Source organism: Copidosoma floridanum, unplaced genomic scaffold, assembly GCF_036245765.1.
Source record: "Copidosoma floridanum isolate Cflo_tuat_1 unplaced genomic scaffold, Cflo_Japanese_pri ptg000001l, whole genome shotgun sequence".
NCBI classification, from domain to species: domain Eukaryota; kingdom Metazoa; phylum Arthropoda; class Insecta; order Hymenoptera; family Encyrtidae; genus Copidosoma; species Copidosoma floridanum.
This window is the reverse complement of record NW_028321878.1, coordinates 4,118,753-4,338,769: the sequence shown is the minus strand read 5'-3', so window position 1 is coordinate 4,338,769 and position 220,017 is coordinate 4,118,753. Positions and strand designations below refer to the sequence as shown.

The 220,017-nt window shown below is 44.8% G+C and overlaps 2 protein-coding genes across 2 annotated transcripts; one reads left to right on the top strand and one right to left on the bottom strand.

Moving 5' to 3' along the window:
• The first annotated feature begins 980 nt into the window (after positions 1-980).
• On the top strand, positions 981-7,714 carry LOC106642786 (patched domain-containing protein 3). Its single transcript, XM_089591495.1, has 13 exons — positions 981-1,061; positions 1,136-1,298; positions 3,861-3,993; positions 4,091-4,417; positions 4,491-4,896; positions 4,988-5,245; positions 5,338-5,640; positions 5,738-6,093; positions 6,170-6,378; positions 6,471-6,754; positions 6,918-7,131; positions 7,207-7,541; positions 7,633-7,714. The coding sequence occupies exons 3-13, from the start codon at positions 3,896-3,898 to the stop codon at positions 7,699-7,701; spliced, it is 2,859 nt and encodes a 952-aa protein (XP_089447621.1). The 5' UTR covers positions 981-1,061; positions 1,136-1,298; positions 3,861-3,895; the 3' UTR covers positions 7,702-7,714.
• Positions 7,715-10,078: 2,364 nt separating this feature from the next.
• On the bottom strand, positions 10,079-210,895 carry PlexA (plexin A). Its single transcript, XM_089591491.1, has 15 exons — positions 210,863-210,895; positions 158,848-159,299; positions 156,112-156,867; positions 74,807-74,992; positions 18,484-19,218; positions 18,289-18,414; positions 17,986-18,200; positions 17,545-17,902; positions 16,735-17,457; positions 15,800-16,647; positions 15,511-15,724; positions 15,235-15,418; positions 14,429-15,139; positions 14,190-14,335; positions 10,079-14,103 (listed from the first exon to the last, which is right to left on the bottom strand). The coding sequence occupies exons 2-15, from the start codon at positions 159,256-159,258 to the stop codon at positions 13,927-13,929; spliced, it is 5,790 nt and encodes a 1,929-aa protein (XP_089447617.1). The 5' UTR covers positions 159,259-159,299; positions 210,863-210,895; the 3' UTR covers positions 10,079-13,926.
• Between the last annotated feature and the right edge of the window lie 9,122 nt (positions 210,896-220,017).

The following is a 220,017-nucleotide window of genomic DNA, read 5'->3' as shown; positions in this document are numbered from 1 at the left end:
TTTGAGAACTTTATTGTTCGTGTACTGTTGAAGGGAAATAAAAATTTATTAAACTATTTTTGAAAAAAAAAAAAAAAAAGAACATTGCTCTTTTCTTTTTTCGATGTTTCCGTTGCATGTGCACGGGGTACTAGAAATGAAGGGCAGAATCCTATAGCTGAAAAATATACGATACCGAGTCAGGGATCATCGATCCAACCCCCTTCCTCACGATATGTGCATTCAATGTTACGCGTTTGCGAATTGAATGACAGAAATGAATTGTAATTGTACAAAATGCAAAAAAAAAATCTTTACCCAAAACTTTTCATTACCTACTACATATAAGTAAGTAGTTTTTTTTTTTTTTTTTTTTTTTTTTTTCAAGACAAAGGCCAAATTTCCACTTTAACCAGAATATGAAAATGCATCATCACTTTCCACACACTATTACCACGCTGGCCTTCCGGGTTTTTTTTTTTTCTGTCACACAAGGTCGATTTCCATCGAGTCATCGCTACAAAATACGTCCATGCATTTGTACGCTATTAATTTTTTTTTTTTTTTTTTTTCATCTACAAATGCAAAACAACCAGAACAGCGTTAAAAATTTTTGGAAGCCCACCCAAGGCCTTTCGTACATAGCGGCACTTGGCGTGCATATACTTAAAGGCGCAATCGTTTGCTTTAGATTCAAGAGAGAAAAATAAAGATGCAAATAAGTGCACGCGCTTCCCAAGATTACACGTTCAGAGCAGTTGGATAATCCACGACCGACCGACGACGTTTTTTTTTTTTTTTTGTTCATGCAGCACGAAATCTAGTATCCTATCGTCTTTGGATACAACCAGACGTGCCGAACGCTGCCGATTTTCTTAGTCGCTGAGCACTGCCCTATTCGATATTTTTTTTTTTTTTTATCCTAATTAGCTTCTGATATTAAAAGAAAAAAAAATCAACAATAATAGAAATTAGTTAATTTACTAATTAATGGATACATCGGTAAGCTCGTCAGGTTAGACGGTGGCGTACACAACAAGTCCTTATAGCTTCGGTGCTAGTAAAGTGAGTGTTAATTGCGTGTAAGTGGGATTGATTAGGCAGAATATATATATCATAACTAGCCTCGTTTGCTTAAACTATCACTCGACAATAGGTATACGTGTGCTCGCGTCGAGGTGTCTCGTGTCCGAGGATCGCGTGTGGAAAGAGAAAAAAAACTTCTGCTTCGAGGAGGATCGGGTGTATTGTCTTGATTACTCGTTGGAATGATTTGACACTGAAGATCGTCCAAAGATTTCATATTTCAGCGGCTCAAGGTAACTATTCCTATACGTATGTTTAACTGTATGTATGAAAACGCGCATTTTTAATTGATAAATGGCATAAATACACGGACCCCAAAGTAATTGGCACATACGATAATAAGAAACAATAAAATAAGTTGCGCGATCGTCGAGCCTCGACAGCAATTTGATCGATCGATGAGCTCAATAGCTCTTGATAGGGATGAGCTGGATTCGATTTCTTTGTTCCCACTTGTTTATCGAAATAAAAAAAAATTATCCTCGCAACTTCGTTAACTGAGCTTGGGAGTAATATTGGTCACTGGGGAAATCGGATGCTCTTATCGCGCGTAAATACCGATCTGTTTCAGTGGCTTTTTGACGATCCAATTTTTCGCTTTCAACTGGCAACGTTTACGCTGCGTAACAATATATTTTTCCATGCATGACTTTCGCGAAGGCTAACATTGTATACACATCGCCCAAATCAGTACTCGTGACAACAAGATAATGATACAATTATAAAAAAAAGCACGCAAATGTCGAATATTTTGCGAGAGTCGAAGATAAAAACAATACGATTTGAGTGTAGGTAGAAAAAGCGCCGGTCTTTGGCATGGACTTTTAATCGAGGAACAAATGGCTACTCTCAGCAACAATACATAACAATAAAGAAAAGTCTATGCAAAGAGATAGAGAGAGAGAGAGAGAGAGAGCCTCATGTGTACACTTGAGTAATATCCTTTGAAAACGCCTGTATGTAATACACTTTGGCGAAAGAAAGACAATATACAGACGATCGATAATCGGCAACTCAAGCCGGCTCGCTGTATATACTACACGCGCGCACTTAGCTCACGTAAGAATACACGTCAGAGAGAGAGAGAGAGAGAGAGAGAGAGAGTGTTTGGTATACATATATATGTACGCGCAAAAGAGCGTATAGGGTAGGGTGTGCAGTGTAACCTAGATAAACTGCGTTACAGGGGCGGGGAGCCGTGTGTATATGGGAGCGCTCTTTGATCGCTCGGGCTCTATTCGGGAAATTGGGGCCGTCCGTGTAGTCGAGATGTGCTCCGCGCGCCGGCACGATGAAAATCGCGGGGTAAATAAAAACACGAGACAAAATGAGGAACAAACGTACACGGCTTACCTATCCGACTTTCCATCACTTTTGCTCTCCGATGCCTTCGGGACGGCTTCTCGCGTGAGCCGGAGTGCATTTTACCGCGGATGCTGATGCCGCCTGTTGTGTTCCTGTTCCTCCGAAATTCAGCAGCGAGACAAAGTCACACCAAAGTACCTATAACTTACCCTTTTGCGCACGCGTGTGTGTGTGTGTGTGCCTGTAAACATCAATACTTTTTATTCCACCGCCTCCTCTCGGGTACTCGTAGTGTTTCATTTTTTTACCGAATCTATATTTAGTTTTACTTTTCGCTCGACTCGTCGCTCGTGTATGCAAATTAATTTTTCATCCGTACCGTTGGACTTTGCTTGTATGAATTTATCATCGAGTGTTTGTTGATGTATCATCGTTATATATTGCGTGCTGAAAAAAAAAAATAATAATAATAACAAATAAAACAAATGAAAGGAAGTGCATACAGCACGGGATTTCCGGGTGGTCTGTGTGTGTGTTGTGTTACTGCTCTTGAGTTATCTTATCAACTTTTCACGATTGGCGAAGCCGATAGACTGGCTCCTCTGTGTGTGTGTGTGTGTGTAATCGCGCTGGCAAGTAAGTACACGCGCTCACGTCACATGCACGGGAGGAGAAGGGGCAAAATAATCCAATTTTGACAACTCGTTTCGTCCTCTAAAATTAAATCAAATTCAAATGTCACTGTCTAAACAATGTCTCTGAGGGCAATTTGCAGTTCCGAATGTATCATATATTTGGTAAAGCATCCTTTTTTTAAAAAAAAAAAAAAAATTATCATCAGCTGTCACTGTTTTTTTTTTTTTTTTGTCCATTCTGTATATATTTTACGTATAATTTATCACAAAAACTTGTGAAATTTACGTGTACTGCGAAAAAAAAAAAACCAAAAATTTTTTTCCTACCAAAAATGAGACACGACAAAAAACAAGATGCACTTGTACATAATTTACTACCCTCCAAACAGAGCCCAAATGCAAACTCGACGAATAAACTAAACTTTAGACTATAAAAATATATACATGTAAAAAAAAAAAAAAAAAAAAAAAACCTACATGAATCGTTTGCAGCATGCGAATATATCTTACCCCGCAGTATGACATATCGCTCCGCTCCTCCCCTACACGTGTTTGATCGGGTTTTAAACTCTCGTAGCTCTTAGCATTACTCGTGTATACACTTGTGACGCTCGGGAAGGTTCGTCACTTCTTTACACGTTTCTTTAGTTTATTCATCGCAAATTGCTTCCATATTATTCTTACCATCGCAATAACTTATGATTAAATTGATTTATCGACTAAAAGTTGAATTGAAAAAAAACAAACTCGTAATGCAAGCCAGTGCGTGCCGGTCGATCGAATGTTGCTACATATATTACTCGAGCGCTTTGTTTCCTTGTAAAGACGAGCTTGTGTGTTGTATCTTTGATGCAGGAACGCGACCCCCGCTTCGCCGAAACGTCAATTCCATGGAAATAGAGGAAAAGACGGAGCAAAGGCCTCAACTGGGCAAACTGTACCGCGTCGCACAGGCGATATCCCTCCGCGTGGAGAGCTTCTATTACAAGTGAGTGCGGTCGGAGACCGGGAGTGCTCGGGTGGCAAAGGATTGAAAAAGCATCCCAACGTGGGCTCCCTCCCCACTTTTTATTATATTTTCCAAGTCTCGGACTCCAGATAGCCAGGCGGCCGAAACGATGGATGCTCGGTTGCTCGATCCTAGTGGTGCTCTGTATCGGCGGGGCCCTGCGCTTCCGCCAGGAAAAAAACCCCCTTAAACTGTGGGTACCCCCGGACTCGGACTTTATCCGCGACACCGAGTGGCTCATGTCGACCTTCCAGGAGGGCGTGAAGATCGAGAGCTTCATATTCACCGCGGACGACGTCCTCGAGCCGCGCGCCCTTCTCCGGCTCAACGAGATCACGGCGCGGCTCATTGACGCGCAGAGCCAAAACTCGCCAAAGATTGCCTGGACGGACGTCTGTTTCAAGTACGCCCATCCATCTACCTTTATTCCCTTTCCCCCCTTTGTGGTCCCTAAAAAGGTCCGTGTATGGTTCCAGAGTTCCTATAGTCACCGGCATTCCCCAGCAGCTCGGGGACCCGGCAAACCCGTACAAGCCGGGCTTCGATCCGGCGGCCCACCTGCCCCCGAAGTTCTACTGCGAGATCATCAACAGCCTGCCGAGTGGCTGCTACCTGCTCAGTATTATGGACATCTGGGAGTTCAACTCGACTCTGATAGGCTCGATGACGAAGGAGGGAATAGTCGACAGGTTCAACGCCGCCAGGGTTAGCCCGACCCTGGGCCATCCCATGAATTTCACCGAACTTTTGGGCGGTGTCACCCGGGACGATAGCGGGAGGATCGTCAAGGCCAGGGCTGTCAAGACGCGGTGGATCGTCCACGTCAACTTCACCGGCGTCGACATGGACCAAACGGGAAACGACGCCGGCACCGCAGACTGGGTAATTGGGCTCTTTTTGTCCCTATACCGTTGTTTTACCCATCTCGCGAATCCCTGTTATTGTTTCCGGAATGGGCGACGCGACCCCGCAGACGACGAGGGACGTGTACGAGTGGGAGGGTTCTTTTCTCCGCGAGCTCGAGGAGGCTCAGGTCGAGCTGAACCAGAGGCGAGAAAAATCCAACGACAGCAGCGATGCGTATTCGGTATACTACGAGGCCGGGCGTAGCTTTGGCGACATAAGCAGCGACAGCATTTTCCACGACATCGACAAACTCGTGCTCGGCATCGTCATCATGTCCATCTACGTGATGCTCATCCTGTCAAAGTTCAACTGGATCGAGTTGCGCGTAAGTCACTTACCCCCCACCCCCCCCTCCTTCAATTGCACACACAAGACGAGGTGAGCTATACTTTTATAATATGATACTTGAAACGCAAGTTCTGGCTGACGTTCGTGGCGATGTTCTGCATAACTGGGGCGTTCATCGTTGCCATCGGCCTGTGCTCCTTGGCTGGGATCCCGTACGGGCCCGTGCACACGTCCCTGCCCTTCATGCTGATGGGCCTCGGCGTCGACGACACCTTCGTGATGATGGCCTCGTGGGAGGAGGTCAACTCGCAACTCAGGCACCTCGGCAAACCCCTACCCGAGCGAGTGGCTCTGGCCCTGAGTCACGCCGGCGCCGCCATATCCGTCACCTCGCTCACCGACGTCGTTGCATTCGTCATCGGCGCCTCGACCGTGAGTTACCAATCGCTACCCTACATAGTACATGTATGACTCCACATATATGGGCAAAAGTATATATACTTAAGCGCGACACCAACAACGATTTCAGATCCTCCCGTCCCTGAACTCGTTCTGCATATACGCGGCCGTGGGCGTTTTGGTGACGTTCGTGCTGCAAGTGACGTTCTTCGTGGCGTTCTTCACCCTGGACTGCGAGCGCGCCGAGAGCAAGCGCAACGGGCTGCTGCCGTGCGTGACCCACCCGAGTTTCGGCTCGCCCACCAAGCGGCCCCACGAGTCCGTCTCGTGGAAGGTGATTGACGCCCTCTACGTGAACGTGGTCCTCACCACGACCGGGAAACTGGCCATTGTGGCCGTCACGGTGGCTCTCGCTGCCCTCGGCGCCGTGGGCTCGACTCGGCTGGAGCAGTGGTTCGATCCCATGTGGTTCCTCCCGAAAGACTCGTACGTATATAAATGTTCGATGTGTCTTGTCGTTCGTTGTCACGGGCGGCGATTTCACGATGGGGATTTTTTTTAGTTATCTCAGCGAGTACCTGGCCGTGAGGGAGAGCGAGTTTCCCAAGGTCGGTTTCGAGGCCAACGTCTTTGTCAGCGACGTGGACTTTGTCAGGCAGTTTCCCAAGATCCTGAACCTCAGCAGGACGATGCAGGCAGCGCCGTTCGCCGAGAGCGTCAAGAACTGGGCCGACGACTTTGTCGAGTTTGTCGAGGCCAACTTCCACAGAGGTATGTTATCGTGGTCTATTGCCACAACTACGCACGTGGGTGTGAAAAAGAAAAAAAAAAAAACAACAAAAAAAAAAAATCACAACCCTCAGATGCGGAAAACGGTACGCTGTCGGAGAGCGAGTTTAGCGTCTACCTGTCCAAGTTCCTGTACAGCCGAGTGGGGGCCAAGTACCGGCGCAACTTTCGCTTCGCCGACGGCAACAACTTGACCTGCGGCGAGCCGGCGCCGAAGCTGCTGATGGCGAGCATAGACTTCAACTTTGTCAAGTTTTCCTCGCCGTACGAGTGGATTCCCGGGATGGACGGCGCGAAGGACACGGTCGCCACGTTTGGTCTGGACAGCGAAGGGGGCTTCGTCACGGTTTGGAGCGAGGTGAGTTTGGCAAAACTTTTTCACGTAATTTTGCATAGTTTTAGCATATGCTATCGTGGGGTAAAGTGCTCGATGAGCTTATTAAAATATGCTTTTAAATGAATGTATCGATGTAGCCGGACCCCAACGTCAAATGTATCGTATTTTTTTCTATAACGTGTAGGTCTTTGCCTCGTGGGTCACGGACAAGGTCATATCCCAGGAGGTAGTGAGGAACTTGATTCTCGCGCTTGTCTGTGTGATGGGCATGACCGCGATCCTCGTGGCCGAGCTCCAGACTTGCTTCTGGATACTGAGCTGCGTCCTGTTGACGCTGCTCGACGTCTGCGGCTTCATGTACTTCTGGGGCATGACCATCGACGTCGTCTCGTGCATAGGTGGGTGTACACATTATATTATGCCTGAAAAAAGAAATGGACCTGCAATATGGTAAAACACGTGTTGTTGAAAAGGTCTCGAGTTGGCGGTGGGCTTGTGCGTGGATTACGCGGCCCACGTGGCGCACGCCTTTCTCAACGTCAGCAGCTCAGGGAATCTCGAGCCACGAGCCGACAGGTCGGCAAGGGCCCTGATCGCCGTGCGCCACATTGGCTCGGCCGTGCTCTTTGGTGCGGGCTCGACCCTGCTGGCCCTGTCGCTGCTTTCGTTATCGCGCGCCTACGTGTTCCGGACCTTTTTCAAGATCTTTCTCCTCGTCATTATCTTCGGGCTCTGGCACGGACTGCTACTGCTGCCAGTGGTCCTCAGTACCATTGGACCGCGAAGTCTGCGCTCGGATGGCCAATACGTACGAACTTTGTGTTTTTTCTTTTTTTCTTTTTTTTTTTTTTTTTTCAAGTTTAAATCAACAAAAGTATACATCACTTTTTTGTTTCTAGGTTCAGGCTGGGGACAAGCAAGTGCAGGTGGAACGAGTGGATGCGGCGGCAGTGCCGCTGAACAAGTGATTTTTTTTAAGTTAATTTTCTTTTTTTTTTTTTTCCATTTATAATATTTATTTGTCGTTTCATAAACATACAAAATTGTTACAACTACATTTATACAAATGCAACGGGTTATCGTCGTTTCGTTGAACGAAGTACGTATTAACTTAAAACAGAGAATCAGAGACATGGACAAATGACAATTGTTTTGTTTTTGCAACGATTAACGAAATAAGAGGAGTTATTAACTTCTTAGGGATGGCGACGTTGACCATCTTCACATACATTTACAATTATATATGAATTTGTATTTGTATTTTGTATTCTAAGATACAAAACAAAGAGTTTCTTTCTTTTTTTTTTTTTCAATTTTTTTTTCCATGCGATATACACAGACATCGACCATCGTTCATTCTTTATACATTATGCATCCAGTTTGTGGATTGTAATCTCACGAGAGCGATTAAAGGAACATGACTAATACGAAAAAATCAAAGGCGACCTATTGTTCAACAGAATTTCAGTAAATATTAAATTTTTTCTCTTTTCGTGGCAAATTGTTGCTCTTGTCAACTAGATTACCTTTTTCTTCATTATTGGCGTATAAAATAATTAGTATACCAAAGAGAAGAAATGTTAATTAAATATTTTTAGTATACTTCGGCACAATCGTAGGTATATATTATGTTTGTCAATTGTTTCGTAAAAATTTATTGTAAAACATTTGTTTTTTGTGCAAGTGAACAACACAAGACACTGTGTAAATGATTGTTAATATACATGAGATTTGTATTTTAAAAGATAACAATGCAACTTTGTACGAAATAAATAAATTGTTATACGAATTAAAAATATTTGAGTAGATTGGTCTAGTGTTATTATTCTCAATGAAGGCAGTGATTGTTTCTGTTCATCAGTTAATTTATTCTCTATCTATAGTGGAACCTTGAAGTTGTTTATTTGTTTGTTTTTTTTTTTTTTTTTTTTTTTTTTTGCAATCATAAGTACAAACTACTGGAATGAATAAAAATTGCACATTAATAGAATTTGCATGGAATACGTTTCGTAATACTAAGTGGTCGCTGTAAATTTGTTTTCTATACCTCTTATTGCTTTTTAAATACTTGTTTTTTAAAAAAATCAGTTTCCATCAATCATAGAGATACTTTTGAAATACAAACTCGTTAAACGATCCCAACAGCCAATCATTGAAATGGAAAACATCGTAATATGTACAACGTTTATAATTAGTTTTTATTTTATTGAACGCGTGGCCACTTACTGCACTGGATATGTACCAGTGGACATACATACACAACAATATCATATTAAAGTCAGTTTATTTTAATTTTTTCTAATTTCCACTGGGGTTTTTTGTTGTGTTTTTTTTTTATTTCCTTACCGGCGAAAAACCATATACATATGCCTATCTAACAGACGTACATCTATACTCGTATTTGTATAAACCACTTCTTAGTATTTATATTTGTTATTTTCCGTATATACAACACACGATATGCATACATATACAACAAAGCTCCCTATTACTCAGGACCAAATACTGCACTTGGTTTTATAGATATTTTTTATCGAATTATCAATATACGGCAGTAATACTTTTTTAATTTAAATTGTTAAAAGTTTTGTGCGTTACAACACTTTGCGTATTATTATTCTTTAGACAGTAAAAAATTGTCTTTGTGAAAATTTTTTTGGAGTTTCATGAATCAACACCGACTCATTATTACAAAACCATGTAATTGTTGTTGTTCTTACGATACTCGACTGTTTTCACACAAATTTGGCTATAATCGTTATTGTTATTAGTCTGTTTTAATTCACGAGTACATTTAATATATCGAAGAAGATGCTGTGCAATGGCGACATTGACTCTAACGTGGACTCGTTTCATTTCGTGTCGTAAAAAGTTTATGCTACATTTATTTTCTTTCTCGTTGATTGTTTTTTCACCCCATGCTTTTCGTTTTCTAATCCGTTGGCTCGTATAAAATTTTCAGCATACAATCATATGCCCAAATATCTACCAGAGGCACTTGGGTTCATTAGTACCATTAAGTTGTTTGGAAAATCCTTGGGACACCGCATCTTTCATTTTATTTTAATTCTCAGTAAATTCTGATTTATACTGACCCTGTCTACCCTTATTTTGTTGATCTTTTTTTTTACTAGTTAATCGGCCCCTTGTTGTGCGAAATTTTCCTTTCAAGCTCATTCTCCGTTAATCGAGTAACGTCTACTACGAGCAGCAACGGAAAATAATGAAAAATAATCGTCAAGTGATCAAGTAATAAAATTGTATGCAATAAAATAAAAAATAAAAAAACGATCAGAAGAGCTGTGAGGGTAAGAGTGTGAGGATTGAGAAAAAAATTAATGAACGTTGGATGAAACATTTTTTTGTTCTTTATATATGAAACAGGACGAAAAAGTGTCTTACAAAAAAAGGAAAATTCATATAAAACGTCGAGTTCCACAATCTGGCAATTGCTAGCAGGTATTTTGTTTTCAGTCTCTCACACGTACGCATATACAACACAGTATTTATTCACGCTCGCACATTAATTTTCTCCTTACTTATGACGACGTACACACATTTAGAAGGAAAAGGAAAAAACGGAATTCGTGTCTTTTCCTTTTATTCATCGACCCTTGTCCTTATCTTTTCACTAAGCATAAATAATAAATACTTTCCGCTGCACATTGAATTGACGCACAGGATATCCAAGTATTTTTGTGGTTGTTTGCGCAGTTGCACTCACTCCATCGCTACTACAGGAATTGGGTGAGCCTTTGAATTTAAAAAAATTCATCATCCGATTCTCACTAGGTACAGAGGAATATACATGTACCCATTAAAAAAAAAAAAAAAAAAAAGTTTGACGTTTGAAAATGAAGGCTAAAAAAATTGTTCTCCTATTCAAATACGAAAGGTATCGTGGAAAAAGGAATTTTTTTTTTTTCGCGTGGATGATGAATTCTTAAAAACCGCCGAGGCCTGCCTCTCTCTTATGTTCTGCGCATTCCTTATCTTATATAGCCAAACAATTATTATATCGCACAGCCAGACACACTACACCAAAAAGTATTTTCGAAATACATCCACAGAGAAATGTCGACGTTTATTTAATGATTATCAATTCAATATCGATTCAATATCAATGTTATTACAATCAGACAATACTCAACAGTAATCGTTTATTTGTATATTTGTATTTCATGTTTATTTGTTTATATATATATTTATATGTATATATATTACAATTATTAATAGTTAAGAGTGACAACAACATGACGACGGAGGCGTTGAAAAGCTGAATATATCTATTTTGTGTGTTTGTGATAAAGGAGCTCTCGGATCATCGAGAGAAAAGTAGGCATGGAATTATTTTTTCTTCGAAATGATAGAAGGGAACATTGGAGGTTTTTTGAGGAGAGATTACAAACTCGTGAGTGGAGACATCATAACAGCGAACATATGACAGTGACATACAACAACAGTACGATGGTGGCGCGTGGAGGGTGATTTTTATATGTATATAATACATGCATGTATATTTTTTTTTTTTTTTTTTTTTTTTTTTTAGGGATGATAAACGACAGTAACAGTAGTGATATCAGATGTCGGTTCTCGAGGACACGTGCGCATGTACACATGCACTTTGAACGTTTCATCGAAGAAGCACAATCGTCCATCGAGGTCGCATACACAATAATGTCTTTTCGTAAAATTTTTTCAACATGATGTATTGCTTTTCATTCGTAAAAATGATTGCTTCACGTATTGCACACGATACACAAATAAATGTAGGTTTGTATTTGCAGATCCGATTAAAAAATGCTCATATTTTTCCTTCATAGGCAAAATATTTTTAAACTAACTTGATAAATTTTTTGCTACATCTCAACACAAATAAATCGCGCGTGCATTGGATGTATGAAAAAAAAAAAAAAAAAAAAAATCATAAGAAACAATTAAATTTGATTGGATGGGACGATCGACTTCTATTGGAGATTCACCCAAGTTTTTCAATAAAAAAAGGCAAAGTAGTGTGAGTCCTTGTTACGGATACTTTAGGAATCAAAGATTGACAGAGGACTGATAAAGGAAGCACGCGAAAAAACACTCAGCACAACCGTCACATCGAGCCGGCCACGCAACCGATCATGGTCCAGATAATTTTACTTGATAATTCCTTTGCTTAATTAGTTTAGATTTATCCTACTAGCTAATACACAGTCTGTTTTTTTTTTTTTTTTTTTTGTTTTTTTTACTTTTCGAAAAAAATGCATCTGGTTTCGCTTTGATACACATACAGATATTCCCTTTCCTCTTGCTCTCAAAGTGTTCCCTTACAATTATTTATTGGCTTTTCGTTCTCCTTTGCTTTTTTTTCCCTTCCCGTCTCCCACGACTCGCGACAATAGCGCTCTGACTTTTCGTTTTATTCGGAATGCTTGATAGACAGTGACTGACTTTGAAAAAAATTTTGAGCCTCGCTCAACTCTTTGAGCAGCTAATGAAAAATCCTAGGATACAATAATGTACAACTGATTCATTTGTACGAAAAAATTCGGCTCTAGATAATTTTCAAAAGTTAGTCCTACCTTGAAAAAAGATAAACGATTTCTTGTCAATTCGTAAACATTTGGGAGAAGAGCGGGAAATGTTGATTCTTAGTATTATTATTATTATTTTTTTTCTATTTTAACGTCGATGATATTTTTTTCTAGCCTAAATATATACATATACACGCATCGCGTCGGCGTAATAAGTGTGTTATATATGTACACATACCATTCATGTATATAATAATGATAATTAATATTAATATTATAGTATTTCCGCATCAATCGGTCGTTCATAGACATTAGCGATTATCGATGACTTATGCAACTATTTTTATTTATTTTCTTATCACGCAACGATCAATTTTTTTTTTCACTTTAATTATTCTTTGTTCATTTGTTTTCGTTTGTTCCATCTTTGTTCGAGCAATTTTCGTGTGGATAAAAATGTAGATTTTAATTCGTAAAAAAAATTTCGTGCCACTTTGATAAATTGAAATCGTTTTGGCAGTGGCTCGTGCTAAAAACACACGTAAAATCGAAAAAAAAAAAAAAAAAATCAATTGATCAGTCTGCTTAATTTACTCCTCTACGCTTGGATCTAGATATTATTCTTTAATACACGACATAAAAAATAAAATGATAAAAAAACCAGTGCGCGATGCTTTCGTTAAGGAAAAATGCTTTACAAAATTTTTTTTTTTACAATAAAAATAATACAAAAATTTACTCCCTCGGAGCGTAAACTCGTAAACTGATGGAAAATGCGCGGCTCTTCGCACGTTACAGTCGTTTCATTTAAAAACTATGGTTTTGCCATCCACAATTATAGGGATCAGGCGCGCCGCGTCAAAAAGAACCCGAGCGCCCGTATACGATCTCGCAGATGATCTCTGGTCGTTGTTGCGTGCGCTCAAAAAACGTGGCTCATTCGTTTTATCAAAAAACAAATATAAATACACACGCACACACGATCCCGAAATGAGATGCTGCATCGCCGTTCCCTCATCGTCGCACGCCTCAATTTGTTGTTGCTTCATTTATAAATCTAAATACAGATGAATGATAAAGATTCGCACTCCAACGCGTATCACTATGTACAAAATTTGCCGCGCACATCGGCGCAGCGCGATTTACACACGGTAGGTATACAAGACCAAGTGGCCGAAAAACTCTTTGTTTTCTCACTCGCGCTCACGACGAAGCGTCCCTGTATTACAGTGGAAAATCCTTACGGCACGGAGTTCACGGCTAAAAAACACGCAGGCACGTCGCTGATTGGTCACGCTGCCACGACACGACGCACACGAGCACATTACGGAATAAAACACCAAATATATGCACTTGGTCGGAGGCGATGGTTTATAAAATGATATATAGAGCGACGACGGCGACGACGACGGGCGCTTATCGGCGACTCGCACTCGGAGTCGTGGGTTCGGCGCGCTTGACGGGCGGTGGCGAGGCAAGGAGATACTGGTGCTCGGCCTCGAGCATGCCCGAGGAGACGTACCAGTAATCGTCGACGGGGACAGCGCCACCGGCTGCAGTGCTGGTGCTGCTGGAGGAACTGCGGCCTAGCGTCGACGTGTTTCTCGTGCCTCAGCAGGGCAGCTCGTTGCGGGCGGGCTTGTTTGAGTGTTTGCCCGTGTAGGCGGGACATCAGGGATTGCCGTCCGCGGCCATTATGTTGTGCACCTGCTCGAGCTTGTACGCCAGCCTCTGCTTCGTCGAGAATTCGTCCTCTTCGAGGGTCACGGTCAATTGCTCGTTGTATTTGCTCGCGTAGGTGTACAACTCGTACAGGGCGCAGTTCGTGTTGAATTCGTTTGCGTGCAGCTGCAAATGGATTTAAAGACAATTTTTTTTTTTTTTTTTTCTTTTTTTTTTTCATTTATCACACAAAAAGATTCTCGTTGACTTACTCTTGATTCTTCTGCGAGCATGGCGTTCATATCTTGATCGGATATGGGTTGCATTAGTTTTATATCCGAATAGTAACGTTCTACCCATTCTTTGTACACTGGAATGTCCTTGGCGTATAGTAATTTGGAACTTGGCGAATCTTTGCCTGTAAAACACAAAAATTAATCACGTTAGATTTTATTCTCGCAAAATTGTTTGATTTTGTAATACAATAAGGAATCAAGTCTCAAAAAATTACCTAATCTATGATCTGACGTAGAGCAGCTGTCCATGAAGGTCTGGGCGACGACGGAGAAGCACGCGTCGACGATGTTCGACTTGTGAATGTCAAAGATGAAATTTGGATTCTTGATGAGGTTCACCCAGAACCTGAGAGGCAGCAGGTTGCTCTTCCAGGTGTGCACGACCTCGGGATCGGTGATCTGATGGTGGAGCGCTTGATCATCGAGAAAGTCGAACATGTACTTGATGGCTAGCGGCAGAGCCGATCCGCGATGCGCCGTACTGAATATGGTCTCGAAGAGATCGTCGACGAACTTTTGCAAGGTACCCTTGGTGGCCAACAGCCTCGTGAGGTAGATCTCGGAGACCATTTTGTTGCCACGCTCGCCCTCCTTCTGCGTGTCGTTGTCGTGGTGCTTGACCAAGTGCCAGACTTTGAGACCACCGTCGTGATCGTGATTCAGCGGCGAGGTGGCGCGAGACAGTGGTGGGCTAGCTGAACTGAACTTGCTGAGATTCAGGGTCTCGTATTTGTGAGATTTGTCGGTCTTTTCGGACAGAATCGAAAGGTTGTAGATAGAGGACTGTTTAGAGACCAAATTGAGAGACGCGCCCTCGGGTACGCGGTAGTGGTTCAGTGTGTTGCGCTTCTTCCACTCGCCCTCGGTCTTTGTGGTTGAGTCTTCGTCGTACAGGATGAGCCTTCCAGAGGCACCGGTTCTCCATTCTGTAAAATTAAAAAGCATATAGTAAAAAAATAAAAAAAAAAAAAAAAAGAAAAAGGTATTTGCTGTTTTTAAACGAAATTTTGACGAAACTCACCGAGATCTAGGTCATCCTTTCGCGGTCTCTGACTGTAAGGTGTAGATCGGTAGATGGTGTCAAGTGCTTTTTCTTTGACTTGAGAAATCGTATCACAGTCTAGCACTTTAACTGGAACGTTTTCGGTATTTGGATCAAGACCTCCAACAAAGACGGTTTGTTGGGAAATGGACACGTAGACAGTCTAAAAAGTTAAAACACAAGATTGAATTGAAGTAATAATGTATAATAGTTTTAAGTATAGTGAAAGATAATTTGTTCATTATTTAATCATACCATTCCCTTGAATTCGATCGACTGTCTGATTAGTTTTTCCTCTGATAACGAGTATCTAGCCTCCGAAGTAATGGCATCGACTGGTCCCTTGTCAACTTGTTGCTTCATGGCACGGAAGAGTAGGTACAAAGGTTCACCGGCGCATTCGCGCATAAACTTGTACAGCAGGAAAGTGAACCACGCGGTCAGCATTTTCTCGGCAACGCTCTCAGTTCTGAAATCAAACGAGCGTTTTACCTTTGCTTTTCCCTGAAATGATATATAGTTACGAATGAAATTGATGAAAAACCTTCGCAGCAGTAATTTGGGATGGCTCTTGCCCTCCATGCACTTCTCAATCAGATCGGCAAGCAAGGTCTTTAGAATATCCGTACAATACTCCATCTTGCTTTGCAACGTCACCATAATGAGACTCGCGACGTTGACCCTGTCCCTCATCGAAAAGTACCTATTGCTCTCCAATGTCCTTACAAATAGCAATAAGAAAGTCTTGTTCATGATCAGCTGGCCAAACAGTCTCAAGCCCTTTTCTTTGCGCATAAGCTCGGGTCTGTCCCACTGCAGTACGACGTGGTTGTCGTCCGACGGGAAGAGAATGTTCATGGCGTAGGTCCTGTAATCCAAGAATGGAATGCCACCACTGGTGAGGTCACCAGTCAAGTCCGTCATTTCGGTCTGAAGCTCGGCAAAGGCTTCCTTGCACTCGGCAGCTACGCGCAGCTCCAGTATGTCCATCTGTTCCTGCATGTTTTTGAGCACGCGGTTGCTCTCGGTGGACTTGCGCCGATAAGCTATGAGGAAGGCAATGAAGACGATCACGAGGATGATAATGGCCGTGATGATGCCGATGAGGGCCGGCTTGGAGAGCGGACTGTTGGGGCCAGCCGGAAGAGCGTAACTGAGCTGGCCGATTCTGTACTTGAGATTGCCACCTACGATGACGATGACCTCCGGCAAATCGGGCTTGGGATTGCCATTGGAGTCGAGGGCAGGCGGCTGAGTGGACGGTGGTCGACAGGTCAACTGCTGCCGAGAGAGCGAGGTGACGTTGCAATAACTGTCACCGATTTTTACTACGACGTCGGACTCTTGGCAGGCTCTGTCCAAGTGCTGGCCGTTAATGGTCAGGTAGTCGCTCTGAAAAGTAAAAAATCACACACTCATTGAAGCATCTTCAAATTCTAGCGTGTCAAGTATCAGTGTCCCAAAGAGACGAGGTCTCACCTTGTAGTACTTGACGAGCAGGTCCTCGTCGAAGACGTTGTAGACAGGATCGGGATAGAGCAGGAATGCCTGCAGGCCCTGCTTCGTGAGATTCTGCACCTGGGCGACGTTGTCCATTCTAAAGCCGTACTCGAGCTGCAAAGGCTTCTCGGCGTCGAGCACACCCTGCGGCACGTCGATCTCCGGTGATCTGCAGATCATGTTGGTGTGGCTGTGGATGGTGCAAGCCTGCGATATGAACTGCTTGCCCTCGTAGTAGACGTACATCTCGGGCTTCTCGATGTAGCCGAGGTTCCTGCCGGTGACGTTGATCTTTATGCCACCCGAGGGTATGCCCTTGGGTATCTTGAGCTGTCCACCGACGCCGCTCTCCACGCTCACTATCTCCGGGTCCTGGACGTACTCGTAGAAGCCGTTGTACTGGCGTATGGACTCGTCAAAGTGCATCTGGAGGGAACCCGTGCGGGGTCTGTCGCTCGCGCTCGTTATGCAGAGGACCTCGTCGTGCTCGGTGTTGTTGATGTCGCAGGGCAGCTTGTCGATGAAAGCCTGGATCCGGCTGCCGGCGTTCATGTAGTTGCCCTTGATGCGCAACCGAGTGCCACCGCTCATCGGACCGCTCTTTGGCGAGATGCTCGTTATACTGGGATCCACGAACTTGTAGGTTCTCTTCGATTGGCCTCGGAAGTCTTGGATCTTGACGATCACCGGACCCTCGCGTATCTGCACGCGGAAACCGGTCAACATTACATACATACAGCAGACATTTCACTACGGATAATAATGAACAAGCCATCGGTATACGCGTACCTTATTGTCACCTGGTCCATCCACCCGGCAGACTATCTGTTTGGTGCGTATGTAGAGCTCCTCGTACGGCTGGCAGGGCAACCCGACGACGGTCACGCCCTGGTAGATGTCGTTGAAGGTCTTGCCGAGATTGATGCCGGTTATGGTGATGTTGGTGTGGCCCTCCCAGGGTCCCATCATCGGCTCGAACCTCAAGATCTCGGGATTCGGGCAGGTCTGGTTGCGGTCGAGCCACGTGCCACTGCCCTTGTCGCACTGGTCCTTGACCTCGCAACTCTCCGACGTCATGCACCAGCCGCAGCCGTACTTCTCGGCCAGGGCCAGGCACATGCCGCAATTGTCGGCCATGTCGCGACACCTGCACCACAAAAACAATTCGGTTAATCGGGGCCTCCTGCTTTTGTTGGGCGCACGAAAGTATAGTACATGTGGCGCACGTACCGGTAAATGACGATGTGTATGTTGTCGGGATTGTCGAGGGGCTTGGAGCCGCCCCAGATGACGGCGAAGGGCACGGTGATGTTGGGCGCCCGCGACGTATACGAGAACTCGGTGCCGTCGCAGTATATGGTATCGGCGAGCAGGTTCGCGTTAACGCTCGTGACCCTGCCCTCGATGTTGAACTGGCACACGAAGCGAGTCTGCACGATGAATTGCTGAAACGTACGCGAACCGTCGGATCAACCATGTCTTGGTTAATGAAAAAAAAAAAAAAAGAAAAGAAAAGGCGATTGATCGACTTACCCCGATAATGTGGACCTTGACGCTTATTCTCTTGTTGATGCCCGACGAGACGAGGATCTCCTTGGAATCGGTTGCGTTGATCGTCGGACAAAAGGCGGGCCCACTCCTGTAGCTCGGGCCCATGCGCTGCAATGATTCACCGATACATTATCCGAGCTCGGGATGCTATAGCGTATGAGTAAGGAATAAACTTACGCTGACGCCGGTGACGAGTATGTGGTTGCGGCAGTTCTCGGCCGTGTCGTGGGTACACCTGTGCCCGTCGACGCACCAGTCGCACGGGAAATTCGAGGACACGCACTGGGTGCACGAGCTGTGGGTGCTACAGTCGAAGAAGGTAAAGTCCGTGGCCACGAGGTCAGGGCCGTTGGTCATGCGCACCGACAATTTGGCCGTAAAGTGGTGCTGGCCGGGCGGTATGGGCGGCAACAGATCCGTCCTCGGGGTCGTGCAATTCACGCCGTACGATTTCCGGGTGGCGTTGGTTATGAGGACCTTGTCGAGGGCCGAGAAGGCGCAGAGAAACTGGCCAGGCAGACTCGGCAGGTTCTCGATGGCGAGCTCCAAGGTACGGGCCGTCGTCTTCTGGAGCTTGTCGGGCGTGACGCTCGTGATGGTCGTGCAACGGCCGCTCTTGTACGATATCCAGTAGAGGGGGTCCTTGGCCGCGTCCTGGCAATCGCTGCGCAAACTGCACTTGTTCTCGAGGGAGCACCAGCCGCAGTACGGGTCCTTTGCGTTCAGGCACTCCCAGCAGGTCTTGTACACCAGGCACTCCTGGACCTTCACTTTCGATATCTTGCGCTCCGTCATCACGTAGAGGTGCATCTGGTGCTGGGTGTCGAAGAGCAAATCGGGATTCACCGGGGAATTGTCGTCGATCACCATGTCCCCGTACTCTTGGGCCTGAGTCGCCGACTCGACGACCAACTGTGCGCGCGGGACAAACAAAAAACACCGTATAATATCACACCGATGCGTAAATATTGAGTTATTTTACACGTGTACATGCAACAAACTTGTTTCAACCACCTAAATCCCTCGAGAGAGAAAGGGCCCGCTAGTATCATTTACCTCCGGAAATAGTCGGCCGAGGTGGGGGAGGAAAGACCTCCCGAGAGCGAAACAACAAAAAAAAGGTGGTATAAGGGTTAAAGGGGGAGTCCGATAATCGGCCGATAATCTGGGGGGGGGGAGGGAAACCCCGTCGCTGTGTATACGGAGGAGAGCTTTCGCGCTCTTATCGGGCCTCGTTAATCGAGCCGGCTAAGCGCGAAGCCTACCGTGTGCCTCTCTCTCTCTCTCTGTGTACTTATATAGGTGCACAGCCCCCCCCCCCCGTGTAGGCCTTTTGTCGTCGTATCAATTCGAGCGTTTGTTATGACGACTGTCTCCGTGTGCTTTCCTCGTGCTATATAGTGCCCCTCTCGGATCGAGAGAGAGAGAGAGAGAGAGGACGGGTATTTGTTGGGCTGCAGTCTAATTAGCGGACTGGTCGATCGGGAGATTTGTCTTTCTATATATACCGTACAGCCCTCGGATTGTCGAGCGGAGAAATTAGTACTGTATACGTGCATACGTATAAATTCCCTGGATCTCGTTACTAATTCGCGGTAGATCGGTGATGCGGGCCTTTTATATCATCGATACTACATTCGTGCGTATGACACACACACATTATTATTATAAATATACATAGAGTATGGCATGTACAGTTTCTGTCTACAATGAATAAAAACAAAAAAAAAGAAAAAAATGCAAGCCGAACGCAAGAAAAAAATCTTATTAGCCCTAGTACATATAACATAATATGTGCGTGTCACTTTGATAGCGAAAAGTTCAAACGCCCAGCTCGTGTTTTTCATATATCTATGCATTATCATTTTCTCTCGAAGCGCAATCCAATAACATGATGGCCCGTTTAATTCCACGAGCGCTTGAAAAATACAAAGGAAACAACATAAAACGAGACGAGGCGCCCGGCGAGCAAGGGATATTTTATATCATGCTCGGGTGATGTTTGATTGATGCGCATAATTTTCCCCGCTCGCGCAAATGAAAATGCACAGGATTTCGAAAGCTCCGGGCTGATTATATTATTATTATTATTATTGTTGTTGCTTTATTTTTCGTTCCTTCCTCCCTTCTTTTTCATCCAATTGAATTATACTGGCGCTGCACCACATAATATATACACATCAGCAAGAAAAGTCTTTTTTTTTTTTTTTATTCGTACAACAATGACAATATATTACATATATGTACAATGAAATTGTACAAAGGAGGCGCTCACATGTGTATACAGTGGCATTGAATTTGTATTGGCATTTGTATTTGTAGTGGTCCTTTGATCGCGCGTACGCACGTGTTGTCGATTTAATCCCCGCTGTACTACACGGAGCGGGGAAAAGCCTTGGCTTAATTAATACCATAGGCAGAGGAGGAGAGAGAGAGAGAGAGAGAGACACGCACAACGGTATATACAATTGGAAAAACCTTAACCCTGCCTACGGCATACGTATACATGTGTATATTGGTGTGGTGCAGTACCTTGCATATAAGCTGCAATGGGGGGACATAGCCTTTGAGATCGAGACATACAGATCATTGGTATATACATGTATGTATATATGTAACAGCAAAGTAACGGCAGACGCAGAGAAAGAAATAAAGGAATACGAGAGCTGAGACAAAGGGGAAGTCGAGTTGAAGCTGTTTTATACATATATATATGAGTAGAAAAGAAGCGCTGCAGGTATAGGTATATATGGTACTCGGGACGGGTGGAGGAGCACCAAAGACGTTTCAATTACGGACAACAGCTGCTGGTGGTGCGCGTGTGGCGTATTAAACGCGCAAAAATGAAAGCCGATCGGCAGGTTGGACGCATATATATATATATCTATATACACACACATGTACATAATATCATACACGCGGTACAGAGGAGACAATTAATCATCGTCAGAGCGGCGCGCCCCTGCACGGTCTTCTTCTTCTTCCATCCCTTTCTCTATACGGTATATCGTATATACTACGTGGTTGTGTGTACTCATTGTATCGATAGGAGATGAGTCCGGAAAAAGCGGAAAATCGAGACGAGTGCGTAGCTATACGGGCTCGAGGAAGGCACGAAAATCGGCGATTCTCACGCTATGTATGTATACCGATATTGCGCGCGTGGCAGAGAGCATATGGCGAAACCGGTACCGACGTGGTTTTTAATTGTCGGGCGCCGCTGCTCGCGATGCCTTTTTTGGACACACACGAGGTACGATCCCGTTTGATCGACGCTTTTCCACGTACAGTATACGCACGTCGCGGTGCTTTTTTTTTTTTCTCATCCCCGCACTTTTGCGCGTCCCTATATATATATATACACTTTATTCGCAGCGCGTGGGAGTTTTTTGTTTTTCTCAGCGCACGCTAGAGAGACATAATGTACGTGTCTCGCGTCGTGTACAGTAATTCTTTCGCCACGCCAATCTATATTGACGTGAAAAAAAAATAGATGCTTTTGCGAAATCAATTAGACGTCGATCGGACGGCGATTATGCGGCTTAATGATCGTAGCGAGAATTTTCTTTCTTTTTTTTTTTTTTTCCGGTCCCTCTACTTCTTCTTTTGCCGTCATCGCGAGATTCGAGAAACCGATTTATCGCCTATCCAGTTTCGAAATTCGACGGAGGTGTATACACGCGCGCTCACCCCCCCCCCCCGTAATCACATTTTTAATTAATTTAATTGAGACTATTTTCCGCGCGGACACGAAAAAGTTTACGCCGAATACAATCCATCGTACGCATGGTTTGACGCGAATCGGCTTCCAATATCCGTGTAACCGGCAAGTTGTACCGATGCCGTCAATATCCATATAAACTCGGAACACAGGGTAATTAGTCAAACTAGAGTCTCGACCGCGACGACGTTTCATAAACATTGTCGGAAGCAGCCCGCGGATTAGGTAATCGAGTCTCAAAAGGATTATGCATAGTGCGGAGACGGGAGGAGGAGGGGGGGGGGTGGATAGTCCACGGAACGGAGCTTTACGCTTTTGCGGGGAGTAAACGTATAAAACGTGTAGTAAAAGTTACACGTGTAATTGCCCGGGGGGAGGGGGGGTAGGTATAATTACGCGCAGCGAGGAATTAATTAAAAGGAATGCTTCTATATCGAGCGAGTGTACACGTAGGTAGGGGCAAAGGGGGGGATTTTCTACTTAACGAGATAGAGGTAATGAACGTAAAGTTGAATATTTTTTTGCCAATTAAAAGTTTGGTCGCGATATTCTTCGTCAAAAGGATTGAACGCACCCATCACGTGTATAGGATTCCCCATCTAACAGCTTTTCCTGGCAGAAGCACAATGAAATGTTTGACGCGCTTTGAATCGTGAGCACAGCTTTGATATATATATATATATATATACACTCGGGTGTTTGAATAATAAGCTATATTGATTTGTATAAATCAGAAAAAGCTTATTAATAAAAAAAAAAAAAAAAAAGGGTGTTTGAATAGAAAACTAGCCATTTGCATTAAACTCCACGAGGCAAAGATCTCGGAAAAGGCATAAGGTGGGCGGGTGTATGAATTATTAAAACAACATGGTTTCGCTGTTTGAAGGACACCAATCTCCTTTTAAAAGCTCCTCTTGAAAGGAATATATATATATATATATATATATATATATAGTCCCTCGACGAAAAAAACAAAAGAAGAAGCAACGAATCCCATTTATTCGCGATACGCTCTCTTTACGAAATAAGCATCCCCCCTCTCGACTAAAAAAAACAAGAAAAGTAATAAAGAAAGAATCCCCTGTTGACTGTGTATTCGAAGCTCTCGCTTATGCTTGTGTCGAGGGAGAAAATTCAAGAGAGAGCCACACCGAGTCCGAGGGAGATTTGATTGCTTTAAAAATTATGTTTACGCCAAGGGTGGGTGTGTGTACAGGCACAGGAGGCAGAGTAGAGCGAATCATCCCCTAAAAGAGGATGAGCAGGTATGTTATAGGCGGGCGTCTGCGTCGAGTGGCGTGCAATTAAATCGAGATAGAGGGAGAGGAGGAGTGTGTGCATTCGTTCCGAACTAGCTCGGGCGATGAAAAAGCGAGAAAGTATACCGAAGCCAGAGGCCGACCCCCCGCGGCTGCCACCGTCGTCGTCGCTGCAGATTCCTCTAATTAACTGAAATGAGTCCGGAAGCATAAATAAAGCGCGGGGCTGCTTGTATAAACTGTGCGTAGTCGCGTTTGAAGGGTTTTGCCCTGATGCTGCAGTATAGTAGGTGCACCCAGAAAAGGGAGCTCAAAAAGTTTCGGCTCGATGTGGATGGAAGAAAGGGAACGAGAATCGGGGGGAGCGGGGAAAACTTTTCGAGTCGCGGCGACGGCGAATGATGTCAAGGATTCAAATATTTTGCAAATGATGTGACGCCCTTTTCAATCCGAGATAAAAAGTGCACGAGTAGAGCGTCGCGTGACACAATTTTTCGCGCGCTGCGACACGAACATGTTTTTGTTTTTTTGTTTTTGTTTTTTTTTTTTTTTTTTTGCAGTTCTGATGATTTTTAGCAAAAACGAGGGAAATTGTTTGGCTCGTACTCTCTAAAAGCAAGGTGAGGAGGATAAAATGGCACTGAGTGGTTTTTTTTTGTTTTTTTTTTTGTTTTTTAATCCCGAATGAAGCAGGGCGACCGGAAGAGATGAAAGTCAAGCAGGGGTGAAAAGAAAGAAAAAAAAGGAAACAATAATTTCGATCGACAGAGGATCGAGTCGTCGGCAAAGGGAGAGCCCAATGGAGAGAAAAATAAGAGACGAATAAGGGGTATTGAGAGCTATACGTATATGTAGTTGGCGTGCACTTTTCTCTATAAAGGCCAATTAATTTCACCCCGTCGTTTCAGGGTAAAGGTAGGGAGGAGGTAGAGGGGGAGACCTTTTTTTACGAGCGTCTTAAGACTACTTTTCCGACAGCGGTGGTGTAGTATGGTATACTTATACATACAGCTCTGAAAGGGATGACCAAAGAAGAAAAGTGCAGAGCCAGGCGGAAGGGGATGAAAGAGCATTGACGGGGATTGAGAGAAATCCAGCGAGTTTGAGGGATTCGCAGGGGCGAGTGTACCCTCCTCTCTCTCTCTCTCGGGTGGCTAATTTGGATTAGTTTCCACTCGGAGCCGCTGCCGATCGATTTCCCGAGAGTGTTCGCAAGGACTTTGGGATTAACTTTTGCAAAATGCCAAGCACAATATAGGCGGATTTTATCCCCATCCCCCCTCCCCCTGTGACTTGTCCGTGTGGACCAAGAGAGCCATTAGCCGCGCACGCGGTATCTCGAACGGTCGTAAATCGGGGGCACCCCTGTAAGTGCTCGTATACGTACACACCCCGAGAAGGAGATGATAAATTATACAAATGCAAGCACTGCGGGCATAAACAATTACCTATACACACACGTATCTTCCTCGTAAAGCAAAACACACTTTTCCTCGTTTGTTAGGGAGGGGTATATAGGGTATATAATAATGTAAAAAGAAATCGCGAGTGCACCACTGTCCGAGCTGTCGATATTTCTTTCGCTCGGCCGCGGTACAAAGAGCATCAGAGGCGCGTCGTCGTTTGTCTCATTGACAGCGAGTCAAGACCAAAGGCGTTATAGTATATATGTGAATATACATATACCCACGCGAGAAGAGAAAGGGAGCCCTTGTTGCTGGCCGATCGCATGTATATAGGGACGGGGTCGGCTTTAGTGGATTTTTCAAAGCCCGCCAACTTTCTCACACGCGATGCGCAAAGGCTCTTATCGTTTAGCGCGTCGCCAGGAGGAGGACCGAGCGGATGTATCTTTTTAGAGATAATGAGGCGCTAAAGAGAAGCCGAGGTGAGACCGCGTTACTCTCACACACGCGCTCTCTCTCTCTCTCTGTGCTCTATACACTTGTTCTCGTTAAGTGTATATACTCATTACGAGCGCAACATGGCTCTAGATGCGCATGCATTGGATGGTGTTTCATTGTTGTAATGAATTGCGAGCGATGTAAATGTCGGGGAAAAAGTACTCAACGGAGTCAAACGATACAATCGATGATTTGCTTCCAAGGGTTTACTGTTTTATGGCCATTTAATGGCATCGCGAGTGGATATAACGCTAAATGTACGACTCACCGGATGATACGACAATTTACGGAGCAAAGTGCTATTATATAGTGAAACGCTTTCGACGTTTAATCGGGGAACAATAATATATTATTTTTAGTGGTCGCACAGGTGTGTGTCTGTATATGGTTTAATTTTCTGGGAGTGATAAATTTTTCGCGGCGAACACACGGGCGCGGTATTTTTAGATGAGCCGCGGGTCTCGCGTAATCCGTCGGAATTACTTCCTTTTTACTCGTGCCTTTTTCAACCAAGCTCTGTACGTGTGTTGCCATTAAGGGGACGACGATGTGTATATTTTTCTCTCTCTCCCCCCCCCCAGGGAGGGGTGGTTTTATTCGCGGTCCAAGCGGATAAAGTTAAATTAAGCCTCATTTCCAGAAGGCCGCGGCTCTCACTGGGTCAGGTGGACTTTTTTTTTTTTTTCATTCGACTTGGCGTTATTTCAATTTTGTTCCTCCCTCCTCCGCGACACCTTGAATTCACAATAATCCCCGTTATCGTGCTCCAGCTGCTGTACTCCATGGGCTTACGCGGGTAATATTTTAACAAAAATACGACGCGACACAGTGTCTTCCGTTGGCATATTATATACGGCGATAAGCTCGCGTACAAAGTCAAATTAGCATCGCTAAAGAAAGTTACGCGTTATACACATTTGTATACCAAAGAAGTTTTGTTTTTGTTAAAATATATACTGCAGGTTTCGCGTCCCAAAAAAAAAAAAAAAAAAAAAAAAACGCGTGGAAAATAAAAGGGAATAAATCACTCGCTCCTCCGTGTACAAGCGCAAAGTCAGTATATCCTCGTTGAGTATACACACGAAGGGAGTATGAAAAATTGAAAAGTATAAAATAATATTAATATCCCCTTTCCATCGTGGAGGAGGGATGTTGGGGGAGCTAAAAGCCACGGGCAATCCCATGGGGGGGTGGGGGGCAAAAGGTCGCAATCATTTAACGTCGGATAACCTCTTTCGTCCGGGCGCTAATCCCATAAAACCACCCTTACAAAAGAAGTACATTTCCTCCAAATCCATCGATCCCCGGGCACAGAGTGTGTATACACACACGCAATACCCGAGAACCACCCCCCCCCCCACCCCCTTGCACCGTGTGTACGGGCAAAGTTGAGGGCGTGCGCGCAAAAAAATCCGCAGACGAACGAACGCGGGGAAGGGGAGGTAAATCGCCGGGAAAATCCGCGGCCGTAAGGCGTTGTCGCTCCTATACGTGCCATCAAAGATCCTATCCCCCCTTTCCTCGAGTCCCCCCTTTATACGGACAGAGACGTTATATCCGCGTGCGTGCGCGCCTGGTGTACATGTGAGTGGGTTATACGCGCGGGGATAGATTGGCGCAATTGCTCGTAAAAACGTCGACAATGGGGGGGGGGGGGGAGGGGGGAAGGGCGGAAATGCGAGTTTAACTCGAGCAGCGCCCGAAACTCCCTCCGCGTGTCCATATAGGTATACCCTTGCGGTGTACGTGTGCTCTTGTAATGAAGACGTCAACGTAATTGACGAGATTTTAGTGTAGGTACGGTGGTTTTACACGCATATGTATGATACTCGGTGTGCGTGGAAGTGAAAAAATACAACGCGAGCCTCGGAAATTAACTTACATTCCAACTATTGAGCGGCTGTTGGCGTGCCCACGTGGACGTGATTTTAATTTAATTTTTATTTTTTTACATAAATCATGTACCCAAATGCTCGGAGATTATGGTAATTGCTGGCGTCCGGGGAAATAAAAAAACGCCAACGCGGTGAGCTCAAGAGTTAAAAACTCACCTAAATGTTGTTTAAGAGCAGGTACACTGTAATATACGTATGTACGTATATATACGAGGGAGGGGTCTGAAAATTTAAAAAACTCCTGGGAAGTTTGAAAAAATGTTCCATCGAATAAAATAATGGGCAGATGTATATAAGTACGGACGGCGTTGTGTGCGAGCTCGGAAACTTTAAAGCGCAAACTTTGTGGGCGCGCACCGTGTAAGGGCATGGGGGAGCTAATACAAAAACTTGGCTCCGCGAACTCCTTGACATTGACTTTGACGCTAAATTTACTTTGGGCCAACATTTTTACGGATCGACAAGGCGGCGCGCGCTCGAATTTTCCGGGATGGAAAAAAAAAAAAAAAAGAAAATTCCAAGAGTACCGCTCTTTATTACAGAAAAAAAAAAGGAAGGGTGACAGTGTCTCCGCGCGCATCTCCCGTCTCGTCTTCTCGCGCGTGTATTTTTTTGCCGACAAAAAGACTCAATTATAGTCCTTAAAAGGCTGTCGGTTCGAATGATCGAGTCGCGGGGCGTCTCTCTCGCGCCTAATTGCAGTGAACAGCCTCTCTCTTAGCAATGCGTGTGTACACGGAGGCCCGTCCTGTCCCAGCTAACTCGCGCGTCTCGCGCATGTACATAATGTACAGTCTCTCTGTGACGGTGATTCTTTACATCTCAATGCTCGGATGGCCCGTTGCACATCACTATATTTATACACTGGTCCGTGGATATATCGCGTTCGACTTTTTGCCACTTTCACGGGTTGTAAAAAAGTGTATGTTTTTTTTTTTTCAAGCATCAGCGTACGCGCGAGTTTACGTAAGCTGTTTGCTGAGTCGTGTTGACGTCGAGCACTCGCAATTTGGGAAGCCCGGCTGTATATGGCCCTTTCGCTCGGTGCGTGGGAGTTTGTCGCGAGTGTATGTCCACACACGGCACCGGTCACGGGAACTCGAGTGGAATAATATTTGGAGATTCCTTGATGTTTTTGGGTACATGATAAAAAAAAAAAAAAAAAAAAGAGAGAAAGACAAGTTTTGACTTTGAGTAATTTTACTTTTGCTTACGTTGAATATATGATAGATGAATATCGTCATTAAAGTATGTATTGCAGGAAATTTTAATTTTACGGGTATAAGACCTGTACTTTTTAATTGCATGATGTTACAGACGAGTAGATTACATTTGGGTCATTTCGACCTTACTTCGAGTTAAATTTAATGTCGGAATCACTACATCACCAATACAATGCATAAAGCATCGATTATTATTGACGAGGGAGAAAACAAAAGCGCTTAAAAACACGTATATATGCACCGATGAATCAACGCTCGATACTCTATTACACATAAGTTGAAATAACTACACACGCGTCGATAAAATCGCACCGCAAGCACGCAGATTTGCATATTTTATATACATCCCATTACTTATCGTAAAACGGCTGCAGTGCAAACAAGGAGGCATCGCCTTGAACGCCAATAGAGCGCGCGCATGTATACGTATAATAAACACACATATGTATCTTTGAAAAAAAAAGCGATCGTCGAATTTTCGCGTTGGATAAAGACTGCGTTGTAGTACAGGTATATATTATAAGTTGTTGCACGTGTGTGCATTCATACGGTACGAATCGCGCATACGTATATATAAATATACGCGAGTGCGTTTTAAGAGTAAATTAGCGGTGTATACATAATGTACCAGCGCTCGCGATCGCGAAAGAAGGACACACAACGTGTTTGATGGTCGCGTATAAATGTTGCCCTGAATTTTATAGAGTCCTGTGTGCACTGTCATAGTAAGTATAGATGATGGTATATGGCATACAATATTACAGGCGAGACAATCGAAGTCGACGGGGTAGAAAGAGCCCGTAGTGCAACTCGTGCGTTGGAAGCGCTAAAAAGCGCGGAGAAGAAAAACGTTGCACATCGCGTGACATTTTTGTCAAAAAGTCGGGTGTACATGTGTACTGTTACCTTGGAAGGGGGGAGGGGGGGAGATTTTCTCCCTTGGCATTTCAGCCGCGGCTGACCCGAGGAAGTGTAAAACAGCTCGGCTCTTTGAAACGTCTTTTTTTTTGCCACCTTCTTTTATTCTCGCGCGCGCACGTGTACACCCTCGTCTTCGTTCCTTTACCTCGGAAAAGTTTTTCCGACCTCCACGCCCATTTGTATCATACGTGTGCACGAGCTCGTCTTACGCGTCTACACACATATACGTGTACCCTTTTTTACCGTCTGCAGCAGCACCCACCACGACGAGGCGACCAAGTTTTCAATTTTTCTTCGTCGACTGATTCTGTTCTGTTTTTTCATTTTTACTTGCACTTCGTGCCCTTTTACTCTCATCTCTAACGATGCGTCACAAGAATATAATCACACCAAATACTCCTGTCGCGCGTTTACCCCCTCCTTGTTAGATACAAAACCCAAGATTAATTCGATTTCGAGCAACAGTTTATGCAGAGTGTGCCGTTCACTCTGCAGTGGTTGTGTACACCGCAGCGGCCTTTACATTCGGGATTTTCCAGTTTAGCCGACACATAATCGGTAACCCTTTATGCGATTTGCCACGACGCGCTCTTGCGAACAATTATTACTAAAATCATCCATCATCATTGTTCCAGTGGGCAAACGAGATTGGTGTTGTAAAACGATAGCATTTGCCAATAGAAATTATCATTATTATTGTTTTAGCTGTACGTAAGGAGGAAAAAAAAAAAAAATGCCCAACAGTAGGTAAAAGGGGCATGTCTCGGAAAAATGAAAAACGAGAGCGCACCAGGTGAATCGCCGGAACACGTACATCCTCGCTCCCGGCGCGGGATTTATCGGAAAGCCGGGCAGGTAGATCGGGATTAAAGCGAGGCCTCGGCGAGCACGCTCCTCCGTGAAAGGGCGGAAAAGGGAGGAAATGCCGTGTGCACCGGCAGCGGGGAAATAAAAGGGGATATGTGTATGTCTATATACACGGCCAGGGCGTGGCGGTGATTACTGCGGTCGAACGATTTTCTGGTCGAAATAGAAAAGACGAATGGAGGCGAGAGAGAGGGAAACGCGGGCCCGACCTTTTTCGCCCGAAAATTAAAAAATATTTGCCCTTTTGAAGGGGAGGGGTGGAAAAAAAATCAAAAAGCACACGTCCAAACGTGGAAATTGGATTCTTTTTTCTTTTTATTCCTGCGAAACGAGACTTTGGTTTGGAGTTTTAATACCAACTGCAGCGAATGGACGAAGCAAAAATTTTCGGAATACCGAAATAACGCGTCTCTCGCCCCTTTGACTTTTCCATGTAGGAAAGCCAGTGCACAGGGTTTGACGGGAGTATTGCACGGTAGAGCTTTTGCTATTGTAATGCATATAGATTTTGAAAAACAAAAGAAAAACGTATCGATGGAATGCAACGTGCAAATACCATCCCAACTATTTTCACGAAAACTGTGTCTCTCTACGTAACTCAATCAGCCGTGTGGTGCACGCAAGACCATCCAGCATCCGAATAAAGCTATATACATATACACTGCAAAACTGACGGTACACAGGCTAGAGCTAAATAAAGAAGAGCCTCAAAAAATTTTTATTTTCCAGCCCAGACGTCGTCTCGATGTAAAATTCATATGGATAAACACGTAGTAGGGCTCGCGATAATTTCGCCTCGCTCTCGAAACCCGAGGAATTCCCCGGAGGCACCCGGACATCCGTGGATTCTTTCCCTCCGGGTGACCCTTTTTCTCGCGGGATTTTCAATTTTCAGACTCTGCAGCGCGCGGACGAGGAATTTGACGCTCGGTGGAGATTTTTTTTTCTCGGGAGAATTTTTCCACGCGGAGCTACGTGACGCTCGGGCCCGGCCGCGCGGAAGAAAATTCACGCGCGGCCGAGCGAAAAGGGGACAGGCGCCGCTGTCCGTCCGCAGCACGTATACTCCGTAGCGTTTTAATGGTAATTTCGAGTCTTTTTTTTTTTTTTTTTCCCGACCGAACGTACGTCATTCGGCTTCATGGATGTCGAGAAATTTTCGAAATTTCACCTGCTGAGAAGTACATGTACATCTCTGCGCTGGCGTTTTTACTTTCATCGGAAAAGAGAAGCAAGCACCTTTGAAAAGACGAAATGACAACCCAACTTGTAAGTATTATTATTGTTTTCGGAGTATACTCATTACCTTTTCTACGCAAGTCTATCGAAACGTTAAACACACGCAGGTAATAAGCGCAGAAACGGAGAAAAGAGCACTCGACCGAGGATGAAAAAAAAAAAAAAAACCAAATCGCTTTGCGCTCATCGACGGCCTTTTTCTTCTTCGTCCATAGGTACATAAGATGCGTATAATTGCGTTGCGCGGAAAACGAGTAAATAACGACTCATCCCGAGATTATATTGCTCGCGTGTACACACATAGGTATACTGACTGTTTTAGCAACCCATACAGCTCTCGGAAGAGCGAAGATTGAAAAGAAAATAAGGGATAGGGGAATAAGGCAGGACGACTGGTGCTGTATACACGCTGGCGCAAACACACACAGGATATTGCCTCTAATACCGACTTTCCCTTGTTATGGTGTTTTTCCCTTTTTTTTTTTTTTTATTTGTACTTTGCTGTAGCCGCTTCGTGGTTATTGTAAAGAGCGAAAACGATGTTAATTAAAGAATTTTCCCTCATTATTTCGGAGGAGGGACGAGACGTCCATTAGAAGCAACCGATAGTTATTTTTTTATTCTTTTATTTCACTTTATCTGCACGTGAATTGTTATCGAATCATTCGTTGGGAAATCAACGACGCGCAATCGCGTAAAATTTTTTTTTTCGTCTCTTTCGCGCATTTACATCGACCCATTTTTGCATCATCCAAATGAAAACGGAATTCGTCATCGATCGTACCTATATTATAAACAACTGCTTCACGCAACGACGATCAACGCGTGTCGTCCAAACACAAAAGCGCACGTCTCGTTGGATTTAATAATTTTGCAACTTAATCCAAAGTTCCCGCAACGTGCGTCGTGCACAATCGAAAGCGATTAGTGGAATATATGCCTCCCCTGTACCCGTACAAAAAAAAAAAAAACAAAGAAAAAAACACCTATCTGTGCCCCTCGTCAAATTTAATTGTCGAATATATATAAATATACGTGTGTAGATATACACGCGAGCGAGGGACTGCAATGAAAGCGAAGTGGTCGAAATCGACGAGGCCGATAATGCTTGCAGCTCTCAGGCAAGAAGAGAAGGCATAATACGACTCACCAAGGGATATCATGAGAGAGAGCGGAGCCGATGACAATGCGACTCCTCCCCCCCTTTCTCGTTTGCACACTGGTTATTGCCAGAGATCAGCGATTCTCATTACCAACAGGAGGAGGGGGAGGCTGCCCCTTGGAGCTACCGATCCATCTGCACCTGGTATATGTGTTATGTTCGAGCTTCTCTGGTTCTATACAGGCAGTGATTCCAAGTGCAGTATGGATTTACGTGTGAGAATATGGGTATGTGTGTGTGTGTGGGTAACACGTATTAAATCAGCAAACTACATGTACAGGCTGCCGGTGATCCAAGGATATGGTTAAAGGCGTGTACAGTATATACAGGCGAGGGGCGCTTGTCGCTCGTTTTGCCGTCCCCAGGGCGATGTAGCGTTATCAGCCGGGGCTACCCGCTTTATAACTACCGCCGACGAACTACACTGCACTACATATATGTATATACCTATATGCAGTAGCTTCTGAACCGAACGCGTGTCGATGGCTTGTTTATGTAGTACGTGCGGGGCTCCTTGGACAACGCCACCGTAAGCCCCTACGTACACATTATACAAAGAGGAGATTCTTAAATCGATGCATGTGCAATTATATTGTTCTCGTATATACTTTGGTATGGATGCACTGGGAGGGCGGGGTATCGTAAGGTATCGTTTAAAGTTGCATTTCCCACGTTGTTTTGTTGCGTGTAGTATTAATAGTTCAAGCTCACTGGGCTCAGTGCTTATTTACTTCACTGTGTAACGTTGCAAGCGCATCCCGTGGATTCAATGTATATATAGGTTATTGTGTGTATACAGGGGTCTACGTTGTTGTATAATTCGTCGATTTAGTTGGAAACGCTGACCTACTTTTCGATTCAGTGGGTGTTTTTTTACGTACAGATAAGGTATATAATATGTACTCGAGTAACATGAACTGTCTTACTTTCCGGCCAATATTGTTGACAGTTAGTACTATAATCAATGTGATTTTACCGGGAATCCGCGACCTTTGCTTAGGTAACTATGGTGTCGGTGGAGTCGATGGGTCTTCTTACCTGTAACAGAAAATAACAAAAATTCCATTAGTCACGAGTACAATTAAAAATTATAGGTGATGTTTTTTAAAACTTATATTTAATCATGTCCTCGTTTGACGCTGTAAAATTATCATTACCAAAAAAATGTGTCAAAAATCTCATTTAAGAATATTCCTGTCGTTTGACATATTTATAACGTTGTGGAAACAAAAAGAGAGACCCTAAGCGGGGAGCAGAGTTGATTTTTTTTTTTTTTTTTTTTTTCCAACAAAAGCTACCGCCCACAACACTCGATACAAACTACACACAGGCGGGCACGAATGAAAAGCGACGAAGCTACGAGTACTACTACAACCCCGATTCGAGCTCTGACGTTCATCACTCGCTGTACAACCGCGAGCCAGGTGAATCCTCCCTCTCGTGTATAGGTATACTAGGTATAGCCTCGGTGTCCTTAATTACTTCTTTCACTCCTTCGCGCTCTCTCTATCTCTCTTGGCCCTCTGTGGGTTATTCCGTCGAGTGTAGCCTCCCATTTATACCCAAACGCGGCAAGGTAAGAGCCAAGAGTGGTGCGTGTGCTCGTACTTATACGTATGTATATATGTATATATCCTACAGGCGGGAGGGACGGGCAAGTGTATGCGCAAGGGTATCTATTACCGTTTCCGGATGCATTTAACCAGGTGGATACCTGTAACTACACGCCCGGCGCATACACGTGTACATACACTTTATAATATATAATATACACACACAACAGAGCGGCAAAAGGAGTTCTCCCTCGCAAATGCACACGTGCACGTGCACTTATGTGTGCGCACGCGAGCAATTTTCGCGGTAAACGCAGCGCGTACATGTACACAGGGTAACCTGAATATTATACCTGCACTCCGCGGCTCGCGAGGGTGCTGGCGCTGCAGCGATAATTCGCCCCGTTAAATGCGCGCCGCGGTTTAATAAGTGCGAATGAGTGCCTCTATACCTTATTGTTCTTTTTTTTTTTTTTTTTTCTTTTTTTCTTTCCTTCATTGTTCGTACCTTTTTGCTCGTCTACGTGCGGAAGTGTACATATAAGTACTGCGGACGTTCGCGCGAAATGGAAGGATGTGTGCCAGGGGGATTATGCGGGTGACGAGTATAAGAGGGACTTTAGCTCTTTAGTTCGCCCCGAGTGCCATTCACTATGTCTACGTGTGTTATATACGTATATATACATATGTGTGTTCCCTTTGTTCTTTTTTGACAAATGTACGCAGTTTTTGTGAATTGAAAGTTACGCGGGGGTGTACTCGCGATTGGAGCTTTTTTTCTTTCGCCGACTCAGCTCATTGCTTCTGGATTCACGTTGACGACCGATAAGATGTTTATTCGTCCATTGTTGTATCTTTTTTTTTTTTTTTTTTTTTTTTTAAATCAAATATACACATGCATGGTATCTGAACACTGCTCAATTAGCAAATTTTGCCGAGTTGCATTTTTTTTTTTTCCAGAACGATCGCGAACTGATAATTCGAGCAAACAATCATAACATCCCCAATGCGCATTATGAATAATGAAAATAAGAACACGCGGGGTTAAGTTTCACGGAACTGTCCATCGCGCGCCCTCGTGCACCGCATTAAATTTAACACAAGTTATATACGTATACGCGCACGAATGTATGTTAAATCGCGCAATTGCGTGCCGCGCGCGCGTGAAAAACGCTCACACGACCCGTGTTACCTGCATAAAGTAAGTAATATTATGTAGGTACACACCTTTTGAAGTGGCACCTGTTGTCTTTGCCCAACAAACGGAATTTCAAATATTGGTTTTTAGAACACGAAAACGCCAAAGGGGAGAGAGTGAGGAAGAGGGGGGGGGGTAATTTTCCACGACTCCGCGTGTACAAGGTACACATGTGCATACATCCACGGACGGGAAATAACAGCGTTGTCCGCGTGTGCATAATACATATACACGTACAATATGGGTAAATTCATTTCCGAGCTCACGAAATGGCTCGTATAATAATAATATATAGGTGTACGTGTCGTACCTCATCCTGATTATTCGTGTACGGAGCAAGTAAAGCGCCCCATTTCGTGTTACATGTGTCTATATTATATCGCGTTTACCAATCGTTACCCGGTCACACGTGTATACGTTTATACCGCGGGCTCGTTCAAATGTCAACCTGCGCCTTTACACACACCATTTTCTCCTCCATCAGCCATGAATAAGCCCTTCTCGCGACTTACAGCCCTTGCGCCGGTGTGTCATGAAAAATTCGCGCTTTACGCGTGAAATTATAACGTCGCGACGCGTGATAAGATACGCTGGGATATCGAAAGCGCTTTCAGCGAGGAAAGAAGAAAAAAAAACTTACAGGGTGTCGTGTGGCGCCGTGCATTGGAAGGGTTGGGGGGTTAACGCGAGGCCAATAAATTTCCTCAACACACAACACCCTCGTATATACTTGTGTGGCCATAATGAACACAACATAATATATAGAGACACGAGAGCCCCCGTAAGTTTTCAAGCTCACTATAATAATAATATAGGTATACATATGTATGTATGTATATACCGGCGTGCAACTTCACCCGCACGTTTTCGCGCTATCTTTCTGTCACCTCTACTTAACTTCTGTCCCCTTTCCGCGTTATTCAACAACTCAACTCCGTGCACTCCCCAGCGGGTAGCGCGTGGTTTTTTTTTTTTTTCCTTTTACCCTTTCTTCTGTCGCGAGAGGGGAAAAGGAGCTCCTAAAATTTTTTCGTCCCGCACCCGATCCTCTAATCTTACCCGCGCTAGAGATATCGTATTTTAATGCGTTCGCGGCTACCCTCTCCCTACCTCCCTCTCCCCTTTCTCTGGTTTCTTCGGGTATACTTGCTGGTGCTCCTGGCGCTGGCAGGACAGGTTTATTAGGGCGCCGTATTTGCGCGCCGGCTTTATCGTATACGGGCATACGTACTTGTACGCCTGTACGGCGTGTATATTTATATATAGGGGATTTTTAGGAGGAAAAGTGAAGCGATATAGTTACGCGTACGCGCACACAATGCGCACATGCGGTGTAGGCTGCCCCGTTGAGTTTTGTCCGAGACAGATAAGTACAAATATACGTATATTTATTTTTTTTACACCAGGTACATACGGATGTATATACATATACATATATACATGTATTCAGGTTTGGTGGGTAGGCAATGTTTAATCTCTCTGCGATAAAAGTTCTCGCGCACGTGGGGGATCGGTATGGAAGAATGGGAGCATTAGAGCTGTTTTTGGACTACACACACACAGCCTACGAGAGTACATTGTACCAGCCTACAATGAGAAACTGTTGTATATTATACTTACTGCACGTACAAGCGGCTAACTGCTAATATATACGTTTAAAAGCCCGCCCAAGGAATATGTCAAGGACCCTCTGATTTAACATTTAACCGCGGGTACAACAACCCACTATTATTATATTGTATTCCAATGGTCATCATCCCCAACTTCTCTTTCTCCTTCCTTATATACATAGTCCCTGTCTTGTATGTCTTGTACTTGAACGAGGAATAAAATAGTTCGTTTGTAGTGTAAAAAGCGCCCCTGGGCTTGTATAATTCATCTTAAAACGTATGGATTTATCTCGAGATTAAATCTTTTTTTTTTTTCCCCCTCAAAAACAGCTATCGATACGCCAACGAGGAGCCACGATCACATATGCCTATACAGCTACACGTTACATCCTCGGCAGGCTCATCATCGGAAGTGATGTGTCAGGCAAAGGAGCGCCCGTGCAGTTGTCCCTTTTTCTTTTTAAACTTATTAAAGGCAATAGAAATAAATTCGCAATCAAGCGGCTGAAACGCAACACCGTATGGCTGTAACACATACCATATACTCCCCCGTGACCCTCAAGTGCACGTGTATGGGTGGATAGATAGGTACACGCTCGAAAGAGCCAAGTAAGCACGGAGTGGAACGAAAAAAAAAAAAAAAAAAAAGGTGGTGCGTGTATATAATATAATATATAGTTGGTGCGCACCACAAGGAGGGACACGTGAATTAACATTACGTTGCACGCGTGCGGCAGCTATTCACTCTACCGTGTAATATATTAGATCGCCGCTCCCGCACCCTCTGTCTGTATTCTGTATATATACCCTTGCACCAAAATGTATACCTGTACCTATACCCAACAACACCTCGCTCTTCCACCCTGTGTGCGCATGCATAAGTATACCTACGTATACGCACGTGCGTCCTCGCGGAATTTCCAAGGATTATATCCGTGTATACGCGCTCTCCTCGCCACTTCCTTCCACACGCGTGCCCCTCGTATATAATTATATATATATATATATGTACAACATAACGTGTAAAAGCACACAAGCGTGCTTGGCGTATGCATAGCTCTCCGTTTATATATTGGGTTTAGTTTAGCGCAGCTGCTGCTTTATATACACATATATTATACGCATGTAGTGTATAATATATATTGCACAGCGTGTGTAGTTTCTGTCCTCGGCTCTCCTGGTTGTCCCTTCCTGCGGCCGCGTGTGCAGTTTCCGGGATTTCTGGCTCCGACTCTGTATGGCCAGCTGTGCATATTTACGTGTAACGGTGTCCTCTAGCTGCTTCCTTCCAATGGACCTCCCGTTGGTCTCTTCGGCCGTTTAATTATTGTGCTTTGTGCGTATAAAAGGTCTCTCATCACTTGCACCCATATCGCCTGGGTCGTCCTGTAGGTACATTTGTCGGGGAGAAAAGTGCCGCGTAAGCTTTTCAACCCCATGATTACTGGAATGCATTTTGATCGTTCGATGGAAAAAAAAAAAAACCACTTGGTTTTCTTGTACATGGAAAAGGTAATACTTTCCCGAGTTTAATCAACAAATGGATGAATGCGTGCTTAACACCTGCACTGGTATATCAGGTGAGAGTAGATCAGGAGTCGGTACGCAACCCTCCACACATACCCTACTTCCTCCAATTGAAACGTACAATTTTTTTTTGACGGTGGAAATTTCCTTCCACTTCTTTACCTGCACTTGTGAACCACAGCGTCAAATTCTACAATGTAACATGTAGGAGTGTTCCGTGCATGGCTGTGTACAGCTATAAAATCAAAATCGGTTCACGGTGACTTGCCCGTTGTATCATGTAAGTATAGGCGGTCACACGCAAATGAAGAGTTCATTGATCCGCGACAAGAAGCGCAGTGCATAATTATATGCAGAAAGTTTATGCAAAAAAGGAGAAGAAAAGAAACGAGGTTGCACGCGCGCTCGCGCTTTTTTTTTTTACCAGAGACCATTTGTGTGTATTTTAATAACATACGTATACGGAGAGAGAGAGAGAGATAACGTATACGGTAACCGGCCGGCGACGATGTAGGTCGAACGTGACGCGAAATGAATACGTCGTTTCGCTCCTTCCCTCATCCAAATGTACGCGCATCCACGTAATATACGAACGCGAGTACACCCGTAGAAAAGCACACTCGCGCCATCGAGTCCTTGGCAACTTGTATCACTAGTACGGATACATAAATATATCGGTACAGCCCATTTTTACACACACATTTTATTTTTTCATTCTTCTTTTGTTACCGTTTATTTATACTCGTACTTACTATTCCCCGCGTTTACGCAACTGTCTCTCTCTCGCTTTCTCTGTATGCCGTGCACACATAAACACGTATAAAATTGCAGCCTGCAGAGATCCAAGCGGCTTTTTACAAAAGACAGAGGTAAAAAATATACACAGGTAAGCATTATCCGGAAAGGAGAGTAAAAGCTGCGTTTTGTTAGCGTACGGATCCACGAGCCGCTAGTTTTACGAGTGTATATTTATATCCTGTACATGAGGTTGTGTAGGTACGACTACTTTCGAAACGACTCTCGAGCTTCTTTTTTCCTCCCTCCCTCCCACGACTAGTTTGCGAGCACTACACGTGCGCTTATGGTCAAAGTCGTCGTCGATCGTTGGAAAAATAACTTGGGGAAAAAAAAAAAAAAAAGGTCGCGTTACGTACGAACCGTTGTATCGATCGCTCTGTAAGTATACCTTCAACGGATGGAGAGAGGCTGCGAGACACCTTTGAGAAATTGCGTACCACACGCTCGTTCAAGTACTTATACAAGCATCGTCCGCTTGAATATCTTACTTTCGACCCTCCCCCGCTGTACTGTTGTGCGTATTGCTCCCCCGAGGGGAGGGGGGCAAATAAATTTAACGGAATGGCCGCGTTGAGACTCGTTTTCAGCGATTTTCTTTGTTGCGTGGGTATTATATTGTACGGCCAAAGAGAGGGAGACAGCCAACAGAGGCACTTTTGCAATGGCGGGGAAGAAAATATCGTAATTAACCGAGCTTAATTGTGGAATATAAATACATTCCACGGGCTTGTTTTTTTTTTTTTTTTTTTTTTTTTTTTTCTGCTGTTCGAGACGGGATTAAGCTCATTTCGAGTTAATTTAAAGTAAATACTTGCCAGTACATTGGTAAAGGTATATATAGACGGTGGTCTGTACTTATTGTTGTATTGTTCGCGCGAATATGTTACGTATATACCTATACGTCGAGAAAACACGAAAGTTTGGAAAAAATCTCTACTCTTGTTTACAGCTAAACGCTCCACGGGGTGTACTCTATATATACGCACACCTTTTGATATTCCGAGTCTCGTAAAAAAGAGATTATTTACATAATGTGCTCGGGTAATCTCTTTTTCCCTCTACATCTCTCTCTTGGGCACGTCGAGCGATACAGAGTCTCCGCGTGAGGATATTAAAACTCTTATTGGACCTATTAGCATGAAAATCATGTCATTTTTTTTTTTTTTTTTTTTACCCTGTACGACCTTCCTCAGAAAGTACATTGGATTATACGAGGCGTCGTCCAATACACCGACAGTATAGACACCCAAAGCCATAACAATATCGATCTTCATAGTCGCTGACGCGATCTACGTGATACTCGGAAATTATGCATCAGAGGAGATGGAAAAAGCAAAAAAAAAAAACACGTTGTCAAACCGAAATACCTATCACTTTTCCTCCCGTTGTTGGTAACTTTTCTGAGAAACCAAGAAGCTCGAAGCTCCAAAGAACACTGCACCCCGATCTCCTCTGCACCAAAAAAATCTGTAATGGAAAAAAAAAATCACACGACCAACCAAGTGCCGTATGCAATAGCCAAAAGCTAACCCATATTCCCGAGCACAAGCTCATACAGTATATGGTATTGTCAACGAGTGCAGGCGGTTGGTGAAAAGGAGTGAGTATATATAGGCGCGCCGGGAGACACTGAATTATGCGGGCGAGCCCGCGGGGCTCCCTCCTTTTTTTCGCTCTACATAGCCCAAAAACTCCATGTACACACATGTATTTAACACGCGCTCGCGTATTATATATACTCTCTCACGCCCATTGATTCGTAGTAATCTGGTTGCAGCATACGTATAAAAACTCTCGGACTCTCGCGTGAGTGGAAATTGTACGGGCTGTGGTTGGTATATACATGCCAATTGTACGTACGATGGAACGATGAGCTCGAGATTTGGAGTTCCCTCATCCCTCATCCCCACACGCGACACCCCCTTTTATCCCCGTCACTGCGAATGCGGAGGCTTTCCTTTATTATTATTTTTGTTTTGTTTTCCGCCACTGTATAACATCTGAAAGTAGAGAGTAATGGTTGGGGGGGGATTCGCAGGGCCCTTTTAAACATCAGAGGGCGAGGTTGGGGAGATCCAAGGAGGAGGAGGAGGAGGACGAGAGTCCTGACAATGAAAAGCTTTCGTCTGCAGCTTATGGATACAATATTTTCTCTGCCGTCGGGGCACGAGCGATATGGGAAAGGCAGGTATATCGTTAGCATAATGAGAAGGTATCGCGTGGCATGTTGAACGGAATTTTCATTTCGTATGCATGAGCGCGGCTCCCCCTCTCTCTCTCTCTTTGTGGCATCAAACCATTTTAAAGTGGCTGTACTCCAAAAACTCGCGCTTGCCTTTTACTCAGGGGTAACTTTGCCGCTCCCGCAACGTGTTTTCACTCGTCATTATTACATTTTAATATATACCCATGGGTAGTATAAACGCACGCGCGTAGGATATGAAATATGTGTATGGGTTACAACGGGGCGTTTTCACGGAATTTCACTTGGAAATTTTTGTTCCCCACGTAACGAGCAGTTACGCTTTTCAAAGCGCACGGCCGGGCAATTATTTTCAACCCCTTTTTTTTCGGGCTTCCAAATCCGGAACTTTCGAAAAACAATGAAAAGTCCTTCCGTTGGAAAATTACACGCGCTCATTCCACTCGAACATGGAGTCGTCAATGAACATTTTTCCCGTCCGCATTCATCTAGGGGATGAACAGAAAAAAGTTGCACACGAAAATGATCTCGTCGGAGCGAAATATATTGAAACAACCATCGCGGCCATACGTATACGTATTTCCAAAATCAATACCCACGGAACTCTCTGAAATGGAAAAAAAAACCTTGCCATAAACATTGAAGTATGATGCATACGCTCAAAAAAAAAAAAAAAAAAAAGTTTTACTACCAAGAGAGAGAGAGAGATGCACGGCCGTGAGAGTATAATGGAGAGAGAAGGGGCGATGCATAGAAAAGTCGTATATCCGCGAAGTTCTAATTGAAGGCACATGCGGGGGGAAAAAAAAAATTTGCAAGCATCGACTCCTGAAGCGCGGCGAGGGAAAAAAAAAAAAAAAAAAGGATACGCTTTACTTTTCTGAATACGCAGTAGAAAGGGGGCCCGTCTGTTGTACAACACCGGGGAATATCAACGATCAGCGATACAGATACATGCACGCGCGCATAACTTTCTTTCCGTCCTCTCTCTCCGGCGAGTACTTTTTTTATGTCCCACCCATAAAGCCTCTTCTCTCCCCCTGCCCGGAAATTGATGGATACGTGGGTGGGTTTACAGGGGGCGACTTTTTTGTTCCCCATACCAGGGAAAGGGAGAGCTCACGTCTGTTTTCCCCCTTTTTTTTTTTTTACTTCCCGCATGGTTTTTCGACAGGATTTCAATAATTCTTTCGAGGTGCGCTGCTCCGTAACACACCTTTTCATACGTATGGCAATACACGCAACGCCGGTCATACATGTTTTATTCAATCATCCTTTGGAAATCAAATTTGATTAGCCGAGGCGAAGTTGATATATTTATAATCACGGGCCGATGGTGCCCCGGTGATGTTTAATTCCATCGGATTAGAGTCGAGTTTGCGCAAAGGCTGCAAGCGAAAGCGCGTGAATCGTTAATTCAACAGCCGTTCCGTTTTCAATTGTACCCTGTATATACAGGTATACAGGTGTGATTATACATATTGAACGGTTATAACGCGATTAATGAAATTTTAGAAAGCACGGCAACCATCTCGTGAATATTAGCGATTAGCATCGCGTACATATGCAGCCATACCTATATGGTGTTTCAATACCCTCGGAGCAACTGACCGTGTAATATTAACGGGGAGTGGGTATACGCGTCCAGTGGGTCGAGAAATTGCCCAAAAATAGCCGCTGCCGATTTCCTTGGGAGTTTTTCTCCACCCCACCCCCTTTCTTTCTTCATTTCACGTAACACACACCCGCGCACGAGTTGTATATCACGGCGTAGAAAGCAACGGTGGGACGCGTGTCCCGTAACTATACGGAACCGGTTTTCCGGAGGGGTCCACTCTCCCGGCGCGGCCGCGCGATATATTATATTCCGGAGCAGGAATTCCGTGACTCTCTCGTCGCAGCGGCAAAGGCGAATTCCGGCGCGATTCTGGGGTGGGGGCGGAGGCGAACTGGAATAAAAAAAAAAAAGGGGGGGGGGAAGGTGGTCAGGGTATGAGGAGAGAAAGGAAGACACACCGGAACGCCAAGTCGGAGGAGGAGGAGACGGATATGTTGGGCGAGAATGATGTATAATATACACACACGCGTGAGAGTAAGGATACACATGTGGTGTTTTATAAAAGTGCGTGCATGAGCTTCGCGCCTGGCCTATGATGGATGGTGGAACGGGGAAAGAAGGATACGCCCGGGGGCTGTGTGTGCGGGCCTCGGGGGTAGATGGATGGATGGAGCTAGGCGAGGTCGGAGGTGAGATACATTGGGCGCGGCTCTGTTGGATCGCTTGGGCTTTTTCCTTTCCTATTCTTTTAACTTATGGTTTTGTGAAATTGCCCGAAAAGTCATAACACTCGCTAGTCCCCAGATCAAACAAAAAATACACACACATATATATATATATATATACTGTTTACTGCTCGTAAATGGGTACGTTAGCGGGAAAAATAACAATTATCGGTGATCCCGATAAACGCCACTGCTGATGTTGCTGTGGTGGCGGATTGCGAAGCCGAAAAAGGCTTTTCCCCATTGTTTGCCTTGGGCACGACCTTTCGCGAGAACAAAAGGAAAAAAAAAAAGAACTCGCGCCGCAACGGGACACACGTACGCGCATTTAAAGCCGGAGCAGCGTATGAGCTCGTAAAACCAAAGAAAAATACGCGAACGGAGGATGCGTGGTGGTAAAGAAAAAAAAAAAAAATCGGCATTCCAGGCTATTTTTAGTAGTATATATGCGCGCAGGAGCCAACCGACCGCGAGAATCTCGGCAAGTGTGTCAGCGTCGTCCTGAGCGCGCTGAGGCGTTGTGGCGAAAAAATAAGGTGCAAAAAAAAGTGCGGTCTAAATCCTGCGGTTAGCATGTGTATACGTTATACGCGGAACTTTGTGCCCGAAAATGTCGGTAAAAGTACATACTCCTTATAGAGCAAAATGGAGATTTCGGTAATACTTTGGATAAGTAGGTGCTTTTACTCCGAGCCGATATCGAGTAAATCACTTTAAAGACTCTCTTTTCCCAACAGCTCTTTGGGAGATTGACGCGCGGCCAATGGGAACGAGAAAAAAAAAAAAAAAAAAAAAAAATCGATTTGAATGGAGATGAGATAGATAGTTTTGATCGATCAAACGAGGTGTTGGGTAAATTTTATTTAGCGCGGTTGGTTTGCTTTTTCGAAGGTGAGAGAGACGGGGAAGGAGAAAGATAAATTATAGGCCTCGGTGCTCGTCAGGCAAAACTACTTTCGTTATATATTGTTATTTATGATTCATTTGTTTCAAGTGCGCGAGGAAACGCAAAGGGGCTATCTGATGGTAAGCTTTCCACTCGGCTGTATATCAGATGTACGTTGGATTATCCTTGGTACGTTTCACGATCAGTCGTTGGATGAAAAAGTATATGACAATGATATTAATGGAAAAAATAATAATAATAGTAAGCATCAACATTTTTGAAAGGCAGGAGTCTCACAATTTACTGATCTAAAACTCCGCTTAAAACTGTAGTTGAATCATACAATACTATTAACGTAACACCAATGTTTTTTAAGAAAATTATTTTTCCAAAACTCTATTCTGATCAAATCGATACTTATAGTGTATACTTCATGTCACTCACGAGGAAAAAATAGTTATTACACGTATTGTAAAACAAAATACAAAAATTATAAGTTTATAAGTATTAAAAAATTCTAATGATGGCGTACAAAACAAATTTATTTTATTTTATTTAATTTTTTTCATTAAAAATCAAGTTCCCGAGGGTTAGTGTTGGTAATAATAATAATTTGAAAATCTCGTACAAAGTGAAAAAAAATGCCACAAGGGCTTAATGGCCAATACGTGTACTATAAACTTGTCAGGCATGTACTTCACGTGCCGAAGATAAACGCGGCTTTTGAATTACGACTTGCATTACCAGACTGAAAATCTGTGGGTTAAAATTCATTTTACCCAACCATCAATCGCTGGCACTTGGAGTTCTTATCTCCCCATATTGGTGTTTTATTGAATAAAAAAAAAAAAAGAAAAGGTAGATATACGCCCTATGTGTCCCTTGTGCACAATAACGTAAGCCTAACATAATACACCACATTTGCAGGTAAGACACATGCACAAGTAAAAACTCGGAAAAGAATGTGCGAAATTTGTCGTCTAAAGGGCAATTTTTTTATTCCTCCACTACGTCCACCCTAAGTATACACACTAATAGCCGGACGAGCACCGCATAACCATACGCGCGTGAGAAGCGTCCCTCTCTTTCTATGGTCGGGGGTAAATTATCGAGGCTAGCCGCACTGCCGGTACTTATAATCGATAATGTTTTTCAGGCATATATGTATATATATCATGGGAACAACGACGACGACGAGGGCAATTTTCGACATTACGCCACGAGGGAGTAGCGCGCTTGCATGGAAATACACTCTATGTGTGTGTAGACGTAATTTTGAGTAATGCGGAAAATAGAGGGGTTATTTCTCGAGGAGGAGCATACACGTGGCGAGGTAACTCTCGCGAGCCATACAAGGTACATAATGTTTGAACAAATTATTTTTAAGCGGGCATCGATGGACGATAAGCTTTGCGCGATGTTTTACAGGATTCCCCCGTATTCTCGAGGATGGGCGAATTCCTCGCTAGTTATACATACATACATATACGCAAGGCGTCCTCGGGTCTTCGTTTTACGTTCTATTAAAAGCCGTCGAATGCCGGGAAGATGGCGATTTTATTTTTTTCTTTTTCCAAAAAAAAAAGTTTATACATAAACTGCTAGCTGCTCGGAGGAGGGCGAGCTTTTCAATCGAAAATCTCCGGCCGAGCGATTATCGCGAATTAAAAGACGCGCATTCAGCCCGACTAATGGATGGACCGTGCCCCTCTCCCCTCCTGCTCATCATTTTGCATTCCTTGATTTTATCCTTTATCTGATATTTAACAACCACGCGGCTGGCCATTACCGTGGTACATACCTGTATACTCTTTGAAAATCAGGAAGACCCAGCGGACGGGGCGCTTTCATTGAAACAGAAGAAAAACGAAAAAAGGACAGGTCGAAGCGCGAAGTACACCGCGGCCGAAGAAAGTACGGAGCTGCGTAATAATATATGTACAATATAATACACGCGCTCGTAACTCCCCCTCCTTTGGGATGTACATGTATACGCTCGGGGGCATCCGTACGAAATCACGTGTGCGTTTTTGTGTAACCGCGGGCATGGAGAGCAGTCCCGTGACGTAAGGTGCCGTGTGCGCTTAAAAGGACAAGACGAAGGAGGAGTTTGTCGTGCACTTTTTTTCTTCGGCTGGTCTCCGAGATCTGTCTGATTAATTGTTCGGCATTCGCACGAGTTGGAGGAGAGTGCGCAACTATTTTTCGCAACGCCATCGGTCTTACTTTGGGCAACGAAGTCCCGAAAATTACAATTATATATCCCACGGTGTGTGCTGCTACTCTTGTCACCCTGGAAATCCTACCCAAAGCCAAGGGAGGGGAAATTTTCACATCGTGAAATTCATCGAAAAACAATGAAACATGATGCACAAACACCTTTAATCTTGGATAATGCATACGTGCATAACTGTTAAAAGCAGAGAGAGCAAACAAAAGTATGTACACATACATACATGCTCCCTAGAAGAAAAGAGAGAGCGTCTGTGTGGTGTAGAGCATTATAAAACGCGGTGCTCGTAAAAATAAACGCCGCTAATAACTTGTCGTTGATGCATCGAGCGAGCGAAGGGCTTTTTGCATTACACCCAGGATACCTGTGTATATACATATACTATACGTGTACACGTTGGTATAATATTACGGGGCGCACCACCTACATCCAAGATTGTGGGTACACCATGCCCATCGCATCACTGTATTTATATTTATAGTATAGAAGTATGAGGTATTGCAACCAATGTATGAGTATGAAGCGAAAGACTCGCAAAAGGCCGAGTGAGAAACGATAAAAGAAAAAAAAAAAAAAGTAAAGCGGGTCTCGGTATTATACGTGCAGGCGAGATCGAAGGAAAGCCATTTGATAAGCAAGTTTATATGAGGGAGGATGACGCGTGTTTTCATCTCTGCATAGCTCCCAGCCTCGCGTGAAAGTTAACCCGCTCGGCCGAGTTTGCAATGCGCGGACGACGACAAAGTACTTTATACCTACTCTCTCTCTCGCTTCGTGCGGACGTGCTCTCGTTCTCTCCTCCCCCGCCACGGCCGTGCAAGACCCAAGTACGTATATGTCCATGCTCCAGCTGCCTCGTCGCGTGTATATTATACATGTGCGCTGGGAGGAGGAAAATCATGCGGGAGTTGGATGTTACGTGGTTCGATCGCGATTTCGACGAGCGAGCGAGAGATACATTATTTTTAATTGGCTGCGCAGGAATTGTGTGTATATACGCAGCCGATACCGAGAAACGAAAGTTTTCGAGACTTTTTTTTTCCCCCCAAAATTTTCTTCGAGATTTTGCAGGTCTTGATCGGTACGGAGACCAGCAAATAAATCTCCGGGGGTGAGTCTCGGGGCCATCGGAGAGCGAGATAAGAAAGTCAGAGATGCAAAACGCGACGAAATGATTTTTGTACAACATACGAGGGGGAATTGTTCTCGCGATGGCGCATGTGTGCGTGGGATGATGCGGGGCGTGCGACGAATATATGCGGCCGAGAGCCGCTGCTGATCTGTCTTATCGTCCCTCGTTTTCTTTTCCTTTTCTCTTGGCGTTTCGCTTTGTTCGGGTTATTTTTTTTGTTTTTTTTTTTTGGCTTGCAAGAATGAATGTTATACGAGAATACTTTTTTTTTAATGCATTCGTCGATATTTAAATATACCTGGGCTTCGCGTACATCTCAGTTGAATTTTTCATGCCGATAACAAGTGCCGATCGGAATTATTATTATCCGGGAGCCGCAGCTTAATCGTATATTATTTAGTTGGAAATACTCTGATGCGCTTTCCGATATATTTTTTTTTTTTCATATTTAACGAGGCCACGTCTGGCCCACTTACAAAAATATCCATCGTCATGCGAGAGTTCATCGATACACAGCAATCGTGCACCGTGTACCCACCGGAATAATATTTCAAACGCCAGGATCGCGGAAAATCAATCCACGCGCGTATATACATTCATATAGAGTAGCTACGTATGTTTGTTCGTTTAAGTAATTAAATTTCTGATCGATACTGGCGAGTTGCGACGTTGAATAATGAAAATCACGTCGCGCTTCATGCGCGCAATTTTCACCCGCCACGGTGAGGTACACTATATACAACAAATGACTTTTCGACGAAACGAGAGGAGCAGAGGGGAAAAAAAAAAAAAATGAAAGACAGCCGCAAAGCGACACGCGCCACACGCGTATATAGGTGCACTCGGTAGATTTCACAAGTCGTTTTTCCAGAAAAACAAGTTTTTCACTTTCGTCACAATTAAGAAGCCGATGTGTGTATATACGCACGTACACTCGCGGTACGGCCTAATGGTTGACATAAAGCTGCGCAAATAATCTTTAAGGACGTGCGCGCCAACATAAATAACGGGATAAGTAACGCTAATTTTACTTCTAAACCATACGGGAGCTGCTCGGCAAAAAAGATCTTACACGCACACACCTGCGTGTAATGGATAAATCGCGAGTGTGTACTCACTCTGGCGTCGCATGAAAATATATAATTCCTCCTCCTCTTATTGCGTGCCGGTGATGGCGAGGAGGGAAACAGCTCCGACGACAATCGCGCGTATATATATATACGAGCACCACCACGTCGAGGCACACGGTGTAATCGCAGAGCAATTGCGGAACGCCGAAGCGGAAACGAAGCGACGCGGCGTTAGAAAAAAAATAAAAAGAAAAAAGATAGCGCTTCGTCTCGCGGAAGGGTCCTTTTCTCTGTATCGAGTGCGCATGTGGGGGCGCGGCGGTGAATTTCGCCTGTGCGAAACAAACGAGCGCGGGAGAGCTGTCGCGGACGTGCGTTGTGTACGCGGATGCGGGAGAGCGGAAAATGGAAAAAAATCGGGGACGATAAATTATGGCTGGTCTGGAAGACGCGCGTCTCTCGCGCGGTCGGGGAAAAACGCATAAGACCGAGGAGCGCTCGCTGAACGGATGGAAAAAAATGACGACGCAGTCCAATTGCCAATGTTTAGCTCTTTTTTTTTTTTTTTTTTTTTTTTTTCACTGTATACACAAGGTATATGTGCTCGTCCGAAGGTGGATTTGTTCCATCAGAGCGAATGATCTTTATGACGCGTGTATTATAGGTACAGAGGGTTAATGGTGCGCTGAACTTTTACGGGGGGAAAAGTTTGTTGCAAGGATTCAAGGTAGGCTTTTTTTTCGTCCTCGAAATGATGTTCTCTCCGTCAAAAGGACAGCCCAGAGTATAGGTGGAGGGGGTCGTTGGCGTGTAATATTGTGTTTTATTGCTCCGAGGGAAAAGTTTTTCTTTCGCGAGGAGAAGCAAGAACTCGTTTGACAAACGACGATTGAGAAAGATGAAAAATTATGTTCTTGCGAGGGTTGGACACTTTCAAGGTACAAAAATGAAAAATTGGCCGGGCACAAAGTTACGGCGCTTTCGCGAGAAGTGAGCCAATAAATCGACGTTTGTTATGCTTTTAGAGATACATGTATACATACAGCTAGACGTATATATATGTATAAGCTTAGGGTCTCTCAGAGACGCGTGTATAGGCAGGCGCTCGCGGTTATGACACCGATAATTATAACTTGTCAAGCGCGTGACTTATATCCACGAGAAAATACTACACGTGCGCGGTTTAATAATAATATTGGTGTACACCCAACACGGAGTGTCATGCACGTATATATATATATATATATATTTATTTATATACCCAACAAAATTGCTAATAACGTATCATTATTTTTCTCTTTTGATAACACTACACGCGCTGCTAATAATCGCGGTTAATGGCACTATACAGTCGTATATGGACGTAATTTGCGGCAAATCACGCAAAATGCGATAGCCGAACTCTACTTTTCTTTTTGCGGCCGGGGATACTATAAAGACTTGCCCGACGATGGATCTATTAGCAAACGCGATGGTTACAGTTGGGCGCCGGGTAGAGGGGGAGGAAAAAAAAAATCCTTGCCCATAAACGTAACGTCTCCGCAGACGCGCCCACCAGTCGCAAAACGCGCGACACCGCTCGCGTATACGTATATTATATTCCCACTGGACTGCACCGCACGGAGAAACACTCGCGTATAACATCTATTACGGACATACATAACAGAGCGACGCGAGACACGAGAGTGGCGGGCATGAGTCAGAGAGACGGAGCCATTGAAATTTATGATTTTCTTGAAATTCACCTCCGCGGCGTAAGGCGCCGGCTGTATATCTGGAGCGTGGGGCCCGTAGGGGACGAAAAAAAAAAAAAAACGGCAAGCTGTTGGCTTCGCCTCTAATACAGCTCGAGAGCGAGATCGTTAGGCGAGTGCGCGTGGATAGTTGCATGCTCGCACGTATTTATCGGTGCCCAATCGAGAGGGTAACCCCCTAGGGTTACTCGGTATTACCGGGAATGTGTTTTATTAATATTTTCTTCCTTATTTATTTATTTATCGTTATTCACACTTTTTTGCACCTTTTTATTGAAACAATACTGCACAGGATCATTTTCATTTTAAAAGCAGTGTTAACTTTGTCTTCTGTGTAAACCATCAGGAGTACATTGTGGTCGAAAGTGTACGACACAAAAATTTAGTTTGATACTGACATCTATGTATTTTTTTTTTTTTTTTTTTTTTTGTTATATACCTAGTGTTGTTCAAGTAAAATGATAAGGCACTCGAAGAGTGGATGAGAGTTGTGGCTAAAAATATTAAACACACGTACGTGTGTACACGAATGACCCGATCTACCGGGGGAAGGATTGCAACTGCAAATAAATTTCGACGCCTAAACCGAATTTCCAGCGATTCCCGGTACACCTGATGCCAGCGGCGTCCCCATCGTTTAAAAGCTCGCCTACCTATACAAGCTTTTTTTTTTTTTTTTTTTTTTTTATATATACAGAGAAACAGCGAGACAGGGAGAGAAAAATAAACTCGACACAGCACACACGTGCCGACGATCACGTAGCAGTGAGGTGTATAATGATTCGCCGAAAAACGAGCTTTAATGATCGTTTCGGAGGCGTTTCTTTTTTCACTGGCCATACAGTTGACTTGAAATGTGCACCACGGATTTTATACATCGCGTTTCGCTCGTTACGCCCGTCTCTGCGCGTATACGACGCACCGTACGTGTTGTTTTATTTAAAACGTTATAAAACGTCAGTCTAATTTTTATTTTTATTTTTATTTTTTTCTACAATACACTAGTAAGCAGTGGTACTGTGACTGTCGCTGAATTTCAGTGACGATGGCGATAGGACGCATGGAAAGAGAAAAATGATCGATCGGGAGACACACGCGCTAAACGACTTTTTAAATGGCTCGGCTTTGTTGCCGTTGATCCTTTTTCCGCGAACGAGCACAGCAACGAATTACGACATCGTCAGCGTTACGGCCACCGTCCAGCCGTACCTATAATGAAAATTTCGCGAGAACCGAGGCAATTAACAATGTTTGTTGCATTACGTCCACCGTACGGGTGTACGTGTACCAGGGGCAGCGAGAGAACAGTAATGGTAATGATAACAATGCGGCCGTTATACGTCACTGTACATGTACACGCGTCTCGTTTTGAATAGAATTGAACACAAATATACCACCGTATACTGTCTTTTATACGCGACGGCTTATGCAAAGGGAATTAGTTTTTATCGGGAGCATACGTATATATATATATATATATATATATATATATATATATATATATAATGAAATATCGCGCCGTGACAATGCGTCATTTCAGCCGCACACGCATATGTATATTATACAGCAATAAAACGCACGCGTACACAATTTCAACTCCTGCTCCATTTCTCTCCGAGATCTCGGGGCAAAGTGGCTTCCCCCCCAACGTACAGAGTGTATAATGTACCAGCAACAAATCAAACGAGAAGCTCGCAATTTTAATCCACCGAGCGAGATTTTTCCGCCATCGTTCACGACTCTCCCCCCCTCGAGGGAAGAGCGTCTTATCCTGTCGAAAAGTCGTCGCATCTGCCGCACTTTGGGATCCATTCATCAAAGCCCCCCCCCCCCCCCGAACGGGAAGGAAATCCGGCTCCACGCGCGACAGAGGAGACAATGGGATGCCGAATCGAGGCCAGAGGCTGCCGCGTCTGTGGTGGTGAGCGCCGAGAGACGCGATTTCGCAGTCGAGTCACCGTAGGGAGACCCGCCCTCCTACGGTTTGTCTTCAAAGACACGTACCTGCACTCTTTTTCGTGCGCGTCGTCGTAGGCGCGTGTTTTTTTTTTTTTTGCACTTCGCTGGGTCTTACGTTGAAACAAATATGACGCCGAGGCGGAAAATCGACCTGGTATGCGAGTGCCACTCCACTATTATTGTCATTATTCGTTGATATTGTTTGAAAATCATGTTTTGGTTCTATAGGTGTGGGTACTTACCGGAGATTGACGCGAGATAAGTAGGTTATAGCGCAACGAGGAGTTGGAGGAGTCTTACCTGAAACAAAAAAAAGAGACACGACGTTTTATTTTCATTGTAATTTTTAATCATACGCTTGACGGATTTCATACTTTTTGTAAGAGTGTACTGGTTAATTACTTAATCTTTATTAACAAGCAAGGATTTATGTTTACAGGTGATGGATAAAGTGGGTTACCAGCGATATGCGATCAAATTAACTTTCTTAGGGAGAAAAACAAATTATATACTTTGACTGAAAATGATACATCTCGTACAACAAAGAGTTGATACAATAACAATCAACATTTTGATAATATATGAATTTTATTTAATATTCTGGAACGAGATAAGATTTGATGAATTAAACATGTATGTGAGTAAATGCTCTTGCAACTTCCTTACGGGATGTATGAAAGTTATTTAAAAAAGTGCACTAGAGGACTAGTGCTTTCGCGGATATGCGTGATTTTTTCGAGCTTCGCTCGTGGAAATCATTGCACGGAAAAGATTTTAACTTTAACCCCAGCGTAGTTGAGTCGATGAATCAACAACTGTCCGATCGCTGATGGAACGAAAAACTTGAACTCGATCACCGCGTAATGTAATATTTAATTTCCAAGGGGAGCGCGATAAAGTTTTCCTATCCAGATTCAAAGCTCAACTATATAGGAGGCAGTGGTGGTGGGTGTACAGATTCGTGTTTCTTTACGTCACATCGAGTGAATACATGGATATAAAAGCATGTAATTCTTGTCATATGGATACGTTGGAAAAGGGATGGAGATATGTCAAAGTATACATCGTGTCATCGTTCCGCTCGAGCGAGCGCACGACATGTACTGCATGTATTGGTCTCTTGGCTCGGTTTTTTCCGTAAAAGAAGCGATCCGCAATAAATATACACGGGTACAGGCTACAAAGTAAGGATGGCTAAGTAGTATGTGGTTTAGGTATCGGTTTTTATCAATTGATAATATTACGTAAGCAATGCCCCTGTGAATCATACGAAATACAACCCAAAGGAGAGTATATATGACACTTTTTGTTTGACACGTCTGGTTTTAATAAACGAACCACTCAGAGATTACCAGCTTTTTTTCACTCGCTCCTTACAACGAGAATAAAACCTCGGCGACGTATCCAATTAGAGCACGTATAACTTGGTACAAAACGTGTAACAGCGCACTGCACTTACGTACATTTGTATGTGGCTTATATGAAGAACGTACGTCCCTTCAATTAAGAGATAAGACTCGAATTAACTTTTCATGATTTTCCCGAGACATTTAATCCTCACCGATCCAAAAACACGGAGCGAACTGCAGCCCCCCCCCCTCGGGTGTTTTAAAGCGCCACTTCAATGTAATGGCTCTCGTCGGCATTAAATCCGCGTGTATACAAAAATAACAGCTTCCATTAAGACAATGCAGAAAAATGAAGGGAGGGGAAAAGAAAAAAAAAAAAAAAGAACACAACGAGCGAGTGCAGGGTGAAACTCTCGGCGGCGAAAAAAGGCTCGAGCGGAGCCCTGGTTAAGTTCAGAGAGCGCGCGCGCGAAAGAAAGAGAAAAGCCAAGGGTACAGCAGCAGAAGTCACCTCTCCGTGAACAGCTCGGCGTGTCTCGAGATTACTTCCAGTTTCTCGAGCTCGAGACATAAAGCGAAATACAAGGGGGGAGAAAAAACGAGAAGGAACGAGACGACGAAGAATACCTATTTCATGCGAGCGAGAGGTGACGAGAAGTGTATATTCGAGAGTAGATACTGCGCGAGCAGAGAGAGAGAGAGAGTTGATGTGCATAACGAAGGCGTCGGCGAGAGCACAGTCGAAAGGAAGGAAGAAGCCTTCGCTTCCACCGATGCTCCCGAAGTTATGCATCCAAGAGCCGCCGGGAGTGTATAGTTTTGCCCAGGCGACGATTTAATGAGGTCCCCTCCCTCCTTTCTCTCGAGCGCAGAAACAGAAGCAGAGCAGCTCATCCTTAATTATGTTTGTGACTCTCCGTGACTGCGGGCTGTCGCTGCTAAGTACCGGCCGAACTATTATCATAATTGAATTAAATGGCCTCGAAACACTTAAGTAAGCTTTTCACTCCTTGCCGCAACCATGCGTACCCAACCCCCCCCCTTTTTTTTTTTTTACGTTTCATCCCAATGTGCGACCCTTGTTCTCGCTCCCTCTCTTATTATTAACTTCAGAAAAGGTAGTATCCCTTTTTTTTCTCCCCTGCCCTGATTATTCATAAAGGAGACGCGCAGGAATGGGGGGTGGGTGGCGTGCCCGGGTCCGCGTGAAATATGTCGTAAACTACCGCCCACAGGGTCGTTTCTTCTCTTCTTTATTTCGTTTCTCGTCCCTACCACATTTTCTTTCTTTTTTTTTTGTTGCTCACTGCGGGGGAAAGGAAGGCTGTTTCTTTCTTTTTTTTTTTTTTTTTTTTCTTCTTTTCAGGCAAAGCTTTGCGCTTTTCGTTGAGAAACGCGCCGCTAATTTAGGGTAGAAACGCGGGGAATTGCACCGCACCGAGGCCAGCGGGGGCGGACTGCGTGACGAGGGAATTGTCTTGTTAACGCAGCCGGGGGGTTGTTCTGGCGTATTATGGCCTCTGCTTGGGAGGAGAAATTCTCGAGGATCCCTCCTCTTTCTCTGACCACCCGTCGAGAACCCCCGCCCCTTATTTCCTTCTTTTTTCATATTCTTGTACACATGTATATTATACATGTATATTTTTTCGTTTGTACGTGTAATGAAAACGCTGGCATAAATAAGCCGTGATGAGATTACGTGTGATACGGCGATGTACTTACTTATTTAAAGCAAATAGATATCGATACTTGGCCATGCTAATACACTTCAGAGTTTTTTCATTAAACACATATTTCCTCTTAATTTCGCATTGCAGCTCACAATGTATCCCAGTACTTATTCGGTGGGTATTCGACGCAGTCGTCACCAACCAAAGCAATACACAGCCAAGCTGCAGGTTTACAAAAAAAAATCGATATAAAGCTGGGCTCCGGATCAAACCGAAAATAAATTAATCATCATCTCGAATTGAAAGGAAGAGATAGCCACGACAAGAAAGCAAAGAAAAAAAATCAAAGGGGTACGAATAATGAGAGAAATGGGTATGGAGTAAAGAAAAAAAAGTATACAGCGCCCGTGATGGGCGACAAAGGTGCTCCGCGTACATATACATTGCGCGGCATCTAGAGTGACCTCTCACTCTTATAGCCACGTATATTAACTCGGCCAGTGGAACCTATACATATATACATGTAGCAAGGACTGGGCTGTTGTACGTAGCATATTATACGTTATATCTATATGTAAACGCAAAAGGGGGGAGACAATCAATTTTTTTCTCTCGAATAATCGAGAACCAATCAAATATTCATGCTCGGCCGGATGAAAAATATATTTTTCACGGGGCCCCTATATCCTCGGCCTCCCCTCGGCTGTGCTTCTTTTTTCTTCTTTCAACTTCACGCCTACAGCGTTTAGCCTTGGTTGGGTATTACGGGCGGGGAGAAGAGATTCCACGGATACCAGTCGACGAGCAAGAGGCATCAAAGTTTCTTTTGTAATCGCGAATATTTTATAATAATCCTCCGCGGAGCGAGCCGATGAGAGAGAGAGAGAGTTCGACAACGAGTGATTGAAAAGCCATACGAACTTGTCGATATATATTTTACATTCAGTCAAAGTCAAGCAAATCAGTCAGCATCTCTCTCTCTACGTGTATACACGTACATAAAATGCACCACGCGGATGCGATGAAGCACACCAGTGCGCGTGTGTATATGCACAACAAAAATAGAATTCAACTTGATCTCTCGCGCATACATTGATATACGTGCACACATGCACGTGGGCATATACTCATATCGCACCGCAAAAATACACACAGGACGCGGAGAAAGAGTCAACGAACCCGAGCTGTTACGGATGTCGCTCGAGACTTAACGAATTTCCCATGGCCAGCAGCGGGGAGAGACACAAATAGTCGCGACGGGAGGCTCTGAACTATTTATCCGCGCCCGCGTTTACCAATCAATGCTATATAGCCGAGCAAAACTGACGGCTGAGCTGCACATGCGTTGTATCTCACGTGGACTGTAAAGGGAAGATATAGGGAACGGTAGAGGAGGAAGGTTGGGGTGTATATTATACATTCGTCACGTTGGATCGGAAAAATTGGTAGGGAAAAACTGCAGCGAAGAAGAAGAGTTCCAAGGGCCAGCTAAGTTTTAATAGAAGTGCCCGTCCGCGGTCTGGGATTGATATCTGGTGGATTAATCGTGACCGAGGATGCCCTCCGAGTCCAAGCAGCAGCGGAAGATGCAGGTTTATCAGTGGCCAATCGGTTCTCTTCGGGAGAGAGAGAGAGGAGCGATCCGCGATAACGTATACACGTACGAATTAAGTCGATCCGTAGGGGGTTTGCTCTCCTCTTCCCTGTACCAACGGCCCTACGTGTGTACGGTTAGGGGCTATGACAGCCGTCATCCGTCTTTCCGCGCTGACCCTATATGTGATACCGCTGCTACGTATCCTCTCTTCCGCCTCTCTTTTTTCTTCATCTCTGGAGCACGTTTCCGCGTGCCGTTTCTACAGCTCCTTACTTCTCGCTTTTTTTTTTGTTCTCTGCCTGCATAGTCGCTGATCATCCTCCTCCGTCTATAATCACTTTTACGCTGATCGCCTACGAGCTGCGGGCTTTCGTCAATTGTAACGAGCATTGAATCTAAAGTCTATCCAAAGCGATTAAAATAGCGCGACGGCAGCCTTCGGATGTAAATTGGAGAACAGTTAAAAAAAAAAAAAAAAAAAAAAAACCAGCTCCCCCGCTCTCCCTCGGTGCTCGTCCAAACGCGGAATAACAGAGAGCTTTAATTTTTCCCCTGCTTACATTCTATTTTTTCCTCTCGGCGCCTTAATCGCCATTCATTTCGCAATTCCCTCGATTCATTACGTCTTTCCATTCATTAGCCCCCCCTCCCCGATGCAATTTCACCTCCGCTCTCCCGACTAATTTCGATTTGAATTTTTAATTCCCAATCTCAAGCTCGTTTCTTCGGATTTTCTTTATCCCACCCCCGGAGCCGCTCCCTCTCATATATATATATATACGCACACCCGCGATGGTGGTGTATCGCTTCCGCGCGAGCGAGCCACCTTTTCTGCAGCAGTGAGCACGTTACGTTTGCACGGCTCTCTGATTGATGCTCTCTGCTGGGCGAGAACTTTGGAGCCCAACGTCGTCGACGAGCGATTATTCGCCCGGGCGCCGCGGAGTCTAACAAACGACCCTCCGCCGTATATACCCTATATACACCAACTCGTATCTAATTAAATAACTGCGCATTAGGTGCGCGTATACATGGGAGAGGACCAGCGAGAACGCGTATAATTAGCCAGAGAGAAATGCGAGGGGGTGATATTTATTTACGTCGAGGCATCGGTGACGAGAGACAATAGCTGCGGGGGTGGGTATACGTCTCTTTCGTGAAATTTTCATTGATTAAGAGAGAGAGAGAGTCGTATCTCGCGCTTCGGACGAAATTCGTACGTATATATATACACGGGAATAATTTAGCGCTCCGCTCGCTCGTTCGATTTTAATTAATTCGGATTTCGAGGCGCGAGAGTTTGGGTTAATTAACGGAGGGTAATTTTTCGTTTTGTTTTTCCTTTTCCCATCTTTTATTTCAGCACTGGGATATCTCGCTTTTTTTCCCCCCCACTGGCGTCTCGTCCGTGACACCGTACAGCCACCGCGTTGTCTTCTAATTATTTGATCACCCAACGGACCACGGCTACGAAAACAAAATCCAGAGCTACGGCGGTATAGCGTAAAAATCAGGGGCCGAGTCGATTTACCGTGAAAATGTGGGTATAATATTAATGGGCATAGGAGCATCATGGGGAAACCGGGGAATCTGCCGATCGAGCGGACTACTCGTACACTGGGACTTACAAAATTATTGCTATTTATGTAGCTGTAACGAGGGGGGGACTTACTACTCGTGTTAGCACGAATGTGTATCATTTACACACTGCTACCGAATTTCTTCTCCCCCCCCCCGCGTTGTATCTCGTGTACTCATCTACCCCGGGAAAGTATATTGTACATCTCTGTTCGCGTGCGCGCGGCGTAAGAGTGTGTATACGCGCGCGTGACTCGCGTGATTTTTCATCCCGAGGTGCTCGGGATCAAGTGTGTGGATCCATATCTATATATATACATATATTTATCACGTGTATTGCGCACCCGCGAGCTCCACAAGATCAAAGTGGGTATATCTATATTATGTGTATACCTACATGTGATGCAATTAAGAGGCCTGTAATTTGTTTTCGGATCCCCCTCTCGCGTTTAGACGTGTGTACGTGTACATCCTTATTTTACTTTAATTTTTTTTTTTTTTTTTTTTTTTTCGTGCGAAGCAAAAAAAACTCAACGAGAGCACAGAACGACATGCCCCCCCCCTGTCTTAGTTGGAAAATTCATGAAAATGCAACCTGCAACCCTCGTTGTTTGATTGTAAAAGAAAAAGGATTGTTGTATATCTGAATACTCGATCATGGTTGCGTGAAAAAAAAAAAAAAAAAAAAAAAAGCAACTGTATAAATCACACGCAAAGATACACACTCCGAGCGAGGGGAGGGGGCGATTTCGATCTGTTTTGAAAAAAAGGAATGAGAAAACGGATGGGTACGTAGGTATAGCAGCAAATCCAGTCCTCCCTCGGACTGGTCGACGGATGCAGCCGGAAAAAAATACACACACGCGTCCCTCTCTCTTTGTCTCTGATGCGCACGAATTCCTAACGCGTCGTCGCTCCAGAGCTTATCGGCTGACATCATCGATAGCGCCTCCCTCGAGGAGAACGAACGAACGAAAGGAGGAAGGGGGCAAGTAAATTCGTGCACACCTTGAGAGACACGTTATATATATGGTTGCTTGGCCGCCTCGTTAAAGGAAGAAGGAGAATGATGGATATTACAAAAGTAACGGTGCGACTGACAAGCATCACGCGCGCTCGGGGATTGATTTTTCTCTCGCGCCTCGTTTTTCGCGGACAAGGGATCCTCTCTCTCTCTTGGCTAGATTGACGTACAGGCACCCACCTATATAACAAGAAGAGGGGGGGGGGGAAGATTGTGTTACCTGTGCGGGGATTTTAATAACTCGATACTAGCCCTCTCTGAATATACAACGATGTTCGATCAGAGCGCTCGGGTTTTCCGCCAACGAGAAGGCAAAGGGGGGGGGGGACCCTGGAATCCTCCCGGGGCGATAAAGTCGCGCTCTGTACGGCTTTTTACTGCTGCCGATGCGGATGACTCTTAAAAAAATCTCTTCCCTCTCCATCTCTATACGCCCGTGACGTTAATGCTTGCGACGTGTGCATGGGAAAACTCGCGCACGTATACGTACTTTTGATGCGCTGTTTTATATTACATGTATACATGTGTATGCTATTGAAACGTGTACCGTTTGGTTTTTGATTTTTGCTATCGCTATTTTGCTCCTCGAGCGAATTAAAAGTGGATTTTAACGACGACAGTCTTTGGCTTTTTCGTATACGCGGGGCGACTTATCCGTGGAAACAAGGGGCATGCGGAGATAAGATTGCAGTTGAACACACATAGCGGAGGGAGAAGAGGAAGGAAAAATTTTATATTCTCACGCGGGAAACGTATAAATGCATATAGGTACATATCAGAGCGGGTAGGTATATTTAAATGCAAATGCAAGCTCGGCCGTAAACATGATTATTTCGAGGGAGGGAGGGAGGTAGGGGGGAAAAACCGAGTTCGAGTATGTAATATGTTTACTATAGAGAAAAACCGGGTGGAGGGAGGCTCAATTAAATTTTCCGAGTGCAGCCCCGAGAAATCCAATCGTCACGAGGATAATGCCGGTGCCCGCCTGATGTGTAATGCATTAAACCAACAAAGCCCCCCACCCCCCCCCCCCCCACCCGAGACACCCAATTTAGAAAAGGCACATTACTTGGTAACGGGATATCCGTTGTACACTTGTGTGTTGTAAAGGTACGGTGCACCAACCTATACCTGCTATACACTGAGACTTGGGGTCATTTCAAACGTTCGCTCGGCCTTATTAACTTTATGTGCCCCGTAAGATGTGTACATGCATGCACGTAATAGTACATGATACATTGTACACGTGCACATGGCAAATCGAGCCAGTGCACACGATATTGTATATATTATACTGCATATCTATGGATACAGGCGTCACAGTAAGATAATGCACTATAAGGGGATTCGGAAAAAAAAAAAAAAATGTCAATCTCGGGGATGCAGGAGAGACGCCAAGAAGGAAAAAAAAAAAAAATAAATAAATAACGGGATAAACGAACGATTAGATCCCGTGCATACGCTCAATCTGTCCAGCAGCGGAAAATTCTACTTCTCTCCAGCAGCTTCGCCGGGGACTTGCTTTGTTCGTCCTCTCTCTCTCTCTCGGCGTATCCCCTCGTTTTACTACCGTTGCACTCCCAGCTCCTTCACCTTGCCCTTTTACCCTCCTCGTCTTTCTCCACACTATGCACTACTATCCATCTCCCCCTCCCCCCTTCTTTTCCCTTTGGCAGTTTCTTCCACTTCGTCTTCTTCTTCTTCCCACCACCGAGTGCGGCTGCACGAGCCTTTAACCCCCTTTAAATTATATGTAGAGATCTTCTCGCTCCTCCGTACACCTATACCACCTCTTCCGTCATGCCCTGCACACGTGCACACACAGTTTAACCTCCGACTCGCTATTCTCACTTGTCGAATCTCGCCTCCGCGAAGAAAAAACTCCCCGATGGATTCAGCTGCGGGTCACCCGATCTATGCATTCCACGTCATCGATGATATGCCGTAGTAACTATACGTATACGGATGGGCTCGAAAAATTCAATCACATTTCGTCATGTTTTTTTTTTTTTTGTTTATTCTCCGCGACAGGCCGCGCCGAGGAGGAGACGAGGGGGTCCGTGCACTTTTGACCTCGATAGTGTCGGGATGAGGGGGGGGGGGGATCGAAGCATGAGAAAGTGCACTCCCCGAACAATGACTTATCAAAACTCGGCCTCTAGCATCTCCCTTTGGAGCCATTGAGGTTTTTACACGGCGGAGCAACAACGATTCTTTTCATTAGATATTTTTTTTTTGTTTCATCGATATTTTAAAACTCGTGCGTTGCGTTGGTGATTCAATGAAATTAGAGCTTCGTAGGTTCTCATTTGTTTGCGTGTGTTACGTGGTTTTTTTTTTACGATGCACGAGTTTGCGCAACACATCACACGGTGATTATAATTACGAACGAAAAACAAAAGTGAGCCCCGGGCGCTCTTAATTATTATATTACAGTCGATGATGGACTATATGCCGCTGCAACAGGAGGTAATTATATATACACTGTCTTGTCTAATTGGCCGAGAAAAATCCTCATTGAGAGATCCAATTACGAAAAGCTCTCGGTGCCCCACGTTTATACTTTCTTATGGTATCTGCTCGGCAAACAATACATCTCGGAGATCAATATATAATTATTATGTATACGCACCCTATTTCGAACAAAAAATCAAAGTGAACCACAAATGGTAGGTGCGTTCACGTATAATATGTACACCCATCAGACATATCAATGCACATTCAAAACAATTAAACGCGATAGCGTACATATAATCAGCCTGTAATATGTACATCGTATAGCTGTATAGGGTATATGGCAAAAAGTGAACGTCTCACTCGTGATGCATTTAAGATTATTCCGTGAGATACGAAATGCTGCTGAAAAATTAGAGCCCAAAGAGCCACTGATCGTCGGCCCAAACTTTGATCCTCGCGATGATTCCATGTGTGAGATATATAAATATAGGGTATGCCATATACTTTGACGAAATAATTAGCTCACCTGAAACTCCAAGCCAAAGAACGGCCATGGGATCAAACAGCCCGGTACTCATAACGACCCAAAAAGTTGGTATATACTCGCAGCTCAAAGTTCGGCCGAGATCTGTGCAGCTGACGCAAAGTGCCACTCTCCCGGTCTTACATTGTCCGTTGCACTCAATGTGCACAGTGTAGGTGTAAGCTTCCGGGCGTGCTGAGTGTCACCGGTACTCAGGACTCTCTGTACCTGAGTGTGCACACAGTGAGCTCCTATCTTCTTCTTGCTCGCGAGGGCGAGTTCTTTTGCCACTGTAGGTATGTATACAACGATACAGCTCCCGCGCGTGCACGTAAAACCCAGCAATGATCGAAGCCATGGCATCCTCCCCCTCCGCCTGACGCACGCGTTTTATGCGTCTCCCGTGGGTCCTCTCCCTCGCCGACGACTTTTTTATTGTCACGATTCCGGGGAGTAAAGAGCTTCCGCGTAATTTACCGCTAAACATTTCGGCGTCGCGGATGAAACTTTTGCCCGAGATAAGGAGCCCCTGAAGCTCGGCGTGGGTGCACTGCAGTTTCGGCTTCTTTGACCCTCTCTCTCTTCCCTCTGGTACGCAATATTGCGTGGATCAGTTACAAAGTGACGCAAGTGGAAAAAGCTGCGACGATGAAAAGCAACAGTGTTGGGATCAGTGGCGCGTGTATTTATATGCTCGTGTGTACTTTCATTGGTTTCGATCGGCGAGGTATCCCTGCAGTTTTGCAGGTGCAAGTACCCGAGAGCTGGGAGACTCTCTCGTTGTAAAAGATCGCTGGGAATTGGGTCAACGTCGCCGATGTCGCAATCAATTAAACATCGAGCCGGAAAAATCAATATCGACGAGTGAAAATATGTGCGTCTGGATTTATGTGACGCGTGACTTTTTTTTTTCCGGAGCCTATACTCGGATCGGAACGCAACGCAATGATGTAGTGTAGTACCAAACATCGTAGCTTTTTAATTTTACTTGGGAAAGTGATCACAACACTGATACTTTTTTTACTGGTTAATAACTAATGCAACTGCAGGACAAATGTTATTTAAAAATGTAAGGCCAAGTAGCTTCAATTGATGTAACTTTAGGGGGGGTTTTATGGACATGATTGAGTTTGGGACATTGGCATTTCCGTCCTATTTTCCGAAATTTTCTTTGTGAAGAAGTTGGATAAAAATTACATGTTGTATACGTAAAAAAAAAAGATAACAACTTTTATCATGTATGATACCACTTTTTACCTTATTCATTTGATTCCGAGTAAACGAGCCCATCTGAGCCAGTTACGTGAGAATCACCCGTATATGTATAAATACATTTGTGTGTAGTATATTATATAGACAGATGAAAACTAAAACGCAAGATTAACGGCCTCGCTTTTCCATATTTCGAAATACCATGTACGTGTAAAGCATGTCGGGTGGCAGCATAATATGTTCAATGCCACATCAGATGAGAGGAAGGAAAAAATGATGTGGACGGGAGGGCGGACGCGACGTGAAAATGTTATCTCCCGGACATATCTGATACGCGCGTGATATTTAAATGACACCACCACCGGGCGGTCGGGCGTCCCTCGCTTGATGTATCCATGCACGTTGGGCCACTCGTGCAACCTTTTTTTTTTTTTTTTTTTTTTTTTTAACCCCTCTGGCATGTATTCAAAAATGACTTATTCCGCTCGCATGCCCGCATGTGCGATCTTCGAGCTCCATGATACGCTCGCTCAGGTTTACTTGCGCGCGCGCGCGCGTGTGTGTGTGTGTGTGTGTGTGTAATCCGTGAAAGGAAGCACACGGGCTCTTCCGCATAATGTGCCGTGTGTATGCAAATACGTGTCACGCGAGGCGAATTTGCACGGACAGAAGCGCGGCAGCGTCAATCGTCCGAAAGGGGAGATTGGACAGTTTTTGGCGCAGCTGTGCTCCCCCTTTTTTTTTTTTTTTTTTTTTTTTTTGGTAAAAATACTGGTTTCAATCACTCTCGAGAGCAGTCCCGTATTTTTTGGCAATAATCATACATAGACGTATACACACACGCGCGCGTTATGGAGCAAAATTTTTCTTCATCAACGCGAATGGCGCAACCTCTCCTTACCCAACGACGATCCTGCAGCTGCACTTGGGAGATAAAATCGGTTCAAAGATCGAGAGAGAGAGAGAGAGAGAGAGGAGGTGGAAGAAGGATGGAGCTCGCAATCTCGCGCTTATAACGAAGCCCGTGCGCCATTTTTCTCCGGCAAACGGCACATAATTCAAAAAACCGAGCAATATATTTATATATCTCCGACTGTGTGTATATAACACACACACACACACACACACACTTATTGCGCGAGCATAGAGCAGAGCGAGCAGTGTATGGTCCGGACACGACTTACCCTCCATTTTGATTAACAAACACCATAAAGCGCCTCCTCCTCCTTAAGTGTACTCCTCTCGTGCAATCGTGCAAACTATCCTGGGTACTCTTCTACTCCCTATACGTGCTGCTGTTGCCGGTCCAGCCACACGATCCCATAAGAGGGATGGGGGGGGGGGCCAATGAGATAGAACGTCGTGGAGAAGCGGGAGAGTTGAAGAAAAAAAGCTCGCCAAGTACACTTGAGTGTACGTACACACGAGAGAACGAATGAAAGGAAGGCAGGAAAATGAAAAAAAAAAAAAAAAAAAAAAAAGCACATAGAGGAGGCAGCCGATCGCTCAAGCGTCCGATTTTTCCGGAGCGGCTCTCTTGCGCTATATGGCTGAATGGCTCTTCTTAGCGACTTACAATATAATTAACTCGCAAAGTGCAAGAGAGAGAGAGAGAGAGAGGATAGAAAAGGAGAGAGAGAGAGAAAAAAAAAAGAAAAATAGAAAGAGTGGCGATTTGCCGAGGGCGATACACAGAAGGGCCCCCCCGAGCAAGTCACGCGCCTGCTGTTGCTCCGATGTGTACATATATATACATACATACATATATACACAGGCACTACTTGTATTCTCTCTCCTTGCTGTTCAGACCGTGTTTCCATTTCTCTATACTGTATAGGTAAAAGTATACCTGTACGTGTACCTTTTGTACCTTTTATCTGTACCTTCGCGGGCACCGATGTTTCCTCGTTTTGTCTCGATTTCCGTTCTGCTGCCGCGGTGTTTACGCGATACCTATCGAAACGTGCTGCACTTCGCAAGCTCCTTACCGTACACATACTATATCTGTATATGCATGTGCTACACATTGAGGTACCTCACCACTGTATTCTCTCGGGGGCTTTTCGCGCCTTTGTCCCTTGGTTTTGCGCATTTTTATTTCGTTTCGGTCGAACGAAGGAACGAAAAATCGATGGATATGCCTGCTTTGGGACTGTGTATACGAAGATTCTCATGTGCATTTCCTTGTCGTTTGTTGAAAATAGCTTGGGTTTTTTTTTTTTTTTTTTTTTTTTCATCAACTACCACGATCGGAATCCATCGGGCCATTTAAAGACGTTTATTACCAACGCGCAATCGTTGAGACAACGAATTTGACCAAGTGCCGCAACAAGTATACTTCCCTCCCAGGAGTAAGTGGCGATTGCCTCCGTAAAAAACAAAAAATGCCTGCTCGTCATCCCGAGATCATATATATTTACAAGGCGATCTCTCGGTCCGACTGATGCTCGTAAGATAGAGAGAGACGTATAAATGTCACTCCTCCCGATTGCCCCCTTTTTTTTACCCCATCAGGAGAAACACCGGCGCACTCCCGCAAAAAAAGAAAGTTAATGTTCGGTTGTGTATACACGTATTGCACCGTTGAATGATTTATTTATATGTATACGCGTCTGATATCTGTGTACATGCGCAGTGGCGGGCTCTCGATGAAATTACAGCCTCAAAAGTATGAGTTTTTTAGTTCACCCGGAAACACCTCCCGATCCGTGTTCAAACGTAAAAGCATACAAAACGATAACGTAGTGGTGTATATGACATGTACGGTACACGCGAGTGAAATTTTTCGCGAAACGCCTCATTACGCGCAAAACGTGCCGGGGACGATTTCATTTCTGTCGTGTTTAATGTTTTCATTGGGCCTCGCCTCCTTTTTCAACCGCGACTCTCACATCTTTTTCATTTCTTTCCATTCACCGACCATATTTCTCAAGAAGCCGTCAACTACTCGTATCGCGGTACCGAGGATGTACGGGTAGTAAAAAAAAAAAAAATTCAATGGGGTCCTTAAATTACTCGAGCAAACATCTGCAGCGAGAGACATGGGGAGCTTAATTTCTCACCCCTGGCGCGAGATCTCTGCACACACCGAGGTCGGGTTGGACCGCGCGTTCAACTTATTCAGAAGACCCGAGAGGAAGAAGAGGACCAAAGAAAAAAAAAAAAGAAAAAAAGCACTAAAAGGAAAAGAAAAAAGAAAAAAGGCAAGGGGGAGGGAGGAAGAGGGCACGCGGTGAAACAATCCCTCCGGTAGCCGCGAAGTTACACGGCATCTAGCGCCGAGCAACAAACTCGTTTTGTCTCGATTTCCGTTTTCTATATCTATCTCCCCTGGCTTTCTTTGGTCGCGGCTTCCACTCGCGCGATATCCATCGAAACGTGCAGTCGAGCTCCACCGACCGCGACCAGTTTCTCCTGCTGGCTCCTCTTTCCCCGTTTATTTGCTTTTATTTGCGGCGTTTGTCCCTTTGGATTCCACTCGCACGCCCCCCCCCCCTTTGCTCCCCGCGATTCATCGCCTCCATGCACCCTTTCCTCTCTGTATATATAAATATATACTTGCACGTATAAGTGAACTATACCCACATACGGAGCAGCGCTTGTGTGTGCACACCAGAGAAGTATTATTTTTTTTTATTCGCGTGTGATTTATTTTTACTTTTCCTCCTCGCGGGACCAAGATGTCAATGCAACGATGGAAGGGCCATTTTTGTCCTTCGACAGCCGAGACAAATGAAACCGACGGTGTAGATTTAAGGTGCTTTCTTCCCCTTGGCGAATTGTTCGCGCGTGGCGGTGTTCATCTGCGCGTTGCTTTCGTTGCCGGTGCCGCTGGGGCTCGCAGATTTATGCGACAAGGCCGGATTTTCGATGGATTTTTCGGGAGAGAAGAACAATGCTTGCGCGGGCAGTTCCCCTCCGTGGCCCAGCTTTTACGCGCTCGCTGGATCAACAAGACGCATTGCTCTGCCGCTGGGCCTTTTTTTGCTTTAATTGCGAGGAAAAGCTTCGGTCCTTTTTCTTTTTCACTGCTCATGCGTATGTACTATTGTTCCAAGGGATGACATTGCGATATGCTTTTTTAACAAAAAAAAAAAACAAAAAAAAATTAGATTTGTTAAACAAAATGAAGCGTCTCGAGATATATTTTACCCGAAGGAATGCGAAAGAAGTAGCACACCGCATCGAGGATGTAGGTAATAAAAAGCAATTTTAAATTCCCGCGGATATCAATCATCGCGCGGCGGCGGAGTGTTGCACCGACGCAAGACACGTGCGCGCACACACACTACAATACGCGGGCTTCGTTTAATAAGGAATTGCTCAATATGCATTGCGCAGGGGGGGGGGATACCTCTGATGTGCAATGCACGCGTTGAGCAATTACACTTCCACGCGCTCCTTTTTTTTTTTTTTTTCCTTTCCTTGGTAGCGAATTGTGCTCCATCAACAAAGCCAATAGGTACCGACTGGTTTCGCGTAAAATAAAAAATAATAATAATAATAGTTCACGCTTGACGAAACAAGAAAAAAAAAGCATTGAATCCCCCCCCGCGTTTTTTGTGCGCTAAGTTAATTAAAAAAAAGTACACGTGCAATCACCGAATTATTAATCAAGTAGCCGCATTGAAATCATACTTTTGCGCAGCTTCGACTCGTTAACCGAAACAATTTGCGCTGATTAAAACGTGGGCCCGCACTCTTGTTATCAAAGATAAAATTATGTTGTCGGGGCCAAGGTGAAAAAAAAAAAAAAAAAAAAAAAAATACAACATATACACACACACATAACTTGTACAGTCTAACGAACAACGCAACAAACAAGCAAACGCGCGTCATCCTCATCGGACTAATTAATCTTCGCGAAACGGAATTCCAATTTGCGATTTTAATAAGCCCGTAGCGACCTCTCATCATAAATATAATTCCATGCCTCGGAAAAAAATAAAAAAATAAAAAAATAAAAATAAAAATAACTAGCAGCACAGACGGAAAGAGACGACTCGGTGCCTGTGGCGCACTGAAGTACAATACGTGCAATAAATTAAAATAAAAAATCGTCAAACGAATTTCCGGCCGCAGACGCCTCGAGACAAGACTCTCCACATCGCAAATGTATATATACGTGTAGGTGTAAGGGGGGGGGGGTATACACCTCGACGAAGCGCTAACTCGATCGCCCGTACCTGTAAATATAGAGCACTCGAGGGCAAGCGAGAAGAAGAACGAAGAATGAGACAGGCCATCTAAATCAATCGCTTGTACCTATATGTATATACCCTGGACCCTCCATGGTGAGGGAAGAAAAAAAAAAAAATAAATAAAAAATACGCCACAAAAAAACGTTCGTCCTCGAGCTGAGAGGGGAACTGGAAAAAAGGCGCACAAGGACTGTTCGGCGATATCTCGGGCTGCATCTAATCCGGGCAATCTTATCTATCTCCCCCCCTTCCGTATCCATAGCCCTCTCTCGGCGGAGCGACCCAGGCGTAGTTGCCTACAATACATATATACACATGACTCGAGAATCGGAAGAGAGAGATTCCCGCGAATCTGCCCTCGATAAGGGGGAGAGAGAAGAAGCTCCCAGCGCCAACCCGGGGATCATATACGTATACGTGCTAGCCCTTCGTATATATACTTCAAAAAAGGGCAGGCACCACCTATACCCACGTATACAGAGAGAGAGAGAGAGACAGGGGTTGGGGGGAGAATCGAATCAAGCGCGGGAATCATCATCTATTCACCTCTAGCGTCGCAGGGCTAGCTACTCCTCTCCTTATCGGTCGACGCCATCGTGCTAGTGTGAGCCTCGCCTCGGGGCTTTATTTTCATACGTATCTATATATATGTATACCCCGTGTAACGCGGAGGACTACTGCAAGCGTTGACACTTTTCGATTGCCTTCGCGCGAGAGATCGTCCTTCTTCTTTCTCCCGTGGCTGTTTGACAGGTATAAGGTGTATCTTTTTGTCCAGGCTCTATTTTTTTTTTTTTTTTTTTTTTTTTCACACCACCGGTATCGGAAGGAGACACAGATTATCATAAACCGAGTCTTGGTCGTCGCACCGAAACCGAAACAATGATTTTAGAGCTCACAGTGCATCATCAGTTTGTTTGTTTGTTTGTTTTTTTTCTTTTTTCTTTTCTTTACAAACAACGCATTTCATCAAAATGATGATTAAAAAGTCCCGTCGCGCGTCTGTGACACGCCAATTACTTACGTAACCCAATACCACATCCAATAAACTCTCGAGTGAAAGATCGATGCAGCGAAATGACGCTTTCGCAAGGACAATTCATACGTATGCTTATAATATACATGTGTATTATATGGCACTTGTATATTTTCACATCGCGAGAAAAGCAAACAAACGCGGACAGCCGGTATCAGCGTATATATGCGTGTGTAGTACGATTGTTTCCGCCGCCCACGCGCGCCTACAAACACATTTAATTATGAAATTTCCCATACGCGCCAAGAATCGCGCACACGCTGCTGTACCTATATGTATAATGTAATAGGTATACACAGCTTCGACGCGAAACACTGATGTACATCAGCCAAAAAATCCGGTTGATGGACGAGATGTATAGACGCCAGCTTTGCTCCTTCGGCGGCAGTTGCACGGCGTATACAAGTATATACATCTCGTGCGTGCACTTTCTCAATATCGACTTACATACGTAATTATATTATACATGCGCCTACAGGAGATGTGTATACATATACACTGGTAATCGAGGTATAGGTAAGTACGCAGTGCGCGTGGTGGTGGCCAGAGAGTATATCATCGTATAGAGGGGGAGAAGAAAAAAAAAAGCAGCTGCGCGGAATATATGTATCGAGTGTCGAAGCCGAGAGTAGCCTAATGAGACTCTCAATTAAACCCTCGGATTCACTCGCGGCGGGTTACTTGTGTTTTTTTTTGTTTACATCATTTCCTTTGAATTCATTGAAAAAAGAAACAAGGGAGCACGGTTCGGAAATCAATCGAGCGTATACTTAGCGCGTAAACGACCGATCCCACTTTGGAGGATCAGAGTGATTTTCGGCCAAACCGAAAGACGTGCAGGGAAAAGAGAATATATACACGAGGAGAAACTGTTGATCCCTCTCCACCCGTCCTCGGATTAGCGATTGAAAGAGCTCCGGAACCTGCATAGAGCAAAGCGACGATCTCATTACTTAAGCGCGGATTAAAAGCCGGCGAGCGTCCGTCATGCGAATCGTCCCGAGAGTTGCTTATATTGTGTAGGACGCGTTTCCAAGAGAACGAGCGAGAGTCGCTGTTTTGCCGCTCGACTGGCTTTGTTCGAGATAATGCGAAATTAAGGTCGTAAGACGACGGGGAAACGGAGATGAAAAGGCTACAGAGAGAGAGAGAAGGAGAGGGAAAACGTGATTGCCAAGACTGTACATGTGTGTATAGACGCGTACGCGTGGGAGTCTCTGTTGGGCTTGTTTTATATATACATATATACGTGTAGGCGCCCGTTTGATTCGGCGTGGGAATTAAAGCACGGCCTTAGTCTCTGTCCCTCCCTTCGTTCGCTGCGGTATCTGCACCAAAGGTCAGCCTTACACGATCCGATGTCGCGAATTGTTGAAAAAAAGCACCGTGTCTTTGTTTGCTGCTTTTCCAGAGTACTTGAGTGTATAATAATATATATATGATGTAGGTGCGCGCGGATGATAAACAACTCCAAACTTGTCGCCGAAGTATTTCCGGAGACCTGTGCAAACGGGAGATCTCCGAAAGCCCCGGGACTTGGAAATGGGCGGGCTCTCGGGGTGTGTGGAAGAAGAAAGAGGAGAGTTGGGACGCTACTTTCCAAAGTCTCTTCGCGATCCGATTGCCGGAGCTGGGGAATTCCATCGAAGCCCCGATGAATTTTTTCCTCTGGAGTATGTATTATATTCCCGAACAAACAGACGCGACCCATTCGCCTCTCGATAGGGGAGAAGTCGACCAACTTGGGGAGTCACCCCTGCGCTCGGTAGGTAAGAACATCCCCTTCGTCATGTCCGTAGAACATCCTCGACTTTGGGATTTCTTTTCGCGATGCGTTTCACCCGAAAGTTCCCTGCCGGCTCGACGATTCCGGTGCGTGTGCGCGCGTATACCTTCTATACTATAATTGCCAAAAGAGCTAATTTGCCTCTCTTCCATGTTCGGCCGACGACGAACGCAAGGACGGACGTTTTTCCCGAAAATCCAATTTATCGCGCTCAAATTGCTTTCGCTCCTCCTTCGAGTCGACCTAATTATAAATTAAATCTACATTTTAATGGAGAGGCGCTCGGGAGGTGCAACGGGAGCTTTCCGCGACAAAATGAATTTTCCCGGCTGCAGCTAAGAGTTCGTTCTTACATCGCGTGTATAATATATACATATTATGTGTTTTAAAACGACCTCTCTCTCTCTCTCTCTTTGGGGGGAAATTCGATTAACAAACGCGTGGCTGTAAAAACATGACCGAGGCGTCGAGGCTGGGGATTACAAAGTCGGAGGCTGTGCTACTTTGGCGACGGACCTGATTAATCTGCCCCGAGCAGCCCTTTTCCGTATACACACGCGTGGTTGAGATAACGGTATTTCTTCTTTTTTTTCAATTTCCCTCCCAACACCGCGGGATCTATCAAGTTTTCTACCCATCCGTGGAAAATTTTTCGTTATACGCTTCGATAACCGAGGCGTATGCAGGCACGCGCTGTGTATCTTACAAAGTGTACCTATATATGTATACTCTGCGAGTTATGAAGAGAAGATGCCTCAATACTGCTTATGTATTTCAGAAAGAAAGTTAATTGGGCTTTGTAAAATCAAAGTTTTGCGAGCAGCACACCTATATACATGAGCGTATACAGTTGAGAAACAAAAGTTGAACGAAGGGTTAGTTATCGGGAAAAAGCTTCAACAAAAACAAACTACACCCCGAGTTTGCGCTCGAGTAACGCGAAAAGGAGGTAAAAAGGAAAAAAAAAAAAAAAAAAAAAAAAAAATTGTGCATTTCATAAACTCTCGTTTGCACAATCGAAAATTTGAACCCTCCCCTGCCCCGGCTTGCACCGATGCAATAACCCTCAAGTTTTCCTTTTTCCGCGTTCTGCGTCTCTCCTCTCCTTTTCCGCATAATCCACGCGAAGCCGATTATGATGATTATTATTAATAAGCGCATAATCCCGGCACTGCACTCTCCTATCGATCGCAGCTTGGGCTGACTCGTCCCCTCGAAACTCGACGCGAAACTCGACTCGACAGCGAATTTCGTTATTAAGAAGAAGCGCCTAAACGAAAATTTATTGAAAAACTTTTCACTACGCGACCTCTGCGCCGCATTTCTGCTTTGCTCGCCCCTTATGACGTGGTTTACAAAAATGTGTTGTGTAAGGTTCGCTGGTGCGCTTTTGAAAACATCACAAAGCCCGGCCTGAAAGGGCTTTGCAATGGAAATGAGAATAATTAGTTTCATTAGGCAAAGGGGGGAGGGACGGCTTGACTTAATTTGTAATAAACGTTTTTTTTTTTTTTTTTTTTTTTAATTTGCTCACCCCTGATCGTATTCATGCATACTTGAGCCAAGTTGATTAATCTTGGCAAACTATTCTTTCGGTGTGATGGGTACATCTACGCTTGCTGCGGCTACAAATATACTGTACAGCTCGTTCAATGGGATTCTCATGCGTATACGATCGTACTTTTTATTTTTTTTTCTAATAAAATCCTCTCTCGTCCCCCACATTTGGTAGGAATAAAAAATTGGAAATCGGCATACGGGAGACGAGAAAAATAAAGATCTACCGTGTACATGGGGTGCGAGCCGGTCTCCCGTTATAAATCGTCGAAAGAGGGGATATCGTGATAAGACACCGTTGAGGCTTCTTATCAAGATTTCCACTCGCCGAGATTTCCCCCCCTCCCCCACGCGCTTTTTAAGGAAATCGTCGCCGTATACGTGTACATATACATGTATGTGTGCTCCTTCGTCTCCTTTATCTCGCCGCGCGCGTTTCGCAAAAGTACGCGATCTCGATGCCGCGGGACGCACGAGCCGTAAAAGTAAATACCGCGAAAGCCGTACCTGCACCTGTGTGTACACTTGAAAAATGGAGTTCGGGAGGTCAGGCTTTGCGAAATCAATTTTGTAAGGGTATACTCCTACTCGACCACGCGTTACAATTTTTTTTTTTTTTTTTTTTTTTTTTTCCCCTTAGAAATTGAATACACGTTTTGGCGGATTTGGTAAAATAAAACGCGTACGGTGATACTCGTTCACCAACAGAGTTGGAATCGACGACGCACGGGGAATCGGAATACCGCGAGTAACAACGGGGCGGGGGACGAGAAAAAAAAAAAAAAAAAAAAAAATTCAAATTCCTTTGGCCAATTCCACGACGGGCGACCCCGTGTTCTGTACAGGATAGCCTGGGGGGGCTCGGTGCGAGCACACAATATAATTTTTATACGGCGCGCACATCCTCCTCGTTGTACAGTCGTCGTCGCATGAGTCGCCGGACAAACCAGTTCCGAGCTAAAAGTGCCTCGGCCGCGTACACAATGAGCCGAGGGTCAAGGGATGTGTATATACATATGTATATAAATTCCTCCTCCTCGACTCCCCCGTAGCTACCTTGTATGTATATATTATATGTATAGGTAGTGCGCAGTCGTGAGGTGGGTCGCTTACCTTTTTGAGGTGTCCCTTGCTCGTTCCCAGGAAGACGACGGTGTAGTCGCTCGTGGAGGTCGCAGCCACCGCTGTCAGCAGGGTGTCGTCGAACGTGAGCACGGGGGTCGCGGTCATTGGGTCCTCGCCGCCCAGCGGCGTGTTCACGTCCAGACCGCAAAAGTCCTCGCCGATCGTTTGCAGCTTCTGTAATGGACATGAATTTTTTTTTTATTCATTATTATTTTTTGTTTTACCATAACGTCTTTAACGAATCGTGCTATTTTATTTTATTTTTTATATGCTCTCTCTCTGTTTATTGAAAAGTACATTAAAATGTACGTACACTCGCTCACTGGTGAATATACATGGGGGGGGGGGGAGTACATAACACGTCCAACAGCAGAGGCCGATATCGTTGGAGTGAGAGGAGCGGGAGAATTTAATGGACAAATAAAACGTACAATAAAAGGTGAACCTGCGCGCAAGCGGCGGCGACGGCGGTGAAAAGTTACGGTGCAGAAATAAATATTAGAATACATTTGTAACCAGACACCCGGCCAATATATCGATACGTGTAATCGGAAAAATTTTACTTTATATACACACGTGTACATGTATATATATATATATATATGTACATCTGTTACCGTGTGTACCTACTTGGAGCTGCACGTGACCGTATGCATATACATACATAGGTATACGTACACTCTCGAGCCGTCAACCAGCGTTCCCAAACAAAATTAATTTTCAAGCTCGATCTTTCACGTTACACGTATATATAGGATGTGTGTATCCAGTTTCGCTTAATTCTTGATGAAATAGATAGACACACTGATTGGTCCCGGGTATATATACCTACGGAAAAAAGGCCTATATATGTTGATTTTTTAATACAACAGCAGCTCGGCTCAGGCTTGTTTATTGTTTTTCCTTTTTTTTGTGCGGTATTTCAAGACGCGAGGGATTAGAGTAATCTGACCCAATCGTGTAGGTATACAGGTACAGATACGAGCGAGAGCCCCGATATCGTGGGCTTGATTTTTAGTCATCGTCGTTGCATTGCACTTAATTACAGCAAATTACGAAATGCGATGTTCAATTAGGATTACATTTGTCCCGCACAACTAAAAAATTTGCACGAAAAACAAAAAAGAAGGAGGAGGGGAGGTCCAAAACCCGGGCTGATTACGCTGACGGTAAGTAAAAATTAAAATACCCTCCCCCCCCCTACCTGCCTCCGTGTCTTTTGATTATCGTTTGCAATCCCCCGATAATCCACGCGAGAATAATAACTTTCGGAAAGACGAAAGGGAGAGGGAAAAAAAGAGGAGGAAACAAGAAATCGGAGGGGAGAAAAAAGGAATGGTGATTCGAACGAGGTGGTATAGGGTCCGTATTAAGCGCGGAAAATTCATTTCCCATGGCAGCAGCGGCGCATTTGAATTCTCGGGTCTATATTTATGTATCCGCAGTGGCTCCACGAATCGACGAAAGCTTTTCTGCGACAACGACGGGACACTGCACTCGTTGAATATACATATATACACGTGTAGTGAAAAGGAGGAAAGAAGAAGAAGCGAGAGAGAGAGAGAGAGGAGAAATCTTCGTGTGGCAGTTTCATCGTCTCTCCCGCTGTCGTCGAGAATCACATACACGTGCACACACGCTACATAGAGGGAGAGAGAGGACGGCCAGAGAGACGTAATCCGAGATTCAGCCCGGGGTATTACCTGTATATATATACATAGGTACACCCACACGGCGCGGACTCGCCAACTTAAAGTCCCGTTCTCGTGTGCCCTGCACTGCAGCTCGTCGCATTCAAATCGCATCCTCGCGTGCACAAAAGGTGAGATGACGGGGACTGTACTCGCCTTCTCAGCTCCTCTGCCCGTCCTTTCTCGAGATTTTTCCCCATTCTTTTTTTCTTCTTCTTATCGTACCCTTGTCCCGGCTCTTTTCGCTCGCATCAAATCATATTAGACGCCTTTTCAATATCTCTCGGAGTAACCTTTTTTTTTTTTTTTTTTGTTTATTTAGTTACATGTTTTTCGTACACTGATTTATAAGTTACTTTTCAATTTACGCCGATATTTCGTAAAACATTATGTATTGCAATGCATTGACTTCAAAATAAACACATTTGCCTTTTTATGTTTTTCTTTTTCTTTTTACCTACAATATTTCCGCGCTTTTAAAAGCATTGAAGCTTTCCCGATCCGCTTTTGATTTAATTAAATTTCACGCGTATATCCCTGCAAGCGTCATCGGCAATACCCGAATACTTTCCAGGTGGTTAATTAATGAACGAAATTGCAAATGTTCAATTCAATACCTGCCACTCGAGTAATAAGCATCGAGGGGACGCCAATCAAATGTAATTCGTGCTCGAAAACGTGAAACACGAAATCAGAGGCAAACCCATACGTAAATAAATAAATACAACCAAAATCATCGTCTCACTTTTTTTTACTCCGTTTAAAATGGCGAGTAGAGATGGAAAGAGGAACGGAAAAAGTCGTCGGGGACACAATGCGCCCCCCGTACCTCTCTCGCGTAAATTTTTCAAGCTCCGGGCCAGACGGCACCGTATACATGCACACATCAAGTATACTGTACCGCAGTGCAATTTTCGGAGCGCGCATTTGTTAAATGCACGAGGTGCATTACAATACGCGTTCTCGCGCCGGGATGTCCGCTGCACTCAGGGAGAGAGAGAGAGGAGGAAAAAGTAAAAGAGGCAAGCGCGACACGCGTGCATTGTACAATGGAAAGAAGGGAGCACTAGGAGAGGCAGGAAGGAGGAGGAGAACAAGTCAGAGTCGACTCTATTTACATTCCTCCGTTCGTTCGTCTTTCTCTTCCCTGCCAAACAATTATTTGCATTCCACGCTAGACCCATATCCACCACCACCCCCCCTGTCCCTGGTCCAAACGTGTGTACACGTATAGGTGGTATCTATATGTGCCATGAGTATGGGTACACACATATGGAGCTCCGAGAAGGGGCAATTATTGTGGCGCAGAAAACGTTTGTATGTATACACGCGTGTACGTTAGGCCTGAAAACGAACGAGAGGGTGGATGCTGCGTAGGTGGCAGAGGAGGAGGAGGAGGAGACGATGATAATGGCAATGATGATGATGTAGCGTTCCTTGGCTGTCGCGTGGGTGAGGTCTTTCTCGTGAGTATAATTATCCTTTATACGCGTGTCGAATTTCTGTTTTGTTCCGTACGGTGTTTCTTTGGTTGGTATAGGTATACCTATACCCTACGCGACGATTTCGCACGGGTCACGGTCGTTAAGGAGATACGAGCGAAGCTTGAGCCCATTTTATTTTAATTTTTTTCATTGTTTTTATGTATACATCTATTGAATTTACCCACCTTTGCTAAAAAAAAAAGTGTGTAATGGATGCCGACACGTATACCCTATATATATACTCTCGCGTTACGTAGTTTTACGAGATTTGCATGAACGGCAAAATTATGGTAAGGGCTCGTTAGTCGTTTTTTTCTTTTTCATCTCGAATTCCTGTATCTTCCGTTCTCGTACGTTTGCCGAGGTAAGCTGGATTTTTCTAAAACGCAATTTTTTTCCAACAAATTTCCCGTAAGCCACACCAAGTAAGGAGAGGACACTAGAGAGAGGGTGGAGGGGGGATTTCGATGTCACATTAGCTTGAAAATTTATTCCGAGCTCCAGCCAGCAGGAGAAAATCTTTAAATACGCCTTGATATACGCGCAAATTCTTTTTTTTTTTTTTTTTTTTTCACCTCCTCATTCTTTGGTTCCTTGGAAAAAAAAGGGAGCTAATTTCGAGCGAGCTTTGAAATAACCCGAGAGCTAGGAAGACTCATTACGCGAGCCCGAAATTTCGAGACTCTTCTTTTCTTTCATTTTTCTAACAATAAGCAAATACGCGCTGCCACTCAAAGTGCCCCATGCGAGACGCATACGCTTGGAAGGGGGGGGGGGGAAGAAGGCTCTCGGTTCTTTTTCCGCGCGAAGAGAGAGAGAGCACAAACGGAAGTCGCGGAAAACGCGGCTCTTCGTTTTCCGTACACTCGTTTCGGTGCTGCTCTGTTTACGAGTAAACATTGCGTTTCGAGAGCACGTGCCCCGGCTCCGCGAGTTTCTTTTCCCCCGCGTCCCTTCGCTCCACGAGATTGGCGAGAGAAGCGTAAAGATGCAGCTGCTTTGCTCCATACGTACGTACACATGTACGCACGCATTTGCATTATATTCGCGAGTCGGGGAGGGGGTAAAAACTCGGATTTTAATTGGAATTCCGAGTCCCGCGCTCCGTATATACGTACATACCTCAATACTTGCCGTGAAAGCACGTAAGTAGGCTTCGAGAGGAGCTTCTCGCGCGTAAGTGTGTTTTTTTTTTTTTTTTTTTTTTTTTTTCACTCATCGTTATGGAAGCTCTCGCGAGTCTGAAAAATACTTGGATCCAAACGAGTGTTTGCTCGTGGAATTGAAAGTGCTCCTCTTCTCATTTTGCCACGCATTGGTTGCGTCACTGCGCCGTCAAAATGAAAATAATGTACAAGTGTCGCCGCAATCAAGGGCGAGTGGCTTCGAGCATTACCTAATGATCAAACAAAGAAAAAAAAAAACGCTTTTGACGTGTACGTACATACTCGGAAGAACAAAAAAATCATAGCTCTCGTATTGCCGTGTGCCCACAGGAAAGCAAAGAATAATCACTTGAAATAGACGCGCACGAGTGTACATACACCGCCAGTGTTTGCCAATCTCTGTCGGATATGCCACGCGTGAAACTATATCGAACAAAACTCCCACGTGCGTGTCTCTATATGTGTATACGCTAGTAGCCCCCTCGATGGGTTCCCCGTATATATATATATATGTATATTTTTTTTTTATTTACCGCTAGTCAACCGAAATCTCCCCAACCTCCCGCCGGTGTTGCTCAGGTGTACGACACACACGCGCGGTCCATCCGTTTTTATCATTTTGCAATTCCAACGGCCGGCCCGTCAGCGTTTATTTCTTATTTGCCATCCGCGCTTTTATTGAGTTTCCGCGTATACGTCGTCAAACGCCCCTCGTATATATACATCATGGATTGTTCGATAACGACTGTGACCAGGTGCCCCCCCTCCCCCACCCCCACGTGTCTGTGTGTACCGAGTACCTGTATCCCTAACTACCTGTCCTATGCGGCCTCCAGTAGTCAATATGTGATTAATACGCACACGGAGATCAAAGGTCGGAAGTCGGAGGCCAGAAACGCAAACACCCCCGTGGAGTGTGTGTATATATACTGCACCTGTGTATGTATGTAAGTGCATAACAGGGTAACGCTTTGGGAGCCAAAGCGGCATAACTAGCGCGACTACCTAATTATCGAATGCCAATCCGCTAACCTTCCACGGCGTGTCTATCCCTTTATTTCGCTCTACGTGTATACACGTGCATACACGGGATGGTACACATTTAATATCTATATACATACATGAACGTGAGTAACAGCCTGTCAATATAACTTCGATTACACGAGTTGTTCGTCGTTCGTTTGTCCGATCATTTTGCAGTATATAGGTACCACTGGTTTTCTGTCTGTCTGTCTATCTGTTTCCCCGTTGTTACATTAGGGATATAATATACGCTACGCGTTTGTTTACACGCTGTCGATCGGAATTTTTCGGGTGGAAGATTTTACCCTAATTGGCTGTGTGTGTGTGTGTGTAGTTTCATTGTTTGCGTGGAAAAATCGACGTGAGGGTTGATGAAAAATTTTCGGGCTCCAGCGAGTGGCTATGTACACGCAGTTGAATTTTTAAACTTCAATTCCCCCCCCCCCCACCATACTCCGGGAACTAAATATTTGCCATTGTGACTTTGACGTGGGGCCGTTGATTCGATCATTTTCGGCGAAAAATCGATTATTGCGTTCACGGACCTATTTTTGAAGTTTCAACCGAGCCTGCCGAGAAGTGGGGGGGCGCAAAATATCACGAAGCAATCGAGTTACAAACGTTTGACATCCTCTGGTTGAAAAACAAAAAAAAACAAAATCAGTTTTCCACTCGCGCATCGGATTTCAATTAAAAGCCCTCGCCGCGTCAAATTTTCCGCGCCATTAGTCCACTTTCTCCGAGCTCGAAAACTAATTTTAAATATCTTGACCGTCACCATATTATCATCATCGCTAACTCGGTTATATATATGAAACGCGGGTGCGAAATAATTTCCGAAACAGGAGGAAGGGAAAGCGGCCGATGGCGGAGATCGTAATTGAAAATCTTGGCCGTGCGGCCCTATCTCCGGAGAGGATCTATATAAAATCGCTCGCGCGGGAGACGGCCATTACGCGCACGGTATACATATCCCCGGGAAAGAGAAAGACACGCCGTATGTATACCTATATAGGGGCTTTTTTTCCCTCCTTCCCGACTTAATTTCAAACTTTTCACCCTGCATCCCCTCGCGGGTTTCCTTCTCCTCCGGCGCGGCATATTTTTTGCCCCTTTCCTTCGCGAATGTAAGCGACCGTAGGAGGGACTTTCTCTCGGCGGAGGAGCCACTCCGAGGGGCTTCCGGCGATGGATACACTTAAAAATTTGAATTCGCTGAATATCGAGAGAAAAGACATCGAGAGAGCCAAATGGGGTTTTCAGGGGCCATATATACATGTAACATCACTTGCCCGCCCACTGCGTGTCGGGGTATAATTATTCGGGATTCGAGGGAACCGCAGAGAGGCTAATGAATTCCGCGGAGAAGGTTACGCGTCGTGGAGGAAAAAGGGGTGGTGGGGGTTGGATTTCGGTGCAGCGCGCGTTACTTTTCGAAGGAAGGTCTTTGAGTCCCGTGAAAATGCCACCACCACCGGGAGAGGAGCGTCCTCGCATTGTTTTGCACGGAACAATGAATGAGGGAGTTGCTGGTGGTGGTTCTTTTTGTTTTGCCACAACCCCTGGAGAAACAGAGAGGGGGTGGGGGTGGCTGTGGTATATATATTATATACTTACCGAAGCAAGTGACGCTGGGGATTCCCGAGATTTTTGCCTTTTGTTCCTCGCTTTGGCTCCCCTTGCCGTAACCGTGGTTGCATTGCACTTAATACATCTCCCAAGGAGTCGGAGGAGGAGGAGGGGGAAGGCATTTTAGACGAATGAAGAAGCCACTGGGAAGAAGCAGAAGAAGAAGAAGACGAAGGAGCGTAGGTATGTGCACGAGGGAGAAAGAGAGGGTTGATCATTGTTGGGAGATTATTCAGGCTTAACAAACGGAAAACAATCGAATTTCCATATGCTAAGGGCTCAGGTAGTTACACGCAAGACATATATGTATATATGTATATACACGTACACCGATGTGTCCCCCTCCCCCCCCGGTATGTATATGTATGTTGTGTGTGGTACATATACGCGAATTCGTGTACACAGCAGCGGCAAGGTTATGCCGTGAGCACACTCGAGAGAAATGAACAATGAGCATGGCGTGTACTCGTCCCTTATTATTTCTCTCGATGTGCATGAGCGCGCGGAACATGTATAGAAAATGAAAAAAAAAAAAAAAAAAAAAAAAAAAGACCAAAAGATAAAAGTTAAAGGACGCGCAAACGCTCTTCTCTTATGGTCCGGCGCTTTTTGTACGTGCATGTACAAACACACGCGAGTGCTCGTTCTCGCTTCGGTAACACGTGCACACACACACCCACACGTGAGCTCCAGTATACTTATAGGTACGTACATAATACCTTGTACGTACAACACCCGATTAAGCGTCTCTCGCTACTGAATCGTGAAGCTTTCATCTTTGGAAATCGAGAGCAAGCGTATACACCTGACACAGCTTCGCAACTCAAACAGTGTATATATATAATATTTAGGCCATGCTCAAGTGCGCGGGTGGCCGATACCAATATATATACAGCTCCCCGACCCCTTTGCTCGACAAAAACGACATCAAAAAGACAGACGGGTTTTGCTGTATGCGTACATATTATTAGCTGCCGATCGGGCCACGCGAGGGAGAGACCAGGGCTCAATTAGTCTCTGGGAGGGGGGGGGAGGGGGAGTTTCGGCGCACGTTTGCTCGAGTAGCTCGTTCGGCATTCGGGAGGAGGAAGCCGTACACGCCATGATATCGCACGATGGATAGCTGTCGTCTGGGCGGGGGAAGAAAAATGAGAGCGCGAGTGTGTATGTATAGGTACAATATGGGGCGGGTGTGCTCACTTGGCGCATGCCGATATCAAACGAATGGCCCGGGCGTGAGTCGCATTTGCCGAGGGCTGGACCGCTTGGAAAGTTCATATTACTCGCACGTGTTGTAGGCCGCGGGTGTCAGCGATCCATTAATTTTTGCGATTTACAGTTCTCATCGCTTGTTATATACAGTCCGAGCCGCCGATCCAGGATAATGGGATTTTAAATTAAACTTTTCCAAGGGGCAAGAGAATCGGGGGAAAATCGGCGCATAGAGGACCGATGAAATAAATAAAAAAAAACAAAAAAGCTTCGCGACGGCAACAATGGAAGGGTACAAATATATACATACAGATGAGGGTCCTTTTTTTTTTCATCACATGGGTTTTTCTCTTGTGGTTATACCAGCTGTTTCTGGGGCACAGTCGAGCTGCGTTTCGATTGAATTTCAATTTTCGCAAGGTTACGAGAAGAGAAGGAAATGGAAATGTATCAATCAGAGCACGGTTTTTTCCAACTGCGACGGAGAGAGATCATTTTGTGTAGATAACAACTTCCAGCCGGAGGAAGGGAGAGAGCCAATAATGAAAAATCGCGGCAATTTATCGTCGTAACCCCAGTCGTCGAGGAAAAATACCTAATTCGAACTTAATGGCGCAAAAAAAAAAAAAAAAGGAGCTGCGCCCCGCAAAGACCGAACGAATTCAAAGCACCCCATACATAACAAACCTCGGCAACTCCTTCGCGTATATATATATGTTGTACACACTATGCGTAGACACGAAAGAAGAGAGAGAGAGAGAGACAGCGTTGAAAGTCACCGCAGGATACCGCGAGAGGTAGTCGCGTGTGTATATATATGGCACAAGTTTTAAATTTCCATCAGCTAATTGCCCGCTTTTCGCCTCCTATAGAGACGTCGTAGTCGTCGTTGTCGCTCGAACAAACTCCCCGGCAAATTAACAACTCGTCTCTCGGCTTTTTCACCCGATGCATATTACAGGCACGTGTATTGCCCATACGGCTGCAGCGACAACTCGCGGAAAAGCCTCTTACCGTGTAATATATATACATGTATACACCCTCGAATTTCAATACACGCGCAAATAGGTAATAATATCACAGTTGCGAAATTCGTGCTTCGACGAGTTGTTTTGTGGCGCGCAAAGAGACAAACGCCGCGGGAGTCCTGCGACCGGTATAACTTGAGAGGAGGAGAAATAGAAAAAGAAAAGCCATCACCAACCAGAGAGGAGGGGGTGGGGCGGTAGCATAGAAAAGTGGAGCAGCACGCGACTAATTAATTAGCCGAATGATTAGTCCGCGGGTGCTTGTTTATCGAAAGTCTGCGGTTGTTGCAGCAGCTTCGAATCCCCTCCTCTCTTTTGCTCGACGTCAAAGATGCGACGACGCTTTTAATGAGCAAGCCAAGAGGAGGAGGCTCCGCTGTTGTGCCGCTGATGCTCGTTTGTGCTGGCGCGGCGTACAAACGCCGGGGGAAAAGAGAAAGACGCGCTCGTGACCTCGCGCACATACGCGCTTTACATGCCGCAACGGAATGCTTAAATTGAGGATCCTGGAGCACCTCCTCCTCCTCCTCTCACTCTCACTCGTTATCTCTCTCTCTCTCTTTCTCTTTTTTCCACGTATACTTTCAATTTTTGTACATCTTTTCTTTTTTTCCGGGGAAGCTCTGCAGTTTTTCGTTCCACCGCGTAGCTTTTCCTTCTCCTGCTTCTACTTTGCGAGGAGGCTCCGTTCTACACGTTATGGTCATAGGACACGGTCTTCCTTTTTCATAATTACAGGACTGTCGCGACGTCTGGCAAATACATGTTACGTGGGTATGTGGAGGAGGAGGGCAAACTACGCGGCCCATTTGAGGGGAACGGACGATGATTTTGATGTCCCGGTAATGAGGTTTAATGAAGGTTTGCCTCCATCGGAGCCGTGTGCGTGGACGTTGGGACGAGGCGCTGGAGGATGAAAACGACGCGGGACCAATTGAGCTGGCGTGTAAAGGGGGCTTGGGTCACGGCGTTGCTTTTTTTTTTTTTTTTTTTTTTTTACTATAGGAGTTGTCCATTTGGTCAATATTTGACAACAGGTTGGGGTTTTTCATAATTCATTCAAATACAAATAGTTTGGGTCGAGATTGGTAGGGTTTCATGAATAACCATGTAACAATTACACGTGTGGTTACACCCATGGCCGAACGGATGATGGAATTGTAGTTTTGGTATCAGCGTATATAGCGTTGAAAGTTTCATTGAACGCCGAGGTGGTCCCGCGAGAACGTGGGGAAAAACAAAGTGGATGGATAGACACACGCGGGGTAGAAGGTACGTACGTATATATAAATTGAACAAACAACCATCACCAGCGGCGGTGGGATTGCTGATTAAACTTTGTGAAACTACATTGAAAATTGCGCATTTAAATGAGGCGAAAGAGCAGGTATACGCGTGTAAGTGCCTACAGCAGGAAGATCCTCAAAGGGAATCAAAATTATTCCAATCAACTTTCGCTTATTTACATCAAAGAGCGCTAACAAGCCGAAATCAAATGAGAGCCAATCATCTTCGACAATGCGGCTCCCGTTGACGAGGAGGAGCACAAACAAAGCAAAGGGTGCCCTTTGACACTTTTATTAGCATTAAAAAAAGAAAATCAATATACTTCCTTTTGGGAGCAGGGAAAAAAAAGCGGTTACAGTACCAAATGCATGGGTGGGTAAATAAGTAAATATTATACAAAAAGGGGGTCAAGCGTGTGTAGGTTTTTTTACTTTTCCAGTACACACGCGGATCGTTAGAAACGCGTACAAACACCCCGTGAAAAATTATGTTTTCACATATGACCACGAATACGGCGGTACTTGAACTCAAAGGAGTGTGACTTTCTTTGTGCGTACGTGTACTTCTTGAGGTCTCAACAAAACTAAAGTCACGCATCAAAGAAACAAAGAGCAGCGGAACAGGAAAAAGGAGTCGTGAGTCGCACCTGAGGCTAAGGGTGTTTGTCACGTGATGTATTATCCTACCTGAGATAACGTCGATGCACACGGAGAGTCGAGGAAACAAAAAATTCAAAGAAAAGCGTATATTCGCTTTACCTCGCACTCGCGGCCTGTTTCCATTTTTACACGTACATACACACGCGTTCATTGACGGATCACGCAGAGAGGGGTTTCGCGGAGCTTTGACGCACACTCGTTGGAGCAATTTTTAAGGGCCGAGGTGCATATATATGTAAGACGTACCTCGGCATTGTGTTCAAGTGCACTTGACATTTTTCGCGCTCGTGTGGTCGGAACGATGTACGCGAGACAAAAACCGTGGGTTATAAGTGCGGAGTCTCGATGGATACTCCTAAAAATGGGATTTGGGCCAAATTTTATGTACCAAGTGGCCGAAAAAAAAAAAAAAAAAAAAAATCGTATCCATAGTACATAGAGACTATACGGGGTTGTGCCCAGGGAAGTCGCGATGACAGAGAGAAAGAACGAGTGAAGTATAAGCTTAATTCCCCTATAAAAGTGTCCTTTAAATTTTTCAAGGATCACCGTATAGACGCACGCGCGCGCGTGTACCTTCTAAAAAAGAAAAAGGCAAACGCTTCACCCGAGACTGTACATTTTTTTTTCTCTGCTCCTCGGGTCTATACTGAAATCGCTTGTGCAGATTTACCATAGTGGAACTCTTGCATTCTTTAAAGGGACGTTTTCACAAATGCCAGTCGAGTGTTTATAATTCACGAGAACACCGCTGAGTCGTGGCTCGATCCTGCGCTCACTACTTTCTTGTTACCGGTGTGTACGGGAGCGATTTTAATTTTTTTTTTTTTTTTGAGTGTTTCAATGCGCGAGTGTACGAAAGGCACATATCGTATAGGTACGCGGGTATGTGAAACGAGTGGATATTGATTTTTACGGAATTCTATGGCGCATTGTTCGCGAGAAGTCTCTGCGCGAGAGATAGAGAGAGAGAGAGCGTCCTGTATAATATGTTTTCTCCAAATAGCTTTCCAATCGATGAAAATTTCTCGTCGATTTCGATTTGATTATACCCATCGCGTAGTGCGCTTGAGCGTTTTTTTTTTTTTTTTTCCTACCCATGTCTCGGTGTAAAAAACAGTTCGCACCGTAATATCGACGTATCGTAAATACAAGAGGGAATCGAGTTGAGTGTCATTTTTCGCGGGGCTACGTATATACTCGTTTGCCCGATACCCGAGAAGAAAAATCCAGAAGCGAGAAACGGATCAAGATGACAAAAAGTAGGGAGTGACTGCGTCATCCGCACAAAACCGCGCCACTTTCCTCGGAATTTCCTCGAGTGAAGGATCCCCTTGCCATCGGCAGCCTCGACAAACCAACTGTCCACCCCCGGGGCTGCCACTCTCCTTCGAAGGTGCCAACCTTTCCCGAGCGCGCGGAGAAAAGGTGCGAACCAATTCGACGCATTACGGGGGCACGCTCTTCGCTCGGGCCTTAAAGAAGCCCGCCACTCCAGCGCGGCGCGGGAGAAGAAAAAAAAGATAGATGGCTGCGAGCGGACTTTCGTCGCACACGTCGTTCGTCGACAAATTGAACAGAAATTAGGGCTTCCATGTCTGCGGGGGAATTCTCGGCTTCGACGCGCGAAAAAAAGGAAAAAATACTCCCCGCGGCCTGATCGATTTTCCTCCTCCTCTTTGCACCTTTCTTCCCTTTTTTTTCTTTTCTACACGTTGAGAGAAAAATGATGATGATGATAATGGTAAAAAAAAAAAAAAAAAAAAAAAAATGGGAGAAAAACGCGTAAAAAGTCAGGGGGAAAAACCTACCTATACTTTTGTTTCTCGACACGCTGGTTATTGTACACGTTTTTTTCTCATTTGACACTGAAAATTGAAACGTGTGTGATTGAATGATGCGTTTTTGGTCTTCTATCGCAAAGTCACATCCTCTTCCGGGCGATGCACCTCCAAAGACTCCAGCTCGAGTAGAAAAATGGACAATTTGCGCGCACGCGAGACTGGGATCTGCATACGGTTTAATTTCTCATTAACATTCTTAGCCCGCTCGTAACGATTCCTGGGGCGGCTGCGGAGCAGGAAGAGAGACCGAACAAGGGAGGGGGGGGAGAAAGACACGCGCAAATGGACCACGACGTACTTACAAGTGAACGAGAGAGGAGCCGGGGGTGGTGGAGGGAAGAATAAAAAAGCGCGTATGTGCTCGGAGTGGGAGGGGGAGATCCTCGATAAAAGGGCGGAGACGAGCAGAGAGAGTGGATGAACAAGTGGACTTGGCGCTTATGTTCCAGGGTGCACTTGGACGTAATTAACTAATTACGCTTCCGGCCATTGAATGTGCAGACGGGGAAAGAAGAAAAAAAAGTCGCACGTGCACGGGTGGAGATTCTCCTCATCGCTCGGTGTTTTTTGATTTGAATTAAAAGACCTGCAGGGCCAGGAGGGGGGTAGGGGTTGCGCGTGCGGGGAGAGAGAGAGAGAGAAATGGCTGCGGGGCTTTTCAGCTCTGCGCGACGACCAAAGGGGTGGATTTCACGTGAATTTCGGTAGACGGATATCGCGCGTGCCACCGACTCTTGGGGTTTTCTTTAGAAAATTGGGAAATTAATGGGGCACGCGTAGTTTGAATGGCTGCGGTTTATACGAATCCTTTCTTTGGTTTCAAAATACGAAAGTATACGCAAACGGAAGAATAATATGTAGGTACTCCAGGGGTGCACGACGGAGCGGTAATCGGCAAAAGTATGTACAATAAACACACGAAACTCGATATGTATTTCGACGTAATCTCGTATCGTCCTCGTCGAGGGCACCGCTGGGAGAGAAACTTATGAACGGAGAAGCATTACCGTCCAACTGAACCACTGGCACGGGATGTGCAAGAGGAGGGAGAAAAGGGAAAATTCGAGCGCGGCCACTTCTCCCTCCCTCGGCAATGCAGCTACAAGAGCGTCTCTCGGAGGTTATCAGAATTTATCGTTATTGCGTCCGAGATCCGATGCCGGGGGCCGGCTTTTATAAAGCATTTTTCGAAGAAAAAAAGGAAAAAATTTTCCACCTTGTGGATTTATTGTCACTTTTGCGAAATTAAATTCGAAACAAGTTCCAAGCCGCGCTCTCCGTCTTTCTCGGACCGGAATGAATATCGTGGCGTGGACGGAGCTTTTTTTTTTTTTTTTTTTTTTTGTAATCGGTGTGGTGGTGGTAGTGCGCTCGATTCCTTTGGTTTATTTCGATCGGCTCTCATTAATGTAATTACGATTTTATCAATTGGATGAATAAATTCGAGCCACTAATGAAATTGCGGCTCATTGATTTTCGATTTACATCGCCGAGAAAAATTAAATGAATGGCACGGGACTGCACGTGTATTATATTACACACTCCAACGAGCTCGGGGGTCCACGGCGATGGATTTTTAAAAGCAATTACCGATGCGCGTCACTGAGCTTTTTTTTCTTCCTTTGTTTATCATTATTATTATTATTTTCATTTTGCCGATCACTCGTTCAATCAAACTCGGCGAGCTTTGAAATTTTCGCGTCATTTTTGAATTCACGACAAAAGCCCGACGTATACACAATAAAAAATTGAAAAGCTCTCGTCGAAAAATGAACCGGCCACGGCGGACATACGTGCGTGTGTATTATAAAACCGCTCCATCCCTGTCGAAACTACATCGAATGAAAAAAAAAAAAAAAAAAAAGGGGGGAAAAATACTTGCCCGGCACTCGAGTTCGAGCTCTTCATTTCCATCCCGCGGGCGCTGGAGTAATAATTATTTTTTAACATCGCACAAGGGCGAAAGGGAACTTTTCAACAAACCTAATTGATTTTCGTCGAATAATCCACGGCTCCCAGTATATACCCATACGCGCTCGGAGCGAGGCAAACAAAAAAAAAAAAGCCTCGCACTGCGGCGCGTTTTTTTTTTTTATTTTTCGCAAGCCGATCGAAACGCATCGAGAGCCCCAAGTTCCACTCGACGCACGCGCGTTGTGTGAGTCGTATTACAGGTACTCTCGTGTACACGTACGAGAGCAAACCCGGGGGTGTAGGTGTGTATAATAAACACGCGCTTTCTCCCGCGCGCGGCAGCTGGAGAGGCGTATGCGGGTCCCCGGGACCTCCTCCTCCCTCGCGGCATCCCAAGTTCTAATCAGTCGAAGAGCTGCAGGCCCGTCGATTGAAATTCGGGAATCGGCCGGGGGAAATCGGCGTTTTCTCGACACAAAAGACGAGCCCCCAGTAGCTGTGTGTGGCTGTTTACGCTCATTTGCAAAGAGGCCAGACACCCTCCCTGGGAAGGTGATGGCTCCACCATTAATGGCACCCCCTTTGCAAGCGGCTTTTCCACGAATCACTGGCTTTTGTTGGTACTGTTTTTTTCCCCTTGCCAAAGCTCGTGAAGCTCGACCTGCTGTGAATTTTCATCGAGTTTTAACCGCGTGTAGACCAGTGGCGTGGTTATACGCTTTGCTTTACAGAGAAATCCTGGCGATTTACGCGTGGCGGTAACTATATGCTGCACGTGCGGTTATATTTACACTCCATCCCAGCAATTATTTTTTTCCACGCGCATGAGGTCCAAAAAAAAAAAAAAAAAAAACTATTTACCCGGGAAAAGTAATAGAGTCTAGTAACAGCTGCGCCACCCCTTGTTAAATTTAATTAAGTTGGCAGTGAACGAAAAAAAAAAAGAAAAAACCCATTTCATTTCTTCGCTCTTAATTGTCAATTCGGCCACTCGACGCGTTTTCCATTCGCACTCGCGAGTTGCTGCCAAGTACGTATACACATACACGCGCTCCATCGATACATATGTTTTCAATAAAATACACATCGTTACCAGCAATTTCCATTTGGAAAAAAAAAAAAAAAAAAAAAAAAAAGAATCCCTTCCTCACTCCGGATGGCCCTATTGGATCGCATTCCAGTACCTCATTAATTCGCACACTCCTTTTCTCAGTCCTCCCCCACCTTTTATTTCCCTTCCTTCTTTTCCTCGGCTCTTTCAATTTAAATCCTATCACCTCGAGATCCAGGCGTATCCTCGATTTGCAAACACCACCCCCTCTGCCCATGTATTATCCATGTGTTTGTCCTAAATTAAAGCAGCGGTCCCCACGCTAAACCCGGCTGAACCTGCAAAGTGGGTATATCTTCCGGGCTGTACCCTTGTATAATCCATGAACCATGACTTGAAAAAGTGGGAAAAAATAATCGTCCGTAGTAATGCCCAACAGTACGATGGTACCTGCAATATACGAAGGGGGTAAGGAAAATATATACGAAAAAGGGAAAGAACCGCTGGCGCGATTATTCGCGGTACAAGCTCCCGAGGAAGCAAACGGGGAAGGGAGGTAGAGAGAGAGATGGAAACAAAAAAAAGAGACTCTTGCGGCTTTCGACATCTCTTGCCGCGCGGATATCATCAAAGAAAACAGCCTCGCGCAACGTCAGACCCAAGACGGGAGAGCGCGCGCGTGCCTGATGCGTATACACACGGTATAAATATAAAATACGTGTAATTTTCGCTCTCGCTTGCCTTCCCTCGGCCTCTCCGCCCCTCAAGGCCGCCACCGCTCGCTGTGCTCTCCGCCGAGAGAACGTTCGTTCGACTTTCTCTCTCCCCTAACAGAGAGGGACACATATACGTGTTGTACATACATCCATACATATACGTATACGTCCTATGACGGTGTGCGCGTGAGCGGCTTCTCTCGCTGAATCATTCACTAAACTCGCGTGCCCGGCGCGCTCACGAGTCCCCCGGGATATATTTTCTCCGGCTCTCCTTTCCACCCCGTCCCCACCCCCGCTCCTCCGACCATCTCGGTGGTAGGGGGGGGTAGGGGGAAATTAGGCAATTTTTGCTGCGAGAAGGTCGCCTAAACCCTCCTCGAGGAGCATTGCGTGGTGAAAAAGCACATGTGAATGTCACAGAGGTACTTGCCCAAAAAAGTCGCACTGGCCGGGAATCGAACACGACGGTCCAATCCATGTGCCAATCTATAATATGCTGCTTATGATTTTTCTTTTTTTTAGAGGTTCAAGGAGACGGAATGGATATTGGATACGGCGTTTCCTTTGTGGTGCCTGGCGTGGACCGTGTGGGCAGTTGATGATGATTAATTTTTCGTGCTGTTGCTCCTCTCCCTACGGCTCTCTTTCGGGGATTCGTGATGTATAGGGTGACGGGCGGGTTCGTTTGAGCCTTTGACGAGTCGAGGTATGAGCAGGAAAAACGGTGGACAGCTAAGTGATTGGGTCGCCTGTTATTATACGTGCAGTGCCGGTATACGATGGGACTGTGCGTTTGGCGTCGATTGAGCCTACAGCCGTGCCCTGTATAAATATGGGTTTATTGAGTTACGAGATGCATGTATATTACGGTGCCCGTGAACATGATTGATCGAGTCTTTGAGGAAAAAATAAGGCGAACCGATTCGGAAGACTATACTGTTTACGACGTTACCTCGCATATGGTTTGGGTGAAACGATCTTTAAAATTTAACCCAATAGTTAACAAAAACGAAGGTACAACTCTATGTTTTTTTTTTTTTCATTTTTACCAGATTAAGTTTCGTTCTTTTTTTCCCAGGATCAACAAGTGTAATCATGTCAATTTTCGAAAATCATTTTCCGCTTCACCGAGATAAAAGTGTACGCGCGCCGGTGTCGTGCGGTACGAAATTGCCTCTTTGTAAAAAAAAAACATTAGTTTTTTACAGAGTACTTGCTATACACGATCTGTTCTACGTGCGCACCAAAAAAAAAATTTACAGAATCCCGAAACGAGATTTTGTCACGAAACGAGTTTGTTGGAAATGGATTTAAAAAAAAACAGGGCACACAGCAGTTTTCGAAATTACCAATGCCGCGCTGCAGGTTAATTTTATTTTTCAAAGGAAATCGAGTCATACTGGTGCAATTTACGTGAAAACAACGAATCAAGTTACTTGATAAGTATAAAAAGCGCGTTGTACTACAGAGAAAATGAGAGGGAGGTATAAAGGGGGCCGAGGAAGGCGTCTTCATTTTCATCACTTTCTCTCTCGGCCGTTCCCCCAAGGTCCGATCAAGAGAAAATCCGGACGGACTTTCCTCAACCTTTTTCTCGTCCAAAGCGACCATGAAAGGAAAAAGCGAGACTTTAGCCATGTATACGCGTATAAAGGGCACGGGGGGAGAAAACGAGTGTAAAAAACGTGTCAACGACAGGCGGTGAAGGGCAAAAACGTAGAGAGAGAAAAAACCTAATTTGCCAGACGTCAAGCTAGCAGCGGCGCGCAGCATTTATGTATACATATATATATATATATACCTACGGGTGGCAACATTATATTTCGCGAACGCCCTTTCAAAAGATATTACTTGAATTTTCAATTTCGGCGCGACTTGGCGCCCGCACACCCAAACTCTGCTTGCTCAATATTTTGTTTTCCTTTCTCCTATACGTGGTCCCTCCCTTTTCTTTGCGTATCGCCGTTGTTTTTGTCTTCGTCGCATGGGATGATAATATACAGGATATACAGAGGGGGAGCGAGAAACACGTGTAACGCGGATGCGCTCGAAAGGGTACACATGCATGCCAAACTTTGCCAAGTTTCTCTTTTTCTTCCATCCGTATGGAGGAATATGAGTTTTTTTTTTTTTTTGCTTCATCCTCCCGCGTACCTGTGCCGTTATTGTTGTTGTTGCTCGTGACACGGTACAGCAGCGACGGCAGGGTATATTGGAATACTTCGAAGTGATATTCGACGATGAAAAATTATTTCTCGAAACTTTTAATATCCCTCCTGTGTACCCTGCGATACGCTGTACACATATACCTACGAAGTTGAACGAAGGGGGCTGCGTGTCGTGTACTCATTTCTTACAAAATTTTTCATCCCCGCGCGTACCTCCCTTCCTCGTACGAGTATTCTTTGGAGACATTTCACCTGTACACGCGACCGAAAGCACGGAGTGTACCACCGTATGAAACCACAGGTACATTTAAAACACTCACGGGGCGGTCCCGGGATTTTCTCACGTCCCAAGACAACGAATACCTAAGAGTCGCTATCTCGCCGGGATCTGGCGTTCCCCTCCAATGCGCGCACGAAACGCTGCACACCCGATGAGAGCCCGCGGAGTGCGACCTTCACTTTGAGGTGGTGGATGAAGAAAAAAAAAAAAAAAAAAAAAAAAAAAAAAGAGGGGGGAGAAACACTTTGGTACCTGTTGGTTGCGCTCGAAGAAGGAACGAGCAGGTGTGTGGCAATTGACTAGCGGCAACTCGGAAAAAGTAGAGGGATAAAACAAAAAGGAAATAGAGTCCTTCGGTTAAGACGAGCACAGCGGTCGGTCGCACTAATCATCCGCAACGGCGAACCTGTGCATTGAAATTATTTCGCAACGCGGTGACTACGAGGAAATCGCAGCCCACGAGGAATGAGATAATGACTTGTGTAAATACAATACAATTTCTTGTACTTTTGGTACATATAACCAGCGAGGATGCAAAATTTAATCCAAGTTGGAGCTAGCACCTGTTCCGGATGACAATGTTATATAAATCCCGAGGACTTTTCATTTTCCAGCGTCCGTCAATCACTGCAGCTTTTGTTTCCCTTGACGGACCCTTGATTCATTCATCAGAGAGGAAGGTGTCTTTCAAAAAATATTTTTAAAAATGTCACCACAGCCCGGGCCCGTAGCAAGCGCAGACGAAGCCTCGCACGTGCGTCCCGCAAGGAAAAGGGGTATCATAGCACCCGAAGAATAAGGAGGCAAAGGGAGCGATCGAGTGGGCTTGGCGGGCTGCCAGGCATTATTAGAATATAACGAGCCGTCGACCACTGGAGCAGAGAGAGAGCGTTATATAGTATATGAGGCTGCGGTGCTGGATATGTATCCAAAGAAAGGAGAGAGAGGAGGAGGAGAAGGCAACGTCGTCGTAGAGCTGCTCGGAGGTCAGGTTTCAGAGCGCCGAAGGCTTATCGATGAAAAGGAACAAGAGAATGGTTCCTCATCATGTTTCCGAAGCAATCCTATGCCAACGAGGCAGGGCCCATTGTATGTATATGTATGTATACCTGTATGTACATGCGCTGCTGAGCCGATATTCTCTCTCTTGCCTTTTCTCTATTCTACTGTGCCTCATGTATACCCTTCTACTACTACGATCCGTTGTCTCAAAGATGGAAACCTAGTCCCGGTGAGCGATAGGGAGGCTGAAGGTATACACCCGTACGTGTATACACGCTTGGTCGGGAAAACAGAGGTAGAAAGGAGTTTAACGTCGGAGGTGGGCACTACTACTACTACTACTACATACTTTAGCAAGAGAGAGAGAGAGAGAGAGAGAGAGAGAAAGAGAACCGTGAGTTCAAGTGTTACAGGGAAACACTCCATCTCCCCATCCACGTCTTTCTCTTCGGCCAATTGTATATTTTTTGCCCCTCCGGGCTCCGATTGTTGCTTGGTTACTTTATCGCCCTCCTCCTCCCCTTTCGTTCTTCCGGAAGGTGTACACAGATAAAATACGTAAGTGGCTCAAATCGTAGCGAGTAAATATTTTGCATATTGTGATTATTTATTTCCAGTGTACAGCTCGTTGGGTCGGATGATTCGGTTGAAATTTGTGTAAATAATGCACGTGTCGAACACTCCCCGTATATATGGTATACTACATCGCGTGATTTTCGTAAAGTAAACCAAACACGCAAACAGCGCGGCATTTCGACAAAATTTAAACAAAAAAACAAAAGAAAAACCCAGTTTGTTTGTCTCGCATTTGGTATATGTTTGCAACGGAGGGGCTCGGCGCGTTTGTTCGCCGATTTCATCCGGCTGATTAGCCAAGCGTGCCGAGGGAGCGTCTCGTCCCCCAATCAATACTCGCAATTAGCAGGCGAAACTTTGCACACGAGTTGTGGGCGGAAAAAAAAAATATTTTCGAAACAAAATCAGCGGAGCCAGCGGGAGAATGCGCTTCCTCCCACTCTCTCTCTCTCTCCTGTAAACTCGCGTTGTTCATTTTAAATATTCACGCTCTTCGTGAGGCAAAACATGGGTCAAACTCATTGTGTACTAGTGATTTCGTTGTTGCGGACGAGGAGGAGTGTTCATCTTACACGCACACCCTTCGTTGTAATATACAAATGCACAGATGGACAGGGGTGTGTTTTCACGCCGGGGGAGGGGGGAGAAAAAAGTCAAAGCGTAAATACCGCACAACATATGGACGAGACGTGAAGTTGTCGACCGAATCCTCGATTATACCCTTTTTTTTTTTTTTTCTTTTCGCGCTATACGTATCGATCGGAGATTATACATTTTACAACGAGCCCGAATCCAACGGGGAGAAACTTTCCCCGTGCCGACACACAGACCTGTGCAAGTAATTATGCCAAGAACGAAGTTTCGCAAAGACAAACTCGACGCGACAATGGTGAATCTTATAGCTCTCGACTGGTTTTTCTCGGCGCGTTTCGCTTCTTTTTCCTCCAGTTACATAATTACACGCAGTCTGGACACGGACAAAGGGAAGGAAAGGGCCCGACGACTTGATTATACTCTCCCGGGGAGGGTGTACACGAGCAGCAGGTATACGTGTACAGGGAAGAGGGTCGCGAGTGGGTGTGAATTATCATCTCGAAATATACATAAGGCGGATTCAATGGGCTAATTCCTCGGCAGTCTCATCGCTCTCTGCCTAAACAAACAAATCGGCAGGGCAGGCAAGAACTTCCGTGGAAGGGAGGGGGGGGAGTTAATTGTGAAAGCACCACCCGATGGCAGGGTGTATTCAACGTAGATGGGAGAAAAGCTTACGGAGTCTACGAAAGAGCAAAGATTCTTTTCCCCGGGAGAAGAGGACAGGGGGAGAGAGAGAGAGCGATACAACTCGTTGGAGGGAGGGCGACAAGGTCCACGGGGCACTAGCAGGGCAGTGTGCCAGGCGTTATTAAAACAGAGAGGGATCATCTTTCTTTCTCTCTTGTGGCTCGTGGCGTATAGTTACAAGGGGAAAGGGAGACACGCTCTTATCAATGGGAAGAAGAAGAAGAAGAGAGAGGGGCTACACGAGCGACGAGTGCCTTCCTCTCCCCACAGCGCATTAGAGCGCCAGTTAACTCTCTCTTTCGCTCTGGAGCAGATTCGCGATAGCTCGGCGCGAGGTCAGTGGGGATGAGGGGAACGCGAGATGGAGATTATCCGGGCGAGCTGCTCTTTAGCCCGTGTGGTTGCAATCGTGATACACACTCCACAGACGTTTTTGGATGGTAGGTAAGCGAGCGATGGAAAAATGGTTTGAAGTTGTTGCTGTTGAACTCGTGCATTGGTGAATTCTTTTTTTTTTCCTCACCAACTTCATATAAACTGTTGGCGTTGTTTTCGCATAGTACTGCAGGAAAGAGGCCTCTCAAAATTAGCTGCGCGATGTAATCGCAACAAGTCAAGAAAGGGAGAACAAAATTTTAAAAACCAGGGAGGATGGGTATACACGGATGAAAGGCGTATACCTAGAGAGAAAAGTTGTGGAAAGGGGGGTAGGGGGGAGGAAAAAAGAAGGAGCGGGCAAAAGTAATAATACGAAAAAGAGATTACGAGAAGGATGGATTAAGGGCAGCGGTGGAAACAAGAGAAGTGGCAAGAGGGCGAGATAGAGAGTCGTAACGAGACGGAGCCGCGAGTATATACGTACAGGGAATCCAAAAGCGATTAAAGGCGAGGGAGAAAGATGCCAATCTCCCTCCGATTTCCCGGAACAGGTATTGAAAAACCTTTCCTGCAAAACTCGACAGGAGCACTCGAGAACAAGAGGCTCCACGAGGAGGACCGCTGCACATATCTAATGGAACGTTTCATTCGAGCCCCTATAGCTTTTTTCGCCGCTGCCCGCAAGACGCGCCGTAATCCCTCGAGATTTCATTTACATATCTTCCCTCCTGCACCTCCCTGCCGCTATTTGCACCGAATTATTATTTTTATTCGGGGGAAAAAAGGGTCTATTCGATCGGCTTGCGGGAAGAAAAGTTTTGCCAAATGGGAGACTCGACATCCTCCGGATTGCGGATTATTTACATCATTCGGACTGATCCGATTGGAGCGTAAGGGAGGGGAGGGAGAAAATTGAAGTTCAAGCGGTTCGTGGGGTTTTAACGTTTGCGCTTCGCGAGCGAGAAAGGACGAGGGCTTTTTATTTTGTGCCCGCAATGTTTTATGAAGTTGTAATCCCCCGGGAGCCGGGGATTGAAATTTCCGCGAAGGGCGAAAATAAACTTTTGATTTGACGTACGGGGAAGAGGTTCTTTCATGAGCAGGCAGACCTCGACGAGTATACGTACATTCAAGTAATCTAATTATCAACTACTATTTTTTTTTTTAAATCCCACGTAGCATTATGGCTGATTCAATTTCATCGACGAATACAACCGACCCCTGCGAAATAGTAACAATGTAATCAGCCAGCCGATGGGCTTTGCTCCATTGGTATTGACAAAACTCCTCGATTTTCAAGCAGGTACACCCCGTCATCTCCTCCAAAATCAAAACCTCATTTGGGCTTGCTAATCACGACGGATGAGCCGATAATTGCGATTCGATACTGCTCGCGCAGCCACCTCGTCGATCAATCGATTTTAAAAAAGTTGTCACCGAATGATGGATCATGAAAAACAAGCGACATCCCGACACTCCATCCGTCTGCGGGTGCAAGCGAATTTCGGCTCGTCGCGTGTACGTATATACGCTGCATTTTTTTTTTTCTTCTCTTCTTCAACAGCGAGTTGAAGCAGGAATAAAAAAAAAAAAATGGAAAAAACACAGCTCCCCCTCCCAAATGGGCTCTAAAAACGGTGCATCCACATCCGTCACGATGGGCAACGCAGCAGACACCCCCTATCCTTTCTTGTTATGGCAAGACACACGCGGCCCTTCAACAAGAAAAACACTCCAATGGGCCATGTATACATACGGGGGTGGGGGGCTTAATTACACTCGAAATCAAATAACCACAAACAACCGGTGAAAGCATCCCTCTCCGCACCAATGGACCAAGTCTGCAAAAGGGGTGAGGAGGGGGAGTCCGCCCTGAGAGTCCTGAAGTATTTAGCGAGAGCCGCTTTATGAGGGGGGGGGCGTGATTCGGGAGCAAACCCTCGGACCTCCTCCTTATACCCCAAGAGCAAGCAAAAGGGACGACCGGGGACGTCGGACGCTCGCACGTAAGTACACGCACTCCTGGGCTCGTGTACATCTACGTACAGATATATACAGAAGAGGCAGGCATCTTCAGCCCCTCGGAAGGAGGCAGCCGGAGGGTGTTTCGCATTCCCGGCATACTGCGCGAGCCACGGCAGCTTCGCTCAAGATGCCGGAGTATGGACCCGAGCTGTACCTATACGGGGGAGAGAAACTCTGCGTACCCTCTCTCGGCCGTATACCACGCTATACTTGGCCAGCGCACTTGGAGCATCAGCTTTTCACTCCATATATATACACACACATGTATTAAAGGAGCAGGCGAACAACTACCCTGCCACGGAGTTACTGAGAGATTTCTATACATATAATAATATGTGTGTGCACGAAGAGAGTTGACGCGTGCAAGTACGGCGCCTCCTCGCTTGTCTACCTCTTTGGCTGACGATGGCAATAACGTGCACTCGAGTGCGGGAAATTAAATGGTCTTACGTCGGTTCTGCCGACTATGGAGGGGCACGTGGAACCTTTTTTTTTTTTTTTTTTCCTTCCTCAGCGGTACTCACCTGAAACAGAGAAGAAAAAAAAGAAGCCATTAGTTGGATGTGCAACAATGTGACATTTTTGTTCATAAAATTGATAAAAAAAAATAATACAGGTTATTCTCGGATCGGCGATATTGGTCAGTATTATGTATTCAATGTAAAACTATATTATCACTGGGACCACATGTTCAACGCGGTGGAGGGGGAAAAAAAAAAGGCGCGCAGTAATAAATCGTTCGGTCGTATCTTGGCCGTGTGATTGATACGCCGAGGTTACCGGGAGGCGCGAAAAATACGAAATGATTGCACTCGCATATCCGGTTGGGGGGGTAGGTGAGAGAGCGATGAGTAATCACGATAGCGTCAACAACGATAACTTACAAAGCTGCTTGCGGTGCTGGCTCGTTTCGCCGGTGAGGGCACGGGCCGAACAAAGGGAAAAGGCCGGGGGAAAGATCAAATGAAGTCGTATGTATATATAGGAGGATCCGCGGGGCGAGAAGGGACGGCGACGGGGCGTCGATGGATAACGGAGGGAAAAGGCTTTTATGCACCAGGCGTCGGGAAAACAAAAACCAAAGTAAAGAAGAGAGGAGGAGAGTGGAGAGAAGAGGAGCCGATAAACTCCTTAGTGGAATATAAATGCGCGGGAAGCAAAGGTGTATACAGTGTGGGATCGATTAAGGTGGGAAGAGGATGCAGATGGGAGGGGGAGGATGGAAAAGAGTGTCTGCCGTTGGAATGCAATAAGAGGGTGGAAACGGGGAGAGCTTCCCGGGTAATGAGGGACGCCGACGGGATCCGGAAGGATGTGGACCGCCCATCGCAAAACGGGGAGGCTATAGAGCACATTTATTTATTTGCGTTGCGATTTACCTTCCATCGTGAAAAGATACATCACTCGGGTTTTCTGTTTGCGTTTAATTTGACGAGCGAACGCCAAGATTTCTTTTTTCTCTCTTCAGCCGCTCTTGAAATGAGATCTGAATTATCAAGTGTTGGGTGCGAAAGTTTGTGTCTCTTTTTCAACCTTTTTCTCCTAACATCCCGTGCAAGACACATCTCAATTTTGTGTACGTAATGATAAATTAAAAAATCCAATGGGCACACCGTAACTTATGCTCCCTCTGCGATGCACAAAAAAATTTAAATATCACCGCTCGGAAATTGAATGTCGCAGCTGCCGGAGCGTGCATTATACGGCTGAAATATCAAATCTGCATGTTCAATCGAGTGGTGAGAAAGAGGCACACACACACACACACGGGGCAAGGGGGAGTAAAAAAAAAAAAAAAAAAAAAAAAATGTGTTCGTGGTAGGTGTGACATTTAACACCGGGGTATTTGACGGCTGGTGTGTGCACATATACGTATACGTGGACGGAGCCAAAAAGAGAGTCAAGTTCAAACGCTCATCGAGCACGAAAACGGGGGGCTGGACAGCAATCGAGACCACGGGGAGGCTCCGTCGTAAAAATTTCAGGCTCGAAAACGCGCACGAGAGCGAGAAGGATGTTTAGAGATAGGGGGGGTTGGGGCGGTAGGAAGTAATGATTTACCTCCTTTGTCACTCGGTCCCGTCGTGATTCCGATCTCTTTCTCGGCACCCCTGTCCTATTACTCTATCCCCCTTGTTGCACGGAGCCAAGCAGCCGGAAGCTTACCGGGAGGTCTCCTCCCCGACAACCACGTCTCTCTCCTCCTTCTGCCACTCGATGCCATTCTGCTGTAGGGCTGTTGGCAAATTTTCGCCTCTGCCTATACAAGCCTCTCGTTTATTTTTCTTTTCTCTTGCGAGCCAGCTTCGCGACATTATCTACGGGTACTTATACAAAAAAAAAAAAAAAAAAAAAAAAAAACAACTATTTTTTATATTTCTCCGCGAGTGCAAAGGAATCTTCCACCCACTCGTATGCACATTTTTCCCCGGCTGCGAGCATTAAAACGAACGACGCGAGCGATAAAAATCATAACTCCAAAATAAATCGCCTTCGAGGAAGCAGGCGGAGAAAAAAGGAAAATAAAGACACTTGCACGCGTATAATATAAGAAAACGGATATACCTATCCTTGGGGGAGAACAATGGGAAAATCACGAAATTCGCATTCGCCACACGAAAAAAAAAAAAAAAAAAAAATACACAACAATAAGACTAAGCCGCTTTGGAGAAAACGAGAGGCAAAGAAAAGGATTTAAAAGAAGAAAAAAAAAAAAAAAAAGAAAACGGGGATAGTAACCGCTATAATATACCACGAGAGAGAAGGGGGTTGGTTGGGGGGACTAAGGAGTTGCGTATCCCCGGTAGCGCCATTATAGCGAGTACATATGCGAGAACATATACATACATGTGTGTAGGTAACAACAAACGGCAGCTGTCCATGCCGAGACAAACGAGCAGGACGTGTGCGCGCTATCGCTTATCGCTCGGCAACAGCGGTGCAACGGCATAACAGCGCGGAGAGAAAATTTCGGACGGGGATAGGACAACAACGACTTGACTCGGACTCCAGCGGCGAGAAGCCGGATAGGCCCGAGTGTATTAAATAAATATAAAACGAGCGTTTACGGGCCACTTACGCGGGCCTTACGTATAATACACACGCCTGGATATGTATACGTGTACGCGTGTATCTACACGTACATGTGGCAGCCGATAAACGTCGCCGGCAAGACGCCGGGGGCATAAATTTTGATATCGTAAAAGTGAAATAACGCACACCGGCCGGCTGGGCGTCTCCTCCGCACGCAACACTCGTTAAAAGTCGAAAGGTCATTTACAGACCACCGTCGTCGCGTATTATATACTGCTTTCCCCGTGAACTCATCTTTTTTTTTCTTTTTCTCTTTTCCACAAAATTTTTCTCAACTGCTGCTCAGTAAATGGCTATAAGCGCTTCTTTACTTTTTTTTTTTATCGCTCGAATACAAAATGTGCTCTTACCGAGAAAAGGAGGTTCTCCATTGGTGCACCTTCTTAACAAAGAAAGAAGTGGCGCGAACTGGAGAGTTGAAAAATAAAATAAAATAATCCGTGAGTTATTTGCACACACATACATGTTATCCAGCGCTATGGCAACTGGACGGACGGAACGAGTTTCCATAAATGCAAGCGAGTCGAGCCGCACGATGTATAGCGTGGGTGGTTTTGCAGTGTTTTATGGCTAATTATGAATGATAAAAGGCGTCGAGTGGCGGATTATTTTCGAGCTGTACGCGCGATTCCAGTCGATCGGGATTACAGTGTCCGTCCACGTGAAGCGAGAGAAATGTTTTTTGTTCCCCGCTCACTACGAAAACGGCGATGGCACGAGTAAAATATGCACGAGGGATTAGATTCCGAGGTGTAATTTCGTGTTTGGTTTCGAGCGGCCGGGCCCACCACACATAATACACAATAGTATATTATATGTATACATCAGGGATTTGTCAATATCAAATGGAAAGCAATGTCGCGGGGCTTTTGTTTTTATTGTTTTAGCCCGCGTAGATGTATCTTTGAAAGTCATGCATACGAAAATCACTTATCCCGTGCACTCTGGAATCGATTACGGTGGGCGTGAAAAACAAACACGCACAGGGCCCGACACTTTGATTAAACCGAGAGACGCGCCGCGTGTATAGGTGCCCGCGCCAAACCGAGCGCTTGAAAATAAAAGCGCATTACCATAAACAACACAACAACGGCGGGCGTTTGAGTTTTTCTCCATCTCCCTTCGCACACAGCTATCACAATATGTGTATACGTATAGGCGTCGAGTTTCGCCGACACGCGAGATTTAATTTAGCCCCACGGGGTTGGGTAACCGATACATCGCGCGACCGAGCGCGAAAAAAAAAAACCCCGTGCGAGTGAAAGAAGAAGGAAAAAAAGGGGGTCGAACCCCTTGCGCACCCCCTTGACCCAACTGCGCGCACACAAAAGAAGTACAAGAGCACCTATATATGCTTACACACGGGGAGAAGCCCGTACAGGAGCAGCTTAAACTGCAGCGCTGCAGGCGGCCACTCGAACTCTAATTTCCTAATCTGCCGAGCTCGCTCTTTTTCCCGTATTCACCCCTTTCGTGTACCCACCCCCTGTGAGCAGAGGAGCAACGCGAAACCTGAAAAATCCTCGATAGCCTCCCCGAGCGTTGTCCCCCGCCTTCCCCCCCCCTCTCCCTTACGTACACGCAGTCTTTTCTCCTCTTTGCGCGGAAAGGGGAGATACCACTCGAGAGAAGGAAAGGGAGGTTTCCACTCCACGAGCGCGTTGATAAACTCCGGTAAGGAGCCGTGTTATTTATACATTTTTCATCGCACGCGTATATTTGGATTTATCGACCAAGCGGCAAAAGCGAGGAGATGAGGGGAAAAAAAGGGTGGGGGGGGGGAGTGGTATGAAATAATGCTGTTAAAACATATTTACGGATTTCCGTGAATTTTTAGGAATCGCGCGCGTGCGTGGAACACGCGTAATCCGATAATCCCGTGGAAAAAGGGGGATGGGTTTTTTCGACTCGCGCCCCGTCGTCTGTTAAAAAAACATCCAGGTCCCTCCGAGCTCGTGAAAAAATATTGTAAAACGCGTACAATACCCTGTAGCTTCTGTAGAGCTCTGTTTTTTTTTTTTTTTTTTTCCCCTTTTCATTATTTTGGAAACAATGCCGGGTACGGTGTTTCGAGCGCCAGGGGGATGAACAACCGTAGAGAGGCGAGCTGGATTGAAATAATTGCGAGGGCTCGGCACACCGAGCCATATAATATACAATAATTAATAATGCAAAAGTACGGATCACGTGTATTGTGTGCATGCAAAACTTGAAGTTGCGATTATCAAAGCTACGTAACGCTGTTTTTTTTGCAAAAGTCGATCAACGGTAAATTATTTGTCCGTTTGTCTGAAAAGTTAGCTCGCAGACACATAGGCAAGGTTGGTCTGTCGACGCGAGCGAGAGACAGCCGTAGTGATCGGAAAACCTTATCTGACAATGCAACCTTTGTGCCGTAATACAAAACAAAAAATTGTCGAAATACTACCACCTCACACAGCGTAGTAGGTAAATTACATATATATATATATAACCCAACGAGTGGTGCGCACAAAACAGCTGTCAGTCAAGTATACACGGTATATATATGCGTATAGCTTGAAAAAGTCAACATTATCTATTTATGCATCAACATGTGTGTGTCTGTACGTATAAATACCAACCCATTACTGCAACACTGGAGCGATGGTGTAAAATCAGGTCTCGAAAACCCGGCCCAGCCAGCCGGGTAATCGACAGATACGATCTTTCGCCAAAATTGACAGACAGCCGTGCATATGTATAATAATTATATACATACGTATACACTGTAACCTCCATGTGCGCGCAGATGTCTATAGTCCCATGGAGTCCTAGGCATAAACACATGTCCTTCGAAAAAGGCTGCTTATCAAACAAAAAAAAGGAAAAAAAAAAAAAACCTTGCCAGGCGTCGAGAGACAGCCCAGTATATGTAGCAGCCATGCAGCCTCTCCCAGTGTATAATATAGCGAGCAACGAGAGTTATATGTATAGGTCTCTATAGTGTGCGTCGTCGTCGGCCGCTCCCCGACTTTGGCGGCGCTGCGCTCGGGGGAGTAGTACAGCAGCGCCGGCGGTGGCACAAGCAGCCAGGCTACCCCCGACTACGCACTATTGATTCGCGAGCGCGCACAGCTCCCTGCCATCTCTCTCTCTCTCTCTCTTTTTACCCTGGTGTGTGTGAGCCGAGGCTCGCCGCCCAGGCACCCGCCGGCGGACACCCCTAGACGCTCGCCTACCTCCCCCGACCAGCAGCACCCGCCTACACCGTTATACCTGTATATATATACCTACCCTCCCGTGCTTACCGTATACGGTACCAACGCCGCTGTACTAACCGGCTGATGCTGAGGTTTGCTAACGCTTTCGGCTGGCTCCCTGTTTTTTCACTGTACGTGTTATCGACAGGTCATTTTTTTTTTTTTTTTTTTTCTTTTTTTTTTCCTTCTTTGGGAGGATACCAATTGATTCGATCGATGGTTCGAGGCTTGCGAAATTTTTCATGTAAAAAGGAGTAATATTTCCCGACCACCAGAGCGGAAAGTGTTTTTCCCGGCCAACTCGAATTTTTAATCGTTCATTGAAAATTCCGTTCCCACGCGCAGTTAACCAAGAAAGAGCAAAAACGACCCGCTGCCCCCTCCCCGTAAAAAAACTTTAATTAGCTAATAAATGCAATTACAATTTTTTCCTTTTTTTTTTTCTTTCTTCCTCTCCTCTACCGACTGCTACTGCAAAATTACTCTCGTATACGTGTACATATGTGTACATCTCGTTTGCAACGGCTTTAATTGCGATTCTGGGGCGTCGATCGTAAACCTTTTTTTTTTTTTTTTTTTATTCTTTACCTCCGTCAATGTCCACCACCAAACTTTCTTACGTCGTACGTATATTTATTTTCTATCTTCCCAGCTGTGATTAAAAACATCGAAGGAGGCAAAAAAAAAGTGAAGCCTGTACGATTATAGTAATAAGGAAAAGTTTCAGCGGAGAGAGATTAAAAACATAGATTATTCGCACACGCGTATAGAGAAGCACGTGTGGCGTAGGAGAGAGAGAGAGAGAGCGATAAGAGATCGGGGAGCGTTCGGGCTTTTCATCCGCGCTTTGCATTCATTAAATTAATGCCTCTCTCTCTCTCCCTCCGCCGCTGCACACACGTGTGAGCGTCTCGTTTTTATGCCCATGAAAACGCTCCGGCCTCTCAAGCGAAATTACGTGAAAGCATTATGTAAATAACTGAATTTTACGTCTGATGCCTAAAACACAACATTTGCATGAGATCTGCTCTACGTGTGCTCGCAGCCTCTCTCGCTCGAGTACATATATATATATATATTTACCAAAAGAGAAGGATAAAAAGCTATTTTTGCATTATTTTTCCGGCGTTCATTGTTTCACGGGACCGCGAAAACGAGCCAATCAACCCGTGTATACTTGATCTACCACCTCGGCTTTTGACAGAGCTTGCCTCGAGTTTATTTTTTTCTTTTTTTTCCTCCGTACATGGTACGTGAAAAGAAGAAAAAGGACAGTAATAAAATAGCTCGGTTTTTCGTATCCTCGCAAAGTCTGTCAAACGTAATCAATCCCCCCCCCCCATCTGCCCCGCTACCGTGGTTTTAACGCGTAGTCGGAGGATAATTTCGCGCGTGACTTTTACGACCCGTTGTAGGTGTGTACGGACGACAACAACGTGTGCCCAAGGCTAGCCCACCACCACTAGCAGGACTATGAAAAAGTAGGATTAGCAGGAAAACAGCCCTCTGGGAGGGTACGAGGAAGGCCGCTGCCTCCGCTATTTCGTTGCTCTGATGTTACGTATACGTATATACAGTAAAGGAGGTAAGTATATATAAACATCTATATCCATCCGGAGGCAATAGAAGGGAAGGAAGAAGAATGAGCGCGGGTAGACATAGGGAGGACAGATTGCTCGTTGTTTCGGAGCCAAGCCCCATGTATATTGGGCGCGAGCTGCTGTGTGTATTGTACTTTGCGTTGTCGCCTTTTCCTCGAGTAAGGAACGCCCGTGTGCGAGGGGTGTGGGAGAGGCCCGCTCAAGGTATACAAACGACACTGGCGCCAGTTCGTGTGGGCTGTGGGCCTGGCGCACGATTGACTCTTTGTAACTTTTTAACCCCTATACATATACGGTGGATACGATGCCTGTTCACTTGGACCCGAGTACATAATTATACTTATGCCGAAGCGGGCGAGCAATATAAATCGTAAGGAAACATTTGAGCGGCATAGGTACGCGGGGAGGGGCAAGTATAACAGCAACGAGTATTGATTATACCGGGGCAACAGCAGCAACGGGCAGAGCAGAGGCACACACACGCAACATTGTACATAGAACGCCGTGGTGCAGGCAAGGCTGGAGGCACACGGTATAGAGGTCTTTATACAATCAATTCCGAGGGAGGAGGGGCGCACTAGTGGGTGGTCGACGGGGTAAGCGTAAGCTCTTAGCATTGAATCGGCAAGCTGCCGGCAGATTATTGGATCAGCGTCATTTTCCGTTAGCGAGCCGTTCTTATCGAATCTCGACAACACGTTGCGACGCCCCCACCTACTATACCCCATGGCTTGTATACGCGTGTGTGTATATATTTATTATGTTGTGGCCCTACTTCTCCTCCTGCCCGGCTTCGGTACCATCATCGAGCACACGAACGATTAATTGACCCACACGTATATACGGCCCGATTAACAAACCCCCGACCTTGCACCTCACACACACAACGGGAGTCTCATTCGATCGCCGATTCACTTGTCCTTCGTCAGCACATCGTACTCGCGTATGACATGCTCAGCACATGGACCACATATAAATATATACATATATTACACTAGACAGAGCTAATATTCGTGTCGAATCGGCTACGTCCAAGGGCGCTATTGGTTATAAAGCCACCGAACGACGATTTTGTTGCCGCCGCACCGGCTGCCGATGCTTGACGTAAACTTTGTGCTTGCGCGCTGTTGTACAACACCCATTACGGTTAGTTATACATACATACATATGTATATTTACCCTGAACCAGCCTCGTCCGCGCCGTGAATGCCAAGCCATATCTGATTAACGTCTCCCGCTGAGTGCGCGTGCACACACACGTATATATACGTGTAATACATGTATACGTACACTTTGGTGCAATAAGTGCGCATCAACGAGCACCATCGTCAGCCGACAAACGAGCCGTCAGCGTGGCTCCCCATTGTGAGACCTCTGTTGTACAATATGTATATATATAATATACCTACAACCTATCTGCGTAAAAACAGTGTTCTGCATCGATTAATTTTACACTTTTGACAATCATTGTACAAGTTAATTGAAATGATAAGCAAAAAAAAAAAAAAAAAAATCTCGCTTTCTCGTGTGTATTTGCCGCGTGTACGCGTATAACAAGAACCCGAAAACTTTGAGGCTTGCGCGTGAATACAAACAAGCCCTTTGCATATTTTACAATGAAACTTAACCGGTGTGCATATGTACGCGAACAAAATCACGGACTCATCTCCCGGTGTCTCGCGCATCAAAATTCATGGTGTAATGTAGTCTCGCCCCCCGAAATTATTAAGAATACCAACCACGGATCCGTTGAAATCTCAGGCACGCGGAGAGGGTGCTCGGATCGTATTTGCCGCTGCAATTTATATACACGGAGCAGAAACTCTTGCCTCTCTCCCTTCACTAGTGGGTAATAATATATTATACCTACGCACCGTAATTACGGAGCGTCTGTCTGTCTCGAGTCAATTTTTTTTTTTTTTTTTTTTTTTTTTCAACACAGTCCCTCGCAGCTCATTGTGATCAGCCGAGCGTGACCTTTTGCCGTATAAGCTCAAACGCCGCGGTTGACTCTTTTGCGCTTCCGGTCGGTCGGCGCAAACGTAACAGTAAATTGCATACACGTATATACATTGTACACGCGAGAACGCGACTTTTCGTGGAAGCCGTGTTCGCTATGACGTTTCTCCGGGAGGTTGAAAAATTATGTCCTTTGCTTCGCAGTCGTGTACGAGGGCGCATTACATATACAGCGGAGAGACAAGGGGGTCCGGTTTTCCGCGCCTCGCGGTCTCCGCTCTCCACGGTATTTACCGTTACCAGAGCCGCTGCTGCTCTGCAAAACGTCATTGTGCTACTCTACTCTCTCCTCCTGTATACATATACACCTACGTTATATGACACACGTACGGGACACCGGTGCGCGTTACACACTCGTGGCTTTTAATTGTCTTTGCGTATAAGTACTTGGACGCGTGAGCCTCGTATGTTACACTTTTTCTTCCCTCCCCCCACCCCCCTCACTCAAAGACGGAAGATGGCCTCTTTCGCAGACTCCGCCGTGAGAATATACGTTTCTGTCCACCAACCGTGTGTACCGAGGAATGCAGTGGCATCCTCCTTTTGTTCCCCAGTTACACGTGTGACTTTGGCTTGGCGATTGGATTAATTACCTGCGAACGCTAAAAAGTACGCGTCGCGGCATAGAGAAGAGGTGTTGAATCCAGATGCCTCTGATGCCTCTTCGAATTCCTTGGGGAGGTGAACACACCCACCGTGTAGCTACGTTGTTGTATACACTTTTTGCCGAATTTCTCGATAAACTCGCGCTTACGTGTAGGTGTGTACAACGGAAATAGTTGTCTCGGGTGATAACCGATCGGAGAATCCAGAGGACGAGAGACGCCTTGATTGCCTCCCCCTTACCCTTGTATCGCTCGAGAGCCGCGAGTGACGTCGGGCAATATCGACTCGATGGCAAAAACTATTTGGCAAATCAAACATCATCGATATTCCAGGGCATATTGTTGCTCCAAACGATGAAAGTTGGAGGAGTGCACGGGATCAAGGCTTGATTGACTATTGAGAGCTTTCTCGACCGATTGGATCTTCAGAGTTGGGGTCGTATGCATCACCTCATCGTCCAGGCGCGATCCTATAAAGTAATTCATGCATATCGAGTTTCACGCGCAAGAGGAGAGAAAAATTGTCACTCTACGACAAGCCGACTGTCAAACTTTGCTCTTCAACTTTTTTTTTTTTTTTTTTTTTTTTTTTTTTTTTTTTTTCCTATTGCCCGTACACGCGACTTATCATGAAAATCGAGCGAGCGCTCGGGTGACAATTATTCGCTCGCAAACTTATACCTCTGCTATACAGTACACTCTTGTATGTATTTCAGAGAAAGAGAGTGTGCGTGAGCCTGGCAGCAGTGGCAACTCTCGAACTGATAACGATCGAACGTCGTCGTCGAGGAGTGGAAGCACCAGACTATAAGCAGAGCGAGAGAGAAGCCATGGGGGCAAAGGAGGAGACTTTAATTATGCAGAGTCGAGAGGCGCGCGCCGCACCGGGAAACTCTACACTCCTCTCTCCTACTATATACTCCTCGCTTCCGAGCGTCACCTCAAAGTGACTTTCCTATACACATGGTACCTACCTCCTCGCACTTTGTGAGCGCGTATACATATTTTTGCGAGAGGATACATTTTTCCCTCGAAATGGAGTTCAAGAACCTTATCTTCTTCAACCCCCAGCCCTTACCGGCGAGGCGCGAGCGACATTCTTTACATCAGGCGTGTAATGCGCGTTATATATACGCATCCTCCTTGCATACATATACTTTTTGCCGAGTTTGCGTGTCGTATACTTACTTCTTGTTACATCGACACTCGCCCACCTTATCTCACATTTGTATTTTCAAGGAGACACATTATTTTAAAACGCCGAGCCACGCCTATGGGTTTAATGAACAACGGATGATACGCAAAAACAGGAGCCGATGTACCCACCCATCAAAGTTCCGAAGAATCCTCACATCACCGTTTGGAAGCGAGCCTAGAAGACAGAGGGAGAGGGTTGAACCTACACGTATAGTACCTACAGGGTGTAGTATACCTTACGAAGGAGCTGGTATTTTTCAAGTATGTGTATATATGTATATCGACTCTGCAGGGGGGAAAGGGAAAAGCGCGAGCACGCGGAAAGGCCTCTTTAATAAGAGAGCGGGTCCGAGGGGGAGGAAAGCGTCTTGCGCGAAAGATTATAGACTCCCCTCCCCGCGCCGAGAGGGAAAATGGGCGGCTGAAACACACGGAAGGGGGATGTTAGGGGGTGGGGAAGGGTTCGTGTTTGCGGGCGCGGGCGAGGGGACTTCCAGGCGGCGTTAATGTTCCTTGGGTACTATACCTACGCGCCACGTTACATACCTCACTTTCCCTCTCGGCTCGCACCCACCCCCACCCTTTTTTTTTCTTCTTCCCTCCTTCCGTCGTCTCGTATTTCGATGGGGTTTCTTTCACCTCCACTCGGCGGTCGTGCAAACGACAATAGTCACAACGGTATACACCTTCTTTCACCTATACGCTACGCATAGATTTTGTTTTAACCCCATTTTTTTCTGTCCTTTATCAATATACGTACGAGGGTTAAATGAATATCAGAGCAGTGATCAAAGATTCCAAAGGAATACACCCGGGGTTAAGTTGACTTTGCCTGATTAGGCCACGCGATCGAAAGATGAAGGAATCCCACGGGGAAGCGTCGCGGTTATATTTCCCGAGGATATGTGTCTACGTAGACATACGACGCGGTAAACGTCCGCATATATTTCAACTCGATGCGCCGATAAATCCACGTCGCGTCCGTTTTCGCGGATATACACCGAGTTGTGTGTGCATGCGCCAATTAATCCGTGGGAGGTCGATCGAGGGATGACAAACGCGGTGTGGGGTGTATCAATATTGGCACCGCGAAACACCCCTATCCTTTTTTTTTTTTTTTTTTTTTTTTTCTACCACCCTTGTATACCATATTACCCACGAGGAGGCCTTGAAGTTTCATTACTGGGAAATGACGAGCCGAGAGAGAGAGGGCTCAAGTCCCGAATAAGAAGGAGCTCGACGGGAAACACAGAAACACAATAAAGATTAAAATAATCCAATAGCGATTTTCAACGGGGTACGGCCCGAGCTGATTGGCCTACACCTCCGGGCGCGCGTCGATCCAATTTATCAACCTTAAGGAAGCTAGACACCACCACCACCACCCCCGCTATATATGTATAGGGGCGGGCTCGCGTGACACCGGAAACTCGACCCGCCTGATCCTCGAAAGTCGCAACACGTTGGTACCAAAGATACACACACCCACACCTCTTTAACTCGGAAAGAGATCCCGTGGTTCCGCAAATTAGATAGAGCCCGCGACGAGTTTACCTTACGTACCAACCCCCGACGTGATTCATAATTCACATTGCTATTCGAGGTCTCGAAAATCTGTTCCCCGTCGGGGAGGGGGGGCACGATGATCCCTGGGAAAAGGGGCACGCAGATGGAGAGGGTCGCAGGAGCCGGCACCCTCCAAAAACGTACATACACTCGCAGCCCAGCCGTGTCGTATTTATACGCGCGCATACGTCGAGTGGGAGGGTGGGGGTGGGAATTAATGCTCGATCGTTTTGCCGGCTTAATGAATGTTTTGAGCGCACTTTAAACAGGTATTTCGAGCTCTCCCTCGCTCCGCTGTATAATTCCCCCTTTCGTATACGTATGCCCGTACACTATAATGGCATTCCCCGCACAATGGAATGCGTAATGTAACGCGCGTCGCGGGACAACTTTATGGTACTTTGTTTTTTTTTTTTTTTTTTTTTTCCTCACAGAGAGAGAGAGAGAGAAAAGGAAAATTGTACTTGGCTACGAATGATTGTCTGTTTCGATTGGCATTTCGTTCGACGCTTTGATTTTTGTCGATCATCAGTGAGTGTGGGGTTCGGCAGTGCCATGCATATACCTATATACAATTTTGACATAAACTCGAACGAGTTTGGACGATGCACGCTACACTCGTAAAGCGGATAAATCCAATTTCCGTCAAACAGCTCGGAACGCGTGCGCCGTTCGCGTAATTTATTAGCTAACAGACGAACGAATAGAAAAAAAAAAAAAAAAAAAAAAGAAAAAAAATACAGCCCTGCACGCAAGATAAACACATAAATTATAGAACCGAGCGATAAATAACCTCACGAGAGGGGCAAAAATTAATGTTTATCGACACAGCGCGGCTTTTATCGCGTAAAATTCATCCAACGGTACAATATTAACATGTTTTCACCCCCGCAAGCGCGTGATTGAGTGCGTACGACAAGCGCTTCTTGCTGTTTTGTATGCAACGAAGCCCAGCGAGTGCGTACGTCCACACGGTATAATAATCTTCCAGCTCGTCTACTTGAATACAGCTGAGAGCAGCCGGAAATACACACACTGTACTGTCGCGCTGTGCAATAAATAATGATCATCACATTACATTCAATTAAACGTTAAACAATGATCGAAGCAAACCGACGACCGATTCCATCGATCCGGTGATTTATAAATAACATACCGGTCGCGCGGCGTTTTATATCAGCCATTGGCGCAATAGTGGCTCTCCGACGTACAGAAAGGCGAGTCGCGCGTGCCAGATACATCATACAACTTTGTGGCAGCCCAAACGATGAAGGGTCAGTGAGTGAGAGTGAAAAAGTCTTGGGTGTCTTTTTTATTGGGTCGTTGAGCGCAACGTATCGCGATTAAAAGCACACGACGACGGCGAAAACGAGCTTAAAAGCTTTGATTTTTCGGTGCCGTTTCTTATTGCGAATGAACGGGCTCTCCGCCACAACAATAATACCCGGTTGTGGGACGTAAAACGCGATTATCCGACGATACGGACAGCGCACCGAGGATCTTTCACGGTAAGTGTATGTACCTGTTTTATCTTATCGCCGCGGCGTTATAAGCGCAGAGTTTATAGAACAGTAGCCATCAAGTGACTATATGTATGTTTGTTTTTCGTTTTTCGCAAACTCGCATGGATAATGTACGTGGGTAGAGCTAGAGTTGCGAATCGTGCGGTTTATATATACTTTCGCGAAGCGCTCGGAGATAAGATTAGTTTTTATCAACATCACCCCGGGAACGGGATGATTAAACGAGCACGCTCGAAATAATGGCAAACGCGCGGAGTAAGGTATATAATATATATATTCAATGGTATTAATAATCGTGGTCCTTTAATTATCCACCGGAGTATCCGCGGGAGTGGATTATCATCTCCCGAGATAGCCGTGCGGGTAAGATTCGGTCGAAGCTTGGTCTACAAAAATACACCTACATCACCTCGTGCAGCGGGGATTGGAAAATAATATTGTTCCCCGAGTCATATATGTACCGGCTACGAAATGAATATTTTCTCACTGCACCCGCACAAGAGCAAGAGACACCCTTTTCGATTTGTATTTTTTATTTTTCATCCGCAAGCTAGCAGCACAACAGTCGCCCAACCCACACACTGCGATTCATCTCGATTAGGCGCCAATCCCTTGGTACGCGATCGCGAAATTATGCGCTAGATCGCAATCCGTTTGAGGAGGCGATCGGTATCTCCCGTCATGACTACTGCAGGCACAAAACTATACCAACCCTCCTCACCCCTCCTTCTCTGGGTACGTATGTATATACATAATATATAAACACACTCGAGTCACACCCGGCGCCGAAACATTAGCCGTGTAAACAGAGCATCGAGAGGGGGGAGACGGAGAAATAAAAAAAAAAAGGAATGAGCCTCGGCCCCTGCCAGAGGAGAGATGAAAGTTTGCGCACGTCGGAAAGAACGAAAGAGAGTCGGTTCGTATTTGTGCAGCGCGAGTAAGGCCTTTCACACACCGCGTCTCTGGTGGTATAGGTGTTTGGTAAAGGGCGGAATTCCCCAAGGGCCCCCCCCCCCCACCCCGAGTGGTTCATCGCCGATAACGCGCCTCTCTCTCTATACACTCCTCTCGTCGTCGAACGATTTCTGTGTATTTATATATATATGTGCCCGTATGTCTCGCGCAGGGGCTTATATCCGAAGGGGCACTTCGATGCAGCAGTTGGAGAAACGTGAATGCTGTTGTTGCGGGTATCGGGGGATTTTTCAAACAGCGTGTGTGCTCAGGGGTGGCGAGAGCGCGAGGACAGAAGGCGGAGCTGTGATTTTCTCTGTCGAATTGATGGGGCTAGGGAGGGGGAGGGGGCTGGTATTGATGAGAATCGGTTTTATGGACTGTTGGTCTATTTCTCTCTCTCTCGAGGCCACGTCCCCTTCGTGGGTGAGGATTCCGATTGGCGCCCGGGTGACTTGTTACCATTGCCCGGTGATAACGCTTTTGTGGTAAATTAGAACTGGAAAATTGCTCCTGATCGAGTGCCGAGGCTCCATAAAATTATCAGGGGTGGCTCTTCTGGTATCACACGGTGATTTATTTTCTTTGTTTCATGAACTGGTATTTTAAAAAAAGGTTTATTTGAAAAAACATTGAATTCACGCACGTGCGCATTGATACATACATATCGGAGGAATTTTATTTTTATGCATCGCGTTTGACAAGTTAATGGATCGCGCGTGAATTTTATACAACGATTAATTTATATATATGAACAAGCTAGTATTATTAGCTGGGTAGAACTTGGTTTAATAAATGCAGGAGAGTTTTATCAGCGTCTGATGGTAAATGCATTTTGCAGATAAATTATCGTTCGGTTGGAAGTAGGTCAGACGGGACGGTGACTTTTTTCTCCTTCAATTTGCATAGGTTATCGGTCGCAAATGGTTATATGTCACGAATTAAAACATACCAGTATGGACTCGACAGCCGGATATCTATTTGTGATAAGAGAATTATACTCGTCGTGTTTACCACCATCGGAAGATGTATTATTACTTTTTTTGCCCGAGCGAGAATCAATTGTATACGTGCAGGATTCGATATTTTATATCAAGTTTTTTTCGCTCGTGTAAAAAAGCGAAATAGACACCTGATCGATTTTTTCCCACGGAACACAGCGTATATATACATAGACGACGAGTCTTTTATTCGAAAATACAATGGAACACATCCAACATAATAACACCGTCCAACAACCAATTCAAGGGCACTATTATTTATTACATCATCGGAAAATCGTCCGGGCGCACGTAATTTCAACGGCTCGGTTATTTGCTTCGTTTCGTCCGAGAACAAACAAATCGTACACCCCTCAGATTTGTCATCGGAGGAAGACCGATCGTCGTATATGGACAAACACAAGTAACATATCGCCGAAGCAAAAACATAACAAATGATTCATCAATCCCCAGCTACGGGAACAAATTAGAGTTGAAGGCAACTCTGCGTATATATACGAGCACCATCGTTCGCGTTAACCCGTTGCGAGCTAGGTACCTCCCCCCCCCATCTCCGACCCACCCACGTCGTTCAGCCTGAAATTCTCAATTTCCAAACCGAACGTGGGTACATACGTGCGTTCGTCACCTCGACGCACGCACGTGTCCGCGCAGCGCTGCACACCAGCCCTTCGTGCAATTTCGGGGCACAGCGGCGCCCGGAGGCCGTTAATGCCGTAAACCCCATCAGAGGGAGGCAACGGGTGATGCTTCTCTTTTTGGGTGTGTACGGCAGAGGACGTATAAACGATCCTGGCAGGGTCGCTCGTGTGCACCACCCCGCACGCACGGATTAAGATCGTGTGCGGTATATGTATAGAGGCGCGCTCTCGCTCGTATACGTAGTTTCGCACGGGGGAGCAGGCATGGATCATCACCAGAAATAAGGATCACGTGTGTTATTGAAGGATGCTGTTACACGGAACGTGTACTGTACGGCTTAGCGAAAAAAAAAAAAAAAAAAAAAAAAAAAAATTAGGCGAGTCCTGTTATTGGAATAAGGGATGAAGAATCGGGGGCTCCGATCTGTCTCTGTGCGTATAGGATATGGAGTCTCGTGGGTGCTTTGATACTGCCGCTCGGGGCGTAAGGAAACTTCCAAATGGCAGATTTTAACGAGACGCTTTTGATTTGATGTTTCTTTTTTTTCTACCACACAAGATTTTTACGTCATTTGTGAATGTGAGCGCTTTTCTAGATGAACGAAAAGTACCTATACGTACCTTTGAAACAAAAGAGGGAAAAAAATTCCCTTTGCAAGGATGATTAATTTAATTAAATTGGTACATCAAACCCTCGTTATGCAAGAACCACAAAGCAAATTGCTCGAAATATTTAATATAAATTAAAAACTTGAACCGAGAGAGTCGGTTATTTTCGCGAAATTCGCAATAAAACAACAAGAAGGACGAGACCGCAAAATTCCGTGAAATAAATCGTCGGATATCCGAGAAATTTGAAAATCCGCGAATATTACAACGTGCACGGGGTAGCACAAGCAGCTCGGGTCGACCCTTTGAACGAGCGACAAGTCGCGCGCGAAAATCCCGTCCTCCTCCACTGCTGGTCCCAACAAAAACGACGTCGACGACAACCCTCCGTATACCGACGAAGCCAGGAGGGTAAGGAAGGAAGGGTGGGAGGAAGTATCAGGGCGCAAAGCCGAGTAGCGCGGAGGTGGAAGGGCGGGGCACAACAGACGCCAAAGAAACTCTTTTGGACCCACTACTATATACATATACTTGCCGTTAGGTACAGCTGCAGGGATATAATATACGAGTTGGTATAGAAGAGAAAAGCAACAGCAGCAGTAGCAAGAAGAAGAAGAAGAAGAAAGGGGTGAGAGTTCGTTTTCCGGGAGTGATAAAAGGGGGGGGGGCAGCGTGGGCCAAGCAACAAGCAGAGTTCCAACCCTTCTCGTCTCTCGTGGTGTGCGTATATATGCGTGTGCGTGCGCCCAGCAGAGGTATGGGATCGATAGAGATCGCCCTAAGCGTCGGATTATTATTTTCCGGCCGACTTGGTCCTCCTACACCCGAACACGCCCCTTTCCATCCCTCTCTGCTCAGCTATATAGGTAATACCTACTGTAAAACACGTAGATGAATGTACATATTACACCATACACTTACACATACATAGAGTGTTACATTTGCATAAATGTAGGGATGTGCTTTTTTGATGCTATACAGCATATATCTACATGTGCAGTACTTGGTCCCAAAAGCAGGGATCCTTATAGACTCTGCCCTTTTATTAACTCTTGTCTTATCATCTTGGGTACTACATCCATACTATTATTATTGCCGGGTGCAACGTTTGTTTTAACAAGACATATAGCTCACAGTAGCAGCCGGCAGAGAGGATGTTGCTATGTACGTGCTATGGAAATTATTGTATCTATACCTGCGGTATCGAGGCAAAAATTAAGCAAAGGGTGCAAGATGCGGGACTTGCGCACCACCTACATTACACATAACATGGAGAGGGTCTCCTCACCCCTGGTTCGCTCGTCTGGACACGGACACACCCAAGGGTGGGGGGGACACACCCAAGGGTTGCACTCGAGGGGGTTGGATTTTTAATCAGTTTCATTGCGATGATGCTGCGCGTGTCTAATGCATGTATATATACATATATATATAGGTGTGTGTGTGTATTTATTGACCGGACCTATCCACCGGGGTGTACGTGGGATGCAACAACAGACCTCGTTACGTTTGCTCGTTCTCTGTTACTCCGCATGCAGTACAATATACTTAGGTACCCAATACGCTAACGTTCTCTGTTTAATTTCCTTTTCGAGTTTTCCCTCTCTCTCTGAAAGCACGCATATATATCTATACATATAGTTATCGTGCAAATACACGCGTTCGTTCCAGAAATAGAGAGGGATGAGACGTTTGCTCGTTCGTAAGGAGCTCTTTTTCACTCTGGTACTGGTATATATTATAGGTATGTTGTCGTAGCTCAGTTATTGTATTGACTCAAGGATCGGGGGTGGAAGAAGGAGGACGAATACGTCATCAATACGATGCAAATGCTGCAGGGCTTTGCTTTTTTCATCTGTACTTTCATGTATGCACATAGGCTGCATCTCTCTCTCCGTGAGTACAATTAATTGGTATCTATATAGTAATGGGGTGGCAGTGCAAGTAGGTGTACATGTAAACAAATCGGTGAGCATCATCAGGATTCTCGTTTATTTCTCGTTAAGAAAGAACCGTCGGAGATTTCACGGGTAAATATTTGAGGCAGTGGATGAGAGAAAACGTCTATTATACGGGGATAAGAAGATAAACGCGTTCAACAGAGCGGCGGTGGGGAGGAGGGGGGGGGGAAAGGGAGAAGGGCAACCTAATTGTAGTCGATGCCGTTGCTCGGATCTGTAATACGTTTACCCGTCAGAAGTTTAAGCTGGCTCGAGTACAAATTCGCTGCTTTAAGGAATCGAAGAGAAGATTCGCGAAAAAAAAAAAAAAAAAAAAACAGGGACTGCTGGATAAGATGTACCCGGGGATAGAAAAGCCTGGGATGTATACTTACCTACTCGCGGCCAGGATACGTATACACAACGGAGAAAAGGCGAGGCGAATCGAGAGAGGGAGAGGGATTTCGTGCCGTTGCCCCTGAGAGGAGAGAGAAAAATGTTGATGGAGCAAGAGAGAAGATAAATGAGTGTATAGCGCACCCTTTTTTTCAAAGAGCTAATATTGAGAGCGTGTACTACACGTATAGGTGCTGTTGTTGTTGTTGCTGCTGATAAAATTTATTTATCGAGAGCTGTGCAGTGCGAAAAAAAAAAAAAAAAATCCTACGTTTCCCACTGGTGTACAAGCCTTCGACGTCAAGTTTTATCCAAAAATTAAGTTACGGCATTACAGCATCGAGGGTCGCGCTTTATTTTCTCGGAAAAAGACTTTTTTTCTTTTTACGTATACCTACCTCCGTAAGTACGTGTATACACCTACGTATATATACTTATACTGTTTTATACATTATACGGTACTTGCTGCTGTACTCCACTATACGACCAAGTCGCGTAACAAGAGCAAGGGACTCTCTGTAGCCGAGAGAGCAAGCATTTAAGATTTACGCGCTGCTTGACTGCACGCCTACTATACGTACAACCAGCAGACTGCTAACTCCTCCTCCTCCTCCTCCTGCTTGTCAACGACGTGACGAGGTTAACTGCAACATGGAGTGGGGTGGGTTCAATTTTGCAGTGAACTGTCGTTATTTCGGACCCCACCCGCAACATGCTAACCACATTAGGCGCCCAGAACAGCCCTTCAAAGCCGTCTTTTTTTTTTTTTCTTTTCTTCCTCCTCCTCTACCTTTCTTCTTTTAAAATCAAGCCGGAGAGAGGGAGCATATTTTTTTTTGTCCCTCGGCTTGTAAATAATCGTCAAGGGAAGAGCGCGGAAGGGGGGGGGGAGGTGGAGATAAGCCGCGCGGCGATTTTTCTCTGGTTTTTCGGCTGACGCGCTCTCGCCCTCGGAGCCAATGAAATTTGCGTCTATCCGCGAGACTCCCCCTCTCTATCCCTCCGTGGTGGCTTCAAAGCCGCGCCCTTCCCTCGCGTGGGTGTTTTTCACGCACTTTGGTGCACCCATCGCGAAAATCGAGCCTTTTCATCTCCCTTTGCCGCTCTCCATTTCGCGGAGCCGATTTGCGCGTACTCCCTTTCAGGTCTAGGGTACACGACGGATCTCCGTTTGATGGTGAAAATTAGCCGTTAAACGGATCATCGTGCGCCGTGTGGGAGGTATACTTTTATTTGACCATTTAACGGGGGATTCGGGACCCCCTCCACGCTCGAGCGCACGCTCTGATTGCGTATTTCACCGCTATTCAATTTCCACTTTCCGATTTAGGTTTTCCGCTATTACGTTCTATTCGGATACTGTGCTGTATGATCATTTTTTCTTTGTCAATGGTTTAAAAAAATCGACTGTACGTTGATTTTTACGCAAAAGGTGCCGGTCTCGCGGCTGTAGTGAGCAACCGTGGAATATATCAAGTCACCCTCCCGTGCCAATTCGCACCCCCCCGCATTAACGACGTTACGCGCTACGCGGCGGCGATAAATGAGTTATTTTCTGCCCCATACAAAGCACCACCTCCTCGCACCTCTGCGTATTTTTTTTTTTTTTTTCGTTTCTCTCGAATAAATTGAAAAATAAAAGTGGGGGCGGGTGGTACGCGTCGCTTACTTTCTGGCAGAGGGGCGATTTTACGGGGATTTTATTACGCGGGAGGGAGCACAAGCAATATATTATACATGTATATATATACACTCTATTAGTCGGCAAGGGAGAATTTTGTTTATCAAGCCCCGTAAACCGGACAGCGGAGGAGAGATCTGCGTACCGTGGGGTGCACCGACGAAGGGCAGGCTAGGAAGAAAACAAAAAAAAGAAGAAGGGCAGGCCAGGGTGCGCAGCAACAAAATTACTCCCCGCCGTCTTTTTTTTTCTTCATCCCCCAACCCCTTTACGGTCGTGCGAGCAATTTTCCCTCTCGGCGAGGGCCGACGCTTTTTCCCCGACTTTTTATTTTAGCCGCCATCCGCGTTGCGCGCGAAAATAAGATTTGAATTTGTAACGCGGTCGGTAAACTCGTTGTACGCGCCCCCTACCCTCTCCTTCGGCCACCGGCCAATACGAGACCTAGACGTCGATTTCGCTCGACTGCCCTCGACTTTTATTTTTCTCGAGATCACACGCCCTTCGATATCGTGAATTTGAAATCAACGATTCAAAAGGGAGAGAGGAAAAAAAATTTTACAACGATCGGGCGACCAAGTGTTTAAACACCTGGAAAAACGAGAGCGACAAATTGCCTCGAGTGTAAGCCTCGACCGATGAGTGTGTGTTACAAGACGGACAAACGCACAGAGGGTTAAAACGATTGAGGTGTCGCGTCTGTTGGTTACGGAGTAAAAAAAAGAAAAACCGCAAAGAAGACGGAGCCTGTGGGTTTGCGCTCGTACCTTCGATTTAGTGGAAAAAAAAAAAAGAACGCCAAGACGAGGCGTAAGCCTGGGGGTACACGTGGTCGCGCGAAAAACAAAAGGGGGTGAAAAGACGATCGCCGAGAGACAATAGGAACGGCAGTGTACAGCACACATATATAAACACACACGCGCGCGCGCGCGAGAGAGAGAGAGAGAGAGCAAAAAGAGGAAAAGGGTGGGCATGCAGCTCGCGTGACTCTACTACTCTGGCTCTCACGAGCCCCCACGCGAGTTTAGCGCACGAAGGTGCGAGAGAACCCCATTATATGTACGTATATATATGTATGTATGCATATGGGTGCACACTGCACGCGGAGGTTCATCCGTTCCTTTTCGCGTGTGGCACGACTTGGCTCCGCGGAGGGTCGACCAGGGTGGCTGACTCCTGCCCTCGAGATTAAAGCGCCTGCGCCGAGGGGCTGCTATACGTCTGCTGATGCGGGTTGAGGGGTCATCGGTATATACTCTCGGGGATGAATTAATACGCATGCGAGCCCGGCTGGATCATTGCTTTCGACCATCGTCGCGAGTGATAACTCCCGCGGCGCTCCTGTGTGTATCTTCCTTGTACAACTGCAAACGGACGGGCAAACGTGTATACTCGACGCCCATGTTGATTATGCGCAGCTGGGCTCGTGCATTCGTATGTTGTTGATGGTTGGACCCGAGCTGTGACTATGTAACTATGTTTATGCATTGTATACTCGCTAGGTGTATAATTAAATGATGTCCCTTGATTGATTGTCAGTTAAAAAGTTTATTCGTGCTTACGTAAGTACTACTGGTCGATGTAATATTGAAAAATTTATTTTTACGAGTAGCATTTAATGGCCTTTGCTGCAAAAGGACTTGTCCAGTGTCGACGAGAATTGGACAGTTGGTAACTGGACAAAAGACTATTAATATGTATATATATATACATTGTAATATTTTAAAATCTTTTTTCAGCAAAGAATTTCTTTTTTTGCAGCATCAAAACTTACAGGTACAAAAAGAAATGCATGTCTATCGAACAAAAGCATAAACGGTAATAGCGACGCAGCCTCGTAGAGAAAGAAATTAGCTCGCGCAAAAGGTGAAACCGAAAAGAGGAGACAAGGTGAATGAGACAACGAAAGAGATGCGTATTCTATCAAGAAAGAGGGAAAAATGCGTATGGAGACACGTTTTATCGGAGAGAAAAACGAGGGCGCGACTGCGGAGCGAATTGAAAGGACGTGTATGGTTGGGGATGCGGAGGAAAAGCTTCGGACGCGTTCGCCATTGAGCACAAACAAACATGATTTCGCGCGTTTGACACGGTTTACTCGCCTCGACTAAAAGCTCTGTCGAAAACGAGGAAATCCAGCGCCATGATCGCGAGCCAAAATGAGTATTTGGCGAGTAATAAAACTCGAGGAGGACTGCGTTAAAGTAATGGATTTCAATTGATTCTTCCACCTTTCCCTTCGAGTTGTAAGTGCTATACCTACCTCGCACTCGGCCAACATCGGGTATATAATACCTCATCACGTTATATACGTACTTATCTCGGGGATGGAAAAAAGTGGGTTTGCTAATTGCAGACGATATTCAGACGAGAACCGAGTAAGGGACGAAAAAGCTCTTTCGCGCTTCCATAAATTATGAACTTCCATAAAATCCCATTAATCTCTCGCCCTCTCCTGGAGCCGATATCCCTCCTGAAGGTGTAGCAAAAAAAACGGGGGGGGGGGCTCTGGCGAAAAAGTACATCGGCAATCAATGATGACGAGCACCAGCACTCGGAATAAAGTTCCCCCGGCTCGGAATATTATACCTACATCCCTTGGAGCAGTGCTGAAACAACGCTGTGAAAACCGTGCAGTGTACAACGCGTGCGCGCATCGATTCGTTTCACCACACGAGGAGGAGGTGGAGGCCATTCATAATTCCGCGATCCTTATCGCCGCGGTGGCTCCAAACATGACCGGAGAAATGAACTCGGCTGCCATTCCCGCTCTTTCTCTTTATCGCTCTCCCATCGCGGCTACACACACCTACGAGTGCCTATATATACCTCTTTCGCTCGCGTTTTCGCGATGTGTGCTACAGTTGTTTAACGAAGATGCGAATTTTCAATGTTGCCGTATACATACACGCATCCTCTATCTACTCGTAGGTATCGGCTTTCCGTACCCAGGTACATACACGCGCGGTGTGCTCCACGAAGCACCTATGCTTTGTCTATAGCTCATTGTTTCGACGGCAGGAAAAATGTTTTATTGTTGCGCGCGGACGACCCTTAATTAAAATGTTTGCTGCTATGTATACGTATATACGTGCATGCGTGCTGAATGCCATAAGAGAGGTGAGCGATGAGACACAAAGAGATATACACACGTATATATATATATATTTATATATATATATGTATAATACCTACTCGCGGTGTTGTTGATTGTGCTCTTGATTATCGATCGCGTGCATGCACACGCGCATGCACTCATTGTATATACACCCTCCGATTGTACGTGATTTCGACGTTAAAAGCAGCCAATTATTGTTTGTGGGATATGTTATCAAGGTACGTTGCACGTATACAGCGGGATCGTTATTATACGGAAATTGTAAGATACATGCGAGATAATGAGTTTATTCAGATGTACAATGTGGGCACTCGAAACTTCGAGGATTGTACTTATAAAACCCCGACTGAGGCGTAATAAGATAAATCTCGAAATTTAAAAAACAAATGCAAAACGAAAGCATAAATTGAAAAGAGGAAGAAAAGGAAAAAAAAAGAAATTGGAGCAAATTTTAGGGCAACAAGCCACAATAGTCTCCGAGGGTTGCGACGAGTACGGAAGCTGCAGCCAAGTGCTCGGCAGGGGCGTAAATGGGCCATCGGAAGAGCGAGTCGATTTTTCGCGAAATGAGGTGTCGCGATTGTATTACCGCCAACGTGACGGCGCTCGTCATTTGCGTCACCTTGTACCCGCGCGCGAATTGACGCGAGGCGCGTGACGTCGCGGGGATATGAAAATTTTTTGCACCCCCTCACGTGCTCGCGTGTGTAATTTTTTTTTTTTTTTCCTGTTCGACGAGTTACGCGCTAATGGTATACACCAACCACGTACGAGCAAAATCGTCTTTTTCATCATTTTTTTGATATGTCGCTGTACTGCCGAAACAATCGTTGCAATGTGAAAACTCGTGTACCCTCGTTTACCAATAACTGCCGTCATTATTTCGCGATTTTAGAAGTAAAGGGGGGCTTGTCACGATCGCGGGGGGGAATTCCCAGGTCTCGAGCTAACAACTCAATTATCAGAAATCGCGGGTCCCTCTACAGTTCTCGAACGATCATCGACAATTAATAGTTTGGGAAAGGAAAAGAAAAAAAAATCCCATAGCCTCGCAAAGTGGAGGAGACGGAAAAAATAAAACGAAGGCATTAATCTCCATTCGAAAGGGAGCGCGTCGCCGAAAAAAGGCTCTCTCACACAATAGGTTCAGCCAGCCTCTTAAAATGCAATTTTCGCACGCTTTCCCAGGAAGAGAAGAATACCCCGGCGGCGGCAGCTGGCGCGAAGAGCAATAGAAGGTGAGAGAGATATATAGAGGAGAAAAAAATAGAGTAGTGTGCAAGTGCCTACTCCTCGGGGCTAAAACGCTTCGGCGTCTTATCTCCCCCGCCTCGACCGAGCAGCTCCGCGATCGCCTTGTTATAGCCAGCCGGGAGGCTATTATGATTTGGAGGAACTGTACACGAGCACGGCCTCGCGTGTCCCACCAAAGTAAGGTGCATTTGAGGGGAACGAATTTTGAAGCTTAGCGCTTGCAGGGGATTTTTAAATCGTCAAATGGCGCTTGAGAAATTTGATAGCTCGCGAAAAAAGTTTCCTCGGATTAGCTCGCGCGAGCGATTCTCGTTTACACGCGGGAAGCGATGACGGATTTGATTTTCGCGCGCGTCGATGATTCAATTTGTCGGACGGGCTGTACATTATTTTTTTGTGTTTTTCATCCGCGTTTGAGTAACGCGTCGGGCGTGACGATTTTCTTTTTATTTTTGCGCAAACATCAAGGGAGGCAAATAAAAGTTTGAGCGATCGAGCGCTGAAAACAAATTATTTCCAACAAAAATAATCATTCCGGGGATTTGGTTGCTGAGCACGAAAAACGCTCGAGGGCGCGTCCAATATTTTTCACGGATGCGTTTGGACGAGGTGCAATAAAGTTGAAACGCCGTTTTTTTTTTTTTTTAATAAATGTAAAAAAAACGTTTTATTCGCCTTTTTCCCCTGCACCGGGAGAATGAAATTATCCGCACGTGCAAACTCTAGCGTTCCTTTTTTTTTTTTTTTTTTTTTTTTTTTTCCTTAAATCACGACAAAACGAGTTGATGTTAGCGAGACTTGCATAAACAATTCCCTGAGCTAAAGGATAAAAAAAAAAAAAAAAAAAAAAAAAAAAAAAGGATTTTCGAGTCCAACAAACCAAGCAAGTGCCGATTGCCCAACTAAACGGCACCACCAAAGCACCTCGTTCAGCTGCACATACACGATGGTCACGACGAGCCCACTGTCTCGAGCTCTTTCTGTCGTATACCTGCCTCGATCGCCCGTCGGCATAAATTTCAATTTCACTCCGGCCGTTGCTGTCGTTATTAGTTCGACTAATAACTTTCGGCCGCGCGCCCTGCAATGAAAATCACCGCGGAACTTTGCGCACTCGAGCTTCGTACGTACATGGTTGGCAAATAAATTTTTCGCTAATAACGATCATTAGCGTCAATTATCCGACAGAGTGTTTATAGAGGCTCTCTCTCGCGGAAGAAACGCGATACTCAATTTTCGCGGTTTCTTTGTGCAGCTCACGACTCTCGGGCAACCAGGGAGGGGGGGGGGCTCTCTGGCTTTCAGAAATCGCTTTAATAATCGGCTACGTATACGATTGGTTTGCAGGGACTTGTGTGAGTGTGTTTGAGAAAAAAAAAAAAAAAGAAAAACCAGCACACCAGTTTGATAATGAATGGATGCAATGGATGCGCCTGAGTTATTTCGGCAATTATCTTTTGAACTCCGACCTCGTGTATATAATGGGCACACACGTATACTTTTTCTTGCGAGAGAAGACACTTTAGATTTATGGTCGTCCCGAGCAGTTGCTTTCGTATACCGTGAGCTGTTGCGCACACATTTTCAAAGAAGCTCACTCGGTGTTTTCTTTTTTTCAACTGCCAACAAAAAAGTGAAACGAAGGCACTTTGGCTCGCGCAGGTATACGGGCGCGCCCGGACCTATCGTCGTAAACATCACCCCGGGAAAAAGTCTTCCTTCCGTCCGCACGCCAATCTCACTCGACCCGCAATATTCATCCCAAGCGCTTTGTTCCCTATACGCCCTCGACTTTTCATTCCCTTCTCTCCCCCGTATAATTCTTCGGCCCCGAGTTTTTCCCCCTGTACTCGCACACCCAGCTGCCATTTCGGCGCATATCGCTCGCGCGGAGTTTCCACGGAAAGGGCTCGTTAAAAAACTTTCGTCCCGAAATTTTTACGGCCGCTCGCGAAAAGTCACCAGACGCACCGCGGAAAATTTATACGCGCACGACTCGAGGCCGATACGCGTACAGAGTTGAATTTTCCGATCGTTTTTAACAACCCGCTGTATATGGTTCACCGATCCGGGGAGGTGGGGTCTGTTATGGTACAAGCCGATAGTACCCACTGAGCAAACACTCTCGGGAAAATCTCTCGAACCAATAGCTCTTGTATATATATATACGCGCAATTACCGGCGATGATGATGAAACGCGCTCGGCCGCGACGAACAACTTAATGTCCGCCTGCATACGTCCGGCGTCCCTGTGGAAGGAGTGTCTAATCAATGGTGAGTCTTTGCCGAGTAAAAAAAAAAAAAAACAAAGGACAAACAGAGAGAGAAAGGGGGCGGGAAACGGGTTCGGAGAAGAAGAAATAGGCAGTTCCGCAGACGAAGCCCGAGGAGACGGATGCTCGCTCGGTCTCTGCAGTTGGAAGAGACGAAGATGCATTATTACGTCGCGGCGCGGCAGGCAGCAGCTGAATCTTTAATAATCGGGAACCCGCCGGGAAGAGAGAAAGATAAGGGGGGGGGGGTACAGTCGTGGGATATCGTTTGAAATTGGAAATTCTCTAGTCACGCGCCTCTTGGCCCCCCCTGTTCGCTCCTCCTCTTCGACTCTCTTTTTTCCTCCCGGTGCTGCCTCGTTTTTCTCGATGTAATAAACAAGCGTATCGCGCGGCAGGCACGTCGACTTCATTCCTGAATCTCCATGTGTTGCGCACCCAGAGGTACAGGGAGGTAAGGAAAAAGAGGATGAGGGAAGTGGGGGGATGAACGATGTCGCGATTACGCCGTGCTGGGGGTATACTCGTTGAAGGGAAAACAGGGCACGGGGTGATGGATATTGCTCGCGTTTACGCTCTCGAGGTCGCATTATGCGCGTACGCGGGCGTGTCTGCACACCAGCTATTTTTATGACGCGAGAATACGACGGACTATGTCATTATTATTACGCTATACCTCTTTTCGGGCTATATTTTCGACGATAAATTTTCCGCGCACGCGAGACTTTGAACGAATGAAATTTTACTGCTCGCGCCAATCGCGAAATACAAGTTCATTGTATTATACTTTTTGATCAAGTGTTGGGTTTGTACTTTTTCTTTTTTCTTTTTTTTTCTCTTCAAACTTTTTATGTTGTTTTCGTTGTACTTACTTTCACAGTCAACACTGAAATGAAAAAAATGCAAAAATGCCGAGGCACAAATTAATTTGACAACTTTAAATTACACTTACAACGGAGTGCCAGTGCAATCCGGATTGTACGCTTTCCAATATTGTGTTTTCATTGGACTTGATATCGTTTGCTCGGTCTCTCCGTTCAACAAACTTTCTAAATTTTCCCAAGAGTTTAGTTATAATTGCAACTGTCGAACAAGCGTAACCTTCATTAATCGAGTTCCACCAGTTGAAGTGTCAATTCAAGCTTACCAAAGCAGTTGTCGTCTCGTGCATTTAATATCCCGTTGAATTCTCAACGCGTATACTTACATAAATTATACAGAGTAAAAAGAAAAAAAATGAAGAATCAGTAAAGTAACGTTCAAACGGCTTTCTAGCTCGTATACCTCAATTTAATTATACGTTACATTTGTATTCACGCGCCAGTGCGCGGGAGAAAAGAAAAAAAAAGTACTCAATATAATCGATAGACGTAAAAATGACGGATGGGAACACTTGGAAGCGCGAGACGATAGAAAGAGGAAAAACGAGAGCTGTACATTGGCAAAGACATGAATTTTCCCAACCCTTTCTCCCTGCCCTTTCTTTTTACTCGTGTACGTAGACGGGTACATTGTATTATGAATTTTAAGAGTCGATAATGGAAGTCATTTTAATTTCAAGATGAAACGCCCGACTCCCCGAGTATCGACATAATTTTAATGGCGAACGGTATCGCTATTGGAACGTGCACCGAATCGATTTCTCGAAATTGAAGCAACGTTTTGCCGACAAGCCGCGAATAAAGGAAAAACTCCACGTGCGCATGTATACGTAGTATTAATAAATATATTATTTTCGTGCAAACCCCACCGAAGCTCCTTACCGATCGACTCGTAGCAAAAACAAAAAAAAAAGCTTCAGGGTTTCAACTCTAGTTATTCCCTCCAGGCATTGAAAAGCACGAAAAAATGAAAGAAAGTAAAAACAGGGGGGTGATGCCGCAAAACTAGCTCATCGACATCTGAGGAGACGACCGCAGAGCGCAACTTTCCCATGGCCATAGCGTCACGTCCGAAGACACCACCCGCACCAGCTTCTATTCCGTCATACAATTATCCGCATCAGGAGCCGGCATCTCTGCCCCTCGTACACCTAATGCTGCAGAAGCGGGACAGCGGTATGTGTATATATATACATATATACGACTCCCGCGAAATTCGCACGGCCGCAAAGCCGGATAATTCACGGTGATTGGCAGATGGGCGCACGGCCGGCTGTCCAACTCTTCGGCGTATATAGGCCCCTGTCGCTCGCTGTACCCGCTTGCCTCGAGTGACTAATGAAATTTCAGCCGCCGCCACCGCGGCCTAGTTGGCCATCGGCCGCGTCCTGGCGAAAGTCAAGTTTTATAAGCCGCGTTGGCACTCGAAATCAAAGCTTCCTCGATAAATTCTACAGTTTATACATATATGTATATACAGCCGGGTCGTGTGTTAATTTGTTTCGTCGAAAGGGAAAAAAAAAAAATTAAAGAACTGTTGTTGCGGCCAATGCAATTGTAATAAGTCACGCCGGTAGCGAGCTGCATGTGTTATACCTCGCTTGGACCTATATATACTCGGGCTCTTCTTTTTCTCCGATCCAGAGAGATGGCTTTGTTCAGCCGATTAGATTCAGCATGGGGGGTATGGGTATTATACACACACACCGTGCCATTGATAATTCATACGTTTCGCTCATTCAATGTGCAAACTAATCGGTAAAAATCGCTAATGCAATATTGCAGCCGACGTGAGCACCATTGAGCTCGACGTGTGCGCGTGTTTTTTTGTAGAGTCTACATACATTGAATAAAAAAAAAAAAAAATAAAAAAAAAGAGGGAGAAAGAGGTTTAATCAGGAAGCTCTGTTTGTATCGTTCGAGATCGTTCTCGTAGAAAATTTCGTTCGATTACATAGTTCACCTCCACAGTTGATGTTGGGCTAATTACATTGGAGTAGCATTTCATTACTATACAGAGCGCAAAGCTTGAGGGATGGTATTATTATGTTCGGGTGTACCCATGTATGTATGTATACGTTGGAGTAGTCGATATTGGTTCGGTGGTATAATGCCACGAGACGCGGATCAACCGGTCCGTCCAATATAATGTATATATACCAGGCATTCTGGGGGAATATTACATGATTAATCCGACGAATTTTGTGTGTACATGTACAACGTTGAATGCCACACTGAATTTCCGTTTAATCAGCGCGCGGTGAATTTGTTATTTGCCGACGAGACGCGTATACGGCAATGATTGATGGGATTCGAAATGAGACACGTGGCGTGTGTATAATGTTCTACGTGAGGAACATTTTTGGGATTCGCCGTTGCATTATGCGCGCGTACAAACTGTTAATGTACCACTACGCGTTTAATCTTCGATTACAGGTTTGTTTTGCGAAATATTAATACCGAACGATATACATAATATAATGACGTGTTTGGTTGTACTCGGTGTTGCATTTATCGACGCTGCAATTTGCTTATTGCATAATATCAACGACAAATACATAAATGTATTGGAATAAATTTTGGTACGTTATTGACTTACTTGTCACTGGGGATAAATTTGTATGGTGTCAATTGGTTATCATCAACTCACCTGAAACAGAATAAAACAATTTTTTTTTTCATTATTCATACAGTTTTTGCATTTTATTAACATTGTTACATATATTTTACCCGTTAAGTTGTTTTCAAAGTTAATAATAGTGTTTGAGAAAAAAAAAAAATGCCAATCATAAAAGTTTGATAAAGGTTTCTCTTTGACCTTTGAGCGTCTCTTGGAATCCGTTCGCACCTCAGGCTGCCCGAGATTCAATTAATCCGATGAGATTTTTCAAATGCATCCAAACTCTCCGGATTCATGCACAGAGGATGACGGGCACGACGCCAGGACTCATTCGAAAAGTTTTTTGTCGACTAAGAAAGTAGGAGGGTCAGACAGCATCAAACGAGCTCCGACTCTTTTTAATTGACACCGAGTCATCAAAGAAGGCTCCGCCTCATCTATGCTGTACACCATCGCCGGGGACCACTTAAACATTTCCAATTATGTTTCCCCGTGTAAATCACTCAGCTGGACAAACCGAAACTCACGCGATTTGGAGTTTCAATGAAAAAACCCGTGCAAAAAATGAAGTGCTCGTTCGTTCGGACGAAACGTAGCCAGTCTAGACCACTTTGTAGCGGCCGAGATTTTCGGAATAGCCGGAAAACTACGTACTCGTCTGTACCCTCCTACACCCAAAAGGAAAATCAAAAAACCACTCGGCGAAAAGTCGATGAGGAGCTGCCTCCTCCGCTTGCAATGTATCCATAGGACTTTTTCCGCATCAAAGTTGCGGCAGGAGTTTCAAGGACGACGTTTCCGAGCGCAAACTCTCCCGCCTCGGCCAACGAGCCGTGCCCAGGGCTTAACGGGCAATTAACTGCTTTCCCGGCTATCTTCTCTCCGCGCCCGTCCTCGCGGTTGCTCTAACCTGCTTTTTTCCGCTCTTTTTCACGTAACACACTAAACGCGCACATACTGTACGTTATGATTTTTTTTTTCCACTTTCCAATCGTTTGGAAATTACACTGATTAGGTTACAGTATGACGAAGAACAACGTAAATATAACAAACAATTTGACAGCAGCTCATTTGCATTGTACGTGTACAAATATGGACCATCAGTGTACCCCACCCTGCCTTCATAACACGTTCATCGATGCTACATGAGACGTAAATGCATACGCGTTTGGAAATTACGAAATCCAAATTGCACGGTGCACTCGCGACCAATCACCCATCATCCGCGTGACACCTGATATTCCATTGCTCACCCTTTCGCGCCGTCGGACGAAATTCATTGAACCCGACGCGCTATTGATCGGTATCGACAAGCATATATTACACGGTTAACTTTGGGTTTCTCGAAAACTATACCATTAGTTCATATAAATACGATAAATACAGTGTTGTGCGACAAAACAAAAACAAAAAAAACAAAAAAATGAGAGCCAATTCATGTACAAGTGATGGACGCGCACTTGATCGGTATTACCCTTCGGACAAAACCAACCGTCCACGCAACAGTATAGAAAAACAGTATATCAATAATTGAGGAAGGTCGCGAGCTCGAAGTATGACGTGGACGTGTTTTTTATCCCCATACGGTTGGCGAAAAAAAAAAGGTCAGAGCAACAGGAGAGCTCGATCGGGTATTGAAACGCAGCTGTAGGGCGGAAGCTGCGCGAGAGTATTGCGCGGTTATCTATTTTTTTTTTTTTTCTCTTCGGTGGTGTTTACGCACGACTACACGCTCCTGCAGATATACGTAAATAATACACACGCGCGGGTGCGAATTGTTTATGGGCTTATTGCGTGTGACGGATACCGCTTTTTTTTCCCCGGGTACCTACACGATGCTCGTTTGGCTTGAAATATTTAAGGAAGCTATTCGCGTCGCACCCACGTATACTGTGCACGTGGGAGCGGGCGCTCGTTCCTTTTTATTTGCACTCTCTTACACACACGGATCGATACGCTCGCCGTATATTTATATTTGTTTTTAATTTTTGCTCAAACACAGCCCGTTGGTTATTTAAAGCGCTCAATCGTTCACCCGAATGATTGATGACGTTATATGTACGTATGCGCTTGTCGCAATACACCACATTGCAAAACAGCTGGAGAAAGATACAGTAAGGTAATTAGGGAAATGATACAACGAGAACGCGGAGGAAGAGCGTTTTTCCCTTTGTGCCGGGGAAATTTTTACTTTGGATGAAAACTCATTTTGTCGTATTGTGGCTAAATAGACGCCGCCACTACACAATGCCTTTCACGTGGGCCGTGTATTTATCCCCGTTGGGCATAAATGATTGCTGGCTTTTGCATAATCGTAATTATCATCGATTTCCTCCCGCGTACACCCAAGACAACATGTACACACCATGATATCGTTCTCCCATATTTACACGAAGCCTCACTCCAATCGTCATATCCTCTCCCTGGATGATGCACTCGGGACTCGGCAATCAATTATTCCAATAGACGCTGTACATATATATAACTCACACTATGGGTATGGGTATACACTGCACGTGCAAGTGCATCACTCAGACCAAATTCCAAACGAAGGACGTGTAAGTAACGCCCGTATACCTACTATTCTGAGCAAACAAAACAACGTTCATATATTATGTTGTAACTCCCTTTCGCACCAAAGATATAACACTCGCGCGAGGGCTGCGAGAATAAAGAGTCACGGGGAAGGGGGTTACACCGCGTCCCAATCGCTCCTCCATGTATAAATATACACGTATGAAGCGCAGGGCACTTGGATTCGGGCCACCGACTGCATTCGCGTGTACACACAAAGCCACCGCACGCAGCGAGAGGTCGGTTGGTGGGGGGGGGTGCCACGTCCCTCCTGCCCCTGGTCTACTCGCGCCATTAATTATCGGCGTGTCAATTAATTAAATGGCACGAGACTCGACGGTGGCGGCGACGGCATCCCGCGGTTTCTCTGCACAGATACATATACATACCCACACTGTTTTCATCATCATCATCATCATCCACCTATATGCCCCTGGCATTTGCCCCCCCCCATCCCCCTGTTGCTCTCTCTCTCTCTCGCGGACAATCCCCTTTTGTTTCAATCGGCGCTGCGGCATGAGAGCTTTCTCTCTCCCTATATATTCGCGTATACGCTACTCCTGTGTAATTTCCCTGTCCCTGTCAGGTTTCCCCGGTAGCGTTCGTACAGTAGGCACCTACTCCCCCACCCGACCAACCATCCTTTATGTGGCGTCTCCCACACGCGTTACCTTTACAAAGCACTGCTCCTCTCCTGCTGCTGCCGCTGTGCGTATATATACTATACACGTAGGTACGGGAGCCCGTGTCCATTCAACAACTAACTCTAGGGGGGGGGGGGATTCACTGGCCCGCGTCACCTATACGTCTATGTATGTGTATACACATGGGTGGTGCAGCGCGGGGAGTTTGATGAATAAAGGAATGCAAACGGTACGGCAGCGCCAACGGGGATGAGTGCAGTGTATATATAGTACATCGCGATGATGCCCGCACACGCGGAGAGTCTATAAGTATATATACCCCAATGTAGCGAGTACAAACGGGCCTTCGCACTTTGAGCGTATAGTTAATATCCACGCTGCATATATCTATATATTTACGTGTATATCGAGAGAGTTTACAGATGTATGTGTAACTTGTGTCTATATATATACATGTGGCGATAGGAATCTGAAATTTTCGTGCGGTGAAGTATATACGGTTGTGGTGATGCAAGTACGACCGAGCACAAACAACAAGATGTATAGGTACAGCTACTTTTGGTTCGTCCGGGTTTTCGTTTGAATAAGGTCATACAGTTCAATAATTATCTATCGGGTGACGTAAACGTTTTTTTTTTTTCTTCAGATTATTACAGTCACACCCGAAACAAACAAAAAAAAGGTAAAAAAAATACGAGCACCCACACGTATATATATATTTCTATCGACGTTCGCGTACTTTCCCCCCTTGTGTGGGTATAATGTGTAGGTAGCTCAATTTGCAAAATCACCAAAGATCGGTCGTGCGTGCCGCAGCTCCACGTCGCACCGAGTGATGGCGGCTCTTTGATTCCGCGACGAGTGATGGGCACAGTACACATATACATATACCCGTGCACAAACCCCGGCCTCGGACTACGCGCATCGGCGCTTCTCCCTCTTCCGTTGGCCGCGCCCGAAGCCACCAGCCCTCTCCGATTATATCGCACCAAATCGGCTCAAAACTTTCGGAAGCCGGGCAGTAGGGCCGAAAACAATTATACACCCCCCCTCCCTTCGAGTATAGGCGCTCTGTATACCCGGTGCTGCTGATTAATTAAGGGATTTTCCGCTTCGTTTTGCTTCAACGCCGTGCCCACGTCCGACCAGTGGCTTACCTGTATCCCTGGTACACCTGTACGTACACAACTCCCCTTTACGACCCTGTGTATTTTGCGCGCGTGTGTCGATGAAAATTTCCACCACTTCGCAACAGCAGCAGTACCAACCTTATTCTCTTTCTCTTTTCAATCCTCCACCTCCCCTCTTTTCGTTTCGTTCTCATTACTCGCGTCGTGTGTTTTTGTGTTTTTTTTTATTTTACCTTCGCTCTTTTCCCTTCCCCGGTATACGATGAACCACACGCGAAGTGGCCTAGAGCAGGTGAAGTTCCCGTCCTCGTTCGATGCAAGTGGGACGCTGATTGTTAATTTTCTTTATCGCCGAGTTTTTCCCGGGGGAGTCGTTTTTAGCCGCGGAGAGGGAGATAGGCAAGGGTCCGTCGATGAGCCGATGCAGCGAAAATCCTTGCATTCCGTCTCAGCTGATGCGGTGATTAAACAAACGAAAATGGCACTGCCCATCGTTTCTCCCTTTCACCCGAGCTCTGGTTAAAACCGATGCAAAACGTATCAATTAAGAAGAAAACAATGGGAGACATCTGTACACACCACCCTGTCTGCCAAGTGGAAGGAGGGGGGTGGGGGGGTCTTAAAAATTTATCCCTCCTTTGTATACACGTACATAAATATATGATACACGGGAGCACGGCTTAATAGAATCTTCGCGCCACCTGCTTCGCCCCCTCCTCCTCTTTTGCGCGTATCAATTCAATTACGAGAGAAACAATGGCGGGCCGTAAGCAAGGGACCGGAGCCGCTCTTATACATTTGTCCTACATAATTACTTGGTGAAATTTTTTCTTCTTTTTTTTTTTTTTTTTTCTGCTCCCCTATATCCGACTACTATTACGTAGGTATATACGGGAAGGAGGAAGACTTTACGATCCCTTGAAAAGCTGCAGCAGCCGGGGATGAAAATCGCGTTAGAAAAGAGAGAGGGGGTTACAAGGAGGCCTTTCAATTAGCATTTTTCAATTAAACGCCGTGAAAGGGCATATCCAGCTAAAGAGGAGGAGGATCCCTATTCACTGGCGCCGAAATCTCGCCGGGAAACGCCGAAGGGACGCAGTTGACGCCTATCTTGCTCCTCGAGTGCCCTATTCCGCGTCTCCGTCTGTGTTACCCCGCCAGAGCCCGGGGCTTCCTCTCCCCCTTCTGGCGTTTGTTGTCATTAGAATGCGCCAAACTCCGGTGAATGGACCCGCCCGACTCTGCACCCAAGATCCTGAATTGTCGTCGGACTAAAGTGATTTTCTCCCGACCCACGCCGGCCCCACCCATTGTGTTTTCTTTTCGCAGATCTTTACTATATATGTGTATACCCTTCACGGTTTATCGAGACCCCCGGCGCTTTGATTTCCTCCTGCCGAAAAAACCTAAATTTAATTCATCGCGATGACGAATTGTTTCCTTGCACGCGCATCTGTACCATTACGATGAATCCCGAGCTGTCTTTATTATCTTCTCGAGCAAGTGTCGATCGATCCCTTTTAGGAGAAGAGCAAAGTAGGTATATGTGTATACAAGATAAAACACACGCGCACACGAGAGCAGCAGTTTACAGGTGAGGGGGGAAATTTATCGGGGCAATATCCGGGCGATCTAATTTTTAGGAAGCCCATTTAGGTGGACTCGTTGAGCACCAGCGGACAAACTGATGAAGAAAAAAAGCCGAGCCGGGCACAGCTAAAGTTGGTAACTAAATTCCCGTCCCCGTGTGTACATCCCCTTGGTGTATATTTATATATAGGATCTAACGTTTTCGCACAATCTACGACGTAGGCAAATGAAACCGTGGGGGACAGGTATAGGTGCGTTTGGTGGAAAAATTCGTGAAATAAATAATGAACGGGATCAGTGGGAAGTAGAGGTTCGGCCGCGCCGAGTCAAGGGATAAAGAAGCTGGAAACGCCGAGATGGAGGCAGAGACGAGCCGAGGGATAAATAAATTGAACGAGTCGAGGAAGAGGTTAAGGAGCAAAGAGGATCATTCGATTTTCGCGACAGGCGGAAATAAATCAGCAGCGTCGCGGGAGGATTGAAATAGCGCCGCTCGGTATACGTATATGTATACATATACAGATGTGCGTTTTAAGCGTGTCCGACTGTACATCGGCGCCGGGGCTTTCGCGGATGGGACTTCCTGATTCCATCCAGTACGTCCTTTGCACTCTTCAACCTTATCCCATAGTCACCCGCTGCTTCCTTTTCTGGAAGGACAGGTTATTTCTTTCTTTTTTTTCAGATACCTGAGTAAAAAAAAAAAAAAAAAAAAAAAAGAAAAATACCAATCCAATGAAATCACTTTGTTTGCTTGCGAGGGGAAAAACTCGACGCGCATTCAGCGTTCCCCTCCGCACCCGGAATCTTAACAAACTGCATTTACGCCCGAGTAACTTTTCGATAATCGCGTTTTCGTCAGTGTAAATTCGTGTCCGACCTCAAGCTCGGCTGCGGGGAAAAGAGGAGGGAGACGAAGAAGAAAAAAAGCAACAAAAAAAAAAAAAAGAAATTGACTGCCGACGAGCGCTGAAAGTTCGAGCCGAGACGTACATTTAATTAGCTCGAAGCGAAGGAGGGACGGGAAAAGAAAGAAGGGGAGGGAGGGCCGAAAATTGGCGGCAACTTGTTATAATGTTAGTAATTGAATAAAAGTGGGCATCATGCGACTTAAAGTAACTTTTCTCACGTGTATAAAAATGATCCTCTCGAGGCTCGTGCTACCGTCAAAAGGTACACACACACGCGCGCTGCACATTAACAATGTAACGTTATATGTATAATATACGAAGGCGCGAGCGCGGGAATCGCGGCACAACAATCGTCGCTAGTAAACGCTGTACTTTCCCCTCTCGCTGTGTCAGAAGGTTAGTCGTAGATTCGGCGGCAGATCGGATCCGAGCTCGAGTTGTTTTTCACACGCGCTTATCGATCACGCGATTCACTCGAGTGTGTGCGTGTACATTACCGCCTCTTCCACCCGAGTGAGTGATGTAATTTTTATACCTCTATAATTGGAGAGAGATTAGTAGCGTTTAAGCTGCTCATGTTGGCGTTAATTACAACAAAGTTCATCCCCGTTATCGATGAATCATCTATTTCTTTTTTTTCTTTTTTTTTTTTTTTTTTTCTTTTACCACACTATACACGGCATCATCAAACTCTCGATAAATGCAGGTGTCGGCTCGGCTGTAATCAAAGTTGCCCGGGCCACCGAAAACCGCGATGGATTCGTTGTTTCATCGCGTGTGGAATTCCGACCGATGAACACTTCCCCGAGCACTTGCCAGAAGAGGGAAAAAGCTCACTCCAAGTTTGAAGAGTTACGGGAGGCCTCTATATATATATATACGGAAAGAGGGGAAGAATATCGACGAGGTATCGGTGGGGCACGCGTCTTTTACTCTCCAGACACAACAGAGGAGGGTCTCGGCAATATTTCCCGACCTGGTCTACTCATATAGTACGATATTGGAGACCCTAATTGGCCACGACCCGGCCGTAATCCTTATTTATGGAAGCCCGGCGACCCCACCGCTCGTATTATCATCCTCCTCTTTTCTAAGAGGTCCATCGGTATGATTTTTCTGTGCCTTTTTTTTTTTTTTGTCGCTCTTGTCCCTCTAAAGAAAGGGAAGCGGATATTGTACACAGGCATCTCTATCGATTCCATGTCCTTCGGAGCAGACTCCCGTTTCCTTCTTCTTCTTCTGCTCTGAACGAAACGAGCTGGGGCCCCCCCTTTGCTCTCCAATTCGTTTCGTTTATCGTTTCTTTCACCGCGATCCTTTTCTCCTTTCATCCGACTCGCCGTCTGAAGAAAAACTCGAGTACGATGGTGCTCTCACGGTACTTGGTACACGTCCAATAATTTTAAGGTTGCTTAATTGTTACGTAATGTCACGACTTTTTTTTTTTTTTTTACTTTTGTCTTTGCTCATTTGTTACGTACATAATTTGTATTACATTTATTTTTCATTATTTATGAAAAAATTGCTAATGTAATTTTACAATTCCGCCGTGATGGCTCATTTGTGCACCTATAGCAGATAGTTTCAAACGTAGGGAAATTTTCGTTATTTTTAATGAGTGTGGTGAAGCTGAGCTTTAATAGAATAAAGCGCAATCAAAGGTATATTGTATGTATATAGAGAGAGAGGTTGTATTCAAAGCGTAGGTATGTGCTTCGTGCAAAGTCACGCTATCTGTCAAATGGAAATGCATTAGTCATGCGGATGATTGTATGGGTCGTGTATTGTCTCTTGATCAATGAACGAGTGTGCCATTACATTACTCGCGTATAAAGAAGACACTCGGATGAAATCCGACTTGATAATCCCGAAGACTGACTTAAGCGAGTCCAAACTAAGAGCTCGTCCCCCCCCCGCGCTTAACTAAGATCTCCGATTCAGATTGCGACGATTTGGAAACAAGAGGAGAAAAATTATAATTTCTCACTCCCTGCAAAAAAAAAAAAAAACTTTTCGTTTAATTCAAGTAGATGGGCTAAGCGTCCGCCCAGCTTCGATACAGTGCATGCACCAAGAGGTAAAATTTTTTCAAATAGCTCGTATTAACACGAAACAAGTAGTCGTGTATACACAAAGATATTCGCGATTAAAAAAACAAAAAACAAAAAAAAAGAAACTCCAAGAACACGGTGAAGCAGCCGTGGGGCGCCAACAAGTTTTCACGCTCTGAAAGACTCGGATGTACGCGTTGCTGATGCTCCCCGAGAACGCACGCCCGATATCCGGAAAAGAAAGCCAGGGACAAGCGAAGCGCGAAATCATCGGTCATCACGAAAGTTAACCGCGTGTACACGCTACATCGAGATAAGACTACATTTTTTACTCAGTCCCGATGTCGCGCATCGCGAAAAAAACAATGCCCGTATAATGTAGGTGAACGCGGGTAATTCCGTCGTATATAGAAAAAGCCATAGTCGGGAGAAATAAATTTTGCACGCGCGCACACGTGAAACATAAAGACCGGGTCTGCTCGAGCGGCTCCAACAATTAAAGAGAGTATATACACGCGCCACGCAACTGGCGCATATACGGAGATGCGCCTGCAGGCCCCGTTAAGACTTTATTTTTCTTCGCCGAAGCTACATACATATTATAGGCAGCGCTCGTTTGTTCAATTATTTTTAACGTCCGTCCAGCTCGTGTACGTGCTTTGGGTTTATAAAACGCGACGTAGGCTCGGGATATTCAATTATTTTCCTCGTTCGCGATCGGTGTGTTTATTAATTTTCGCGGATGTCAAAAAAAAAAAAAAAAAAAAAAAATAGGAAAAATTAGAAAAAGACGCGCAGGCGGTGGGTATACATGGGTAATGCGCAGCCGGAGGGAATAAATCAGCAGCTGCGTTTCGCGCCAACTTGGAGGCTCCATTATATTAAACCGATACAAATATACATCTGTACATAGGTACACGTGTGTATACGTATATATATGTATATGTACAAGTTGAGCAATATTCAGATGATAAACCGATAACTTTATCCCGCTGTACACGGCGCTCTTTCTCGGCTCCGAAACTCGCACGCGCGGCTCTCATTGTGCTCGCGTTTGCCTCGATTTCTCGGCTCGAGCGATATACACAGTTGCAGAGCAGGGGCAACGATTCCACGCGAGTTATAAAGTGGACGCTGGCGGGCGAAAGCTACGGAGGCGGAATGGAAAATTTATCGGCGCTGTATACGGCTTTTGATGATGAAAACTAGTATCCTTTGGTGTATCATAGTTACAAGTGTGTGCTTATCGGAGGGAAGGGGAGAGAAAAAAAAGGTTCGTGTTTGCCGAAAAGTTTGCGCGTTAGCGTGTCTACGGATGGGCCCATTGGAAAGGCAAAAGTGCCCCACCCCCCTCGAAAAAGTCCCTCGTGCAGCGGGTGTTGTTATCATCTGCTGCACTCTATATTTTTTTCCAATTACGTAGATTTTTCGGGACACGATGTCTCTTTCTCTCGATCGTAAGGACCTTTTCTCGGAATGCCCGCGTAAAAATTTTTAAGTTTGGCCAAACTTGCGCAAAAGTTCATGACGTGGTCAACGTTTGGCCAAGCTTGGGCAATGAGAAAATCCCAAACTTGGATTTTTTTTGGAATATTTTACTCAATATTTTTTGTAAGTCACATATGTAGACCAACTAATATCCTGACGCAACAAATTAATTTTGTAGACGTTTTGGATAAACATTTGCTAAACTTGAGTATAATATTCCAAAAAAAATCCAAGTTAGGGATTTTCTCATTGCCCAAGCTTGGCCAAACGTTGACCACATGAACTTCGGCGAAAGTTTGGCCAAACGTAAAAATTTTTACGCGGGTGGTTAACGAGTATCTATACCTATACATGTAAGTGAATTTTGAAATTTCTACGGCGACCGCCATAAATCCTGCACTGACCATTACAAAATCAACTCTATTGGGTTTTCTCCGCTCGGCCGCACAAAAGCGCACAGATCGTGACCTTATGGACATTTTCAATTTTCCACGGACCATGGTGTACACGTAGGCAGACACGCTTAATTCTCTCCCGACCCACTTACCCTAAACGGGGAGACTCTCCTGAACCCATTCATGATTAATGCGTCCTTTTCGCCAGTTTAATGGAATAATAAATCAATCCATCAGCAGCAGCACAATGATTTAACGTCCCATTGGCAAATTTTTTTTTTTTTTTTTCATTTACCCTACTCCTTCCCTCGCGGTTCTTAGCAAACTCTCCCACTTTCGATCGTTAGTTGTCAAAGTCAACGCGTTCGCGCGCGCAACAGAGGAGATGCCGATAAATCATCAGCGCGAGCGATTATTTAAGCCCACGTCGATAAATAATCCCGGGAAAACCGTAGCGGTGATTACCTAACACTCGGTCGGCGCCGTGCCATCGGCCATCGACGCGTCACCCACACGCACCGATGGGCCCTCGAAACGACCCGTCCATAATCAGCGCGAACGATCTCGCCAAACGAATCTCCTCCTCGCTTCTTTCCACACGCGAGAAATGGGTTAAGAGAAATGGAATATATCTGATAAAAGCTAAATCGCGGGGAAAATTGTTTCCTCGTCGGCGCGCACGACCAAGGGCGCACGCGTGGATTGCAATGGGAGCGGAGAAAGCTCGCAGCCGATCGAGCGGAGAGACCACATAACCCAGATGTATAGAGGAGGACTAGGACCCCCGCGGGCGTATCGATCGCGATCTCCATCGCCCCTCCCCCCCCCATTTTTTTTTCTTACGTTGCACTTGCTTCCTTCCTTTCTGGCACTTTTGCCGCCGCGGCTGATAAAAACACAATAACTTGGCGTAATGGGGATTTTTCGAGCAGCACTTGCACGGACTTATATACGCGTTATGGTTACGGCCCCTCTTGGGTGGACGACGAGGGCTCTTTTCTTTATTTTCACTCGATTTCATTTATAATTATGTGGTGTTAAGTGAAAGCTGCGGGAAGAAGGGGGTACGTTGTAATCGCCAGTTATTTGCTTTGGCAGGCGTCGAGTTTCGCGCTGTTTGCGCACCACCGCCGCTGGCCTTTTGTATTATATATATATATATATATACACACGCACGTGTAATACCATCACAACAATTGATCTCGCAATATATACCAACAGAAAAAGGATACGTTTGCGCGGCCAGCAAAGGGGTATGAAAAGGTTGCGATACCCGTATCCAATCAAGGATACAGTAGCATTTTTTTCCTGGGCGCGAAGCAAAACGCAAAACCATAGCGGTAACTATAATACAGTACAGGTACACGATGTAGCGGTAGATAAATGGGTTTTTTTTTTTTTTTTTTTTTTTTTTTTTTTTTTTTTTTCTCAAAATCACTCCGATCTGCGAATCACCCCTGGTATTGTAGTATATCCATGAGAGTGCGGCAGGTAGATCGAAAGATTTTTCCCCTTTTCACATCCATATGCACACGCGTGCATGCGCTCTGTAAGAACTGGAATGATCATTCGTTGGGAAATATTTTATGCCCTCTTCCGCCCCGTGCACTTATCTACATGTATATATACTCGTGGCTCGATTGTAGGGCGATTTCTTCAGATATGCGGGTAACATTTTTTTTTTTTTTTTTTTTTTCCTTCTACTCGCCCGATTTTAGCGTGATACAACGAGTGTCGCCTGGTTGGCACGACCGAGGGAGCCAAACGCGAAGGATATGCTCGTTTATCTTTATTACCAGTGCTCGTTGCGTGCTGCGTCGTAAAAATTTTGCGCGGATGCGTTGTATATAGGGTGCCGGCTTTTTATTATTTTATACGTATGGGCGATTCGGACTTTTTGAAACTGCTGGGTGTATAGCTTTTACGATGTAATTAATGGAATTTTGAAAGTGTTTCCTTTTTGATTTTACCGTAAACCCTGCAAGGGTGTTACCGAAATGTCTGCACATTCGTAAAACGCATCGCGCAAGTGTTAATCATAATAAATCGGAGAAGTCAAAGGTGCCTTTTTTTTTTTTTTTTTTTTTTTTGTTTACTTTACTATATTCGTAAGATAGCACTTACACATTATCACTTGTTTTTGCGGTTAGTGCACCTGTACAAAGATATCACAAATCGAAAAATTTAACGCAGAAAAGCTGCAAGGCTTAAATGTGTCACTTTTTTTTTGCTCTTTACACAACCTCTGTGCAACTTGATTTGTTCAATAGATGTCGTTTCTCTCAAAAGACACTACTGTCATGTCATTTATAAAAAATACAAGTTTTATCTACACGCTGTAAACATGTGTTATTTTAGTAGAGCACTCGGATTTACAAGGTTGTTTAAGACTCCTTTTAATAGATCTCTCTTTAATATGGTCGTAAAAAATTTACCATCTGCAGGTATAAACAGAGCCATTTTATAAACATCCAAAGATAATTTACCGAGCCATATATTTTCCATCGGACATTTACAAACAATAAGTCCGTGAATTATTTTACGATACGTAACGCGCACGGATTCATTAATCAAGAAAATGGGAGAGAAGAAAAAAAGGAAAGCTGCAGTAGCAGCAAAAGAGAGTAAGCGAACGAGCAAGCATCAATTAAAACTGCAAGGATTAATGTACCTTTTTGCCCTACGCACCTCCTCGGATCATTTGTCAAACGAAAGAATAAATCAAGCGCGCTTCTTTTTCCCGTTTTCTTCCCCGCAGCCACTTTGCACGAACTTTTGTCTCATTTTTTGCAATTTTTCTTTTTTTTTTTTTACTGAAAATCGTACAATACGAAAGATGCAGGTTGCCTGGGACAAACTCAGTTACCAAAAACAACAGCCAGTGTCGCCAGATAAAATGCAATCTCCAATAGCTAATCCGGGCGCGGCGCTGGGGTAATTGAAACCGTGCCCATAATTAAAACTTTCGGATGAAAACCACCCCCCAGGTGCTCAAAGTCTCGCGCGACCCAACGAATTTGAAAGAAGGAGGACAAAAAAAAATGGGAGAAGGTATGCGCATGAAAGAGGCGAAAAATAGAGCAGCGATGGCGTAAGTATTATGCGATCGACAGTCTTCGGAAGCTTGAAAAAAGAGAAGCGACGGCAAAGTTACTCGGGGATCTGAAGGACAGGGGAGGTTTCTCGAAAGGCAAGAAAAGGGGGAAATTCGAAAAGAAAACAACGAAAATCCCGGCAGCCCCGTTGTTTTTTTTTTTTCTCCCCCAAAAGCCTCATTTGAAACTTTTTTAATTGCCAGGTTCACTTCGCCGGGGCCATCCAATTTACGCGAATGGCTTTTCCTTCCAGCCCCAACGACCCTCTTTCCTTCCCTTTTTCGCTCTATGTGTTGCACCATCCGTTGTTGCCTCGGACCCGAAGCTCTTTATCGTCGCCTGTTTATTTCACGCTCAAGAATATATACGTACACCGATTTTTCGTACTTGCCTCTTATCATCTTGTAACTGGCGTTTTTCGTTCGTCTCAGCCGAAGCTTCCTGTCCCTCGTCCCAGGAGGTCGTACGAGAAGAGCTAAATCTGCACGCGCATGTATATGCACACACACACAGCTGTGGCCAAAGTTGGGGAAACTCGGACGATTTACTCAAGAAATTCAATCAGGAGAATCGCCGCTGCTACAACCTCCCCCACCCCCCTGTCATAACCCGGCTCGCAGACACGTACACTATACGCAAAAAGAGGGGGAAATTTTTCGCGAGCTGCTTCTGCTTCACGGGCGCGATTACCCGTGATTACCCCATAATAAGTGTCCCCCCTCCCCCTCCTATCCAGCCCTCCTTTCTCTTCGCGAAATGAGATGATGTATGTTTATGAGAAAGTTACCCTCCTCCCCCCCACCCCACCCGCCCCTCTTTATTCTACCGAGTGAAATTGATCTCGTAAAACGTGTACTGTGCATGTTGATAATAAAAAAAAAAATCAAGGGGGAGGCTTTTTGCGCGCGAGTGTAGTTAATCGGACGAGTTCTTTCTAGCGCTCGTTCATTACCGCCGGTGTGTGCTCTTTACCATTTATGAGTCTTCCGCGTTGGATGAATTTTACGTGACGTGTACGTAGTACTTCATAGATTCAAAAGCAGATTGATGAAAAAAAAAAAAAAAAAAAAAAATGTATAAATAGCGGTTTCAAAATTTTTTCCAAACTTTTTAAGGGCGCTTAGCATACATGGACACACGCCCAACAAGCTAATCCTCAAAGTCTTATAAGCGCTCGGCAGCAACAACAACAGCGACCCAAACAACTTCAACGTTTCACACGTACACACACACACACTCTCTCTCTCTCTCTCTCTCTCTCTTGTAAACACTCTCTGTATAAAGTCGGTACGCAGACAAGGCGGTCACGCAACGCCGTAACTTTTGGTGGTGGAGGAGTGTTTGCACGTGTGACCCCTCCTACGTATACGCGAGAAGAGAGGATTCCCTCGCTCGTGGGTGTGTGTACTCTCCCGTACAACTGAACCTCACCCCACCGAGTGTCACGTCCGATCATATAAGCCGCGAAGGGAAGGGAAAGAGAGGAGCCAGCTATACCACGTACCTACACGCTTACGTCGGTGGCGTTAAACGCGCCTCCACCCCCACGGCACGAGCGATCGATCCTTTTCATCCCCGGCGCTGCGCGTATGTATGTATACACTTTATAAGCTCGAAAAGCTTTGCCTCCTCCCCCCCTTCCCCGAAGGAGATGCGAGCAGACGAGCTGTTGAGGTTACAGCTTGCAAGCTCGTATGGGGGACACGTGATTTTGCTACCACTTGGTGTATCAAAATTTTGGTTTTTTTTTTTTTTATACTTTTGATGAGTCTCGAGAGTCTATGCACGCGTGAGAGAACTGTGAATGCGATGCTTTTCAATTGCACGGTTAATGTTTCAAATGTATCCTTTAGCCAGAAATTTTTCACAAGTTTCGAAGGCAGCGCGACCCGAATGTATTTTTCAATGTACTCGCTCGCTCGAATCCCTCGGAGCTACTCTGTTTTTCCTTCCTCGTGACCCAGTGATATGAGGGGGGGATTCAAAAAAATAATAGGCCGAGCAAAGAGAGAAGCTTCAAAAGGGCCGAATGAATAATAAAACGAGCTATCCGAATGAGACGAGGATTCACTTCTGGGCTGCATATACACACGCATGTATGAAAAAAAAAAAAAAATTGAAGGGACGCTTTTCACGAACAGCCGAGTTGTAAATAAATGCATTAACTCTAAAGCTCTCGGGGTCTTTTGAAATTTTTAAGCGCCCCGCTTCCGGAGGATATGAAAAACGTCAAAAGAAAAGTCGGAGGAGAAATAAAACCGCATGAATTTTTCATACGCCGCGCGCGCGTATGTGTGCCTGTGCGTTTAAATATGGATCGGAATAAACAGCGGCTCAACCCCCGAAACTTAAACACGTGGAATGGCCCTGAATAAAGTGTACGGAAGTAGGTCAAAACTTGGAGCTTTGCTCCCTTACAATTGCCTGTACCCTTCGAAACATTGTCATCCGGTTAACGATACGTGTGTGTGTGTGTGCAACTCATCGTCAATGCCCGCTCACCTCGTATACACATGTACATGAGTAACGAAAGAAAAATAAAAAAATACGTGAAGGGACCATTTACTCCAACGATTATCGCGTTTCCACGGATACGGCCACTTCGTCGGGAAAACCCGATAAAAGTCCACCTCAACCGGTAATCAAGCACCTACTTGGACCTCAAAAGCCTCATGCTTTTGTCCCTCTCACCGCAGTAACAAACAAACGATTATCGCACGTACGTAACTACATGTATTACGTTTTTTTGTGATATCTCTTTAATTTCCTCCCGATGATCTGCTCTGCGGTACGCCGATTCACAAAGTTTCAGTTCAGACGCAATAAATCTCTTTCGTGGGTTGTTTCAGTCCTCCCTCATCTTAATTGTGGTGCAAAGAAAAAAGTGCAGGTAACATACGCGTGACCGACGGGAAGGCTAAAAGCTTCATCCGAGAGTGCCAGGGGCGTTAATCGGGTCGTCGTGTCCCTGATTATTTATCGGCCCCACGTCAAATCGGATGTACCCCGACCCGTCAATAATCAACCCGGCCAACGGAGTTCTCTCGTCCCACCCAACAATAACCCCCTGACGCTATCCGTGTGACCGCTTGGGATATTGTTTATTTAAAGGTTGTTGCAACGGCACCTCGGCCAACGCGAATTTAAATAATTCCGAGTACGCGAGCGCATGCCCACGGTATTTATCGGCGCGCCGCTGCTACTGCCGACGTCCGTGCATTCAAGGAGTCTCCCTCGCGACCTTTGATAAGACCCCATAGCCGCGCTAATGCATCGTCGTCGTCGTCGAGGTTTCCTCTCTCTCTCTCTCTAGCCCGCTAATTGCGTCTAATCGAGCGCGAGCCTTCGGCGATCGCTTGACGCGTTATTAACCTCTTTGCTTCGAGTCTGACTATGTGTATACTGTGCATACACACGTATACACAACGTGCACCGGGTATCTCTCTACACTTTTTTTTTCTTTCTCTTTCTTTCTTTAGTTTCAAGGCTGCAACTTTGTTCCTTTCTCACGAGTCGTCGTCTTGTGGGTACATATGTTGCATGCATGGTCGTTGGGAAAATGCACACGATTGCGCAAGAAAGATGTATACACCTGCACACAAAGTGGCGAAAAAAAAGGTGCAGGGTCTCTTTCAACTGTTGTACCTATACGTGGCCGAGAATTTTTTAATGGTTGTTGTCGATTACGGATAATTGTATCGATTTACGATCGGTGTGATGCTTCTCCACAGATGTTTTTCAATAATATACTTTTACGGATTGTTTATATTGTACGGGAAAAGAACGAAGTTTGCAAAATGCGAGCAGTTGAGCTGTCACATTTGGCCGTTTCGTTGTTTTCAATCGCAAGTGTATCCCACTTCCATAAGGGTGATTGTCCTTGTTTGCCACCCCCCTCCCTCGCGTCTCCCAAATCCAGATGCAGGAGATCTCTCAAACGATTGAACTTATCACCCTTTCTGAGAGACGATGATGATAAATCAAGCTGTTTGCGCGAGCATAGGATTGCAAATGAAATTTGACGTGCGCGCGAGTACAAGTATGCAGGACAGCCAGAGAAAGAGAGGGTGAAGGAAACTTTGCTTTCTCGTATGCGCACGACGGACCAACGCTAAATACTTCCCACAAGGTTAGCGGCGATAAATCAATCGGCGCAGAGGTATCACGATTCGATAAAAAAAAATAAAAAAAAAAAAGCTGGGTTGCAGACTCCCGGCGATCGATTATCGAAGAGGCTATACAGACACTTTTATACGGTATACATATATGTGTAGAGATGTGGGGGTTACGGGGGAAGGGAAGGAGAGGTGTATGCAGTGCCAATGAAAATCAAAGGAGCCCAGGATCTTTCCTTGGTGGGCAATAAAAGAGCCGGGCAGCGGGAAAACTGCGAGGAACTGGAGCTAAGAGATAGAGCAGCTTTTGCGCATACATATAATACTATATAAAAGAAAGTTTCACCACGTGGCAGGCAGTCGAGAGAGCAGCCGGAGAAAGACTTTTTTTTTCCGCGTTACGTTACGGCGCTGCTTAGATTTGAATTAAGATAGCCCCTTCGCTAGGAGCGCATCAATTTCACGAACGCCCCCCCACTATACCTCGTATATGCACGAAACTGAGCAGGAGTTCTCTCTTTATTTTTTTTTTTTTTCGACTCGACGAGAGGAGAAGAAGAGGAGGAGGAGCACCAGGTATCCGGGGCAAGAGATAGGGATCGGCACTCGGTAAAAAGGCATTCCTCATGAGCCGTGCGGCCCTCTCGTTACAAGATCAACTGCTGCTGTTACCATGGGATGGAAGAGGAGGGGGGAGGGCGACAGAGAGGCAAAACGGGAAAGGGCAGCGATCGAAGTAGCTGGGAGAGCGAAAAAAATAGCCGACCTAATGGGAGCTAGAGAGGAGAGAAAAAAAAGTGGGGTCCCGGAGCTTGTACGGGAGAAACAAAGCGCGCCCCAGACCAAACAAACAATTCTTATCTCTCTGTACCGTGCGATAGAGAAAAGGGGTGCTTTCTCTTATCGAGAGAGAGAGAGAGAGAGAGACACGGGAGGGTGGAAAGTCTCTCATCGATTTCGATGGCTGTACCGAACTGTACTTCCCTACCATCTTTTTTTTTTTTTTTTTTCTTCCTTACCTGCCCTCCGGGTCTTCCTCCTCCTCCTGCGTGAGCCGACTATGTATTTTTATTTATAACGCATACGCGAGCGTAAAGGGTAGAGAGCACGTTAAGGGGGAGGAAGGAAGGAAGCCTTTGTCGCAGCCGAATAAACGACTCTTCGGTTCGCGGATCGTTTTCCTTCGCTTTTACTCGTCGTCGTTGTCTTTCCTGCAGCACCAATAAACTTTTTTTTTTTTTTTTTTTTTTTTTTTTTTTGCCTTTTGACGGGCAAAGAGAGGGAGAAGCGGAGAAAACAAAGGATCTGCGACTTTATTTTCGAGAAACGAGCGCTTTGCTACTCCGAAGCGCGAAAGACAGCCCGGGCCTTGATTGAACATTTTTAGTCTCCTTTACTTTAGAGAGAGACTCTCTGGTTCGGATTTTACTTGCCCCCTCCCGAATTTTTTTAGGGTAAGTAACAAGCGAGGCTTTTTCACCCGTGACGTTGAGAAGGGATCTCTTTGCACTGAATTTTGGATCAACGATTCTTCACACGCCGGTTTTAATGGCAAGTGTTGAGAGACAAGGTCAAGTGTCGACGTTTACAATGGCTCCTTTTTTTTCTCTTATTCTCTTCTCTATACGGTATACAGTTATGTGACCGAGAATCTGCAAGTTTTCCCACTCTTGGAGCGTCACGACGTTTATCCAATGGAACCTCGAGTCTCCGACGCTTTCGCTCGACTCTACCTTTTTCCTTTTCCTTTCTCTTCATCCATCAGGTGCGGGAGACGATTGACAAGGATACAAATTTACTCTGATTAATCTGCCCCAGCTTGTTTGTTCCCAACGGCTGAGGTGCGGCGATTTTGTACAAAATTTCAGGCGATATGTACAAAAAGCACACGCACCTGGAAATTCCGCTCAGGTAATGAGAAAAGAAAAACAACGCTCCTCCTCCGCTTTAGCCTTTTACGTAAGGTGTACCGAGAGGCTGTTGCTTCCTCGAAAGAGAAAGCGCGGACTGTAACAAGTCTAGAAATGAAATTCTGTTTTTTTTTTTTTTTTTTCTTTTTTTTTTACATTGCAAATTACGTGTCATTTAGTCGGGAAAAATTGTTTTTCAAACATGAATGTTTGTGGAACAATGAAAAAAAAAAAAACTCTTTTCGATCATTTGGGTCAATAAATGGGCGGTAAAACTTTGCCAAGAGTCGTAATTGACGGAAAAAGTTTCTTCTACGGAAAATATTTTACATGAGAACTTTTTTACAGACTGGTATTTGAAAAAATGTTTACTCGTACTTGTGTATAAAATAGTTGTGATAATTATTCATAAGAAAAAAAATGCATTTGCACGTTCAAATTATGACAAGATCGTAAAAGTGACTCTAATAGTGATTACTTTGGGTTTTTCTTTTTTACAATTAATATTTGAGACAACGTGTGCAAACGGAAAATGAGTTACTGAGGCTAGATTTTTTTTATTTTTTCAAGATACAAAGAGTATTCGTAATCAATATTTTTTTCATTTTTTTACTGGTCCTGGCACGAGGACAAACAACTCTCGAAAGCACTTCCGTTCGACAAAAAAGATTTAGAAAAAGCCGCAATTCGCATAAAAAAAAGGGTTCAATGACGTCAGCGTTGTCACTCGTACACGAGAAAAGGAGAAATTTCGCAGGTGCGCAAGAGATGAAAGCGAAAGAAACACAGGAAAAGACCCGACGGCTCGGCTCCGTTTGCGGAAAAACAAAGAGAAAGAGGAAGATTTTAAGGTGGTCTCTTCCCTGCTTCCGCGAGACATTCAATATTCGCACATGCATGTTTGGCATGGACGTGCAAATGGAAAATCGAATGCTGCGCACCATGTGGGCTCCGTAGCCCGCAAACTGTATGTATTTACTTGCCGTATATATACATACGTATTTCTTTGGCGAACATCATATCACCTGTTACGCAAGAAAGCAGTACAAAGAGGTGCCCTGCACAGACACAAGAGCACGATTGAGGTATTTGTTCCCTAATGGAGTAGGACGTACGATATGCCCTTCTCTTCTCGTTCACCCATTCGCATCCATGCAGACACGCTTCTCTTCCTCCATTCCCATTTTTTACCTATTCCACTGCACATACATATATATATATACGAGGTGCCTGCACATGTCTTACACGCGTCGCTCATTTATTCCTCGTTGCGCAATCGGTGTAGATGAGTAGCGTATATACACGTGAATGAGCCCATTCGCCAAATGAGGGATACACACGTTCGAAAGTGCCTCTGCGGGCAGACTGCAAGCGGGAGGTCGTTTTCCCATTCGAAGCGGCGCTGCGTGGAATCGTATTTGATGACGACGAGGGGGTGAGTTGGGGAATATACTTAATTGTGGCGCGGGGAAAATGAAAATACAAGTGGATACCTACTTTGAATGCGTCGTTAAAAGGCGAGCTCTCTTTTCGTGTGCATGCACATTGACTCTGTTGGATCTCATTTCCATCGGTTTTATCGAGATTACCACGTGTGTCTATGTATGTGTTTCTACGAGTTGAACGGCGGCTGGTTGCGTTTAATCAAAGTTTAATGTCCCTCTCATCGTTTGGGAGTGTATAAGCATGCAGGCGCTGAGTACCCAAGGATCAACGGGATTCTTGACTTTAGTGCTATCTCGTTATTCAGAGATGACCGTTGGGAGGCTGGTTTTTCAAAACAAGTTATAGTTAATCAATCACCCGATAACCCGTACAATTCAATTTGTTTCCTCGGATTTTCGTCATTATTTTCCATGCCCTGCACCTGATGATGCACGATCGAGTATTTAAAACGATCAATCACACCAGAGAGAAATAAAAGCACACTTGTGTGCTCTCGAAGCTTGAAACAAGGTCGTTGAAGCGACATTTATTGCGATTGCTATTTTTATTATAATTTTTTTTTTTTTAATTGAAACTGCAACACGATATGACGAGTGCGGGTATAAAATGAGTACACCCAGGCAAGATTTGCCATTGCCTTGAATTTCGTTCAAGATGAACAGAGCATTGTTGCTACTCCATGTATTTTTCTCGATTCTCGCGGTGGTCCTGATGCAAGGACAAGAAACGATTCCAGGCCCCGTGCCAGATCTACCCGGCGTTTGTATCGACCTGGATCTTAAACCTCTTGAACAGGTACAGGCCAACTTTCCACCCGAGACTACAGTTGGAGAGGTACGTTTATTTTTTATCAACTCACATTTTATTTTGATATATATATATATACGTACAAAAAAAAAAAACTTTAAAAAAGGAAAATACGAATGTATATGGGAATGATAGTTTGACTACTTTGGACTTGATTTTTTTAACTTCGGACGTTTATTTTGAGAATGAGAAAAAAAAAAAAAAAAAAAAAAATGTAGTTTGCACCTGGTGTGCATCCAATCGAGGCAAGCGCAAAAAGAGTCCCTTGGGCCTGACGGTGCTTGCCTTGTCGACACGCGCCACCAGGTATGCGAAACATACCGTTTTTACTAAATACAATCGTTATTATTTCAAATAAAACAAGAGTTTTCTAAAATAACAATTAAAAATATTTTCAACACAAAATCTTAATGAATTCGTTTCAAACACCCCATTTCAGATGTAAAATTTTTAACCCAAAAGTGTACGTACATACATACACACAATTACATTCAACGATGTTTATAATGACTAACTTTTTAGGCGAGGGATATTACAGCCAAGATCCGCAATCATCCTGCATTTATATTGGAAAATTGCCGAAGGTGGGGAGATTACTACCCAGGGAGCTCTTAATATCGAAGATGGAGGGTCTTCACACGTATACAACTGAAATGTAAATTAAAAAAAAAAAAAAAAACAGATGTAAAAAATTTTTTAAAGAGTAAGTAAATTGCACACAATGTACAGACGAAATACAACTGATTCGTCTCTGAGTTTGTGAATCCCAATGAATTTGATTTCTATTTAGTTGCAAAAAAAATAATAACTTTTTTTAAATTTATCAATAAAATGGCCTTGTCTTTTACGTAATATCAGACTCTTGCATTCACTGCAGGGCCTTACCTCCTAATGTCTCTCGTTCTCATTTTCCATTCGAGCGAATGGAAATTTGTTTCGGGTCGAACGCGAGGGTATATATGCCTATACGCATTGATAGGTAAGTATAGGTACACCAAAGCTCAACTGTCGATACTCGCATTAAGCGTATATATATATACTTGCCAGCGGATCAATTATCCGGAGTGAAATTTTCGTACCGAGCTCGTAAGAGAGGATATACGCGGTAATTATACCGTAAGTCGCGCTTCGGTGAAAGTTCGTACGTATAAACACGCGTTCCCATGTCGTTTGTATACACGAGCGTAATGACAACGGTACACGTGTCCCCCTCTTTATCCATAAGCCATTTTTTCCGATCGGATCGCGATATTTTTACACTCGCATGAATATGTATAAAGGCACCTCCGTCGAATATACATATAGAAGTTGCGACCAAAAAAAGTCTAATCCGAAGTAAGCCGTATGCACGGCCGTATTTTCAGCTGCTCGAAATTTTGCCACGTTCTCTCATCGCGTCCTTAATCCGCGCGTTAGGAGGAGGTGAGTTGGCTGTACCAAGTCCTAATCAATTCCCCGAGTTGTGTTGCACCGCAGCTACTTTCTTCATCTCTGGGCCACGCGCAATCGGCCGTGCAGTTGTTTACAATATATGCTCATACTCCCCCGCAACCTGTGTCTCACGTACGTATGCGCTCGTGTTACCAACAAATGGATAAAAGTGCGCGAGGGAGAAACGAGGCTAGCTTGGGTTATAATTTTTGAAATTCAAAATGTTTAATTTCACCATTGAGTGGTGGAAAGAGTTGAAATTTAATTTCTAACGAAATCGCATATTAATTAACAATCAAAGTTGGATGGCAATCACGACTTTGAAGTGATGATTGGGTTTCAAGTGTGCATTGAATTATTTTGAACAGCTTTTGCAACTGTAATTGTCCAAGGGAAAAATTTTAACGTTAATATTATGGTACAAGCTAAAAAATTGACGTAGTACAATTATCATTTGTAATTGTAATCAAATTGAACTGGCAGCCAAAAAATTTCGATCCGTTAACAGAGCGCAGACCAGATCCTTGGCGCCTACTGTTCCGATGATTATGCTGTTTCGAGCACGTCAACGACCGACACTTAATCTCTTATTTATTTTTTTTTTCTCTTCGGACGCAAGGAAATAAAATTTCTTCCAAAAAATGAAAAAAAAAAACATGCTCATAAACGCGCAGTTATATATAGTCACAAAAGGCGTGAGTAAAAAATTTTTCCACACACGTAAAACATGTTACACATATGTATGTAAGCGAGAGCGTGTATTTTTCTTTCGCGCCTCGTTCGCAAATTAAGCGATGAGAAAAGGCCCAGACCCGATAACGAGGCATCGGCGAGAATAATAAAACGCCAAACCGAGAAGCGATCGTTAACCGCACGAGCGCGTGCACGTACATATTGTATGCCTTTACGCGCGCATAAATAATTTATTTACGTTTGAGATCATAATTATATATACACTCACGTCTCTGCCTCCCCCCCTTACATTATATATTTTATGTCGGGATGAAAGTTGTCGCAGCATATACTACATTGTGTAATCATAATTATTGTTGTTGTACATATGTATAGTTAAAACGTTTGGAGCACTCACCGTTTGGACGCAGTCGTGTCCCGGGGAGATGAAGTCGAGGCCTCGCACCCCATTGCCGCTGAAGCAGTGCTGTATGTTGCTCATAAACTTGCGCCTGATGTTCTTGAGCGAGTAGACGCAGAGGGCCGATTGATTGTTGGAGGGTTTGTTGCTGTTGGGTCCGTCGCTCTCGGCGAAAACGGCAAACAGCACGTCGTCCTGGGGCGTGTTGCCGAGGTTGCCCGCGAGGACCGAGCCGGCCTTGCCCATGTAAGCCGCCTGCACGAGATTGTAGATCTTGCCGTTTTTCCCGTTGCACTCGATCGGTATCTCCGTGTACGAGTAAAAGTGCTGGTCGTCCTGGCAGACGCGCACGAGCTTCGATATGAAGTTGTTGACGTTCGTGCTGACCGGCTGGGTGGTGAGGAAGTAACTGAAGCCCTCGCTGCTGAAGCCGTATATGTAGTTGATCGGGTAGCGCTCGCGGGACAGGGAGTTCACGTACATGCGGGTGCCCGTGGTAACGGTCGAGTCGGCAATGTTGAGCATGCGGTCCTTGTCGAGGGAGCGCGAGCTCACGGCCGGCACCTCCGACCGGTAGAACGAGTTGCTCGTGTACGAGACCCCGACGTACATCACTTGGCTGACGGGCGGGTTGGGCGGCCCCGGGGCTATGAACGCCACCGTCGAGGCCGTCGCGTTGTTCGCCACCACCGACTCCCTCACCTCGGTCACTCCCTGGGATATGTTGTGCAGGTCCCGGACGTAGCACATGCCCTGGAAAAATAAATTATTACACGATACTTTTTTTATACCTATTCCTATATGCAATTTTCAGCAAAACTATTTTTTTTTTTTTTTTTTTTCTTCTTCAGTTTCTCGTTAAATTATCTCTCGCAGGCCCGCATCCCGTGCCGGACAAACTCCCATATCCTTATTGTGCGACAGGGAAAGGCCCGCCACCGATAAGATAACACGCGTATGCGGGGGAAAGAGTGACCGATCACTTTTTCCGTCTCATTATGCACGGCCAACGTCAACGCGGCGACGCTAATTTGCGCGTACGTGGTGGATTAGCCTACCTATACGTTACTTTTTTTTTTTTTTTTTTTTTTTTTTTTCAAAACGATCAAATAAACGCGTCGAACTTGTCGACGCTCGCTCGAGGCAAAGAAGATTGATGTCAAAATAGAGGAGCGAAGGCGTCGGTATAATTTATGCTCGCGCTTCGTACTTACACATATATACTTACGGTCGGAGACGACATAATTTTCCCCGAGTGCCCGTAGTCAGTGTACATATACATACATCAGATAGGACGCACGAGTCGTTAAAAGAGGACGAGAGGAAATAAAAAAAAAAAAAAAAAAAAAACAAATCATCGAGTCTCTCTCTTGTATACGCGTGGAGGGCTGACCGTAGTCGCTCGGGAAAACGAAAGTGCATATAATAGGCGAGAAAGAGAGGAACGAAAAAAAAAGAGCAGCAGAGAGAGTCACGCTCGCGTTCGTTTGACTTTATGGGAATTCCTTATCTGGATTCGGGTTCCGACTACTACTATGCCTCTTCTTCTCCTTTGTTTTTTTTTCCTTCCTTCTCTCTCTCTCTCTCTCTCTCTCTCTCTCTGTTTTTTTGTTTTCGTTGAGGTCCCTCTCACTGCTCCGAGTATTCGTGATATGGCTCCGGAATGCCTGGGCCGTGATTCGAGCCACCGGTGCAGAGGAGGATTTCGACGCTGCACGTACGGAGCAAAAGGTGAAGGTGAAACGAGGGAGAGCCTCTTTCACATCCTCACGGTTACACCGGCAGAGCGTATGTTATATACAGCCTCCTCTCGCGCCTGTACATAACATATTGTGCGCGAGCAAGGGATTCCACTATAAATTATACGAGGGAAGAGAGGCCTTTTTTGATCTCGTCACGCCAGCCGGTAGTGTTAGCTGAGAGAGAGAGGATCTTTGTTGGAAATCGTCTCGGTCACGCGCCCCTTTCTTTCTCGCTGTGCTTTACGATGTTACGTGATGTTTTACCGGATAGGCTCCGCTCATTAATACTATGTTGTTTTTTTTTCCCCTTTGACGCTTTTTGTTCGTTATCTTGTACAATAAGAACCCACCAGTGAACAATAATCAAACGCGACGACAGATATCATCGATTCATCGCAGCTGCAGTCGATATAGTTACAATCAGCGATCAAATTAAAGTATGTTCGCGGCGGGCAATGATTATTTCGGCGAGTGTTGATCCGCGAGTCATTTTCCGGAATATATGTACCTACAGCTCGAACGAATCGAGTGTACAATGGCTCGAAAATTTCGCGAGTGGGCGCGCGCGGGCATTCGTAATCCCCCCCCATTGGCTAATTGAAGCGCCGGAATAACTGTATGTGTGTGGTTCGAGCATATACACATATCCCGTGCATTGTTGCACTCGATATATATGCACACTCGTGTTATGTTACCATCATCGAGGTAAATTAATCCGGGTGAGCTGATCGTCCGATGTTAAACTGTACACTGTACCGGGACCCGTGTACAGCTGTATCGTTGTATGAATTCATTTCTCAGCGCGTCGGCACGTGCAACAATTATTGTATAGTTTTTGTAACAATTACTAAACCCGAAACAAGAAGAGCCTATACTTGTTTCGATACCGGTACGTCGTGTATATACTTTGTATATTCGTATAGTTTTAGTAATAATGCAAACCAAGCAGCTCATTCGATTCGATTATGAAAAAAAAGTCCAAGTACTGTACCTGGAAGAGGCTGCCGCAGGATATGAGCCTCCCGGTGGTGTAGTCGATGACGAGTGCCTTGTTGACGTTGGCCGAGAGGGTCTGCACGGTGCCGGACGGACAGCCGCCCATCGAGCACTCGGACGAGTCCTTGCGCGGCCCGGTGATCTCCTTGGCCGTGAGACTGAGATCCGGGGAGAACTGGTAGAGCCGATTGACGGCGCCAACGTAGACGCGGCCCGTTATCTTGTCGACGGCGAGGTGGTTGAGCTTCTCGACCTCGGGATCGTGGAACTGGCCGACCACGGCGCTCGACGACGGGGACGCGGGGGATGAGAAGGAGCTATAGGTCGGGCCGAAGCACGACAGCAGCAGCGGGACCAGCAGCGCCCAGCCGAGGCTGGACACCGCCCCCGCCGCCCCTTGGCGCATCCTAACCACGCTGACGACGGATGATGCACCACTGCTCGATTCTGAAAACAAATACATTCACATAATTGACATTTCTTCGATATTACATGTATTCTTTTATGTATCGGTGGGTTGAACTTTTCAATATATACACGTATGCTGATTAATTGCAAGTAATGTTAATACGCATTCCTGATGCAATGGAGGGCGTCGGTAAGCATCTAGTTTTCTGATTTTCTCCTTTCGGTGTTTAAATACCTACCAGCGAATAAGTTAACGATACAGCGAGACGAGAGCTATGGGGTAAAACAAAAGTTGTGAATAATGCTATATTCAGCACAAAAGAAAACGAGAGAGAAAAAAAAAGGATCGGCGAGTTGAACGGCGAGAAACTGTTCTTTTAATTGGGATACGGCACACAGACTCGAACACGTGTTTTATTATTAGTTAGTGTCCACTGCAGGCTCGGGGCCGGATTTTTTTCTTACTGCTCCATTAATACTTGAATTATACCTTGATATAATAATCATAATAATAATAATAATAATAATAATAATAATAATATTAATAATAATAGTAATATTGAGATTATGATTGTGAAAATCTCTTAATGAACTATAATTTGCAGCAACAGGTTTTCCAGCTATATACCTTGGACGCGCGTTCACGCACTATCGATAACGTCAACTTGCCACGTCCGTGCATGTGCCGGACAAGTCGTTGATCTATAAATAGCACTCAAATATTCGAAACGTAAGTATTTCTCGTATAGTACCGTATACGGAGATGCAAATAATTTGCGTTTGCGTCAACGCGAGCGACAGGAAAATATATAAAATAAAAAAAAAACTCGTACGGGAAAAGTACTTTTGTGGCTCCACATGCCCGTTTTTTACGAGCCCATCGTTTGAAAACACCCACGTTTATACACGAGAAGCGATTTCGCCAACGATATATATATGTATATATACGTAAACGCGGGACACATAACGATTGTCCGAGCAGCCGTTGTTGTACACCGCAGTGCAAATATTTCAATTTAACAAAAGAAAATCCATCGGATGAATTACGTGGTGTTGTACGAGCGACCATTACGGTGGTTTTATTGCCGAAAACACGCCCCATTATAATAATGATAACACAACCAATAACGCCTCCCGGAGGCGTCGTAAAACGGGCCTTCGATCGAGCCATGCCCATACGTACTCGTGTATACACACACACGACGATCGTTTTGCAATATACGGACATACACGCATGCCTGCGTTTCGAGTATATAGAATATACACGTGTCGTTGTGCAAGTACAAACGTCCCGTGAAAGTTTTGCACAAAAACAGAGAGAGGGAGAGATATATGAATAACGCAAACTTTTTAATCATCGAGAAAGAGAGAGAGAGAGGTATAGAGGAGCAGTAGCAGCTTATCAGCGATGAATTAACAAGTGGAAGAGTAGGTATTATATATATAGAGAAGCTGAACGAGGAAGAGATGGATAATGGCAATTCTCCTCATATTCGCCGTGTACACGTACACACAATGTACACACAGTCTGGCGCGCACTTTCATTCGCCTCTCTTCCTCCCGTTTGGTAATATTGGGGTATATGTGTGCCTGTACACTTGGGTATCGGACGCGTATAGGTATTGTCCGCGCACCCGTGCACACACATATGCCAAAATAATACGTACCTATGTAGAATCGAACGATACTCGCGCGAGTTAACGAGCTGGGCTTCTCTTCTGTGCTCCTTTTTAATGAGCCTCGCGGGCTCGAGCTTGAGCGCGTTTGTCCAATTGGAGGTACGGTATACGGATACATGTGCGGGTATCGTTCTATGGAGAAAAGACAAGTATGGCAGCAGTAGCAGAGTCAAAAGAGGGAGAGAACAATCGATGGGGGCCTCCCGCAATAATCGATACTCGGATACACCGTATAGATATAAAAACATTACGCGCTCTCCGGATGGATCGATTTCTAGGCCGGTTCCTCTCGTCACGCCCAACGAACTACTATACCTATTCACCGCCACTCGTCCTGTAATTTTCTTTTTTTTTCTTTTTTTTCTTTTTTTTCATCTCATTGCGTGTATTCGTGCTGTTGTACGCGTGCACGAGTGGGTATATATGTATTTACATCAGCCCACATCCCGTTGCGATGGTTTCTGTATAGGTTCGCAACACGTGAGCTATCGGTAACTCGTTATTATTTTCGACACGGATGGACCGTCCGCTTCTTTTCTTTTTTTTTTCCATACCCACTGGAAACTGGGTTATTAGTGCGGAATCTCGCGCGCGGGTCATTTCTTTTTTTTCGTCCACCGATTCGTTGCATTACGCTGTACTAGACACCGGTTGGTATACATATACTGCACCAGTGCAGGGTAGGAGAGTTTTAATTGGAAAGAGGGATTCGGACGTGCCAGGAAGGGAGGGAATAAAAAAAATAAAATAACGTCGGTCGAACGTGATTTTAACGAGAGATGCGGGTATTGTGTGTACATGTACATACCCGTATAGGTCCCTGGTTGTTTTATTACTGTGGGCAGAGAGAGAGGAAAAAAAAACGCTGGGGTGCATTTTAACGGCCGATGTTGTCGTTGCATGCCTGCATCACCATCGGTGCGCTTACCACCACCTAAAAGCTGCAGGGGATACAAAACTCTGTTTTTTTATTTATTTATTATTTTTTTTTTTTGTACACCCCGTCAATAGTATATATAGTAGAGTCGCACGCGACACAACTCTCCTAACAACCAACAAATACAGATTTGATGAAAGTAAAAAAAATGTATTTTCAATACAGACAAAGGACAAAATTAAGATTCGCCCACTCGGAAGGAAATCGCGAATAGGTATAGATGTATATGTACATTACACAGTGGCGTATAACTGCACGTATATAAATATGTGTGGCATTAATTTATGGTGGTATAAGCGACGTGAAAAACTCAGCGCTCGCGATTCAACGACTGCAAAGACGACGGCAACGGGCGTTAGTCCTCCTCCTCCCGATCTATCTCTCGCGGACTCGCGGTCATACTCACACAGAGCACACAAGCGTATATACATACACGGACTTGAGTATTGAATTATCGTCGCTGTTGCGCGCACATAAGCACACGGACCGGGCGTGTATATATAAATCGCTGTCGCAGTAGTGCGGTGGCGGCATGTCGGGCGCCAACGCGCGGAGATCCGACAAGGGCAATTTGTTTAAAGCACCGCTGGTATTAACGCGGTTCGGGCAAGTGTGCTGGTGCAGAAAAGTACCAAACAGCTGCAAAAATACAAAACGTACCGCGTATAGGTATACGTGCGCTGCGTTTCGAAAATTTCTCCTACATAACGTGAGGCCGATTGCGAAAGCTTATATATATATACACCCGTACATGCATGCATTTGTACGTTTACAAGGAACGACAACCGGTTTACACACGATCCGCTGTATATGCGGGTTGAACATGTATACATGACAGTTTGTACTCGACGGGGGCGGAGGACTTTTTTGTCTATTAAAAAAAAAAAAAAAAAAAAAAAAAAAGAAAATGGGGAAAGGAGAAGAGGAAGGGTAAAAAAGTGCACGGATAAGAAGGAACGATCCTTCAGGGCGTATAGGAGTCTAGCTGACGTAAAAGCGCGACGTCATAAAGTGCGCCTTCGAGGACGCGCGTGCAGCGTCAGTCGGTCCTCGCTTTACGCCAACTCTCTCCTCGTGGCGATAAAAGCGCGACTCGGCGACGAATCATTTATGCGGCATTACCGAGACAGAGAGAGACACGTATATAGTCTTAATTCACGTCCGTTTGTCGCGTGCAGTTGGGCCATGATCGTAATCGTTGATCGCCATCGTTTCCGAGTTTTACGACGCGCACAAGGATCTCTCTTTTTTTTTTTTTAATTTAAAATGTATTCCCACATCTGTTTGTTGATTTCTACACTTCTCGAAGGAGACGGGAGTGCACGTGTGCCCGTAATGAATGAACGTACTTACGGCGCGCGGACAAGGAGGAGCGTACTAATTGAAACACGCGCAAATAATGGCTAAATAGCCCCCTCCAATTGCGCGTGTAACTCGGTGGGCTTTTGTAACGAGCTTAACTGTCGCGTTCGTTTGTCGTTGCGCAAGGTTTGTTGATGAGTGACGTCAAGTGTATATGTGTGTGTGTGTGTGTGCGTAGCTCTCGTTAGGTGTATAGTTTAATACCTGTCATTATAGACTTTGGAAAATGGTGTGCATAAGAAGTGCAGGGTGTTGCGAAAGAAAAATAAGTCGGAAATTGAAACCCCCCCGATGCTGCGGCTATTGGTGTTACACACACGTAGCTGTTTCAGCTTTGAGATAACGATATTGTTGCAGTAGGTATGTAATCACACTATACTCGAAGGAGTCGTTTATACTAAGCCCATATGGGTTTAATTTTGAAATTCCTTTTTTTTCCCCTGCCTCTCTCATTACCTCCCCTAAGGAGTGTAAATAACAGAGTTTAGCCTGTATCGGTACCTTTTATCGCACAGTTTGATTTGCAAATTACGACAATTCCCGAGACACCCGCGTTGCGTCAGGACTACGTATAATGGAGATCGATACTGTTGCATACATATATTATACGCGTACACGTACGTGAATCGTATGGGCTCGTTGTTCTAAATACCGGCAATAACGCGACGTGTAGGCATTCAGGCGCTCGGGCCAATGCAGGTCCACGTCACACGGCAGACATTCTTGGCGTGCAACACAATATTTACCCACGTACGCATATATAGTATATGGTGGTTATTTTAGGGAATAATCGTACATGCAGCAACTTACGCTCTTTGAGCAAACAAGAAAATTAGACCGCGCTCCATACATACGCGATATGAAAAAGTGTATAGGCACGTTTGTTCTTCCTTAACCCTTACAGCTGAAATTTCCATCGTTATCGGAACGAAAAAAAAAAAAAAAGGAGAAACACTTGACAGCAACGACTAATCCAAATAAACGCAATCTCGCTCTTATAGCTATACGTATGTACATGCAGGTAGTGTATATATATATATGGTGCACGAAGAAGGGAGCGCTTAGCTCGTGCAAACGTTCTCTCGTGCATGCCCGGTTTAATATTGCACCGGTATAGGTAAGTATTAAGGACCGGCGGTGGTCGTGGTCGCGGCGACGCAGGGCGTCACGCGAGCCTCTCCATCTCGAGACTGCTATCGGGAGCGTACCTGTATGTATATACGGTGGTGTAACCCGCACCCAACATACACTTGCACGTGCGGCATTACATATAGCAATATTGTTTCCCGAAGAAGTGGTGGCTGCACTGATGTGTGTGGGTTACCACAGTGGAGGAAAAAAAAAAAAACAGTGCGCCCCTGTGCTGAAGCAGCAGTGGCTCGATGCGAGACCAAGGAGGGAGGAATTTAGCTCTCACTCCAACTGTTGGGTTTTGCGACGTGTCGCGTGACGTTTGCCGCTCTGTACGTCCACCGTGGGTGTATATAGAGACACGTACCGCGTAACCCGCTTTACCCGTGGGAGTCGCGTGTACGCGCGTGACATCGTTTCTTTCTTTTCTCCCCCCTTGCATTCGTTTTTGGAAGCTTTTTTGGGAATTCACGTGTCCTTTTTCTCCTCCCCTGCGCGCACGTCCGCTCTAGCAAGGACACGTGATGTTTAACTTTTACGTGACTCTGTACCATTTTTTTTCTTTTTTATACATACCTACGCGTTTTTGTTACACAGATGTGCGCGTTGTTTTGTTTAATCGAGATTTGCTTTGGCGCATATATACTTTGGCATTAAACGCTCGATAGAGTATCAGTAATAAAGCTCTTTTGCCGAGGCGGAATTTTCCGTCATCACCGTCGAAGTAAGATTGTGGGGGGGGAGGAAATATTTCACCGGATGAAGAAGAGCAAAAGAGAACCAAGTGGGGAGGGGGTGGGGTATTATCTATATACAAATATATAAGATTCGGAGCTCGTCCGGTGTCTGCAATTTTCATTTCGACTGTCCATCAAATAATCCCGAAGGAGGAATTCCCGGACGGCCGATAAATAGCTGGCGCGATATTAAACAAACCGAGCTCGTGGAAAAAAAAAAAAAAAAGGTACACGACGAGGGAGGGATCGAAAAACCGCGAGACTTCATATCGGCGGCGAGGCAATTCCTCGAAAATACCGAGCGTCTCCATCGAACATTCTTAAGGACGCGCGGGACAATAAAGCCCCTGGAGTTTCATGCTCCAGACGGCCGAGAGAAAGAGAGGAAGGAAAAATCTACCGAGAAACGGGAGGAACAAAGGCTCGAAGCGAGACGGAGAAACAACAACGGCGACCTCCTTCTCCTCGAAGGACCGGCGATATTTATTGAATCACGAAACTACAAGGGACCAGGTGAAGGCTCCCCCTCTTTTGCCAATAAAACACCAAGGGTTGGGGGAGGGGGAGGAGTTCTCCGCACCTTTTAGCAAAATGAAACCCTACCCCTTGCCCCTTTGGACCCTCACTCATCTCCGTAGGTATATGAGCACACACACACGGCACGTATATATATATAAATGAAAAAAGAGTCAGGGGGCAGAGGAGAGAAAAAAAGAAGAAGAAGCCTCTGTGCGGCCTGAAAAATGGGGAGAAAAGAATGGATCGTGCTTGCAAGTTGGGGAGGGGAGGTCAAAAGCTCGTTGATTGCGCTCTCCCGAACAGCGAGGTATTTTTGTACGGGTGCCCTCCACGTCGGAGCATTGTGCGCTCGCGATTTATTTCCTCTTGGACAAAGGAGGAAACGAGAGGGTGGACGTAAAAATGATCCGTCGAGCTCGGAAACTTGGTCATGCGTGGGATTTTTTTTTTTTTTTTTTTTTTTTTTTTTTTTTTTCCAGCACACGGTAGATGTCTTCAAAATGAGAAAGCAAGGTGTTTATTTGGGAAACTACGCGAGGACTGTAATTAAAATAAAAAATAAACCACGTCGTAAAGTGGCGGTGAAAAAAAAAGGGATGCGCCAATGGAGAGATAAGCCGCGCCATCGTTCTGAAATTAAGGCCCTATCCGACGCCTCGGAAGACAGGACAACGACGACGACAGTGGGAGCTTGACAGGAAACTCACTGCGGAAGAAGGGAGTCGAGAGGCGCGAAGAGCTCGTTTTCGCCGACGTTACGACGTCGAGGCTTAAAGAATATGACCGGGTAACAAGGGTATACAATATATGTAGGGTGTATATATATATATACGGTAGAGCACCAAGAAATTGCACCGAAAATGCCCGTCTCGGTATATATATATATACACGTGTACACATAGATTGCCTGTCTGTCTGCGAAGGATACGCGCCGGTGGTGAGGGTGTAGGAGTAGGTTATAGCAACAGCAGGAAGTTGAAGGTGGAAAAAAAAAGAGTAGCTGAAGGACGTCGTTGTCGATCATCTGCCTTTTGGCCTTCTATTTCGAAGCGACTCTATGTAGTAATTGTAAGCAGATAGACAGGCAGAAAGGGGATGGTGGGGAGAAAATAATTTTGTACAGTGACGTCGACGCGAGCTCCATTGAAATAACTAAAAAAAAAAAAGGACGCTTGGGAACGCTGGAGAGTTAATTAGAGTAATTGTGCGCGAGAGGTATTCTGAAAGATGCGGGGCGCGAAAAAAGTTTTTCTCAAATGTGCCGAATGGAAGAGAGAGAAAGAACGAAAGAAAGAAAGAAAGATTTTTTTCTTCGAGCTTTCAGCTTATGTTTTCTTTCGCGCACTTTTCTCTCCCCGCGCGAGCAAACAATGGGACGGGGGCAAGACTGCGAGTGGAAATCTTGGGGGGAAGGAAAAAAAAAAAAAAAAAAGTATTTTCCACCTTCGTGCCGGCACGCGGAATTCACAAATCAGGGTGAAGGGGAGCTAGGGTAAAAGGCGCCATTAGGGATGGAAAAACAAAACTAACTTAAAAAAGTAAGTTATTTTCTTCTGCTCTCTCGCGCGAGTGCATTACCATCACTGGAGAAAAAAAAAAAACATATTTCCTTCCTTTTCTCCCGATGCATATGTATATATATACACGTGCACCTTCTTGTGAAATTTAATGGGACTTTGCGCGATACGCGATAAGAGGGAAAAAATAAATTTTCATCCCCGTCACTCCTCTTTTCGTCGCTTAAGAAAGAAAAAATAATAATAATAAAGACACGCTGCGGCGAAAAAATATCTATATCGCGTTCAATAAAAATCGCAATTTCAAATTTACATGGATTTAGAATAAATTTCCCGAAATTGCCCCTCTTCTATATACAAAGTGGCTGGATACTCGCGTAAAATAAAACCAAACAGTACAATAAAAGCAAGCTCGCCCCCCCCTATACCTCGACAGATAACTTTTAATTCCTATCCAGCCGGCATCAACATCCAACGACGTCGCATTTATCCTCCGAAAGCATTAAGCCACCTGCCTCTCCAATTACTTTGCCCCCACTCCCCCCTATCCCGAATCTTCTCTGCCAGCAACTACTGCGCGAGCTAATACATCCTCCAAGTAAAAGGAGGAGGAGGAGAGGCACTTTAGCGTCTACTTGGGCCGAAACTTACTCCCCCGGAACGGCGATTATCTGATTTTTTGGCAAAACGGCCTCCCCCCGCCAAAGTCGAGTGGAATTTAAATAGCCTCCTCCGTTGAATTACGTTTACGCGCGTGCGTCTCGGACAGGAAACGGGAGAGGAGCTTCGAGAGCAAACGCAAGGAGCTAAACTTGGGGATTAACTGGTTGAGATATCCGTACATATATACACGTGTGTAATGCGCGCAAGCTCGAGCTTGCGCTTGTAATGTGTCTGAAAACGCGCGTCGATGGGCAAGAAGCGACGCGCGCGAGAACCGCCTCCCTCGTAAAAATAATGCCCGAGCGCGAGTTTCACGCCTCCTCCCCCTTCTCGGTGTAGCCGTAACGTTGTAAAAAAAAAAAAAAAGTTGTGCCGAGCGAGCAGGTGCTCGGGCTTAACAAGTGGTTTGTTTGGATGAAAAGGGGGTGCGGGAGGTGAATGAAATTGCGCTCTGTTTGACTTACGCGTCGCGGGGATTTTTCATTAAATTGAAAGCCCCTTACGCGCGCTCTGATACCCTCGCTGGCAGTTCCCTCTCTCTCTTCAGACGTGCACTTGCGATTAAAAAGAGCGAACTCGTGACGACAACGACGATATGACGACGAGAGTTTGCGCGCGCGCGTCTGGTGCAAAAGCTTCATCGACACGTCGAGAAGGAGGGAAATATTTTTTTCTTTTTTCTTTTTTTTTTTTTTTTTAATCATCCACGCGCGGGTAATACTGTTTAAAATTGAAAATCGGGAATACGGCGCTTTGACGCGTATAAAAAAGTTTGCTCATATCGGAAAATTGTCAATTTTCGAGCTCGAAAGTTTTCCGCGCCGTGCAATTAAATCCACATCTGCCTGCACGTAGAGTGTATAATATAAGTCGAGCGATATCAAATTTATTATCGCCCCGGACGGGCCCCGCGCGATGAATCACCCCCGCAATACCCACGAGCTCGAGATTGAAAGGTAAAATTAATATAGCAAGGACGTGTATGTGTATATATATATATATATATATACACGTAAGGAAGGGACACCTCAATAATTCCAGCGCGTTCATTTATTACACTTTTCTCGAGTGGAGGCACCTCCGGGGACTGCGAGCGTCCGACTCTCGCGCAGAGGGAAATAAAGAGACTGGCCGGGTCAGCGGAACCGGAGGCAAAAAGAAGAAGAAGAAGAAGAAGAAGAAATGAAAAAAAGAAATTCTTTTGTCCCCCCGCGTGCGGCCTCATCTCGGGGCGGCGCGCGAAACAACGAAGCGTGGGCACGCGAAAGGGGTATATATTATATGCATGGAGGCGAGGGAACGCACGGAACAACGAGTCAATGAGAAAATCGGAAGAGGAGGAGGAGGAGAGGCCATTTACCCGGGGCCCCTGACAGAGACGAATAGGAAGGACGTGGGACACCTCCGCTGGGGCCCTTGTTGTTATTGTTGTATCTGCTAGCTGTCACGTCGGTCTCTCTCTCTCTCTCTTTCGTCGGGGGGCCTCCCCGCGGTGTGTAAAACCTTTCCATAGCACGAGAGAGAGAGACGGGGGGACGGACGGTTTGCCGGTCGTTTTTTCGCGTGCATGCGCTCTGTGACTTAACGCCGACGATGACGACTGTAGGGTATACAATATGTACACAACCGCAGAGAGAGACGATGTTATGCAGGTCGTGTTGTCGGTTCTGTTATTCGTTGTTGGTGCACGAGAGAGCTGGCCCCCTAGGATACACATCCTAGACGCGGAATATGTACATACATTTGAGGACTCGCTGTTATATGCACATCCTTATAAATGTATACCCAGTTTTACATACCTGTACATCTCTCTCCCTCTCGGGTTTGTTTTTGGCGTGTTTTAACGATGCCAGCAGCAATTGCCGTGCAGTATATAATATTACTATATCGTATACACTTACTTGGGGACTACGAAAACACACGATTACGCTCGGTAAGCCCAAGGATTCGTTTCACGTATGTATACACCGTATAGCCTTTGCATCATAATGCGTATAAGAATATACCCCTTTGAAGGATGTTCGACCCATCAACAACCCTATCATCATCAGCGAGCGCGTTTTCGATCATCGTCTCGGTGAATTTGGGAATTCGTTATAGGTCCGCCGAGAGATTAGGCAGCAGATATGTACTCCAATTAATTTCCCTCCCCTTGTATCCGGTGTGTGTATATATATATATACTGTCAACGCTTCGCTGCGGGAGACGGATAAGTTTCCAAAGGGTCGGCAGACGCGGAGGGGGACAAGAAACAAAACGAGAGGCTCTTAATAAATTGGAGGCCTGAGATTTCGGCGTCGCTTCGTCAGCAGCGAAAGTGCATACACAATGTCGCTTGTCGTTTTTGGAAACATCCCTCCGTGCGCATCGTGAATGGTTAGAAGGTTTTATCCATCGGCGGAGCAGCAAAGGAGCGACTCGGATGAAACGACTACACGCTCAAGTACCGTGGATTGATGAATTAAAAACAGAGCCGCGCCCTGTGATAACAAAACAACGTACCACCCAATAACCCCTGCCCCACCCCCTGAACTAAAAAATACACCAGAGTGTAAGCGGTAAGCGTATCTTTTTTTCTCGATGCAGGTATTATACCGATGGGTGAAACGAGCGTTTCCCGAGATCGGTATCCGTCGGCGAGGGCAATTTGCCACTGTCGGAGCATCGGCGGCTATGATAAATAAGCCCGCCCAGAAAAATAATCCCCCAACCGAGGGGTGGAGATGGTTGACAAATTGCAAAAACTTTGAGAGCGCAGCATCACGAGGGGCGCCGGTGCACCGTTGCAGGGATTATTGTGAGCGATTCGAGTGAAAGCCCTCCCGGTCCGTGTGATAGGAGACGGCGGTGGTGGTGGTGGTACAGCGGCGTCGTGCACGTGAATAATGCCGGACCAATTAAGTAGTTCCCAAGACGAAATGCTTGCAGCATCAGCTCCAGCCGGCGTCGTGAGAGACCAAGGGGGGAAGGAAGGGGGTGAGGAAAAAGGTACCTCGCGAGAGGGATCAAAATAAATAGAGAGACTCGGCGAGGCCTTGTTCTTATGATAGCCATGTGCCGTCCGTGTATAAATGAGTATACTTATACCAACTGGAACAACAGCACGGGACGCAAGGTGGAACGAATGAGGCGGATATTGTACCGTGACTATATGTATAATATATATTGGTGAGCATTTATACCATCGTAGCATACAAGTATTTTTTCCTCGTTCTTTTTGTTTTTGTTTTTTTATTTAATTTTTATGCTATACACGAGACGTTCCGCCATCGGTCGACAGGTGAATAATGAACCGTCAAAAGAACGCCGGTGAATCTTAAGACACGAGTGCCCCCTCAAACATTTTTGGTATATATTCATGTGTAAGTATGTAGTGGAGCGACAAAAAATCAATACGAGTACACATGTATACCAAACTAGGTATACTTACGGAGAGTCAATAAACAGTATACAGAAAATCACCGGAGCAGATAATAAATGAATCGTGTACATAAATGCGCGGATCCAAACATACAATGCCGCCGATCGCTCCCTGTCCCTTTCTCTTGGCTACATATTATCTATATATCTACTGTGTGCGCCATGGCACGACGCGACAGTCGCATAATCCTCATAAATATTCATCGCGTTAGCATAACAGCCTCATAAGGCTGGAAATGAATCGGTAATGAAGTTAATAAAAACAGGAAGGAAAATTGAATGCTACCACCACCAGAGACTCTCAACATTGTGTGTGTGTGTGTGTATGGGTACATAGGATTACTCGCGCGATTTTTCCGATGATCGAAAAGAGAAGCAATTTAAAGCGAAATCTCGATGGATTATTTCCCCTGTCCTATATGTGGCATATATACTCTGACCCTTATTCCTGTAACCATCGTATCGACGCACTGTATCTTTATCCCATAAACATGCGTGCACCAAATAAATTACAATCCTTGAACTGGTTGTAAGTAAGTACTTGCATGTTTTCGAATTACCAAAGCTGCACCAATACCACGTTCTTACACGCCAATCGACGTAAGGGAGGCACATTGTGTACGTGTATTGAAAATCCTCCACGAGATGACAAAAAAAAAAGGTATTGTGACAAATTTTCAATTTAAAATGAAAAAGAGAATAAAAATACACACACATCGACGATGTATACGCGGATCAAATAAATCGAGCCTCTAAAAATACAAATCAATCCCGGATCGGCCAACAACAGTTCGATAGGGGGTGGCTGGTTATATTGGCGAGCGCCAATTCCAAAAGCTTCTCCCCCGATGCTCGACAACAACAGACCAACAGTTTAACGCTCATTTATATTCCAAGTGTGCGCAAACATCATTTCCCCGAGCTAATAGCTGTAGCTCTGAATTTGTCCTTTTTTTTTTTTTTTTCACTTTGTACCACCAGCTCAGCGAAGTGCTTACTTATTCCACGCTTTGAACGCTTCGAAAAAAAAAAGGCCCTCGCGAATAATACATCATCTTTAAATAACAACTGCAAGAGGAAAAAAAAAGAAAAAAAAGTCACGAGGAGAGGAGGTGGGGTAAGGAGTACAAAGAAAGGCTGTCAGGGTGGCACGGCGTTCCATTCACGAGCAAATTCGCGCTCGCCGATCCCATGCACACGCGACGCTGAGGAGCGAAAAAAGCACACTCGACCGGAGCAAAGTGCGCACCTCCTCTCTTCCTATGTATACATGTATACCCTTATACACAGAAGACGAGAGAGCGAAAGAGTATATAGGTACCTACCCGCGCCTATATATGCACGCGCGCACAATGCGTCCCGGATCCTCGGCTAAAAAATTACGATTCCCCTTTGCCTTCGTATATGTACCGCCGCACTCAGCCACGCGTTCCGAATCAGATTCGCACCCTCGGAGAACTAGAAGAAGAAAAAAAAAAAAAAGCCCGGCCTGATGGCTGTGGGCTGCGGAGAGCTGGAAGGGGGCTGAAAATCCCGGGTACTTTTAAAAAGGCCGCGGCATAAAAGCTTCTTCCTTCTTCTTCGCCGTCGTGGGTGGGGGATGTACGACCCATACACACACACACACAACGAAGCGTGTCCCATCGCATAAGTTGTCCGATGAGGCAGAAGGAAACTAATAAGATTTTCTTCTTTCCCTTCGCCCTATACAGCAGGCTGCTCGTGTATGGGTACTGCGTACGTATATCTATCTATATATACACCTTGCTTCATCGGTGCGGTACTTTCGCTTATGTGCAGCTCTCCTCTCCTCGCGTGCACGTGGCATTTTATTACTACTACATCACTACTATATCCAATCCACGCGGCGTCTCTCTCTCTCTCTCGTATCACGATCCACGTCCCCTTCCTTGTAATACTTGTATAGTATGTATATACACGTACATGTATATGATATGTCTTTGGCTCTGTACCTGACAATAGAGGCCCGCCATTGGGATTATTAGCGACGACGGCTCTCTCGTACCATACCGATATGCACCGAGACTATGGTTTTCTAGAGCGCGTTGTTACAGGTATAATACATAGGTATATAACATATACGTGTGCCGCGTACAGCTAATTATCTGCCGTTTATTCCGTTGAACCTGTGTTTATTGCCGATCCCTCTCTCCCTTGTTCTCCGTCTGTGTATCATTATTAAAGTCTCGGAGGACTGGTTGTTTAGACCTTTGTATCCATATATTTTACTTACCACCAATACCGTCGTGCACACACACATACACACACACATCACATCCAATTGCGTTTGCGTTTCTGATGGATCGGAATATAATCACGGGCGCGCGGTATGTGCGTCGACTAACGATTACCTCTTTCATTCGCCTCAACCCCCATCGATATACTCGGATTATTACTGCATCGCTCGGCCTGTTTGTGTCGCAACGTCTAAAAAGGTTCGTACACCTTACCCTTGCAACTTCTTCTCGGTTTTACGCTGATTATTGTACGCGTGTATACGTATATATACACGTCATTTTAATATCATACAGGTGCGCCAGACTTATGGTCCTTGTTTTTCTTTTTTTTTTTCTTTTTTTTTCTGTATCTTTTCTGACGATTTCCAAACGCCGGCAGATGAAAGATAGTAGCATCTCTCTGCAGTGCTTATTTTTTTCCGTGGGTATAATAAGTACACCCGGAGTATATCATTTAGCCCCGCAAAGTCAAAATTGCGCGCATGATTTTTGCCGGTTTTTTTTTTTTTCTTTTTTCTTTTAATCACGCAGCAGGACCTAATTTTGTAGGAGAAATTGTACCAGCCGTTTTGCAAAACAAAAGGGCCATTAGTCAGCACGGCGGGGTGTATATATATGGAGCTGCACAGTGGCGTCGATAAATATAATACACGTGTACGCGTCTCTCCTCGCGAGTTCTAATTTTTCAAAGGTAAGTACACGGGCACGCGTGTCGGTAAATTATCAAATTAAGTAAGCCCTTCTCGCGCCACGAGAAAGTGAGAGCCAACCGTAAATATTCCCCTTTGGCCGTACGCGTGTATTACAGCGCCAAGTGGAGGGAGAGAGGGGAAAGGCTTCGGGAAAAACGTAGCGTCTTTTCGCCGACGTGGCGCAGGTATAAATTTAAATAACGACGGCTCCTCTCCGGATGGAGTACGCGTGCTCGCACGCGAGAAGACGAGGAAAACGCCGAGACGGAAAAAGGAGCAGGGAGCAGTATAAGTATATAGCCCCGGGCGTCTTTAGTTTTAGTTTCGAGCTAGTTCGGGAAGCGATTGCACCCCCCCCGAGGTACAGGAGGTGCGAAACCTATACGCTCACGTTAATTAATCGCCGGCAGAGCAGAGAGGAAACTTTGAGGGCGAGCACACGCCCACACTCGCTTCGGAGACGTTATATTATATACTCGAGTGATTTTGAAAAAACGTTTGGCTGGAGATTCTTATATAGATTGACGCACACGAATGGTAAATTATTCAACAGCCCAACAGCAGTGGCATCGTGAGTTCCCGGCCCATCATACACGCATGCACCCGCTATGCGAATCGGCGTCGGTCCAAAAATAAATTACATCCTCCGTAATATTCATCTTTGCTCCACCCCTGGGACCCCCTCGGGATGACAGTCCATCTGTTCGCTCTGCTCGACTACGTCGTGTTGCAGAACAACGCGTACGCCGACACCAGGACCAAAATAAAATAAAATCAAACAAGAGATGGGAAAAAAAAAAACAACCAACGTCCCCACAGGTGTGTGCAAAATGTCACACGGTGTAGGACGAAAAGAGGAAAAGGGTTGGGGAGACATATGCAGACGCGAAAATAGCCGAAAAAACAGAGAGAGAGAGAGAGAGGAGCTCCATGTGCCTATATGTACATATAGCCGATTCGTGAAAGCCAATAAACAACGAAGCGAGACCGATGCGTACCGTATAGGGCCGTAGGTATGACTCGTAAAAAGCGAGTATCCACGCACCAAGGGAGGAGAGGATGATTTATTGTCATCCCATTTCCCTTTGCTTTCATTACTCATACACGTATACACCACCCCGGGCGCATCGATGTGCCTCTCGAGCCAACCCTCCCTCGGTCTCTCTCCAGCTCGTTTGCCGCGGTTTCCCATCTAATTGACGTTTCTGATGCTATTCATTCCGAAGGTGAGCAAGCCAGGATTTCGCGGCCGTCTCCCTAAACGGATTTTGATACTTTCGTCTGGCGCTCCGGCAAGAGGATGGAAATTCAATTCCGTTGCTGCTTCCATACTGTTTCGTGCAACGAGCAACTTTCCCTTGAAACAACTCAGGAAAATTATTACAGGTGCCACTCGTACGCGTATGGTACAAGCCCGACGACGACAAATGACGAGAAGAAACACGCGGGTCACGCGCGCGGGAGGAACACGCCACCCAATAAACCGAACGAATGATCATCCGGTACATTATTATTATTATTATTATTACTATCATTGTCATTGTAGACACGGTAGATTATCGCCCACTCGCCGGCTAATCTGAAAAAATATACAACCCCCCCTGTCAGCATCTGCGACAGCAGAGCTAATTCAGCGGCGCGTGTCTGCGTGTATGTGTGTATACAGACACGCGCCATCGCGATCTCGAAAAGTGATTGGAGCCACTTGTATTCCGCGTGTATGGCTTTGAAGATAAGAAGAGACCGGCCTGTCGCTTCGAGAAAGAAAAAGCCGGGGCGGGCGGGAATATTATTTTGACAGGCTATCACCCCCCCCCGTTTTGCGATTGCATACAGAGTTAGCTGGGTGGAGAGAAAAAAAAGCCCCGGGTTATATATATACGTATAATATACAAGGGGAGAGCACTTCTTTTCTCTCGGGGGGGTGACCTTCGTTGCTGTGCGTGGTGCTCTTTTGCCCCTCGACCGTGCGATGGCACATTGCTCCACGACTTTTGTAACACCAATGAGAGAGAGAGGGAGGAAGATCGGATTGTTATCATTTTTCTTATTTACACGGGAAGAATCGGCTCATCTTTTCGACAAACACTCCCTTTTCTCTCGGCTCCCCTTCGTCCGCTGCTGTGTGTGTGCGTTTATTCGATGTTTAATGCGAAAAAAAAAAAAAGACGCAAGCCTCACGCGTGTGCGTTTCTTGGGGAGGGGTATACATGTTTTCGGATCACAACTCCGATAATAAATAATTTTGCCCCCTTATTTATCACCCGTGCACGTGTTGGATCCTTGTGCTAATACTCTATGAACAAAAATGTATACTATCTGTACATCCTCTTTTATAGTAGGAGTGTGAAATTGAAAAAAAAAAAGCCATCAAAGTCAGCATACGTATATATTTTATACAGTACACGTGTGTGTTCAACTCACCGATGAAGAAACAGTGTTGCGGGTAATTTTGTTTGTTCGCCACAGTAGACGACAGACTGGCGCACTTACCTGAAACGAAAGAAGAAAAAAAGAAAATTATTAACCTCGCATTGACACATTGTCGATCATAAAATTACATTAGCGCTCTTCGAGATCAAAGTTTGAGATACACACAGCGGCGGCTGTCGAAAAAGTAGCGCGTCATTCACGATGTATACAAATCGCTTTCGCTTTGACTATACGTGTATATCGCCACGAATGATCATCATCCGTGCGTGCCTAGATTGCTCTCGCAATTCGTAATAAAAAAAAATTTTCATATGAAGTGTCTTTCCTACATAGAGATTTATTTATTTATCGTTCAAGTTTATGAAGCCTCTTTTAACGTATGGCAGTATTATGGAGAACGAGTCTCGACCCATCAAGAAAAGCGTGAGTCACTTACCATCCGCCCTACAATGAACAATCGTAAAATGTGTAACGTTATCCAGTAATATACCTACATTAAGGACGATACGCGTTAAAGTGAAAAATTCATGGATGAACTAATAAAAAAAAAAAAGAAAAAAAAATCATCATCGAACCAACCGTACATATAATGCAAGCCTCGGTTCTGTCAAAACAATTTATCCATCCGAGTTATTTGAACAAACTCTAATCCAACGCCAGCTCCCCTCGTACCCGGCACATCACGCACACGGGCGCACACCATCCCGAGAGCAGCTAAAAAACCATGTGGGAAACCAGAGCTCTTAGCATCCCTCCGTTCGCACGCACGCGGACTCCTGGGGACGCCAAAGAGCAGCGGGAGAGGAAAAATCGAAAACTCTCCCGACTCGTGTAACGCGCACGCACGACCTCCCCGCGTAAAACCACTGAGGGGGTACGCGGCCAAAAAACTTTTTCCACCCTCGAGTGATGCGCGTGATCCTTTGCCCGTGCATATATATATATATATACCTACGCGCTTACACGGCGGCGCTTAAGGATGCGCGAGGAGCGGCGGCTAGAGTCCCTCGGGGCTGTATCTGGAAGAAGGAGCAGCCCCGCGGGTCTCGATTTCCCGGGGATAGCCAGAGAGACGGAGTGGAAGGTAAAAAAAAAAAAGGTCCATCGGCCGGTGCTCTCTCTCTCTCTACGCACGCGGGCAATCGATCGAGCTGTCTCTCTGACTTGCCGAAAGTTAAAGGGCTCTCTTTGATACACACATCCCCTGCAGCGGCGACTCCTTACTCGTCAACCAGCCCTACGAGCAGAAGAAGCTCTTTGGCTCTTTGTTCGTCGCTGCAGAGGAGAAACTTTTGGGCGTGTGTGCGACTTGATTAGGCCTGTTTGCCTTTCTACTTTACTGTCGCCTCCTCATATGTAGGGCTGCGTGGGGTCTCCCTCTTGCTATATAAATTACATTGTACACACACGCGCGCGCCTCCCAAGGAGGAGGGAGGCGTAAATGATCGAGAACTGGAGGGCGAAAGTTGTATGGTCTTGGGAGTAGTTAGAGAGAGAGCGATGAAATTAATATTGATCGGGCTGGAGAGAAGGTAACGTGCGTGCACAGTGTCGCTCGTTTCGGGTGCCGTATGTTTATATTTTTGTCCCTTTCTTCTCCTTTTTCCGAGGGGTAAGGATGCTCCCGCCCGCGCGTGGAATGGAGAGTAATGAGTCCGCGTTTGCGCGCCCGCTTCATTGAGCGAGATGAATTTTTTATGCGATTTTACGGGCCCCCGCGTCTTCCTCGTCTCTTTTTTTCTCCATACGTATATATATATTTTACTCTATTTTGCCGACTTCTCCTCCGCCGAATGACTTTTTCGTTTGGATGCGGAATAGAAATGAGCTTTGATAATTCATCCCGGCTGCACTGGGGCGCGTTACTTTTTTTTTTTTTCCTTTCTTTCTTTTCGACGGAAAATTATTCATTGTTGCAGAAGGGCGCGCACGTTGAAAAGAAAAAAAGCGAATGTAGTTTTGTTTCTCTGGCAAAGAGCGTCGCGTGGACGTGTCGTTAATACGAAATTTAACGCGATAAACAGAGGAGCATTGTGATTTCCGATATACACAATAGTCGGACAGAGGGGGAAAAAAAAAACCCGCACTGCCCAACTTTGACAGTAATGATATAAAATCTCTTAATCCATTCAATGAGCGACCGCAGCCATCACTCCACTGTCGAGCGCGTGAAAGAGCCGATGCAGAGGAGGAAAGGGAGGGAGAAAAAAAATCAACCGTCCCCGGGGCTGTGCTTCCTTTCTCCCTGTAATTCTCCTCGAGTTTCCCCCCCCCCCCCCCATTTTTATTCGCTGCCGTGCACACCAGCCGGCGACTCTGCCCCAGAAAACCGAGCAATAATGGAGCGCATTCAAAACGTCAATATTGCAGTATACCGGCAGCGAACGAACGAACGAGACGAGACGAGGGAAGAAAAAAGTGACACTGCGAGCTCGAGAATCAAGAGAGAGGCTCTTTTCAATCTACTAAAAGCGATCGAACGGACGAGTGGCGAGGGTATTCATTCGATCGGCCAGCAGTTGCGGGGAGAAAAGGGGACCCACGAATAAAATTGCACGAGAAAACCGGGTGCTCTTTACATTTTCCGAAATACACGAGAAATAAAGAACGCAAGCATCTGGTCACCGCGTCTTTTATTTATGCACTTACCTTATACCCTCGGTGTAATTTTGATTGTGGTGCATAAGTATAAAGCTCGTGTGATACATTGCTTGAATTCATCTACTCTCACTCTGACAACAATGGACTTTTCTTTGATAGAATTGCATTCATACAGTTCGGATCCTCGGGCGCGCTACAGCTAAATTACAGTATGGACCAACGTTTCGAGGAAATAATTCACACGTTTGCGGCAACTGAGAGAGAGAGATGAAATTACCGAGGGTAATGCGCGCGTTACAGTGTAAACGCCGAAAGAATACAAGAGAAAAAGAGAAAGACCATACACGGCATTCATCACGGTCCAAATAGATTATCACTGGGTGGCGCGTATAACGACTGGCATTCGGTGAAATTTAAATTTAATCACAACGAAATATATGTATACAAGTCCTAAATAATAAGTATATGGTATAAGAAAATCCTGGTTTGTATAACATATATATGCGTACACTCACATAATCGGCGTACGTAGCGAGAACTTGTATATGAAATATATATTGACGGTATAATTGAATTACATTTCGAGTGTGCGTTAACGCGCGCTTGCGCTCCGCAGCTCCTCCGGGGGCCAAGCGGGGAATTAATTAGATCTTATAAGTAATTAGTTTGGGCCAAACGTTAAATTGTAATTACGATCAGTCGCGGGGAGGGGGTATCGCTCTCTCGGCAAAGTTACATTAATTACATTTCCAGCCAAACGCACGCGGTCTGCAATTGGCAATTTACAATTCGAAAAAGGAAAAAAAAAAACAAAATCAAAAGACCATTTCTCCGATATAATCGCGCGATCGCACTTGACCGAAAAGTACCGCGAGTACATATATACATGTGTGCTGCAGCAAAGGAAAATTTCCTCGGACACGGTTGAACTATCGTTCCTCGAACCTACACCGCTAATCTGATGGCGAACCAGTCCCCGCTAAACACAAAAACACCAGCCGTGCAACCAGCCTGGAAAACTTTCGTACGTTTATAGAGAGAGACACGTGTTGGCGCGCGCGCACTTGGCGCAAATTTACGCCCACAATTAAAGCCTCGCGAGAGTCGCCCCGATAACAAAAAGCCTACATTATTGTCGAGGGGGAGGGAGGGAGTTCAGTTAAGAGGGCCGTTTGCGAGCGAAAGAGCCGTTGGTCGGCCGATTGAAATTATCGACTCGGCAGTGGTGGAGATAAGAAACAAAAAAAAAAAAAAAAAATAGGTGCAGCGTACGTGCGCTTCTCTATGTACCAATGATGGTCAAAGAGAGCGGAGAAACGCGTAGGGTCGAGCGGGTCGCGGGAAAGCCGCGTTTTTTCGCTTGCCTTTCGCGAGGAGGCTGCATATGTATGTATACGTGTGTATACCGACGCCGACAGTCCCGTACGCAAAATTACCCGGTAGTCGGCATCAGCAGCCGGGTACGGTGGAAGGAACATATACATATATATGTATAGGAGAGGCCTGATGCCTCGTCTTCTTCTTGGCGAGTCGCGCCCGCAAGCGGGTAATTGCACGCTCGCCGTGGAATGCGACGCGCGATGAGGAGGAGGAGGAGAGGAATCGGTCTCTGCTACGCGGGGATACTGATACCCGACTCCTATATACACTCACACTGTGCTTTACCGTACTTGTGCTGTATAGTTATGTGTTACAAGTGTGTGTGTGTGTTGGGTTATGGTGGGTTTTTTTTTTTTTCTTCCATTCAACTCGTCTCTTTTTCTATATATACATATAGGTACGCGAGGATCATTAGCTCGCCGCTAGTTCTAACTCGATTGTATGGACATAATGTCGGGGATTACATGTGTAGATGCGAATTCCTCCTTTAGATCCACTACTAGGAAATTATTATTTTTTTTTTTTTCCTTTTTTCTTCAAAGTTTTTAAAATTACATTTTTTCCTGACGGTGAATATGAATGGAAGGTGATTTTGAACGTTGCTTGGGGTACTAATAAACCCCGTCGTATGTTAATTTAATGCAGATCGCGTAGAGTAGACGTGTTTTTTTTAAAGAAATTGTACCAACCATATGGTTCATACCTTGTGCGATTTTGGTAAAAAAGTTGAAAAACAATTACGACTACACGGTAATCAACTTTGAATATCTCTGAGGAATTATTACTCGGTACTTTTCCGCTATTCGGATAAATTTCACTTGGACAGCTATGTTAACAAAAGAATGGAAAAAAAGGGGCTTAGAAGAGCCAGAGAAAGGAGGAATTAGCAGATGAAGGGTGAAAAGAGGGGGTTGTGCAGTTGGGGGGGGGGAGGAAGCCCAAGAAAATTGGTAGGTAATGAAAAGAGAGAGAGAGAGACAGTGCAGAAATTGCAGCGCTAGTTGGGGGATGCAGCTGCATATAGGCCCACGCGCGCACTTGATAATTCCGTGTAATTACGCGAAATTCCCCTCGGTGTAAGCGCAACGTCCGTTTCTGTGTTAATTTACACTCTAGCTTGCACGCCGACCTTTCCCCTGATGGTCTTGATTTTCGCGCTGCTGTGGCGGGACGGGGGGGTGAGCTTGTTTACAACATCCGTGCAATTGTAAATAATTTTCCGCGGAAAAGGCGGATGGGATCCGCGAAAATTTTTAAGGGAGAGCCACGGGTGTGCGTGTGTGTCCAACAGGATGAGATGTACAGGGGCAGAAGGAAGAGAAAGGAGTAGAAAAGTTGATAATGCCGTGCAATTATGCAAAATTTTCTGGCACGCTGCTTCCCCGCGCTCGTATACACGCGTGGTTTTAACCGCGCGAGAGAGGGGGACGCATGTGTCTCGAAATTGTTACTCCGAGCGCGGTTTTTTTCGCCCACGAAAATAAAAAAAAAAAAGGGGGGGGAGGATATGCTACTGTACTGCTGCTTCTGCGTGTTTTGAGCACCGCAGTAATGCTACCCGTGAGAGAGTAATTAGCAATCAGAGTGCAGATGCGCGTACTCTACTTTTTCAAGAGCTAAATTAATATCGTCCATTCGGAGTTTGATGGAAACTCCGCGCAAATGGGGAGTTACTTACCACGTTACAGAGAGTGGATATGCAACTATAGACGTGTGTTATATCCTCGTTACGGAACAATTAGCTGACGCGTGTATGTAATCATCGCTCGAGAGGGAGAGAGAAAAACGAGCGAGAGCCACTTGATCATATATATTTTCCACGAGCAGCCCGAGCGTGTAATCCTCGCGCCAAGAGAGCGATCGCAGTCCTTTTTGCACATGTTACTTTTTCAAAGCTCAAGTATACCGTCTTTTACAATACGTTGCAAAAAAACCGGTGTAAACACTCGCGCTGGTTCCAAAATGATTTGGGGAAATAAAAATGTCTCGTTTGCAAACGGTAGGACCAAAACTTCACTCGTTATACGCAACTCCAGCACATGTGTGCACAGAATCAGCAGCAGCAACAACTCTAAAGTTGAACGAGCGAAATTTCCGTGCAATTAGCGAACATTACCTATACATAACACACGGGACGCATGCGTGTACTTATTTGCAGCAGCAACGACGCGAGTTATAAGCCCGACGCCCGACACATCGCGCGTCCGCTTGTATTGTATAATAGCCGGGTGGTGGGGAGAGAATCGGTGCAGCCGATTCCCGTGGAAATTTCATTAATTTCAACTTTGAAGAGGAGACTCTGCGAACCCCTCACCGCGCGTACACGTATACACATACGTGCTCTATGCGTTGTTGGAGCAACAATCGCATCAACCGTCTGAGCTAAAATTAAATTTGCAATTTACGGGAGTAGTGCCGCGCTTCCAGAGCGCCCGCCTCGATGGTCCTAGAATCGTCATTTCTCGCCGGGTGGAGCCTCGTTTCGACGCGGCCCGGAATCGTGAACTTTTCGTGCTTCGTACACATACACACATCACGTACATTTTATACGATTAGGCGGCGCTCATCATCTACCGTGAAATTCCAAATCACGATCCGTCATCATTATTACACCGCGTGGGCAAAGCACATCAGGCGGTGTAACGCAACTTCATTAATAAACATAGCTCGTCGCCGGTGATAATAAGCGGCCACGGAAGGCCGAAAAAAGAAAGGAGAAAAAAAAAAAAAAAAAGTTTTTATGAGCCCTTAATTACCAACGGAGACGAGAGAGAGAGAGAGGAAACAGGCGGGAGTGATGTGTACACGGCGGCCCAAGAATGCGGATATCGCGAGCTGATCTCTATTATACGAGAAAGAGCGGGGGAGCAGATCTTCTTTCGAGGGCGAAAGCGGTGGGCGTGCCGAGGGGCTTCCTCCCCCCCCCTGGCAGTTCGGAGTTTGGGAAACTCTGTAATTTCCGGAATAGTTGCGCGCCGCTTACGTTTACACTTAAAGCCAAACTCACGTGCTTCCCCCCCCCCATCATCAACCCGCCTCCTTCGCGAACTCCCTCCTCTTCTATACCTCGTTTTACTTGACCTCCAACTTTTTCCCTCCCCCCCCCTCCTCTGCCCCTTTATAAACTTTAAGTTGTTGCTAAATCCAGAGGGGGGTGTAATTGCCCTCGCCGGCAAGGAAGTTACTTTAATTGAAAGATTACCAAGCTCGGGTCAGTCGATGTGTACGACGTGATACACAACCGTAGCATATACTGCACACACTGAGGGAAGATAATTACGTAACACATTACACCTGCGAGTTTTCATTTGTTTTTGCGTGACGCGTAATCGAGCACTGGCCCATCACCCCCCCCCCCCCCAAGCTCGCAAGGGTGTCCTCGTACTCGTGATACGGTATAGCGCTGCGTTGCGTTTATTAAAGAGCGAGAGGTGTGTCGATACTTATTACCCGGACGGTGGTACAATACGATCCGTGTGCCCCGCTCGAAAATTCGAGGCTCAGGCGCGTCCGGCGGTGTATAATCGCTCGCGCCCGCCCTTTGTTTGTACCGTTATATGGTATTTCTTCGCTCGGTGATCGGGGCATACAATATACCGTACAATTTTTTCTTTTTTCTTTTTCGTTCTCTCGTATCGTCCGCGCGCGGGCATGGATATAATAACCAGTGACCTCTGGATGACGGTGAAAGGAAGAAACTGTTTTTTTGTTTTTTTTTTTCTCCAATCACCGTCCGACGACTGATGAATCCGTTCGCCCGGGTATTGCTCCCGTCGCTCAAACAATCCATTAAACATCTCACTGGAATCGCGTATCCGTCTGTAATACGTCACTCCCGCGCGTATGGGAAGGATTTACACCGATACGTTACACGCGGAAGCGCATCGGTCATCCGCTGGGATATATTCGGAAACAAAAATCCGGATACGCCGGGGAAAAAGCAAAAAAAAAAAAAAAATCGAAAAATCTGGTACGTCCAAAAACTGGCACGGTGTCGAACCGTATTATAATATATATGGATGTGTACGCGCAGTTTACGGGCAAATAGTCTACTCTCGACGACACGCATACGCGTACAGATGGGATGATACAGTAATCCGGCGCTCGTTAGCGCGTTATTCACCCCCCGACGCTGGATTTCCTAAATAGTCCGTCCGTCGTCCCTTCCTATCCACCGGTACGGATGATGCAGCCCTGCTCTCTCAGAGTCCGCACCCTCGCACCTCCCCCATCCTAAACTATACCACACGCCTTCTCCCGGCCATCAATCCCTCTCCCCCCTTGTACCATGTATACGCGTCTCGTACGTGCACCAGTAGCGCTCGCGTCAATTTCCATCGGTCCTTCGCGCTCGCTGCTTCTTCTTCCTTCTCTGCGCCTGCCCACTCCGATATTACGAACATTCATTTCGCTCGGACTATTAATTTACAAATCTCTGCTGCCTCGTACCCCCCCCCCATACTCTACGCCCGCCTTTCCTTTGACCCACCCTCGCTGATATTAGATCCGCGCGTATCTGTCTCATCTATCTATATATGTTATACGCTGGCTCCTCTCTCCCTCCCTTTCGGACTCGAAAGCCGTGTCTTTGTGCTGTACCACTGTATATAATTAGTATTCTCTTTTGCCGTTCATTCTTCCACGCATCCCCGAAACGGACCATTTCATGTCCGTCCCCTCTTCTTACACACCATACTCGCAATGGTCGCTCGGGAAACTTTTGTTCATCGTTCGGATGATGTTATTCATCCCACTGTGGGTGTTTGTGAAAAAAAATCGAGTAACAACAAGCAAAAAGGGGGTTTTGATTGAACTTGACACCAACAGGCGCTTTGCGATAACGTTCAACACCTGCAATCGATCGACGATTCACTAGGCGAGAGCTTTTTTTTTCTCCTCCTCCCCTATAGGTCGGTCTATTGCACGTGCGCTCGCAAATAGCAGTGATTTATGTATACGCTCCCAAGCACTAATGAGGTGAGAGACGAGTGCGTGCCATTATTTGCAAATGAGTTATTATTACCGTCGCGTATAGGTGTTATACGTATACGATACGTTGCATCAAGAGAGAGAGAGGACCCGTTTGGTTATAACACACCCCTTTCATGCCGGAGAGGGGAAAAGAATCACGAAACAACGAGGCGTGTAACCCATCACTCCCGGCCGAGTTCACTTTCGGAGGTGGGGACGCACGCACGCTCAATTTGCGAAAAGCCCCGACACCCCGAAAAAAAAAAAAAAAAAAAAAAAAAAATTAAAAGGTAGGGAGACCGTATCAAAAACCGCTCCAAATCCATTTTGCCTAATTAATCCCCCCTGTACGTATATACAGCGGACTCGAGTTCTCGGTCCACCCCCCCGTGTCGTTATTCATTCGGCCGTCAAAAAGTCACCCCCCCAAACATATGCGTACGAGACATCCCTCCAAGGTCTATCCTCCGACACCGTTTGATGATCCTCCATAGGCATGCGTCATGCGTGCACCTCCAGCACTGTATCTCTTTGCAGGGTGCTAGAGAGGAGGAGGAGGGGGGGGGAAAGGCTCGTATCTCCATTTGCATAACCAAAATAATAGCGGAAAGGGTCATCCGAGCGAACGGAATCGGGTGAAGGGGGTGGTGGTCAAATGCCAACTATACCGTAGATATATATAGGTGCGCTAAACACACGAGCTCGCGCAATCGGCGACCGCACAAACGTATACATATATACACCGCACCTCGAATGGGTACTACTTCCTCTCTTTCTACCCCCCCCCCACTCTTCGCGCTCGTTTATTGGATTTCGCTGTGGTGCGTTATGGGTTTGGCTTTTATAAATTATGACCTCTGTCGCGAATAGCTACGTGCGTATATGTGTCTCTCTCTCTCTCTCCCCCTGCACGTACCGGCACTCGATGCGCTCTGGAATTGAGTCCATTAATGGCAAGTATGTGCCGCTGTGGCGTTGCTTTATATATATACACACTATACTGTTTCATTGCCCTTTGAGCGAAATGCGAAAGGTCGAGTATGTGTGTATTACCTGTGCCGTACTGCAGACAACACAAACGGAAGCCTATACACATATAAGCCCTGTGATTGGCGCTTGTTGCGAGTACAGGCTCTACTTTTTTTTTTTTTCTTTTTTCCTTTTTTTTCAAACGCACCAGGAATTTAATTACGTACCGAGAACTCGATGCAAATTACTCGCGAACGCGTCGAATTGTTACCAAATCCGTACACTATACCGCTGTTGATGAACTTGATTGTTACTACATGTGTACACACATGTGTATATATATATATATTTGATACATTCGTTGAACAAGTAGCAGTGTTAATTTTGTCATCTTTTGTACAATATTGTTGTACTGGATTTTTACACAATTCGTTGTATTGGTGCGTTAATCACGTTGGCCATGAATATAATGATCAACTGTGAACGCGCGTCTTTTGTAAAATATCACCTCTTTCCCACCTCATATGATTAATGATCTGCACTCAAATGTAACATCTGCCGAGAGCAATGCTCTGTATTAAAATTTCCGTAACTTCTGTCTATAACTGGTGGTACTGTACATACACCGCAAAGCTTATATTAGACCTTCCCAATGAATTCTCCAATGCTCGTGATGTGCTTGACTTTGGCCATCAAAGTTTGTGTTATTATTTGCTCAAGTATACACATGTACAGATGGATTTGTTTAATCTCGCGTAATCTGTACTTTGTAACGTACTGTATGTTTCCACATTTCAGTCACTAAAGTATACAAAAAAAAAAAAAAAAAAAAAAAAAAAAAAAAAAAAAAAAAAAAAAAAAAAAACCCTCCCCCGCATCGACGGACTCCAACAGTTGGCTGCAGCCACGGCAATAAAAAAAATCGTCCGTGTTGTGTGTATAGCGCAGTAGAAATAATGGGTCGACGAACGAGACGACCACGACACTGCACCCGCGCCCGCAACATAAACTTGCGCGTACGGGAGTTGGAGGGGCCCCGGCGCTTAATTCATCGGAATATTTAAAAAGTCCAGAAGCAACAGTGTGTATAAAAGTGCCGTGGTGCCGGCCCGGCTCATAAAACAAGTTTCGCGCGAGAACTGTGAGATAATTAATTTTACGCCCTTGGTTTCTCGCGTGCGCGTGATAATCTTTTTTTTTTTTTTTTCTTCTTCCTCTCTTTCGGTACTCGAGAGGAGGCCACGTGGCGAGGGTGGGATCATTCAATAATTTTACACGCGCTACTCTGACCATTACGTGTGGGGGCGTTGGTGGCCGTGCGGGAAAATTGCGTATTTATAGGACGGAAAGGTCGTTGGACTTCGTGACGGAATCCGATCGATAATGCAAAGGAGCTGGTTAGGGAGGGCGGAGAGGGGGTCTAAGTAGCGAGCGATAAGTGTGTGTAGGTAAGTATACACATACAACGGAAGACGTGCTCTCTGGGGGGGGGAGGGTTGGAGTTTAGAATAATCAGAGCGCAAATTGGGGCTCCACGTGGATGGAATAATCATCGGCAATTTGTTGGTCTACCTACGTACACAAAAGCTGTAATTTCCTCCTTCTAGGAGTTATTGACTCCTTGATCGCGATGGTAGGGGGTGAAGTGAATAACAAATCACTCGAGTTTTTTTTTTTTTTCATATTTAGAGCATACTTGACAACACAAGTAAATATACAAGCAAAAGAAAACGAGGCGAGCGAGGGCAAACGTATGTGTAAGAAAAAAGAGGAAGAAAGAGCTACAGAGTATACAAAAAAACGCAGTATTTTATTGAAGATGATAACATCGGTGTATACTGTAGACCAAAGAGAGAGGGAGGATGACTCGATTGAATTTGGAAGCAATGAAGAGAGCACCAGGTTATATTTTATTATACCACACGCGGTGACGATGATCATCCGAGTCGGGGAGCCCAGCTGGTGGTTACTCGCAATATACACGTATGGATTAATCGATCACTAATCGATGCCTCCAAAATCACGTTCCGAAGCTCTCCCCGGGATACCACCTGGGAACAACAAAATAAATTCCAGATCTCCAATCAACCCCCGAAGCCTCTTATCACTCTCTCTCTCACCGACACGAAATTTAATGCTGTACAAACACACAGGCGCGCGTATAATTTATACCGTACGCGACCGAGCTCCAACGCGACGTACAATGTACCAGAGAGAGCTCCCGATGATCGTGATTTCCCACAGCGGTGTACGTATAACGGCGGTGGTATCCAAAATTCCAACGATTTAGCCCCAGAGCAGGAGCTACAAGCCTCTAAATCATGCATTCCGGCAATTATACGAAGAGAACAAAAAGTCTTTGGGGTGTATATATATATACGTAATGCAAAGCTTATCGCATCTCTCGCCCTCCCTTGCGTATCCTTGCCAAGTCGGCCGAGCCCTCTTGCATGCGAAAATAAAAAAAAAGAAAAGAAAAAGAAAAAAAAAAAAAAAAACAACCTGTACAGTATATACATTAGCTATGGTGCCTATACATCGTTCCTTATCTCTGGATTGCGTCACGTGCGTGACTCAGGGGTGTACGTACACACACGCACACACAAGCCGTCTTTTGTGCTGCACCCGTATACCCGTGTATACAGAAGGAGACAAGTATAGGGTATGGTATACAGTACATAGAGGAGGTGGTGGTGGTGGAGATGAAGAACCTACCCCCGCTCGATAATGTAACGACGGCGCACTTACTTCCTCGGCGTGGCACGGGCGCCGGGGCTCTCGCGAAATTTCCGAAATCCCTGGTGGCCCTGTACAAGAGCAGCATATGCAGCACTACCGGGGATGAGTGTATATCGGCTTTATTAAGCGAACCTCGTATCGGCACGGTCTTCGAAAGGCAAGGGGGGGGTAAGGGAGCGATCGAATATACATGCAAAGAACAAGAGCGGAAGCGGTATACATACTTGTGCATAGCTCCTTCTTGGCCCCGGCCTATCGGGCGCACAGTATATACGTACACCTCTTTCCCCTCCCCCTCCCATCTCGATCCATATAATGGTATTGTTATGTACTGTCGTCGTCTTCGAGCGCTCGAAATTTCTGGCGAGGCGCGCGTCGATGGGTGCGATTCTGATAATCGGTCGACTACTTGCGGTTTACTGCGGGATGTATGACCATTCGTTTTTAGTCGTTCGCAGTCGTGTGATTGTCCAGGAGACTGTTTTACTCGTTAAAATTATTTGGACTTTTTTTTACATATTTTCGTCCTGAAAACACTTATTAAAGAGATTCGCAATCATTTCCATGGATCAATACTCTTATTAACCACAAAATAAACAAATATTTAATACTTTTTTTATAAATTGATGAAATTCGTTCCTCCGATGAATAAATAATGTACAGTGAAACATAAAGAAAATTTGAAACCAAGTAGGGCAACCTCCGTATTATTATATTCACCAAAATTCTAGTGAATAATAATTACACGTTTGGTTACAATGTTTTCCCCGACAATATTCGTATACACCACCCATCAAATAAGTAATACTATACGCACGTGACACGGCTTATATACCCCTACGGTATACTTCTATAGATGTCCCGACTTCGACACACGATCGGTGGTGGCGCTTATACATGCGTAAACGCTTATTTTTAGCCATCCAACACCACGACCGCGGTACAGCCATCGACCAACGAGTCCTGCATAAATCATTGATATATGCACGAAAGAGCGGCGCACGCGATATACTCGGAAGCCCGAAATAGGCACGCAAGGATACGTCAAAATTTTTTGCCACGTCGGATCGGCCGGGCCACCACCAGATGTATATGTATAATAGATAAATGTACAAGAGAGTTCAAGCAATGCCTTACTCGTCGCCGAAAATACGTAAACAGATTGTCATATCGGCTATATATATATATGCGTTGCACTCGGATCAACGAACTTTGGCGTGGCTGTTAGTGCCCCACGCGTCAGCTGAAAAGATGTGATTCGTATAATACACGTATGAATAACAAAAGGGAAATCCTTTATTCCTCGATGCAATGGGCGAACATTAAAATGCTCGTCACGCGTATCGGCTCCGATTTTGCGCGTATATACGGAGCCCATGTGGGCAGTTGGAGTTCATTAGCTTTGTATGGAAAAAGAAAAAACTACGACTCCCCGAAATGTCTTTTGATGAAAAAGAGTTAAAACAAAGAAGAAAGAAAAACAAGAAATGCAAGCCCCGGGGGGACCCTATGGTATTCCGCGCGCGAAATGTTTATCTCGAGACAATTTAATCCCCGGGCTTTCTCGCGCTCGATGTATAAAATGGGCGTCTCGGGCAACGAGAGCACCTACAACTCGAGTTCCGGAGATTTACGGCTTTAGATCGACGGCCGTGGTGGAGGCCCCGCGCCGGTGGTTGCCCCTGCGGTTTTGAATTACACGCCACCGGCGCGTTAAATACAGTCCCCCCCTCCCATTGATTTCGCGAGAACCCGGCGTGGGTATATATATACTCACTAGGTGTACACGGCAACAATGCAACTTTTTTTTCCTTTTTCTGTTCGCGTGTAGATACCAATCGTCGATCCGAATCGTCTCTCCGATATTTTTTCCTCCGAGGCACAACTCTTGCACTGAAACAACGTTATTATCACAAGTACAAATTAATAGTCTGCACTCCGAGGACTTGTACTTAACCGGAAGTGGTTGTGTACCTATGTCACTTTGTTTCTCCATATTACACTTTGAACAAAGTGTCCCTGTACCTCGGCATTACGTAACAGCGCAAGAGCCGATCACAGAGCTTTGTTTGATAACGGCGATATAAAATGATATTGAAACGAGTAAAAGCAAAACTGCCTACGTAACTAAAGTATATTTCATGGTTTCTTTCGAACCTCATGTGCAGGTACTTGTGATTTTTAATGAAAAAAAAAAAAAAAATTATTCCGAGTCAAACGTATTTCAGAGCCCGATAATTATAAGCTCCGCAGGGAGAGAAAAGCCTATTACCACAAATCACTTCCCGGACATTAACTCCTCGAAAGCAAGAGCGAATTCGAATTGTGTGTAATAATATTATACGCACAGCCTCGGCAAGGCCACACTTGCTGAGGCACACATACACACAACCAGTTAATCATCATCATCATCATATAGCCGGGCGCACGAATAAACACGGGCAAAAACAAATTTGCACTTGAGCGCGTCTCTACCGAAGCTCGTTCTCCATTTGCTTCTCTTCCTTGTCCGACAATGCAGTTCTTGCTCGAGTTACCAGTATATACCTATAACGACGGGGCAAGCGGGAAGGAGGGTGTCTCTGCAAAAGTCGTCTCGTCGCGACCAAAAGACACGGACAGGCAAGAAAGGAAGGAAGTAAAATATACCGTATAGCTCACGTTGCCTTTTAAAAATACTTACTCCTTGGACGCGTATTTATGCATCCCCGGTGTGGCTGGTTCCCCCTCGTTTTGCGAGGCCGAAAATCCGCCGAGGCGCGACCATCGTCGCCATCATTATAAATAACGCGTTTAGGACCCGTAAAACATACCCGAGCCTCCTCCCACTTACAAACGCACGCACAAACGGTATACACCGGCTCCCTCGTTTCTTTCGCGGCTCCTTATCGCTTTCCAAATGCGTCCGCGAGATTTAGGGGCCCTATCTCTCCCTCCCTCTCCCGAGGACTGTTACCAACTCGGGAGGGAATTTCAAGGGGAGATATATACATCCGCGCGCTCTTTACGATCGGGGGACAAATTATCGTCCCTGCAGACTTCCGTGTGTTTATCCTCCCCCCCTCCGGTTCCTTGGAAAGATCGCATTCGTCACTCGTACACGCAGTGTCGACGTAAAAACGCCTGATGGAGCTTTGTCGAATAAGCGTAGTTTTTTTTTTTTTTATGAATTTTTATCAACGAGCGCGCAGTGCACGTACCTGCTTTCATAATCCCAAAATTACCGCGTCATCGCGAAAGCGAATCGAATTTCGGAGAAAACCAAACACGACCCAGCCGAGTCATCGTGCCACAACGCAGAGCACACGGGAACTGAGAAAGGAAAGAAAAAAAAAAAAAAAATACCAACACACAAAACGGAAAGTTGCAGAGTGCAGCGGCTAATGCTGAACTAATCCACGCTCGCCCGAGAACAATATGTTTCAACGCGGGCAAGATAAAAAAAGCTCGCGTGCAAGGGAGATAAATTTTCCGGCACTCAGAAGCTCTCCCTCTTCCGCCTCGTGTGTAGTACATATAGGTATCCCCCCCAACTAATTTACAGAGTGTTCATACAGAGGTGGACGTCTAATTGCGGGCAGAACGAATGGTCGGTCTCGAAAAATGGGCGATTTATTAGAGCCAGCAGCAAAGGAACAAAGAAGCGTAGGAGGCAAAAAAAAAAAAAAAAAAAAATAGAGAGAGAAGCAGGAGGACTGTATATACACAACGGCTTAGAGAGCGAGCGTAGGCGACCATGTATAGCTTTCGCGCGCGCGATAAAATCGGTTAACCGAGTTAGCCGCCCCGAGCGACGTAACTTCATCCCTTTTTTTTTCCATCGGCCGGACCTTAGCGCCTTGAGCCACTTGGATTTAATGGCATACGGTACACTCCCCTCCCCCCAGCTCTTGTTTTCCAAAGGAGAGGAAAAAAACAAAAAGATATCCTCCCGTTTTAAAATTGATTTTCCGACTCTGGCCAGAAGAAGAAGAAGAAGAAGAGGGTAGCGGTTCGGATTACGGGGGAGCCGAGAGAACGATTAATCCACAGGGGGAGGATAAAGAATCGCAGCGTGAGAGCGTGGGGGGATGAATTCCGAAATCTGGGCTGGAGAATCCTTCCCGAGCACCTTCGGCAAGACGAATCCACCTCCCGGTGTCCATGAGCCGCGTTTGTAATTTTGCGCCGGAGGGAAAATACGGTGCGTCCGGGCTTTGATTAATTTTTCCTCGCTCGGTGTGGCAGGTGAGTTTGGCACAAGGACAAATTTCACTTGGTCGTCCCCACGAAGTAACTAATGATCGTCTCCTCTCCCCGGATTCGCCGGCGTATAATCGCTGTTGCGGGACAAAGTGGTGGGTATGTACAGAAAATAGGGCGGCAAAGTTGTGCGCGAAGCAATAGTGTAACGACGTATTTTTCAAACGAGCGGTCGTATACCGGCAACTTTGCTTTTTCGAGACGAGAAAAATTCGACTTTTGCCACAGTCAAGTTTTCAAGCGTTATAGCTTTTTTTTTTTTTTATCACCAACTTGAGAAATGGGCCAAAAAGAAATGAGGCAAATAAGTCTCCGTCATTTTTTATTTAGTCATAATCGAGGTGACGTACTGCTCGAGAGCACATATTAGAAAAAAAAAAAAAAAAAAGACCCTACGTATTTTAAACACTTTCAAAGCCTTTTTTCCCCAGTCAGCTTTCAACACTTGAATCATGAGTATACGTACGTGCAATATGCAAATTCGTGGGAGACCAATGCCCTCCACGCGAGCACTTAAAATTCCACCCCCCAAAAAACAACAAACAAAAACTCCCTTATTCACAGCCAAAGACAAAAAGTATATACGATTTCTCCCGCAGAGTAAGACGAAAAAGAGAAGGTCCGCAGCACAAAGAGAAAGCAAACCCCAACGTCGTTACAGGATAAAAGCCGAGCGATGACTCGTCCACGCGCAGGCATTCTTATACGGCCGTACAGCCTTTTAGGATTATCGTCTCGAACAGCAGACACAATCCGGTCCGTTTTCACCGTCGTGGTGTTTAATACATGGCTATTGAAAGCCAAAAGAGGCCCCCACTGCCGTAACGCAGCATATAACCGAATTACGCGGCAGCGAACCGCTGATTGATTAGCATGTGAATGGAGAAGAAGAACGTCTCTCTTTCGTTAACACACTGCACGTTCGATGTAGGTATATATATATATATATATATATATATATATATATATATATATATATATATATATATATTTAATATAACACGCGTCAGGATCTCAGCTGGCACGAGAAAGACGTATATAGGTATATGTTATGTATATGGTCGGCTGGTTAGCCGGTCATGCTCGTGCATGTGATGGGGGTTTTTCAACGAGGCGAGGGAGCAAGAGAAGGTGAATGATTACGCTGTACCAAAAAAAACATCAGATTGCAAGTGTAAATGTTGCTACACGCGGAGCTGCTAAATAACCCTCGGAGAGCGTCCAGGAAGTGCGTTTCGCTCGTTACGAATGAAAATCAGGTGGTGGTGGAAAAAAAAGGAATTGGCCATTCGCGCGTAACTTGGAGGCGGGGAGAGAGGAGCGATGATGATGATGATGATGAATAATACCGATCGATTTAGCTTATTGCGGAGGGAAAACCAAAAAAAAAAGAAAAAAAAAAAAAAAAAAGGTTTCGGCAAAGGAAGCTGTGAGGTAAAAAGGAAACATGGAAACCGCATTCGCTCGGGTGTATAGCTATCGAGGGAGAAGAACGGAGAAAGCCGGCTGTTGATCACTTTTTTTTTTATTATTTTAATTTTCATTCCGGCTGGAAACGCCTGTACGGCGCTTAATTGATATTGGCGAGGCGTTTTTGTCCCTCGGAGTGCTGCGACTGTATGCACATGGAGACACGCACGCCACCAGAGCCGGTAACTGAAAGCGATATTGCCAATAAAGCGCTGCAACGTAGGTACATAAAAGAAAGAGAGAGGGGACATACGCGAGAAATGAGAAAATCGCGCATATACGTGCATCCATGTGTATATATATACGTATAAAAGATCGCGAGTGCGGTAATAAGGCTGCAGCCACTGCATTTGACTTTAAAAGCAGCAACAGGGCGAGGGGGGAGGGGGAGAGACACAAGAACTATCTTAGGCGAGAGCGAGAGAGTTCATTCCGCTTCGCACGCGAATAGCATTTCTTTTTTTTTTTTTTTCTTTTTCTATTCCTCTTTCTGCTTTGCGTTGCCCATAGATGCGCATTCCCATGGCCAGTACGGCAGAAAACTTCGCTATGGAAAATACAGATAATGTCCCTGGAAGTTATACGATAAAGGGAAAAAATCAAATTCCTCGTGCGTTGGTTGCGCAAGAGAAGCCAGATAAAAACAATTAGCCCCGAGATACGAGAGTGGTATTGTAAAGAAATGAAAAATTTCATGCTTCGACGAAAAAACAAAGCTCGATAAAACCAAATGACCCCTCGCTCGCTCTCTGTAGAGAAAAAAAATGAAGCATTTCGCGAAAACCCGTAAAGTTCACAAGTATTACAGTTAACCGGCGGAATCGTCCCTGTGTATGAATTATATACCTTAGCGGGCGTGAAACAATGGCCAGCCCTTTTAACGGGTCGGCGCGTCAAAAGAAATAAGAAAAAAAAAAAAAAAAAAAAAAATAGTGGGAAGGTGCAAAAAGAAGGGAATAAACAAGTTCAACTAGCCAGCTCTTCTCGGCAACGGCACATTTCACTCGTTATAAAAGCCGAGCGCGTCGAATCCATAAAAATCGGGGGGGGGGGAGGACCATATTATACACCAGAGTATAGGTATATATGTACGCGTATACAGGGCGTTGCGAGCGAGTTCGGATTATTCTCGCGAAACGCCCATAAAGCGCCGTAAAAACATCGGGCGCGAGCCGTAATAAGACCGTAGTAGTGCAGTTGAAGAAAAGAAGCGTGTGCGCGCGGGGTGCTACGGGTTGCGTTAGCGCAAAGAGCGGTACACCCGATTGAATGCCCAGAGAGTCGGAGTGACGATAAAAAAAAAAAAAAAAAAAAAAACCACCGGGGAAGATTAGACCTCATCCATCTCTATCTCTTCTCTGCAATTAGGCGATAACTGCTCCCAGTCGAGGATGAGTATACGTTTATGCCTGTACGTGTGTATATATAGGCTCGACAGTGCATGCATATAATTGCCCTAAACCCGAGGGCTTAAAGTGCAGGGAGATCCCTGCCAATTGTCCTCTCGACCCCGCATCCTTCCTCCGTATATGACGTATATATTTGTGTGTACGCATTCACTGGCTCCTTAATTCATTCATTCATTCGTTCGTTCGTTCGTCTGTTCTTCCTTTCAGCGCTTCCGCGCGGTATATATAGGTAATAATACATACAGCAACAACAAGCGCGACGTACGTGTTTGCGGGTTTTCCAATTCTTCTCCTATATATCCTGTCGAGGCTTTTGTATACTCATTCTCCCTGGGGTCTCTTTGTGCGCAGTGCTTCGTCCCCTCCTCGCGACTCGATCCGATGCTCTCTTTTCCACTCTTGCCGTGGGGATGTGTCGAGCATCATTTTTTTTTTTTTTTTTTTTTTTCTCACCAGATATTTTATCTAAAATTTATTTACGTTAATTACATCTTCCGGGTACGTGGATCAAGGAGGTTGAACTCTTGCGAAAAAACATAAAAGGTAGGGTACCATAATCGTCGCGAATGGCTTCATTCGTTACACTCTGTGTTTTCCGAGACATGCATTCCTCGATGCCGAGTCGAGTCGCATTGTTGCACGTACACATACGTACAAAATCATCGTCTCTCCGGGGAGTTGCGCAATAAGACTCGCCGACCGACGCGAGACGTGTCTTATATTCAAAACAAGGGGGGGGGGGATGATGGCCTTTTCGAAAAATATGAAGGAAAAAAACAACGGCCAGTGCTAACGGGTTATTAAAACCGTATAATTGCCGAGGCCGTCAATTTGCCCGGGTGTAATGAAATTTCGCGTGACACAACGCGCGGGACGCGCCGTGACTTTAATTCCGCAAAATAGCCGCATACCTGCTTCTGCTGCTTCATCATTATATCATGTCTCATCTCTCGAGGGGGGAGGGGACGCTTCGTAATGGAAAAAAAAAAAAAAACACTACAGACCATCTCTCGAGTGGTCGTTTTTTGGGGGGAAAAGAAAAAATTTCCCACGAAAGTTGAAAAAATAATATCCATCCGCTCGCGGTCTCCGTGACCCCCCAGAGAATTCAATTATATACACTTACAAGATGTGCCGGTTGATTTTTTTCTTCTCGCGCAAACTTCCGGCACCTCTGTAATTTGGAAAAATACAACTTCCCTGAGGTAACAAATAAAAAAAAAAACCCTGAGTGGCAGCAGCTGAGAGTCCATTGTGAAACGCAGTGGGTGTACACACGTGTACAGTAGGCGAACGCGCTTAGCATGTGTATCACGGTAGCGAGAAAAGTCTCGCGTCCCGTCTCGTCTGCGGGAAAGGACGACGACCGGCCTGGTGCCCCTTGGGTTCTCGCTCTCTCCCTCCCTGTAAGACCAGAGGATGACGTCGCCCATATACGCGGAGCACGAGCAAACGAGCGCGGAGGAGGGCACTCTCTGCGTGACCGGAAGCTCGAGCACAGACGACACGCGAAGCCACTACTTTGCACTGTGCGCCCCATATAGGTGTGTGTATGTGTATAAGGATCAGTAGGTATAGGTACGTCTCTCCCTTTTGTTCGCACGGCGAGGGACTACTTTTTAGTCGCTGCAGGGAATGCGCGCAAACTTTTGCAGTGTAGTGCTGCTGATGTTGCTTGCAGGAATTTCGAGTCGCGTGTTTTGTTGTAAGGGTAGGTATATATACGTGTGTACGTGGTGTGTCCTGGTTTTGCGAGGGGGAGGATCTTGTTGGCGGGTTTTCTTGTTTTTTTTTTGTTCCCCTTGTTTTTCTTTTTTCCTCTTTTTTTTTTTTTTTTTTATTTCCTACCGACTTCGTGCACGCGCGAGCAGCGAGCTACGCCAGCCCCGACCGATCCTCCGTGCTCACGCCTGCATGGGCTTCTGAAATTTTTTTTTTTTTTTTTCCATCTTCACGTACAAGCCGTGTAAGGCCTGTATGTATATGTGCTGCCGTTGTCGGATAAGTTGCTCTAGTTTCCAAAGCGTACACTTTTTTTAGGTAAGTACCCGCCCGAGTGCTTCGGCCTTTTTTTTTTTTTTTTTTGTTTCGTTCCTCCAAACAAGGAATCGCTCGTCATTACTTCGCTGTTGCATATCACAATGGTTCCAACGACAGCACTTATCGCATGTATATAGTTATAAAAATAGAGTCTGCCAATTTTCGCAAAACCTTCGACGTGAAATGTATAGATGTACGACAGTGTAAACTTAATCGTCGGACTATTCGGATTGGGTTGTTAAACAACTGATTGGCGGCTATAGGAGCGCAGAAAACGAGGCCCCGCGTGAATTACGCAAGTCCCCGCGGACGAGCAGACTAACGAAAACCCACAGAAGCAAAAGCTTTGCCAGTTTTTTCTGCATCACCTCGAACCTCGGCTGCACGTCGGTTTTGCAAATTAAAATGTTTACGGTTCGGGGAGTGTGCCCTCATTGTGTGTTACCCTAATACCCGGGGCGACGCAACAACCGCTAATTTTAAGTACTTTTTGATGCAAATTCTTTTTTTATTTCCACTTACACTTCCTCCTTTGTAGCAAGAGTCTGTTCCGCGTCGGGGAGCGCATTACGCGATTATAATATTTTTTCGCCGCGAGCGCAAATGCGTGCACGTGTCCGTACATACACGATTATTGTAATGAAATGTTGGGATGCAGTTGGGAGCTCTTTTGCGAGATTCTAAATTAAATGTGTCGTTGAAAAAGCCCTTATATACATTTTATACCGTCGTGTCTCCGGAGGATGTTTATCGCCCCGACAACAACGCATTGTACGGCTGAAAAAAAAAAAGGGTACAATTTCCAGCACAAAAGTTTGCTCTCATCCGTGCGAATGGAGCGCGACGACAAAGGAATTTCTCTTTTTGTACTCGTACACGGCCAAACAAGCAATCAGCCCAGAACTCTGGCGGCCAAACACATCGAAAGCTCCCAGCACGCGCTGCGCCACCGCTGCTTATAATACTAGCCGACTTTTAATTAGGCGCGCCCCATACCTACTACTCCTACTGCACTTTTCGCACCCGACAAAGGTGCTCGCGCGAGAGGAGGAGGTGCATGAGATTCTGCCAAGATTCTAATAGGTCGGCCGTGTGCCGTTTCGCGGACCACCCTCCTCGCGCCCGTCCATATTTATGAGCCGCTACGCTCGTCGAAGGTATATACATATACACTTTCTTCTTTGTCATCCGGCTCTAATTGTATATACTTCGCAATTTTCAGCAGCCCGTCGTGGAACAACATTTATTCGCGTACATTGATAAACCAGAGAGAGGCTATTTTTCATATATACCAAAGGAAAATAAGGAGGAGCAGATAAAAAAAAGGGACTCGAGTTCGTTCGGGGAGTGTATAAAGTACGTGTACATGTTAAAGGCAATATACACAGCCAGCACACAATAACAACGCAAGCGCATGGCAGTGGTATTCTGCACCACCCCCGCTCGGTATCGGTGTATGCAAAAGAGTCTCGGGAAGAGACAACAGGGGGAAAAAGAAGACAGCGGTGGAGGAAGAAAATCGAAGAGCAACTAGGCGATATAGAGAGGCCCATGGTGGAGGGGGGGGGGGGCTCGACAACTACCAGCAGCAGTGTGAGTCCGTGATTCGGATTCCGGAGGATCCTCCTCTGTACTGCACGTCGTCGTCTTCGGGAATGCCGTTTCGCAATGCGTCAGCCCTCCACCTTCTTTATATACAAATACAACCAGGGGGGGTAGGGGGTACGTATCCGCGGTGCGTGTAAGTACGCGCCTAAGAGAGGAGGCGAGGGGGAAGACTCGGGGAATTTCGACGTATTTCAAAAACAAATATAGCCTCCCGGCACGTTTCCTCTATACGTACACTTTGCGCGCTGCCGGCTGTGCCACACGGTTGTCTGTGTGTGTGTGTGTGTAGGATTCCGGGCGAGCTTCGATCCGCCGCCCACCCTCATCCCTTATGTACTGCCTGTGTTTGAATATTTTTCGTTTCGCGCTCCACCTCGTCATTCCTTCCGTCTCATTGCGCTTTTCAGGCAACGGCGACGGTGTGTTTGAATTTTTCGAGATTTTTACGATATTTGCGCGCTTCGGTGGAGCTTTTTTTGCTTCGGAAAAGGGTAGAGTCTCTCGAGGACTTTTGGAAAATTCTCGGATGGATCCGTACACTTGGGAGATTCCCTTTTTTTTTTTCATACTCGAGGATGGACGTGTACTTAAAAAATCAGAAATACGCGAGAGAAAAATCTCCCGGTAAACTCGTGCCATTAGCGGCTAAACCAGTTTCGAGTGTATACACACTTGGAGTACTACACGTAATCTAGTTTTTTTAAATTAATATAACGGAGCTTTGGAGCAAAGAATGAGCTATCAACAGCAACAATGTTTCTCTCGTGGTGTCAGCTACTGCGCGAGATAAAAGTTGAAAAATAATAATAATGACAAAATCAGCAGAGGCTTGTGGCGCCTGAGATATACAATCAAAGGCAGCTCTATGGTGTGAAAGAGCGAAATCATTGATGCAAATGGGCTTTCGAGCGCGTTAAATATTTTACGGTGTATGTACGAGCACGTACATGAACCAACGATCGTTATAATAAAAGGCCGCGTGTGAAATTTCGCAACAGCATCGGCAATCGGGTATTGGTTGTTATTATCATTGTATATACTCAGAGGGGCGGGCGCGGCAACGACGGAGTACATGCACGTAATATTATGTACAGAAAAAAGAAGGGATTCGGCGCCAAGTGGATAATTTTCTCCGTGATTTTTCCGCGAATATCAATGAGGCTCGTTTATTATTGATTGCGAAATTTTTTCCACCATCGAAGGAAAAAAAAAAAAAAAAAGGAGATAAACATTAAACGAGCGAATGAAAAATGCAACGCGCCAAGGAGACGGATTGAAGCGTGAAATATTCAGCGACGCCCTCGAGCGAGCATCTATATCCACGAGCATGTATCCCGGGAGGGCTTGTATCTGCCAACGAGCTAAAGTGTATATTATACATATACCAAGCTTTACGCCTAGATGTGTGTGTGTGTGTGTGTGTTATCCTCGAGTAGAAAGTCGAGCAAAACAAAAAGCTCGAATTACCGGGAGATATCTATACCTACTTGCGAGGCACTGCTGGAACAACTGCTGTTTAGATGTGGTTATTTGACTGAAATAACTGCCCGCCTTAGCTGATGACGGTTAAATTGCATAGAGTATAGGCACAGGGTTATGGGGTTGAAGTACTCGGGGTAAAGGGTTAGAGTGATATATCTATCATCGTTCACCACAAGTAGATATCTGGAGCATATTTTTTTTGTTTTGCACACGGGGCGGCGTCCGCCTCACGTGTCATGCTCGTATACCTCTCATTGCGTACCAGCCAGGTAGCTAAAACAGCCATACCTTCTCTAGCTGTAGCCTACAAGTAGCTACACGAAATAGAACAGACAACAACAATATTTCGTCGAGGGTGATAATTAATATTTTTATGTACTTATAACCTTGAAATTGGTGCAAATTGTTGCTGCCATTTGAAAATTTAAATCACTTTATCGTACTAACCATTTTTTGCATTGTTAGTATGCATAAAGAAAAACTTTTTACTTTGGTAAAAAATGGCCTAGAGAAAAAAATAGCTAAATGCAACTGTATAATTATTTGGGTACTTTTTAAAAAAGAGAGTTGAAGGAATAACATTTTTGGCTTAAATTTTTGATAATGAGAAACAAACAAAATAATTGTAAAAATTTTTTATTTATTGTATCTTTCATTTTTTTTTAAATCTCACACAATCTTGAGGAAAACAAATATTAATTTCCCTTGTAAAAATTTCTTTGACGAATGTACAAAAATTTTCATTTTACAAATGTTTAGAATTTCATGAATTGTACAAAAAAGTGAATAAATAAAATTAATTTACAGCATGATGTAATTCCAAGTACAATAAGTCATTAATGATAAACTTAAGGTAGATAACATATCGTGAAATTTCTAAAACAACGTGTATCGATAAGATTAGGTATATCTATTCAGATATTTTCGAAATTTTCACTTTTGTGAGTTAGTTAGTTAGTTATGAAGCATTAAACTTGGAAAATTATATTGTTATCGAGTCTTTAACTGAAGAATTCCAACTTGCGTTAATGATTGAGAAATCGGATGTTTTCCAACCAAACAATATTCCAGTAAATCAGATCACGTGATCGCCGACTCAAAATGTCGAATACAGGAGTCCCATGAATATTTAAAATCTATTATTGACGACAAAATAATGTAGTAATTATGTCGACCTAGCAACTAAAGATCATAATCTTGAAAAAATTTTCGGACCAACAAGATAGTATCTGAGGAACGTTTAAATAAAGTATTTAAAAAATATGAGGATACACAGAAGAGTTTAAGTCCCGAAGAGTTTAAAAAACAAATGAGGGTTACATATTACTCTGATTACAGTAATAAAGAAAATCCAACTAAGAAAAATGAATCATCATGAGTAAGTAAACGACAACGGTTCCTAAGTAGTGATGAAGAAGAAACCGATGTACATAAATACAATAAAGAAAATAACAGCCGTGAAGATGAAGTTCGAGCTAAAAAGATAGAGAAAAACGATATCAATAAACAATAGGATCGTGAAAAAATAAAAAGTGACTAAAGTGATGATTATCCAAAATGTCAAAATGCTTTGGAAAATTCCAATTCTATAAACATCATAAAATTGAAAGAAACCTGCATATATTCGATAAATACTGAAGATTTTTCATTAGAATATAATATTTAAAATATCGATTAATGATACACTTAACTATACTGATAACGGAAGTTGCAACAGTAATAGCTTACTTGATAGTTGGTGATATTTTCATCGCGAAAAATTCTATATTGGCAAATAAAAAGATACCTGGTGCCTGATAAGTTTGACAATTTTTTATGTTAAACAAAGTAATCACCAAAAAATTGATGTTTTTCACATGAATATACAGTTACAAAATTCAAACTGCCAAGAAAAAAATACAAATGATAAAGATGATAAATCTAATTCAGATTCAATTAGTTCAATCAGGTTGGTAGATAAAGTTAAGTGATGGATCAAACATTGCTAAGTTTTTCTTATCACAGCAAATAAATGAAGATAAATTAAATAATCTACCAGAAACTAACGATCAATTTACAGAAATTGAAGCTGTAAGTTTAAGAAATATTGCTGTCTCTTAAAACACAGCACATGTGAATGATAAAAATAAAAGAGAAACTGATTGTATAGACCTTGAAGATAGGCCCACGTCACCAGGGAGTATTTATTAAGTTAAAATTTTAAACACACCTTCTAATCTCACAAATTAAATTGAAATATAATCATTGTCTTGAAATTTCAGATTCTGTCACATTAATAGAGAAAAAAGCAAAGTATTTCTCACGAATTAGAGTTGCTAGCGTGGGCAATTTTCCCAAGGCTTAGGAGAACTCGGACTCTCCTGAAAGTCCGGGAAAACAGTTCATGGAACTGGACTACTCACCAAAAAAAAAGTCTTTTTCGACCAGTGGAGATCATAGATTTATGTTCACCAGAAAAAAAGTCGAAAATGTCTTCTAGTATTCAAGTGTCCAATCCAATAGCATTAAGAAACTGCCAATCAATTTCGAATATGTCAAAGTTAAAGAAAAAAAAAAATTAACTTCGAGACACCCATAGCCAAATGATGTAAAATTTCGTTAAAAAAGATTATAGAACGCCTTTATGAAAAATTGCTGTTTAGGCATAGTTAATATACAGTTGCGACACTAAACGAATCGAGGTCGTGCTTTGCATTAGTTTCAAGTTATAGCGTAACTTAACCTCAGATATACGTCGACACATGGTTAAAAATAATGAAAGAAAGAGGTGCTACCAGAACTACCGAAATGGACAAATACATTCTTAAGAAGTAACGAAAGTTCAATATTGAAAAAAGGATGTCTGTAGTCGGAATACTCTTGAGAAATTTCATTACTTTGGCCAATAAACTGAAAAAAAAAAAAAATTGTACATCCCATTTTACGTACAACAAAAGATTTAGAATTGATTATTAATATCGAAGAATTCTCACCTTTAAATTCTATTTCGTCCACGTCACAGTGGATGAAATTTTTCTCCATGTTTCCTCACTGCGCCAGAGCCATTCAATTAACAAAATTACTGAAAACGTGTGCTCTGCTCGATAGTTGTTACTGTACTGCCACAGCAGAGCTGTAGAGCAGTAAGTATAGGTTCGGGTAGGGAGTAAGACAGATAGTAGTAGTAGTAATTTTTTATTGGCTTAGAGAAAACATACAGCCACTGAGTAGTATTAGTAAGACAGATAAGGAGACTAAGTGAGCAGACGACGGTACCGTGACTTGCCGAGCTCGTTATCGAGTATATATTGCAATAAAATCAATTATGCCTATTGTCGATAAGCTCGTGAATTGTCGATAATATCGTGAAATGCTGGCCAGCAACCCAGATAGCATCGTGACGGCACTGTGACCGCAGCGTCGGCCAAATAGCGCTGGTAATATTCTCTTTGCAAAAGCACGAGCGAAAAAATTAAGAATGAGTAAAAAAAAAAAATCTAGAATTACAGTGCGTGCGTGTTTATTCATCAGCGTTGCGCAATCGTCACTTATATCCGGCCGAATATAGAGATACCAAATACCGCGCGCTTTCGTGAATAAATAATAAAAGACTGTTGCAGTATACACGATTTTTTTCCCCTCGTTTGCACCGCATGCATGGAAATACGGAAAAATTTTTCCTTCAAATGTAGGCCAAGCTCGATAGAAAAAAAAAAAAAAAAAAAAAAAAAAAAAAAAAAAAAAAGGAATGTAGCTCCTCTCCTTTCCTCTCTGTTGTCGAACGAAACAATGCACTGTACGTACATGCTATGAAAAAGGAGAGATAGAGGGAAAAAGAGAGCGAGCTCAAACGGAGAAAAAATCGACTTGCCCTAATTTTTCCGAACGTCAAATACTCGGAGCGCTAAATAAGCAACGGAGCGCGGAAATTCCCTGCAGTGCTCCACTCGTTGTGTATATATAATACGTGTGCGCTGCACTGTATTCACGTTTCCTTCGGTTTGGCTCGGAAAAGCTCTCGAGAGAAGGAAGAAAACGGCATAATGAAAAGAATAAGTATCCGCGGAACAGCAAAAAAACAAACAACTGGGAGTGGGGGGGGGGAGGAGGATGAGATATGCATATACGGAGGAAGAGGTAAAGAGTTTATACACGCGGATTTGGCATGCAAAGCACAGTGTATATATTATACACGTAGAGCCAACGGCAGCAGCATCAAACCACAGTTATATAGGCGCACTTTAATTTATGACGTCGGAATATGGTGTATTTATCAAGTGGCTGAAAGCTTCTACGCTCGTGAGAAAATGCACTTTATTACGACGTATTTAGTAAACGTCCCCCGCTCTTCCCTACTTATTTCGCATGTGTGCATGTACGTGGTATACTTATTGGTGAAAAGGAAGAGGAACGAGGGGCAAAGAAAAAAAAAAATGTATGACGCACGCGTTCGATGATCCCTGGACTTTCTCGTTGTTACGCCACGAGTAGTTGGCAGCCAATTTGGGTGCAACGCACGCGCGGGGAGATACAAGTTTCGCGCCATTGATAAAATAAGCCATTATTTATGAGCCCACACGAAAATGATAATCACAACCTGGCACGCGTGTCCCGTTAACTCGCTTTTCTCCTTCTCTCTCTCTCTCTCTCTCGCCGATAATAAAAGCGAAATGAGACAAAACGTATGTACGTGTGTATAAGCGCGAGCGCACACATACACACACACGCGTCCGAGGAGAGCCCGCAATCTTTGCATGAATAAAGACTTGATTGAATAAATTGGCGAGATTATGCACCGCGCGGCTTAACACTCCGCACTGTATTTTGCTTGCTCGCAATGTACTTAAATACATCCGAGTGGACGAAATTCATGATTACGAAAAATGATGCTTTTTTTCCTTTTTTCTTTTTCATCCCCACCACCAAAGCTACCTGCATGCATGTGACCAAGCTATACGAGTATGTGCATTTTTAAGGCCTCGGATGTGGCAACTCGATCGTAAATCAAAATTAATTAAAATTTGTAAAGAATCTCCGAGACACGCGCGGTCAAAGTAACCCAATCGAATCGGCAATTGTGCGAGTAGAGTGTTGTCCTATACGTAGACATAGAAGCGCTTTTATTGAATTAAAATTTCATTGGGTTCATCAAGAGACGGATAAGTCGAGCTATACGCTGACGAGTTTCAAAGAGCGCAGTAGCAGCATTCAGAGAAGAATTTATACAAATATATATATATATACATATAAAAGTACTTGTACACGGAAAGAAAAAAAGGTCTCATTTGTACGATGCGCTCACGTGGAGTGTAGGTATTATGATGTGACACGTTCATTGAAGCGCCACTCAGCCATTATACACAGTAAATGCCCAAATGGAATAAATACACTGTATAGACGAGGGCAAAGCGTGTGTGTGATGATGATTCATGATGCTCGGCCTCGTCGTTGGTGAATCGCGCGGGTATTATGTATCCGAACGAGCCAGAAAGACGAGTCGTCGTCGACGACAGGTCGGCATTTGTGAGCAGCCAAGGAATTTCGTTCGCCCGAGGAGAGACGGAGTCAATCGTCAAGGCCGCTTGTGGACCCTTCGTGGCTTGCGTCGCGCGTATTCGCAAGTATTAAATGAGAATATGTTATTTATACTAAGTACTCGTACATCGAGCGCAATATCTAATGGATATTTGTATACACGGTCACGCGGACTTCCGTTTCGTGTGGGACACGCTCTTTTTTTTTCATCCTTTCTTGTTTCCAGGAGAGCCTACGCACATAAGTATGTATCCCTGAGACACGTCGGTGATGCTGAGTATGTGTATTGATCATTGAAACCGAGCCAAGGTGAATCAGAGCTTTTCCTTTTCCTACAATTTTTTTTTTTTTTTTCTTCGTAGCACAATAGATCAAAAAAACTACAAGTATAGGTAAGTATACATGCTCGACCAAAGTGTGTAACCTGTGCGTTACGGTTTTCTCTTTGTTTCGGGCGGTAATATCGTTAACAAGCATCAAGGAGAACGTAATGTAATATCCATGGGTATATTATATACCCAATGTAATATATGTCAACTCGACTCGGTTACCCGAATAAGACGTATACATATACGTACATTACGGAGAGCCAACGATAATCACTGGCGAACAGTTTTATCGCTCGGGTCGAAAAAGAGAAAACTCATTAAATAATCCGTTCGTTCCGATAGGAATTCCTCGCATTCCGACGGCCAAGTTTCACGGAAAAACTCGATGTGTGTGTATGTAGTCGATGCTGTGGCTAACCCTTCCCAAAAAAAAAAAAAAAAAAGATATCTCGCGTAAAAAGATGGCTCCCCAAACTTTTCGTCTTACCTCTACATGTACATGTATATATATATATACCTGCTGTACGGACGAGAGACGTCGCGCGAATCGGGAACGAAGGAGGGATGGTGCGCAATTACCGGCCATAATCGTAAAAACGAGGAAGCCAAAGGGAGCGCGCGGCGTTTTTCGGGCGGACACAAATGGCAGGTCGAACCACCCAAGAGGCACATAATCGCCGATAGGATGTGGGTACATATATATGTACGTAGCATTGGTCGGGCACAAGTGCAAGGATCACGGGATGGAAAGGGGTCGGGATATAGCCCGTATACATATCCATCGGAAGCCATATCAATTCAATTTCAGTGGAAGCGCGCGCACGTACACACGTATACTATACCCTCATCATCTTCCATCGTGATGGTCATCGGTTATAACATTACGGGATATATGCGCGTTTACGTGATCTAATAATAACGTGCAGTGCCCAAGAGAGCCAATGTGTTGTGTTGTAAAGTAATGTATGATTAAAACTAGACATGAAAAACAAAAAAAAACAAAAAAAAACAAATTGCCACAGAGAAACTACGACGACATCGGCACAGCCGATGACTTCATACAAGCGGGAGAGAGAAAGGGGCGTAGAGTATTTGCAATGGAAAATATATTCAAGTAGCCACGAGAGAGGCGGTGCATAATGGGCCCGTCTTCGATGTAACTATACATATATACATTGGCAACGAGCGTTTATCCATCCACGTGAACGTACACCACCACATAATGTATCCGATGCAGTGATGTCGCGGCTAATAAGTTACGCCCGAGACTGATCGGGCCTTTATACATATGAAGGCTCCTCCCGACCAGGAAAATCGATTAGCTCATTCATGGGCATTTCCGACGTTTGTCTCGTGTATGTATCAGCCAACAATGCTCCATGCTTATATTACTATTATCTGCAAGAGACTGACTTTCGTGCTCCGTAGCCCATACCTATATACACCGCTGCTGTAATTGTCTTTTTTTTTTTTTTTTTTTTTTTTACCTTCTGTTTTTCTCTCTCTGTCTGTGGGAGCGTGCAGCGGTAGAGGAAAGGCCGATGCGAGAAAATTACGGGAGGACTCTCGGCGTTTGTCGTGCCGCTCTCTCTCTCTCATTCGACGGATATGCATTATGCATTGTCGTGCACGGCACACGCGGTACACTCGCGGGGCGGGGGGAGCTTTTTTTTTTTATCGGTGGGGAGCTATTACGGAACGCTTGTTGTAAATTAAATCGATACTGATGGTATTTATTGCCGGGAACGGAATATTCGCTGTCGACAAATTTCACGGCTTATTTGACGTTGCGCGGATGCTAAAGGTGGACGGCAAATTATTATTGTTACGTTTGTTTGTCGACTCAGTCGAGGGGTTTAGAGGAATTTTTTTTTTTTTTTTCAGTGCGAAACACGAGAGTTTGCCGTTGTTTGTATATTGCACGGTATACACTCTGTACGGATTCATTGTAACGATAATTCATCGAAACGACGCGTGAAATGACGCAAATATTGAAAAGAATGCAACGCTCGCGAGGTGCAGGAAAATAAAAGGTCTCGCAAGTGGGTTAAGCTTAATAAATGTTCCCGGCGACAATAAATTCCGACAATTTTTCATTTTTATAATACGCATACGTATACGTACGTATAGGCCGACCGGAGGAGCGAACAAGTGTATAATATGCGGCATAAATCGCGGGATTGTGTCACAGCGAGAGAGAGAGAGACGTCAAATTCGTAAGTGCAATATACTTATTCTGAGAAAACAATTTCGCGATTTATCGCGGTGATTTTTTTTCAAAGATATTTACGGATGGACTGAAAACAAGGTGTTGCTGTACTGCACCTCTTGCACATGGTGTGGCTCGATTTAACGATCAGTGCAATAGCATCGTTGATTACAAGGACGTTGATGTACACACCTAAACATGACATTAAACATCTCGTAAATATTGCAAAGCAAGGGAGTCGCGAAGATGAGGACAATGACCAATAAAACAGCACTCGAGTATATATTTATGTACAGGTAAGACTGTGGTTGCAGTGAAACCATTGTAGCAATAAATGCTAAAAAGAAATGTTAAAAATGAGCACAGTAAAGGTATATGTATGCGATCATTGCGACATGAAAATCGTATCAAAGCGCCAAAGATCCTGAGAAGTGGTTTTTCTTCCTCCGAACTCGTAAAAACGCATCTGTTTTTCATCGAATACCGTGACATCAGCTCAAAGACGTGTGCCAATCACACAAATTCCTCGTACAGTACCCCAAAATCATGATGATGATGATAATAATAATAATACATTTCAACCATGAGACGATTGATTGCTACTTCATGGAGTCGAAAGCTGACACTTGTACCTATTTATTTTAAAATGAGAATGTTTACTTTGTTACCGGGTTTCGAGAGGAAGTTTTGACAGTCACAAGCATATCATGTATACTCTCGCGCAGCATACAACAGCGGTGGCGGCACTCGCTCGAAATGACTTCTCTTCCCTCTTTTCAAACTTTCGTCTCGCGCGCGTATATACACGATCGAAATAATAAATGTACGTATATTTATATATACACGAATATGTATATAAAACGTGCTCGCGCGCGTGCTTCTCTTGAATACTACTAAGTATTACCAATTCTAATGAGATTTGAAGCGCTGCTCGGTAGAGCGCCGTTGTACATGCTTCGAGTGTGATGAAAAATTGAAAAACTGTTCTTTCGGAAAGTAGATGTAATATATATGTGTGTGCGGGTACTTATCCACGGCCAACGGGATGACGGAAACTTCGGAGGAATCTTATTTTTAGATTATTCCTTGCTTCTTTTTCTTCAGCTCGTTTTAAAATATCAAGCTACGTGCCAGAGTGCCTTTTTTTAAAGTTGCGCTATTAATAACGCAAAACGAGCGAGAGATGATTGAAAAAAAGCTGTAACATCGCCGATGTGCTCGCAGGTCGAGCAATAGGTAAGTTTCTTAAAAACAAATGAGATTGGCAGCTATAAAAAGTGGTACAAATTACCTGCTATCTTTGACTCTCGTTCCCTCACGTGTAGGTACCGTTGCGTATTGTGCGAAAGGAAAAAAAACACACACACAAGTTCAACTCACCTGTAACAAAAGAAGAAGAAAAATCATCGTTAAACATTGTGCAAAAGTCGATAAATTACATTAAAACTAATAGGGCCAAAATGGAATTACGTGCCATATAAACCTCGAAATAAGGTTCGCTTCGTTAAACGTAGGGAGGATTAGAGAGCTGTATAATCCATTCGTGACGCCACAAAGAGTATCAAAGATGCGGGGAAGGAAAAGAAGAAAAGGACGAGTAGGCACGGAGGAATTTTCGGGGAATCAGTAGCGTTACAAGTAAACGCCTATGTTCAATAAACGGCGCGTTTTACGATTCCCGCGTAAGTTTTCGGGTCCGAGGCACGAATCATCGAAATATTCCGAGGGTCCGAATTCCAATTGAAATTGCCTGCGATAGAGGGAGTAGAGCCGCGAAAATTCCTATAGCCCCGCTCTCCTCGGCTTTACACACCTCCATGGGTAAATGCCCTCTCTCCTTCGCTCCAAGGCTCTCCTGGTATTTTTCGCCCCAAACAACGTACATACGTGTGGAGTAGCGACGGTCTCTTTTGACCCACCCGAGCACAGAGTGTTTCCTTTGTCTTTGCTTTTCCGAAAACCCGTTTTTCAAACGCGCGGGCTCGGCACCGCGGGCTACAAGGGGGTCTACGCCGATCCGAGTCGTCGAGGATGGGAAGAGCTTTCCCCTGTTTCTCCGCTGTTGTATATACAAGGCACACGGCGTCCTGTGGATGTGGGAAAAATCTCGCACTGCTTCATTCGAGATGTATGTATACGTGCGCTCGGATTTTCCCGATTCCTTATCCTCGTAAATTTACGACGTTTCCAATAATCACCGGCTGTATATACAATTAGTTTTCCCTCCCATTAGCCAAGCTCTCTGTCTCTCTCCGGCTCACTGTCACAACAGAAAAACCCACTCAGGAGGGAAAAAAAAGGAACACACCGCTCGTGTACACATATTATATACATATACACACACACACACACTTCACACGCGTATACGCGATCGTATAGCCATTAACATTCCCGGCGATTCTGCGGTCACGTGGCGCGGAATGTCACGCAGCTATCGGCACCGTTTTCCCTCTGATAAAATATGGCGAGCACACAGGCGGGTAAATCGTCGGGCGCGAGACCATCGCTCGATAGATATCCCCTTACGGTGTGTGCTATAGCTGCTGCTGTCTGCTCATCCATCTGCAACAAGTGTCCTTATATATTTGCTGATAAACACCGGACAACGTCATCTTCGCCTACATGCATCGATATGTGTGATAGTGGTGTGAACAGTACGTAACAATAAGACATAAGTGCATAATTTTAACTGCAAATGACAAATTTACATGTGATAGTTTAGGTGGGAATTTCTTTGCATACTACTATAGAGTGTATCAAAGTGAGAGTGTGTGAGATCGATAACATCTTGATTTCTATGTTTGTTAATTGCTTGTTGTATAAGTGCATCAGACATTGTTAAGTCGATTAATTAATAAGGTGTGGATTTCTGCTTTTATATATACATAAGCATTTGCAGATACGTATGAATATATATGTGAGGCTGTTGTTTACACATGCATGTTTTGCACACACACGTGTATGTGTGACATGAGCAAGTGCTGTTACAAGTGTAAGTGTACGGTATGAGTATATGGATATATAGAGCGGTAGTATTATTAGATCTCTAACATATATGAGTGAAAACTATCTACTACCTTGCCGACACTTATACTCGTGAAACGCGAAAGCTTGAAAATATTATTTGCATATTTGCAGAAAGCTTTTGGTGTAGGATAATTAATAGTGTATCGCATATTGATTATATGATTGATTAGCATAAATACTACTATAAAAGCATAAAGTACAGCATTTCTACTTGTTGGGTGTGTATGTGTGTGCACATATAATCATACGTGTATGTATGTATGTATAATCATTCTATGTGTGTGCAAGTGTGTATGAGAAAATACTGTGTATATACGTGCAGCTAATTTTTCGGTATGTTTTAGGCGAGAGAGAGTCTGAGCAGTTTGGTTACTTATTATTTGTTCTTTTTATTGGCATAGATTAACTAGCGGCAGATATTACCATGTTATTTGTACAGCGCTGAAGTATGAATGAGAGAGTGTGCCCTGCATGTAACTGTAACATAAAATCTGGATTTAAATCTTACAAAAAGTGTAAGTTGTGTGGAAACTGCTTTCATTATACGTGGTTAAAAGGTTCTTGGGAGTGGAATTTAGAGTGGTATTCGTGTGCACCTTGCACAAAATCACGTTCATCGGTTGCCTCCAATTCATCAACTGATATTTGTACGTTTATTCTGAACACGATCACCGAAAGCGGAGTACAAACCAGAAATTCATCTGATTCACTGTCATTGACTCCTCTTTCTTCATCGGGTAACACGTCAGTATCTCGCAAGAGATTGACAGTGGATCGGTCTCCTCCATCTCCAACGTGCTAACAGAGGAATAAAGTACCTTGCTCGTTAGTTTCACCATCAAAATCCATTGAAAATATGGGTGACCAAATGCCAGAATGGTTTTCAGGATGGTCTGCTCAAATTATCCAACCTTTCATAACACAGGTTAATGAGCAACTGAATGATTTGACTTCGCGAATAACTGATCTTAAGGCTGTATGCAATGAAAATCAAAAGGGGCTACATGAAGTCAAAGCTTCGCTAAAAAGTATGAAAGACTGAGATTTGTTATCTGACTCTTGTGAGGTGCGTATTACGGGAATACCAAAGTCTAGTATGAATGATTGTAAAGAGGCTGTCCGAAAGGTATTTAAAGTGACGAATAATGAACAAAATCTTAACTTTGTATCCTCTGTACGTATTTATCCAGCTTCACAACCTGCTGCAACTAATGTTGCAACAGCTACAAATCAGTTTAATAATGATGAGTCTATTTCTGTTGTTGTGAAGCTTAGTTCGTCAAATATTCGGAATAATGTAATATCGCAATCATACTTGCTTAAAGGTAAAACCTCAAATATGGTATTTGGTATTGGTGGTAGCCAGCAGATCTACATGAGACCTATCTGGCCAAAACCAACATATTAATTATTACGCATGGCTATTCAAAAAGCAAAATCATTAAACTATATGAATCCAGTTGTGAGAAATTTAATTGTTTGTATGCGCGCTGATAAGGCAGCACCTCTGGTTCCCGTGTATTCTGTAAATGATCTCAATAATTTTCAACCAAACGTCACTTCTCAATAACGGTTTACTGCTCAGCCGCAAAATGAATTTTTTACTTCAAGAGATTATTTTAAAGCTTGTCATAGCAATATTAATCATATTTCAGCGAATTTCAATAATTTGGAAGCTTTTCTCGATTCAATAAATTTTATGTATGATGTAATTGCTTTAACAGAAACTTTTCTTACTCCTGAAAGTCCTGATACACCTTTTAGGCTTCAAGGTTACAATTTGCATCGTCAGGACCGTATTGGCAAAGAGGGTGGTGGGGTTGCTCTCTACATTCGTGATTGTTATAAAACTAAAGTATTAAGTAGTTCTAATAATCTATTTGATAATAAACCGGAGTATTTAGTTGTAGAAGTTAAGCATGAATCAACTGCTATTTTAATAGCAGTTGTTTATCGTCGACCGCATGCAAGCTACCCGACTGCATTATTTGCCTTGCTTTCTGATTTAGCTTTAAATTATAATGATCTTATTATCATGGGTGATTTTAACTTTCCCATGCGTAGAAGTCATCCAGAATCAGACTATTTTAATAATCTCCTTCTTGAGCATAATCTTCAACTAGTTCCATCAGAGCCTACTCATCATATTTTTCGAGAAGATGGTAGCGAGACTCATACCTGGCTCGACTTATTCATTCTTCCATCGCTCGATTTAGTGCGCTCTTACACGAAGACTGATACTCCATTTGCAGCTGGTCATGATCTTATCTCACTTGAGTATAACCTTCCATCATTAGCTATAAAACCAAATACGATCTCTCTTCGCAATCTTAAGAATTTGAACATCAATTTATTTAATGAGGAATTATTTTCTAGATTAAGACTAGATTTTTCGGCTGAGCCTGCCACTATGATAAGTGACAACGATCATTTAGATACTTAGATACTTCAATAGAGTTAAGTAATTTGTCTTCCATAGCTACAACGTTTAGTAATAGCTTGCTTGATGTTTTTGATATGCATGCTCCGAAACGCACAATTACGATTCCTGCAAAGAATAAGCCATGGATCACAGCTGACATTCGTGCGCTTATGAAGACTAGGAATGCTGCATATCGCAGAGCGCATTTAAATGGCTTGCCTTCTGACAAGCTGTTATTTACTAGTTTACGGTCAAGAGTAAGAAATAATATTGATGTAGCGAAAAATTGCTACTATTCATCTTTACTTGATACATCATCTGATGCTAAAACTACTTGGAAAATTCTTAAAAATATGAATTTGACTGCGCCAAAACCTGTTTCGCCGCTTAAGTATTTTTCACCGCATGTTCTGAATGAGCATTTTGCTTCAGTCTCTCGTGCATCTCAACCACTTCAACCAAGTGAAATTCTTGATGTGATCAAGTGTCCGCTTAGTAGTAATCTCCCGAGCCTCTTTGAATTTACACCTATAACAGGTGTCGACATTGATCGGGCATTATTGAAAGCACAGAAAAATTGCACAGGTTCTGATTCAATATCAACTGAAATGATTAAAATTTCATACCCAGTTCTAAGACCATACTTAATTGAGATCTTTAATAGATCAATTGAACAGGGTGTTTTTCCAGACACTTGGAAGCTTGCTTCAATCATACCACTTGCCAAAATAAATCCACCAACCACACCATCTGATACACGCCCAATTGCGATTCTCTCTGAATTTTCCAAACTATTTGAACGTGTGATTCATGAGCAACTGATTGGGTATCTCAACACTCATAATCTTTTGGATTCTCGGCAATCAGGTTTCAGACCGCGTCATTCAACGCAAACGGCTCTCTTAGGGTTTATGGAGGAGGTAAGATTGGCTATTGACAAGCGTCAAGTCACACCGCTGATTTTATTTGATTTTTCAAAAGCGTTTGACACAGTTTCGCATAAGCTACTTCTTCAGAAGCTACGTGCACTAAACTGTTCTGATAGAGTCATCAAGTGGTTTGCAAGTTATTTAAAGGGCAGAACTCAGATAGTTCGTGGTGAAAATGACTCTCAGTCGGAACCCATTGAGACGTATGCGGGTGTTCCACAGGGCAGTGTGCTTGGCCCACTGCTGTTTGCAATTTTCATAAATGACTTGCCAAGAACTCTGACTCATACCAAGCATGGAACATATGCAGATGACACTCGCATCTATCTTCATTGTTCTCCTAGTCAACTTCATGAACATATACTTAAACTTGCTGAGGATGCACAGCGTGTTTTTGAATGGGCAGAGAATAATCAGATTAAACTGAATCCGAGTAAAACAAAATTGATTATTTTAGGAAGTCAACCATTTATTGCGAGCATTAATCTATCCATTCTTTCAAGTGTGATAATTAATGGCATTACGATTTCTTACTCCAGTAATGTATCTGACCTTGGAGTGCAAATTGCTTCAAATTTGAACTGGGATAAACATATTAGTCAGATTTCTAGTCGGGTCCATGGAGCGCTTTATTCGCTGCGTTATCACAAACATGCACTTTCGAAAACACTTAGGCAACGTCTTGTTGAGTCTCTGATTTTTCCACATTTTGATTATGCAGCAGCAGTTTATAATGATTTAACGCAGGAGCAAAATCTAAAACTACACCGTCTTCTGAACAGATGTGTTCGATTTTTTTATGGGCACATTCCATGGCAAGCTCCGGTAACACCGTATCGACTAGCTCCTGGGTGGCTAAATGTTGAAAGAAGGCGATTATTTTTTATTGTTAATCTTGCCTTCATGGTAATCTCGTCTGGTAAACCAGTCTACTTATTTGATCTATTCAAAATACGAGATAATATGACACAGAGACGTGTCACTCCACGTTATCCTCCTGCACCATTACTAACTAGTGTGCCACGTACAAAGGTACTTGAAAACTCATTCCATCTAACTGCGTCAAGGTTCATTAACACAATAACGGATATGAATGTATTATTTGATCTCAGACTTACAAGTAATTTTAAGCAAAAAGTTCGTAATAAACTGGTCCAATTAGAGGTTAATCAGTGGCGGAATAGAGTTGAATATGATGTTAACTTGACTCTTAATCCATAACCACATGATAATACACTAAGTAGCCTCTTATGTAATTAAATATAAGTTATAATACTAGACAGTATACCATGTAACTCTAGCTGTTAAATTGCGTTACTTATCAAGTGATTTATTATATGAAAATTACATTATTCTTGTTAATACTTTTGTATATATTTTATAAATTGTTAATCAAGTTCTATTTGCATATTCAGGGCTATATGGGGCATGACGCCAAAGCCTTAATAAACTTATTCTATCTATCTTACATGGCCACGGGCCTCGGGACACACCGATCATTCGCTCTTTCTCCCGCAGGAAGCTCGTTTTATTTGTGGTCAATAAAGGCCGATGCGGAACAACTTATTCAAGCCGGTGAGTGCGCGTAAGTGCAAATTAGAGGAAGAGCTAATTAAGAATTTTTTACCAATCACACGACGCTTTTAAGGCTACAGGGGTTTCTCTGATTGGTCAAAACTCCGATTTAGTTCTTTCTCGCATAATAGCTAATGAGCAGTTAGTAAATTAGGATCAGCCACCTGCCACATTGTTGGCGTGTCATTGCCGTCATTGGTGATGGAAACGAGACAAATATATATTATAGGCGGCACAAGTCTCCCGTTTTCCCGCCAACGGATCTCTCCGGCACTCTCCGCCGTCTTTATACCTTCAGTCGAGGCACGAGGCTACGCAGCTACAGTACATAACATACATTGCAGTTTTGGCTCTTTGACGTATATGTATTGTAACTTACATCCAAAAGTGCTGGTGCTTGGTTGGCAAGTGTGCAACTGTGCTTTTGAGTGATCGTGAGCAGTGTGAGCGCATTTTGAGCGTGAAAGTGCTATACTTACCTAAATATATTGGTTTATAAATTATATAATATATAAAATATTTTGGAAATATAAAATACTTTGACAATACTCGAGAAGTGCAGTCTGTATCTATATTGTGTTGAGTAGTTAGTGTTCTTGTCGCACGGTTGATTGTAAGTTGTATCCATTTGATTCGCGCACCGAAATAATATATACTTACGTGGTGCTCTCTCTGTGCTGGATATATGCTTACTTATTTACTTCGGTTCAAAAGTTTTTAAAACGCCTGTGACAAAGCCAATGGTGAGACAAAAGTAACGGAGCTCTTAGCACGTGGCAGCAACAACAGCAACATTGTATATATTATACAATCGTGCAATTGCGGCTTCCGAGGAGCCCAAGAGGAGAGAAAGAAAAGAAGAACCAACGAGTAAGCTCGATTAGTGTTGCCATCGGAGAACCGGACTAAGTTAATTCAGGTCACAGATACAGGTTTCGGTCAGTATCATATACCTATAAGTAATACTTAACACTTGAAAAAATGTTCCCGCGCGGGCGACTAATTTTATCATATAGAGTATTGTAAGTAGGCGGATTGCCTTCAGGTCGGGCCTGATCTTTGTCTCTGGAGACGAGCCAACGAGATAAGCTAAAGCCGGAGCGGGAATAGGGTTTTACAACCTCACGACAAGCGTCAACGCGCACTCTCGCCAAGTGTGAACGTCCGACATGCTGGGTCAAGCACTTCATCGTCCAGCCGAAACGCCGGCATCAACATCGCAACGTTCTGCATTAGGTGAGTCTTACTTTCCTTTTACACCCAAGTACTAAGTATACACACACTATCATTTATAAAGCTTAAAAATACATTTTTTATTTTTCCCACTTGTGCATGTGTGTGTACATTATATTTATAAATATATACGTTCTTGCTTTATCCCCGCTAGCTCTTCTGCTTCTATTCATTCTGCCGCTGCTCTCTGCAAATGATGGCTCCCTCTCATTATTATGGTTATTCCGACAAACGGAGTGTTCCTACATCTTTTTGCTTTCGTGTCAACGTGTTAACTTGAAACTTCACTCCGCTTAATTACTTTTTTTTTTTTTTTTTTTTTTTCCAATCAAGTTTTCGTCACGGTAAAACTGATAAGTAGTCTAATTACTTACCTATTATACTTGATAACAGCAATCCGACTCTTGTGATATACATATGCATATCCACATATACATAGGCACACCGGTAGACTGATTATCGAGAGCGATAATACAAATATTTTTTTAATTATTTTTAGAAAATAATTTTACAAAATGTAAGTAGCAATATATTAAACACAAATTGAATGAACCGTAGTGTACAAAGTCCAACCTCATAATTTGTAATAAAAAAACTTGTCAAATAAGAATTTTTTTCTGTTACAGTAAATCCACGGTCACCTGAAAGATCAAATGTGCTGAAACGCAAAAGCACGGAACCAGGGTATTGCAGTAGCAGCAAAAAGCAAAACCTTGGCAATGAAGGAAACCATCTTGAGAATATTCAGTTGAGACCAGAAGGTATGTATTAGGAGGCCACCCATTACTTTCCTAAGTGTTGAATGCCTTGAGTATGCCTCCCTCTCATTATTATGGTTATTCCGACAAACGGAGTGTTCCTACATCTTTTTGCTTTCGTGTCAACGTGTTAACTTGAAACTTCACTCCGCTTAATTACTTTTTTTTTTTTTTTTTTTTTTTTTTTTTTTTTTTCCAATCAAGTTTTCGTCACGGTAAAACTGATAAGTAGTCTAATTACTTACCTATTATACTTGATAACAGCAATCCGACTCTTGTGATATACATATGCATATCCACATATACATAGGCACACCGGTAGACTGATTATCGAGAGCGATAATACAAATATTTTTTTAATTATTTTTAGAAAATAATTTTACAAAGTGTAAGTAGCAATATATTAAACACAAATTTAATGAACCGTAGTGTACAAAGTCCAACCTCATAATTTGTAATAAAAAAACTTGTCAAATAAGAATTTTTTTCTGTTACAGTACAT

Coding starts and splice junctions, on each gene's coding strand:
- PlexA (XM_089591491.1), bottom strand. CDS start 159,258: ATGCGCCAAGGGGCGGCGGGGGCGGTGTCCAGCCTCGGCTGGGCGCTG. Junction 19,219..74,806: donor GCAAGGGACACCTCAAAAAG/GTAAGCGACCCA, acceptor CCGCGCGCACAG/TTGGTCGTCGAGTCGGCGAC. Junction 17,458..17,544: donor ATGGACCAGGTGACAATAAG/GTACGCGTATAC, acceptor TTCCGCGTGCAG/ATACGCGAGGGTCCGGTGAT.
- LOC106642786 (XM_089591495.1), top strand. CDS start 3,896: ATGGAAATAGAGGAAAAGACGGAGCAAAGGCCTCAACTGGGCAAACTG. Junction 6,094..6,169: donor TGGTTCCTCCCGAAAGACTC/GTACGTATATAA, acceptor GATTTTTTTTAG/TTATCTCAGCGAGTACCTGG. Junction 7,132..7,206: donor CGACGTCGTCTCGTGCATAG/GTGGGTGTACAC, acceptor GTTGTTGAAAAG/GTCTCGAGTTGGCGGTGGGC.